Consider the following 288,358-nt stretch of genomic DNA (forward strand, 5'->3'; position numbering starts at 1 on the left):
TAAAAGAATGTAAAGTGCTAAGTCAATCTTGCTCCATAGGGAGAAATCTATCAGACCCATCTATTAACAAAAAAATAAAATAAAATAAGGCAAAAGATTGGTTTGTGTAAGAGTGAACTCTAAATTGTATTGTCTGTGTGCACTCGCAAGCACATGCACCATTATGTATTTTTTTTCCAGTCATGGAGTTTGAACTCAGGGCCTGGGCACTGTTCCTGAATAATTTTGCCCCAGGCTAACACTCTACCACTGTACCACTTTGAGCCACAGCTCTACGTCCAGTGGTTAATTGGAGGTAAGAGTCTCATAGGATTTTTCTGCCCAGGCTGGTTTCGAATCATGATCCTCAGATCTCAGCCTCCTGAGTAGCTAATGTAATTTTACAGGTGTGTCTCCTAGGACTTTTCTGCCCAGGCTGGTTTTGAGTCATGATCCTCAGCTCTCAGCCTCCTGAGTAGCTAATGTCATTTTATAGGCATGAGCCACTGACACCTGGCTTCATTGTGTATTCTATGTATGTCTATTGGTCTGTTTTTGTGATGACTAGCCTAGTGGAGGCTAAAAAGCTGATGGTAATAGGAAATGTGCATTCTATTTAAGAACAGTTCTTGCTTCAGCCAGCAAGATAAGTCTCTCCCAAAATGAGAACAGCATTGGGCACAATTTAATCTGTTCCTACCATCCCTGGATATAACTATCTTAGTGTATTTCTGGCCACTCAGTTCACTTTATAATTTTCTGGAGTTCTTGCATACTTCAGTTTGGGCAGACCTAATGTAAAAGTTTGTTTTTTGGCGCCCACCCACTCCCGTGTGTGCACATTCTAGGATGATTCTCCATTGTAAAATTAAGGTAGAGGAAGCAGGCTTTTCTCTTTTGTTCTCTCCAGCTGCCATTTCAAAGACAACTGGTTTATTAAAGTCTAGCTAAAATGCAGGAATTCAGGAATTAATTCTCAGGCCCTGACTAAAGGAAAATAAAATCTTGAACACAAACAACTGCTCTGGCTGTCTCGTTGGGGGCTTACAACAGGGGTCTTATAAATTGGCTGTTTGGGCAAGTAACATTGATGTGTTTCATTTTATGTTTAATTTGGATCCAGTTGTCTTTGTGCAATGCATCAGTCTATTAGTAAAGGGCTTTAGCAAATTGTTTTTGGGTAGAGAATCAGTCCGAGTGCTTTCTTCTGGGGTCTTCATGAAAACATAAGGTATGGTCAGGCACCAAAGCCCACACCTGTCATCCCAGCATTGGCAGGAAGCTTACCTAAGGTAATCACTCTTGAATCTGGCCCAAACAAAAGCTAAGACCTATCTCAAAATGAACCAGAGGAAAGAGGGCTGGAGGCTTTGCCCAGGAAAATAGAACAGCTACACAGGCCCTGAGTTCACACCCCAGTATTACCAAAAATGTATATGGGGCTATCTTAAGAATATTATTCTGCTCTTAGTAATATTTTCCCCCCAAAAGAAAATGCCTTAAAGATTTTTGTATTTTATTAAGATAACTGTTTTAAACAGAACCATCACTGAATCAGGGTTTGACTATTTGTCCATACATAAGTCTTTTAAATGACCACCTTCCAAGCTGTAGCAAAACAAACTACGATTTTAAGCAAACCTACCACAATTAGCGTCCTAGAGGCCTAGACTTTATCAGAATGTTATACCAATGCTTGCACAGTGAAAACATGCAAGTTTAAGAGCGTGTTCTATCTCAAAAGGTGTTGTGTCTGACCTTCAACATTCAAAGAGTTTTGGTGAAACCTCGGTATTTCTGCTGTTAGTAATCAGTACAATGGAGATGGAAAAACTGCTGTTTGGGAAATCCTGCTACTCAAAGCCTAGCCTTCATCTGTTTATCTAAAATCAATGATTTGTGGTTGTGTCTATGACACACAGCTGTGTATTAGAAAATAAGTCTATTTGGGATCATTAGCATTCGCCCCTTTCCTTGTAAGAGGAAAGTTTTAATGTTTGTTGAGCTCCCCACCTATTCTACAAAAGGATTGTAAATTTTACTTCAAGAGCAAAAGCTACATTAATAATGCATGTATGATATCTGTGAATTTGGGATGCTATAATGGCTGCTGGCTCCTCTGTCTATCCAATGTAGTTAATGTTCCACAGACAGGCAGATCTTCTAGACTGCGAGGCTCAGGAACACAACTTTTCCAAGCTGGTGTCTTCTAGCTGAAAATGGTCAACAACACTAGCCTTTAACAGACCTGTGTATATGTGGAAGGAGGGTCGATGGAATGCCACTAATCATAGCTGTGACCCAGAAGTGCTGTAGCCAATGGGAATAATCAGACTGCTGTATCAACCGCTTTACTGTGTTAGTACTCCTGGAACATCTGCAACTAAACCTGATGAAAATGACTCCAGTAAGTACTTATTTTAGTATTTATATTATATATATATTGTCAATTTTATATTTCCCTTGTCAAACTCGAAAAATACTGTTGACATTCTGCAGGATTACAGCTTCTAACAAGAGCAAACTGAGCGGAATTTGGGAGACATCATGTTCAGAGTGGACAGAATTAAGACAATAAAAATGCCAGGTAAGACCAGTCTAAGGGCCTAATCCTTAGAATGGCTCTTTGGCCCAAATGATCTTCTTGGCACGGATTCCTCTATGACTCATCCTTCCTCTCCAATGTGATGTAAGACCAGGTCATCTGGGACGATACTAATCCTGGTGAAAAGGCACTTTTGGTAACCACTGAGTGGCTAATCAGCAAACACTTCAGGGAAAAATAAATTAATTGTCCTAGGACAGTTTAGAGAAAAACTGTTGAGACAAGTAGGAAATAGTCTAAATGGAATCACTTATTTTAGCACTTCCAAAATTAGAGCTTGAGAGATTTCAAAAAGAGGTTTTTATATATTCATAGCTATGTGAGATTAAAGTCCTTCTCTCTTGGAAGAAGGAGGAGGAGGAGGAGGACTCAGTTGAACACCAGTGGCTTATATCTGTAATCCTAGATACTCAGAAGTAAAAGAGAGGTTCAAGATTTGAAGCCAGTCTGGGCAAAAACAAACAAACAAACAAACAGGCTTTACCTCTAGTTAACCAGTAAATAGCTGGCCTGAAGACACAGCTCAAATGGTAGAGTACCAGGCACATGCACAAACAAGTAAGTGCCAGACTCTGAATTCAAATCCCGTCACCACCAAAAGAAAAGGCAAATTCCAAATGCAGCAGTGGTACTCATTGGGCATGATGTTGAAAATGAACTATACAACTTGTGGGTAGAGATGGGAGGGAAAAACAGAGCGGGGAAGGGGGGGTTACATTGTCAAAAAAAATTACTCATAACCTGACTTACATAATTATTACCCCTCTGTACATCACCTTTATAATAATATTTTATGTATAAAGGGGGAGGCAAATTCATATTTTTGTCCAAGGGCTTGTATTTAAATAGGGGCATGAATGACTCTTTCTGCTGGTTCCGAAAAATGTTTTCTCTAGTCAATGCTCACGGAACTATTTGAAAGAGAATCTCCTACTCATTCTGTTGCATGAATGTCTTTTGACTTATTTCCTCTTGTAGTCTGCTTCATAATAGTGGTTCTAGTGTTAGACTTAAACACTGTGTGTGTGTGTGTGTGTGTGTGTGTGTGTGTGTGTGTGTGTGTGTGTGGCTGTTGTGTGTGTGTGTGTGTGGCTGTTGTGTGTGTGTGTGTGTGTGTGTGTGTGTGTGTGTGTGCATGTGTACCAGTACTGGGGCTTGAACTCAGGATCTGGGCACTCTCGCTTCAACTTTTTTACAAGGCTGGGGCTCTACCACTTGAGCCACAGCTCTACTTCTGGGTTTTTGCTGGTTAATTGGAGATAAGAGTCTCATGAACCTTCCTGCCCTGACTGGCTTCAAACCACAATCCTCAGCTCTTAGCCTCCCGAGTAGCTAGAATTACAGGCATGGAAACTGCTAGAGCTCAGCTTACACAAATTCTTTGGACTTGAGTATTTTTTTATTCCTTTCTCATGTACTTTAAAAAAAAAGCTTAATTCCTTCAGATTTGAGGAGCTGTCAAACATAAGGATGTAAATATAAGAGGTGCTTCAAGACCCCTTTCGCTGGGCCTAATGGATGAATTAAAAGCCAGATAAAAGCTGGGTCCTCAGCTCTGCAATTCACGTCTGTGTTTCTTGATCAGAGCCATTCTCTCTTGCAGTCACTTTGCAATCACCTTGGATGAGAAGAAGGACAGGGCTTACCAAGGAGCATCTGGTGGCATAAGGAAACCTGCCCCTCACCCAGGCAATGCCTCCTGATCATCTTGTGGAAAAAGGTGAATGAATCTGTTCCATAGCCCAAACCTCAGGGCTGACCACCTGTTTGGCTATAGTGGCTGAGGGGCTCCACCTCCCCTCACTTGATAAAGGGCTGGTGCTTCTTCCTCCTGAGATAGACCGGGATAAAGGTCATCCAGCCACATCTGGGTCAGTGAGCATCATTGTGCACATCTCTCTCCTACTGCCCCCAGCTCCCTGTCTATTCAAGCCTATAGATCCTGTCGTGTGTTTCCGTGGCATACACGTGCCTGAAATAAACTTTTTTCCTCTCCCGTTCCATGTCTCCTTATTTGATGTATAGGGGCAAGCAGCTGGACTCAAACGTGTAACTCCTAGAATTTGTGCCTGGGTCTAAAATTTCTGTTTCTGGTTTTTTGTTTTGTTTTGTTTTTTGTTTTGTTTTTGCTTGTCCTAGGGCTTAAACTGTAGGCCTGAGTGTTGTCCCTGAGCTTCTTTTGCTCAAGGCTGGCACCCTACCACTTGAACCACAGCTCCATTTCTGGCTTTTTGGTAGTGTATTGGAGTTAAGAGTCTTGTGGACTTTTCTGCCTGGGCTGGCTTCAAATCGCAATCCTCAGATCCCAGCTCTCTGAGTAGCTAGGATTATAGATGTGAGCCACTGGTGCCTGGCTAAAATTTCTGATGTTAAAATTGCATCAAGGAAAGGAAGGGGCAGGGGATTCAGAGAGAAACTGAGATTCATGCAAAGGCTCAAAAAGGTGAGGAGAATCCCAACCAGATAGCAGGAGAAAGAATGTCCAGGCTGAGATACTGCTGGAGTAATGCCCTCAATGGAAACTGTCTGCGTGTTAGAGAAACAGCAAAGTGGCCAGATTGGTAGGACAGCAGTGAGGGAGGTGTGGGTAGAGGGAGAGAAAATGAGGATCAGATCACACAAGGCTTTCAAAGAGTCTCACCAGGAGCCTGGCTTTTACACTGTGTGCCATGCAGAGCCACTGCAGGGTTTTGAGCAGAGGAGAAACTTGATAGGAATTTCTGTCTTAACAAACTTGCTTTGGCCTGGTGTGTTGAGAATTGGCCTAGCCAGCCTTAGCAATGGAAGGCAAAAGATCAGTGAGAAGGCAAGTGTCCAATTCAGCAGGGTACAGGGCAGAGAACAAGATGGTAAAATCCCATAGCTGACTCTCAGCCTCCTCTTCAGTCCCTCAGCTGCTTCTGGATTCTGCCCCTCACCCCTCTTATGAGGCAACTCTCAGGAGCCTGTTGCCATCTATGAGTCTGATGATCTTCAAGCATCTCCTTTTCTGGCTCTGGACCCCAGCTCCATGAGACTCAACACACTTGTATTCAAGGAGCTATCTGGGGGATTGATTTGCTGAGCCTCATTTCACTTCCAGGCAAAATATTTGAACTTTGGCCAATGATCAACATTTCAGCTTATACATCAACAACAGTGTCTGAACCAAGGCTCTACCTCCATGCCCCACTGTCTGGTTTCATGGGTGGACAGGGCTCTCACCACCACAATAAAATCTGCACATTCCACCCCTTTTGCCTTGGAATGACAAAGGGATCAGCACCCCCTGGGGACCTCAAGCCATGGATCTCTCTACAGAGGGCATCTGTGCTGTCTGCACTGACTCATTTTGTTAGGAGCATGACATGGGAAATTGGTTGCAGTGATTCAAATCCATGCCAGTGACTACCTAGGAACAATAGTATAGATGGAAAAATTGGAAAGATGTTGATGGTTTGGGGCCTCGGTAACCAGACCTTACCGTCAGTTGCTTGTGAAATGATCTGAAGAACATAGAAATCCCACCTGCCTGAGTTATCCATCTTCATGAAGACTCTCTAGAATTATCCAAATTTAACCCAGAGTGCCAAGTAGGATTTTATCTCAGGTACCAAATTTGACCAACCCATAAAGACTGTCTGCAGCAATGTTGGAGGAAGTGCAACTTGAGCAACACAACTGTAATTGATTAGTAATGTCTACCATGGGCACAGCAAGGTAAGAAAATGAGGTCAGACATTTTTACTCTGTTTTAAGCCTTTCTTTTACATTCACAGACCCCCATTCAGAAGGCATCAGTTAAAAGACAGGAACAGCAGGAATTACCTCTAATGATGCTGTGTTTGTTGGGAGTGGTCAACTCTATTTCTCAAGTATCTGACCAATTTGCATGTAGCTTAGAAGAAATCTGCTTGGTTAGGAAATAGCCTGCTCACCTTCCACAGCTGTTGAACCCTTTGCCTTATGGCTTCCTGTTTGTCAGGGAAGAATTCACACTTTTTTTTTGGGGGGGGGGCAGTCCTGGGGCTTGAACTCAGGGCCTGGACTCTGTCCCTGAGCCTCCTTTCTATGCTCAAGGCTAGCACTCTACCACTTGAGCCACAGAACCACTTCTGGCTTTTTCTGTTTATGTGGTACTGAGGAATTGAACTCAGGGCTTCATGCATGCTAGGCAAGCACTCTACCATTAAGCCTGATTTCACACTTTTTTGAGCACTTACTATCTGCAAACCATATATCATCTGCCACTATATCAGCTGCCCATATATCATCTCCCATTGCTACCAGAGATGGCTCTGAGATGTTCCTACTGTTTTAGGTAGCAGGTAAAGGTGGGGAATCCAATTTTTCCCACTCCTCATGCTTTGTTCTTTGTTGCTTTTCAGACTTTGGTTTCAGCCTTCTGTGTTGGCAGCATAGCCTCTTGCAGAAGGATATTATCTAAGGGAAGTCATACAGTGACTGACAAAGGATAAGGCTGAGCCTGGTAATTTCTGTGACTACAACTCTGTAAGCCCTGAGGGCAATGGACATGATTGAATAAAGACCTTTACCATAAAATGGTAAATGTCCAGAGGACGTGACCAGCCCCCTTCTCTTGGTGATATTTTGAAAGTAATGGCTATTTTCTCAGCGCACACATTTCCCCTCCAGCTACCCACCTCTCCTGGCATCTGCCAGAGCCCCCTTCTGCCCACAGGTGTTGCTGAGATCCCAGGTTTCCAAATACTTCTGCCCAGAGTGGGAACTTCCCAGACCTGCCAGCACTTCTGCTCCCTGACAGGGCAGAAATAGCTCATTGCAGGTTTTCATGAACAGAGATACTTGGAATTTAGGGTACATAGAGTTAAATTTCAAGATCATTTTGCTATGTGCAGTTTTTAAGAAGACTTTGTAGAGGGATATGTAAACAGCTTCATCCACAAGCAGCCATTGCTCAAGCACCCAGGACCAGGCGTCCATTACTGGTAAAACTAACAATCTACCTGGGCAGGAAGAGGATACTAGAAACCTCAGGACAACAGTAGTGAAGGCTTACACAGCAGCTCCTCATTTGATAGGTCCTGCTCTGTTAGCATCTGTAGTACTTGGACAATATCAAAAATTAGATACTGTTTTGCCTTCATTTTTTCAAAGGAGGAAATTAAGATGTTAGATTTCATACCCAGACATCCTTGTTGTTTTACTCTTTAAAAAAAATAATTGAAGTAGTTGTACAAAGAGGTTTTTTGGTGTGTTGGGGTGGAGGAGAGATCCTGGGGCTTGAACTCAGGGCCTGAGCACTGTCACTATGCTTTTTACACTCAAGGCAAGAGCTCTACCATTTGAGTCACAGCTCCACTTCTGGCTTTGTGGTGGTTAATTGCAGGTAAGTGTCATGTGGCTGTTCCTGCTCCTGGAATAGAGAGGCTTACATCAACATAACATAAAGCTCCCAGAAGAAAGAGCAACACAACCCCTAACCAAGGAAGCTTCTAAAAAGGCAGGCTTAGTCATGTGACATAGGCTTATCCCAGTGACCAGGGAATGGGGACTTCTCTGGCCATTCCATAAATCGTCTTGGTGAAGTAGAGAGGCAACTTCTCAAAGGGAAGGGGGTGGTATCCTAGGACAGAGGACAAAAACTAACAAGACAAAAACAACAGATGGTCCTCTTAACACCCACCCTTAGTACATAAAAATAAGTTCACTTTCCCACCTATGGGTACATAGCTTAATTCATAACCAAATAACATTCTTTTGTGATGAAAAAAATGGCTATGTAAACCAACTTGGAAAAACAAAGCACAATGGTAAAGCAAAACGTATCTGTACAAATAAGACAAATTTTAAAGGGTTATTGAGATCTTTATCATTTTTTTTACAGATGCCTAGATGTTTATTCTAAGTTTCAAGACCATATTAAATGTCCTTGACTTACAAAATGCCTTCGTTTTTGAAATGGAAACATACTCATCAGAGGAAGTCCTTGGGAAAAAGAATGGTACTAGAAAGTTCCCTGAAGGAATCCACTTGTAGGCATCAAAACATGGTGGCAGAGTGTCCGTTCATAGTGGGGCAGAGCAGCCTGATAGAAATGAGTGCTCAGAACAAAGAAGAGTTGCCAGGACTCACTGTAAGTGTTTGGTCAAAGACGTCAATTGATGGGAGGCTTAGGGCTTCAGTGAAAACCCTCTACCTTCGGTAGTGTCTTAGCTTCTCAAGCAAAGGAAAAAGATAATTGTTTCCAATGTAAGTTCTTGGAAAAAGAATTAAAATATTACTTGGGATTTTCTCCCCCACAAAGTGGGTGAAGCCAAGCACTGGTTGCTCATACCTAACTACAGAGGAGGCTATGATCTGAGAATTGCAGTTTGAAGGCAGCCCGGGCAGGAATATCTCCAATTAACTAGCAAAAAGCCAGAAGTGAAGCTGTGGTCCATGTGGTAGAGTACCAGCCTTGAGCAAAAAAAAGCTGATGGATAGGATCCAGGCTCTGAGTACAAGCCCCAGAGAGGGAGAGGGGAAGGATGGGGGGAGGGGGCAATGGAGACTGAAAAGGAAATATCCATCACTTGAGTAAGATAAACTATATCCACCTTTTAGTTGTTTCTTTTAGTCTTTCCATGAAAGAAACCAGTTCTTGTCTGGCTTTAACCATCTAGCCTCTTAAAAGTCCCAAAATTCCCTAAAGTCTGAAGTTTGGAGTTCTTCCAAGCCTTACTGTCACCACAGAGGCTGAGAGAACCAGACTCATTTTCCCAGCCTTCCTTGGTAATGAGGCAGGACCCAGGCCCCTTGAGTGACCAATCAGATTTCCTTAAATATGGCCTAGGAAAAGCAAGGTTTCTCCAAGGCAAACAGGTCCAGCACAGTGCTCATGGCAGCTGCAGCTGCATCCTGGAGGGGCCAGTTGAGCGATGGGGCCTTGTCTGAGCTTTATAAACTCCCTTTGTTTCCCCCACTTCCTAAGCCTGGCCTTTAGTCTTCAGAGAGACCCTATGAAAAAATAATAAATTCCTTTTCTGCTCAAATGGCTAGAGTTCTGATTGCTTGCACACAAGGAAGTGGCCTAGTACAGTGAAGGATCTTTTGCGGACTTCCATATTCTTTGCTTTCCTCTCTGTGGTGAGAACAGGTTTATTAGGGCACTAGAATCCTGAGAGCCATGTTAGACAACTCCCAGAGGATAATCTGATGATGGTATTTATGTCAAATGACTAATTAAAGCCATCAATATATTCTGATTACAAGTTCACAGTCTTACCCTGGAAGGGTGCATCTTGCATGTGTTGTCAGAAAAATCACTTGAAGATAAGGCTCAGTACATACTCTTTAAAGAATCTTCCACCTGGCCTTGAAATAAAATGGAGTCTTTCAGAAGCAGGAGGTTACAATATCCCTTCCAGAACTGGAGTAAAAATAAACTGATTTTTTTTTTCAGTCCCGGAGCCTGAACTCTGGGACTGAGCACTGTCCCTGAGCTTTTTTGTGCTCAAAGCTAGCTCTCTACCACTTGAGCCCCAGTGCCACTTCCAGTTTTATCTGAGTAGTTTATTGGAGATAAGAATCTCACAGACTTTCCAGCTCAGACTGACTTTGAACCACGATCCCCAGATCTCAGCCTCCTGAGTAGCAAGGATTACAGGTGTGAGCTACTTGTGCCCAGCTTGCTATTTCTTTTAAGTGTCTAGGTCCCATACACCTATTTTCAAATTCTCCTATCTCATATACATACTTGGTGACAAATAACTATACCACTTGAATCCTTATTATAAAACCAGCTATAATCAGCTTAAGCAAATTTCCTAACCAAATAAAAGTGATTACAATCAGCAGCTATCAGGATATAACCTATCAGGATATGGCCTGAATTATATCATTTATACAGGCAAAGTCAGAGCTGCCACTGTGACCCCGTAGATCATGAGCTTGAGGATGAAAGGTGAGGCACACAACATTCCCAGTACAGACACAGCAAGATCTGTGATTGACCACAGTGTCAGTGTTTTGGCCTTTTCCTGCATTAAGTATCTAGTAGTAATTTACACAAAAACCCTTTCATCACCCTTAGGCATTAAGCAGCAGCCTGGGCAGTCCCTGGATAGTCCAACTGATGGTAAGGCACTCAACCTTAAAATATCTTGAGGGCACTGATAGCCTACACCTGTAATCCTAGCTATTCAGGAATATGCTAAGATCTGAGGATCTAAGTTTGAAGCTAGAGCAGACGGAAAAGACCATGAGATTCTTCTCTCCAATCAGTGAGCAAAACGAGCCAGAAGTAGAGCTGTGGCTCAAGTGGTAGAGAGCCAGCCTTGAGTGAAAAAACCAAGAGAGAACGTGAGGCAATAAGTTCGAGCCCCAATACCAGAACACACACACACATTACTAGGGGGAGGGGAGAGTAGCAAGAGGAATCCTGCTATAGAAATAGTTGTTTACAAGGCCATACTAGTGGTTAAAAAAAAAATAAAGTTTAGAAGTAAACCTGTTTGCATTGTTTCAAAGGAGTCCGTGAGAATAATGGCAGTTTCTTACTCTCTGTAGCTGTATCTTATCAGTGGACTTTGGGCCATTGGCTGCTAGGGGGAGGGGGAGGTGGAAGAGTGGGTTGTTAATGACGTGCAGAATCACAGCAGCTGGGTCATGTCCCAGGCAGGCCATACTAAGCCAGCTACAGGGCAACTGCCATCAGCTATCACTGGGGTTGTACACAGCAGGAAAAAGGGGAGGGGGGAGGAGTCCTGTGTGAAGCAGCTGTGCAACAGGCAGATTAGATCAGCTCATGGCCTACAGCAGTGGATGGCATTGAACTGATAGCTTATATCAGGGGATCAGTGAGTACGTGTGAGAAAAACTGTCTTTTCCTACAAAGTGTGTGGCTTAAGAGTTCCTGCTTTGGCCTGGTGACAAGGTTCTTATTATCAGAAGAGGAATGGCTTTGGGATAAGAAAGGTCTTTTGTTTGTTTGTTTCAAATGTGAGGTTTTGTCTTAAACTGGTTTCTTTTCAAGATGGAATTAAGACTCAATCCAGACTGTTCCAGAAGTAGCAGAGGGTACAGGCATAGTTTGAGATTACTTGTGCACTATTAATATGATTTCAAAATTCACCATATGTAAATCTATTTGACCCTATTCAAACTAGCCAGCCACAAGCAGATTGTGAACCTGAGCTCAGCCAATCAGAGCAGAGGAACCGTGACTGCTGCATTAGGGGTAAATAGGGGGCAGCCTACCTGCTCAGTGTGCTTGCTTGCCAGATTTTTGGCTCATGGTGCAGACTTCTGCAGCAATAAATTTTGCCTTGCTGAGACAATTCTTTGTTTTTGTCTCTATCATTGTGACTCCAATGGTTCTTGGAGAGCGTATTTATAACATAAAATGAGGGGAAGTCTTCTTAGCCCAATGACTGTAGAAACACAGTACATATATTGAGGATAGACCAGGCAATGTGTCATTGGCAGGAGAGTTCCATACACAAATAATCTTCTCAAGTGAGGCATGACATTTGCATGTTCTAGCAGGTGGACACATGAAGGGAAAGCCACTGAATAATTACGGCGGCCTAGAAGCTGTGTTTTAAATGTAGCGGGGAGGTGTTTTTGCATTGTTTTAAAATGCACACTGATCTTTCTAAGATGTCTACTATGTGAATCAGAGGAGATCTCTTCTTTATTTTATTGATTGATTTATTTATTGCCAGTACTGTGGCTTGAACTTATCTGCTTTCTCACTTAAGACTAGCTTGGCACTCTACCACTTGAGTCAGGGATCTACTTATAGCTTTTTGGTGCTTAATTGGTTGGAGATAAGAAAAATCATGGATTTTTCTGCCTCCTGAGTAGCTAGGATTGCAGGAATCTGCCATGGTTACCTGGCTTTGCTTTGTTTTGTTGGGAAATCTGCTAAGCAGGGAATCATGTCGTGTTCTTTGAGCTACACACACCTGTGCTACTGATCATTGTCACATATAAAAATATGGCAAAGTTGGGTGCCGTTGGCTCACACCTGTAATCCTAGCTATTCAGGAGGCTGAGATCTGAGGGTCGTGGTTCAAAGCCAGCCCAGGCAAGGAAAGTCCATGAGACTTCTATCTCTAATTAAGCACCAGAAAACCAGAAGTGAGGCTGTGGCTCAAATGACAGAGCACTTGCCTTGAGCTGAAGCTCAGGGACAGCGCCCAGGCTGAGTTCCCTAATGACCAACAAGAAAAAAAATATATATATATATATACATATATATATATACATATATATATATGTATATATATATGTATATATATATATATATATATATATATATATATATATATATATATATATGTATGGCAAAGACAGAAGGCCCAGACTAGGAGATTTATCAGATTCTCTGACAGATTCAAATCTCATTATTATTAAAATAAAGATGTACAGTAAATGCAAGCAAGATTCATGCTGTACTTCCTTAGTGAAGGATTTTCTTTCAACATTTAAAAATTTACCATCATTTATTTTTAACTCTGAAAACAATGATAAGAAACCACATTTATTTTAGGGTTGCCTATTATTTATCTTCCTCATTGCTAATGATGTGTGCTGCTTGGCATTGGGAATGATCATCCTTTTCTAGAAAAATCCTTAGTCATCTATCATCCATTACAATATATGGTCTCCAGAGGGTGTGTGTGTGTGTGTGTGTGTGTGTGTGTGTGTGTGTGCTAAAGCTTGAACTCAGAACCTGTGTACTGTCCTTTAGCAAGGATGGTGCTCTACTACTTGTGCCACAGCTCCACTTTTGGCATTTTGGTGTTTTATTGGAGATAAGAGTCTCATGGATTTTCCTGCCCTGGTTGGCTTTGAACCATAATCTCCAGATCTCAGCCTCCTGAGTAGCTAGGATTATAAGTATGAGCCACTGATGCCTGGCTTTCCAGAAATGTTTCAAATGTTAAAGATAAGACAAGGAAAACTTGACCCGAGGCAATTTTGCAAGACAGGAATGGTGTTTTCTAAGCAACTTGTCCTTATCAGTCATAATATAGCAATGACAAGCCTAACACCTATAAATAAGTCCTGGCTCACTTAGGGAAAAAGTGAATTTTCCTCATCTCCACTTTGGCAGAGATAGTCTATTTTCAGCGGTTATTTCTATGCCAATTAAAGTTCCTTCCTGCTGGGTATCAGTGACTCATACCTGTAATCCTAGATACTCAGGAGGCTGAGATTGAGGATCATGGTCCAAAGCCAGCCCAGGCAGAAAAGTCCCTTTGAGACTCTCTCTTAACTCCAATAAGCCACTCAAAAACTGGAAGTGGTCCTGTAGCTCAAGTGGTAGAGCACTAGCCTCGAGCACAAAGAGTCTCAGGGACAATGCCTAGGCCCTGAGTTCAAGCCTCACAACCAAAAACAAAACAAAAAAAAAAGCTCTTTCTGGATTTCTTTCTTTCTACAGAGGACTTGCTGCTAGGCTCTTACACTTCACCCCATTTCACTTTCCTTCACACTTGAGGTGTTGAGCGGCTTCTTATCAGCTGCTTTTATTTAAAACCCTCATATATTATGTGCATGTCCAACCCCTGGTCATTTCACTATATCTTCTAGTGACTGAGCACCTCACCATTTACATCTTACCTTAATTTTTTTCCTCCATTATATGATAGCTATAACATTATATTGATTTTTTTAAAGCTATATGTGCAGGTATGTTTTCTTTCAGGATATATTTTGTTTGTTACTAAATCAGGACATACCACTGCCTATGACCAGGGGAAGAATCTGATTTGGGTGGAAACTCCTGGTTACCATGTTAGGTACAAATAGCCAGTTGTCCTTACCTTGAGATCCCAGACGAGTGCCTCAATCTGTGACCATCATATCCTCTCCCTTAAATAGGGTTTAACAGATTTGAACAGACACCCCCATCTGACTTCCTGCCTTCTTCCACAGGGACCCATTCTGTAAGTTATCTATGTCTCACCATTAGCTACTTTTGTACCAATCTCTACCAGATTGACTCCAGCTTTCCCTGTTGGGAAACTTCCAGAAAAACATGTGGACACACAGGCATGTAGAACAAAGAAAAGGTTTATTGCCAGCAAAGGAACTGACAAGGCCCCTTATAGAGAGAAGCAGCGCTGGCCTTTGTGTGAGGTGACTTATATCATTGAGGGGGCTAGGAGGAGGGGACTTTGGTGTGGATGTGTGGTCCAGGGACTACATCATAGTGGGCTAGGATTAATGGCAGCTGCCCAAGTAGTAACCCAGCCTGTAGCTGGCCAGACTGAAGGTCACTTTAAGGAGGTCTTGTTACCTTGTAACTGTCCCAGTTGAGAGTCATCTCAAGGTAAGGAGGAAGGAGGCTGATTATTTACTGCCTGTATCAAACGGGCCTAAATCAAGAACTCTCTGGGGAAAGTGTCTGCCAGCCCTGGGAAAGGAGCCTCATAACATTCCTCCCTTTTGGGTTTAATAAATGGGCAGGGGCACTGGATCAGGAGTATGGTCGAAGGTTGCTTCTTCTGGAGCTGATTCCTGCTGAGAAGGGGGGATGAAGTATTCAGCAGGGGGCACTCCTGGGATCATTTGATGGATGGATTGATGGTGAAAGTTGTCATTTTTCCCATAAGGATGCTCTGCATACACCTGAATGGGCAAGACACAATTAGTATAAGGCAAAAAAAAAAAAAAAAAAAAAAAAGCTGTTAACAGACCCAAGAAAGGCATGAGCCAGGAGGTAAGAAACCCAAATAGGTCCCATCCTCCTTTATCTTGTTGGAGTTGTTTTGCAAGTTCTTTGAGATGTATGATTCCTTCCTGGATGGCATAGCTGTTATCAGCTTGAAACAACACATATTTTTTACCTCCTCACACCCTTGATAGTATAGTAAGAGTAGATAACTGATGGCCGCACAGATTATCTAGAATAGCCTGTCTATGTTCCTGCTGTTGATAGTAGTGTGATGGCAGAGGAAGTGTAGTTTATGTTTTTCCACCACACATGCCAAACGCATGACCCCCTTATAGGCTTCAACTGCCAGTCCTGGGAAAAGAGCATGCTAAGCTATGGGAAAGGAGCCTATTGGATTAACACCTTATTATAAAAATGCTAGTCTGTTGGTAGGGTAAGTCTCTTAGCTGGAGTCTTCACTCCACAGGTTTTCTCCAGACGATACCTGTGCTGGTGTTTAGCAATCTATTTTCCACCTACCATCCCCCAGCCCCTCACTCTGAGAGTTAGAAGGAAAGACCATACTTGGCTGTAGTCACTAACCAGGAACTGCTGAATGTGGAGGTTCTAGGGAAGGCAAGTAGAGCAGGTCTAGGTTCTAAGGACTAAACTTCACTACCTTTCCCCTAAAAAACAACTCACAAGTATGCTGAAATCCAATGACTTTCTGTGATTTTTTTGCTGACTATGACATATAGTAGTACATTTACATTATCATACATTTCATATATAATTCTTAACCAGAAGTTGCCAAGAACATTCCTCATATGATGAATATTGATTTTTCCTATGTTCTGTCATTCCCTTTTACAGGGAATTGAATGTTTTACAGGGCTTGAACTCAGGGCCTCATGTTCTTGTCTTACAGAATTGCCATGCGTCAAGTTTTCCTGTCCTATCTTTAGTGTTTAAAAAGGTCTCTGGAAAGCCAGGCATCAGCGGCTCACACTTGTAATCCTAGCTGGCACTCTACCATTTGAGTCATACTCTTACTTCTGGCTTTTTTTTCGGTTAATCAGATGAAGAATCTCTCAGATTTGTCTGCCCAGACTGGCTTTGAATCACGGTCCTTAGATCTCAACCTCCCAGAGTCGTTAGGATTATAGGTGTGAGCTACCAACAGCTGGCTCCATTCCATTTTAAATTCAAATCATTTTTCTTACAACTCCGTATGCTCCCATATGAGTGGAAAATTCTAACTCATTAGCTTTTTGTTTTTTCAAATGTGTTTCAAAGGAAGTCTGAGTAATTATTGACGTCAGAGGAAGTAGCCATGGACAGCTTAACAGGTAATGGTCACTCTCCAGGAGCTCCACATAAATGTGAATCCCAGCCTTGCCTACATGCATCAGATTTTCCCACCAGAGCACACATTTGAAATCATTATTTATGACTGTGGCTCAGGTGGTAACATTTGAGTAGCTTCTGAGGAGTCCCATTGACACAGACTTGATTCTGGCTGAGTCATCACAAATGGCGCAAGTTCCCACATCTCTATTTGTGACCTTCAGGACAATATTAATGATTTTTCTATTTTAGGCTGTGAAAGATGTGCCTTTGCATTCTCAGGCTATTTCAGAGCCATCTAATTGTTGATGGTTTTGGTACGATAGGCAGGCACTTAGTGAAGTCACATTGTAAAATGAACTATTCAAATATTTGTTCAGCTGTGCCTAGAATCCGGCTGCCAGCCTCCTTCTGTATAGAGTTCTACCCACCCTGGCCAGAAGTTGCCATAGGTTACAGATTTGCTACCAAATGTAGCAGGGCTGGATTTAAGAGGTAAGTTGCAGAAATGGCTTCCTGGTAATAGAAGAAAGATTGACCATTAGATTTTGGGGTCAAAAGTCTATATGTTGTGAATTCTTGTACTTGTCCTTAAACTGTTTCTTGAGGGGGAGAGGGATTCATTGATTATTTCCTTTCTTCATTCATTTGGAAGAGAGAGTAAAAGTCTGTACCCTGCATGTGTTAAAGTTTTCCTAAAGAAGAAAAGAACTATTCTAGACATATCTAGCCAGCCAATGACAGCACTGAGATCCTAACCTAAGTCTGTCTAGATTACTTTGCTTGGTCCTTATGCATTCGACATTGCTAGAGAAATATAGTAGACCAAGATCTTGTGAAGTTGTCCTAGCATAATGAGAAAAGTAGATCAGCAAATACATGCAGACATAGATGGAAGAAAGGGTAGCCAAAACTGGAATCTGAAAATAACCATGAAGGCCAGATGATTGTCTCGAGACTTCATGATACCCACATAAATTGGAATTCCCAGTGCTCTGGTGGTTTGAGAAGGAATCAATAAAAATATCTTCTTTAATAAGATATTTATGTATGTGTTTATTTATTTATTTTGCTGAGACTGGGCATTGTCCCTTGGCTTTCTTGTTCAAGGCTAGTGCTCTATCCGCTGAGCCACAGCTCTACTTCCAGCATGTTTTGCTGGTTAATTGGAGATCAGTCTCATGGACTTTCCTGCCTGAGCTTGCTTTGAACTGTGACACCCAATTCTCAGTCTCCTGAGTTCAGTTAGGATTATAGGCATGAGACACTAGTGCCTGGCTGGAAATTTATTTCTTAATGATGAAATTAAAATATTTTCAAAACTTTCCTTTAAGGATGGTCCTCCTAACTCAAATATTCTCCATATTAAATGTCACATGAAATAGACGCATTCTTGGTTAGTTAATGTTTATAAATATTTTTGGCTATAGAGAAATTATTCTTGCTCTAATTGTGTGTGTGTGTGTGTGTGTGTGTGTGTGTGTGTGTGTGTGTCTGAAGCTTGAACTCAGGACCTAGGAGCTGTCCCTGAGTTTTTTTTTGCTCAAGGATATCACTGTACCACTTAAACCATAGCTCCACTTTGGCTTTTTGGTAGTTAGTTGGAGATAAGAGTCTCAGAGCCTTTCCTACTAGAGCTGGCTTTAGACTTCAGTCCTCAGATCTGAGCCATCAGTGCCTGACATTTCCTCAACTTTTTTTTCCCCCAGTGGTAGGCCTTGAACTCAGAGCCTGGGCACTGTCCCTGACCTTTTGTGCTCAAGGCTAATGCTCTATCACTGAACCACAGCTCCACTTCCGGTTTTCTGGTGGACCTTCCTGCCTGGGCTGGCTTTGAACTGCAATCCTCAGATCTCAGCATCCTGACTAGGTAGGATTATAGGCATGAGCAACTGGTACCCAGATCAACTTTTTAAGAGAAGAAAATTTCTGCGTTGTGTGTATTCGCTTCATGTCTTCTTTCCTTTGGTATTCACAATCTTTCCACATAATAATGGGCCTGTGACCCTTTAAACTCAGGATCTTGCACTTGTTAAGCAGGTACTCTGTTACTTGAGCTATGCTTCTGGCCTTTTCTGCTTTAGGCTATTTTTCAGATAAGGCTAGCCTTGGACTATGATTCTCCCAGTTACATCTCCTAAATTGCTAGGATTACAGGCCTGTACCATCATAACTGGTTTTCTTGAGAATCAGGAAGGCATCATCTCACCTGTAGTTTCTACAGAGAAGATTGCTATTTCCTTTAAAGGTAGTGATGTGTGAACTCCCCTTATTTGAAAACCAGCCTAGCAGTGTTGTACGCCTTACCAACAATGAGTTAGGACACTAAAGAGTTTTCTAAATGGTCAATAATAAAAAGATGGAGAAATGACTTCCTTTATCTATGCATGCAAGTGGGACCTGAGTCCAATAAATTTGAACTTCTTTCTATTAACCTGTCACCTTGGGATTAGAATTTATTTAATAGTATCAAGGCATATATTGCATCTCTGAATAAGACTGTATTTTCCTGGCTATATTATAAGTTCGTGTCTTCTGATGAGCAGAGAAGGGATTCAGGCCAGGAGATGAATGGGAAGGAGGAGCTGGAGAGCCAGGGGAGGTAGAATGCAGGTCAGGCACCTGTGAACAGAGAAGAGGAAGGAAGGAGGCTTGCAGACTGGAGCACACAATTTCAAGCACTTGGCAGCCAGACTGTATTAGTCTGCTAGGATTGCCAAACAAAGACCTCACCTGGGTTGACCTTAGCCACAGGAACTGGCTTTCTCACAGTTCCCATTGATAGAGGTCTGAGGTGTTGGCTGGCTGGATTTCTTTAGTGGCCTTCAGACTTGGTGCACAAACAGCCATTTTCCACCTCCAGTGTCTTTCTATGGCCTTCCTTTGTCCGAATGGTGACCACACCAATCCTGGTGTTTGTAAGACACCAATCATACGGAATTCGGGCTCCCTTCTAAACTTACCTGTGTAAAGTCCCTATTTCTGAAGGCACTCATGTTTTGGGGGTCCTGTCTAGCAGGCTGAGTTTCTTCAAGCAGATGGTACCCATCAGAGGAGCCCTGAAATGCACAGCTGTGGGGACACTTCAATATCCCTGTAGAGCCCTGCCTTGAGGAAACAGCAGGGCCACAGCTAGAGCTAGAGCTTAATTATTTTCTCCTATGAGAGGGGAACATGCCCATGGTGTCTGTGGTCACAACATCTAACTTAATCCAACATGTCCCACTTATTAATTTATTCAGAAATAAGTTGGACATGGGTCAGTCCTGATTGCAATTCAATCAGCAATGGAGAGTTTGTTTTGTAGTAGGCTGAGGTTTGAACTCAGAAGCGTTATGCTTGCTAAGCTTGAAACGTATGCTCAGTGCGGTGAGGCTTTTGATAATTGTTTGAATAGGATCATTTTACCAAGGGCCAACCTTGGACTTCAATTCTATTACTTATGCTTCCTGTGTGGGCTACCACATCTGTAATCTGTGTTTGCTGAGATCAAGTCTCATGAAGATATTTGCCTGCTTTAAACTATGATCCTCCTGTGCCTCCCAAGAAGCTGGGATTATTGATGTACATGACTGTTCTTAGCTCCAGTGTACTTTTCTAGGCCCCATCTCTATGGAGGGCAGCTGGGCCAGGGAACTGGTGTGCCAGGCACTGGTGGGAGGAGAACACTGAATGGGATAGTCTGCCCACCATGAGTGCCAGACTGTCTTCAAAAGCCTGATCTCCAGAATGGCAGTCATGGAGCATTATCACATCCTGGCTAAGTCATTATCTAGAATCATCTTGTGCAAGGAGCTTTGATGTCTATCCATCAGTGCCTAGATTGAAAGATGATGGGATCCCATTCTGCTTTCCTCTTTACCGTGCCTTGCCAGGAGCTTCATCTTCACATCTTCAGGCCCAAACCAAGTCCGATCTTCAGCTCAGGTGCTGGGGATTCTCTTCAGACCAAACCTACATACTGAAGAATTCCATACTAGAATCTACCCTTGGCTGCACTCCATCTTCACTAGTCACTCTCCCTCCTGGCTGTGTCATGAGCCTTGGGTACCACAGGAAGCTCCATCTCCTAGATGTAGCAGAAGGGAAGAAGACTATATATAGGCTGTGTCCTCCTCAAATTTTGCAAATGTGAGAGAGAGGCCAGGCCTTCTATTCCATTTTCTCTTTAGTAGGCAGATCTCTTTGAGAAAATTATTTACTTGGCCAATGTCTTAATTCCCTTTCTCTTTAATTTAGAAATAACAGTCATTATTTTGAAATACTGTGGATTAAAAGATCCCAGGTCTTCCAATTGTGATGACATACTCCTGCAATCCAAAGGCAGATACCAGGAGGACAGCAGTTCAAGATCCACTCAGGAAAAAGCACAAGACTCTATCTGAAATACAAACTTGAAGGAAAAGGGCTGGAGAGGAGGTGACCCAAGTAATAAAGCACTATATAGCAAAGGCAATGACCTGAGTTTAAACCCCAGTACTACCGCCATCGCCACATAAAGATGAGACTTAGTAAGAATGTTCCAAACACCATGCATCATGGTAATCTATAGACACTGAAAATTATTTTGTCTAAAATTAGAATAAAACTTACCTTGTCAAACCACGGAGGAAATCAGAAAACTCCAATTTCCATTGTTCTGGGAATTCTCTTTTTCTACCCCATTTATGAATCTAGAGTCTTCTACAGCAGCCAAATTATATTCTTTCCAGGTCTTCTAGCCACCATCCTACTTCTGAGTGGAATTTTGCTTCCAACATATCTGTCCAGAATCAAGGACAGGCATGCCAAGACTCTCCAGTCTTGTCATAGGAAAGAAAGGCCTCACCTCATAGAAGACCAAACCGCATCAATAGCAAATGTCTTTTAGGTGGATCCTTGCCAAGTTCTACCATCGGACCACACACACCCCATCCTTTTGCATTTAGTTTGGGGGGTGGTTAGATAGGGTTTTATGCAATGCTGTCATGAGGATTCAAAGATCACACAAGTGCTGTCTTGTGGTGCACTCTTGTAATCCCAGATACTCTAGGGATAGGGATCGGGAGGATTGAGGTTTGAGGCTAGTCCTGACCAAAATAAATAAATATAAATAAATGAATAAACATTATCAAGATTCCATCTCAAAAACATAGTGATCATAGTGGTGCTTGCTTGGCATTCCAGCTACTCCAAAGGTGTAGGAAGGAGGATCATTGTCTGAGGCCAGCCTCAAGCAAAAACTTGACACCCCATCAGAGGAAAGAAATAAAGCAAAAACAGGGCTGGAAATGAGGTTCAAGTTGTAGAACACCTGCCCAAAGAGCCAAAGAGTCCAAACCCCAGAACAAGCAAAAGAAAGAAAAAAGAAAAGAAAAGAAAAAAGGAGGAAGGAAGGAAAGAAGGAAAGTGGAAAGAAGGAAGTAAAACAAGCATCCATGCCAGGGGCTGATTCCTCATGCCTAGAATCCTAGCTATTCCAGAGCCAAAGATCTGAGGATCCTGGTTCAAAGGCAGCAGTACAGGACAATTTGTGAAAAGTATCTCTAATTAACGGCCAAAAAGCTGGAAGTGGAGCTGTGATTCAAGTGGTAGGGCACTAGTCTTGAGCTCAGGGACAGTGCCCAGACCCTAAGTTCAAGCCCCAGGACTAGCAATAAAATATAATAAAACAATAAAATAGTCATCCAGAAAACCTAGTAAGTGCTTACTGAACTCTAATGCAAGTACTTCCACATTGCAACATGTCTGGCATCTACTACATATTGCACAAATGAGAATCATCCATTATGAGAGAGCACCCAACAGACATGTGTGAGCTTTGCATGGCATAGCACCCAGGAACTCCACTAATGCTCCTGTACACTGCCCTGATTCTCAGACAAGACCAACAAGGCCAGTGAGAAGTAGCAATCTTTCTGGTCAGTGTACATCTACAAAATATGTGATCTGCACACAAAGAAGAAGTGCAGACGAAGCTTTTCCCTAAGGCTGCAAAACAAGCTCACAAGGAAAAGCAAGTGAAGGTGCCCCAAACATCCTAACAGTGAAGATTAGAATATAATCCATCCGGTTATTCTTCTTTTCCCTTATTAGAGTTTAGAGGTACTTTTTTTTTGAGGTACTTTTTTTTTAAATGAAATTTGACTCGAGAGTTGATATTTCCTTTGAGATACCTCAGCAGAAGGGTTTAATGGCTTTCTATCCCTACTGAATCCCTGGCTGACAAAAAAAAGGAAAAGGCAGGCCAGACAAACGTGGGGGGCCACATTAAAAACCTCAGATTTTCATATGGAAAGTTCTGGAAACTTCTGGCCTAGGAAAGTTTGGGATGTCAGGGCGGTGACAGAGGTCAGCACAGACTAAGCATAAAATTATTTCCACTATCACCACCACCACCCTTAAAGAGAAGAACCCCAGAATGATTCACAATCTATGCCACAGCCTGAGCTACAAGCTTAGAAAAACAATGGTTTAAAACCTGGTGCAGGTGGTTCACACCTGTAATCCTAGCTACTCAGGAGGCTGAGATCTGAGGATTGAAGTTCGAAGACAGCCTGGGCAGAAAATCTCTGTGAGACCCTTATCTCCAATTAATCTCCCAAAAACCACTATGGCTCAAAGTGGTAGAGTGCTAGCCTTGAGCAAGAGAGCATAGGAACAGAGCCCAGGCCTTAAATTCAAGCCCCATGATGGACAAAAAAAAAGCAAGAAAGAAATGGAAGGGAAGGGAAAGGAAGGGAAGGGAAGGGAAGGGAAGGGAAAAAGAATGGTTTATTATGGTTTGATTTGGTGTTAGACAAAAGGAGAAGCCAAGCTATGTTCTCTAAAGTGTAGAGGTGATTGTCTTGCACTGACAAAGCCCTTCTTTAAATGCAGAGGGAAAAAAAGCGGCTGGTATGAACTAGATTGGAAGGTTGTAGATTCTGGGCCCAGAGATGCATCTGGGCCAGTAGAAAAGGATAAACTTAGACAGCAACAGCTGTCAATTCATCTGTCAGACTGTTGCACCAGCTCTTCTAAGGCTTGGCCCACGGCTGGGCTTTATTGATTGCAGCAATACAATTACATGTTCCAAAGCTCTTCTGTTTTGGACCCTCAGTGACAACAAGAGTTATTACTCAATGTGAGATGTGTCCTTCTCTTGGGACTCACGTCTCTTGGATTAATGTTTGTTTGGTTCCTACAAATGAGTCACTTTAGGCACAGAATTTCTGAGTCACAAGCAGGCTCTTTCGCTTGTGTTTCTGTGCATTACAGAGGCTTCTTTCATGCTAGAGCCAGACGTTATTCAGACTGTTCCCTCTGGATATGTTAAATGTCACTGGAGTTCTGTGCTTTGTCTCTGCAAAGGAAAGACACTGTGATCATAAAAATAATAAAAAAAAATAAAGCTGGTTACCGGTGGCTCATGCCTGTAATCCTAGCTATTCACGAGGATTAGATCTGAGGATCACAGTTCGAAGCCAGGCCAGGAGGGAAAGTCTATGAGACTCTTATCTCCAGTTAACCGACAGAAAACCAGAAGTAGTGCTGTGGCTCAAAGTGCTAGAACACTAGCTCAGAGACAGCACCCAGGCCCTGGGTTCAAGCCCCACAACAGACAATAATAATAATAATAATATCATAGTGAAGCTAACTTCCCTTCTTACCTTCCTTCTGTCCAGGGATCACTTGTTCACACTTCCCCTGGTTCTAGGCAAATACTACCAGGGTGCCCTTGTATATAATGAGCATCTTTGCCTGAGGGAAAAAAGGCCAAATCAAAAAAAGACAGGGAAAAAATACTCTGGACATGATAAATTATACTGGTCTCTAGGCGTTCACACACAGAAAGACCAAAGGAGGATATTCTTAGGAGAGGAACACAAAGGTGCATATAAAATAATACTTATTGAAATGGGCAACAGGAAATAGAAACAAGAGGCTGTTTTCTTCTTCCTATTTTTGTTTTCCTTTCCTTTTGTCTTATTGTTTATCTGTCTTTGTGGGCACAGAAATGGAGGGACAGAGGTCGAACAAATGCAGCAATGGAAATGAACTATAAATGAACGTTGAAAATGAACTATACAACTGGGACAGAACAAAGAAAAGGGTGACACTGTTCAAAAAGAAATGTACTCTTTACCTGACTTATATGACTGTATCTCCTCTGTACATCACCTGTATAATAATGATAATAAGTGCATGAATAAAAAAAGAAACAGAAAGTTACCCAAGTAAGCGGAGGGACAGGGGGCTGTATTGGAAGGAAAATAGGTGTCTCTGTGAAAGCATGGCAGGAAGTGGGGCTGAGGTCAGAGGACACGGGGCACCCAGAAAGCAGGAGTGATGGCCACCCAGCTCTTGGCTTCTTTTTTTAGATAGGTACATTGTCAGTAATTTAAAGGGATGTGATTTCCTTCCCTGTTATCAAAGAACCTTTCAAAACAGTGCCTTGCAGGACCCAAAACAGGACCCCAAAGGCTCTCCATATTGTCTGCCCAGCAGAACACGGGATGAGAGGTTTTCATCCGCGCACCATAACTCCTAAGGTAAAAGCACTTATTAATTCTTTTCTGGTTAGTGGAGATGAGTACAACACTTTCTGAGGTCAATTTGATCTTCTTGAGGCTAGAACACACTGTTGATTCTCATGGGAACTGTTCATGAATCAAAGCCCCACGCCCCTTGAATGAATCTCTGGAATGAATTCAGGCCTTGTGTTCCCTAGTCTCTCCTAGGATAGTTTATATCTAAAACCTGAATGAAAGAGTTTATATGTCATTCACCCATGACATTTCACATTGCTGAAATCAGGTCCCTGCCATACCATGCCGAACAACTTTGTCCAATTCTACCATCAAATCACTATCATACATGACCTATAGTCTGCATTCATGTCATCCATACACACATTGAATCTGGCCATTCAGACATTAAGACCTTGAAATATGTACCCAGAAGTCATCCCAGACTGCTATCCATTTGGGTTTAGAAAGTTCCAGATTAAGCTAAATATCTCATAATTTGATCAGTGTTTCCCCCAATTTAGTGCCAAATTATCAAGAGAGTCTGTTTAATGTCTCTTGACAATACAGATACAATATGCCTATCTCATAGTTCTGGTCTCATCTACCTGTGATCCTATTCAAAAGGAAATAAGCCATGTGCTGGTGGCTCATACCTGTAATCCTTAAGACTCATTGAAACTGAGACCTGGAGGGTGATTGTTCGAACCCAGCCCAGGGAATAAATCCTTGAGACTTCATCCCCAATTAGCAAGCTACAGTATATTTCTAGACTCCATCTTCTTTCCTTGTTATTTTTTGATTTTACAATTGGGCAAGATTTTCCCTCTTTAGTACTTTTCATACTTTTCTGCTTTCCCATAATTCCTGAGATGGTGACAGGAACTCCAGTCTCATTTGCATACAATTTGCCTGAGCTTATTTTCCTCATGTTTTCCCCTATCTTAGATTTCAATTTCCTGTTCCCTGTGTATTATATTCTGTAGATCATTAACCTTGAAAGAATGGCAAAGTTTTTTTAAGCCAGTTATGTTTCTCTTTGTCACCTGTAAACCTCATATATTCTCTATTCCAAGAAATAGGCTGGTGTCTTTGCATTACTTTCTACCCAGAACCAAACAAAAAGTCTTTTTATAGTTGATAAGATCATCTTCAACTACCCTCCCTGCACTTTGGTCATCTTAACTGCATTAGATCAGACTTTCATTGAACAAACTTTAGGTTAGAGAATCTGACCCTGTTCTGGAAATATAAAGCTGCATCAGGTGCAGCCCAGTTCTCAAAGAGAAAACTTCTGGGAAGGAAGTAGGTAACTTCCTCATAAGTCCATTAGTATCTCTCTTTCTCCTCCCCAGTGAATGTCATTAAAGGAATTGCGTTCTAGTGGTAGGTTTTCTTCTTGCTAGATCCTGGTGATTATGTATGTGTCCCCACATTCCATCTCAGACCCAACAGCCTCGGCAACCTGGGCAGCTGCTTTCAGGATCCTCCCTCTCCCCACACTCTTCTCCTCTTCATTTCCCTTTTCTGTGTGTTATCTTTACAACAACTTGGATGGTCTAGTGGGACAGAGATTCATCTAGGTAGCTGTGCCCCTACGAAGCTGGGAAATACATTCTTTCCAGCTATGGTTTCTCTATGGTTTCATGGAAGTCATGACACCTCCCCAAGCCACCTCACAACCACGAAGAACCTGGGGCATCTGACTGTGTACTAGACAGTGTGCATGGACAATATCTCACTTAATCCTCAGGGCAACCCTACCAGGAACAAACCACGAATACCCTCAATATCCAGATGAAGGGAGGGGAACGTGACTCCCCTTGGCTTTACAGGTAATTAAGCCTATTCCCTGAGATTCCTCTGCTGAATTCCCAAGTTGCTGCAGAGGAGAGCCCAGTGAGGCTCTACACCCTCTTCAGACCCAAGCTATTCCTAAGGCTTTAGGAAGCAACAGGAAATCCTTTCCTCTTGGTCAAGGAACAGGAAGTTACACCTTCCCTTCCTAGAAGCTTTTCTGCCCTGTGCCCTTAGAATACAGGGTTTCTAATTTTAACTGCAGACTTGTACAGAACACAACAGATTCAGGGGATACAGTGCTGCTGTCACCTGTGGCGATCCTGTCACCCCCACCTGACTTCTCTCTGCTTAGTCACGGGCACCAGTGATTCAAAAACATGTTGTTCTCTTGACAGTGCTTGCTTGTGCTACTGTGTTCAGGCCTAGCTTCCTGTTGGTGTGTGGCTCTTACCTGAACAAGGATTAAAGGACAGACCCTATAGCAGAAACGGAACTAGAAGTCCCCAGAATGGATCAAGTAATTTTGATTTGATGCTGTTTTCCTTGGATGGGAGATAAAGCAATGTGAGAGTATTGTTATAGTAGCTGTGCTGAGATAGGAAGAAAATACCAGCTGAGGTTAGGGGACCAGCTTCCACGTCTCCTCTGATAAAATCAGAAGTGTTTTTATTAGTTGAGATATTAAACCACACACTATAAAAATGCACATACAAGCCGGGCACTGGTGGCTCACATCTGTAATCCTAGCTACTCAGGAGCCTGAGATCTGAGGATCACGGTTCAAAGCCAGCCCATGCAGGAAAGTCCATGAGACTCGTATCTCCAATAAACCACTAGAAAAAAAAAAAAAAACAGAAGTGGCGCTGTAGCTCAAGCAGTAGAGCGCTCGCCCTTGAGCTGAAGAGCTGAGGGATAGTGCCCAAGCCCAGAGTTCAAGCCCCACAGCTGACAAAAGAAAGAAAGAAAAAAAGAAAGAAAGAAAGGAAGGAAGGAAGGAAGGAAGGAAGGAAGGAAGGAAGGAAGAAAGAAAGAAAGAAAGAAAGAAAGAAAGAAAGAAAGAAAGAAAGAAAGAAAGAAAGAAAGAAAGAAAGAAAGATGCACACACACACACACCCCTCCCCTTGGAAAGGGTATCATTCAGTGGTTTTTATTACAGTCACAGAATTGTGCAACTATCCCTTCTATCTAATTCCAGAGCAGTTTAATCAGCCCCATAAAGTAATACTAGGCCCAGGAGCAGTCCTCCCCCACCATGCCCTTTGCTGCGTGGCTCTACCATCTGGCCTTGTTTGCTCTTCTGCCCTCCTCCCCACCCCTAACCCCCCAGCTGTCACCAGTGGATCAGTGAATTTCCTCTGGCTAATCATAGTCACTGTTATTTCACGGACCAGAAGGATGGCTCTGCTATTTTGGAGGTCACCTCTGACAATGGAGATGCCCCATTCTCTTGTCTGAGGCTCACAGCGAACAGGGTTTCAGACCAAGGAGAACACAATAAGACAGGAAGGAAGCTCTGGGTAGGAAAACCCTCCTCACAGCCCCCTCACATGGTCTCCAGAACCGTGCACACTGGACACTGACCTCTCTAGAATGTATAAGGTCAAACAGAGGAGTTATACACATTGCAGCTGCTGGTGTTGGGACAACAGCATCCACTCTCAATAATTTTATAATACACTGTAAGTATATATAGAAACAGCATAAAGAATCTTCATGAACACTGTCGATTAATAGGGGAGTAGAGCGATGGGGAAAGAGAAATAGATGTGAGGGGTGGATAGTAGTGGGATAGAGTTGGGCTAATAAAGAAGATGAAAGAGGTTGAAAATGGTCTAAATGTACTGCAACTGTGAAAACAGAATATTGAAAAAGATTGTTTGCAACTCTGCTGAAATTGTTTCGGGAAGAGGAAACCCGGAGAAGAGAAAGTGCTAGAAGGTTGAGATTGATCGGAATACCTTTTGTAAACATCCATGGAGATGTCAAAATGAAACACCTCCCTGTCTGACTAATGGAAACTCATGTATTTTTTTAATGTCTACCCTCTGATTTCTAACCTCACTTCTGACCTCTGATCTCTAATTTCTGCATGGCTCCTGTTAAAGGGTATACCTCTCCACTCACACCCCAGGAAGGTTTTTAGAGAAAGAGGGACTTCAGTCCCAAGAGGTATAGAACAGAAAGGATGTCCTTCTCTGGCCCCTCACTTCTGCTCTACAGAAAGCACTCAGCCCTCTGCTCAGTTCCTCTCTGCCCCTGCCCTAGAGCACAGTGAGTGCCCAAAGGGGCAGAGAATTTGTTTCTCCTTGTCACCACAGGTATCTCAGGGTTCACAATGTTGCCTGAAACAATGCAAGTACTGTGTGACCAGAGTGTCAGCAGGGCACAAAGTTAGGTGGTCAGTAGGGTGGAGGTCACAACTCAACAGGTAAGAATTTGTCACTAATGTGAGGAGCTTTTAATGTTAGCACTCATGTTCCTGTGTGTGTGTGTGTGTGTGTGTGTGTGTGTGCATGTGCACGCATGTGCACATGCACACGCACACCAGTAGAGGGACTTGAACTTGCAGCCAGAGCATTATTCTTTAGCTTTTTCACTCAAGGCTGGTACTCTACCACCTGAGCCATAGCTCTACTTTCAGTATTTTGCTGGTTAATTGAAGGCAAGAATCTTACAGACTTTCCTGCTTGGTTTGGTTTTTGAACCATAATCCTCAGGTCTCTGCCTCCTGAAAAACTAAGATTACAGGGGTGAACTACTGGTGCCCAGCTCGTGCTGTTTAAAAAAATATCTATTCTTTCACATTTTATTTTATTTTTATTTTTTGGCAGTACTGGGGTTTGAACTTAGGGCCTGGGCGCTGTCTCTGAGCTTCTTTTGCTCAAGGCTAGTACTCTACCACTTAGCCATGGCACTACTTCTGGCTTTTCTGTTTATGTGGTACTGAGGAATTGAACCCAGGGCTTCATGCATGCTAGGCAAGCATTCTACCACTAAGCCACATTCCCAGCCCCTTCTTTCACATTTTAATATGTACTTTGATCACGTGTATGGTATATAACATATGAACACCGTTATATATTACAGACTGTGATAGACAATTTGCTCCAGGAAAGTTAGAATGAACGTGTGACTTTAAATGAGCATCATTATTCCACAATACTGTGAATTTCCGGAAATTAAGTAATCACTTAATCACAATCAAAAAAAAAAAAAAAAAAAAAAAGAACCTTGGGGAAGGGAGGGAGGGAGGGGATGGTAGGGAGAAAACAATGGAGGGGGTAACAATGTTCAAGAGGAAGTGTACTCATTACCCCACTCATGTAACTGTAACCCTCTGTATAGAATCTTTACAATAAAAAAAATTAAAAAAAAATATGTACTTTGTACCACAGGAGGATCATCGTTCAGCAAGCCCAGGTTCATGGCTTTTGGCTGCCACCTCCTCCTGGCTGCTCACGTGTCCCCAGGAGTTTGCTTTGGTTCCTGCCCATCTTCCAACCTTCCCCATCCTTCAAGCTGGTCTCAGCCAACACCACCACAGAAGCCAATGAAGTGTTGTTAGCAATTTGCTCAAAAAACCAAAACAAGAGTTCAGCCACACCCCATCTCTGGCTCAGTCCTAAACCCCTTGTCAATCATTCCCAATGGAGAATAAAGACAAATAGCACCAAGTCCATTATTCCACACAATCCTTGCCTCCTAGCATCGACAGTAACCAAGGTGATCTGAATTCAAAAATGGAAAGCAGAGGCCACGTGGAAACTGGGTCAGCATCTCTTGATGGTATTGATTCAGCAGAGAATCTAGGTCAGCGTCATTGGTCATGGCCTACATTGAGATAGACAGAGCCTTCCATTAGACATGACGTGCAGGATACCTCTGATTTTCTTGGCCTCTAAATGAATATATTTTCCTTCATCCCTTCCAAAGAAAGTGAAAAGAAAACAAAACGCCAATACTTTTATAAATTGCTTGAGCAACTTTTGTCTCAACGGGTTGGGTGACCTACTTGGCCCTGCATGACATTGGCCAAGAAATCCTTGCCAATATAACTTGGCCACCAGGTGAACAAGGGCATCTGGGTGATTGGTCTGCCAGCCATTGTGGGTTTGTTTATAACCTAGGGTTTTCAGGATAGAGGCTCTTTATCTTCCTCCCTTTGCCCAAATAAAAAATAATAACCAGAGTTTATTTAACACCAGAAGAATGAGGAAAAGCAAATTTGACTTTAGCATCATGACGTCAAACAGAGTCAAGTGTCAGTTGGGTCTTGAAGCTTGATTTCGCACAGGTTGGGGCCATGCATGGTTGGTTTACCCAGTGTCAGGGTGAACCCCCTGACATTAGCCCTACAGACACATGAGGAGTCTCTGAGGCCAGGGAGTGTATTTGCCCTTCAGACAAACATGCCCAGTGATCTGTTGTTGGGGCATTAGTGTGGCAAACATTATTTTGTGCTAACATCTCATCCATTGTAGCCACAGTACTCATTCACTCCTATGAGTGATGAAAAAGAAAGCCATGTATTTTCTCTTCTAGGATAAATGCTCTCGAGTCCCTTCCAAGCTCTAATATTCTGGTTTGTATGTTTCTAATTCTACCCTGATCAGTGGACAGTTATGATATGCACATTACATATAGCCAGGATAGAAGTAGCATTGACAGATTCCAGCACTGTGATAAATATGCTACACGGATTGCCTAACTTCATCCTTCCAACAAGGCCAACGGTCCAATGCTATTACAATTCACTTGGTGCAGAAGCAGAAACTGAGGGCCCAAAATAGTTGAATGGCTTACAAGATCATACTTAATGGTAGCATTGAAATCAAGATTCACAGACTCTGATTCTTGGTTCCTCCAGAAACATCGTTCTTATAATCACAGTGAACATCGTCTCCTTTCTCAACAAAAATCCAAGACGATGTCACAAAAAGAGAAAGTAATAAACGCATTCAGGAAATGGGAAACGGCTTGGATTTTACTCTCATAGATAATGAATTGCAACCTTAATGAGAGAGGGCAGTTCAAATATTGACTGTTCGGGAATCAGCCATTACACAGGTGAGCGTGTGAAATGCACACATACCTGGGAAAATCCAGGGTCAATAATTTTTTTCAACAGCACTAGCTGAGTTAATAAAATTAAGATATTTTAGGTAACAGAAAACAGGAAATGAAGAAGTTATAAATTTCAACTAAGACCTGGTTAGGTCAATAACTTTTCCATTGATACACCAGCCTTAGCCCTCTCTTGGTCACATTTCCCACTGCCCAGCAGATAATCTCTCTAAATGTTTCCACTCTGCTCCTAGGCTTTTAGGAACTTGTAGACTTGTCTATGCATTACACCCCTGTGGATCCATAACAGTAAACCTAAGCTGTTAAAGCAGAAAAAGAGCATGGCTAGGCAATCAAGCCAAAGACCTTTCCCATATAGGTTCTACATCTCTCACCATAACCTTGAGTGTTCCCATATGCAGTCCCCTAGACATCACAGCACTATGGCTTTGAGCAGCTGCGTGTTCAAGCACACGTCAAGGGTCTCTGGGCACACATCATGGCCCATTGTCTCTGATAGACTTGCATGTAAACAATGGGCTGATTGGACTCTTGCCAGATTGATGGTGCCAGAATGGGCATCTACTCAGAGGGGCTAAATGATGCATGGCTTCTGATTGGGTCTGGGCCATATTAGCCACGCAGTTCTCTCTTAGAGACACCTTATTAACTTTTATACCATGCCCCACCCCTCTCATCTAACAAGAGCTCTGCTAGTCTTTTTTTTTTCTTCAATGAATCTTTGCCATTTTACTTCTCCCTGTGTCTATGCACTCGTTCTTCAAGACTGTAAAGGCAAAGGACCTGACCTAGGTTATTGCAGTGTTTTTGGTATCACGGTGAGCAAGTCTTTGCTGCTGAGACTGGAAGAAACATTAATTCACAAAACTGAGTGTGAGGAGTTATAAGAAATGGCTCTGTGCAGCTAGTTCCCCAAATTCAGCTGGAGCCTGAGACCTGGCCACACTTCCTTTCACTGAAAGTGGAAATACCTCCTACCAATTAGTGGAGTGTTGACCTCAATGCCCAAAGGGTGTGTGGAAGATATGCCTGTAATTCAGAGAGAAAGATGACACTTCTGTTGCATTGTGGACATTAATTCCCTTGAAAATTAATTGTTAATACATGTGGAGTTACCATTACCCTATTCACTCCTCTCTGAAACTAATCCATAATCACAAAGATTGGGGCCCTCATTCTTCATAACTTGCTTTCTTCCTATGAGGGAGTGTGAATTTAAGTTAATTTTCAATTACTCCTTAAATACACTAATGGATCAAATCTTTCATTAATGTCTTAATGAAATTAAAACAATAAAGATAAGATTACAGGGATGATTTACAATATGGATTTTAAAGCCGAGGTCTGGAAATGGTAGCTTGAGTGGTAATTGAAGTTATGGTCATGATGGATTTTGGAAAGAATTTTCTCCTCTAGCTACTTGATCTGCTAATGTGCTACCACTTGAGCCCCAACTCTAGCACAGCATTTTCCTGGTTATTTTGGAGATGGAGTCTTTTGGGCTTTTCTACTTAGACTGGCTTTGAATCTCAATCCTCCAGCTCTTAGTCTCTTGATCAGCTAGGATTATAGGCATAAGCCACTTGCTGGACTTCCCTTGATCTTCCCCCCGCCCCACCCCGACTCCCCCATTCTAGGGCTTGAACTCAGGGCCTGAGTGATGTCCTTGAGCTTCTTTAGCTTAAGGCTAGAACCCTACCACTTGAGCCATGGCTTCACTTCTGGCTTTTTGGCAGTTAACTGAAGATGAGTCTTGGGGGACTTTCCTGCCTAAGATGACTTTGAACCATGATCCTAAAGTCTCAACCTCCTGAGTTACTAGGGTCACAGGTATATAACCCAGTGCCCAACTTCCTCTATGTCTCAAAAACCAGTTTCCTGCCACTCTGCAGAGGTTACTTCAAATCTTTCTCAGCTTCAGAAACAAAACCAACCACCAATCCCCCAAAAGCTACCCTTTTCCCAAATCTTCCCATAGTTACCACCCATCTGTTTTCCCCTTCCCTCCCATTCTCAATCATTTAGGTTTTTTCTGGGATTCCAATTCCTATTATAGTGCATCTAGTTTTGCATAGGCTGGGTTAGACCTGGAGACAAGAGCACACACTTGTATTTGCTTTATTGCTTCCTTCTGCTACACCCCAGATCCAGAGGCTGGGAGTTGGGGTGAGCAAGCCATAAAACATGACCCAATTACACACACCAACTATATTCTTAGCCAGGCAAACTAGATCATCAGGGCTCCTGATGATCAGGCAACTTCTTCCAGTCAGGGGATATTAATCATTTCCATCTGGAGTTCCCAGCCCCAGCAGCTCTCTGTGGACACTCAGCATACCCCGGAGAGCAGGGCATTGCTAAGGTAAGCACTTCCCTTGTCAAAAGCCTTATCTGGGTGTAGATGGTTATTACCAGAAGTGCCTGGCAAGCTCACTCCCCTTCTCCATCCTAGTCAGTCATGCTTACTGTTGATCAAGATGACTTTTACACCATCTTCTATAATCATAATAGTACTACTTAGGCTGTTAAGCCTAAGATCCTTCTAATTCATTCTGGTGATCCCTCCAAAGTAGTCAAACCATCAGAGGTACGAGGTCAATAAATCTTAGGATCAAAAGAAAAAGCCTCAGTTTTCTTCTGACTATATCCTTACACATGCATACACAAAAACAAATAAATTTTTATCAGGCACCAGTGCCTCATGCCAGTAATCCTACCTATTCAGGAGGCTAAGATCTAAGAACTGAGGTTCTAAGCTAGTTCAGGGAGGAAAGTCTGTGAGACTCTTATTTCCAATGAACTAGCAGCCTTGAGTAAAAAAGCTAAGGACAGCATTCAGGCTCTGAGTTCCAGCTGCAATACTGGCAAAAAGAAAAGAAAGAAATGAATTTTCTTTATAAAAGGGTAACTAGATTTTTTTGATAAAATTTAGTAAATATTATTCATCCTTTTCCCAGAGATTTAAAGTACCATCTTTGCTATAAACCTCATTTTTATCTTCACAGGCTTTGTCTTCATGTTGTATGAAAGATTCTTTGATACTTAATTTTGGTCTGATGTTATCCCTACACTGTTTTATTTGCTGTCATTTTTCTTCTAAATGACATTTTGACATCTGCTAGGGTGAGTGCCCCTTTTATTGTTATTTTTTTGCCAAAACATATTTTGGAAGGGATCTACATTTAGTTTTCCATGTGAAATTTAGAGTTGGGTGAGTTCACTTCTATTAGCTCTCCTTTTTTTGTGAATTCAGGGACTTGCAGCTGCTAGATAGCTGCTGGAGCTGACAAATATCTTTGGCAAAGTAGCAAGGTACCAATCAGTAGTTTTTCTGTACAGCAACAATGAGAAGATAAGCAAATTGGGGAGGAGGGGAAACTGTGTTATTTAATAGTCTACAAAAAATGTAAGTCTAAACCTAACCAAGAAAGTGAAGAATTTCTACAATAAAAACCATAAAACTATGAAGAAAGAAATTGAAGACACTAGGAAGAATGGAAAGGCTCCACGTCCATGAATTTCCAGAATAAATATTGTGAAAATGGCCATCTACAAACCGAATGCAACACCCAATGGTATTCTTCACAAAGATAGAGAAAAGCCAAAAATTCATAGGAAATCACAAAGGACTCCAAATCACCAAAGCAATCCTGGACAAAAAAAAAACCAATGCTAAAGGCAACACATTTCAGACTATAGTAACCAAGCCAGTTTGGTACTGGCACAATTATAGGCAAGAAGATAAATGGAATAGATTACAAGTCCCAGAAAGAAACCCATATACCTATAGCTATCTGGCATTTGACAAGAGAGCCAAAAATGTTGAAGAAAAAAAGAAGCCTCTTCGACAGATGGTGTTGGGAAAACTTTAAGTTTATATGCAGAAGACTAAAATTGGATTCTTGCAGTTACCTTATATTGTACTCAAGGCTAGCGCTCTACCACTTGAGCCACAGTGCTACTTCCAGCTTTTTCTGTTTATATGGTACTGAGGAATCGAACTCAGGGCTTCATGCATGCTAGGCAAGCACTCTACCCCTACGCCACATTCCCAGGCACTAGTTATTTTTAAGACAGAGTCTTACCGCAAAGAAACATAGGTTGCATGGTTTCCTTCATTTGTTATCACTAGAATGTACCTATAACTCTACAAGTAAACACATTGGATGGTAAAAGACAGTAAGTACACTTGGACATCATAAATTATACAGGACACAAGGCATTCACACAGTGAGCCCAAAGAAGGATATTCTTTGTATTTATTTATTTATTTTTGCTGATTGTGGGTCTTAAATTCTGGGCCTGGGTGCTGTCTCTCAGCTCTTCAGCTCAAGGCTAGTGCTCTATCACTTGAGCCACAGCACCACTTCCAGTTTTCTGGTGGTGAATTGGAGACAAGAGTCTCACTGACTTTCTTGCCTGGGCTGGCTTTGAACAGCAATCCTCAGATCTCAGCTTCCTGAGTAGCTAGGATTACAGGCGTGAGCCACTGGTGCCTGGCTAGAAGGATATTCTTAGGAGAGGATCACAAAGGCTCAATAGCCAAGAGATAGAATCAATAGGGTTTTTTTATTTAGCTTTTTGTTTTTTGTTTGTTTGTTTGTTTCTCTTTTCTCCTTTGTCGCTGTTTTTGTTGTCTGTACCTTTTGTCTTGTTTGAAAGTTTATCTGGTTTGGGAAGGGTAAGGGGGAGCACAGAAATGGGACAAAGGATGAACTAATACCACAATGCTACTCCCTAGACACTGTGTTGAGAATGAACTCTATAACTTGTGGATGGAGACAGGAAGAAAAAAACAGAGAGAGCAAGGAAAAGGGTGACACTGCTCAAAAAGAAATATAATCATTGCCTGACATATGTAACTACAGCCTCTCTATACATCATCTTTACAATAACAATTTTTAGAAAAAGATAGAGTCTTACTTCCTGATCCTTCTATTTTTTTTTTTTTTTGCTTCCTAATGTAGCTGGGATGTCAGGCATCCTCCCCCACTCCCCACCCCCAACATACACACACCCAACTTCGTCCACTCAGATGGAGTCTAACAGAATTTTTCTGCCCAGACTGGCCTAAAGCCACAATCTGAAGATTGTGGTTTGAACATGATCCAGGCAGGAAAATCTATGAGACTATCATCTCCAATTAACTACCAAAAAGCTGGAAGTGGATCTATGGCTCAAGTTGTAGAGCATCAGCCTCGAGTGAAAAAGCTAAGGGACAGCATCAAGGTACTAGGTTCAAGTCCTAGTAATACCCCACCCCCATCAAAAAAGGGCAGTGCAGAGTCTGCATGTAGCAATCCATCCTCTAAGCCCTGGAGCCTTGCGAAATTCTTTTCTATCTTCCTGATTAGCTACTGCAGCTAGATCTTTCCAGACCAGAGATAAAGTCCTCCACCACAATGATGTCAGGATACCCCCAACAGAAGTGGCAGCTCTTTTGTCACATCTCTGTGACCTTCCATGTGGGTCTTATCTGGCCTGGCTGTTTGTCCCCTCTGGAGCTCCAGCACTGCAGCAATCATCAAGGGACTTCGTTGATTTTCCTCTGTGCTAAAAAACACTTCAGTATCACCTGGTGCCAGTACCTGCCAGGTCTCAAAGTCTGAAGCTTGTTCATAAACAAGATCTGGACAGATAACTACTTGGCATCCCTGCCCCCTCCCTTTATGTTAAGAAAACACTCCTATCTCTCAACCAGAGAGAGACAGAGAGACAGAGAGAGAGAGAATATCCTTATCATTATCTAACAGTACCAACTTTCTATTTTTCCTGGCCTGTTGCCCTTTGTTTTTCATTACCTCCTCCTGGTTTCCCAACAGTTGCCAAGATTCACCACAACCTGAGTGGCAGGGCCAGGCAGGTCCTACTGGAGTGTCAATAGGACCCAAAGCATGGGAGGAGACAGGTATGGGCATAGCATGTCTCCTTGATTCCCCATCACTGGCATTTATAAGGCTGGCCTAGAGAGACAGTCCATGGCTTACCTTGAACCCTGGAGACACAGCAAGTCACTCATTAGGATGAACGTCGTTCCGCAGTATGATCTTTTCACATTCTCCATCACCATAGGAGTGTATCTTTCAATGATGAGGAAACTCCAACTTGGAGAATTTGAATGGCTTACACAAGATCACCCGTAGAACCTGCAACTGATTTAGGGATTCTGAATAATCCTGTGGCTTAGCCTATTCTGGGCATCACAGGAAGTGCCTAGGGCTTTGAGAAAACCACAGAAGACCTACGAGAGTGAACGTGTGTGCCAGGTTGAGTGCATGTGCACACGTGCATTCTCATGTGCAACTCCCCCCTCCCACACACAACTGCCATGATAACCCATTCTACTTTAAGAAGCTGGTATTGAATGAGGCAAAGCACTTAACACAGTGCCTGACACCACATAATGTCTCACCTGGAGAGGGGACCACATGAAGATCACCGAGGATTTGTGTGTGTGCTGGGGATGAACTTAAGGCCTGTCATATGCAAAGTACACATTCCATCACTAAGCTATGGCCCCAGCTTGTCATTTGAGTTTTTTGTTTAGTTGGTTATCTTGGGATGTTGTGGGGGGGGGGGCAGGGGGTACTTTCCTCGCACTTTCTAGACAGATACTCTACTACATGAGCCACACTTCCTTTTCATTTTTCTTTTTTTCAGGCAGGGCCAGCCTGCAACCAGGATCCTTCTATTTACTCTGCCAATGTAGCTGAGATTAAGAGGTGAACTATGAACTCCGGCTTCCTCTTTGAGATGGATCTCACGAACTTTCTGCCCCGTTGGACTCAAATCCTGATCCTCCTATTTCTGCCTACCAAGGAGCTAGAATTACAGATAGGATCCACTGTGCCTGCTCTACTATTCATTTTGTGGATGAATTTGGCAGCTGTCTATCACACAGAATGACTATTTCTGTTTATGAGTCTGCTCCTCTCACCAGGCTGACTTTAGGGTCACTTTTGCCAATTTCCTAGCAGACCATTGATCTAAATACTCCTTTTATTTGTTTCTAATATTGAACATGAGGATACAAGGACAAATAGATTGCCAAACCTGGCTTACAATATTATGCTAATATTAATTATGGTCATGACTTTCAAAGTCAGGCCTAATAGAATAAAGGTGTATAGAGCAGATGGGCCAGAGACACAACATGTTGGTCAGGTAAACAAGGAGCCCAGGTGCAAAGTTCAGGTGTGAAGCTGGATATTGAGAAAGATAGACCAACAGAATGTTAGGGAAAGGAAGGAGAAAGCCTCAGACTATCAAAGTAGCAGAGTTGACCATCTATTCTAAGAAGACAGTGGTATAACAGTGCCTGACCTGCTTTGATTCACTAAGTTCCAGTGGGGGCTTCTATCCAATTCCCATTTTGCTGCGCATCCTCTGTTACCTCCATCTCACCACTGGAAGAACACATGTGGAAAATGAAAGCATCAGATAGGAAGAGAACTTGGGTTGGGAGAAGGGTCGATTCTTCATAATCCCTTAAGAGGCCCTATGTACTAGGGCTGGTCTTCAGCTCTCTTTAAGTTGGGGCAACAGCATGTCAGTGAACAACAAAACAAGTTTTCAAAACCCCAACGATGAGCAAAGTAGAGTAGCAATTGATCCACCTGAATAGATAACTGGTCAACCCAATACTTCCTCCATACGTAATTTCCCAGATAGATAAAATGTCTTGGAGAGACTTGCTATAGATGCCTCAGACAAAGCCTTCTTGTCAGATCCGAGTAGCCATAAGGGCTCAGCCTATGGAACTTACCACTGGGTATTCTGGGAAGGAACACCCAAATGAGCAGGCACATTGCTCATTTGGCCTAGTGATGGCAAAGGTTGGCATGGAGGAGAAACGAGTATTCTAAGGTGAGAAACAATTTGAAGGCCTGGGAAGGTGGCTTAGTGGTAGAGTGATTGCCTAGCATACAGAAGCCCTGGATTCCATTCCTCAGTACCATATACACAGGAAAAGCTGGAAGTGGTGCTGTGGCTCAAGTGGTAGAGTGCTAGCCTTGAGCAACAGAAGCTCAGGAACAGTGCCTAGGCCCTGAGTGCAAGCCCCAGGACTGGCAAAAAAAAAAAAAATGAAAAAAAGAAACAATTGGAGCACAGCAACAAGTCCATGGAGGACAGGGGCCACTAGGGACCCAAGTTTGAAACTGGCAATAGAGATCTCTCCCCCAGTTCCGGAGGAACTCGTTGAGGGTTCAAGAGCAGGCTTGCTGGAGGAGGAGAGCACTTTCTCAGCATTGGGATCTCAGTACCCACAATGGAGGGCTAAGGCTAGATAAAACTTCCTGCCTCCTTTTGGATTAAACCCTCATTGAAGGCACTCATGAGTAAAAGTCAAATGACCCTAGGTATGCAAGGAGAGGGAATTGCACAGGCTGGAACTCAAGTTGAGCTTGACACTTGAACAATGACAGTTACCACTGAGCTAAAACTCATCTGTGAAATGAAGCTAATGTTGAGCACGAAGGTTAAGGGTCAGTGCTCAAGCCCTGAGTTTAAGCCCAGTACTGGTATACAGAAAAGAACTATTTCATTTTAATTAGTAGTTACCTTTTTTGTTATTGTTGTTCTTTGTGCTAGTCCTAGGTCTTGAACTCAGGACCTGGACACTGTCCTTGAGCTTTTTTTGTTCAAAACTAGCACTCTGCCACTTTAACCACAACTCCACAGCTCCACTTCCAGATGCTTTTCAGTGCTTTATTGGAGATAAGAGACTCATAGACTTTCCTGCCTGGGCTGCCTTTGAATCCCATCCTCAGATCTCAGCCTCTAGAGTAGCCTAGATTATAGGGGTAAGCTGCAAGAGCCTGGCTTAATTGGTCAGTATCTGTTGTCTTAAGCCCTTGAACTCCCTGCTTGATAAGAAATCCCTTCTTGGAAATAGGCCAACTACTGCTGTATAGCTGCATCATGAAGATTCTTTGAAACCTTGGTAGTTCAAAGTATCCCACAATAATGCTATTTAAAAAATATTTTTAAAAAGCAGTGGGATTGTGATAGGATTATTATCAAGACAGTTTAGCAAAAACAAAAAAAGTCAATAGCAACCAGTCACAACAGAGGCTCTGTTTCTCTAGGTAAGTAGAAATATGTCTCAAGAAGCTTGTTATCAAGACTTGGTAAGCCCTTTTTCCTATGAAAACACATGTCCCAAAATATCCAGCCTTCCAGTAGTATTTATTCTTTGGGTCAATAGTAAGTGGAAATGTAAATATCTTATATCAGGACACTGGGTTCTGCTTGAAGTCTATCAGACGTTTCATTGATCTTTCCTATGCTTTTAAAACATAGCTTCAGAGGCCCCTAACATGATCTGACACAAAAGAAAAAAAAAACATAAACATTGTGTGAAATAAATATAAAACATCACTGTTTTATACACAGTCTTGGTGCCAAACAGTCCCTCCTTTAGCTAGGGAAATAAAGAATTCTAATTCTTCCTTTTAAATGATTTTTTGTTCTTGGGCTGGGAAGGTGGCTCAGTGGTAGAGTGCTTGCCTTGCATGCCTAAGGCCCTGGGTTCGATTCTTTAGCACCACATAAGCAAAAAGAAAAAAGCTGGAAGTGGCGCTGTGGCTCAAGTGGTAGAGCGCTAGCCTTGAGCTGAAGAGCTGAGAGACAGCACCCAGGCCCAGAGTTCAGGCCCCCACGACCGGAACCAAAAAAAAATGATTTTTAGTTCTTGAACTTCTTAAAAAATACCTTTAGCCAGGCACGGTACCACACACCTGTAATCCCAGCACTCAGATGAAGCAGCCAGGTCTGGAGTCAGCCATGGCCACCTAGCAAAGCCCTGTATTAGAATAAATGAACAAATAGAAATAAATTAATTAAGCATTTAAAAGGATCTTGAATTTATGCTCATCCAGCCTGCATCTTGCAAACTTCCCATTTATGTTTCCCAATCTGGGATGCCAGGCATACACCACCATAACAAGCTTATGGTTGAGTCAGGGGCCTTTTGAACTTGCCCCAGCTGGCCTGGAACCACATTCCTCCTGATCTCCACTCCCTAAGTAGCTAGGGTGACAGGTGGGGATCACCATGACAAGACTGTCTCTTTTTTAACCTCAGAGAAATTATAGATGTTTGAGTAGATACGTTTGCCCTGGTGTAAACATTACAGAGAGCCAGATGCTGGTGGCTCACGCCTGTAATTGTAGCTACTCAGGAGGCTGAGATCTGAAGATCACAATTCAAAGCCAGCCTGAGCTCCTTTTTCTTTTCTCAGTTCATGCCCTACAACAGACAAAAAATAAAAAGAACATAAGTAAATTACCCAAGGTCACAAAGAATTTAAGTAGATAAACGTAGCTGGAACAAAGGCAGTCTGATATTATTGTGCAGTCTTATAATAGAAGGGAAATCCATTAAAAGAAAGAAAAATTATAGGTAAGAATTACTAGTCTTAGTTTCCTGGCATTTTCCATTTATTTATTTATTTGTTTATTTATTTAGTCAGTAATGGGGATGGAACTCAAGGACTCAAACTTGCTAGGCAAGTGCTGCACCACTCAAATACACATCTCAGTCCTTTTTACTTTTAGTTTTGCATATAAGGTCTCACACTTTTAACTGGGCTGGCTTCAGACTTTGCTCTTCCTGCCTCTTCTTCCCAAGGAGGTTGGGGATTACAGGCATGCACACCACCAGGCTTGGTTTGCTTACCTCCACCTTCTGAGTATGGAGAACTTAAAGAGCAACTTTCCCCTTTGTATTTCAGATTATGTCTGGGTAAGATGAAGAATTAGCGGGAAGGGGTTTGGGGAAAGAGGAGGATGAAACAGATCGAGTGTATGTAAACACTGATGACTGAGTGAGCGTCTAATAGAAAGCTGTCAGAAAGCATAATGGCAGGAGGCTTATAAGGAGAATTCATTTTGCAAAGGTCCATTTCTAGTTCCTTGATGGCTACACAGAGAATCAATGCTTCTTATGCCCCCTAAAAGTCTTTAGACAGGTCATGTGTCCTCTTTAGCGAAGGAAGGGGGTGGGGGCAGCAGCCCTGGGTAGGACAGCGCACCCCAACAGTCCAGCTGTGGGCTGTCAGGTGACCTACCTCATCTCCCTGACCTCCTGTTCTCACCCAGTCATTTCTCTTCCTGGATTTCTGTTCATGGGAACAAAAATGACATTGTGCCCAGGACTGCAGTACCGTGAATGGAAACACAAAGAATAGAACTGATTACACTGTTTGGGGTTTCCTGTCACATGATCATACTCCGAAACAAACCACATCAGATGTTCCATTCAAAGCTTCTAAGGGAACCTCTGCTTCTGTCTCAAGTGAGTCATATCGCAGATTGTTTTTAATTGGTCCACTTTCTAAGCGTGTATGGTGTGTTTTTTTTTTCTTTTTGTCTGTCATGGGGCTTCAACTAGGGGATTAGGTGCTGTCCCTGAGCTCTGTTGTTCAAGGCTAGTACTCTACTACTTTGAGCCACTCACCACCTTTCCTGCCCTGGCTGGCTTTGAACTGTGACCCTCAGATCTCAGTCTCTTGAGTAGCTAGGATAACAAGTATGGCCTACTAGTGCCTAGCTCTCTCTCAGTCTTGATGGAGGAAAGGTTTACAATTTTAAACCGCTATCTGGAAAAGAACTTGAGATGGGCAAAGTTTGTTTGAATATGTTCCCCTTTCTATTCCTCTACCTTCCACCTGTCCTGCCAGGACCCCAGTCATCTTGTCTAGAATCTTCTCCAAAAAGGAAAGTATTTATAGTTTGACCTCGGAAGTCAGCTTTATTGATCTGCAAAGCATGAATAATAGCAAGCTGTCATGGGCACAAAGCAGTCGTACTGCATGGAGAGCATTTAGAAATCTTGCCTTGCACTCAAGTGCATTAATAATCACACTTCCTTATCCTTCCCCTTTCTAGCTCTATCTCAATACCACAGTTGTAGCATTGCATAGCAACAGAGACAGTTTCATGGACACACTGACAAGTCCAGCACTGCCCCTTCCTTTGCTCTTTTGGCCTCTTGGGTTTGCTGTCATGAAGGAATCTTCTGATTGAGCTGCATCCACCAGCGATATCCTTGCCCTGCTCATCTTGAGTCTACAGCCCATCTTCCAAAGGTGCCCATCCCAGAAAGCCTGCAGGCCCAGTAGGTTGGACCAGATCTCAGTTCTGGCTTCCTCCCTTCAGAGAGGAGTGAAATAAAGTATTAGTCAGAACTTCTGAAGCTAAGATGGATTCCATTTTGTGAGTCAAGATGCCCTGGCACTTGAGTTTTCTGTCTTTCTTCTTGGAGACAAGATGTCTGGTTCTACTGTATGTTCCTGATCATGGCTCTTTCTTCTCTGGCTTTGAGGAGAGACAGGACCAGGACACCATAAAGATGTGTATGGTGCCTTAACTCTTTGTCATTGTCCCTTGTCAATGAGACTTTGCCCCTGAGCACCCAAAGGATGAAGTGCTGATATGCTAATGACTTAGGGTGCATGCAGCACCCTTCTTTGCACTGTTCTTCAAGAGGCAGGAATAATCACTCTTGTGAGTTGTGCAGTCTCTGCACAAGCAATGGCCTTAATCTTGATATACAAATTCACTTGGGCATCACCAAGGCAGGTTAGGGTTGGACAAAGCAGACCCAGGGTTATCTAAGCCTGAGAACAGGGGCCAATGTGACAGAATCAGCGGCCAAAAGTAGAGTCTTCCTCAGGCTAGATCAGGCAGGAGAACCAGCTTCTAGACTTGCAGTGAAGAATGAGGTCTCAGTGCTCACCAGCTCTCTCCAGCTGTCCCTTCATTCAGCTAGGCACTGATGCCATGGGAACAACTCCACCAGGTGCCTGGTGTAGGTGTTAAGGCCTGGATGGGCCAGCACTCTGCATAATTTAATCCTCACACTAGCTCTCACAGAAACCAGCCAGGTTCTCACAGAGCTGGGCCTGCAAGCAGGTGCACAGGGAAGAAGACAATTACATTGGTTTTGGAACCCAGCTATCTCTCCTCCACTTAGGAGTTATGTGCCCCTCCCCCTCCCCAAGGATTTGCTTTCTTTCTCTGGCCTCTGGTTCCTTATTTTGAAATGGAGATGTATGTACTGTGACAGGCAGTGAGATTGATCAGAATATGTTTTGTAAACATACATGGAAATGTCACAACAAAACCTCTCCCTGCCTAACTAATGGAAACTCATTTTTTAAAGTGTCTACCCTATGATTTCTGATCTCACTTCTGATTTCTGATCTCTCCATGACTGCTAAAGGGTTCACTCCCACTTCCACCCCAAGTAGGGACTTAAGGAAAGAGGAACTTCATGCTGAGCCCAAAAAGTTATGGAACTGAAAGAATGTCCTTCTCTGGCCCCTCATTTCCGCCTCTCCAGGAGGCACTTGAGCCCTCCAGAGCTCACAATTTTGCCTGAAACAAAGCAGGTACTATATGAAGAAAATGAGGCTCAGGGAGATGACTTGATTTCCCTCCACCCCCCTCCCCAGTTAAGACAAGAAGCTAGTGACAAAAAAAAAAAAAAAAAGACTACTAGATATTCACATCCCACCCCTCAGCAGATGTCTGTAACTGAGAAACCCTGAGGTATAATCAACTTTCAGCAGACTCCAGTGCATTTGTTGAAATCAACAAAAGAAAACAAGAAACTTTGAACCTCACCCTCAAGAAACTAACAATTTATATCTGGTCTTATCTGGCAAATCCTATTAAAGGGTAATTACTGTGTAACTTGACACACAGTAATGTGAAGAATACTGCCAGGAAAATGCTCACAGAGGCAGGAAAGCTTTCTCGCGGATCTTTCTGGAAAAGAAAGAGACACCAGAGGTATCTATTCCCTCACAGGGCCATTCTGGAAGATTCTCCACCTCTGTTACTTGTCTCTTCCTTAGCAACCATTGAAGAATTTACTTCCAGAAGAATCTGGCTTCTCAGTGAGAAAGGATTTCACTTCCCACCCAGAGGCTCTAACAGAAGGGAGGGGTGTCACCCTCGGTTGACAGCATCCGAGGTAGTTGTCAATGGTATCATGTCACTGTGCAAAGTTGTGCGCACGAATCTTAGCACTGAGGGTGATTCTGATGAGTATTTTCTGAAGCCACAGCCCATTTGGCGATCACATAAAGCCAGGAGGAAGAAAGATCTCAGCTGATAAAGAAATCTTTCTTTCCTGCTCCCAAACCAACCCGATTTCCTTTGAATATAATAATAATCTGGAAAAAGGGATGCGGGGTACTAGGAATAAGGAGGGGTGTCATTACTTTTTCCATTTTTCTCAGACACAAAGCAAAATAAGATGATCCAAGTGGAGGCTAAGGAAGGAAGACAACACTGAGGCCAGATCCTACATAGAAAAATAAATGTCTTTTTATTTTATACGGAGCGGCTGTGAGTGTCCGGCGTCCCGCGGGCCCCGGGCTGAGCAGGGAGCCCCGCACTCAGAGCAGCAGGGCGCCCAGCAGCAGCTCGCCCTGGCCCAGCCGGCGACCCCGCTGCAGCCCATGGCCCTTGAGCTCGGCCTGGACGCGCACGGCCAGGCGGCGCAGCTGCTCCTCGCTGAGGCCATCGAAGCAGAAGTCCTGCTCCAAGGCCGCCTGGCGGCTGCGCCCCAAGCCCGCGCTGCTGGGCGCGCGCCAGGCGCCCGGCGGCTGCAGGACCAGGCGGAGGCGACAGGCGACGGCGCAGGGCTCCAGGGCGCCCCCGGCCGGGCCCTGCGCGCGCAGCAGCCGCAGGCGGAGGCGTCCGCTGCCCGGACAGTACTCGGCGGCCAGGCGCAGGGCGCAGCCGGCGCGGCTCAGGGGCACAGTGCCCTCGGCCTCCAGGCGCTCGGGCCGCGCGGGGGCCGAGGTCGGGGGCTCGGAGGAGGCGGGGCCGCCCTGGTTCCCGTCCCCGTCCTTTACCCTGCCGGAGGCGGAGCGGGCGCGGGTCGGGCCTCGGCTCCCGCAGGCGCGTAGCGCGCGGCCCAGGAGCCCGTCGGGGGCGCGCAGGAGGCGGCGCCCGCGGGGCCGCGGGGCGACGGAGTCCGGGGTGGGCTGGGGGCCGGCGGGGACCGGGGATGGCGGGGACGCGAAGGGGGCGTCGCGCTCCCCTCCCCGTCCCGGTGCCGGCCTCACGGCGCCCGCGGAGTAGGTGTGCGCGCGCGGGCGCGGCGCGGAGTGGGGGCCCGGGGCGCGGAGCGGCGCGTCCCCGAGGAAGAGCGACTCCTTGCGGCGCGTGTGCGGGCTCTCGAGCAGCGCGCAGAAGCCGTAGGCGGTGCGCGCGCGGGGCAGGTGCGGCAGCGAGAGCGCGGCCTGCGAGCGCGGGTCCCAGTCGGTGCGGCCCGCGCCCTCGTCCGTCCTGGCCATTTGCTCCCAAGCATTTCGGAGATCAGTCAAAGCGAGGCTGGACTCGAGTCTCGGCGGGATGCAGAACTCGGGGATTCGTTCCGGAGTGAGCACGTTTGCGCACGCGCTGGGCGATCGGGTCTGGGCGTGGCGGGTCCGACTCAAGAGAAGCCCGTCGCGGTCGCGGAGGAGCCGCTCGAGACACCACATCGGGAGGCAGGTGCGAGATCAGGGTGGCTCGGCCGGGTGGCAGGCCGCCTGCCAAGCACAAAAGCAAGGTGGTCAAGAACGAGCCCCGCAGACGGCATCCATTTCTGCCCCCTTTCTCCTCCCTCCGTGTTCGGTTCTGTCTGTCCCCGGGAGAAGAAAATCTGCACCTCACATCCCCTATAGCAAACTATTTTTTTAAAAGAGTTTTTCATTTGTCCTGTCTCCGTGGTCTGGGCAAGGAGATTGCAGATATGATTGCTTTTATTTAATCTCCAATCCTTCCCTTCGCTGGCCTAAAGCAGAGATTCTTAATAGATTCTTAAACCGTTGGAGCCTAGCTTCGTTCGCTCCATCTTCTTTGCCAAGAGATACTTTGCCCTGCCCAGTCATTCGTTCCCTCAAGGGACGATTGCACCCCAGTCCTCGGCGGGAATTAAAAATAATTTCGAATGCTTCTTGAAAAACTGCCTCCCCCCCCCTTTTAGACGCAAAGAGCTTCCAAGGAGCCTCCATTCTTTCCCCCGCTTCCCACCCCTCCACATGTAACTAAACTGATTGCAAGTACCTGGGGTTCTTCCTGCGGCGCGGGAGCGGAGGGGCACGGAGCCCGGGAAACTTACAGCGGGAAAGGCGGGATTCAGCACCGGTGTCCAGGACAGCTGGTCAGAGCCTTTATACCAGCGGCTGTGCCAGTCGCTGCCTGGTAACCTGACGCCAGGCCCTCCCCTAGCCTGCTGCCACGTGGCTGGATGTGCTGAGCAGATCCTGGAACTGGTTCGTTTCTCCTGCGTTGGTGGGAGGTATATTCTCACGAGAAACCTGGCATAAATTTGTGCCCAAAGGTGCTTAAGTGGATTAAGTCTAGAATGAACGTGGCCACGGGCGCGCAGTGCACAGGAGGTTCAACCGAAGACAGAAGTCTGGTTTGTCTTACTCTTAAGTGAATTCTTTCCCCCAATCTCGCCCTCCTGCTATCCACCTTCGGAAGCTCTTTTTTTTTTTTTTTTTTTTTTTTTTTACTTTCTGGTTTCCCCTTCTGCTTTTGAGTGCACTTTGTTGATTTTAAGTCACTCTGGGTTAGGGAGAAACTTACTGGGCGCCGGAAATGGGGTCCATATCTTGACTTGGGTGGAGTGGCAAGGGTGTATCCCCATGTTAAAAATCATCTAGTGTACATTTGAGATTAGGGCACTTTCTTGTAGTATGCCTCCGTTTTTTTAAGGTCAATTTTTAAATCCATGTTGGTTGTTTTTAGGACAACGTACTCCTCCATGGATCTGGGCTCTTTAGAATTGTCCTTTTGGGAATACCCCCTAAGTTGTGTCCACTTAGGAGACCATCTTCCTTTCTTTTGAAAACTTGTAGTCATTCTGTTAAGAGTTCCTTCCAGCTAGCCAGGGCTGAAAGGGATCTAAGGTATTTTGAAGCTGTCTTGCAAGTGGATTACTTCCCTAAATAATGTTGAATTTAGCTGAATTCAAAGGTGCTTTCAGAGCTGGGCGCCAGTGGCTCACGCCTGTCATCCTAGCTACTCAGGAGGCTGAGGTCTGAGGATCTCGGTTCAAAGCCACCCCAGGCAGGAAAGTCCGGGAGACTCTTATCTCCAAGAAAACTGAAGTGGTGCTGTGGCTCGAGTGGTAGAGGGCTTGCCTTGAGCTGAAGAGCTGAGGGACAGCACCCAAGCCCAGAGTTCAAGCCCCACAACCGACAAAAAAAAAAAAAAATAGGTGCTTTCAGGATAGGGCATGCTTATTTTGTTTCCAAGATACATGGGCACTGGCTACATGATCTACAGTTTCTAGTATTGTCACAGAAACCAAGGTTTCTGGCATATTTTTGCTATTGTTTTTTGTTGGTCCTGGGGCTTGAACTCTGGGCCCTGGTGCTGTCCCTGTGCTCTTCAGCTCAAGGCTAGGGCTCTACCACTTGCATACCCTGGCATATTTTGATGCTCCCTTTTGTATAAATGAAAAACTGAGTTTTGGAGGTCAAGTAACTTATACATGGTCACAAGGTGATGGAAGGTGGAGGGAATAAAGCCTACTAATGAATAGTAAATCAGTTGCTTAGTGGATTTAAGTAATATAATAATTTAAAATATTATGTACCATGCCTGCAAAAGCTTAATTGCATAGCAGTAATGATTATAATTATCAATATCGTGGGAACCTTGTAAGAAAACTGGGCCTGGAATCATATATAATTTTTATTCCAGAATGGAATGCTCATTATAAGGAAGTTAATTTTTCTGAGCCTCCATGTCAAATGTTAAATTGAGAGTAGGGTTTAGCATAGGATAAAATAATGTAGATGAAGGATTTAGTATAGAACCTGATGCCAGATGTTAGATTTATTATTAGAGAAAAAACAGTGCTCATTAATTAATTCATTCATTCAAAAGCAGTATTTACTGACTCTTCCTGGCTTCCAGTCCCCATTCTAGGAAGGTAGATCTCTTGTTATACCAGACCTTAACAGGTTGTTCATTCACCAAAAAGGATATGTTTTAGAAGATGAGGTACATTGTAAGTTCCAGTTGGCTGATGCAGGAGTGAGAAGTGATTTTGAACACTGTTTTATGTTTAGTTTGACAGGCAAAATTGGAGAGGGCTTCTGGGTTTACCATGATCTGACTAGTTTTTTGTTTTTGTCTTGATATTGCCCCTACTTCTGGCTAGTATTCTTGGACTAGGGCTAAATCTACAGGAGAATAATTACCAAATTATACACTTGAAGGCCATATCTGTGTTTTCTGACAAAATTTTCTCAAGAGGCTAGATGCTGTTCTGTGTGAACAGAGAACCCTGGGTTACAATAATGAGGAAGAACAGAATCAAGGCTCCAGTCTGAGAAGTTGCTAATCAGGTTTATTAACTTGTCTGAGCCCATTGTTCAATGAAGAAGTCATGTCTACCATGTAAGATTGTTGTGGGAGTTTAAAAGATGTGTATGAACATGTCAAGAAGGCGTTATATGTGGGTTCACGGCTAGTTGTTTATATATATAATATATATGTATATGTATATATATACATATATAAGTATATATGTATAAATGTGTATATATATATATGTATATATATATATGAAGGAAGATCAAGAGTTCAAGTCCAGCAGAAGAGTGACAGAAGAGCCACTGTGCCTGCCAGTTCCCTCTGCAGCCTACAGAGAAGAAAGCCACAATCAGCTTTAGACCTCTTCCTGCCTGAACAGCTTTGAGGTGACAGCAACCATGACTCTTGAGGATATGTCCTTTTTTTAAAAAAAAAAGTATTTCATTATCTTTAAGAGTTGCACAAGTCATTACCATTCAATTTGTCAGGTTGATGAATAGAATGCATCTTAATCAGTATCACCCCTTTCATCATTCTTCCCCGTGAGCTTATGTCCTTAAAAGAAAACTCCCTTCTCCCTGGGCAAGGTGACAGTGTAAGCACAGGCTCTACCAAGGGTAAGAGTTGGTCTGGAAGGAGTGACTAGGCTGACTGTCATCTATATTCTAATATGCTGCTCTCTGCTGGCCCAAAAGACATACTTGTGACTTAGGAACAAAATGGCTCTCATAAAAGAGGAGGGCAGCAGAGAAAAGACACAAAATGAATGGAGAGCTAAAGGATCCTGGCATCGTGGTGTGGGGGACTACCTAGGGGTGATGCAAATGCCTGCCGGAGGTTCACACTATTGTGTGCTTAAAAGGTTCAGCAAAGGCCTCTATCCAGCAGGAGCTGTGTCACACAGGATTCCAGTCTAGGGACACTGGTAACCACCTGTCGTTCCAAAGCATTGTGTGTGGGGGAGGAGCGGGGAGCGGTTGGGAGGTAGAGAGAGAGAAGGACCTGAAGGAGAGCTCAGAGTATGTTTTCCTCCCCCCCCCCCCCCCCCCCACGCCTTGGGAGTCTTGTCTCTTCTCTGCTACTTTATCCCATTTTCCATGTTTCTGGGTGGGCAGAGATGATTCTTAATATATTTCTGTTTCTCACATAGCTCATGATAAAATTGGTGCTCTTAAGAGATGGAAAAATGTTTATACATAGCATACAAAATACATATGGAATGATTTCTGCCACATTTATGTGATTTATGAAGTGTAATTTCAAAATGAGCCCTCTGACTTCTTCAGCCAACTAAAAATTTAGACGTTTATCAATACCATTTATGCCCCATGTTCTCTTTCTGTAGCCTTCTGTTACCAGAGAAAGGAAAGGGAAGAGAAAGATTCTTCCAGTGAGAGGGAGGGAGAGAGAGAGAGACCCTCAGCTTCTCCATGCGAATCACAGGAACTCAAAATCCTTGACAAAAAGCATTTTGAGGGGTTTCGCAAAAGAGGAAATTCAGAGTGGAAGTTTAGCAATGATTTATGTATCAAAACAAGATGAAGCAGGGAGAAACAGAAAAAGGAAATAGAGCTATCTCTGGCCTGACCCACAGGAATTATGATACGTAGGAGAAGGGGCTCCAATAATCCTGTTATTAAGAAGGTTTGCTTGGCCAAGGTTTAGGTGAGTCACACAGAGATTCCTTTAAAAACATTTTTGCTAGGCAAGGGAGATTTGCTTTTTTTTTTTTTTAATTAACAGGTCACTTTCTTCAGTAATACTTTAGGAGTATTTCCTGTACAGTATTTCTTCAACACAGGTGAGTTGGGACCTCACGTGCCCCATTCCCTGAGACAACAATAAGCTTTATGTTTTACTTAACGTGCAAGCTTGAGCCATTCAGTTCTCGGGAGGATGGTGTAACAGGGTCAGGCCAAGTGCCTGGAACACACAAATCGACACAGAGGAAGTCTGTTGGTAGCCATAGGAACACCTGGTAATGAAGCTAAAAAACAATTCTGTGAAGGGAACATAAGGAGATTACTTACCACTGAGGCAGGCAGAGTTCTCAGAGTAAAGGCAAACATTTCAAAGCAGAATTATGGAAGAGGTTGGACAATGGGTACAATGTTAGATAGGAAACATAAGTTCTAGTATTTCAAGACACAATAAGATGAATATATTAACAATGAGACATTACATCTAGGATCTATCCTCTCCTGTTTTTCTCCTGGTTAACCTTTCTAAGTCCCTGGTGCCATGGCTTATACTTACGTCTCTCCAGCTGGGGGGTACTTGTGTACTGGGGGGAAGGGAGGGAGAGAGCACTATGAAGGGGCCAGGCCTGGTAGGGCCTATCTGTAATCCCAACTATTTGGGAAGTAGAAGTAGGAAGTTCATACTCCTATGCTAGACCAGTCAAAAGCAGAAAAGAATGGTGTGTGGCTCAAGTGATAGAATGTTTTTTCCAAGAGTTAATTTTTTAAGTGTCTTCTAATTGTGACTAGTTTTTCACAGGAATATTTCACTCATCTGCTTTTACTGTTCAATCCTTGATCATTTACTTTTATAATAGCTTTTGTTGTCCTTTCCATGTTCTTAAGAAAGAATAAAGGTGGGAATGATGATTACTAGTTGATGATTATTGCACTGGATTTCTTTCTCCTTATAGGGCTTTACTTCAGGGTGATATTGGTATCTCTTAACATGAGTTATGTTTGTTTTAAATTGGGATTGTAAATTTTTGAGTCTTACAGAAGTGTAGAAGAGTTGCGGTATTACTGGGGGCATTTAACAATTCCTAAATAAGGTGAAAATGGAACTAGCAAAATTAAATAGCTTTTACTAGATTAAGTTAACCTTGCTTGTATTAAACATTTTTAGCTAAATGTTTTAGTGAAATATTAAAAAATTAAATGAAAATTTTCACATATACATTTATAAGTATATATTTTGCCACTCACCTTTGAAAGTAAGATCTCAGGGAATGACTAATAGCTCAGCAGTGATTAAATTGTGTAATTATTGACAGAAAAAAGGGTGTCAGTGTTGGGGGAAGTAAAGCACATTAAATACTGCTATGTGAGTCTAGGCAATTTATTTATCATTCCAAAGCTTAGTTCTTCTATTAAATTGGGACAATTATCAATCTTTTTTGAGGATTACATGAAAATGCTTCCTCTGGCATAACAATGATAGGATAGCTCATGAGCTATAACTAAAACATAGCAAAATAGATTTAGTGTGTAAGAGCATGTTGATTCACTATCCTGTCTAAACTATAAAGTTGTACAGATTATAAGGAATGAGTAAAGCTCGCACAAGTCTGTACATTTTCAAGCTACCTGTGAAATCCTTCATACCAATTTACATGATTGTTCATACATCCTTGTATTGGTTTCTTTTATCACGGAGCATGCCTTATCTTAAATGGAATATGTATTCTTTTTCTTTTTTGACACCTGCCTCAGTGTATCAGCAGTGTGAGTATACAAAGAGGGACAGCCTAAGGACTGTGTTTTAAACAGTGGACATTATGGGATAGTTCGATGACCTGAATGACCTGTGTTTCTGGAAACTAACTCTGGAGTCAGTGTGAACAGGTTGGGGAAAGGAAAGGCTGCAGGCTAGGCCACCAGTTAGGAAGAGATCAATGCCAATTCAAGGTCTAAGAATATAAGAAACACCTGGGCACTGGTGGCTCATACCTGTAATCCTAGCTACTCAGGAGGCTGAGATCTGAGGATTGCGGTTCAAAGCCAGCCCTGGCAGGAAAGACTGCGAGACCTTAATCTCCAATAAACCACCAGAAGTGGTGCTGTGGCTCAAGTGTTACAGTGCTAGCCTTGAACTGAAGAGCTGAGGGACAGCGCCCAGGCCCAGAGTTCAAGCCTCACAACCCATATATATGTATATGTATGTATATATATATATGAAACGTGCTGGTGACTCATGCCTATAATCCTAGCTATTCTGGAGGCTGAGATGTGAGGCTCACAGCTTGGGCAAGAAAGTTTGTGAGTTATCTCCAATTAAGCAGCAAAAAGCTGGTGGAGCTGTGGCTCAAACAATAGTCTTGAGCAAAAAAGGTCAGGGACAGTGCTCAGGCCCTGAATTCAACTAGCTAGGACTGACACCAAATATATACACAAAAATTGTATGTGTGTGTGTGTGTGTGTGTGTGTGTGTGTATGAAGCAGTAAATGCAGAACAGACAGGTTTGCTGTTTGTGTGTGTGTGTGTATGTGTATGAAGCAGTAAATGCAGAACAGACAGGTTTGCTGTTTGTGTGTATGTGTGTGTGTGTGTGTGTGTGTGTGTGTGTGTGTATGAAGCAGTAAATGCAGAACAGACAGGTTTGCTGTTAATTGATCCTTAAGGTAAAAGAAGAGAAACAAAGAGAGAAGAAACAAATGGTTAAGGGTTTATTTTCTAAAGCCAGAATAGAAACATGGAGGTAGATGTTGTTAGAACTGGCTACTACTCTGCCTTTCTTTCTGTCTTACATTTTGCATAACACTGATTGTAGCTGTTCTTTTTTTTTTTTTTCTTCAAATTTGTCCCCAGTGGACTTAAATTTTATCTATCTGTCTGTCTGTTTATCTATGCTGGTACTGGTGCTTGAATTCAGGGCCTTCCAAGTTCTTACCTTTTTCCATTCAAGGCTAGTACTTTTACACCTGACCCATGTCTCCACTTCTTGCTTTTTGATAGTTAATTGGGTATGAGTCTCTTCATCTGTCCCAGATGGCTCTGAAACATGATGCAACTGTGAGCCACCAGCACTGGACTCCAGTGGATTTATATTTAAGAAACAACTTTTCCGAGGATGTTGTAGCAGCCTGGATTGTTTAGGAACAATATAGTTTTTCAGATATTAGCTTTACTTTGTATCAAAGTATGTCATAAATGCTTGTGGCTACAAGTAATTTTACTATATCTTAGGCTTTTCTGTGATATCTCAACCAGGCTTTGAAAAAACTAAAATCCCCCTCTAGTTTTGTAACGAGACAACTAGTTTGTCAGTGGATGGTTGATATTTCACCAGTTGTTGAAAGTTCTTGCAGTGTAAAAAGTCCTGCTTTGAAGGTCCTGCCACACAGAGACATGGGAGAAAAGTGACATAAATAACCAAACCTCCTAGTTCGGGGGGGGGGGGGGGGGAGTATTAAGGCCTGAGTTTCATTTCCCTAAAGGACAGCAAACTAAAAGCAGTGGTTGGTGAGTGAAGGATCAATGAGGGCAAGAAGGAATGCCTTTCTAAGGGGAAAGGCACGTCTCTGCCATCCTGACCAGGTTTTTACCCCTTCGTCCTGCTCTTCAGTCATTCCAGTGCCTGCTTGAAAGAAGTTTCTGGAAGCTTGGCAGGGCGGTCCGGATCCAAGATTGGGGGGGGGTCCCTGGGGCTGTGGGCAGGGAGGTCACCTGCAGGCCTTTGTATCCTGTACTTTTCTCTCCTCTCCTTGGGATGCTCAGGTGGCCCAAGACCCGCACAGCGTCCATCCCGCGACGCCCCCCTCCGGCCGCAGGAGGACGCACGGGGACGGAGGGAGGCGGAGGAGTCCGTACACGCATGCGCGCTGGCGGCGTCCCGCGTACGCGCACGGGCGCGCGCGTGCGTGACGACGACGAGGGGGGCGGGACGAGGCGGGGCGTGCCGGCGCCGCAGGGGCCTGTCATTCGCGGCGCGGGTCGCCGCCTTCAAAGCAGCGCCCGGTGGTGGTTCCGGCTCCTCCTTCTCCGCGGCCTGGGTTCTTCGCCGCTTCCCCCCCCCCCCCCCCCCCATCATGGTGCTGGAGTCGGTGGTCGCTGACCTGCTGAACCGCTTCCTGGGGGACTACGTGGAGAACTTGGATAAATCCCAGTTGAAGCTGGGCATCTGGGGCGGTAAGCGCGGCGGCGCGGCCGGCCTGAGGGGGGAGGCGGTGGGACGCGGCCATCCTGGGAGACTCCCGCCTCGGTCGTCGGGCGTCCGCGGGCCTCGGGGAGGGGGACGCCGCGGCAGGTGCCGGGGGGGGGGGGTCCTCGCGGGCCTCCTCGTGTGAGGGGTGGCGGCAGGTGCGGGGGTCCTCGCCGACCTCGGGGAAGGGGGACGCGGCAGGTGCGGGGGGGGGGGTCCTCGCGGGCCTCTCGGTGCGGGGGTGGGGGGGTGTTCCCCCTTCCCCTCCTCCTCGGGCCTGGGCGGGCCAAGGTGGGCCCAGCTGGGAGCTCGGCCGCTCAGGTCTCCGCCCCCCCCCCCCCTTGTCCTTGGGCTGCGGGCCCTTCTCAGTTGCCCACCTCAGGGGGGGCTGCTCGCTGCGCTCAGCTTGGCCCTTTGGGCTCCCTTGCATTTAAAAACAAACAACAAAAAACACACAGATCTTGTTTTTGCCTTGCCATCTCTTGGGGGGGGGGTTGTTCATAAGGTCATGCGCACTTGGGTTGTGGATGGGGGGGGGGAAGCAAGGAAAATTGCGTTTCTCAGTCATCTTTCCCCCAGTAAGCTCCCAGCTGGCTGGAAAGTAGCTTCCTTCTCTGTAAAATACGGAGGAAGAAGAGCATGAAGGAGGAAGGCGTGACCCTCAGAGGCTCAGACTAACTAGCCTGCTGCGCCAGGGGAAAGCGGTTTCTTCCCTTAAAAAAAATGTGACTTTCGATTTTATTTCGCAGCGAGTGAGAGAGACAGATGTTCAAGCCACGATTAGCATCCTCACTGATAGGAGTCTGCTCGGTTGCATGACTCAGGGATGTCTGCCAACTTTCTAATCCTAGAGATTAGGTGTATAAAAGTAGATAATAAGTGATATGCTTGTTCCTGTTGAGAAAACCCAAAAACTTGGTTAAGTCGGGGATGTAAAGCTCAGTGGTAGAGTAGTTAGCCTAAGTTCCATCCCCGACACTGGAAAAAAAAAGAGCTTAATTATGTAATTTCGTGCACAAATGCTGTGTTAAACTTTGGGAATATTGGGGATACTTTACAGAGGATTTGGAAATTTTGGAGAGAAATTTAAAAAAAAACCTACTCAAATAGATGAAATTGATTTTAACCACCAGTAAGGATAAACCTGAATTATATGATAGGGTGACCACTAGCCATGATAGGTCGGGCCAGACACATGGCTCATGCCTGTTAATCCTAGTTACTCAGGAGGCTGAGCCCTGAGGATTGCAGTTCCAAGCCATCCAGGGCAGGAAAGTCCCTGAGAGTTTTTTTGTTTTTGTTTTTTTTTTTTGGCAAGTCCTGGGGCTTGAACTCGGGGGCTCTGTCCCTGATTCTCTCTGCTCAAGGCTAGCACTCTACCACTTGAGCCACAGTGCCACCTCTGGCTTTTCTGTTTATGTGGTACTGAGGAATTGAACCCAGGGCTCATGCATGCTAGGCAAGCGCTCTGCCACTAAGCCTCAAGTCCAGCCTCCTGAAATTCTTTTTTTCCAATTAGCCACTAAAAAGCCAGAAGTAGAGCTGTGGCTCAAGTGGTAGAGCAGTAGCCTTAAGCAAGAAAACTCTGGGCCAGCACCCAAGCCTTTGAATTCACACTCTAGGACTGGCACAACACACAGGACTCCCCCCCCCCCAAAAAAAAATTACAAAAACGTAGGATTTTGAATATGAGAATTACTAAGAATCTTTTTTTCCAATTAACCACCAAAAAGCCAGAAGTGGAGCAGTGGCCCAAGTGGTAGAGCACTAGCCTTGGGGCAAGAAATCTCTTAGACAGCACCTAGGCCCTTGAATTTTTTTTAAAGGTTACTGTACATTTGATTGGTGTTCTGTGGTTTTCCCATAAGTGCATACTTTGTTTACCCTTCCATGAAACATAATGTGCTAAAGGAGAGCAAAAGAAACATTAAAGAACTAAATGTCTAATGTTTTCTGATGAGATTAAGCTTTCTTCAGAATACTCATTGGTAATATGAGTTCTTCCCTGTAGTTTGTAAACATTTGAAATTTGAGAAAGCATTGAGCTAGCAGTTGTGAAGTTTGAAAGAGCTCTCAGTAACAGTTTTATCTTAGTTTACCTAACATAAAATAAGTATTTTAATATTCCCCCATGTTCAAATCAGACCTGACAGTATGGTCATGTGTCACTGCTACCTAGGTTTTAATAAGTGGAAATATTGTGCTGTGTTTGTGTCTGACTTTTTTTTAATGAAAAGAGATACATGGATACTGTATAAGGTCCCTTCACCATCAAATCTTGCCCTCTTTTACCCTCTGAAGGGCCTAGCAGTGTCAAGTTTCTTATGGTAGCAGTGTGCTGTCTGAAGATTTTGAACTCGCCATCAAAATTAAAGTGCTATAACTTTATGTAATTTTCCTTACCCCATAATTTTTGGGTGAAATTGAGGAATGGAGACTTCCATTCTTTCATTTTCTATTTTTGTTTGTTTTGTTTGTTTTGTTTTCTTTCTCTCCGATCCTGGGGCTTGAAATCTAGGCGTGGGTGCTGTCCTTGAGCTCCTTTCGCTCAGTGCCAGCACTCTACCACTTGAGCCACAGCACCCGTTCCAGCTTTTTTTGTGTGATTAATTGGAGATAAGAGTTTCATAGACGTTCCTGCCTGAGCTAGCTTCATACTGCAATCCTCAGATCCCAATCATATTCTGTTTTTAATGAAATTAATTAGCTGTTATTTTTGTAATGCAAGAGATTAAACCCCTGGGCCTTGTACAGGTTAGGTGGTGCTCTACCCCAAGCTACACCCTCAGCTCTGTGCTGTTTTCTGTTTAGAAGAAAGTGTCCTGCCAGGAGTTTACATCAACTATATAACATGCCCGAGGATATAAATTCATCTCTTTGACAAATGGTTCAGTGAGCATTCAATTAAGTATTCTCTTAGTCTTGTCCAGCCCACAGTCTGCTTTTATAAAGTTTGGCTATGTTATTTGTGTGGTTGCTGCATTAGCTAAAAGTCATGTGCTATTACAGTTATTGCTCAATATATTGTCTTTAAAACTCTTGATTCTCCTTAAAATAGACAACATATGTGAGTCAGTTATTTCTGTTCTTTGAAAATATTGTTGAGGAAATCTGTCTTAGTTTTAGGGTATACAAATGGGAGTGTTTAATAAAGTAGCTGATATATGACATCCAAGGGTTGCTAAGCTTTACAAAAAATTGAACATGTTATATAGTCTTTTTTTGCATGTTAGCAAGTAAGAGTTACATGTTCATGGAATTTGGTTTTTTCAGTTTTCCTCTTGCTGAATTTCCAAGTGTTCAGAAAAGGAATTCATCATAGAGAAATTTCATGTACCTGATCTCACTGCTGTTGGAGATAAATTTCTTAATTGGAGTTTTGACTAAGATGGTGGCTTTCAAAGGCAGGAGGTGTGGCTTTGTTTCTGAGGAGATACTTGGCAAAGGGTAAGACATTTTTGGTTGTCACAGGTTGTGAGGTGTGCTGATGGCTTGTGGTGAGGGACCCAGGATCACTGCTGAACATTTCAGGGTAGGGGACACTCCTTGGTAATGATGAATTATCTAGTCTCAAATGCTAAGTTGAGAAACCTGGTTTAAAGAACAACTGAAGTTGCCTCCTCCATTTAAAGGAGACCTATGGTGGCTAACAAATTTTAGTAAGAGGTAAAAGGAAGTCTGTTACTCTTCAGAAATTTCTAATGGGAGAACAGAAGCTTTATGAAGTGGCTTGAAATGTGTCATGTCAGTAAAGATGCATAATCTTGGCTCCAATTATTGCAGGGAATAGTTTCCAGATCTTGTGCAAACATTGGGGAAAGATTGTGCTGTACATGTATTCATACATATATAGACATCATAGTTCAATATCCACAATAAGACGGTACAGTGAAAAGGAAGGGGGAACATTACTGGAAAGTCTAGAATCAGGAGGTATACTTTGAAAATTTCTTTTTAAATTGGAGAAGCAAAAAGAAAAAGGAGTCAACAAAAAACGGTAATTGCCGTTTTCTTTTGTATTTTTATTAATTTTGTGTGTTTTAACTGCATGCATATGTGCAAGTATGTATGTGTGTGTGCACGTGCATGTGTGCATGCACGTGCACACACTGGGTCCTGAACTTAGAGCTTAGGCACTGTCCTTTAGCTTTTTCACTCAAGGCTGGTACCACAGCTCAAGATAAATGTCTTATGGACTTTTTTGCCTGGGTTGGCCTAGAACCGTAATCCTAGATCTCAGTTTCCTGAGTAGCTAGGATTATAAATGTGAACCACTAGTACCTGGTTTAGTGAACATTTTTAAATACCATTCAGTTCCTATATATTATATTATATTATATTATGTTATGTTATATTTTTTGCTGGTTCTGGGGCTGAACTCAGGGCCTAGGCACTGCCTCTGAGCTTTTGCTTATGGCTAGCTGTCCACCACTGGAGCCACTGCTCCACTTCTGGCGTTTTGGTAGTTTAGTGGAGATAAGAATCTCACAGACTTCCTGCCTGGGCTGGCTTCGAACTGTAATCCTCAGATTTCAGCCTCTTTTTTTTTTTTTTAATTGGTCATGGTACTTGCTCTGGGCCTGGGCGCTGTCCCTCAGCCCTTCAGATCAAGGATAGTGCTCTACCACTTGAGCCACAGTGCCACTTCTGGTTTTCTGGTGGTTTATTGTTGATAAGAGTCTCACGGTAGGGGCTGGGAAGGTGGCTCAGTGGTAGAGTGCTTGCCTTGCATGCATGAGACCCTGGGTTCGATTCCTCAGCACCACATAAGCAAAAAGAAAAAAGCCGGAAGTGGCGCTGTGGCTCAAGTGGTAGAGTGCTAGCCTTGAGCTGAAGAGTTGAGGGACAGCGCCCAGGCCCAGAGTTCAGGCCCCACGACCGGACCCAAAAAAAAAAAAAAAAAAAAAAAAAAAAGAGTCTCACGGTATTTCCTGCCCTGGCTGGCTTTGAACCAGAGATCTGAGGCTTTGAGCCTCAGATCTCAGCCTCCTAAGTAGTTAGGATTATAGGCATGAGCTACTGGCTCCTGGCTTCCTATGTATTTTTAAAAGTGGTGTAGGTAAAATATATCTTTAAAAACTTGCTGTTGCGGAATGAAAAATGAGGCTCTGATTATCTGCTAGCTGTAGGAAACTTAGTCTTTGTTTCCTAATTTGAGAAATGGATGTTTAACACTTGCAGTGTTTGTGATATCAAGGGTGTGAAACTCTGTATAATTGTTAGTGATAGCTATTAATGGGGAAGGTAAACCCAGTAGATGAAACAGCCTGCTTTGCTTTCTGTTTACCTAAGTGTTCCTTCTAACTTCAGACTTGAGGGTGGGGGTGGGGGGTGGATATATAGGGTGATAATTTTGGGTAGAGCTAACATTACATGTCTAAACATTCCATACTTTCTAAACAAATTCTTAAAAAATAAAACACTATCTGTATTTGAGTTTATACTTAACAGTACTTATACCACCTGCTACCAGTTTGTAAGTGAGGCTTCCAAAGGTTCAGGAAAGTGCCTGGTGGGTATATGCTGCCCACACAGACAGGAAAGTTCATCTCAGTTCTTGTTCCCCACAAACTGGCACCAACCAGGAGATAAATCACATACCCTTAAGCTATCTGAAGTGAGTCCAGGATATAATTGTTTTGAGAGTAACATCGAAAAGACATGTTGAAATGCCAGATCTTTTGCAATTTGGCTGAATAAGTATTGTTGCAATGTAGAATCTTTGTCAATTTGATCCTGGAGTGATTTGCTGCAGAGGAGTGGAAACTCTTCTCACTTCCATGACAAGTAGAACAAGCTAGTGGCTGTGATAAGAGGGGTGCAAGGGGTGGTAGTGGTGGTGGTGTTTGGCTGTGGTGACCAGGATTAGGAGTCAGGTGCTGCCTGTGCACTCAGTCCCCAATGCTTTTCCATCACCTGCCAGTTACGGGGCAGTACCCCTTACTCCAAATTCCTGGGACAAGAATTGTTGTAGATTTTGCATTCTTTCAGATTTTGGAATATCCACTACTAATGAGATTTCTTGGGGTGGAATAAACTTCATAATTTTTCATATATACCTTCTACATACAGACTGTCATTTTCTGCACTGTTTTAATGCACTTGTGTTTTGCCTGTCCTGTGTTATGGGGGGTTAGGTAAGGAGTTTTCTACTTGTGGTATTTTGTCAACACTGAAAAGGTTTTGGATTTTGGAGTATTTCAGATTTTACACTGATGGAGCAGAGCAGGGGAAGGGAGGAGAATGGGTTTGGCATCAGCACCAGGAATAAGGAAAGCTGGATCTTCTTTCCCTGACATTGCCCAGTGGGAGGTTTTTGGCAAGTCACTGGCTGGTATTATTCTTCTCTTACCTGAAGAGTTGAAGAATTGGACCAGATCTTCTCTTCTGGCTTTAAAATCTGTGATCTGAGTAAAACTGGCAGGCTGAGCTCCTCATTAGGTGAGTGGTTTTGCCAGCTCCTGCAATGCTAGTAAGGAATGTAGTCAGATAATGCAGTGTTAGCTTTCTTTTCTCTTCTTCCCTCAGTCTTGGCTACTAAAGAGCCACAGTCGGGCTGGGAAGTTGGCTTAGTGGTAGAGTGCTTGCCTCACATGTATGAGGCCCTGGGTTCGATTCCTCAGCACCACATAAGCAGAGAAAAGCTGGAAGTGGAACTGTGGCTCAAGTGGTAGAACACTCGCCTTGAGCTGCAGAGCTGAGGGACAGTGCCCAGGCCCAGAGTTCAGCCCCCATGACCCACCAAAAAAAAAAAAAAAGAGCTACAGTCATGAAGTAGAAGAGATAAATGGACTTCTAGTTTCCTGCTCATATCTGATAAGACACTGAGCTTTGTGTTCATATCTGTCAATTTAAGGCTAATATAATTAAAAAATTTTTCTCTCAACATATGTAAACTTGTGCAGAGAATTTTTTAAAAGTCCTTTCTTCCCACTTAACACCTGGTACAGTGGAGGCCACATTTCTTATTAGCTTGTCCTATAGCACATGCAGCAAAAATGAGTGTAGTGCACTATATTTCTGATTTTAAAGCAGTGCTTAAAAATTGGAAACAGCTTTTTACATGTTTAAAAACATTTTTAATATACAATTCACTCCTTTTTTGAGATATAGAACTGAAAATCAGTACTTTTAACCTTTCTGTAGGAAGTTCATGAGCTTCAGATCCCTAAAATGAACCAAAGGGGGAAAGTTCTATGATAATTTGCAGCATCCTATATCAACAGGGAAAGAGGAAGAGCCAGTTCTTTCTTTTCTTTTTTCTCCCATTCACTGTGAACACAGCTTAAAAATAATCTTGATTAGTTAATTGAGTCAAATAGCTAGATTCATTTGAAACGAATTGCTACAGTATTTTCTTTAGCATTTGCTAAACTGCGAGTCATTAAAATGACATGCGTCTAAAAACTGTTTAGTAGCCAGGTGGCTCCAGCCTGTTCAATCCTATCTACTTGGGAGGCAGAGATTGGAGGAACACAGTTTGGGGCCAGCAGGTGGCTGTGAGTGGTGGCATTACGCCAGCAGTGTGGGAAGGCACAAATAACTGGCATGAGTATAAGATAAGACCCTTTTGCAAAAAAGGGACTGGCAGGGTAAGTGACTCAGTTGTAGAGCACATGCCTAGCAAGGGCAATGCCCTGCGTGTTAACTCCAGTGATACGAAATAAATAACTGTTTAATAATTTACTTGAGCTCATTTCATTCAAAGATGCATGTGCCAGAACTTTCTGATATACTTTTCAAGTAAATGATGGACGTTTATGTAGTAAACACATAAAAAAAATAAGTGCATAGTGATATATATTCATTTTTCGCTGTTTTACATTATGCTGATGGATTATGGCACGACATTTTTGTTTGTTGTTGCTTTTTGTTTCTAATCACAGCTTTGGATTAACCTTTATGTTTTATATTAAGAACATTGACCAGGCAGTCAGGAGACATGGGTTCTATTCTTAGTACTGTTGCAAGGTACTTGTATAACCTTGGATAAACTATCTCATCTCTTAGACTTAATTTCTTCATGTATAAAGTGTAGAAGGATTGCATTTGAAGGTCTATAGTGTTCCAGAATGGTGCTAAAACATAATTTGTGAATTGCTTTTCTGTTCTGAAAAGGACGAACTAAAGAAAGTCCTAAAATGGCCAATTTGCAGTGTCATCTCCTGTGTATGTGTTCTTTCTTTCCTGTGTCACTGTCCTTTGTTCAGCTAGTGCTACTAATATAACCCCTTGACTCTTCCTGATGTTTTCCTAACATAGCCCCTCTATTTGCTTATGCCCTTGTTGTATGTATTTTACTTACCTTTTTCATTTTCACATCTTTTAAAATGCAGAGATCAGATAAAAAATACCTGCAGTACACAGGCCTCTCAGAGTTTATACTTTCCCCAGATCAATTAGATTTATAACCTGAATTAAATCTTGTACCCTTTCTGCTCTGCTGTTTGGTGTTCTGAACACAGAATTGAGCATCAGAATATTTGAGTGTTGGCTCTACATTTTGCTAGGTTACTATAGTACTCTCACACTAGTCATTTAGCCTCAGGAAGTCTCACTTTCTTTTTCTTAGTATATACTCCCTTCCTTTTGTCCAAGCGTCTTTGAGGGTCTGGTAATAGATCTGAAAATGTTTTCAAAATAATAAAATACAAGTTATGTTTTCCCTCCCCCATTTTTGGTTAAAGTGCTAGGGATTGGACTAGTGTCTCATACATGCCAGGCAGGTGTTCTACCACTTAAGCCACACCTCAATCCCTAACTTTGCCTCTAACATTATTTTCTTGCCTCTACCTCCAGAGTAGCTAGTGATTACAGGCATGCACACAATTCCAGGCTTAAGTGTATGTCGTTATTTTACTTGTTTCTAACCTTCCGCCTACGCTTTATGCATTCTAAATCAATTAAGTCAATATTTACTGATTATACACTGTGTGGAAAATAGGTAAGGAGTTAGGGATTTATGTAAAGTTAAATATTAGCTACTGGTAATAAAGGTATATAGTCTAAGCTTGTGGGAGTTTGGGGAGGTTATGCTGACTGGAGATATTTTTGTGCAGCACTGTATTTCTTATGCTCATTTTGTGACCATTGTGTTTCATAGATATTGGTAGGTTTGTCCTGTACTATATTAGTCCCATTTATTTTTTATGTATAAATACACTGAAAGTTGGTTGTTTTCTGTAACTTAGCAACTATTCTCATTTTTTTTTCTTTTAAAAGTTTGCTTATTTTGTTTATTGCCAGTCCCAGGCCTTGAACGCAGGACCTGGGCACTGTCCTGGAGTTTCTTTTGCTCAAGGCTAGTGCTGTATACCACTTGAGCCACAGGGTCACTTCTGTCCTTATCTGAGTGGTTTATGAAAGTAGAGTCTCAGGGACTTTACTGCCAGGGCTGGCTTTGAACCATGATCCTCAAATCTCAGATTCCTGAGTAGTTAGGATTATAGGTGTGATCTACCAGCATGTGGCTCTTATTTATTTTATTTTACTTTTTGGTGCTCCTGTGGCTTGAAGTTGGCCTGACACTGTCCCTTAGTTTTTTCACTCACGATAGTGTTCTACCACTGAAGCCACAGCTCTACTTCTGGCTTTTTGGTGGTTAAGTGGAGATAAGTCTTACAGACTTTCCTGCCCAGGCTGGCTTTGAACCGTGATCCTCGAATCTCAGGTTCCTAAGTAACTAGAAATACAGGCATGAACCACCAGTGCCAGACTCATTTTTTTTCTCTTTTAAAGAGAATTTGACATACTTATTTAAAGGATTTACATTGATTTCTGCCTGGTGGCCCATGAACACAGATGAGTAGATTTTGATTTAGGTTTACCCATTTAGAAGATAATTCTTAAAATAATCTTCAGAGTGGGCTTTGACACTTTATGTGTAACTTTTCTAGCAGTGATATTCATCTAGAATGTTTGTGTGGGGTCATCAGTGAAGTAGGGCTGTACCTGTTGCCTGTCTCTGGCTGTCAGTGCATGGAGAAAACCAATGAGCTTTCTTTACTGTTTCACTCCTTGGTGTCTTTGGACTTAATAAGATTAAGAGCCACTGATGGGATTGGCTTCAGTGCTCTGCTGTGTTCTGCTTGTTCACATTCAAGTATATCTATCATGAGTCATTTTGTCCTAGTTTGTTTTTAAATTTAAGATAGACACAAATATTTACCCTTTATTTTTTTCAGAATTTTTCTGTGGCCTCTTCTTTCCTTCCTTCCTTCCTTCCTTCCTTCCTTCCTTCCTTCCTTCTTTCTTTCTTTCTTTCTTTCTTTCTTTCTTTCTTTCTTTCTTTCTTTCTTTCTTTTTTATTGTGAAAATACTGTACAGAGGGGTTACAATTTCATGGGCAAGATAATGAGTACATTTCTTATCAAGCATTGTAGCCTCCTTTGTTTCCCCTTCCCATCCCTTCCCTTCCTCCCCCCCCCATCCTCCCTATCCTCCCCATCCTCCCCATCCCCCCCATGTTTTCTCCTCCTCCTCCTCCTCCTCCTCTTCTTCTTCTTCTTGTCATAGGCATGAACTCAGGGCCTGGGTGCTGTCCCTTAGCTCTTCAGCTTAAGGCTAGTGCTGTACCACTTGAGCCTCAGTGCCACTTCTGGTTTTCTGACCGGTTTATTGGAGATAAGAGTCTCATGGACTTTAGCGCCTGGGCTGGTTGAACTGTGATCCTCAGATCTCAGCATCCTGATTAGCTAGAATTACAGGCGTGAGCCACTGGCACCCGGCTTTGTCTCTGTGTTCTTAAACCTGACAATCTAGCTACAATTCTAAAATTACTTGTATGTGTTTGCAATTACTATGTTTCCTTGAAAGAAAATGGTATCTTTCTTTGCTTGTTAGGACTTGGTTAATTATAAAATTGTTTATTTTTAGGGGAGACATGTCTTAGTGTTATTAATTATTTTTATAAATGGAATATTTGAGCTCAGTGTGGTATATGCCTGTAAATCAGTTCCGATGCAGAGGAAGTTGAGTCAGGAGGCTGGTGAGTTTGAGGCTAGCTTGGAACACACTGAAACTCAGGCTACATATATAGTGAGATTCTGTCTTACCAAAAACAACAACAAACTGAAACAGTTGGCAAACGCTATACATTGAGATATGTAATAAAGCTGCTGTATCAGTAGTGTGTGTGGTAGCCAATGTTTTACTTGCCTGGGGCACTCATTTACCCTTTGCTGGAATGTATTTTTATCCCCTGGGGCTAATGTTTATCTCAAAGCTACTGCTTTCCTCCCTTCTCATTGTATCAGCACTAGTGATTCCTCCTTCAATACAAATAACTATAGTATGATATTGCTATAGTTAATTGTTTGTTACATCACATTCACAGATTTTAGAGAAGTTTGTATTTGTAAGACTGGGTAACTGAAGCTAATAATTCTTTGTTACTTTTAGGTATCCACAGGTTAGTAGATATTAGGTGTGGAAAGACTTAAGTACTGAGGCAGGTTGACCTTAGAATTTTTCCACTTGTTATAATTTGTATAATAATCTCATATAAAAGTAATATCTTGGGCCGGGCATGGCACTACATGTGTGTAATCCTAGCTATGCAGGATATAATCCCAGCTGTCACACAGATGTTGGGGATTGTGGTCCAGGGGGGCCCTGAGTAAAAATGCAAGACCCTGTTTGAAAAGTAAGTAAAGAAAAAGGGTTGTAGATGTGGCTCAAGTGGTAAAGTACTTTCCAGACAAGTACAAGGCCCTGAGTTAAATCCTTGGTACTACAGAAAAAAAGTAATAACTGATGATTACAATAAAAATACTGAAATGATTACTAGAAAATTAATCTTTAATCCCACCATTAATGATAACTACTTATAATTTCCCTGTTAGTTTTTCTAAATATACTGGTTTAACTTTTTTTTTAAGTCAATGTTTCTCATCACCCATTACTTTGTCTAAGAACCAAGACACCTGCAGTAGGAATAACCCTCTTTTTATATGTTCATTCATAATATTATACCATATACATTAATGTTAGTTCCTCAAAGGTGGTTATAAAAACTTCATTTTGAGCATTCTTTGTGACACGTGACCCACCAGGTGAGAGTCCCTGGGGTGGAATAGTCAGAACTCACAAGCAGGTTTGAAAGTTTCCATGTGGACCTTAGATCTTGCTAGACTGGTTTGAGGGGTTTCAAATAGGCAGGATGTGAAGATCCTTTCCTTAGCTTGAAGAGAGGTCCCAATTGTGACATAGTGCAGTTCATCACGTAATAGAAGTAAACCTAGAAATATTTATTGCTTCTCTTCTTTAATTGCAGTTTGCATCAATATATTTTGAACATAGAAATATATTTTGTATGTGTTGGAAGAGGCATTGTGGCTTAAGTGGTAGAGTGCTCGCCTTGAGCTGAAGAGCTCAGGGACAGCACCCAAGCCCAGAGTTCAAGTCCCACGACCCACCAAAAGAAAAAAAAAAAAAAAAAGAAATACATTTTGTATGTAGAAAACTTTATGAAGCCCTGGTGACTCATGCTTGTAATCCTAGCTACACAGGAGACTGAGATATGAGAATATGGGTTCGAAGCCAGTCCAGGCAGGAAAGTCCCTGAGACTCTTAGCTCTAGCCACCAGAAAACCAAGAGTGGAGCTGTGGCTCAAAGTGATTGAGCAGAAAAAGCTCAGGAACAGAGCCCAGTCCTGAGTTCAAGCCCCACAACCAACAAAAGAACAACAACCAAAAATACCACCACTAATATTATGAGCAATATGGTATCTCTTTTGCTTTTTGTTGGTGCTATAAACTTGTACAAATATATTTATAATTTTAAAATTGCACCTTTCTGGACATTCTTAAATCTTGAGAAAAACTTTGATTTTCTATGAACATGCCCCCATTGTGTTTTCTACACATGTGCAGATAGGAGGATTTGTGCCTTCTTGCTGCCTTCTGTGCCGCCTTAGGTCCCTTCTTCACCCTGTGTTCTTAGCTGTTAGCATTGTATTCTCAGTGTTTAGCAGATTCTCATTATGGTGGATTAGACTAGTTGGTATTAATATTTTATTTTTCCTTTTTTATATAGGCAATGTGGCTTTAGATAACCTACAGATAAAAGAAAATGCTCTGGTAAGTTTTTTTTTTTTTTTTAACTATCCTAATAACTCATTTGAGTTGGTAAACTCTTAGAAACCTTTGGTTACTAAGCATCTGGTACCAAGTACCAGATAAAGTGATGGAGTCACTAAAAGTAAGAATGCTATATTTAAATATTTGCCATAGCTCAAGTGGTAGAGCGCTAGCCTTGAGCTGAAGAGCTGAGGGACAGCACCCAGGCCCAGAGTCCAGGCCCCACGACTGAACCCCCCAAAAAAATATTTGCCACAGAAATGCCCAAGATTAAAGATTTTAATTTTTCCCTGATGATCAAAATAGTATCTTTTGGAAAATGAAATGTTTTTCTATGATTTAATTTGATTGTAAAACTTTGTAGTATATACTTTTCCTTCAGAAATATTTATTCTTCAGAATTTCCCTTAGACATTTTTCAATTTTATAAAGCCTTACTTAATGAACAATTGAAATTTTGGAAACAATATATTGACATATCTAGCCTTTCAGTATTATGACCATATTGAAAAGTATATTGCAAAATAGACTAGAAGGTTTTACTCTAGCTTTAGTAATTTGCAATGATTACTGTTGTGCTAAAAGCAAAATAGTACTCACTTCCCCTCCATTATGTTTATAGTTAGCCTATGAACTGACTGAAGATTGTTTGTTAGATTCTCATATTACGAAAGTAAGAAAATTAAGAAGTTTCTAGTTTTTTACTGTCCTTGAGCAACAATTTAATTATAAGGACAAATAACCATAAAATAAAACATATCTGTGTCTTCGTGGACTGGATACAAGGAGAAGAGAACCTGACACATAGTAGGTATTCAGAATCACTGTTTTCTTCTTTCTTTATGTGACTTGCCTCAACTTTAATAATTTTATTCTACAAACTTAAAATTTAGGATACTATTGCTAGAGAGTGCATAAAGCTGCTTGTTCTCAATTTACGTATTTAAAATAAAGAGAAGTGGAATTGTGGAGACAGGATATATACCTAACAGTTATTAGAAGAGAAATTGAGCCCTGTGCTGACCTAATTTAAAGTTTGGTTATAGTTACATGTCATAAAATATTTTGTAATTCTCCATCAACTCAAACTGGTCTCTTCTCAATTTAACCAGATGATAAGATTTTACTTTGATATGTTCTTTACATTTCTTTGATGTGAAACTTACTTCAAAAGAGTAAAAAGGAAGGAGACCACATTTTAAAAAGTATACAATTGATGTTTTGTATCCTGTAAAGATGAATTCTTTGGACTTATTTTTTCTGTTTTCTATGAGGGCAGCTCTATTTTCTTACTGCCAAAATATTTTTTTTTCTGGTCTAAAAAAAACTTTATCAACAAATATTATTATTTTGTTTCATTGCTGTTCACCTGGCATGCTTGAATAATCAGATGATTGATGAATCAGTTAAATGGGTTATTTTAGTTAGTTGTAAGTACTGTCTTTCACTGGCCACTTTTACAGAATATTCATGTATTTTAAAATAACACAAAATATCTGTGCTGACTGGTTAAATTTTAATAATTATAGAGTTAGGTTATTTTTATAGTATCAGTTCCTGTTTGGTACTCTGAATAAAAAAGTCACATGAATTTGTAGTAGTTTAGAATCTGGATTAGTGAAAATTTATTGTTTGGTATGTGTCTGTAACTTACCTAACGAAAATGATAATTTTGTATATACATTGGGAGTCTACTTTTTATTTATTATTTTACTTCACAGGGAATTGTGCATTTATTATTTCAACTAGTTTATATGAAAGGACTCTGTTCCTTTTCCTGTCCTAGAATTTCAGATGAAATGTCTTAAGTCCATGAAATAATCTTTTGATTTAGTTTATTAAAACAATTTTATCTAATTACTTTCTCTATAAATTCATTTCCATTTTTGCTTATAATTTCCTTCTCTAGGGAATTCTTTATTCATTAATAACTTTTTAAGAATAAAATGTATCCCTTATTAGTTGTTCAAATATGAAAAGTTTGTTTTTTTTCTGTTAGAGGTAAATGCATTTAAATAATGATACAAAAGTGAGTTTTTGAGGTGCCTATTAATTTAAGATGTCCTTTGAATGTTTTCTTTCTTTTGAAGAGTGAATTGAATGTTCCCTTTAAAGTCAAGGCTGGACAGATTGGTAAGTATTTTACTCTTAGTCCTTTCAGTTTTTATTTTTTTTTGTTTGCTTATTTGTCTGTGCTTGTTAATATAAGAAATCTTTCTCCACTTTAGCAAAAGGGTGAGAGATTTTTGTGTTCCATTAATTTCAGATTTCTAAGATTAATACATATTATATATAATTACCCACACCTTTTTTGACAATAAATTTAGAAAATAGAAGCATATCTTAATCACATTCAGAATCTTCAGGCATTGATTCCACTGCACAAAAATGATCTTCCTTTTCAAAAGTGATAGTTTTGTATGCTTTTTCTTTATGTCTATTAAATATTTTTAAACAGAGCTTATTTCCATCATGTTTTGTTCAATCATTTTTACTTGATATATTATGCAGCAGTTTGGTATGGAAGATGTTTTGGTAAGTACAAAGTCTCCTTTTGCAGCTAAATTCTTACAATAAGACTATTTGTAACTAAGTATATACGTCTTTATGTTTTGGTAGGAAGTTTAATCTACAAAGTTCTCCCAGCTAATCACTTTCTATGAATTTTACTGGAAAGTTGTGTGTTTGTTCAATCCTATGTCCTTACTGAATGGTTAAAATATTCAGTTAGACCACATCCTTTCTCTTCTTGTTTGTTAAATAGTGCTGACTGCTGACTGTGGTGGTCATGTTAGCAATACTGTATAAGGTGTTCTCTTCATGCTTTAACTGAAATTCATTGAGCGCACAAATTACAGTCTTATTTATGTGTATATCCTATGTATGAGACTATGCAAAATAGCTGTGAAAGAGGCAAGGGAATATGTGCTATCTTTGTCTTCAAGGAAGTTACAGAGATCTAAAATTAGGACTGAGATTGAATTTGTAGTTCCAGTGTATTGGATGAGTTACTAAAATTTGCATTATTTACTATGTATATAGTTTTTTGGTATATATGGTATTTTTATTTTTTCTGTAGTACTAGGGATTAAACCTAGAGCCTCATACATATCAGACAAATGCTGTACCTCTTAAGCCATACTCCTCCTCCTTATTTACTCTGTTCTTGCAAGTCAACTTATATTTTGAAGGAGGTTTTATGATAGCTCAAAATTTGTTCTTCTTGTTTTAATGTCTCAAAAGGAGTTAATAGCTTCTTCAGGGTTGCTTATTAAATTACAATATATCCTTTACATATAAGGATCCAAAGCATGTTTTGTTTATCTCTTCTCTTGATTTATGGAACATTTATATCAGTGAAATTTATAATGGGGTTAAAATACTATACTATTAACCTCAGTCAGCATGGCTAAGTAAGCTCAAGCATAACCTGATTTTCCAAATGCTAGCCATACTTGTGGGTTCTCTGAGTTATCCTTTTACTTTAATTAATTAATTAATTTATTTTTGCCAGTCCTGGGGCTTGAATTCAGGGCCTGGACACTGTCCCTGAGCTTGATTTGCTCAAGCATTCTACCACTGAGCCACAGGTACAACTTCTGGCTTTTCTGTTTATGTGGTACTGAGGAATGGAACCCAGGGCTTCATCATGCTAGGCAAGCACTCTACCACTAAGCCATATTCCCAGCCCCTTTTACTTAAAAAAATTATTTCATAATTTATATGAAAGACAGTGAAATAACTAATTGCATTCTAGGACTTTTTTTCTAAGGCTAAGGGATATTGAATTGGGATAAATGGAGAGAACGAAAGTGTGAGGGAGCAGATTGTTCTTTCAGTTGTTAAAGGCCATTTCTTTAATCATTTACGTCTTATGCTGCCCAGAGACCTTGGAGAGAGGGATAGTACAGCTTTGGGAAAAAAGATAAAGAACAAAATATGAGAAGATACTTGGGCACATTGTTTCAAAATTGAGCTGCCTTCTCTCTTCTGTCCTGTCTAGCTATATATATTTCAAGATGAAGTTTTTCTGGGCTCATCTTTGAAGGACCTGACATTAATACCATTATTTCTAAGAGAGAAAATGTGTTTTACTTCCAAATGATTTATAAATACATATTTGCGGTATGGCTGGTCCATGATGCACAGTACTGTTAATATAGCAAATCAAGCAATGTGCCCTGCTGCTTGCACTCATACCAGTTTGGCCTACCATCCCAGGTTATTACTAGGAACTCTTCTCTGTGTTGCTATTTCCTCCTGGGATCTTGCACAGATGTTATTTTATACTTAATCTGTAGAGCTTTGGTTTTCAAACACTGAGTTCTTGTTCCAGCAGCCTTACTAAATGAATTGGATGGTCATTGGACATTAAAGCAGTTCGTTTAACCTCTTTGGGATGAAGTTTCCTTCTTCAAAGTTGAAAATAATGGCTACTTCGTTCATTCTACAGTTTTGGAATCTTAAATGAGACCATAGCTATCAAAAAATGTGAAAAGTATAAGATAAAATAAAGTCCTCATTTTTTTTGGAGTGATATACATACTATTTGTGTGTGTAGTTTTAATAGAATTTGAGCAACGTATACCTTCTTGAGAAGTGAAATAAGGAAGTAAGATTAAAGTTATGTTTCTTTAGATAAATTAACTTTGAAGATTCCTTGGAAAAACCTATATGGAGAAGCGGTTGTTGCTACCCTAGAGGGATTATACCTGCTTGTTGTCCCTGGAGCAAGTATGTTGTTTTAAGTTATGATCACTCAGTAGCATCATAAATTTTTAGCTGTGTTTAAGTGTTCTTAAGTATTCAATAAGATAGACAATATCAGACTAATCATTTACTTGTATGTAATATATGCATACACTTCACATATGTATACTATAATATATTGACACATTTATATGTGAAATAATTCTGTTGTTTAAAACAATATTTAGTCTTTTTAACTTTATTGTCAGTGAGTAATTTTACATCTGAGGCAGATTTACTATTGAAGAAAAATAAAATACATTTTAAAAATGTTTTGATGATGTGGTATTTTACAGATTTCAGTGTGCTGTTTTTTATACTTAGTGAGCTCTATAAATACTATATATATGTATATATATATATATATATTTGCATGGTTTCTTTAGGGTATATTATCAGTAATGGGATTACTAGATCTAAAGGGTATATGTATTTTGTGATTGTTGGCATATATACTGAATTTCTTTCTGAAGGTCTATATTAATACCTGGTGGTAGGTGACATAGCATCAATTTGATAGTAAAAATTTTATCAAAAATATTAACAGTCAATACAGTGGTATGTTTTTGCCTTCCTTTTGTTTCTCTCTTTCACTGTCTCCTTTCTGCTTTTTACCTGTCTCCCTTTATCCTTATAATTTCTTTTCCTTACTCATTTTTTGATATAAGCTTTATAAATAAACAAGGATAATTTATTTTTAAGCTTTTTGTAAAACTAAAGGATGCAGAAATGTTCTTGGATTTGCAAAAAATAACAGGTTACATCACAGTTATCATGAAGTTAAATTTTTCCATTTGTTTCTTTACTAATTCCATTTCTTTTGTGTGAATTACACACATATATATGTTTAGGTATTAAATATGATGCTGAAAAAGAAGAAAAATCTTTGCAGGATAGTAAACAGAAAGAGCTTTCCCGAATTGAAGAAGCCCTTCAAAAAGCAGCAGAGAAAGGTACAGTAAGTTCATGTTTTATATAAGCTGCATATACCTATATTTTAGATACTTTTAATCACTTTAAAGAGCATGCATTCACAGACCTTCTTAAACTATAGTTCCAAAGAAAGAATCTTTTTAAAAATCCTGTCTCAAAATAATGATTATAAACTTTTTAGTGACATGTTTAAAACTGATTGCTTTTTTCTTTTTTTTTTTCTTTTTTTTTTCTTTTTTTAATTTAATTTTATTTTATTTGAGAACATACTGTACAGAGGGGCTACAATTACATGGGCAGGATAATGCATACATTTCTTACCAAGCATTGCAGCCTCCTCCTTTGTTTACCCTTCACCTCCCTTCCCCGCCTCCCCCCTCCCCCCTGATTGCTTTTTTTCTTTGATTGTTGTTTTCATTGGCAGTTAGGTTTTTCCCATTTTGGGTTAACCAGTCACTTTGAGTATATTACTTTAGGAAACTTTTCAAATTCTGTAGGTTGCTTCAGGCCTCTTTGTTTTAGCCAAACATTATTACATGTTTCTGTGCATTTTTACTTGTGTTCTTGCAGGATAATGAGGTTATAATAGTATTGTGATGTTGAGAAAAAAATGTTGCTGTCATTTTAGTTCCTGCTGTTTCTCTTCATATGGTAAAGGATATCAGAGCCCAGCATTGGTGGCTCACATTTGTAATCCCAGCTACTCAGGAGGTCGAGATCTGAGGATCATAGTTCGAAGCCAGCCTTGGCAGAAAGTCTCTATGAAACTCTTATCTCCAATAAACTACTCAAAAAAGCCAAAAGTGGTGCTGTGGCTCAAGTGGTAGAGTGCTATTCTTGTGCACAGAAAGGTCCAGGGACAGCTCCCAGGCCAAGAGTTCAAGTCCTAGAAATGGCACAAAATAAAAAATAAATAAAAAATATACACACATATACATACATATATATACACACATATACACATGTTTACTTTTAATCAAAAAATGAATTCGATGATATAGTTTAAGTGCAGGCACAGAATGAAATAAAAAGCAGTAGTCTATAGTGATGAACTCAAAGACTTTCCCAGTCATATCCTAGTTGCCAACTGGAGAACAAGAGTTGTTAATACTTTTCTTCTATTGTCATTTGGTGACATATGTACATATTTCTATGGTGAAGGGAGATGTTCTTTCTTAAAAGATGAGGGAAATATTGTTAGAAATAATGGTTTATTTAGATACATGATGTCTTGTATGTATGTGTGGACCGCTGGCTTAACTAAACCAATGCAATTTTTTTTCTTTCTGTCTTTTGGTATCTGAAGATGATCTTGAAACTTGCCACATAGCCTAGGCTAATTTTGAACTTGAGATCCTCCTGCTTGAGCCTCCTGAGTGCCAGGATTACAGGCATCAGTCACTATGCCTGCTCAAAGTTTTCTCTTAAAAATAGCTTGCTCTATCAGGTGTGGTGGTTACAGTCTTAGCTCTGGTATAGTGGAAGCTGAGATGGGAGAGTGATTTAAGCCCAGTAGTTCCAGCCAGCTAGGCAACCAAGTGAGCCTCTGTCTTGGGGGGAAAAACCAGCCCTAATAAGATCCTTTATCATCTGATTCTAATCCTTTTTGTCCCATGTATGTTTTTCCTATGCAGTAATAGTCTTCTAAAAACATTACTAATTCTATTCATAAAACAGAGGCTTCCATGATTGTTAGAAATTTTTTAAAAGCCTTTTTCTTTTCTCTTTTACACTTAAGAATATTTTGCCTCTCTACTGCATCTTAAATACGTATATTTTTAGGGAAACAGTTTTCTTTATTTGTATTGCTTTTGTATGCAAAATAAAGTATACTATAGTTTTTTTTTAAATAGTAGTTCAGCACTTCTTTCCATTCAGTTTTGTTTAATACATGAAGATAGAAACAGTGCTAACAATATGAGAGGAAACTTTGGACAGCACTAGAATTTCATTACTTTAAACCTCAAGTTAAATACATTTTCTTAATACCTGTAGTTTTGTATAATCATCAATAGCCATAGTGACAGATACTAGATATGTTGATATAATGTATAGTTTCACATTTGTAATTCATATTACATATAATCCATATTTTTTCTCTTGGCAAATAGATTCCAGAGTTGACTTTTTTTGAGTGGGAATGATTTATGATTGCTCAAAAGTATTTTAGTGTTTTCAGTAATCTATAAGAAAGGCACGGCATGTTTTCATTTAATTGAATAGTTATACTTGCTCTACATTTTGTATTGAGTACCTGGGAAATTTTGATTCCTGGGCTTTTAATGCCTAGGATTGGTGGAGACAATTGTGGATGATTGGATGTATCCATAGAGGATTAACAGCTGTAGAATTAACTGTGAAAATGGATCTATATGATAGACTATAATTACATTGTGACTTCTGGGATGATAAAATTTACATTTTGTTTAGATGGAATTACAATTCAGAAAGTGAAATTGTGTAACTAAGTTTTAGCATACTGTATTAGATTTATCAAAAATGTATTCTGAGTATAAAAGAGATGAGTTTGGGAACTGCTCAAAGTGCATTTAATTCTCCTGACTGCTTGTAAGTATACTTTTTTAGTTTCTATGGCTATAAGTCACATTTTTATGGAATGTCCTTAATGTGAATGATGAAGATGTCTTTAGCTACTTTACACATTGCCACTAGTTGCTAGTATCGTTACCTTTCTTGATTTTGAAAACATGAAAAGAAGTCAAAGAGGTAAGAAGAGAATGTGACTCAACCTTAAGCAGCCCATGATAAAAATGAAAATAAAATCCTTGATCTGTTTTAAAAAATGGATTTAAACTAATTCATATTGTTAAAATAAGTGTTGTCCACTAGTTCTTGGAATAACAATTGAAATATACTTATGATTTTATTTCTAGAGAATTTACTTAGCTGTAAAAATCTCACTATGTAGGTCATTTGATGTACTTGGATTATACTTTCTATGCATTTTTTTCCTTTTCTTGAATTGTGAATACTTTTTTGCATAATTGTGTAAATTAACTTACCTCTAATATTTTTCACATGCTACCTGAAATTTGTCTGTTATGTTTTCTTTTTAACCTACCTGCTGGATTTCCTCACATGTACCTTTTCTTTCTCTGAAATCTTTTTAAATTTTGCTTTGTTTTTGTGGTAATGAAAAATTAAAAGTAGGCAAGAGCCCTAACTCAGCGCTGTATCACCAACCCTGAATTGGTTTTTCTTGGCTTGTTGCGCAGCTATCTTCCCAAGACTGGCTCTCATAATTCTTCAGTGTCGCATTCACTGTTCCTGGGACCCTTTGTCTTTTTTCCTAGTTTTCTCCTTTTCTTGGTAGGCATATTTAGTTGTTTTTAATATAATTCTGAAAAATCTTTCAAGGTACATTTGAATGTCTTTGTGTTTTCAGACTTGTTTGTGTTATTTGGATATAGACTGATAGGCTCAAAATTAGAATTTTGAAGGCATTATCATCTAGCTTCTTTTACATGCTTTTAAGTCAGATACCAGTCTGCTCTGTACATTGTTAGAGACAGAAAAATTAGAAAATCCCTGGCCCCTACTGTCAGAGGCTTTACATTTGAATTGGGAAAATAATGGTAAGTGGGAGGAAGTGTTGAGTCCTATCAAAGAGTACATGTAGAATATTACAGGGGTTCAGAATGAACTCACTGTGTTCAGGCAAAAAGATGGGGGCAGACAATGTGAAGACATGGAAAGGAGACAGAAAAGCCAGAGGTCATTCTGGGTAGAGGATACAGTAAAGATGGAAAAGTACAATTGATGTTTGGGAGGTTATAGAGTATAGTTGGACATGAGGTTGGGAAGCAGTAAGTTTAGGTCAGTTTACAGAGATTTCAGTGTCCCAATGATGAACATAATGACAATGGGAACTCTCATTTATTTAGCATTTACCTTTTGCTAGTAATTCTTCAAAATGCTTCATTTGAATCAACTCATATAATAGTTAGCACCCTATATATAATACAGAGGCTGTTAGTTCCTAGGCCACATAGCTAGAAAATGGGAAAGCAAGAAGTTAAACCTAGTTTGGCTCTAGATCCTATATTCTTAATGCAGTAGTTATCTTTAATCTGAAATAAGTAGGGTAGTCAGTGAATATTCCTTTTCTCTCTCTCTCTTTAAAAATACAGAGATTGATTTAGAGATGTTAAAATTTTAGTGATATCTCAGTGACGCTAGACTTGGGGAGGGAAATTGGAGATGATGCTGTTGAGCATCATTAACAGGAATTGATAGGAAGGATTTGGACAGTATCTAAGGAACAGATCCCACTAAAATAACATTTCATCCAACTCTATATTTAGTATTACATATCACAGAAAATGATAAAATGGAAGGCAAAAATAAAAGTCTAATTTTTGTTGTACTTGTCAAAGATTTCAATGAGATACTAACCATCATTATTTGCCTTCCTTGTTTAATTTGAAATGTTGGTTACAACTTTAATTATTAGGAATTTTTGTTTTAGTATCATAAAATTGTCTGCTGAAAGAATGAAAATGGCATGTCCATGAATATTTCCTTAGAAATAAGTGCTTTTGGAGTCATTGAATTTCAGTTGATGATTTCTAATTCTTTGAGATTAAGCTCAGACACATTTTACATGTGAAATTTAAGAAGTCTTTAAATGCTTTGCATTTTGGTTATTGCTGCCATGTGGATGCAGGTGTACACTCAGGGGAGCTCATCTATGGCTTGGAAAGCTTTGTTTACAAGGACATCAAGCCTGGTGGGTATGCATGGTTAATTCTCTTCCATTATCTCCAAATTAGCTTTTGGCCATGTTTGTGCTTTTAGTGGAGTCCATTTGATGGTGTGCTATTCTGGAAAAATATGGAAATGTAATTCATGTTCCTCCTTTTCCATCATTCCCTTTCCCTGCCATCTCTAGCAATCTGTTCATCCAGCGAGTATTGTAGTGTCTTCTTGTGGAAGCACCATATTGAGTTCTTGATGTTTGTGAGAAAATACAGTTCACTGCCCTTGTGAGGCTCACATTTATACCTACCGGAATTTGTACTGCCTTTTGTACTCTACTAGTTTTGCAACTAAACACTCCCCTAGAGCAATGGAATTGAAACTTGTAAAAGTCAATAACATGTACTGGGGGCAGTGATTTATTTGGAACTTGATAGGAGATACCATTTGCATTTCTTCTCATATCCTTTGATTGTTTTACCTGTGCAGCAGTATTTGGAGGCTCCTCTAGACCACTGTCTTGTATAGCATTTTGAAATTTGAAGCTTCACAAATACACACTGAAGGCTGTTTGCTTTAGGATTCCTAATAGAATTATTTTATTTACTAGAAAATCTACCTAATAAGTAATGGTTGTTAATATTTTAAATAATTTTAATATTTAAATAATTTATTAATTTTTATACTTTATATGATTTCAGTAACTTGTATTGTTTTAATAACATTAAAGTTTGTTGTGATTATATGGCAAATGTATCTTGAATTTTTAACAGTAAATATTATGCTAGAATTACTTTTACAGCTAGGAGCTTCTTTAATATGTAGATTAATGATGACCCATGGGAGAAGGATTTGCATGGCAGCTCACAGCATTGAGAGAAATCATCCTAAAAGCAGTTTCCCTTTAATAGTTGTCCCCCTTTAGTAACATAGCTGGCTCTGTTAGTTTGTTACCCTAGGTTTCTCATGGCTCACTGTCCAGATTTGTAGGTTATAATCAAATTCAAGTTTCCTGTAGTCTGCCAGGGCCAATGTTTTCCAATCCTTCTAAAAGTAACTTATTTGTGAGATAATGAGTTCTAATGGCCCATCTCACAAAATTACTGGGCCTTCTTGTTAAGGTCAGCAGACCATGATCACTATAAAGTAAAAGCTAATTGATTCAGTTGCCCTTTCTCTAAAATGAGGATATTTGGCTAAAATTTAATGTGGACTTCTTGGTATTTAATCTTTTCAGTTTCTTAGTATATATTCTTTCCTCATTTGATGAAATAGTTTCTTTGAATTTTTTTATTTCTGAACTATTCTTTATTTTTTTTTCCAGAGCAGTGGTTTTATTTTCATAGCTGGGTCTGGTGGCTCATGCCTATAATCAGCTACTTGGTGGCAGGTGGAGTGGGGGAGGGATGGGGGGAAGGTCAGAACAATTAGCATTAGAGACCAGCCTGGGCAGAAGAGTTTGTGAGAGTCCTTCTCAATCCATAGCTGGGTATAGTGACATGGGCCTGTCATTCCCAGGCTATGTGAGAAACTGAGATGAGGAGATCACAGTTCTAGGCCAGTCTGGGCAGAAAAGTCTACAAGACTACCTCCATGACAGGGAAGTGAGATGTGGTGATGTGGCCTGTAAACCCAGCAATGACAATGACAGCAGGAGTGAAAATAAGTTGATTGTGGCTTAAGTGTATGCTGGATACCTGAGACCCTTCTCAAAAATAACATGAACTTAAAAAAAACAGAACTTGAGGCGTGATTCAAATGGAAGAGTGCCTGCCTAGCAAGTATGAGGCCCTGAGTTCAAACCATAGTATCACAGTGAAAAAAAGTAAACTTTTCATAAATGTAGTTGATTTTGTTCACTGATGACATTTGTGCTACTGATGGAAAGGCAGTGGTTTTACAAACAAAAACAATAAACTACTTTCATAATAACATAAATCATTGATTTTTTTTCACTGATGACATTTGTGCTACTGTGCAAAGGCAGTGGTTTGTGAAGTCGCTGGCGTCTTAGTGTGATTCAGTGTAGGACATCTTACTGTACAAATAAATAGTCACTGTATTCTGTACTACCACACTCCCAGAGTAGAAAAGAAAAACAAAACAATTTGAATCAGCTTTACCATGCAATTTTATTGATGACATAGGAATTTTTTAATTTTTGTAAGCTTCAACTCAAACTATCTGATATTCTGCAGCAAAAGAGGAAGTGTGCACAAAGCATTTGTACAGACTTTGCATAGTATGAATGGTACTCCTTGGGGTTCTATACTAAGTCACTGAAGCTGCCTAGAATAGTTAAAAGGCTTTACACAGATAGTGCTAGACTTGAAGTTTTCCTCATATGAACATTAGGGAGAGCAGCTCATGTTTTTGGAATGACAGGTCACAGTGTATAGATTGCACCAGGAATGACAGAATTTCTGTAGTTTGCAGTGCAAAGATGAGTGACAGGAGATAGAACAGGACAGACATAGGGATCAGATCATCAAAGAACCTTCCATGTTATACAAACACTTGATTTTATGTGGTAAGCTGCAGAATCTTCAGATAATTATGAAAAGAAGCTTAATGGGTTTTATTAGTCATTTAAAAGATACCAATCTAAGCCAGGTGCCTGTGGCTCATGCCTGTAATCCTAGCTACTTCAGAGGCTGAGGTCTAAGGATTGTGGTTCAGAGCCAGCGTGGGTAGGAAAGTCTGTGAGATTCTTACCTCCAGTTAACCACCAGAAAACCAGATGTGGTGCTGTGGCTCAAGTGGTAGAGTGCTTGCCTTGAGCTGAAGAGCTCAGAACAGCATCCAAGCCCAGAGTTCAAGCCCCAGACTGACCAAAAACAAAAAAAAAGATACCAATCTGGTAACAGTATAGAATGACTTTTAGTAAGAAGTAAGGTCCAGAGGCCAGGAGACTGTGTAGATACTTTCTTGCAAGTTCAGACTACACAATTTTGAAAATGAACTGTACAACTTGTACAACTTGTGAGTGGGTATGAAAGGGAAAAAGTGGAAGAGAATGATGGAAGAGGTTACATTGTCTAAAAAGAAATGTACTCTGTCTGCCTTATATAACTGTAAACTCTCTGTACATCACTTATATATACCTTATATAACTGTAAACTCTCTATACATCACTTTTATATATAAACAATAAAAAATTGAAGAGAAAAAGTTCAGACTAGAAGTAATGACTAATTGGCAATTGCATATAAAGACGGTCTAGTAGCAGTGGTTCATACTTATAATTCTAGTTACTCAGGAGGCAGAAATTGGGAGGATAGAAGTTTGAGGCCAGTCCAGTTAAGACTTGATTTCAATAAATAAGCCAAGTGTGGATATGTGTGTGCCTGGTCTGAACTATGTGGTAGGCTGGCCTGGCACAAAGACATCAGACCTTATCTCAAAAATAATGAAAGCATTAAAGACAGGGGTGTTGCTAAAGTGGTAGATCACTTTTCTAGCAAGCTTGAGGCACTGAATTCAAATACTGGTACCACAAACAAGAGTGATCTGAAGTTAGGTAAGAAAGATGTTTATTCCAGAATACACTGAGGCAGTACTAAATGAAGGAAGGATGAGGTTTTATAGAAATTGCTCAACTAATTGAACAGATAGTCTTATGTACATTTCATGCCCTTCTTATTTATATTTTTAACCCATGATACAGTTTTGTTTATGAGTTGTATCATTCAGAGAAAATCATATGTTATCAGCCTACCCAGTCATTTCACATATTCCTTATACCACACATTTATCTAAACCTTTTGTGAAAATTTTACCTTGTCATTATTACATTTCCAATATTTTGGTAATATTGATATTAAACTGAAACTTTGTATTATACAGCTACCAATAATATAAAGGACACTGAGAGTGGCTATTTATCCAGTTTTTGTAGTTGTACCTGCCAAGTTATTTTCTATATTAAAGAAGGTTATTTATCTTTACTGAAGATTTGTGGGATTGTGTTTGTATTGAAGTCAGGTTATTTCAGGTTAAAGAAACAGTGAGTTGTGCCAGAATTTGCTGTCAGGAAGAAGTCTCTTTCTCTGCTGTCCTCTTGTCTGCTAACTTGCATTTTATCCTTTTCTCACTAAAATGCTTCCACTGAGAAGGACGTAAGCGTAAAAAGCACAAAAAACACTTTAAGAAACGTTTTAAAGGTCTTGAGCGCTCAAAAGGTAGGTAAAAGTAGTTTTTATGCCATGTGTTGTTTCTACACGTTGCTACTTCATTAGTATCATGAAAGGCAAAATGACTATTAGATTACAATTTCGCTTTGAAAATAAGTTTTAATACATACTAAAATGTAAAATAAACATAAAATTGTAAAGACACTAGAATTGGTGTGATTTCCATTGTGTAGTGCCCTAGCTCTCCTTTGGTCATCCATTATGTGGTGCAGGAGAATTTCACCTCTTCAGCTTGTATTTTCTGTTTTTTATAGATAAGCCAAAAGAAGCAAAAAAGGATACATTTCTGGAAAAATTGGCGACTCAAGTAATAAAAAATGTACAAGTAAAAATCACAGACATACATATTAAATATGAAGATGATGTAAGTGATTTTAATTTTATATTTTATATTTGTAATCCAATGTATATTTTGTTATATTCTATGTATGGATTACCTGTACTCAGTTTAAATCTCAGGTTGATACTTTTTCTGATGAAGAGTGTGTTAGACTATTTTAACTGGGAATTTAAGCATATAAATATAGCATAAAATACCACATAGATTGTTTTCTCGTATTTTATTTGAATTTTGTTTTACATATTAAGATATAATTGCATTTTATACTGACATTTTGTTTTGGCTATATGGAATTACTAATAGAAGTTTTGCTATCACATAAATGTCATAAACAATATAAATGCCCATATTTATAAAAATTCAGAAAAATAAAGTATATTCAACATGTCAAATGTTTGAGAAAATACTGTTAAGATTATGTGGAGAAATGGGAACATATATAGACCATTGTTTGCAATATAAATTATTATAGCTATGTTTTTAAAATGGCGGGGGTACCCTAAAACAAAAATAGAGTTAATATGGTACCTAGTAATTCCACTTCTAGGTATTGAGGAGTTAGCTTTTGTATTTGTGGCATTGCTATTTCCAGTAGTTGAGATAAGGAAGCAGTGGAAGGGCCTGCCAATAGGTGAATGAATACCAAAAATATTGTATTTGATAGGGGAATACTGCTTAGCCTTAAAAAAGAAGGTGGTGCTGTCATTCCAATAACTTGGATGGAAGTGTGGAGATCATTATGTTTCTGCCAGGCGCAGAAAGAGACTTTCTTCATGACTTGACTTGTATGTTGTCTCAAACAGTCAAATTTGGGGCCAGAAGGAGAGATTGGATAGTAGGTGCAAAGTTTCATTTAGGAGGAATAAACTCTGGACACCTAGTGTCCGGCACTGTCAGGAATTAATGTGTACTTTAATTATAGTCAATAATTAATGTGTACTTTAAAATTTCTCTAAGAACAGATTTTGAATTTCTTTTTTTTAACTTTACATTTTTTAATTGTAAAAATGTTGTATAGAGGGGTTACAGTGTAATGAGTACATTTAATAGCGAGCATTGTTACCTCCTCCTTTATTTTTCCCCTACCGTCACTTCCCTCTCCGCCTCCCCAACTCATCCCACCCCCACACCCGACATTGTAATGTTCATTTCCAATATAGTGTCCTGTACATCTCATCATCACAATGGATTAGCCTGCATCCCCATTTAAGCATTCTGCAATATCCCTTCTCCTCCTCAAATTACAAAAAATGTATATACAAGACGCAGAACACGGGCATAAATCCAGTGAAAACAGGGGTTATGCCATGGGGGAAGAACCTACAATAGAAACAAAAAAATCACATAATACATTGTAAATACATTAAAAACACTAGCAAGCAAGAAAAAAAAACCTCTTGTGTTCCTGTCTTGGGGTACATTTTGCTTAACATTATATCATGTGGTCGTATGTATATGGCCTTTGGCCTTCTCTGCTGTCCTAGACATGTACTAGTCACTACAAACAAGGGAAACCATGGGACCTATGTTTCTTTGGCCCTGGCTTACTTCACTTAATATAATTTTTTTCCAAGTCTTTCCATTTCCTAGGAAAAGAGGCAAGGAGGCATAGAATTCCATTGTATGCGCACACACACACACGTACACGCACACGCACACGCACACGCACACCATTTTCTGATCCATTCATCTACTGAGAGGCATCTGGGTTGGTTCCATATCTTAGCTATGGTAAATAATGCTGCAATAAACATGGTTGTGCTGGTAACTTTGGCATGACCTGTTTTTGATCAATTGGGTAAATGCCCAAAAGTGGGATTTTTGGGTCATAAGGGAGCTCTATGTGTAGTCTTTTGAGGAACCTCCACACTGCTTTCCAGAGTGGTTAAACAAGTTTACACTCCCACCAACAATGCAGTAGGGTTCCCTTTTGGCCACATCCCACAAAGATATGCTAAGCATGTGAGATGCTAGCATGTTAATACCCTGTTTGCTTATCATGTTTACATACATAGAAATATCACATTTCACTCAGTAGTGTATACAGTTAATATTTGTCAGTTAAAAAGATAATAAAACTCCTTAATGATGTATTACTGAATGGCAATCTCAGTGTCAAGATAAACTAAGCATTTTACTGACTGATAACAATTAGCAAGGCATATATTCCTCTCCATTTAATTAAAAAAATAGAGACACACAGTAGTGGGAAAAGTAATATCAGATTTAAAGAGGGAGTATCAGTGGCAAAATGAAGAAAAAAAGCACGAAAGGTTTTTGTATGGTGTCTGTTTCAGTGTAACTACCTTAATTGTACCTAGAAACGTATAACAAGCCTAGGATTAAGAAATGGGAAAATAATAATTTATCATAAAGAAGTTCATTTAGATAATGGCAGCAGTTTGTAAGTAGTGTATTAGCAACTATTGAGTTGTGTGTTGTTGACATAGCTACAAGTTAGTTGAACTAGTTATCTGTGAGTATATGCTGTGATCCACCTTTGTGTACCAGGCTCATGTGAACTTAGAGGAAACACACTTACTTGGTTTTGTAATCACATGATAAGTGGGAACTCACCCATGCCATTGATGTCCAATATTCTTTGTATACAAAAATGATGAGTATAGGATGAAAGGAAAATGTTTTGTCATCATCATTGTGTATTTAATACTAATTAAAAATATAGCCCCAAAGGCTGTTTGTGCTTTTCAGCTATATCAGAGCATACATGCACATTTCCTTTTTGAGAAGGGTCCATCAATGTGACTAAACTATGGCATTTAGTTGGATGATTTTTGAACATTATGAGTTTCCTCTGATGAGTTTTTCTAGTTTCTGTCCTTACAAACAATACAGCATGACTTTACTCATCTCAAGGATGTTTTAGACCATGGAACTGCACACTTTGGCACAAATTAAATGTTGTGTGTAAATTTCACTTAAGTTTTGAACATCAGAAATAGGACAACAGTTAATGCTGGTAGATTCTGGGCACAGAGACTGAGGATTTTGTGTTGAGAATCTGTAGCTCAGTATGGTAATGCATACCTGTAATCCCAGCACTTGGGACACTGAGGCAGGAGGAGTTTGAGGCTAGACTGGGCTACACACTGAGACCCCATTTCAAAAACTATCCTGAGTATTTTCTAGTGAAATATTGTTGAAGTAATTGTTGAAGTGTCAAGAAAAGTAAAGGCATAAATAGTTCACCTTCCCAAGGGTGAAAATCTTAAATGTTTGAAAACATATTCGTGACAGTGTCATAACCTGTGACACTTTGCGTAATTTGTAATGAAGAACATCTTTATTGATACAGATGAAAAGATTGTCCATTTGGAAACATGTAGAGAAGAGTCTATTTGGTCTGAGTTACTCAGTCATTGTACTTCTAGTAAGAGAAAGGATTCCCTGGGGAAGGTATCATGTTAGTACCACAGATGTATTACACTCGTGAAGTGTGGGTTATGTTGGTCACATTGCTTTCTTCTTTCCTTTTTATGAATTCAGTTATGTTATTTCTTTGTAAATACATTCCTTTCTGCTGCTATTGTAAAGGGTGGGGCATGCTTCTGCCCTCTCTATCAGTGTGTTTTAATATCTTTTTTCTTTCTTGGTAGGTTACTGATCCAAAAAGACCTCTTTCATTTGGTGTCACACTGGGAGAATTCAGTCTTTTGGTAAGATTGGTGTTGTTTTTTTTTTAATGTCTGTAAAGTATGATTTTGAAGTCACAAGCTGATTTGTCTAAGATCAACTATTGATGCAAATAGTTGTTTTATACATATATATATATATATATATATATATATATATATTTTTTTTTTTTTTTTTTTTTTGGGTCCGGTTGTGGGGCCTGAACTCTGGGCCTGGGCGCTGTCCCTCAGCTCTTCAGCTCAAGGCTAGCACGCTACCACTTGAGCCATAGCACCACTTCCAGCTTTTTTTTTTTCTGCTTATGTGGTGCTGAGGAATCGAATCCAGGGCCTCATGCATGCAAGGCAAGCGCTCTACCACTGAGCCACCTTCCCAGCCCCCTAGTTGTTATATTTTTATAAACTATTTTGCTATAGCTTCTCTAGAAGTTCAGCATTTTTAGTGATGCCAATTATTTCTAATTATTTTAATTTATTTTGTAACAAATATCAAAATATCAATTTCTTCCTTCCCTTTCTCTTCTTCTTGTAAGCAATTAAGTACAACATTTTTCTCTCTGCTTTATATAAACATGCCTTCCTTAACCATCTCCCTCCCCTCTCAGGCTCCAATAACTACTGCTTTCCAACCAGACTTCTGAGTTTTCTCCCTGTACTTCTTCTGTCTTCTCTTCATGCTGACTCCTAGCTAATATATTCAGCATCCACTGACACTGTTCTCAACAAGTTCAACAGCAATGCCCTTGTGAAATAAGTTTAGTTGTACGCTTTCTTCAATGAGAGTACATACTGGCTGTTTTTATTTATACCGAATTCTGAATGAAGGAACTCAGTTAAAAACTCCTAATTCTATTTTTCATTATTCCTTTGAATTTGCCACACAAAAAACCCCAGAGCCAACATTAGCTAGATGTTTTTGTTCCTTATTCTGTTACTGTTCACATGTACATGTATGACAGCACTGGAATTGACATTTAGAGCATGTTTCATAATTACTTTTTCTTCTTTTTATAGACTACTAATGAACACTGGACTCCATGCATATTAAATGAAGCAGAAAAAATTATATACAAGGTATTACATTATTAGAATGAAAATTTCAGTTTGTTTCCCTAGTGTAAACACCTAATACATAATCTTGAATAATTATTTTCAGAGCAGAATGTGCCATTGGTGTGAACTGAAAGTTAGAATCTTGTATTTTTTTTATTGTGAAAATACTGTACAGAGGGGTTACAATTACATGGGCAAAATAATGAGTACATTTCTTATCAAGCATTGTAGCCTCCTCCTTTGTTTCCCCTTCCCATCCCATCCGCTCCCCCCTCACCCAACCCTCCTCCCCCCGCACCAAAGTTGTAAAGTTCGTTTTTGACATAATGACTTGTACTTCTCATTGTTGCAATGGTCTACCTGCATCCCTATTTAAGCGATTTGTTTTTTCCCTTCCCCTCCACAAATTATAACAACATCAAATACAGTGAAAGCAGGGGTTATACCGTGGGGGAGGGACATACAAAACAACAAAAGAATCTTGTATGTTTTTAAAAAACCATACAAGTAGCTATCTTTACGCTTACAAGCTGTGAAGTGCCAGGGTTACCAGTAGAATTTCAGAACTCAGTGATAGGAGCACTAAAGGCTCCATCTAGTTCTATTTTAGTATCATCTATTTGTAGTTTTATTGTGAATTCTGCAAGTGTCTATAGGTACATCTTATTTAAGGACAGACCTAAATCAATACAGCAAAGCTTGAGTATGAGATTCAGTATATCACATTTGACTTTAGTAAAATACTGATTTTTTATTAACTGGTTTATCCATAGAAAATGCTTGTAGTAACAGAAATCCTGGCTACCTTTGTACTATAAGAAAAATACCCTTTATATCAGAAGATACTGTGTAGGCTAGAGTCACTATCTCTGGCAAAGTTTTTCTCAAAGGTAATAATATACTTTCAACAGCAGGTGTCAATAAAAATAAATTAGCAGTGAATTAAAACTCTAAAGGTCTAGTTTTGACTTTGCTTTTCACTATGTGACATTCCCTATCTGAAGTGAAGAAATGGCAAAAATTGATGTTTTACTGATGGGATTTATAAACATACAGTGATTAAGAGATGAATTCAAGTGGAAAAATGTTATAGGGTCAAGTGAAATTATTTATTGAAGTACTGAACCACTTGTAATTAAACAAGCATATTTCATTTTTTAAAAAAAACCTTTAGGTGTCACAGTACTTTAAATATGCTAATGGCATTATGACCCTCATAAGGCTACTTATTAGGAATGTAGCAATTAGCAATGTTTTCCACCTTATTAATCATAGAGCTCTCTTACCACCTCTTCCTGGTATCTACTATAGGATTATGTCTTCTTTATGTAGCAAAACATTTACCTGGTAAATTCTCAATAAACCTTTGTAAATTGAATGGATGAATGTCTTGGAAATTGGGTTCCTGGAAGCACAATTTAGCAAATGCTAAACTTAGTAAAGTCTAACAAATACACTTGTACTCATTTTTACATTATTTTCTTTCCTTTAAAAGTTCAAAATGACAATTGGATTATTTAGGAGTACTGAACATGAGAATAATCTTTTAGTATTGATTTACAATGTCAATGTATTTGTTGCCTGACTGCTTTCATTTTTCTTTTGTAGCTTATAAAACTTGATAGTCTCGGTGCCTACTGGAATGTGAATTGCTGCCTGTCTTACCAGAGATCCAGGGAACAGATCTTGGTAATTTCAGAATATACCTGGAAGTGCTAACTATTCTCCTTAAATGTATTTAACAAGAATGCCTAATGAGGATAGGAGTTTGGTAATTTGCTTGTTTTCATTGAGTCAGAATTATGAAAAACAATTTTTGAAATCCATATGTGTCTATTTTGTTATTTCATAGGAGTCTGATTAAGAGTGTTGTAAAGAAAAGGTAATATCTCTCAGACCTAAAGCATATGTCTTTGACATATATTTTGAGCATTTGTGATGATGATTTCCTGAATAGAAGATTAATTCTTCAATGTGTTAAGATAATTTTAGTTCTGTTTCTTTTCTTAGAGGAAAGCAGAATAGTTAAATTTTCTACATTTCAAGATTCTAGCCCTTCTTAGGATATTATAACAAATGATTTACCATTGAATAGAAATTTGTGGATGTGTATGTATATGTAATTTTGTTTTCAGAGTTAGAACAAATATAAAATTGTGATGTTTCTAGATAAAATTGTGATGTTTCAGCATTTTCTGTTTCTCCATACATATACTAAAGAAATAAATGTATGAATAATGCCTAATATATTTTCTTATGGTAGTTACAATGATAGGAGCAAAGGTACTGATGTAAGAATGAAGTTTTCATTTTCTGTATATGTATGTTTTCTTTTTCATTCTCATACAATTCAAATTTTGTGTTTAGGCACAGCTGAAAAATGAGATTCTTACAAGTAGAAATACACCTCCAAACTATCAGTACAGTAAGTACTAGTAAAAGCTGAATACATGTTTTAAGAAGGAAATGGAACATATATTTTCACATAGCTTTTCAAATATAGTAAGTACTAGTGAAAGTTGATTTCATGTCATGAAGATGGAATGAAATATTTTAACTGCCTAATAAAGTTACTTTAACAAACAAAACATACTAATTTTGTAACTTAATCTTATGACATGGCATATTTATTACAGTTGATTACTTAGGACTCGATTGTTAAGCATATGCTGTTGATGAATGAGAGGAAAGTCAGGAAAACTGAGTTTTCTTATAGGTAACCTCCTCTATGCCTTCTTTACATCTTCTTACTATGTTGCTTGAGGACCTAGGTCTGCCTGCCTGCCTCCCTTCCTCCCTCCCTACCCTCCCTCCCTCCCTCCCTCCCCTTCCTTCCTTCCTTTCTTCCTTCCTTCCTTCCTTCCTCCCTCCCTCCTTCCCTCCCTCCCGCCTTCCCTCCCTCCTCCCCCTCCTCCTCCTCTACCTCTTCTTCCTCCCCCTCCTCCTCCTTTTTCCCTTCATCCCCTCCTCCTCTTCTACTTCTTCCATCTGTTCTACCTCTTCCATCTCTTCCTCCTTCTTTTCTCCTTTCATTCTTTAGACAGGTCTGAGATCTTTGAATTCAGATCACTCCTTGCATGTCACATCTGATAAATCAATCACTAGACTTTTAAAAAATGGAACTTTTTGGGGTACTAGGTTTTGAACTTGGAGCCTTGCCTTTGCTTGCTAGGCAGATGTTCTACCACTTGAGCCAAAACCCCACACCAAAAAGAATTTTTCTATTTCTTGACACCCTCTCCTTTGTTTCAAAAATAGATCTTTAACAAAGCCATGTGTTTATTTACTTTTCCCCTGTTTCAGTTTCATTCTAAAGAGCTGTCTGTTTTCAGTTAGTGAGTGCAACCCTTTATAATTGTCCTTTCATGCTCATGCTTTCCATAATATCTGTCACTCTGGTTCTTTGTTATTTTATTTATGGACTTAATTGCCAACTGTTAATGCACAATGACAGTGTTAAAGTGTCCCCAGATTGTGAAAGAATTTAATTTCATTGATGAAAAACAGACTCAGAAATATACCAGTTTAGTTTTATACATTTATAAATAACCTGTAACTTAGTTAAAAGTTCTGTATACAATCTTAGGTAAAATGTAACTTTTTTAAGGGTAATATTTTACATACTGTTAACATAGTAACAGTTAAGATATGTTACCTTTGGTTTTATCTTTCCTAATACACTTTTTCTATTACTACTAAATATTTTCTTCCCTTCCCACCTCCCTGTTTGTTTGTTTTACTACTGAATATTTTCTTCCCTTCCTTCCTCCCTGTTTGTTTGTTTGTTTGCTTTGTGCTGGCATTGGGTCTTGCACTCCTAATCCCCATCACTTAATGCATGGCTGGTTCTCTGATACTGAGACTTACCTCCATTCCAGACTTTTCATGGTTAATTGAAGATAGAATCTCCTGGGTTTTCTGTTTGGGTTGGTTTTAAACTGCTATCCTCAGATACCAGCCTCATGAATAGCTGATTATAAGACTGCAAGAGTGAGCCACTGTTGCTCAGCTAATAATAATTTCTTTATTGACTCTAAGATAATATATGTATGATCATTTGAAAATCAAAAAGTTGTGAGTAATTTTTGTTTTGGTATGATTTTGTGATTCTGTTCTTAAATTCTGCCAGTGAAAAAGTAAGAAAGATATCAATTAGATTTTATTTCCTTTCTGTACTTGTGTGTTTTAATAAATAATATCATTATCATTAAATGTCTTTTAGCAAGGAAGAGAACCCTAGTTTTATACAAAGACTGTCTTACACATTTTTTACCTAGAAACAAAGGATTTCAATTTCCTCCTTGGAGATTCTACTTCAACTGATAGCTTAATAATTGGCATTATACATATACATATATTTAAATATTTTACAGAATGATTTGTTACATCTAGTCTGGGTCATATTTCCTATCATAGTAACAGTGTTCTTAGTTATTCTATGTCAGAGCATATAAATATATCTAATGTCTTCCCCCTGTGATGTAAGTTTTCCAGCCAATATTGGCCTCTGCAAAACTCTACATGAATCCTTATGCAGAAGCAGAGCTCAAAACACCCAAACTGGATTGTAACATAGAAGTTCAAAATATTGCCATTGAACTGACCAAGCCTCAGGTAAGGTACCACTGCACTTTCCTCGCTTTGATAAAGTTTAATTTTCACTCCTTCTGTCTTTCCTGATTATTCCTTCTCTAATGACCTAGTGATTCTTTTGGTTATGATGAGATTTGACTTGTTAAAAAAGGAATTTCAGAATTAAGTGATGGTGTTTTTTATATAGTCTAATCTTTTCAGAGTTTGGATAGCAGACTTGTAGAACTAATTGAATTGAAAAAGAAGCTAATTGGGCTTTAAGCCCAGTGCAAGTAATTTTGTGTCTCTAAATTTTGTACTAGTTACATTAGCAAACTAAAAAGAAAAAGTGAAACACCCCTAATGACCTATTTTATGTAAACTAGTATTTCTAAAACTTCATTTTGAAATGTTATGAACATAAAAATATAATTTATATCCTTTTTCTTCTCCTCAAGTCTTTGGAATCTGTTTTACAGTTACATTTCAGTTCAGACTGAATATATTTCAAGTGTTTAATATTTGTAGGTAATCCTTAGGCAGAAATGCATTAAGTGTCATGGAGGGCAGGGTGCCAGTGGCTCATGCTTGTAATACTATCTATTCAAGAGGCTGAGATCTGAGGATTGCAGTTAGTAGTCAACCTGGGCAGAAACGACTCTTATCTCCAATAACTACTCAGAAAAAGCTGGAAGTGGTGCTGTGACTCAAGTGGAGCACTAGCTTTGAGCACAAAGAAGCTCAGGGAAAGTCAACAGGCCCTGAGTTCAAGCCCCAGAACTGGAAAAAAAAAGAGAGAAAAAACTTGGAGATAGAAGCTAGAATTGCCATATTTTCATGCCCTAGCAGTCATATTAGCACTCCTCTCTCCTTTTTTCCTCCCCTCCTTCTCAAATCCCGCCTCCCCCACCATTCCCTCCTTTTGAGCTATTCATCAGATCTATACAAAATTGCTGTGTTGGTGATAATATACGTAATTGACTAACTTTATTATGCTTTAATTAAGTAGTACTTTTGTGGAACAATTTGAAAAAAATCACCGCATTAGCTATTGCTAAAGTGGTAAAAAGGGAAATAAATGAACAGTTTTGGAAATAGACATGCTGTGTCAGTGCTAACAAACACAGTATTTCATTGTTTCTTTCTTTCTTTTCTTCCTTTTTTTTTTTTTTTTGGCTGGTCATGGGACTTGAAATCTGGGCCTGGGCATTGTCTTTGAGCTCTTCAGCACAAGGCAAGCACTCTACCACTTGAGCCACAGTGCCACTTCCTTTTCTGGTGGTTAATTGGAGATAAGAATCTCATGGACTTTCCTTGCCTGGGCTGGCTTTGAACCTCTGTCCTCAGATCTCAGCCTCCTGAGTAGCTAGGACTGTAGGTGTGAGCCACTGGCACCTGGCTTCATTGTTTCTAAGATGTACATTTATTTCATATTTTAACATAACTGAAGTTTGGATATATATTATTGGCAGTGTAAGTTTAATTGGCAACACTATTTTCTTTTATAATGGAACCTGAAGTTGGTGTTACAACTTATAATTGGTAGTGTCTTCAATTTAATGCGGTAAAATACATTATTGAGTTACCAAGCACTACTGTTCATGGAATTTGGAGTCTTGTTAGATTGAAAATAGAATCAAAACTGCTTTAATTCATGTATGCACTCTAATAAACATAATTTTATTTCTGTTACAGTACTTAAGTATGATTGACTTTTTGGAATCAATGGATTATATGTTTAGAAATGCTCATTATAGAAAATACAAGCCTTATTTACCACTCCATACCAATTGTCGACAATGGTAAGCTTGAATTTTTTATTTCATTTTATGAGAATCATAGGATTCTTAGAGTTAAGAAACATTTAAAGCTATCTAGTCCAGTTGTGTTTTTTCAAACAGAGTCTTTTATATAGTTTGTATCTAATATTCTATTTCTGAATTTCTAGATTCTTAGGATTCAATAGTTTGAACATTAATTTTTTTCCCCTTTTGGTAGTAGGGCTTAAACTCAAAGCTTCATGCTTGCCTGGCTTTCTTGCTCATAATGGGCATGACTACCTGAGCAGTGCTGGCCTTATGGCTTTTTTTTTTTCTAGTCTTGCAGACTTTTCTACTTGGACTGGCTTTAAACCATGATCCTCTAATTTCAGCCTCCTTAGTAGCTGGAATTTATAGGCATGAGCCACCAATGCCCATTTAACTTTAAGTGATTTTATCACTGTGAGCTTCATAGTGTATACATACATGAACAAAGATATTTGTGATGTTACTAGGCAATATAATCTTCAGACCATTGTAGTATACATGGGCTGTCAGTAACAAAAACTTTCTGTACAAAATCATACTTTCTGTATGATTTTGCTGTTTTGTGCCTATCATTTGTGTTGGTATAGCCTGTTTCTAGAGGGTTTCTTATTTAGTCTGTTTAAGGAAGAAGATTGTACAGGGGACTTGGAATACACTGGAAGGCAATAAAGGATAACAGGGGGTCTCTAAAAAATCAAATCATTTACCTGCTTAAAAAAAACTTTGTAATCAGATTTACATTTAGAAATCTTTATTTTTTTTTAGGTGGAAATATGCGATTGATTCTGTACTGGAAGTTCATATAAGAAGATATACACAGATGTGGTCTTGGAGTAACATAAAAAAGCATAGGCAGTTACTTAAGGAATATAAAATTGCATATAAAAACAAGCTAACCCAGACTAAAGTTCCAGAAGAATTGCAGAAACAAATTCAGGTATATTTTGTTGTTAGTGAGAACTGCGGTTTGTCTAATGTCCCCTTTATGCATGTTTGCAATCAGTGTATAGTTTTAGAACAGGATTCATCTTTCAGACAGAATTTAATGAGAATGTGTAAAATGTTATTTCTCATTTTTTACTTTAAAAAATCCCCCTTTCATCTATCCTAATATTAGATAAATAGAGTTATGACACCATATTTGGAGAAATGTGTGTTTGTATAGTAATATTTAGAAAATATCGCTAGTTTAAATGTTAGATTTTGTTTTGTTAGTGATAGTCCCATTTATATGTTATAGCAGGTTTAAAAAATAGTTCAGAGGGCTGGGAAACTGGCTCAGTGGTAGAGTGCTTGCCTTGCATGCATGAGGCCCTGGGTTCGATTCCCCAGCACCACATAAGCAAAAAGAAAAAAAAAGCCGGAAGTGGCGCTGTGGCTCAAGTGGTAGAGCACTAGCCTTGAGCTGAAGAGCTGAGGGACAGTGCCCAGGCCCAGAGTTCAAGTCCCACAACCAGACCAAAAAAGAAAAAAAATAGTTCAGAGTATTATTTATAAAAGTAGTTTTTACTCATTGACAAGTATTTTTTACTCATTGTCAAAAGATTGAAAATACTAGATACCTCACTCAAAATACTCTCTACAAATATTCTTGTGTTTATTTATGACTGAATTTTAATGGTCTCAGAAAAGTAATTTTAATACTATTAAATGAGGATTTACTTTATATGAAAAGTTAATTATTTTATGACAAAGTTAAAAGATTTAATACCCTAGTATTCAAATTTATAATTTCATTACATTGTAAGTACTGGAACGGACTAGGTAAACCTGGAAAGGAGAGAGCAATGATTATGTTCTGACTTCCAACTATCTCTTTGTTTTGTAGGACTTGGAAAAGAGTCTAGATGTTTTTAACATCATTTTAGCAAGGCAACAAGCACAAGTTGAGGTAATTATTTTTATAAGCATAAATTTCTCAAGGTACAGTTGTTGGAACAGAGAATATGAATATTTAAAAAGATATTTGTTACTGCTGTGGATTGCTCTTATGAAATAGTTGGAGAAGTGAATCACCAGAAGAAATAGATGACTTTAATCTTCCTTAAAGTGACTTTTATTTAATCTTGTTTAATTCTTTTCTAATTTATTTTGAATATTTTTATTAACTTTGTAGTTGCACAAAGGAGTTGCCATCCAACAAAGCAATTTATGAATCAGTGCATGTTGATTAACGTCATCCCTTTCAACACTCTCATCCATTCCTCCCAATCCACCCATTCCCTTACTTTTTTTTTTCCATTCCCTTTAAAAATTTTTTTAGGGTATGTATTGACTTTTTTGCCATTTAACAAAGCACTTTATATGTTCAATACATCTTGATCTGTTTCATCCCTTCAATGTTTTCAACCCCCTTTGACCCACCTCTTCCCTTATTTTTCTTAATTTTGTGGTATATACAATGAATTCTTGATTGTATTCTCTCTCTTTTCCCCTCCATTTGTCTACCCTCTTACCTCTCTTCCTTTACCCTCTCTCCCCATTTTAAGTACCCATTTCCTGGCACAGCCTATACCAGAAAGTGAGGGTTTAAACTCTGTTTTTTTCTTTTCTTTCCAGTCCTGGGGCTTGAACTCAGGACCTAAGCACTGTCCGTGAGCTTCTTTTGCTTAAGGCTACCACTTAAGCCACAGTGCCAGTTCTGGCCTTTTCTGTTTATGTGGTATTGAGAAATCGAACCCAGGGCTCCATGCATGCTAGGCAAGCACTGTACTACTAAGGGGCATTCCCAGCACTTTGTTTAATTCTTAATACTGGTTACTATTGCCTAAAAATTGAAGAAGGAAGATTCCTTTTTGGGCAAAGTAGACCAAGAAGGATGGGTATATAAGAGAAGGCAATTATATTCATCCAAGATCACTATTTTTTCATTGTGATGGAAAGTGCATAGAACCGGAGAACTTAAACATAGGCTGAGGGTTGACTCCAGAGCTCATGACAAATGAGAAGGAAGTGAAAGCAAGAGAGAAATTTTAGAGAAAAAAATGAAAGTTTCCTTTATCTATGTGCATAATAGTATTAGAGAATATTTGAATGTATTTTTGGCTATATATGAAATATGCATATTTTACTTTGAAAAAGTTATAGTTACACAGGAAGTGGCAAAGACATTTTATAGAAGTCCTATGCACCCCTAATCCTTTTTCCCCAGTGGGTACATCTTTCATAATTTTAATAAAGTATCAGACCCCAAAATTTGACATTGGTATTATATTAATATGTAGTTTCTGATAGCTTTCATATTTAAGTGATAATAGCTGAATTTGTAAAATAGTTCCACAGAAAAGTGTTTTTTTTTCCAAAGTTCTATTTTTGTACAGATTTGTCATTGTTTGAACTTAGTATTTTTGTGTGTTCTCATATTAATTCATCTCTGCCTTTTCTTAAAGTTTAACTTTTGAGGTTACTTTGAAATTTGTAACATGCTGATCACACTTTTAACCAAGATTTCAGCTACGGGCTTTTTCTTCTTTTAAAAAATTGTTTAGAGTATTTGGTTTTCAGTTACTTTCTTTTTCAAAATTGTTTAGATTGGAACTCTGGTTGTATTTTCCTTGAAAGAACAAATAGTATTCATAGATTTAAAAGCCTCGGTGATAATACATTTGGTTGGTGTCTTCTACTTATGAGCAGCTCAACCTCCAGTGTGAGTCTCTGCTGTTGAAGGGAACTCCTGTGTTGCCACCTTAGTGGTTCTGACCCCTGGATGCATACTAGACTCACCTGGGGAATGGCTATACCATCCTGATGCCTGGAATCTACTCCTTGAAGAATTCAGTGGTAGATGGTGGCGCTTCAATACAAGATTTTTTTTTCTTAAGTACAGAAAGGGTTAAACATTACTAAGTTGAGGTCTTTATAATAGTAGATCTGTTGTTCAATTTCCTTTTGCAAATTCATACAGAGCTTGAATGTGTACTTAGTCTTTTATTTCTGTAATGGAGAGAATAGGTTTAATAAGTGAATATAATGTTTTTCTTTTACTTCTCTTTTGGATTCTTTTACTTCTTATCATGTAGATATTTTCAATGTATTATAAATTCACTGTCAATTTAAAGCACTTGATTTTCTAAGTGGGAAAGCAATTATTGAAGTGTACTTATTCAGGGAGGGAGGAGATAGAGCCTACATTACTTCTCCCATTCATTTGTTTCCTTTCTTTTCTACTTTTTGGTCCCTCATCTAAAAAGTGGACAAAGGGAAGGAACAGTAGATAAACAAGGCAGGACTTATGGAGTCGAGACAGGATGAAATGAAACTTGAGGACTATTTCTATCTTTTAGCAATCCATTAATACATATGAGTTCTGAAATATGGTTGTTTCAAATATGTTAAGTGTTGAAACATCTTTTTGTGGATTGTTTCATTGCTTTTCTTTAAGGAGGGTGCATTTTTATTAGCATATATTAATTGTACAAGAAGTTTTACTATGATATACATGTTATATAATATACTTTGATCATATTTACCTACTGTTTCCCTTTTTTAATATATAATTTTTTTTGGCGGGGTCCGGTTGTGGGGCCTGAACTCTGGGCCTGGGCGCTGTCCCTCAGCACTTCAGCTCAAGTCTAGCGCTCTACCACCTGAGCCACAGCACCACTTCCTGCTTTTTTCTTTTTTGCCTATGTGGTGCTGAGGAATCCAACCCAGGGCCTCATGCATGCAAGGCAAGTGCTCTACCACTGAGCCACCTTCCCAGTCCTAATATATAATTTTATTGTTACTATTATTAAAGTTTGTACAAAGAGGTTACTGTTTCATTAGTCAGCAGTGAGTACATTTCTTTTTGGACAGTGTTACCCCTTCCTTTGCTTTCTCTCAGTTTCCCCCTCCAATCTCCTACCCACAAATTGCGTAGTTCATTTTTCACATGGAAATGGTTTGATTTTTGCAATGAGATTCTAGTGACTTCTTAAAAAATGAATGTATCAGAAAAATTTTACTTGAAACATTAATTGAATGGCTGACAAAACAAAGCTTCCTCAAAATGCTATCAGTAGCACAGGTCTAAGGACATAAATTAATGGGAACTACATTAACAATGCTTGTGAGCATCATGTATGAAGGAATTGGCTGCCTTTCCACATTGATGTACTCTACATACAAGTGAAAAGAAGAGTTAGTATTGAATTAGTTTCTCATTTTTATTTTTTTTAGGTGATTCGTTCTGGACAAAAACTAAGGAAAAAGTCATCTGATACAGGAGAGAAGCGTGGAGGCTGGTTTAGTGGGTTTTGGGGGAAAAAAGAGTCTAAGAAAAAAGATGAAGAATCATTGATTCCTGAAAGTAAGTGCTAAGCTAGGTATTATTATATATTGATAAAGGAAATACAAATTATATCTTGTCTTTTTAGTATAATAAACATATAAGCAAATGTGGCAGGCTCGATACATTCCTGTGATAGACCCTTTGATTTTCTTAAGAAAAATTATTTGTGTGAAATTGAAAATGTTAAAATTTAGAGGTCTCACATTTAACATTATTCCTCACTTTTACATGAATAATCACAGTTAAGTTTTGAAATTCATAGAGAATTTAATATGCTTGTATGAGAACTAATTGCGTTAGTATTGTTTCTTACTTTTTCAAAACAGCACAAATATAAATGCATATAAGTAGTATGTTACAGGAAATTACCTCACAAATTTTGCTTTAGCATTTCTGCTAGTTTGGTTTGACTGTAAAACTGAAGCAATGATGTCTTTAAGTGATTGTTTTTTCTTCATAGCTATCGATGACCTCATGACTTCAGAGGAAAAAGATAAACTCTTCACTGCTATTGGTTACAGCGAGAGCAGCTACAACTTAACTTTACCCAAGCAGGTAGTTCTTTGGGTGGCCTTCTCTGATTCATTTCATTGTATTTTCTTGAGTGGATTTAAACAAGTCACTGACATTTTAAGTAACTAATGAAAATACGTTTTTAGATTTTGCTTTATCATTTAATTTTTAAATGCTTCCAGTCAGGACTTAGTAATTACAGTTTCCTCTTCAACTTAGTTGCTTTGGGGAATATAAGAATAACCTAACAAGTAGTTATTATATGTTAAATTGCATATTTTAAAGGTTTTATTGTACAGTTTAACTTATAGATAGAAGAGTAAATGTTTATTGATTAATTGAAAAGGGAATAGGTACGCAGTTTTTCAAGATTTAAAATACCACCATCATGGAAGTCTGTCCCTTCATTGTTTCTCCAAAGTTGACTGTTACTCTGATTTTTGTGGTAGTCATTTAAACTACAAACAATGTGATTTTATTTTTCCACGTCTTTTGTCTTACTGTAAGGAGATTTCTGAAATGCCTATTTTTTGGTGCCTGGCCTGGTGGTTGTGAAATCTACCTCTGTTGTTGCGTATGATATATTTTTCTCATATTCATTGCTTTGTAGAATTGCATCATCTGAAAATACTAGAATTTACTTATGCCCTTGTTGATAAGTTTTGGGGTTAATTCTATTTTTTTGGTTATTATATATAATACTGTTATGAAATTCCATTTCTTAGTGTTCTTAGGAAGTTTTCTGTACAGTAATTACTCATACCAGAATTGCTAGTTCATAGGATATGAACATATTTAATGTTGGATTATGTCTGTATTTAATGTTGGATTCTACTAGTTTTCCAGTGTGATAAAATATTTCCACCAATAGTATTTGGAGGGTCTCTTATCACTGTACTTGGAATTACCATTGCTTTTGTTTTTGACACAGGCTCTTGCTATGTAGCTGACGATGGCCTAGAATTCTACTATGTAGCTTACTTTGGCCCCAAACTTATGATTTCTCCTGAGTGTTGGAATTATAGTCATATGCTTCCAAATATATATATATATATATATATATATATATATATATATATATATATATATACATATATTTGTTTGTTTTTGTTTTTGAGGTTTGAGCTTAGGGCTTCCCATTTTTTCAGCACTCAGCCACTTGAGCCATGTCTCTCTTGGTATTGATATGAGGAGGACTGTGTTCCAGGGCAGAAAACTTGAGACCTTCCCTGAAAAAAACTAAAACAAAAAGGGATGGGAAAGAACAAAAAGGTTCTAGGTTGCTCCTTCTGAAGTTTTCCTTTGCTTCTAGTAGAAATGTATCTCCAGATTCCTTCTCCCTGATGGTTCTCAGTCCTCCTTCCAATTTGGACTTAGAAATTTTGGGGTGAGGGCTGGGAATATGGCTTAGTGGTAGAGTACTTTCCTAGCATGCATAAAGCCCTGAGTTCAGTTCCTCAGTACCACATAAACAGAAAAAAGCCAAAAGTGGTGCTGCAGCTCAGGTGATACAGTGCTATTCTTGAGCAAAAGAAACTTAAGGACAGTGCCCAGGCCCTGAGTTTAAGTCTTAGGACTGGCAAAAACAAACAAACAAACAAACAAACAAACCAAAAAACAAAAAATTGTGTCAGAATGTGTGTCTGTGTGTGTGGGTGTCATGTTAACTCTCCAAAGTTAACAGGCAGAGACATTCTTTATAGTTTCCTTCAGTCAGAGAACTAGTCAGAAACATAGTTTGCTTTAGTGAAAGCTACTTAGTTGAATCTCTCTGGTATAAAATGTGTTATTGTTCTTTCATTATTACCTTTAAAACAGAAGACAATTAAAGGTTTGATCTTTTGTAAATGTCCTATTTAAGAAGAGAGTTTCATCAAATTTTCTACTGTTATACATTTAGGGTAGAATCTACTATGCTCAGTTGGATCTTTTCATAATTCATCATACTTAATTAATTATTAAAGTCTCTAAACCAGCAATTTTCATTTCTTTTTTTAGTATGTTGCCCATATAATAACCCTGAAGTTAGTAAGCACCTCTGTCATAATAAGGGAAAATAAAAATATCCCGGAAATACTAAAAATCCAGATAATTGGCTTGGGTACTCAAGTGTCTCAGCGACCAGGAGCTCAAGCTATGAAGTAAGTTTTAAAACATTATTTTACTTTTTATTTTTAATTTGATTTTAGGCCAAAAATATAAAATGAAAAATACAAAAATTATAAAACTGACTAATAATAGCTCTTCTTTAATTTTTTTGTGTATGACTGGCTAGCCATTTTATATTTTCTTATTGTACATTTGTTCTGTCCCTCTTCTTTTTTTAGTGTTCATTTTTATACGTTTTTATTGTAAAGATAATGTACAGAGGGGTTACAGTTATATGAGCAAGGTAATGAGTACATTTCCTATCAAGCATTGTTACCTCCTCCTTTGTTTTCCCCTACCATCCCTTCCCTCCCACCTCCACAACTACATGCCCCCCCTCCTATATTGTAAAGTTCGTTTTCAACTTAGTGTCTTGTGCATCTCATTGTTACAGTGGGTCAACCTGTATCCCTATTTAAGCATTTTGTTTTTTCCCTTCCTCTTCCCAAATTAGAGAAGTGTATATACAAGATGCAGGGCACTGACATCAAATATAGTGAAAACGGGTTATACGGTGGGGGAGGAACATACAAAGAAACAAAAAAAAATCACATGGTACATTGTAAATACATTAGAAACAATAGCAAGAAAGATAAAACCACTTGTGTCCCTATCTTGGGGTTCATTTCACTTAACATCATCTTTTCTGGTCGTATGTACATAGCTTTTGACCTTTTCTGCTTGTCCCAGATATATACTAGTTATTGCAAATAAGGGCATGGGACCTATGTTTCTTTGGGCCTGGCTTACTTCACTTAATATAATTTTTCCAAGTCTTTCCATTTCCTAACAAATGGGGCAATGTCATTCTTTCTGATAGAGGCATAGAATTCCATTGTATATGTGTGTGTGTGCATATGTATATATATATATATATATATATATATATATATATATATATATATATATATATACACATGCACACACCATATTTTCTTGATCCATTCATCTACTGAGGGGCATCTGGGTTGGTTCCATACCTGAGCTATGGTAAACAATTTGCAATAAACATAGTTGTGCTGGTAGCTTTAGTATGGTCTTGGTGTGATCCTTTGGGTAAATGCCCAAAAGTGGGATTGCTGGGTCATACACCATACACTTAACTCTATGTGTAGTCTTTTGAGGAACCTCCATACTACTTTCCAAATGCAGTAGAGTTCCCTTCTGGCCATGTCCCCTCCAGCATCTGTTGATTATAGCCATTTTAACTGGGGTGAGGTGGAATCTCAATGTTGTTTTGATTTGCATTTCTTTTATGACTAGAGAGGTTGAGCATTTCTTCATATGTCTATTGGCCATTCTTATTTCCTCTTCAGAGAAGTTTCTCTTTAAGTCTTTAGCCCACTTATTTATTGGGCAATTGTTTCTTTGAGGATTTGTTGTTGGGGGATTTAATTTTCTATCCCTCTTCTTTACTTCACAGCATTTTTTTGGGCTGGTATTTTATTTATAGCCTTCATATTGTGAAAGTATGCATGTATACTCTTAAGTTTTTGTTTCCAAAGAGTTTGTGTTGTAGTTGATAAGAGAGGATATGCAGAAAATTAATCATTTCACAACTGTCTAACATTGGACAGCTAAAGTAGGGAAGGGCTATGATGAAATATGGCTTTGTTGGTACTTCACAGCTCAGTTGTGTGAGAGAGTAACCAAGGCAGGAGGAAGCTTAAGCTAAGTGGAAAGCACTGGGCAAAACAGGGATGAGAGGTAGAAGGGGTTGAGAGTGGTTTAGGGAACAGGAGATGTGTTCAAAGGAAAGTTTGTGGTTTAACCCATTATATTACAATGTATCTGATTGTATCCTTTTTCTTCATTGGCTTGTAGGGTAGAAGCAAAACTAGAGCACTGGTATATAACTGGTCTGAGGCAACAAGATATTGTACCATCCCTTGTGGCTTCAATTGGTGACACTGCATCATCCTTGCTTAACATTGAGTTTGAAACCAATCCAGAGAACAGTCCTGCTGATCAGACTCTAATTGTTCAATCTCAGCCTGTGGAGGTCATCTATGATGCTGTAAGTACAAGGAGAAAGTGACTCTTAAAACTACCTGTATTCTCATGTATGGTATTCCTTTTCCTTGTTTATCTTTAACATGAGCTAAAAGATAATAATATTTCTAACAAGCTTTTCTTCTTTAAAAAGCACGACCCAGTTTGCAGTTACTTTACTTTTTTAATGTGCACTAGGAAGAGATGTTCTGTCATAAGATTGTCTCTACAAGTAAAAATTTACAAGTTTTCCATACTGAAAAATCCATGTTTGGTGTATCACCTGTTCCTAAGTAGCTCACATTGAATACTCAAGATTCCTTATTTTCATTTTGCTTTTGATGTTTGAGATGATGTTAAAGAGCCTTAGGAAGGACAAACAAATTTCAGATGCTTACATGGTCATGTAGGTGTTGCTGAAAATGCTGGCTCAAATTCTGAATCCTCTGCTTTGCATTTTATTCAGCCTGTCTTCACCTTCATCCACCATTAACAAGGTGGCCTTGCTTACTACTCACTGCCTCAGTTATAGCTGGCCTCACCTTGGGGTGTGTTTTTTGTTTTTTAATTTTTTTATTGTTTTTATAAAGGTGATGTACAGAAGTGTTACAGTTTCATAAGTCAGATAATGATTACATTTCTTTTTGGATAGTGTCACTCCTCTCATGTGTTTTCACTTTCAGTCAGCTGGGTTCATGGTGTGTGGGGTAGGTATTATGTAAAGAACGAGAAATCACATATTCTCTAGTATGAAAGACAAAACTTACGTTGTGGTAAAATGCACAAATCAAAATTTATCATGTTTAGCAATTTTAAGTATATGGATTGGTAGTTTTAGTATAATCACACTGTTATACAACTAATTTCCAGAACTTTTTTCATCTTGCAAAATTTGATTTTTTTATATTTTTTATATTTAAGTTTTATATATAGGTAAGAGTAAATAGCTTTCTTTTTATTTCTTTTCTAAACTTCAAAGGATGAGATAGTCCAATTGTTACTGAAAAGTGTAATTTTACCCTCTGACTAACTCAAGGTTAAAACTAGAAGTAATGTTCGATGCTGTTCCACATGCACTGTAGAATGTATTTGCCTCAGTATTGACATGTATACATTGGTTGCCTCTCCAGTGGGCTTATATGGCTTTTCCTTTCTCAAGATTTTCTCACTCTGATAGAGGCAGTAAAACAAAATATCTTGGGTTTCTTAGTTCAGAGCCAAACCTATTTAGAATATGAACCCTTAAAATTTATAATATAGAAAGGATCATGCATGCCTTTTTATATTTTGAAATTCTTTTGTAGAAAACCATCAATGCAGTGGTTGAATTCTTTCAATCAAATAAAGGGTTGGATCTAGAACAAATAACATCAGCTACTTTAACAAAGCTGGAAGAAATTAAAGAGAAAACAGCTACAGGTAAAGAATTTGAGTGTTTAAGCATCAATTAAACTTTAAATATGTTATCTATTGCAAAAGTTTTATTTAAAGCAATATAGATTCTTTTTTTTCCCTCTCTGTTTTAAACTTGGGCAGCACCCCATAGTAGCATTGGCTTACATAAAATCGAATATCCTTGCTAGACTGAATGACAAAGAGGGTGCAAATAATTCTACCTGTGTCACATTCATGTGCCTTGAATGAGATTGATTGAGGAGGAATGCAGAGCCCAGTTCTTTAGAAGCTGGAATACTGTGTGGCCCTAGTTTTAAAGATAGGTGTTTATGTATAATGTAGCCTCCGAATGCCAGCCAACTGTTTTTTGTTTTTTTTTTCCCTAATGTAGTTGCTTAATGAGGGAAAAAATCATTCCTTCCCTAAATAAAATACTTTCCTGTATTATGTTATCATCTGATTGCTTTTCATTGATTTTTATGCAGTTTTCATTTCATGATAATTAAGAATGCTGAATTAATTTAATTTGTGATATGAGATGACATTCTTTCATATTTTTTCAAATAAAATTCTTAAAAAGTCTGGGCACTGGTGGTTCATGACTGTAATTCTAGCTACTTCAGGAGACTGAGATCTGAGAATTATTATTTGAAGTCAGCTCAGACAGGAGAGTCTGTGAGACATATCTTCAATTAACCATTAAAAAACCAAAAGTGGAGCTGTGGCTCAAAGGCAGAGTTCTAGCTCTGAGCAAAAAAGCTCAGAAACAGCATCTAAGCCTGAGTTCAAGCCCCAGTGCTGGTGTGTGTACACACACACACACTCTCTCTCTCTCTCTCTCTCTCTCTCTCTCTCTCTCTCTCTCTCTCTCTCTCTCTCTCTCTCTCTATTTGTTAATGTATGAGGGCATATTTCAATATGACCATCTATCTAATCTTTCTTTTTCTTTTTAATTTGGCCTTCTGTAGGGCTCACGCACATGATTGAAACTCGAAAAGTCCTTGATTTAAGGATAAACCTAAAACCTTCTTATCTAATAATTCCACAGACAGGTTTTCACCATGAAAAGTCAGATCTTCTTATTTTAGATTTTGGTACATTTGAGGTAAGTATATATGCATTTTTGTGTACCCATCTTTAATCCATTTGGTAGCTAGGTATCTGGTAACTGTTTATTTTTTCCCCCTCATAATTAAAAAATACCCTAGATTTATGTTCAAGGCCAGCTTAGTATATTTCTTATATGTTGTATGGCTATTAACGTAACAAAAATACACCAGAATTTTCTGTAATGGTAGGTGATTTGACATTGATTACTTCGGTCTTTTCCTAGTTGGACAGAAGCAGTTTTAGTTTTCATGGTTTACAGAGTTTATTTATCCAGCTTCATTTGATGCTTACATTTTTGACAATAGAAAACTATATAAATATGAATATTCACACATATACATATATATATATATATATATATATATATATATATATATATATATATATATATACATGTTTTATCATCAGTGTCTAGAATAAGAGAAATCTTGGATTTTGAATTTTGACTTTTCTTGGAACTCAAGCCTTGGTGAAAGGTAAAGATTTCCAAAAAGTGAATCTGTATTCCATTGTGAAGTGGATAAAGGAGATAAAATTAGAATCAGATGTTTTCATGGCATAGTGGAAAAAGGATCTAAGCTCTGCTGTTCATGGAGAAGAGTACAATATCGGAAGTAGGAGACCTGAGCCATAAGTGGCAATGTCTGCTGAGGGCCAGGAAGAGGAAAAGTTACATTTCTAGACAGGTTGAGGCAGATAGCTAGTTAATCAGTGAAAATGTGCTCAATACCTATTTGTCTAATGTAATAGAGCTGTATAGTAGAGTACTGTACTCACAGTAAACTATTTACATACTCAATAAATTAAGCACAATATGTATTCATAAAGAATATTTTTCTCACTTGAGTTGGGTTTTCAGAAAAGGCAACTTAAGTATGTTGATATTAATGCTTTTCTCTTACAAAAAAAATTTCCCCTCCATTTTAGCTCAACAGTAAAGATCAGGGTGTACAGAAGACTACTAATTCATCTCTGGAGGAAATAATGGATAAAGCTTATGATAAGTTTGATGTAGAAATCAAGAGTGTGCAGCTACTTTTTGCAAGAGCAGGTAAACCACTAGTTACCTTTGCAGATGTTCAGCTTAGACTGAGTAGCTTTGGTAACATATGTATATCAACTCTGATAGCTGTTTCACTTATGTATCTTGCTAGTTACTTTAAAAAACTAAATATAAGCTTTTCAAATCATTATTATAGTTATATACAGAAAGGGAAATTTACCTAGTCATTTATGGTATCTAACACCATTTGAACTTAAGCCTTTTTATGGCATATGTCTTTTTAACAATGAAACTTTTGAGAACACAAAACAGAAGTTGCAGTTAGTGCAGGTTCCTTTGTGTAGATACCTGAGAAAAAGAGATCTATAAAATAGTATAGGTCAGGCTTCCCTAATCCAAAAGGCTTAAACTTGAAATTTGCCAAAATTCATAACTTTTTGAATATTAATATATTCATCTGATCTTTTCTGACAGGTACTGTCAAAATGTAGATACACTAGATACACTTCATAAAATTACTTTCAAGCTGGCCACTGGTGGACTTTTGTGCCTGTAATCCTAGATACTCAGGAGGCTGAGATCTGAGGATTGTAGTTCAAAGCCAGACCAGGCAGGAAAATGAGAAACTCTTTATCTCCTATAAACTACTCAGTAAATGTCAGAATTGATACTATGGCTCAAGTGGTGAAATGCTAGCCTTGAGCAGAAGTTCTGGGACAGCACTCAGGCCCTGAGTTCAATCCCCAAGACTGATACAACAACAAAAAAATTACTTTCAAGATAAATATATACTATACATGAAACACAAATGACTTTTGTGTTCTGACTTAGGTTTTATCCCCAATACATCTCATCATATGTATCTAAGTGTTCTCAAATCCAAAATACAAGACAGGCAGCTCTGGTCTTAAAATATCATTGAAGAAATGATATTCTACCTGTAGGTACACTATTAAAAAAACTTAAATATAATTTATTTTCTAAAAGCTTTGGTGCATTTATTATTTAAGTATAAATTTTTGGTTTCTTATACTTCTCTAGTTTCTAGAAGCAATATTAACTACCTTTGAAAATATTTATATATATCTGAATATATATTTATTAAATATTTATTATATATACATATACACTCAAAGATATTTAATAAATTACACATATTCAGTGACATATATTACTGGGTATGCCTTTATTATATATACATCAAAGATATTTAATGTATATTTAATTATGTGTATATGTATACAAATATGTATTTATTAAAATGTGAAGGTGGAATTTTCTGTTAATGTCTGTATACTTGGAGCCTATTAATTGTAGGGAAGTAATTACACACCATTAAACCTGCCTTTTGTTGTGTATATACTTACAAAGATTTACAAGATGATCAGACATTTCTGTGAATAAAGATCTTCATAAAATTATGTTCTGTTAGCCACTGGGAAATCAACCATTAGTATCTTATTTTTTGAAGAATAATACTACTGAACAGTTTTGTCATAAAATCTTTCCTGATAAAGTTAATGTTCTTAAAATTATGTGCTAAGCTAGTACAATTATGCTTAGTAGGAACATAAACCTCTTCTTTTCCTTTTGTTCTGCCTCTTCCCCCTTTCTCTGTAATCATCCCCTTGATCACTGATTAAGGAATTGACATAATAAGTTCCATTTTTCCCCCTATGTTTGTTTTGAAATACACGATTTTATCATTTATATGTTCTTCAAATAGCTAGATTATTAAATTTATGAAAAGTAATGTTGGTAATCGTAGAGTCTGTAACTATTTTCTATTAACAGTGAGTGTTCTTTTGTAGAATATCAGACAAATTTTTTAAAAGCTGCTTCATATTCAAATTTCTTTTTAAAGAGGAAAACTGGAGAAAGTACCGATTTCAGCATCCATCAACTATGCATATATTGCAACCCATGGATATTCATGTTGAGTTGGCCAAGGCAATGGTAGAAAAAGACATTAGAATGGCCAGGTAATGTATTCATTTCTTTTGCATTAGAAATCAAAAATGTAAAAATTTGCATCTATTACTGAATTTTAAGGACGCAATATATAGTCATAATGTATTTTTAGATTTAAAGTATCAGGAGGACTTCCTTTGATGCATGTGAGAATTTCTGATCGGAAGATGAAAGATGTGCTGTGTTTAATTAACAGTATACCTTTGCCACAGAAATCATCTGCCTCTTCTCCAGAGAGACAGGTAAATGAATGTAATAGAAATGTCAAGTATTTCTCTTTTTCAGAAAGCTACAGTTTTAGAGTAGTTTTGGAAGATTTTGTTTTAAAGGCAAGCTTTGTAACCAAAGGGACCAAAAATGAAAGGAAATTGCTTTCAAATTTGTAAACTGTACTTTATATCAAAGTAGAAATACAAACCTTTAGAGTAAAATTGCAAAATAGTTCTATATAATTTTAATTTGAATATTGTTTATATCATAAAAATGTTTTGCTTCCATTTTTAAATGAAATGAGAGGGTCACTGATGGTGATACCATTTTTCATGGTATTGCCTGTGATAAGTTCTTTTATATTGTTACCTACAACAGTTACAAGATATGCAATGATGAATGAGACTTAGCTACTAGACTTGTACATCCTTGCATATTTATAAATGTAATCTTTAAATTTTTACAAATTTCATTTGACTATTGATACTCTGTTAGATTTGTGGATAGTGTATGTATCTTTTCATCTCTCTTTATTCTCTATTTTCAGTCTCGTGTGTGTATATATATGTATATACATTATTCCTGTGAAATTAGTATTTTTAGGAAAGCTTTTTAATCTTGCTAGGTTTCCTCAATTCCTGTTATTTCTGTTGGGACGAAAGGTCTACTTAACACCTCACTTTTGCTAGATGGCCTAGAATCAGGTAAGGAATGTAAAATTTTGTTCCTCTGTTAAATCGAGCCAATTGATTATGATATAGAGAGATAATTTTCAGCAAATTAAAAAATTCTGAAAACATAGTGATTTACTGTTTCTGATTCTAATTGTGCTACTTACTACTCAGCTAAACAGTGTGATTTTAAGTCATTTTTTATGCTGAAATATCTTACTGGAGAAATAAAAAATGTGTGTATATTTGTATTTTCTAACTAGCAGTACATAAGATTTTTAAGCTACTGTTTGCTTTTATATCTTTCTTTTTTCAGATGCTTTGTTTATTTAAAAGATAATATTTCACAACAGAAAAGCATACCAATTCAAACATCAAACTGTTCATTTGGAAATATCTAAATTTATTTGGACATTCAGTGTTTCACAGAACAAATTTGAAAGTTTAGCTCGAACTAAAGAGTAACTGTAAGACTTTGTGAGAAAAAATATTCAAATGATATGCAAACAGTGGGTTTTTGTTCTCGTGTTGCTCCCATTTCTAGGTGATCTTTTTAACTAGCTTAGTCTAGCTGATTTCACAAAGTAATCTCACACTAGAATATAAACTTCATAAAATCAAGACCAAGGAGCAAACCTGGCTAGGGTGATAGTCTTAAGTGGCTGATATGTCCTATCACATGGTAGCTGAAACCCAGTAGGTGTTTTATTGAATAGTAAGTGAATAAGGAAAAAAAAGAAGCACTGAAGAAATGATAATAGCATCATTTGATTTTAAATTTTATTCTTATATGCTAGGTAGTTTCACTTTGAGACTTTAAAAAAAATTCCAATTATTTTAAAGCTGAATATTTATACCTAAAAATGAGTTTTGTTAGGTTAAGGTTTGAATGTTTCTCCTCTAAGTTTTCAATAGTTGTCTCAGGTCAAATGAACATCTTTTCCTTTAGAGTCTGAAGATGAGTATTTTGATGCTGAAGATGGAGACTCACAGACTGTTAAAAGTACAAAAGGGTCAGAAATAAAGAAGGCTGCAGAGATTCCAAATGAGGAACTCATTAATCTTCTTCTCAAGTTTGAAATTACAGAAGTATGTTCATTTTTTGTCTATAAATATGTTCTTCTTCACTATTTTAGGCTATACCTAAACTTCAAGAATATTAAAATATACTTCATCTCCCCTGTGTATATTTATGTAAACATATAATGTACATTCATATATATATATATATATATATATATATATATACACACACACACACACACACACATAGTCAAAACCTTGAAATACTACTTTTAAGAATCTAATATAAGAATGATTGGTAGTGCATCTATTGTGGAAGAATTCAACTGTTTTGAGTTGTTTTTGGGTTTTTCTATTATGTTTATTTTTTTCATTTCACTATTGATATTAGTATTAGACATTAACTTTTTTGCTTCTATTTTTGAGGATTTTTTCTTATCGGCTCATGCTTGTAATCCTAGCTATTCAGGAGGCTGAGATCTGAGGATCCAGGTTCAAAGCCAGCCCTAGCAGGAAAGTCCATTAGATTCTTATCTCCAAGTAACCACCAGAAGTGGCACTGTGGCAGAGCACTCACCTTGAGAAGAGCTTAGGGATAGCACTCAGGACCCCAGTTCAAGACCAATGACTGACAAAAAAAAGTCATGTAGAAGAAGAGACTTCGAAAGATGTTCACAGTATATAATTGAGGTGAAAAAGAGATGATAAAACCACGGGCATTATGATTCAATTTAAAATTAAACATTATATATATATATACATATATATATATATATATATATAAAGAGAGAGAGATACACACATATTCTTTGATAGTGCTCATCTCTGGGTTGGTAGAAGGAGTGTTTTTCATTTTGCCTTTTTGATTTTCCACATACTCCACATTTTATAATGAATTTGTATTACTTTGATAATGAAGCACAAATGATACAAAGTAGAGAAGTTTCTTATTAACTATATACCAAGGTGAAAACTATTCTAAAATACCAGAAATGTTAGGTTTGTCTGTAATCCCAGTAATTTAGGAGGTGGAGATCCAGAATTCTAGAAGATGAAGATGAAAATTTTTGTTATTTATAACAAAGACTCAGATTTCTCAACTTTTCATTGGCTGTGATCTTCTTTTAGGTAATCTTGGAATTTACGAAACAACAGAAAGAAGAAGAAACAATTCTAGTATTTAATGTTGCTCAGTTAGGAACAGAGGCTACAGTGAGAACTTTTGACTTAACTGCAGTGTCGTATTTAAAGAAAATCAGTTTGGATTACCATGAAATTCAAGGTAATAGCTATAAAAAATAAAAATAAAAGCCAATAATAAAAGTAGCAGTTTTGAATAATAGCAAACATTGTTCTAAAAATTTATGAGTAGTAACTCAATTCTTACACCAATGCTGTGAGGTGTAGGTAGTGGTAGTATCTCATAAGTAACTAAGGCACAGATTGATTATGTAATTTACTCTTGGTTAACAACTAATAAGTGGTGAATTATGATTAACATCCTAGTAGTCTGGCCTGAGGATCTAATGTTCACAACTCTTGTGATCTCTTGCCTCAGAGTCCACATAAATCCCCTTGAAATAGAAAGTATCTATCCCATTTTACAAAGAAAGCCTGAATAATGTATTGATTGTCATGTATCAAACGAATACCTTGATCTTTATACTAACTAGTGTTTATATATCACAAGAAGTACTTTTTCTTTTTCTTTTTTTGTTGGTTGTGGATCTTGAACTCTGGACCTAGGCGCTGTCCCTGAGTCTTCAACTCAAGGCGAGTGCTCTACCACTTGAGCCACATTGCCAATTTCAGTGTTCTCAGATCTCACCTCTTGAGTAGCTAGGATTATAGGTGTGAGCCACCAGCGCCCAGCTAAGAAGTGCTTTTTATAAAAATAAAATTGGTAGTATTCAAGTTAATCTTTTAAGAGCTTTTACAGTTTACTCATTTTAAGATCTATGTGCTCAGATATTTGAGGCATGAAAGATAGATTAATTTGTATAATTAAAATCCATTTATAATTTGTCTAATGCTTTAAGTCAAATATGAAGACCTGTATTTTGTATTAAAAATAACCTTTTTAACATGTGCATTACAGAAAACATATAAGAAGCAAAGAACAAAGTATTACTGTCACAAGCAGTTTATAAGTTTTTTAATAGGAGAGAAGTAATGTCTTACATTATTAACTTTTGGTAGACAGCTTGTTAAGCTATAATTTACATTACTGTTTTGGAGGAAAGATATAGATAATAAATTTTAGGGTGTTTTTCTTTAAGGAAATTTAAACCTTGGAGCTCAAGGGAAAATTCTGACATGCCTCAGAAGCAGGGGTTGTAAAACTAAACACAGTCAAAGATTGGTGAGATGATGAAATAGTCACTTGTCCCCTACACAGCTTTTAGAGGCACATTTGCACGAGACATAGAGGACAGTGGGAATGCCATTTGTTTTTAGCTACAGCGTAAGTGTAAGTTCATAAAACTTGAGATTACATCAGGATGTTCGAAATTATTCCAATCTAACTTCCTTGCTATATAAAAATCAATTAAATGCTGGGCACTGGTAGCTCATGCCTGTCATCATGGCTCCTCAGGAAGATGAGATCTGAGGATTGTGGTTCTAAGCCAGCCCAGGCAGGAAAGTCCATGAGACTATTATTTCCAAAAATCTACTAAAAAGCTAGAAGTAGAACTGTGACTCAAGTAGTAGAGTGCTGGCCTTGGGCAAAACTAGCACCAAGGCCCAGGCACTGAGTTCAAGTGCCTGGACTGGCACTTGAACTTTTGATATGGAGAGATAGATAAACTAAAATTCCTATATCTTGATTGTTATGTCTGTATACCATTTCACTGTCATATACATACATAGATGGTCCTAAAATATCTAGAAGTTTTGATTAAATTTAACACAGATATGCAATCTAATGGAAATAAATATGTGTATTTTTAATTAGGTTAGGTAAGGTAAGGGATGGGTTAGTGCTTAATAGCCATGAAAGTATGGACATACATTCTTTAAAGCTTAATTAGCAGTTTTTAGAAAGTAAAAGACATGTAGAAAGTACTTAAATTTTTAAAGAGCAATTTATTTGAAAACCTTGTTCCCTTCTTTTCTTTAATCTAGGATCCAGAAAGAAGCCCATTCATTTGATTAGCTCTTCTGACAAACCTGGATTAGATCTTTTAAAAGTAGAATATATTAAGGTAAGAGTCATTGGGTAATTGTGTCCTTGTTGTATACACCAAACTATACCCCTGGAAAGAAAAAGATGATCATATATAGGTTATTAATGATTCTAAACATGCTGTAGTTTTTAATTACCAAGGTATCTATTGTTTATTTTTCCATTTGTATGCTTTGTTTTTCACTGAAGCCATTAAGCTTCTTATCATTACCTTTGGAAGTCTGGTATGAAGTAGGTGCTTCTGCTATGCTTTGGTGCATACTCACAAGTCTACAGTTGTTGTATCTTTAGGTGATACTTGACTGAGTCTACTACATGAAAAGAAAAGCAAAATTGGATTGGGTTTAGAAGAGAAATACATTTATAGCTAAATGTAAATAAATACATTTTAGGTAAAGGCTTTAATCACTTTGGTTTTAATTCCTTCTTTTGAACTTTTTTTGTTTTCAGGCTGATAAGAATGGACCTAGTTTTCAAACTACTTTTGAAAAAACTGAACAGACATTTAAGGTAAGAAAAAAATGTATTAAAAGAACATGAAAAGAATGTTAGGACCATTATTGTAGCTTTAGGAGAGAAGAAACTCATATGGATTTTTTTTCGATTTTTTTTGTCGGTTGTGGGTCCTGAACTCTAAGCTTGGACACTGTCCCTCAGCTCTTTTTTTTTTAATTTAATTTAATTTAATTTTATTTTATTTGTGAACATACTGTACGGAGGGGTTACAATTACATGGGCAGGATAATGCGTACATTTCTTACCAAGCATTGCAGCCTCCTCCTTTGGTTTACCCTTCACATCCCTTCCCAGCCTCCCCCCTCCCCCCCAATCCCAATCCTTCTCCTTCCCCCCTTCCCCCCTCCCCCCCCCCCCACACCGACGTTGTAAAGCTCGTTTTGGACATAACAACTTGTACTTCTCATTGTTGCAACAGGTCCACCTGTATCCTTAAACAACTGGTTTTTCCCCATCTCCTCCACAAGTTATACTGACATCAAATATAGTGAAAGCAGGGGTTATACTGTGGTGTCCCTCAGCTCTTTAGCTCAAGGCTAGTGCTCTACCACTCGAGCCACAGCGCCATTTCCGGCTTTTTCTGCTTATATGGTGCTGAGGAATGGAACCCAGGACCTCATGCATGCAAGGCAAGCACTCTACTACTGAGCCACCTTCCCAGCTCATAAGGATATTTTTTATGTTTAAACCTTGCGAATATCACACCTAGAATAATTTTTAGACCTTGTTTTAGCATATAGTGGTTCTGGAGTTTCTTGTTCTGACCTGTATGTTTTACATAATCATGATAAATCATCCAGTGAAGCTCTAAGAAGCCATACTGTGTGTTGAATATTGGCATGACCAAGTGAAGCACATTATTGATACCATGCCCATTTTTCTTGTGAAGTAGAGTTAGTAGAGTATTGTGATACTTTCTTGTATCCCCAAGTTTGTGCCATTTGCTGCATACCTACGAGCACTGTGGGCCTTTCTCTCGTCTCTCCTTTTTCCTCCTCCAACTGGTAGAAAGCAATGACTTGAGCCTGACTGGCAGTGTATTGGGTTTATTGTAAAGATTATAGTTTACGTTTACCATGGAGGACTAATTTTCTTTTCAAAACATTTTCAGGTGGCCTTTTCATCTTTAAATTTATTGCTACAAACACAAGCTCTTCTCTCCTCCCTTAACTACCTGACCACCATTATTCCATCAGATGGTCAGAACATGGAAGCTGCCAAGGAAGTACAGAGTTCAGCTGATAAGCAAACAAATTTGCCTCTGCAGAAAGGTATGTGTGTCAGTTTGTCAGTGTTCTATCACTGTGACACATTCCTGAGGATAATGACTTAAAGGAGGAGGGATTGCTTTTTGGCTCAGTTTCAGAGGTTTTAGTCCATGGTCATTTGGCTTTGTTGCTTCTGGTGGGGAGCATGTGGTGGAGCAGAGTGGTTCAACTCATGGCAGACAGGTGGCAGAAAGAAAGGGACAAAAGACAAGACATGCCCTTCATAGACGTGACCCTATAGTGACCCATCTTCTCAACTAGGCTCCAACTACTGAGTACCACCTCCCAATAATGTTATCAGATTACTAATGGATCAATCTATTGATGAACACAGAGTCCTCATTATTCAGTCACTTCTCCAAAGCCCCATCATTTGGCAACCAAGCCTTTACATATGAGCCTTTAGAGGGTGTTTCGGATTCAAACTATAACAATATGGAAAAGACTTTTGTGTTTCCTTTAGCCAGGATTATAGAACTTCAGAGCTATGTGAAGAATTTAGAGATCAGCTAATTCAATCACTTAGGTGAAATTTTTTCTCTGTCCACTTCCATCTGGAATATATAAGGCAAATAGAATAGGACTTAGATAATCCCATCATTTAAAGGGCTGAGTTAGATGTTGAGTTTGAGGCCATGCTGGACTGCATACTGAGAACTTACCTCAAAAAGAAAATAAAACAACCCTCTCTACACACAAACAACTTTAGGCAAATATAATCGTGTGTGTGTGTGTGTGTGTGTGTGTGTGTGTGTGTGTGTGTGTGTGTGTGTGTGTGTGTGTGTGTGTGTGTGTGTGTGTGTGTGTGTGTGTGTGTGTGTGTGTGTGTGTGTGTGTGTGTGTGGCGCGTGTGCACACTGGTTGTGGGACTTGAACTCAGGGTCTGAGTGCTGTCCTGAGTGCTAGCCTTTGTGCTCAAGGCTAGTGCTCTACAACTTGAGCCATAGCTTCCTCCTTCCAGCTTTTGTGGCACTTAATTGGAGCTAAGAGTCTCAAAGGCTTTCCTGCCCAGGCTGGCTTGGAACCATGATCCTGAGGTCTCAGCTTTCTAAGTAGCTAGGATTATAGGTGTGACCTACTAGTACCCAGGCCCCATTACTGTCGTTTTAAGAAAATATTTGTTTTTGTTTTATTTTGGTGGTGGGTATGGACATTGTGTGAAGAGTAGAAGACCTATATTTGTATCGAGCTCTTCCTCTCCTCTCAGACTTCTGCAGGGGCTCTGATGGGGGTTAATCTTTGAGGAAATGAAGACCCACATTACAGGGGTTCAAGGATAGGAAGCATCTAATTGTCCCAAAAGCTCAAAAAGAACTGTTTACATTAGAAATAACTGTTCATATTATGACTGCTACTTAAACTATGTTTAAGTAGCACATTATTTAACATCTTTGAATTTCAGCATCTGTACCTTATTTCGTTTTTTCCTTTAAAATACAAAAGCAACATCAGTTAAGAAACAATTAAAATGGACCCTAGGATATAAAAAGCAAAAGAAGTATTTGAAGTCTAAGAATTCAAGAATTTGTATATATACACAATCAAATTGGGGTTCACTTACATTGGGAAGAAGCCTTCAGAGAATCTACTGTGATAGAATTCTTTGTTTTATTTTTAGTGATGGTATCCTCTCAAGATAGTGACATTATTGGCTTTAGATTGTTTGCCAAGTTGAATGCTTTCTGTGTCACTGTTTGTGATGAGAAGATTAATATTGCTGAAATCAAGATACAAGGTAACTCACAGCATTTAAAATTTGTTAAATAAGTTTGTTTTTTAAATGCTAGAAAATATACAAATAGAGGGTTCTATGCTGTGAAAACAGCTGGCAGTTGGTATGGAACACTTGATGGGCTGAGAGAACTGTTGGTTTAGAGTTCAGGAGAAGGCCTACATATTCATAGACCTTATTCAAGCATATTCACTTGACTCTCACTGGGGCTTAACTATATATTTCATTTCTTATATTTATACATTCTCAATATGTAATTGTACAGCTGAATATTCTGTTTATCTTTATGCCAGGGATTGAATCTTGTGCATTCTAGGCAAGCTCCCTAGCATTTAGATGCATCCTCAGCCCTGAAAGCTGAACGTGAAAGCTGAAGAAGAAAACTCATGAGCCCATTATGTTCTTCTAGGGAAAAGCTGCTAAAACACATCTGAGCTTCTTTCTGGCCCTTATTTTTATTAGCTTATTATAATATGGTAAATAATAGGATCAATGAAGTTTTGTGAGAAACTAGAAAGCTAGTTTTCTGTTTTTCTTGGTCCTTTCCAAACTGCTAATCTGAATTTGGTCTTTGTTGCCTCCATATAAAATGACTGATTATATGCTACAGGATTTATTTTTTTTATACCTACTCATCTTTTTGCACTAGACATTCTTTTTGCAAGAGGACTGAAGATTCAGAAAATTATTATTATTTTTTTTGGGTCAGTCATGGGGCCTGAACCTGGGCCTGGGCGCTGTCCCTCAGCTCTTCAGCTCAAGGCTAGCGCTCTACCACTTGAGCCACAGTGCCACTTGCGGCTTTTTTCTTTTTTTTGCTTATGTGGTGCTGGGGAATCGAACCCAGGGCCTCAGGCATGCAAGGCAAGCGCTCTACCACTGAGCCACCTTCCCAGCCCCAGAAAATTATTTTAAATAAGTTTATAGTTTGGATTTAACAAAACTGAAACTACCTGATATCATAACTTATTTATCAGGTGGGAATTAGACATTGCTAAATTAAAAACAACAAAGTAATAGGAAGAAATTGGTTATGTATGCTGAAGCTACAGAAATCATAATGATGCATTCTTTTTCCAGGCCTCAATTCCTCCCTTTCTCTTCAGTCAAGGAAGCAATCACTTTTTGCCAGACTGGAAAATATTATTGTCACAGATGTTGATCCAAAGACAGTTCATAAAAAAGTAGGTAATAGCATATAGATAGTAAATACCTTTGGGTGATTGCATGAGATTCTATTTTTAAGGTATATTCAGTTTTAAAAGATTATTTAAATACATGTCAATAAAGTATTTGTTCTATCAGATGAAAAATATAACCCTTTGTTTCTAAATGGGACTCATTACATTGAATAGAGGACATTCAAATCTCTGTCTTTCAGGCTGTATCAATAGTGGGAAATGAAGTTTTTCGCTTTAACTTGGATTTGTATCCAGATGCCACTGCAGGAGATTCCTACACTGACATGTCCAAAGTGGATGGTGTGGTGTCGTTGAATGTTGGCTGTATTCAGATCATCTATCTTCATAAATTCCTTACTTCTCTTTTGGTAAAATCCCTATATATTGATTTTTCAACTTTGAAGCAAATAAGTCCAATAAACATGATTGCAAATGTCATAAACTTTGTTTTTAGATAGGGATTATTTTGATTGTATATAGTAAATTTTTGACTGAATTTTTGACTGATTCAGTTGAAATCTGAATCATTTAGTGATTTTTTTTTTTTGGTTGGTTGTGGGGCTTGAACTCTGGGCCTAGTCACTGCCCCTCAGCTCTTCACCTCAAGGCGAGCCCTCTACCACTTGAGCCACAGCTCCACTTACAGGTTTCTGGTGGTTAATTGGAGATGAGAGTCTCATGGACTTTTCCTGCTTGGGCTGGTTTTGAACCTCGATTCTCATATCTCAGTCTCCTGAGTAGCTAAGATTACAGGTGTGAACCACCAGCGCCCAACGCATTTATTGATTTTTGTCTAGGACTGAAATTATTTTTGCTAGATTATATTGAGCCCAAATTCTTGTGTACCAGAATCATTGAAATTTTTTTCCCCTCTGCTCTGATCTTTAGCAGTATGACATTAACACTTGCCACGTAGCTCATAAATATGGACAGATTATCAGTAATTGCTTTCTGACACTAGAACAAGGAGGCTAAACTACAAGTTCAGGTTGAAAAGGTTAGCAGGTACATAAAAAGAAGTTGGAAATGTTAACAGGTGTGTAAAAAGAAGTTGGTGTTACTGATGTGCCTGTTTCTACTTAAATTTTTCCTTTTACTCTTTGTGTGACCTCAGAACTTCCTGAACAATTTCCAGACAGCCAAAGAGGCTCTGAGTGCTGCCACTGCACAGGCTGCAGAGAAGGCTGCCACCAGTGTGAGGGACCTCACACAGAGGAGTTTCCGTGTCTCTGTAAATATTGATTTGAAAGCACCAGTGATCATCATTCCACAGTCTTCTCTTTCAAACAACGCTGTGGTGGTAGATCTTGGACTAATCCGAGTTCAAAACCAGTTCAGTCTGGTGTCTGGTGAAGACTCTTTAAATCCTCCAGTAATTGATAGAATGGATGTACAGCTCACAAAACTTAAGCTTTCGAGGTATGTTAATTCTACACCGTGGATTTAAGTATTCCTTTTTACCATGAACTTTTATGACCATTGAAATTTATACTCAGTATACTTCTGTTATACAGGACTGTTAATAATTGTATGAATGTTTCATTTTGGGAAATTTCAAATTACAGAAAAATTACAGAAATAGTTCTGCAGTCTTTCATGTAGATTGACCTTCATATATGCATCCTTCATATGAAATCACTTTGCCTTTTTATAATACTTTTTTGGGGATGAGTCTCATATCCTAGAACTTCTTATGTTGCTTAGGATGGTCTCAAATTTGTGATCCTCATGCTTTATTCTCCTAAGGGCTGGGATTATAGAAGAGCACAATGATACCCAACTGTATTTGCTTTATTCAATCCATATATTATTATTATTATTATTTTCATTTTTGTCCAGGCCTAGGGCTTGAACTCAGGGCCTGGGCTTTGTCCCTAAGCCTCATTGTGCTCAAGCCTAGCCCTCTACCACTTGAGCCACAGCACTACTCCCAGCTTTTTCTTTGTATGTAGTACTGAGGAATTGAACCCAGGGCTTCATGCATGCTGGGCCTGCACTCTACCACTAAGCCATATTCCTAGCCCTCCATATATGTTATTTTAAACATTTTTGCTTGATTGTTTAACAGTAGTCATCTTTGATATTTCACCTCTCAATACTTTAGCATGCATCTTCTAAATTCATACTCTTATATTATCTATGATGTAAATGTGAAATTCTGAAAGTTTAGTATTGGTATGCTATCTAGTACATAGTCATTGTTTATGTTGTCCCAGATGTGTCCATTCTAGTAATTTTCTCCATTACACTTGGCATTTGTTTAGATTGACTGCTCCTAAGGAGATTCTGTACTAATAGACACTTACCTTGGGGTAGTTCTTCAGCCTCTCTGTACCTGTCCTGATGATGGTGGTTTGGAGAGCATAGTCTGGTTGTTCTACAGAACAACTATCAGTTTCAGAGTGACCCCTCATGGTTCAGTTGAGCTTAGACATATTTTGGTAGGAACATCACTGTAAGTAACATTGTGTCCTCAGTGCTCACATGATATGGGACATGAAGAAACAGAAAGATTTATGCATCATTTTCTTTTTTTCCCATATATATTTTTATTGTAATAATACTGTACAGAGGGGTTACAGTTACATGAGTAGGATAATGAGTACATTTCCTATCGAGCATTGTTTCTTCCACCTTTGTTTTTCTCCTACCATTCCTTCTTCCCCTAACTTCTCTCCCCCACCCAAGTTGTAAAGTTCATTTTCAACATAGTGTCTTGTACATCTCTTTGTTACAATGGGTCAACCTGTATCCTTGTTTCAGCATTTTTTATTTCCCTTCCCCTCTCCAAATTAGAAAAATGTATAATTAAGCATCATTTTCTGTTGTATCAAATGAGATATAATTATGTAGGATAAAAATGAAAGGACTATAAGCCAGATCAGTAAAGTAATTCTGGAGAAACACTTTATTAAAAACCTTGAACTGCTGCTGGCATTCACTTTGATAATATTTTCCTTACCATTGATTCTCAGTCATAGTACCAATTAATAATCTTTGTGTGTTTCATTTTGGGGGGGTACATCATGAAGAATCCCTCTTTGGTGAGTTTTATCCTTGTGGGAACACTGCAATGTGTTCTTTCACAAACCTAGACAATTTAGTTCAGTCATTCCACATGGTTTCTTGATGCAGCCAAGATGCAGTGAATATGACCAGTGTGACAATAAGAGTAGCAAAGAACTGTTTTTTTTTCTTTTTTAATATGCATTGACTTTCCCCTGTAATTGTGCATACTTGTTGTTTTATGTTTTCACTAGGACAGTGATACAGGCAAGCGGGTCCCACCTTGATGTTCAGCTCTTGCAGCCAATTAACTTGCAGTTTTGTGTAAATCGCAATCTAGCTGCACACTGGTACCACAAGGTACCTGTTTTGGAAATTAAAGGACATCTTGATTCAATGAATGTAAGTACATGAATGAAGGAAAATTAACTGAATTTTTAAACCCTGAAGATTTTCTAAGTATTATAAATGGAGGCTATTTTACTGAATGGTATAAGAACAATTTCAGTGAGATGTTGTCCAACAAAGGTCATTATTCTTTTTAGTAATTTAAGCGTTACTTAACTTTCAAATTTGATGTATATGCACACTGGCAGATCTTTAAATAGAACATAACATACTATATAGTATTTATGCATGTATTCACATTAAAGAATATCTAAGTACCCGTAAGATAATTATACCACTGAGAGAAAAGCACACTTTTTAATATTATGACGGCCTCTTTATGTCTCTGGAATCATGTTTGAAAAGCAAAATGTATGCATCTTCAGAGCTGTCACTTTTCAAAGAAATCATTTCTTTTGTCATAATTAAATTTGTGAAGATAATCATTGTTTTCCTGTAAACATTTTCTTTTTCTTTTTAAATAAGTTTTTATTGTGAAAATATTGTACAGAGGGGGTTACAGTTACATGAGCAAGGTAAAGAATACATTTCTTATTCAGCATTGTTGGCTCCTCCTTTGTTTTTCCCCTACTGTCCCTTCCTTCCCACCTCCTCAAATACACTCCCCACCTCCAGCCTAAATTGTAAAGTTTGTTTTCAACATAGCTTCTTGTACATCTCATTGTTGCAATGAGTCAAACTGTATCCCTATTTAAACAATTTGTTTTTTTTTTCCCTTCCCCTCCCCAAATCATACCAACATCAAAACAGTGAAAACAGGGGTTATACCATGGGGGAGGGACATACAAAGCAACCAAAAAATCACATGGTACCTTATAAATACGTTAGAAACAATAGCAAGAAAGCAAAAAACCACTTGTGTCCCTATCTTGGGGTTCATTTCGCTTAACGTCATCTTATCTGACCTTTTCTGCTTGTCCCAGAACATTTTCTTATCCTTAAAAATAAATGTTGACCTGAAGTAAGTAGTGGAATACTGAGTACACAGCAATTATATAAATTTTCAATGAATGTTAGGATTGCTCTGTTTTGTTACTGTATTAAAATTGTTTTAAACAGATTTTTTAAAAATTTGTTTAATTTTAAAATGAAATGTTTTTACATGCTATTTTATAGGTTTGCCTAAATCAAGAAGATATTAATCTTTTATTTAGAATACTAGCAGAAAATATTGGTGAGGTTACTGAAGACTTAGATAAGATGAAACCAAGACTACAAGAGACAGGTAAGAGACTGACAGTAGATGGCACACTACATGTGTCTAGTTACACCATTTAGTAGATAGACAGTTTTTGCTCGTTTGTATATTTTTCTTTTGGTTTTGTTTTGCCATATTGGGAATTAGACTTAGGACCTTGTGCTTGGTAGGCAATTAATCTACCACTTGAGCCACACTTCCAGGTCTTTTTGCTTTTAGTTCTTTTTCATATAGAACCTTGAATTTTTTTGCTTAGGGCAAATCTTGGACTAAAAGCCTCCTACTTGTGACTTCCCATGTAGGTGGGATTACAGGCAGGTATTACTATGACAGTTAATTTGCTGAGATGGGGTCTTGCTAAACTAATTTTTTGACGAAGCTAGTCTTGAAGTGAGATCCTCCCTGATTTCTGCATGCATGGATGGCAGGGTGGAGGCTCCTCAACCTTACTTGGCTAATTTTTTGTTTACCTCCTTATAAACTTGTCATGCATCTTTTGGTGCATTTTATTTTCTCACTTAATGTACATGGCCTGCTTATTTTGTTTGTGTTTTAAATGTCTGTGCCTCTCATGTTAAAGCATGAGTTTTGTAAAGGCCAGAAATACCATAGATTTGTGCAATTTTAGTACTGTCACCAGGTTTTAAGTACTCCTTCATGCCCTCAGTAAGCATGTATGAAAGAACTATGTGAGTAGCAGTGGATGCACTTCTTTTAAATTTCTTTAGGTGAAGTTAAAGAGCCCTGTGAAGTCTCCGTGTCACGAGACATGTTTGCTTCAGAAGACTCTCCAACACCTATAGTAGGAGAAATCAGATCTGTAGACATCGTTAACATACTACTGAATTTTGAGGTTAAAGAGGTAATGTTTATTCTTATAAATAAATTATGGATATTTAGAATTATTGATATCTACGTGTCAGTATATGAGACTAAGCATAGTGGATACTGGGATCTGTGGAACCCTTCCTCATTAAGTAATGGCGTAGAAGTTGTGCTTTGTTTCTGAGCCAAAAATAACAGACTTAAACAAATGGATTCTCTTTGTTTAATGCTCTGAAATTAATATCTTAAATATTAAACCTAAGTTTTTCTATTTTGTATCAGTGACTAAAGATTTTTTTAACTATGATAATGGAAACATTGATAAATCATTTTCCTGACAAAATATTTAATCAGTATATAAAAATATAAAACCTGTATCACCCTTGTAATGTTACTCGTAATATGTATTATGATTGTTCCTATCCCTTAGGACAGTGGTCAGATTGGAGAAGGAAAAATTGGTACCTGCCATGTGGTATTTGACATTGTCTGAAAACAGTTTTGGGTGTCACTAAATGCAGGGAGGCTGCTACTAGCAATTGGTGGTAGAGGCAATTGTACTAATGCATGCCCTGTAGAGCACAGGACAGTCCTCAATCAGGAGCACTTACAATCCAGCCACAAAACCCAGGGACACCTTCTGAGAAATAGAACTGTTTATTGATTTATTTTTATCAGTTTAAAATGGCAGTAGTGCTACAGTTGAGAAACTTTGTCTGAGGACTTGAATAAAAATTAGCTATTGGTCTCACAGACTTTCAGGTGGAAAAGCTGTCTATTAGACTAGGACTTCTGGGAATTAAGTAAGACTACTTAATTGGTACTTCGCTTTTAAAAATTACTAGAAAATAGTGATTATTTGAAAGTCTGAACATGTGTATGTCCAAATAAACTCTAGGCAATTTTCAGGCACAATGGAAATAACTTTGTTATATGAATCTTTGGGTTCTTTGATTCTTGATGTATCATTGGGGTTTTAGTGAAATAATTTGTGTAATGTTGGTTTTTCTTCTAGGTTGTAGTTACTCTGATGAAATCAGCAGAAAAGAAGGGACGGCCTATATATGAACTAAATATCCTCCAGCTTGGAATGGAAGCTAGAGGAAGAACTTATGACATGACTGCTGAAGCCTATCTAAAACAAGTTAGTATGCGGTGCTTTGACTTCACTGGTAAGTGCATAGCTTCATCCTATGTGTTCATTAGCCAGATTGGTGCTTCTTACCAATATTCACATTCTGTGTCATAACCATTTAGATTAACTTTATTATAGTTACAAAGGAATTTGATGTTTAAAAGTTTATTAACTTGTCTGGGCCCTGGTGGCTCATGCCTGTAATCCTAGCTACTCAGGGGGCTGAGATCTGGGAATCACAGTTTGAAGCTGGCCTGGGCAAAACGTTCCTATGACACTCTTATCTCCAGTTAAGCTCTCACAAACTGGAAGTGGAGCTATGGCTCAAAGTGGTAGAGTGCTAGCCTAGTGCAAAAAGGAACTCAGCGACAGAGCCCAGGCCCTGACCCAAGTTCAGGCCTCATGGTTGACAAAAAAAAAAAAAAAAAGTTTATTAACTTGTTTAACAGAATATGTCTAAGAAATTAATTACTTATTTATCTTAAATACCTGTATGTAACACTTCAGTACATATAAAAGAAATCTTTTAATTATAACTATGCAGTGAGCACAGGTATTTTAGGAAAGCAGAACCTAAGTACAGAGCTCAGGGATTACTTTCGAAAATATAAGTTAATTAACTAGGTATCCTACCTTTTTACTTACCTTTATTTAAAAGCAACATTGTTTTTAAACTTCTCTTTCATTTAAATTAATACATAGTGAAAATCAATCCAGCAGTATATAGAAGGAAGACTTTTAACATCACTATCTGGTCTCATTACTTTCTTCCACAACAGGTACTACATTGTAGAGGCTACCTCTAGACCCTTTAGAGTCACTCCACACTGTGGCTAGTCTACTTTAAAGTTGTTCTGGGAATTCATAGTTCATAGGAACCCTGTGGATTTTTCTTGAGGACATCTGTATAGAGAATACTGAAAATACATAATACTGCTTATATATTTTGTAGCTTTGTTCTTTAATACAGTATGATTTGCTCACATGAAAATCAGTAATGGAAAATACTATAAGACTTGTAATTGACTGGTGCTGTTTTTTTTTTAAGTATTATGGAATTTCTTTTTTTGAAGTCAGGCTTTTAGAAGTATAAGTTACATTTGGTATAAGTCATCCATTTTAGCATACCATTTTTTGAATTTTGATATACATTTGTATAAATGGCTGGGTCCTGTTTTAAAATATGTTGACAATGTTAAAGAGACTGGCACATCAACCTTGTTTTTTCTTCTAGACTCTAAAGGAGAGCCTATCCATATTGTCAACTCCTCTAATGTGACCAATGAACCCCTTCTGAAAATGTTGCTCACCAAGGTACCTTGTCTGACTTCTTTAATATTTGAATATATGAAGCTAAATATATTAATTATTATTCATTCATTCATTCAATTTTATTTACTTTTTGATGATACTGGGGTTAGAATTCAGGGTCTTGTGTATGGTAAACCAGTAATCTATCATTTGAGTTTCTTCCCAGAAACTTTTCTCCCCATCTTTGTTCAGGGTTGACCCGAAGCTTCTATCTCATGTAGCAGGATTGTAGGCATGCTCAGTATTAAGTTTGTCCCCTAAATTGGTTGATTATGGTGATTGAACTTCATCATTCAAGGGGAGTAATGTGAAGTACTGCTGCATTGTGAAGCAAAGTGTGTTGTAATCTGGATATAGTAGTTTGTTTTCCCTCCCTTTTAGATTGGTCTACCTAATCCAAATATGGATTAGGAAAAGCAACTTGAGTTTTTACATCTGTAGAATGTGGTTAGATTCTTGGATAGATTGTTCTTGCCTGTAAGAAATATTCTTATACTGTTTTAATAGCATGTTGAAAAGTGAAAAATACGTTTGTTTCTTTCTTTGTGTGTTTGTTTTTTATTGGTCGTGGGGCTTGAACTCTGGGCTTGGGCGCTATGCCTCAGCTCTTCAGCTCAAGGCAAGTGCTCTACCGCTTGAGCCATAGCACCACTTCGGTTTTCTAGTGGTTTATTGGAGATAAGAGTCTCATGGACTTTCCTGCCCAGGCTGGCTTTGAACCATGATCCTCAGGTCTCAGCCTCCTGTGGCATGAGCCACCAACGCCCTGCTAAAAATACGTATTTTTTATGCATGAATCATTATTGTTTGTAACCTAGTGGTGTAATTATCCACTATTTATAGGCAGACAGTGATGGACCAGAATTTAAGACGATTCATGACAATACCAAACAGAGACTTAAGGTAAGTCTTTTATAATTCACTACAAGGGTGAGTTGTTAATGACTAAATATAGCATCATAGCCATTTTCAACTGTAACCTATAGGTTTAAAGTCCAAATAAAGGTGGCTAATAATTAGTTTTGTTAATAAAGCAAGATGATATAGAATTTAAATAAAGTTTTTATAAATACTGATTTCTGAAAAGATTGCTTCTTACATCTAAACAAACTTGTTACTTGTTGAATAAGCAACACACACACACACCTGCACTTGCGCGTGCTCGCGTGTGTGTGTGTGTGTGTGTGTGTGTGTGTGTGTGTGTGTGTGTGTGTGTGTGTGTGTGTGTGTGTGTGTGTGTGTGTGTGTGTGTGTGTGTGTGTGTGTGTGTGTGTGTGTGTGTGTGTGTGCAGGCTATTTTTGAACCTCAATCCTTAGATCTCAGCCTCCTGAATAGCTAGAATTATAAGTGTGAACCACCAGTACCTGACTGAAAATCAGATACTTTTAGAGGGGTTTTGTTTATTTTAATCCACCATGGTTATTTGATGTGGTGTTGATTCACTTGTTTGTATATGAGTTTTAGGGTTAGAATGGGTCTAAGGACAAGGTTAAAACATTTCTCTGCACATTTGAGCATGCATAGTGCAACTAAAATATTTCCTGTGTCTTTGGTTGAAACTCATCAAGTCTTGCTAGAATGGTAGGTTAGAACTATGAGTATACCATGGGAGTGGGCAGAGTATTGGTTTATTGATTGGTAAGACTGATATTGTAATAGTAATTATAGGGATTAAAATTGTAGTAGCAATTCTTGAAATGTTTAGAGATCTCCCAGTTGAATTATTCTTGTGCTAGTTGTACATATTGGATCTTAAAAAAAAGAGGTTACATTACTGAAACCTTCCTTTCTAATTTGTTCATTGTTACAGGTGTCATTTTCATCCTTAGACTTAGTGCTTCATTTGGAAGCTTTACTTTCTCTTATGGATTTTTTGTCATCTGCTGTTCCATCCTCTGAATCTTTTTCTTCTGAGAAGGAGTCTGAGCTGAAACCACTCATGGGAGAGTCCAGAACTATTGCCATCAAAGCTGGTACTAGTGGTTGAGTCACAGCTAATACTTTCTCTCCTATAGTAAGATAATAATGTAAGATAAATACTTAGGACTTTGATGTTACATCTGGTCTGACAGAGTAGGTTAGTTTCAAGAGAAAACAAAATTTATCAACTTACTTTAACAATATTGTTTGATATTTATTACTCATGCATTTATATTCAGCTTTACTCTGTAGCTTTTTTTTTTTTTTTTCTGATCCTGGGGCTTGAATTCTGGTCTTGGGTGCTGTCCCTGAGTTTCTTTTGCTCAAGGCTAGTGCTCTACCACTTGAGCCACAATACCACTTTCAGATTTTTCTGTGATTAATTGGAGACAAGAGTCTTACAGACTTTCCTGCCTGAACTGGCTTCCAATCTTGATCCTCAGACTTCAGCCTTCTGAGTAGCTATGATTACAGCCTGTGTAGCTTTTATATGAAGTAAAAGTTGTATATACTTTACATTCACATTTTTTGTAGTCTTGAGGCCAGTAAAAGTGAGGAAATTAAAATATGGATAGTCAGTCATACATAATAACTCAGTCCTGAGCTCAACAGGTTTGAGTGCTGTGTGAGCTCTGGTGAAGAGATCTCATAGAAGTGGCACACTCAAAGGTTTCTTACCAAATCTGTGTTAGGATCACACACAGGTTTGGCACACGGTCATCTGACATACATGACTTGTGCTTCTGTAGTGGATAACAGACATCCTGAGTGAACAATGAGCATGCTTATTATAAGCCTGTTTATTAGCCAGATACTCAGTTGTTTTTCTTTGTAATTAAATATCGCAAATATCTAATGTCTAGTAATTTAATTTTCAGATGATTACTATCTTTCATTATATGTGTATTACTAATGTCTTAAGTGTAAAATTACTGTATTATTATATCAGACATAGGATCTGATTTTTTGAAACCATGGAACAGAGCGATTATTTTGTTACAAGGCAGACTAAAAGACTTACTTTGTCTTCAGTGTGCTCGGCAATTAAGATCTTTAGAGATCGTATCCTTTCAAATACTTTAAAAAATATATACATAATAGAGTTAAAAAATAAAATAGCAATGTTGAAATGCACACTAAACTAAATTAATGTTAAACTGAAGAAACATTCTTCTGATTTTGCTGTATTATTGGTCTTTATGGCTTGCTTATGCTAATTAGATTCATGGAAAACAACTGGTCATCATATTGAGGATTAAGAACTAATGATGCAAGTGCTCTTGCACTTTTATAGGAATGTGGTATGTTTCTGGTAGGTAAGATGGCTTTGTAGGAAAAGATTTCCTAGATTTATTAGTAAGGATTTATTAATAAGTAGATTAATAGAGTCCATTTTTCTATTGCAGTTGTGACACACATACTTTTGTGTCTTTTTAAACTTAGCCCTTTATGTTCCCTTCTTTTTACTGAACTTATTTTAGAATGATTTATGGACCTATACCATGTACTCTTGTGAAATAAAATTAGTTCTATAGTTAAATTTCATGTAAGAATCATGACCATAGTAAATTTTAATAAATGAACATCAACATTTCAATGTTTTATTCATTATTCCTTGATCTAATATATGACAAAGTTTTCAGAATAAAAATTTGGAGCCAATAAGATTCAATAATTCTAGTTAAGAGTGTTTTTTTCCAGAGGAAAAAAATGTATATAGGAAAATTTCTATGTAATAAGTAGTACATCAAGATATATGAATACTTGTCATTATTCTTAATGTAAAGGGAAATTTGCTAGTGTTTGTCTGACTGAAATTTAAACAATGATCTACAATTCATATTTATGATATAGACCTTTTTGGTTCCTCACAGTATTTACTGAGTGAATTTAAGATGATTTCTGTATTGTATCATGTTTGCACTTTGGTAACCATAAAGGTTCTGTTACTTTTCAGCATCTAGCACCGTTTCTAAAGAGGATATACTTGATTTAAAGGTCACAGCTGAATTAAATGCATTTAATGTCTTTGTTTGTGACCAGAAGTGCAACATAGCAGATATTAAAGTACATGGTAAGTAGTGATTCTTTGGTGTAGATCTTTATTTTTGTATTTATGTAAACATGCAGGAAAAATGACATGATGAATTTCTTAGGAGTCATCTTATTGGAAAGCTCTGGCAAGCTTTGTAAAAAATATTTTGGAATAGTAGAAATAAATTTGTTATGATTCATTACTGATGAGACATTCCTTATATCTTTAAAAATTACAGAATATGGCCTGGGCAAGATGGCTCATACTTACGATCCCTGCTATTTTGAGGTTGAAATAGGAAGGCCAGCCTGGGCAAAGAGGTAGCAAGACACTGTCTCAACCAACAAGTTGGGTGGATGGTTCATGTGTATAATCTTATCTGTATGGGAAATATAGGTAACATGAATACAGCCTGAAGTTGGCCTCTATGCAAAAGCTTCAGACTTTGGGGGCCAAAACAAACTACCAAACAGCTAGAAGCAAAATATGCTCATGACAGTTTAAATAATAGAGCATGCACTGGGTCCTGAGTTCACACGTTAGCACTGTAGGAGAGGTGGAGGAAAGGAGAGGAGAAAAAAATTAGATTATACCTTAGGAGAGTGTCTGTTTGCCATTGGTGCTGTCCTGACTCACCCTGTGGCCAGATCCTACTGAGTTTCTGCACCTTCCTTTCATCTCTTGGATCTCATTGCCTCCTATGAAGTCATCACCCTGGCTCACCATTCCTCCACTTGGCAGATGAGAAATCTGAAACCCAGAGAGGGGTGGTGACTTGTGCAGGGTTTTGTGAATTCTAAAGGCAAGCAGGCCTTTAGTCCCCATCTGACTACTAACATAGGTCCTGTCCTCCAGTTTCTTCATGTATGTGAGCTGAATTGAGGTTTAACAGGAGAGAAACAAGATTATCTCAGACTTCTTGTAAACCTAAGTCCTATTGCAGTCTCTGCCTCCTGCTGGAGCTTGAGGGCTTGCCATATGCTTCTTGCCTTTATGAAGCCTCTGGCTGGTAATTCTGCGATTGCATTGTCAGAATAATGCAAGAAACTTCAAAGTGAGGAATGAATATCATAGTACCATCTCAGAGTTAAAAAGTGTCTTTACTCTTGTTTCCCTTGCATTTGTGCATATAGATCGCAAGAAAATGAGTTTCTAAGAGACATTTCATAAGCCTTTTCAATCATCAGCTTGATATAAGGATGAAGCAGCATGTTTTATTATAGGGTGATTAGGAGAGCCTGCAAAGGTTCAAACCCTGACTAATAGTGGCTATGACCAAAGTAACCTTTGTATGCCTTAGTCCCCCAGCCCGTGAAATGGAGATAGTAATAATTATCATGGATTGTTGTGAGGAGTAAGTTGATTTAAGCATTTACATTTATACCTGGCACATAGTGTTTTAAAAGGGTACAAAGTCAGCACCACCAACAAATACTGTGTATGTTTCATGTGACCTAGTAATGGTTTGGGCTCATTACAGGGTCTTAGCTGCAGGCATTCTGTAAGCAGGAGCAGCTTTAGAGACCACTGTGACTTTAGAAATGATAAGAATGACATATTTCAATGGGGGAAAGGGGAAAGAAAAGCGTGACATATTTCAAAAGAATATAATCTAGATAGTTTATTATAGAAATAATTTCTCAAAAAATGGAGCAACAGTTTTAATAATAATACATGTTAGTGTGATGGTTTTTAAAAATATTAAATCTTCTCAGGTAAATCATTTCTGATCTGGTCATATACATAGGGTATTGTTTTTAGAAAAATGTCATTATTTCTTTTTGAAACTGGGGTAATTATTTTATAATTTCTACAGCTTTTATTTATGAGATGTGTATACAACTTTTTTTGGTGCCCTTATACCTGGAAGTTGATTCTGTTGGTAGTTTGTTTCTTAGTGAATTGTGTGTCCATATTGGTACTTATTATTGAACTTAAGTCACATGAAATGAAAAGTTTATTCATTTTGTTTCTCCCATAGGAATGAATGCCTCTGTTTCTGTGAAGTCAAAGCAGACGGATATGTTTGCTAGACTTCAGAATATCATAGTTAAGAATGCTGACTTGCTGTCTATTCACAAAAAGGTGATGAAAATACATTTCTGTTTTTGAAGTGTCTTTTTCCTTAGGATTTGAGATTCCATTATCATTTGTTTTGTATACGTGTGTGTGTGTGTGTGTGTGTTTGTGTGTGTGTGTGTGTGTGTGTGTGTGTGTGTACTCATCTTTCACTTGTTGAACATTTTATATGAGTAGGAAGGATGACAGTTAATGCTACTTTTGAACAGGTTGGTGATGGATAGATACTTCCACTAATAAAGTGATCTTTATAAAAATGGGAAAAAGTTGTTTTCAAGTAAAATGTCTTTAATAATACTTAAGGCTTAATTTATATGTTGTTTTTGCATATATTTAGGTTTCTGTGATAAGGAAACAATTTATGATTCAGTAGTAGGACCCCAAAGCTCTTTGATGCAATGACTGGTTATCTCATATTTGTAGGCTGTCTCTATTTTGGGAGATGAAGTTTTCAGATTCCAGATGACTCTCTATCCCAATGCTACAGAAGGCAAGGCCTATGCTGATATGTCTAAAGTGGATGGCAAGCTTAGCCTCAAAGTGGGTTGTATTCAGATTGTTTATGTGCATAAATTCTTCATGTCTCTTTTGGTAAGTTTGTTTTTATGTGTATTTATTTATCATTGACACCTAAGTGTTTTGTCTCTACACCTGTCCTAAATAGTCAAAATGATCACAAATAGGGTATGCTAGTCTTTGATCATTGAGATAAATAATTCAAAAGAAAGGAGGAAAGATTTCTTTTGACTCTTGGTTTTGCACATTTTAATCCATAGTCAGTCTCGTGGTTGCTTCTTGGGCTGTGTTGAGGCAGCATATCATGCCCGAGGGCATGTAGTAGAGGAGTACAGCTGCTTACCTATGATTTCCTGGGAGCAAAGGTTCCAGCATTCCCATCAACAACATGCTACCTGTGATTTTCACTTCTTCTGGGCCCCACGCTAAAAGCTCCACTGCCATCAGTGGTGTCACCGAAGGGGACATTTAAGATCCAAATTGTAACATAGGACTGTGATAAACACCAAAATGCTGAATAGAATGTTTAGAGTTAAGGAATTTTTTTAAAAAGATGGTTGAACAAATTAGTTTTCAATAATTTTTAAAATGTACTCACTATCATTTTCTAACATTTTCGTAGGTAACTTTAAAAGTGCTTTTTAATTCAGGGTGTTTTAGTGTTACATGTTCCTTATAATGCTCCTAAGGGTATTTAGTTAAAAGAATGTTTTAAGAAAGAACATCAGATCATTGAAGTACGTAGATTGAAACTTAAAGCTTTTGTTTATGGTCAGAAATGTTTGTGGTCAGAAAGGTTGAAATTCTTTTACTGTGACAATGTAAGTGTCATGGGTTAAATACAAATTTGCCTGTGCCTCTTGGGGGGGGGGTGGCGGTGCTAACCAAAGCTTTACTAGTCACAAATTTCTCACTGTACCATTATTAAACACTTTCCTAGGAAGAAATTTGGGGGAGGGGAGGGGAAAGAGATGAAATGATTTTTGTATTACTAATGGTTGAACATTAAGAATATTCTGAGAATAATCATTGCTTTATTAAAGGGAACAATGCTGTTTTTAGTTGAAATTGGGATAAATACATCCTACCATAAATAGAGAAGTCTTGAGTCTTGTTAATGATTTCAGGATCATGGACAATTATCTTTATTTGTTCCTGGTACATTTAAGAAAGTAAATCTTCAGTAATAAGCTGCTAGAAACTTCATTGCTAAGTGAACTTTGTTACTGTGACCTGAGGCTCACATTGGAGTTCACATTAGAGAAAGTGTTTTTCTCCATCCCTTTTTTAAATGACCAATGTTTACTGATAAATAAGGTATAAAAAGAGCTGTTAAAACTTGTCATAAAAATTAAACAATTATGAAAATTATAAATGAAAGTTGAAGAGCTTCTTAGGGATAGCTATTGTTAGCTCAGAGTATATTGTTTCAGACTTTACTTTTGTTCACATATACAGTCATAAAAATATTTCTTTATTACCTAGTATCTTTTTTCCCTCCCTCCCTCCCTCCCTCCCTCCCTCCCTCCCTCCCTCCCTTCCTCCCTTCCTTCCTTCCTTCCTTCCTTTTTTTTCTTGTTGGTAGTAGGACTTGAACTCTGGGCCTGGGCACTGTCCCTGACCTCTTCAGCTCAAGGCTAGCACTGCCACATGAGCCACAGCACCACTTTTGTTTTTTCTGGTGGTTAATTGGAGATAAGAGTCTCATGGACTTTCTTGCTTGGGCTGGCTTTGAACTGCCATCCTCAGATGTCAGCCTCCTGAGTAGCTAGGATTATAGGCATGAGCCACCGGCGCCCAGCAGCTTTTCTTTTTATAGTAAATACTTTTTGACATTTTTCCTTTTGAAAATCAATCCTCTGTTTGGGTAGTGCTTTGACTATCAATCTCTTCCAACAGAACTTCCTCAACAATTTCCAAGCTGCCAAAGAAGCTTTGAGTGCAGCCACAGCCCAGGCTGCAGAAAGAGCTGCTTCTAGCATGAAGGACTTGGCTCAGAAGAGTTCCCGTCTCTTGATGGACATTCATTTGAAAGCACCTGTGATTATCATTCCTCAGTCTTCAGTGTCAGCTAATGCTGTTATAGCAGATCTGGGTTTAATCAGAGTTGCAAATAACTTTAACTTGGTTCCTATAGAGGATTATTCTCTTCCCCCAGTCATTGACAAAATGAATATTCAACTCACGCAGTTAAAGCTATCCAGGTATAGACATGCAATCTAATTGTGCTTATTTATTAGAAATAGGATTTTTTTAGAATTTTTTCCCAGGATCAAATCTTCTGTTAATTCTTACTATTTATTTATTCTAATTGTGAAACATTGACCATTGACTTTATTTTTTTAGTCAGTGATTATGGTAGTGTGCTGGATTCTAGATCCAGAATCCAGAATCTGAATTCTGTCTTACTCAGTTTACAGTATGATTCTTTTTCCATTCACTTAAGAAACTTAAAATTTACTATCCAGGCATGGTGGTCTCTGCCTATAGTCTAAGCTGCTTAGAAAGCTGAGATGAGACAGTCACCTAAGGTCATAATCTTGACACCATCCTGACCAATGTAGACTGCATTTCAATAAAACAGTAGTTTACTCCATAATACTAAATTTATTTAATTCTCATTTATATCTTTTTAAACTTCCAACACACTTAATTCCTTTCCGTTGGTGGAAGAAAACTTTCTAAATTATAATTAAATTTAAGGTACCTCATTCTCAAAATTTGTCACATTTGGGAATTTTCAGTGAGGTATCTAGAAGAATCTGACATTCAAATGTAAAATGTTGGCTTTATTGAATGGCAAGAGTGAATATTTGGTTGTGCAAATGGTTGTTTGCAAACCAAGCTAGAATTGACCATTGCTACATATTTATTTAACTTTTTAAAATTTGATACGTTTTGCCTTCTTGACTTTGGAGAGATAAGATGTGAACGATTAGGTATACAATAATTTTCTTATTCTCCAGCTTTAGAAAGATTGGTATTTATATGACATTGTTCCATTTCTGTTTCCACGTCAAACCATCTTAGTGCAAGATAGTAAATAATACAGTAGTCGGACTTTATGCCAGACTTTGAAATCATATAAAAATCCTGTATAATAGACTATGTTTTATATGCATCTGCCTATGAAATTTATCCTGATTTGAATTTATTTGTGAAAAGAAAAATTTTTTAAAAGAATTGTGATAACAACTGTTGTGTTTAGAAAACTTAGACAATATCATAGTCCTCATTTTAAAATGAAAGTTATATAGATATATAATAATTTCTTGTTTTTCATTCAGAACTATTTTGCAGAATGACTTGTCACAGCCTGACATTGAAATTTTAAAGCCAGTCAACATGCTTTTGTCCATTCAACGAAATTTATCAGCAACATGGTATATGCAACTTCCAGGGATGGAGATAACAGGAAAACTAAAACCTATGCAGGTGTGTGTTTGTTATTAAGTGCATGAAATTTATAAGGTAAGCTTTCACTTTCATCAGAATGCAGTTCTGATGATATAATATAGTAAAAAAGGAAGTTTTGTTAACTGCATGTGAAGAAGCTCTTGTTTCCCATACTGCCTTTATTTTTCATTTTAATTTGATACTAACTTGTGAAGCATGTAAGGGTAGCAGTGCTTATGATGATGTAATCAGAAGGCTATGTATCAGCTCACTGGAGAGGGTGAGACTGGTAGTCTTGGAATGTAGGAAGTGTGTGTGTGTGTGTGTGTGTGTGTGTGTGTGTGTGTGTGTCTGTGTGTCTGTGTGTCTGTGTGTCTGTGTCTGTGTCTGTGTCTCTGTGTGTGTGTGTGTGTGTGTGTGTGTGTGTAGCTGTTGATGCCAAACAGCAAGATTGGGTTACGAAGGAGAGACTAAAGAAATAGCAATTGAGTTGCTTAGTTTTACTTTTGAAATTTATTTGTGATCATTTTAGAGCTGGTTTTGTTCTAAAATGGGAAGATTCAGAAGAACAAAATTCTACTAGGAAAGAAATTAAAATCAAAGCTTGCTGTGGAAATGAAAGATATTGGGTGTTATATAAGAAGGAATTATCAAATTATGTCTGTTCAGGGTATCCATGGCATCATCTTAGTTCTAGAGTTATACAGATGCCTCCTCTCTCTCTCTCTCTCTCTCTCTCTCTCTCTCTCTCTCTCTCTCTTTCCCCCTCCCTCCCTCCCTTCTTCCTTCCCTCCCTCCCCCCTCTCTCTCCTTTTTCTCCCTCTCTCTCCCTCTCTCCCTTTCTCTCTCTGTCCCCCTCCATTGGTCACAGGGCTTGATTTCAGGATCTGGATACTGTTTGAGCCATAGCTCCATGTCTGGCTTTTCAGTGGTTATTTGGAGATAAGAGTCTCATAGAGACTTTTCTGCCTGGGCTGGTTTCAAACCATGATCCTCAGATCTCAGCCCCCTGAGTAGCTAGGATTAGAGCTGCCAGAGCCTGGATTATCTTCTCTCTTTCTTTCCTGCAAAGGGGACTAATATTTGTCCTTTTCAGTAATTGTGTAATTACAAAGCAGAATTAAAACTAAATGTCGGTCTGAAGAGAATGAGGATAAAATGATAGATCCATACATGGACATTGTAAAGTACATAAAGAAAAGCACAGGAATCTGTCTTGAACATAAAATGTAAATTGCAGCTGGAGGCTGGTGGCTTATGTTTGTAATCCTAGCTACTCAGTAGGCTGAGATCTGAGGATCAATGTTCAAAGCCAGTCCAGGCAGAAAAAGCCATGAGAATCATATCTCTGGTTAATCATCTAAAAACCAGGAGTAGAGCTGTGGCTCAAAGAGTGCTAGCTTTGAACCAAAAAGCCCCAGGACAGTGCCCAGGCCCTAAGTTCCAGTCCCATGACCAGCACTCCCCTCACACCAAATACATTGCAACGTGATAAGTATAATTGCATATTATATGAAATTTTACCACAAGCTAGGCACTGCTACACTCACACACAGGGCAATAAGAAATGGAAAGTATTCATAGTAATTATAAAATTAGGATAGTATCTGAAGATGAAAGAAGGGATATGGAATCAGCTCTTTAAAGGGAAAGATGTGAAGGCATTATAACAACGTAGAAGTATGAGAGCACTGAATGGTAAGCAAGCAGGGGAGGATTATAACAGTGTTGGCATCATTTCTTTTTGTCTTCGCCTTCGCCTTCGCCACCCTCCTCCTCCTCCTCCTCCTTCTTCTTCTCCTTCTCCTTCTTCTCCTTCTCCTTCTTCTTTACTGGTCATGGGCTTAGGGCATTGGTGCTGTTCCTGAGCCTCTTTGTACTCAAGGCTAATACTTTACCACTTGAGCCACAGTACCACTTCTGGCTTTTCTGAGTAGTTTGTTGGAGATACAGTCTCATGGACTTTTCTTCACTGGCTGGCTTTGAACTCTGATCCTAATATCTCAGCCTCCTGAATAGTTAGGAGTACAGGTGTGAGCCACCATTTCCTGGCTGCTATCGTTTCTTTGACAGCATACTTGTTTGTTCTGCCTTATTTATCAGTGATGTAGGTCTCTTTAAGCACTCTGTTTCTGGTCATAGGCTACATCAAAGCTAGAACTAAGAAATGTCAGGGCAGATGACACCTATAAGCTGTTTCCAGATCAGTTTGGCAATTCTTAAAGAACTGTGGGGTCATCTTTCAAAATTGTCCTTTAGTCTTACTGAAGGGTAATATATGATAGAGTTGCTGTTTTTCTTCCACATCAAACTAGAGGTGCTGCTGTTTGCTGCTGTTCACCTATCACAAATGGTAATGGATCTCCAAGGAAATGCTAAGGAGTTAATGTACATCTGTTATCTGAGGACTAGGGGTTGAGACAAGAAGTGTCTGACTGTTCTCTTGTGCAAACTATTTCCTTACTTTCATTTAAACGGGATTAGATTTCCCTGACTATAGGGACCTAATTTGGAGGACACAGGTTATGGCATTCATTGGAGAAGGTACATGCATGCATGTTTCTGTGAATTTATGTACAAGTGCTTACAACAAGTTTTTGGGCAACTAGGTCTATAGGGGAAATTTACTAAAGACAAAGATAAGAGACTTATAAATCAGATAAAGTGCTGATTCTAGCTGTATTTGTTGCAGTTGCTTCATGCTGATCTGAAGCCTTCTGAGAAAGCACTATAATTTCTATTTTAAAGCTAAAAAAGGGCTTGAATTGAAGAAGCTGAGACACTTGGGCCACAGCACAGCTTGAAAGTAGTAGAGCAGATACTGATCTGCCTGACTCAAACTTTTACCTTTTTATTATACATAGCCTCTTATAAAGGCAAAATATGGACAAAATACTGCCATCCTAATATGTGTATTGGCTTAAAAAATACACTGTAGATGCATTTGTTACTATTTATTCTATGACATGTTATTTTTGGGTAACTTAAACAAATGTCTTATGTATAACCACACACAAATTTAGTGAGAATAGAGGGAAAGAGCAATATCTTTTTACCTATGGGTAGAGACCAGACTCTGAACAGTACTTTTTCCCCATTGAGTTTGGAAGAAAGTAAAGTAGGAGAAGCTGGTGCTGGGCAAGAACAGATGCAGGATGGAGTTGGGACAGAGAGAGGAGTGAAGCTCAGGTCCAGAAACAGGATGGCAGGAAGAGTGCTTAGATCCCAGAGGCAGAAACTGGGCTGTGGATGGAGGCAAAGTTTGTTCACACACAAGAAAAAAAATGACTCATAACTGACATTTATGGCCCCCATTGCTTGTTCTTCCCTCATTCACCCATCTTCCACCCCCCAGCCCTCACAAAAACAATAAATGAGCTGGGCCAAAGTAGCACATACTCATAATCCTAGCTACTTGGAATGCTAAGGAGGACTGTGGTTTGAGCCCAGCCTGGGCAGAAAAATATGAGTTTGGTGTGATGCATTCCACTTGTCATCCCAGCTCTGATGGAAAGGCTGAAATGGACAGGTCTTTGTCCAGGACAGGAAGGGAGACCTCAGCTCCAAAATAGTCAGCGCAAAGGGCTAAAAGCATGGCTCAGTGGTAGAACACCTGCATAACAAATACAGGGCCCTGAGTTCAAAAACCAGAAAAACCACCATTAAGAAGAAAAAAACCCAGTTAATTGAAGAAACTATAAATGAAGACATAATTACGATATTTAGGGCCTTTATTACTTAATGTTAATGTCACTGGCTGTTTCTAGGTTGCTCTCAGTGAAGATGACTTATCAGTTTTAATGAAAATTTTGCTGGAAAATCTTGGAGAGGCTTCTTCACAGACAAGTCCTACACAATCTGCACAGGAGGCTGTAAGAGTGAGAAGAGATATTCCCAGTGGACCTGACTGTCTCAAAGGTAGAAACTGATGAAGGTTTTTGTGTTAATTGTTAAAATTTTTTATGTTTATATGTCAGTGTCATATTTATATTTACTTTTCTTTAGTCCAGCATAATGTGGTATGAAAAGCCTCAATAATATACTGTTTACTGTGTATATTCAACTGGAGCTGGGACTGGGAATAGGGCTGGAGTTGTGGTTGCCTTTTGGAACTGGCACAGGGACATGTCCAGGACATGGGGATGATCATTTGTTCTTGCCAAACGATGCATGTTTACCCTTGACTTGTGAAAGCTGAATTTGCTGAATTCCCCATGCGCTAAGTGGTTTTGTTTGAGAGAAAAAGAAAGCACAAACAGGATGTTAAGATCTAAAATAATTCAGTTCAGAGAGAAAAAGACTGGGGCATGATGATTAAGCCATGAGAAAAGAAGGTGTGCTTTTCATACTAACAACTTTATTTACCTAGCTTTGTCAGAGAATGTGGTAGTGAGTACATCAGGGAGTTTTTCACATGATTAAAACTGAAATGTTTTAGAGAACTGAACCTTTTAAATTCAGCCTTTGTTAAATGATAATTTTTCTGAAACATAAGGTTCGTCTTCTTAATACATAAAATGTAATTTCACTTCTTTTTTAAAATTTTTTTCTTTATTTTTTTGAGACATGGTCTCAAAAAGCCTCTTCTCAAACTTAAAATCCTTATACCTCATATTCCCAAGTATTGGATTATAGCTGTGTAACACCATATCTGGTTTTGTATTGTCATTTATATGAATAGCAGATGTTTAATTAGAAGGTAGCTTATTAGACTTATGACTAATAAGAGGTAAAATGGCCCTTGTCTTTAGAATAACTGGTCCGAGGCTAAATTTATAATCTCAGACCACCAGCTCAATTGGTAAAACTGTCAGTGGCTAGACTATTGTTCCTGTAATTAGGCCAGATCTGTTTTAAAATTACATGAAGAAATGACTGCCATCATGTATATGGTAAGGTTTCTGGTAAGTATAGAAGTGGAGGTCGCATAAGCTTGACCATGTCACCATCTTTTAGGTTAGGCCTCGTGCTGCCATGTATACAAATGCTAGATATCTAGGCTATTAAAAGTCAGACTGGCACTGGGCAGAGACATAATCTGATCAGCTGTGATCAGATTTGTGTCACTATATGTCCATTGTTACATTTTGGTAAATTTGAGATTAGATGTGAGCTACCATGATGAGGATTAGAATATAAATTATTTTTAGAAAAAGTAGAGAAAGGGCCAGGCGCCAGTTGCCTCACGCCTGTAATCCTGGCTACTCAGTGGCTGAGATCTGAGGATCGCAGTTTGAAGCCAGCCCGGACAGGAAAGACCATGAGACTCTTCAATAAACCACTCAGAAAACCAGAAGTGGTGCTGTGGCTTAAGTGGTAGAGCACTAGCCTTGAGCTGAAGAGCTGAGGGTCAACACCCAGGCCCAGAGTTCAAGCCCCATGACCGACAAAAAAGAAAAAAGAAAAAGTAGAAAAATAAATTTAAGGTTTTCCAAGTTGGAGAAGCTCTACATGGTTAAGATTATGTAGGCTTTTTTTTTTAAACTAATTTAGAAGACAAGAGTTTTCTATAGATTAGCCACAAAGTAGAGGTAATCTCCCAGAGGATTATACAATTCCTTTGTAAGAGTGATAGCATGATTATTTTGTCTCTTGCCTTTTCTTGAGAGAAAAGACTCCTATTTTGAAGTCCCTTTTACCTCACAATTCCAAAGGCTTTCCTCCATCTATCATATTTGATCTCTGACTTTCCTATATTGACTTTTATTCTTATAAAGTTGATAAATTGTATAAAAGTTAATTAAAACTAATGGGAAGTACATCAGAAGATCTTTTATTGTAAAACAATGTGTATGATGTTTTTGTGCCTTAGTTCCACAATTCCTTGAGAACGATTTAAATAAAATTCCTTGATACTTATAAACTATAATAATCAGTCTTATTTCAGAAGAACTTTTTTTGGGGGTGGGGGTGGGGTGGGTTGTAGGCCTAGGGCTTGAACTAAGGGCCCAGGCACTGTCTCTGAGCTTTTTTAGCTCAAGATTAGTGCACTACCACTTAAACCACAGCTTCATTTTTAGCTTTTTGTTTTGGTAGTTCATTGGAGATAACAGTCTCATGGATTTTCTGGCCTGGGCTGGCTTTGAACCTTGATCCTTAGCTAGGATTACTAGCTACTCAAGTCTAAACTAGCTTCAGAGGAAATTTTTAAGAAGTTGTCTTGATATTGTCTGTAAGACCTCTTTTTTAACTGTCTCTTACTCTTCCAGTTTGCCCTATAATAAATATCTGTAATCATTACCACTTTTGTTGTGTGATAATATGATTTATTTTAAAATATAGAAGACATGATAACAATTCAGAGTAATTATTGTTCCAGCTTAAAATATACATAAAATAATTTGCCTACTTTTAGCTTTGTGATTTTTATGTTCATGTTTGAAACATCAGAACAAGATATGACAAACTCTGAGCCCTCGGTGGACCAGAACGTCACTCTTCAATTTGACTTTCATTTTGAATCCCTTTCTGTCATCCTTTACAACAATGATATCAATCAGGTATGTAGAAATTTCTGTAACTAAACATAAATCCTTAACAGTTTTAGTTGGTACTTTTTGATGTAAATATTTATTTAAAATTTTCATAGATCTACAAATTTCTATTTGTTTTGCAAAATGTACGTGGTTCCAATTGTGGTTTTCTGATCTTACTATGTTAACAAAATTATTTAGGATTTTTTTTCAAGTAACCTTAGCACCAAAACACATTTTAATTTATTGCTAATAGAGAAATTTTATATGTGTGTGACTGATTATATGTTCAGCTTATTATGCTGGTAACTATAACTATTTAAAAGGAATAATTGAATGGTGGCTTTGGAGCTTCAGATGGTTTTTTGGTTTTTTTGGTTGGTTGTGGGGTCTGAACTCTGGGCCTGGTCACTGTCCCTCAGCTCTTCAGCTCAAGGATAGTGCTCTACCACTTGAGCCACAGAACCACTTCCAGCTTTTTCTGCTTATATGGTGCTGAGGAATTGAACCCAGGGCCTCGTACATGCAAGGCAAGCACTCTACCACTGAGCCACCTTCCCAGCCCCTAGATGATGATTTTTAAATGCATGATAATCCATGGTATATAAGCATGAATTAGGTTTCTATTGAATAAATGTTACATTTATATGAAGAATACCCAGATAAAGAATTGAAAATAAAAGGTTTATTACCATATTGATGAATATAGAGCTAAATAATGTGTCAGTGGTATTTTGGAATGCTATTTTTTAATATAATGTTTTCTAATATTTTTGTCATTCCATGTTAATATTCATACTACATGTCATATAATTTATTTGCAAGTAGTATGTATATTAATGTTTATTTTATATGCAAATTTATATTTTGCTTTCTTAAAAATTAGAATATTCCTACATTGATACTATTGAGCCTTTTGCTAATATCTGCCATTGTGTGATGGACTGCCCAAGTTTCTAATGTTTATTCTTCACAAAAACATCAGAAAATAACCTTACAGACAAGAAACAGTTAAATACACTATTTATTTTGCTAAGATTAGTGAATAATTAGATTAAATAATCAGTTTCACTATTTCATCATCTAATGGTTTCCCAGAAGGAAAGTTCAGTGTCTTTAATGAGTCTCATGAAACTACTTTCAGCTTCCTATTCTGTTGAGTATGTGAGCTTTTCCTTACAGAACAACAATAACAACATTCATTGGCTCTAAATGGTGTATATCAGTAACTGTATTAGGAAACACTTAAGTGTTTACTGATTATCTTATTTGCATCAAACTACATATCAGATTACTTTTTATACATTAATCATTGTTGAATATATGCATCTATGTATTTATTAGTGTGCCTTTCTGTATACTCACAGACATGTGTATTACTTTTTATATATTTTAGTCTTCATCTAATATTCATGAGATTGATTTGCATGTAGGCTCTGAATGAGAAGTATATTTAAAAGTAACTATAAGGTTACATTTAAAGATAATTCTTTTGTTGTACCATAGGAGTCCACACTTTCATTTCATAATGACAGTTTCCGTCTTGGTGAGCTCACGCTACACTTGATGGCCTCTTCAGGGAAGATGTTCAAGGATGGCTCATTGGATGTCAGTCTGAAACTTAAAACATGCACCCTTGATGATCTCAGAGAAGGAATTGAGAGAGCAACATCAAGGTTTGTCAGATCTGAATTTGTTGTATTTAAGGTTGACATTGCACCTGACACTGTTCTCTGGCATTCCTCTGCTTAGTGTCATCATACTTCCTGATTTATTGAGAAGTAGTGCTAATATCAGATTCAGCTGATTTCACATTTAAATTTAAGAGAAGTTTACTAATAAATTGGAGTGCCATCTTAAAAATGAGAACTAAGATGATGTAAGTGTTTTAGTAATTAAATCCACATGGATGATATGTTGACAGTATACTTTTTCATATTGTCTCCGGTATTAGGTAGGATCTTTGTTTTAAACAAATCCTTAAGATTATGGATTTTTTTTTGTTGTGTTCATTTTATCCATGTCTTTGAAGAGTTCTGCTAAATTTCTCTTTTTGAACATTAAAAACATTTTATTCTTTATATTACATAAAAGCAGAACTAAGATACCTCTTATGTGTTGTACATACCTATTTTTCCTGGTATATTTGAAAAGGATCCTGGAGTTTGATTAGGTCACTGTTCACTCACATTCCTTATTCCTCTGAATCACCAGGGGAGGATTTGTTTTGCTTTTCTTTAGATACTGATTCCTGGCTCATACCTTATCTACAGCAGTAAATAAAGAACAATAGTCCTTTCAGAACTTATAAACGATAAACAAAGGTGGGGGACATGGGAAGGGATTGGAAGGGGAGACAAAGAAGGAGGCAACAATGCTTGATAAATGAACTCATTAGCTTGCTCATGTAATTGTAACCCCTCTTTATGGTGTTTTCACAATTAAATATTTTGAGTCCATTGATTTTCTTAGATTGTGGTTTTAAGAAGTATTTTTTAAACTTGATTTGAAGTTTAAAAGTTTTGGAGAACTGAAAATCCAGGCTCAATTTGGTTCACTGGTAAATGCTATAAAATGTTTAAGCCTGAGCATAACAGCTTTCCTTTGGAAATAAAGGTTTATTGTTTGTTCTTTCTTTTTTTAATGGTTCTAAGCACTCAGAGCCTCATACATTCCCTTAGATATTTTTTGAATATCTTTATTGTAAAGGTGATAAACAGTGGGGTTACTGTTACATAAATAAGGTAAGGAATACATTTATTTTTAAACACTTTTACCCCCTCCCTCATTTTCTCCCACTTAACTCTCCACCCACCCTACCCCCTTGCTAAATTTCTTTCGGTTTTTAACAGAAATACAATCCATAGCATAATCATATTATTAATCCATTCAGAAAATTACTATGTGAAGATACATATAATATATGTAGGAACATTGAAATCTGTAACTTCAGTAGCCTAATTATCTTTGTATCCCTTTTTCATATAATAAGACAAAATGTCTTCATTTTTAGGCAGAAACTCTATTTCCACTTGAACTTGGATTCCATTGAATATTTACTGGGTTCTGCTGAGCTCTGTGTCTAAGAATAAATAAACCAGGAGAGTGTGCTGTCATGGAACTAGTTTTTCTGTTTGCAAATTTTATATTCAGAGCTTCCTCACCAAGGGTGATAAATGTCATTATCTGTTTGGAAGCCTGATTTTCCCAGGAAGATAGCAACTACCATTATTAACACTGATAAATTCCTGCTGATTTGTGCTTCTTTGAATACTTTTATAATTAAATTATATGGGATAATGTTTGAACACAATGTCCTTCAGCAAAGTTGCATATAATAAAATAAGGATGTTATCTTACATTCTGCGATTCCATATTCATATGATTTGCTAATTGTCCAAATTCATTTCTAATAATCATTTGTTTCTCTAGTATTGTGTTGTAATTGTAAAATTCTGTTATTGCTTAATTACATGTATCTTAGTTTGGAAATTAGTTGACTGTGTCTTGATTTTTCTAATTGAGTAATTAGAATTCAGTTACTTTGTCCTATTTTCTATGCAGATTAAAAATGGAAAGGTGAAAGATAGACTATTAAATGTGTAGGAACATTTTCATGATTTTTGTTATTTTAGCAGGAGTAAACTAATGAATAGTATATATGTTTTCAGGATGATTGACAAGAAGGATGACCAAGATAACAACCGTTCTATGATTGATATAAGTTACAAGCAAGACAGAAATGGAAGTCAAATTAATGCTGTTCTTGACAAGCTGTATGTATGTGCCAGTGTGGAGTTTCTGGTGACTGTGGCAGATTTCTTCATCAAAGCTATGCCTCAGAGTCCAGAAAATATGGCAAAAGAAATACAGATCCCATCAAGACAGACTGCACCTGGAAAAGCAAAGATAGAGAAAGGTTAGCCAAATTTGCCTGTAGTAGATAACAACTTGTGTATCTCAACAAAAATGGCAGATAGGAAAAGATAAGTGAAGAATGAGAAAGTAAAATTAGGCTTTTAGATGTAAAAGTATTCCATGTAAAAATTTTAATAAGAAAACTTTTTGTTGTTTTTGTTGTCCTTGAGCTTTCTTGCTAAAGGTAGCACTCTACCACTGTGAGCCACAGCTCCACTTCCAGTTTTCTATAGTTAATTAGAGATAAGACTATCATAGACTTACTTTTCTGCCCAAGCTGGCTTTGAACAGCTATCCTCAGATCTCAGCCTCTTGAGTAGCTAGGATTTAAGAAATGAGCCACCAGCACTTGGCCATAAGCAAACATTTTAAAGAGAGATGTATGATAGACATATATTAGACTAGAGACCAGGGAAGTCTGTTCTGCTCCTGTCTGTGCCATTCAAACTTTTTACTCATCTAGAAACACAGAAACACAGGGAGTTAATCTGGGACAGTGTTTAGTCACCTATTTTGTTTTGTTTTGTGCTGGTCTTGAGGTTGAACTCAGGGCCTGGATGCTGGCCCTGAGCTTTTCTTCATACTGTTCTACCACTTGCGCCATAGCTCTCATTTTGGCTTTTGGGGGGTTATTGGAGATAAGAATCTCATGGACTTTCCTATCCAGGCTGGCTTTAACCTACGATCCTCAGATCTCAGCCTCCTGAGTAGCTAGGATTATGGCATGAGCCACTACTGCCTGGCTCATCACCTTTTGTGGACTAGGTGTGTGCTAAAGCTATTTTCATTTCTTCACTCCCAAGTAGATTAGTAATTTTCTTTGTTAAAATGATATTTTTAAGGTCAGGCATTATTTTTTTCCAACACAAAAGCCAGAAAAATTGGGAAGCAGGTATTTATTGGCAAGATGAGAATATCATTTTTACATTTGTTAAAATATTTCTTAAATAGTCCTATCTGATAGCTGTGCATTCATTTATATAACAGATTTGTTAATACCACAGACTTTATGATGCTGACTATGGTTTTTTTAGGTTAAACTAGTAAATTTGTTTATCTGTTTTCTTCAGAGTCTCTGCCTCTTCCTGGTATTTTTCCATCTATTTTTCTCCTTTTTCCTTTGCAATATTGGATAATATGTCCTCGTGTATAGGTTCACACTGGGTGGGTAATTTGTCCTTATCTTTGTACATGATTTCAACCAAAAGAACTTCAAAAAAAGATTATTTCTGATAGACCCAAGCGGAAATTGTCTTTTTAGGACAGGTTTCAGACTGTATTTTATTATACAGTTAGCATTGGGTAAACCATCTGTGCATTATTAGTATTAATCAGCCAGGTATTAATATTAATTTCATGATAGACATTAGAGAAAAATATTGAGAACAATTTGTAGATAACATATAGTCAAGGGAAGATTTTCTTTAAACCTTTTCTGGTCCTTGTTTTTGTTTCTTCAGATGATTCTGTAAGGCCAAATATGACTTTGAAGGCCATGATCATAGATCCAGAAGTGGTGTTTGTTGCCAACCTGACAAAGGCCGATGCCCCAGCTCTGACAGCTTCCTTTCAGTGTAACCTCTCTCTGTCAACATCCAAACTTGAGCAGATGATGGAAGCTTCTGTGAGAGACCTGAAAGTGCTCGCTTGCCCTTTTCTCAGAGAAAAGAGAGGCAACAACATTACCACAGTAAGAATCACCTTGGATCCTGCTCTTGAAGACTGGCAGAAATGGTTGATTCATAGAATCATTGAGTATGAGAGTTCTGCGGCACTTGAGAGATCATTTACTGCAAATTTGATAGATTTTGGTTCCAGTGATGTTAAGTGACTTAGACATGGCTGCTAGTGACAGAACTAGGGATTGCCTCCAGACTCGTTCTCGCTTTCCCTCCCTCCCTCCCTCCCTCCCTCCCTCCCTCCCTCCCTCCCTCCCTCCCTCCTTCCTTCCTTCCTTCCTTCCTTCCTTCCTTCCTTCCTTCCTTCTTTCCTTCCTTCCCTTCCTTCCCTCCTTCCTTCCTTCCTTCCTTCCTTCCTTCCTTCCTTCCTTCCTTCCTTCCTTCCTTCCTTCCTTCCTTCCTTCCTTCCTTCCTTCCTTCCTTCTTGTTTTTATTTTCTTTCTTTCTGTCTGTCTGTCCTGGGGTTTGAACTCAGGGGGTACTGTCCCTGAGCCTTTTTGCTTAAGGCTATCATTCTACCACATTGAGTCCCACCCAGCTCCACTTCTGGTTTCAGCTGGTTGATTGGAGATGAGTCTCACTAATGGGGCTGGGAAGGTGGCTCAGTGATAGAGTGCTTGCCTTGCATGCATGAGGCCCTGGGTTCGATTCTCAGCACCACATAAACAGAAAAAACCGGAAGTGGTGCTGTGGCTCAAGTGGTAGAGCACTAGCCTTGAGCAGAACAGCTGAGGGACAGTGCCCAGGCCCAGAGTTCAAGCCCCACAACCTACAAAAAAAAAAAAAAAAGAGTCTCATGAACATTCCTACCGGGGCTGGCTTGGAGCATTGATCCTCAGATATTAGCCTACCTGAGTAGGATTATAGGCATGAGCTACCAGTGCCCTGCTAGTTTTCTTTTTAATGGACAGTCTTCTGTTAAATATTTGAATTTATTCTACCACATTGTTCACTGTATTATACCCAGTGGGTATGTGAATAAATATTTAGGTCTGGAATGGAAAATTTCGGGTGGAGTTGTGCAAACAAAAGCAATGGTATTTTCCATTATTAAAGTCAATTTCAATTACATTTTCACATTATTATTGAAAATATGATTTTAGCTAATTACCATACCACTTAGTTTTTAATGTTAAAATGATAATTTTTTAAGAGAGTCATTATTTGACTAACCTCCAGGGTTATATTTATACACCTAGTGGTTTGCATACAACACTGCAGTTCTGGTCTGAAATAGTCTTTGACAGATCTTTTGACATGTCACAAAGCTTAGAGTAGTCACTCCATTGAAACCATCTCCTAATTTTTATAAATGATAGTTAATTCTATACTTCATACCCCATTCAGTTCACAGGAAAGGTTATTTTATTTCTTTAGTGATACATAAGAATATAGGCTTCATTATTGTAAAGGTTTGAAAGGTATCTTTTATGGTACTCAAGATTCCCTGTTTATTCAAGATAAACTGCTTGTTTCCCTACCTTAATATTATCATTAGTTAATTTTTAAAGGTATGTTGATACTGTATTTTATTTTCAAAATGTCTCTTAAAAGTTATTTCAGTTGAAGGAAAACTTTTTATAGAGTTTTGATTGTAAATGTCCATCAGTAGTACCTATGAATATGAAGTAAATTAATTTACCAGATCTGGTTAGAGTCCTTTGACTTATCCTAGTGCAGAAGACAACCTCATAAGAGATTCATATTAATTTATTTTGCTGTTTTGCTTTATTAGTAGACTATAAATGTTAAAAATCCTGATCAAATAACACATAGCTCTTTCAAGTACATACTATATATACTTAATGGATGTATTGTTAAAGAATTGTGAACTTCACTTTTATTTGTTCCTAGGTCTTACAGCCCTGCTCGTTATTTATGGAAAAATGTACATGGGCCTCAGGAAAACAAAACATAAATATTATGGTTAAAGAATTTATAATTAAGGTCAGTGCCTGTTCTTTCTGTTGAGTGTAAATTCTTTTGTTTCCTCCCATAACTCCAGCATTATGCTAGTCACATATTCAATCATTAAAGTATTTCCAACATTAAAATACACCTTTAAACACTTTATTAACATATGCTAGTTGTGTAATGGAGATTTCACAATGATAATTCCCATACACACAGCCATTGTATGCGAATCAAGCTCACTCCCTCTATTTCTCTCCCTAACCCTTCGCCCACTTCTAGAATAATTCACTAAGTTTTATTAAAATATGTTAGTTTTAATGCAAGTATTTATTTTTATCTTCTGTAAGAGACTACTTATTATGTACAAGTGATTGGGGTAGTTTTCTCAGTTTCTTGTATATTTGGGGAGCTTGAGCTGGAAGGGAGAGAGAAGACATAGGATGGGAAGAAAAAGGAAAGGCTGGAGAGGTGAAGTTGCAATTGCTTTTATGCAATAAATTCTTTTTGGCCTTTATTTGATCAAAATTTGGCCCAAATTAATAATTTGATTATTCTACTTATCAAAATATCTGTAATGACAGACACATATTAGAAATAATAGGGAATTGCCTTTTTTAATCTCACCCTTAAAGTATTGAAAAAATGATCTCTAGTCTTTAGTGGCCTTCAGGTATTTTTTGGTGGTAGTACTATGGTTTGAACTTGTTATACTTATTAAGCAAGTGCTTTACTACATGATCCACACTCACAGTCTTCTTTAGAGTACCTAGCACTTTTTAACTGAACTGGCCTCTGACCATGATTCCTAGGTACCTAGACCTACACATCACATAGCTGGGGTTGTTATAGGCATGTTCTTCTTCACCTGGCCATATTTATATTATTGAAAACATGACCATTTACAGCTAGAAATGGACAATATAGAACACTTTATGAAGTTTACCTTTTCTTTCTATCTCAAGGATGAAAAATGTGATGATTTATACCAGTAATGGTAATAGCTTTATTTGTTTTTTGTTTTTTGGAGTGGGGTCGTGGGGCTTGAACTCTGGGCCTGGGTGCTGTCCCTCAGCTCTTCAGCTCAAGGCTAGCACTCTACCTCTTGAGCCACAGCGCCACTTCCGGCTTTTTTCTTTTTGCTGATGTGGTGCTGAGGAATCGAACCCAGGGCCTCATGCATGCAAGGCAAGCGCTCTACCACTGAGTCACCTTCCCAGCCCCAATAGCTTTATTTATATAGGTCAGTGGCCAGTGGGAATTGAACTAAAGCTTAACCTACTCTTATTTCAGGTATCATGGAAATGAAAATACAGTTTTTTCTCAATTGAAAAAAAATCAGTGGGTTGCCTTAAATTTTTTCTAATAGATTATTTTCTCAAAAATGAAGAATAATAAAGGAAGACAACTCTGAATTTGTGTGAATTAAGTGAAGTACTTGAAGGACCTTTCATATGTTTATACATAAATTTTATAATTTAGTAAATAATTTTTCAACTCTTACTATGTATAAAAAGTCTGTAGGGGCTGGGAAGGTGGCTCAGTGGTAGAGCACTTGCCTTGCATGCCTGAGGCCCTGGGTTTGATTCCTCAGCACCACATAAACAAAAAGAAAAAAGCTGGAAGTGGTGCTATGACTCAAGTGGTAGAGCGCTAGCCTTGAGCTGAAGAGCTGAGGGACAGCGCCCAGGCCCAGAGTTCAGGCCCCACGACCGGACCAAAAAAAAAAAAAATCTGTAAAAGGCATTATAAATAAATGGTCCCTGCCACTGAACAACTCTAGGGCCCATGTGGGAGAAGGAAGTGAATCAGTAATACAGCTGTCAGTGCTCAGGTCTGTGTAAGGTGCTATTGGGAGCATGGCAAAGGGCCCTATATCAGCCCAGGACTTTAGGAAAAGCTCTCTTTTTGTAGGTCTTTTTGAACTGAGTTTGAAAAGTCAGTGGAGGTTAGATAGGTTTATCCACACAACTGACAGTATGATAAAGGCAGAGGGGTGAAAAGGTTCCTTAAGAAGTTGGGGCTGATCTTACATGGCTAGGTGGATGTGTGAGAGATTTGTGGGACTGTGACTGTGAATTAGGAAAGTGCCAGATGGAAACTCCTTTCACTGATGTAAATGCATCTTTTAGCTTATTAGATAAATAAATATTGTAAAAGTGAACAATAGAAGAATCCTTTTGAATTAGTTGGCCTTGTTATTTCTCAACCTTTGGGTTACTCTAGTTGGTTTCATAAGGGCAAGCTCATAGAGAGATTTATGCACTAAACCAAAGAGAGTTTGAATGTTATCCTGACAGTTCTGGGAAGTTGCTAAAGATTTTAAGCAAAGAATTAAGTTCCCAACCTAATATATTTAAATTTACTTTTGAACTTCTTTATTGCATATTTATTAATTTTCATCTGGGAAAGACAGTATTTTTCTGCTTCCCTTTTTAAAGATTTCACCCATAATTCTTAATACTGTGATGACAATTATGGCTGCTATGTCACCAAAAGCAAAAGAAGATGAATCAAAAGAGACGTCTGAAGAAATGGAAAATCTTTGGAGCATCAGATCTATTAATGATTATAACTCTTGGTTTCTTGGTGTTGATATGGCAACAGAAGTAACAGAACATTTCAGAGACATTGAGCATCCAATGATAGAAGAAAATTGTGCAGTTTCTGTGGAGTCCATTCAAGTTACCTTAGAATGTGGACTTGGGCATCGAACTGTGCCTTTATTATTGGCAGAGTCTAAGTTTTCAGGAAATATTAAGAACTGGACTTCCTTGATGAATGCTGCTGCTGACATGACACTGCAGGTATGACCATATCACTTAGTATTCCAGAGCCAACTTCTTGAAAGTACAAGCACAGTGGGGTTGGTTGGAGGTATGGCTCAGCTGGCAGATGAACAGCCAGTGGGAGACAATGTCAGGTACTGAGTTCAAGTTCTGGTCTCAGACTTAAAAGTATATGTGTAAAATTAAGATAAGAACTTTTGTTGCTTTTGCATGGCTACAAGTATTTATATGAATACGTAATGTACTCTACATTTAGTTTGTTGATGTGTGAGATTTTATTTTTAATTCTGGTATTAGGTCTTGAATTCAGGGCCTGACACTGCCCCTAAGCTTTTTTCAATTGAGGTTAGAGCTCTACCTATTGACCCACAGCTCTACTTTCAGCTTTTTAAAAAATTGTAGATAAGCGTCTCAGAGACTTTCCTGGCTAGGCTGACTTTGAACTGCAATACTCAGATCTTAGCCCCCTGATTAGCCACTGGTACCTGGCTGATGTGTGAGAATTTTTAAGGAAATTGTTGCTAAGTAATTAATGGCTACCAAGTGAGAATAAAGAGAAATACACCACTTATCTATCTATATCTATATATGTAGATATACAAATACATATGTGTGTCTATATATACATATATATAGTGTTCTCAGTTTTAAAAATGGCAACTGATATATATATATATATATATGTATATATATATATATATATACATAAAACATTAATCTTTTTTGTCTGTTGGGTGCAGTTATATAATTTGAGTAAAGGACTGACTGACTAAATTTTGTGCCTTTTCAGGTTCACTATTACAATGAGATCCATGCTGTCTGGGAGCCGCTGATTGAGAGAGTAGAAGGGAAGAGGCAGTGGAATTTAAGGCTTGATGTAAGGAAAGCTTATAGAACAACTTTGTACAGAGTGACACTACATTCACTAATACATTTTAATATAATGATTTTCAAGATTTCATTTAGGATCCTTAAAGACCTTTCAGAAGGCTCATGTGGTTAAAAATAACTCTTTCCATACTAATGTTGATACTTTTTATATATTTTGCATTCATATTTTTCATGAACATACAATAGGGTTTTTCAGGAGCCACACAAATGGAATATTGCAACAGATGTAGTAATAGAGCAAAAATGAGACTCCATCTGCCGATGTTAGATTAGTAAATGCCTTTCACTATACTTTCTAGCTATTTTTCTTTAAAATTTATTTCTATTAGAATATAACATTTAAAAATGAATATTGAAATATTTCAGTTTTCATTTCTAATATAGTTTATATTGATAGATAAAAGTCAACATAATACAGAGTTAAGATACTCAGAGAGACAAAAGAATCTTGAGAATTGCTATTCTAGTTCATGAACTCTTTTCTACTGTTTATGATATTTCTTGAGAGCACTTGGGATAGTTACCAAAGCATGTTTTCCAGATTAACAGGAATGACTGTTCCCTATTATTAAATTGTGACAGCATTATAAGGAGTCACACACTGAAGCTGACATAGCAGATCTTTTGATAAAAGAGGAGAACTCACCTAAATTATGTCCCAGTTCCTTTTCTGAAGTGGAAATGTTTCTGGCCTACCTCTCTACATCCTCAGGACTCTTTTACAAAGATTTTCAAATGCTGTTAGAACCTTTTGAAGGTGTAGTGATTTGGTGTATACATGCTATCCCATGATGGAAAGCTCATATATTTCCTCCTTTACTATTGCAACCCATTAAGACTATTTATACTGAAAAATAGTGCTTTTAGAAAACAAACCTGACTGGGATTGCACCAGATTAAATCAGATGCTAGTTGAAAGTTGATTGTACTATTTATTGTTTCTAGATTATACCTATAATAAGTATTAATTTAGGCTCACTTCAGGCTCACTGTTGATTGCTAATCAACTCAAGTGCTCTAACGTGTGCACAAGAGGTAAGATATTGTGTTCCTTTCCCATGCAGGCAATCCACACTAAGATAAAAATTGCTGATCTCAATATGTTAAAGCAACTTCAGAATAGGTTTGAAAATGAGACTTTTAAGGATACTTATGTGAAACATATTTAAGAGAATTCAATACTACTGAGTTTAAAAATCTTATTTATTGGTTGATGACTTGAATTTTCTGTGTTATTTATCTTTATAGGTCAAGAAGAACCCTATCCAGGATAAAAGTTTGATGCCAGGAGATGATTTTATTCCTGAGCCACAAGTGGCAATTCACATTTCTTCAGGAGATACAATGAATATAACAATATCCAAAAGTTGTCTTAATGTTTTCAACAATTTAGCAAAAGTATGCTTGATTCTTATTTGAAATATTTCAAGTTGAATTTAAGAATGAAATGTGTGGAACTTTTTTGGAATCATAAAAACGAGTTTCTAAAAATGTGGTCATGGTACACTGGAAAGTACACTGGAAAACTTTGATGATGTCGATATGTTCCTTTGCAGGGTTTTTCAGAGGGTGCTGCTTCTACTTTTGACTACGCGTTAAAAGACAGAGCTCCTTTTACAGTAAAAAATGCTATAGGTATTCCCATTACAGTGCAGCCCAATGGTAACCTCAGGGTAATGGGCTCCTCTGAGAAAAGGGATGTTTACACAGTGGACATTGGTCATGATTTGGAGCTGGAATATGCCTGTGCGGAACCTTCACAGCAAGGAAAGCTGTCCACACTGAGCCGTCAAGAAAGCTCCTTCTTCACTTTCACCTTTGGTATGATGCTTCTATCTTAAGGGCATCTTAGGAATTGTTGTAGGCTGAGTTTTAATAAAGTATTTTGAAAAAAATTACTGCAGATACAGATATATTAGCAAACAATATATCTTTTGTGGAGGGAGAAAGGGCATACTTGAATTTGAACTCAGGGACTAATACTTGGTAGGCAGGTGCTCTACCACTTGAGCCACATCTCCAGCCCTTTTAGTTTTATGTTATATTTCAGGTTGGATCTCAAGTTTTTGTCTAGAGGCAGCTTTAGATGACTTCTTCCTACCTATGGGCCCATTTGATAACAGGCATGTGCTTCCACTCCCAGCTTAATGATTGAGAGTCTCACTGAGTTTTTGTATAGGCTAGCCTTGAGCCTCAGTCCTTCTAATCTCTGCCTACTGAGTAGCTGGGATTACAGACAAGAGCCACTATTCACTGGAAGACAACATCGCTAAAGACTTGGAATAAATAATTGATAAACCTTTGTCTTAATGTTCTTCGAAACTTGAAAAGATTAAACTTGATTAATTTGTAAGAAATACCTGAAAAAACTATTTCTATTTCTTTGAGTAGTACAATACATAGTATGCTTCAAAAAGGAAAAGAGCTCATTGAAGAGAGAAAATAACAATATTCAGAATGTCTTAAGATACTGATGATAGTGATTACCATTAAAAGAAAAGGAGACTTGCTCCATAGTTGAGAGAAGAATTAAGTTGGATTTTGTTGAATATACTCAAAAGTCCCCAAGTTGCTTTGGATCAAAAGTCTTATTTTTTTTCTTTTTTCTTCCTTACATTTTAGACAAACATTTTATAGTGATTACTTTCAGTTATAGGGAAAACAACCTTGTTATTTTGTGATGCTCATTATTCTGACATGTACATATTGATAAATGAACATTTGACTGACATTCTCTTCACTTATGCTCTGCCTTAGTGCCACATGGATATACAGAAGTTGCAAATATTCCTGTTGCCAGACCTGGACGGCGATTGTATAATGTATGGAATCCCAATGCTAGTCACTCGGACTCTGTCTTGGTACAGATTGATGCTACTGAAGGGAACAAAGTGATCACCCTCCGCTCCCCTCTGCAGGTAGTCCCTACTGATGGATGACATTTCTTCTGTAGTGTCAGGATATTAAGTCATTCACCTGAATATAGAAGATGGTACAACTTCATTACATCAGTGCTGGAAAACAAAGATAAATAATAACCTGCTTTCATAGTATTCTTTATTTTAAATGTCTGATAAAAACAATGTTGTTCGCTTTTAAGCCCATATTTATTATATATAAAGTTAATGAAGTTTTTTTCCATTTAGATTAAAGATTGAGAGTGAAGGAACAGTGTAACTATAATTGGTTGTTAAATAGGATAACACACCATTCTCTTGGTCACTTGGTGTTTATTTTTTAAGTGTATTGGAAGGGAACAGTGGAGTGATCCACTCTCCTGAAAGATCTTTTCATCATTTTAATTTATATAAATATTTTCTTTTACTTTTCAGGTTTAACCAAACATTTTGACTTTCCTGTGCCTTACAGGTATCAGTGTGTCACTATATTATCAGCAGAAAGACATTTCTTCCTATTTAGTTACAAATTGAGAAGGTTTCAAATTTTTTTGGATATTTTTATCTCTTTGTTATTAGCTGCAATATGTCATACTATAGTCAAGAACACTGTTTTTCTCTCTTTTGGTCCTTTTCTGTTTAATCATATGCTGCATTGAGAAAGGTTATAATGGAGAAACGTGGCTGAAATCTTCAAGAACACCACAGATTTGAAGGATAGTATTACAGACTTCAGATAAGCATTACTATGCAGTATACAGAGTATGTTTATACTTTAGTAACTTCCAGCTGCCACTTAGACATCAAGTTTATATGTTATCTGTATACATAAATACATAATGTATTCATACAAAGTAAACTTAAAACATTCTAAATATTTTTAATTGTCAATGGATATACTTTCCAGTATTGGTTTTGAAACTTTTCAGATCTAAGTGATTGTATGAAACCAATGGTTTTTAACTTACATGTCTTTTTGAAATAATTGTATATCTTTTTCTTCAACAGATTAAAAACCATTTCTCTATAGCATTTACCATCTATAAATTCGTTAAGAATGTTAAGCTATTAGAGCCCATTGGAATAGCCAAACCTGAGGAGGAGTTCCATGTCCCACTAGATTCATACAGGTGGATACTTCTTTGAATATACTATGCTATGGAATGGGACACTAGTCATTGGAGCTGGGGAAGGATGGCAAGGACAACAAATTAAACGAGGGACTTTTAGGGATTGGGAAGGGTCCGAAGGATAGGAGGAAGAAGGGGTATATGAAAATACCATGGTGAATTCCTTACTTTATACAATTAAATATCTTCATTTAAAAATAAATCATTCAAGAAGAAATTCATCTTGTATATTTTAAATTTTGTCAATTATAGATCAATTTTCTAGGAAAACCTCACATTTTATTATCTGAAGATTTATTAAGAACTAGTTTTAAGACAAATGCAGCCTTTTTTAATTGAACTTGTTAGCTTAGAACTCCTTATTTTGTTTTTGATATTTTAGAATGTTTAAAGATATGTATTTAATATATTTATTAGATCATCTCTGTATTTGAGATGAAAAAAATTAAGTTGTCCTCGTTTTACAGTGTTTTTGTTTTTTCCCTCCTAAAATGTTGCGCTGTGAGTTAGCTGAATAACTTTGAACAAGTTTCCTAACCTTTCTTAGCCATACTTTCCTTGCCATAAAATAACAATAATAATACCCACTTTGTAGAGTTATTGAGAATATTTAATGAGGTTTTTTTTTTCATTCTCAAAGATTTTTTTTCCTGCTGCTTTTGCTTTTGTTTTCTGCAGAGGTCAGTTGTTTGTTCAGCCAGCTGGAATCTTAGCACATCAGTACAAACCATCTACCACCTACATCTCCTGGAAGGAAGAACTTCACCGGAGCAAGGAAGTCAGAGGCATGTTGCAGTGCCCATCAGTGGAAGTCAACTTCTTGCCACTCATTGTGAATACGATTGCTCTGCCTGATGAGTTAAGCTATATCAGTACCCATGGCGAGGACTGGGATCCAGCTTATATTATCCATCTTTATCCTCCTCTAACTTTGCGGAATCTCCTTCCATATTCCCTAAGATATTTACTTGAGGTATACTTCTTGCACTTTGTTTGACTCTTACTCTTGCACAAAGTGAAATTCAGTTCTGTTTGATGTTTCTTGTTGATGTCTGTGTTTTCCATAGCATACTTGCAATATTTAGTATCAAAGAGACAAAGAACTGACAGCCTCTATTGGTATCAAACATATAGTACATTTTATGTTTATTAACACATTTAAGCCTTACAGTAGACTTCTGCAATAGACCCTTTTTCACAGAGGGATTAAATGACTGTCCACAGCCCCCTAACTAATCACTGGTAAAGTGAGCATTTAAACTAGGCAGTTTGGCTTATTGATCCCTACTACTTTTTTGTGTCTGCCATAAATTAAGAGCCTTCATCATCCCTTTGGTATTTCAGTAAAATTCCATTGCTTACAGGGGAGAAAAGAGCCAATGATAAAATAATTCATCTTACAGCTTTTACTTTAAAGTTAATATTATAATTATTTGGTCCTAGGTCTTACTGAAAATAAAAATAAGTACTCCCTTAAGATATAATAAGGAAAAAAAAGGAAATGATAAGGAACATTTTCTAGTAGTGGGATATTTTAAAGTGGAAAATTCTTAGTGTTGGAACCTACATTTTTTCTTTATTTAACAGTGAGTCATTCCTAGGTTAAGAACCAAAAATGAATTAAATGAACTAAATAGTATATATACAAAAGACATTTTTAAGCTTGGTGCCAGTGGCTCACACCTTATAATCCTCACTGCTTAGAAGGCTAAAGCCTGAAAGATTGTGGTTTAAAGCTAGCTTGTGCAGAAAAGTCCATGAAATTCTGTCTCCAAAATAATCAGCAAAAAGCCATGCTGAAGGCATGGATCAAGTAGTAGAGTGCCAGTTGAGCCAAGTGTAAGGCTATGAGGTCAAACACCATTGTTGGCAAACAAAAAACTACAAGAACTTTTCAACAAGTAAGCCTGATTTATATGTTGGTTATTCGTTTTAAAAAAATAATTTCACCTTTCTTAGAAGACATCAAAATAACTTGACATAATTTTTCTTTGTCTATTCATATGGGATCCATGGAGCCATTGCATATGAATAGAGGAACCCAAGCAGCTAAGTGGCTCATTAATGACACAGCTCTAATGACAACAGCCTTAGGGCTCTTCAACCCAGCCTTTGATTCTTGGCACAGATAGGATTTTGTTCTCAAAACTTAGGACTTATGGCAAACAGACAGTTCTGCCTGTGCCAATATTGTAGTGTTTCTTTTAAATCTTTAGTGGTTACTAGGTATTCATAAATGTGTAAACCTGACTAGATTTGGCAGTTCACAATCACTTGTATAAAATATATATTTTGACTTTCAAATGTTTTTGAAAATCGCTAAGCAGATTTGAATTTTGTGTGTCTGCTTTTAGGGAACAGCGGAAACTCATGAGCTAGCAGAAGGAAGTGCTGCTGATGTTCTACATTCTAGAATCGGTGGAGAAATTATGGAATTAGTCCTGGTGAAATACTTGGGTAAAAACTGGAATGGACACTTCCGCATATGTGATACACTTCCGGAATTCTTCCTCGTGTGTTTTTCCTCTGACTCTGCAGAAGTGATGACAGTCGACCTGTCAATACATGTCAGGAGAATTGGCAGCCGACTGGTGCTGTCTGTCTTTAGTCCCTATTGGTTAATTAACAAAACTTCTCGGGTTCTCCAGTATCGTTCAGAAGATATTCATGTGAAGCATCCGGCTGATTTTAGGGACATCATTTTATTCTCTTTTAAGAAGAAGAACATTTTTAGTAAAAATAAGGTATGTTTTTGTTATATAACAAGTTAAAATAGGTAAATCCCTAATCTAGAAACTTGGAACTCCAAAACCTATTTGCTGAGTGCATGAATTAAATGTAGGAGACATCAGGAATGCAGAATCCGGTGAGAATGATAGGAACCAATAGCAGCAGTTTCCTGAAGCCTTCTCCAGGGTATATAGAATTCCTTGTGTTCTTAAAGCCTGTCAGGTGGAAAAGTTTTATTTTATATCCTTTACCAGTGATGACATGGTATTTCTGTAGATGCAGCAGTTACATTTCTTGTAGATTAGTTGAGCCTTCCAGTGCATGAGAAAAGCCCAATGACTAGCCCTGTCCTTTGTGCTCTGGCCTCTTCTTTCCTCTTCAGACTCATTTCTGCATTCCTTTGGACTCTTTCTCAAGTGCTTAAATCTAAGCTTTTCCATACACTGCACCTTCTGTCCCCTCTGGCTCTTCCATTTCTTCTACTTAACCTGTTTTCCTCATCTTTTTTGGTTATCTGCTCTTTGTGTTTTGGAATTCTGAGGCCTGATAAGTGAAAATTCCTTGTCATTCCATTTATATTCTTACAGTAGTGCTTCTCAATTTTCAGTGGACACTACAGTTACTTAAAGGATTTTTAATACTGTTTGCTGAGATGGGCACCAATGACACCTATAATTGTAGTTACTCAGGAGGTTAAGATCTGAGAATTGAGGTTTGAAGCCAGGCTGAGCAAACAAATCCCAGAGACTGTTATCTCCAATTAACCAGTAAAAACCTGGAAAGTGAAGGTGCGGCTCCAGCCTTGAATGAAAAAGCTGAGGGAGCATAAGACTCTTGAGTTCAAGCCCCAGTACTTGTATCAAACAAAACAAAACAACAACAAAAATTAAGAGTTTGATTTGGTAGTCTAGGAATGGCTTGAGAATCTCTGTATCTGTAAAGGATTTTCAGGTGATGCTAGCATTGGTGATCTGGGGACCACTTTGAGAATCACTGATAGTGAGGGTTGATTAATATACGGTATTGTAATGTGGGTACTGGTGGCTCCCGCCTGTACTCCTAGTTACTCAGGAGGCTGAAATCTGAGGATCGTAGTTCAAAGCCAGCCCAGGGAAGGAAAGTCTGTGAGACTAATTTCCAATAAGCAACTCTCAAAAAGCCAGAAGTAGAGCTCTAGCTCAGTGGTAGAGCAGTAGCCTTATGTGAAAAAGCTCAGGACAGCATACAGGCCCTGATTTCAGCCTCATTACCAGCACAAAATAACAGGTGACCAAACATTGTCCCAGGTTAACTCTGTGTTTCTGTGTTTTAGATTAGTAAAAATTTGAATGGCACATTCAGGAGCAGAATAGATTTTCCTGTCCTATAGTCTGTTTCTACTATGTCTTTCTCTTTAAAATGTCTGCTTATGGACAAGCACTGGTGGCTCATGCCTGTAATCCTAACTACTCAAGAGGCTGAGAGTAGAGGATCATTAATTGAAGCCCCAGGGAGGAAAGTCCATAAGATTCTTTTTTTTTAATTTTTTTTTATTGTGCAAATACTATACAGAGGGGTTACAATTACATGGGCAAGATAATGAGCACATTAGTCCATAAGATTCTTATCTCCAATTAACCACAGAAAACTAGAATTGGAGCTGTATCTCACAGTTGTCTAGTGCTCACCCTTTAGCAAAAAAGCTCAGGGACAGTGTCCAGGCCCCGAGTTCAAGCCCTATGATTGACCAAAAAAAAAAACTTGATTTCCATTCCAGATCTACTAGTAAACTCATTGTCCTCTCATGCTATATTTTCCATAGCATCTGCATCTGTTCTATGGCCTCTGTCATTGAACCTTCTGGCATAATTATTGGTATTATTTCCTGGTTTCCCTGTTTATTTCAATTCTATTGAAGACATGAACTGTGTCCTACTGTCTTCATAGTGCCTCTGACAAAACCTTCGATATTAAGTGTCTGCTAAATAATGTCACCAACTCTGTATATTTAAGAATTTGTTAGCTCTGTATTGTAAGTCTAATATTAGGAAATCTTTTTTGATAAGTTTTTTATTGTGAAAATACCATACGGAGGGGTTACAATTACATGAGCAAGGTAATGCATATATTTCTTATCAAGTATTGTTGCCTCCTCCTTTGTTTTTCCCCTACCATCCTTGCCTTCCCAGCTCCACAACTACACTCCCCCCCTCCCTGCCCAAGTTGTAAAGTTCATTTTTCGGCATAGCGTCTTGTACATCTCATTGTTGCAATGGGTCCACTTGTATCCCTATTTAAACAAATTTTCCCCTACCCTCCCCAAATTATACCAACATCAAATACAGTGAAAACAAGGCTTATGCTGTGGGGGAGGGATATACAAAGCAACAAAAAAATCACCTTATAAATATGTTAGAAACAATAACAAGAAAGAAAAAAACACTTGTGTCCTTATCTTGGGGTTCATTTCGCCTAACATCATCTTATCTGGCCTTTTCTGCTTGCCTCAGACATATACTAGTTATTGCAAATAAGGGAAACCATGGGACCTATGTTTCTTTGGGCCTGGCTTACTTCACTTAATAAAATTTTTTCTAAGTCTTTCCATTTCCTAACAAATGGGGCAATGATATTCTTTCTGATGGAGGCATAGAATTCCATTGTGTATATACACCACATTTTCTTGATCCATTCATCTATTGAGGGGCATCTGGGTTGGTTCCATATCTTAGCTATGGTATATAATGCTGCAATAAACATAGTTGTGCTAGTAGCTTTAGTATGGTCTTGTTTGTTATAACAATTTTCATCATCTTAGTCTTAATTAATCTTTATTTTCATAAGCAAGATCTCACTGGTGTCTATCTTTTAATTTACTTTCTGCTCAGATGAATGGGATGGTGAGAGCTATATTTTTGTTATATTGTCTGTGGTTCTGTTGCATTTGTAATACAACTGTGATTATATTTTCCTATGTCTTACGGTGCTAAAAGAATTTTTAGCAGTCTAGAAACATCCTAACAAATAGAGTGAATATCATCTTTTAAGTTTCTTAATATGATAGTATGTGTTTTCTGCTATAGGTACAGTTAAAAATTTCAACCAGTTCCTGGTCCAATAGTTTCTCATTGGATACAGTGGGAAGTTATGGCTGTGTGAAGTGTCCTGCCAACAACATGGAATACCTGGTAAGCATCTGCTTAATTTAATTATCTTCAACTGTATTCATCTTTCCCATAGTTCAGTAGTTTGATATCAAAGTATTAAATTGAGTGCTATCTACAAATTTCTATAACCACTGTAATTAAAGGAGAACTTGAATTTGTTTAAGCAATGAGTTGAATTCCCTGAAAGAAACTGATGTATTTGACTATCGCTTCAATTTTATGTTTAGAATATTAAAAGGTTCACAGATTAAATGTGTTATTGCAAATTATTACTACTTTATTAATTGATGTTCTTGACTTAGTTTCTTTTAGAGCCAAACTCAGGCACTAAAGATTTCCCTTTTAGTTAGATGGTAATCAGTAGTAGAATACAGCTTTTTTTTTTTTTTTTTTTTTTTTTTGGGTCCGGTCATGGGGCCTGAACTCTGGGCCTGGGCGCTGTCCCTCAGCTCTTCAGCTCAAGGCTAGCGCTCTACCATTTGAGCCACAGCACCACTTCTGGCCTTTTTTTTTTTTTTTCTGCTTATGTGGTGCTGAGGAATCGAATCCAGGGCTTCATGCATGCAAGGCAAGTGCTCTACCACTGAGCCACCTTCCCAGCCCCAGTCCTAGAATACAGCTTTTATTAGTTACTTTAAGAATTCTTATTTTTAAAATATTTTAAGATATCTGTGTGAATGAGAGAGTTGTGTCAATTTCAAAAAGATTGAAAAGTGCTCAAACATAAGCTTGTGTGTTTACTTCCCACAGGTTGGTGTCAGCATCAAAATGAGCAGCTTCAATCTCTCCCGAATAGTCACTTTGACCCCTTTCTGTACCATTGCAAACAAGTCTTCCTTAGAACTCGAAGTTGGGGAGATTGCCCCTGATGGCTCTATACCGACCAACAAATGGAGCTATGTTGCTTCCTCAGAGGTAAAATTGCCTTTTCATGTAACTCATTCCTAAAATAAACATATAGATATGGACATGTTAAGTGAGTTTTATATGCCTTTTTGCATACTCACTCTTATGTATCATATTTATTTGTTAAACTAAGACAGCTGGCTTTGAAATTTTTTCTTACATACTGTAGGCATACGTTTGGAAAGAGTCATTGATAGTATTTTCTACAAGCTCACTCTACATAATTAACAGTCATTCTCCAGTTCTTCGCACACATATAAAATGTGGATGTATATTATGAAAAGTTCATAGAGATAGTGTAAATTTTATAAAGATAATTGTCAAGAAAATGTCCCTGTACTCATTGTCAGGATAGTATCTCTATACCCAAGGAGCTATATAATCTTATCAGAGCCTGAGATGCCTATAAATTAACACATGGAGAAAAAGATAGTATGTAAGTTACAGGTTTTATAGAATTTCTGAATAAATGAACTGGACATTTACTTGTTAATTAACAAGAATTCAGCTTTCACATTTTATAGAAAAGGAGATTGAGGTTCAGACTTCTTTAGGGTCAGTAAGGTCTTAATAGTTGATTTGGTCCAACATATTGGTAGTCTATATCAAAATGTCAAGTTTCATGGAAGAGGTAGGATTTGAACTAAACTGTTCAGGCTCATTAAGGTTTGAGGAGATGGTGATGATAAGGCAAAGAGTGAAGGAGTAGAGTAGGTATTCAGATAGTGTCACTTGACTTGGACTGATTTCAGCAACCAAATCACCTGATCTTCACATAGGTGAAGGCCATTCTCCAGACAAGTTTAATAAAAAAAAATTGTAAAGTTATTTTTTGCTCAAAAGGGCAGATGTAATACAGATTTAGAGTTCTAAGAGTCATGGTCTTTTCATGGCACCTAAAATTATCTCCCCATATCTTGGAAACAAATAAATAATAATAATTTTTATCTTTGATATGAGCTGTCAGGATTTGTTCAATAGCAGTAGGAAATTTTGAATTAGGAACTAAATCCTGGATTTTGTAGACAAATAATAGGTTCAAGGGAGAATATGGTTTTAGTAACATCAAAGAGAAAGTAATCAGTTCTTTCAGCAATTCTGAGATACTCTCTTTCTCTGCCTTCATTTGTCTTTCTGGTTTATCTAGGAAAAGCTGCTCTATGAGAGAACTCTTCATGCATTAATGATGTAAATGAAATACACACAAAAGCGAATGTTAAGATTATAGTTTTTAAAAATATTCAAGATATCTGAGGTAGTGATCTTAATCAATAGGCTCTTTATATTTTAATTGTAACATATAGATAAATATATATTTTATTTTAAAAATATATATTTTTATATATATTTTATATATATATATATTTTATTTTAAAAATATATATTTTATTTTAAAAAATAGTTATTGTGTATTTGGTTTAGTCTTTGGTTGAGATGGGCTCTCAGTTTGTAGTCCAGGCTGATCTTTTAACTCTTGATCATCCTGCCTCAACCTTCAAGTGTTTTGGATTACAGGTGTGTTCTTCAATACCTAGCTTGTCAATGGTTGTACTATAAGAAGTAGAGAGAACATTTGAAGAAATAATTTAATCAAAGTCACATTGAAAGTTGAAAGCTTAGTGTCTTGTTTATGCCATAGTACCGTTTTCAAACTGATATTAATTTTTATATTTTTAGTGCCTTCCATTTTGGCCTGAAAATTTGTCAGGCAAACTTTGTGTGAGAGTGGTGGGCTGTGAAGGATCTTCCAAACCATTCTTTTATAACCGGCAGGATAATGGCACTTTATTGAGCTTAGAGGACCTGGTAAGTTCTTTCCAAAATGCAGAGTCATTGACTTTTAAAATTTGCCTTAGACTATGTAAACTATTCTAAAAAAAATCTACTGGTAATTATTTGAAGGTGCTGTTGCATGAATTTATAATGTTATGCATGTGTAAAATTTTAGAAAACAAGGCTTATTATTTTTGAAAAAATTATAGAATTATATCTGTAAGTAACATTAAACTAGTACAATAATTGTGTATATGTTTTCCTTCAATAGAATGGAGGTATCTTGGTGGATGTAAACATTGCTGAGCACTCAACTGTCATAACCTTTTCTGATTATCATGAGGGGTCTGCCCCTGCCCTGATAATAAACCATACACCATGGGCCATCCTCACATATAAACAAAGGTATGAAAAATAGAGTTAATGGAAATTCTGATTTATTTATTTAATCTATTTTTACAGTACTGGAAATTGAATGCAAGGCCTTGCACTTGTTATGTAAGCACTGTACCACTCTACTAAGTATGATCCTTATCCTTTTTATTTTGAGATAGAGTCTTGATAACTTTTGCCTTGGCTGGCCTCAAACTGAGCTTTTCTTGACCCTGCCTCCCTAGTAGCTTCTACTGTTGTACCATCATGCCTAAAGGCTTCTGATTTACTGCCATTGGTCTACTCTGCCTTTTAGGGAAGCACTTGGTTTCAAGTGTTTCCAGGTTTTAGAAAGGTAATATTGAACTCATACTCTGGGTTGTTTTATTTTAACAAATACTTTGAGCAAGTCTTGAGAAAGTACTTAAAGTCAATATGTTAGTATTTCTGAAGTAGATATTCACACCAAGCAAGACAAATTAGAGACTTTCAGTTGTCTCATGTCAGTTCAAATCAAGTTTTCCTGTCAGATTTGACAACACACTTGGTAAAAGATCTTTTAGGGATTTTTAATGTTTAGAGTAGCAAATACGGCACTCTGAACCTGCTTAAGCATTCTCTTCTCTCTGTAACATGGAGATGCTTAATGAACCTCTCCTGATGAATCTGTATCTGCTTTTTGGTTAGTGGGAGCAGAGTTGTCTAAATGAAAGGACAGTGAGTAGAGAGTGATGCTGAATTTATAGTGCAAGGTAATAGGAATTTTGTTATTCTGCCCTCACTTGTGCTGTCATTTTGCTGATGTTATTGCTTAATGGCATAATAGTTTTAAGCCCTCAACATACATTATATATATTATACATTATATATGTATACAACCAAATAAATATATTTATAAATTCCTTGAAGATTTCCCTGTTCTTAACTTTCCTGCTGTGGGTCCAATGAGAGGGAAAGTAGTAGAAAAATCAGGGAAAGGGTAACAAGTTTGACAAGAAATGTACTTATTACCTTACTTATGGAACTGTAAACCCTCTGTTCATCACCTTGACAAAAAAAGAAAAAAAATACAGATCCAGGATCAAAACCTAGGTAGATTACTTTATTTTGTATTATATAGACCAAGATTTGTTTTTAATTTTATTTTATTATAAAGATGCTGTACAGAGGGTTACAGTTACATGAGTAAGGCAATGAGTACATTACTTGTCGATCATCATTACTCCTTCCCTTGTTGTTGTCCCACTATCCCTTCCCTCCCCCACCTACCACAGTCCCCTGCCCTCCCACCCCAAGTTGTAAAGTTTGTTTCCACTTTACTGTCCTGTGGGTATCATTGTTGCAGTAGGTCATCCTGTGTCCTTATTTTACTATTTTGTTATTCCCCTTCCCCTCTCCAGATTAGACAAATGTATATACAAGATGCAGGGTATCAAAACCAAGTACAGTGACAACAGGGGATATACCATAGGGGTAAAAACACACAAAGGAAACAAAAAAAAATCACATAGTACATTTAAAACAACAACAAAGACAGACCTCTTGTGTCCGTATCTTGGGGTTCATTTCACTTAGCATCATCTTATATGGTCATATACATAGCTTTTGAACTTTTCAGCTTATCTGATAAGATTATCCTATACATATACTAATTATTGCAAATAAGGAAAACCATGGTACTTAAATTTCTTTGGCATTTACCCAAATGAAAACAAACAAGCTACCAGCACAACTATGTTTATTGCAGCATTATTCACCATAGCTAAGATATGGAACCAATCTAGATGCCCCTCAGTAGATGAGGAAAATGAGATATATATATATAGGTACATATATATGTGTGTGTGTGTATATATATATATATGCTTTGTTTTGTATATATATGCTTTATTTTGCTTTTGCTGATATGCATATGTGTATACATACATACACACATACATATATGTGTATGTATATTTATATATATATCTCACATTAGGAAATGGATATATATATGTGTGTGTGTGTGTGTGTATATATATATATATATATATATATATATATATATATATATATATATATATATATATATATATATATATCACATTAGGAAATGGAAAGACTTAGACCAAGATTTTTAAACTTTAGTGGTCAGTTTTTGTTGCCATTCAGATTCTGATTTAGCAGCATGTGGAGAGGTTGCAGGACTTTGCATTTCAGCAAGCTCCTTGGCTGTGCTGCCAGCCCATGCCACACTACATACTAGCTTTGAGTTGGAATACTATATGCTTTGTTTTGCTTTTGCTGATATGCATATGTGTGTACATACATACACATACTCATTTTGGATAGCTTAAGTAATAGATTTAAAAGTTTAAATATAGGCATTGAATGATGTTCTGTTATGGAGGATATTTACTGTACAAAGCCTTTTCAATAAGTGAATGTTGATTTACTGGTTCATTTGTATTAGTGAATTTCATTGGCATGTTTGTGCCTAGATCAATCTAGTTTATTGAGGCATTGGAAACAATATCATAGGGTAATAATCTGTCTCCCCAAGCTTTAAAATAGTTTGTTGGACATTTTAGCTTATTTAGGCAGAGTCATATTTTATTTATTAAATAATTTATTAGGACTTTTGTGCTAGTCCCTACCTTAATAAACTTCAGGCCTTTGTTTCTCAAAGTCCAGGTATTAATAACTTTCCTTTCTTTTAGTGGGACACAGGAGGAGGTGGACTTGCCCCCAAGGAAAGCTCGACTTTTTGCTTGGGCTGATCCTACTGGACCCCGAAAACTTACATGGAGATATTCAGCGAATCTTGGGGAACATGACCTGTTAAAGGTACCATTTGATTAGGATGAGTGCTGTATGAGTTGTGGCATGGGGTGGGAATAGGCTAGCTGGCTACATCACATCTTGGCTTTCAACTAAAAGTAACTTGGAAGTGTTTTCACAGTAAGGTGCTTTCAGAGTTTAGATTGTTCATACTGATGTTTTATCATAAAAATATCCAAATGTATTTACACTTAAAAAATAGTGCCAGGTGCTGGTAGCTCACACCTGTAATCCTAGCTACTCAGGAGGCTGACATCTGAGGATCACGGTTCAAAGCCAGCCCAGGCAGGAAATTCCATGAGACTCTTATCTCCAGTAAACCACTAGAAAACTGGAAGTGGTGCTGTGGCTCAAGGGTTCGCCTTGAGCTGAAGAGCTGAGGGAAAACGCCCAGGCCCAGAGTTCAGCCCCCATCTTCTCTAAGTAAGACCAATAAAGCATTGATTAACTTTTTTAATATATATCTTTTATTGAAAAGATACTATACAGAGGAGCATTGTTACCTCTCCTTTGTTTTTCCCCTACCATGCCTTCCCTACCTACCTCCACTACTCTTCACTCTTCCTCCCCCCTCCTCCTGAAGTTGTAAAGTTCATTTTCAACATACTGTCTTGTACACTCATTGTTACAATGAGTCAACCCCTATCCTTGTTTCAGCATTTTGTCCTCCCCCCACCAAATTAGAAAAATGTATATACAAGATGCAGGGTACCAGAATTAAATACAGTGATAACAGGGGTTATACCATGGGGGAAGAACATACAACAACAAAAAATCACATAGTACATTATAAATACATTAAAAACAATAGCAAGAAAGATAAAACCTCTTGTGTCCCTATATTGGGGTTCATTTTTCTTAGCTTCATCTTTTATATGGTCATATGTGCATAGCTTTTGGACCTTTTCTGCTTGACCCAAACATATACTAGTTATTGCAAATAAGGGAAACCATGGGACCTATGTTTCTTTGGGCCTGATTTACTTCACTTAATATAATTTTTTCCAAGTCTTTCTATTTCCTAACAAATGAGGCAGTGTCATTCTTTCTGATGGAGGCATAGAATTCCATTTTATACATATATACCACATTTTCTTGATCCATTCATCTGTTGAGGGGCATCTGGGTTGGTTCCATACCTTAGCTATGGTGAATAATGCTGCAATAAACATAGTTGTGCTGATAGCTTTAGTATGGCCTTGCTTGTGATTATTTGGGTAAATGTCCAAAAGTGGGATTGCTGGGTCATAGGGGAAGCTCTATATGTAGTCTTTTGAGGAACCTCCATACTGCTTTCCAAAGTGGGATTAACCTTTTTTTAAAGGAAAGAATTTTAAGGTTAAGTGAAATAGAACATTAAGAAATCTATACTCTTGTTAGCTGTGAGGTTTTTAGGCTTGTTTCCTTAAGTGAGGACATATAATTTATTAATCAGTAGTTTGATAGTATGTAAATTATCTCATAAGATATCTAGTGTTATATTTTTAAACAATATTCAGGTAGCTAAGCTAATTAAATATGTTATATGTTATTTCTTTTTGTTGTTGTTGATGGTCATTTGGGCTTGAACGCTAGTGGGCACTATCCCTCAGCTCTTCAGCTGAAGTCTAGCACTTTACCCCTTGAGCCACAGCACCACTTTGGTTTTCTGGTGGCTTATTGGAGATAAGAGTCTCACAGACTTTTCTGCCCTGGCTGGCTTTGAACCGTGATCTTCAGATCTCAGCCTCCTTAGTAGCTAGGATTACAGGTATGAGCCCTGGTGCCTGGCCAAAATATGTTATTTCTTGAATTCATGATTCTAGAAGAGGAATAAGAACCTCCTTCTCTTAAGATAGGAATTGCCCTTGAATTACTGGTACATCATCCAGTTTCTGGAAGGAGATACTCCCATGATGAAAGAGTTCACATAGTATCATTATTAAGCTAGTTGTTGGAAAGGCTCTCAAGTTTTTCTTTAAAGTTGTAAATGTCCAACAGTGACTATATTATATTCCCCTGTATTCCTTCTGAGATATAAAAGAGAAAGATACATTCAGTCTTTGAAAAAATAGGATAGCTCCTATGTTGTGAGCTTTCATGTTTTTTTGTGGAAATCTTTTGGTTTGAGTGTGCTTTACCTTCACAGTGAAGAAACTCTGATACTTACAAGTAGGAGAAAGAGGCTTCAGTTGTCTGACATTTTTGCTGTCTGGCTCAGAGGTTCAGAGCTTTTTTCTCAGGAGCCTATTGTCCAAGAGCATTTCCTTTCTCCACACATGATTCTGGAGGGGGAAGTGGTGGTGGCATTATGCTAGAAGATACTAACACAAATGCAGAAAGCATCCTGGTAACAGTGTATGCAGGAATTTCAATTTTTAGTATTTGTAGGTGGTGTTAGCGAATCAGTAGAAAAATATAGGTTGTTTGACACTATGTAGGAGTTACCTGTCAATACTGAAAACTGATCTAGGAAAGTTCGAGTAAGTTTATGTCAAGAGGGAGTTCTAACCAATTGTGAGTGGACATACAAAGGAATCTAAAGAAAACATATACATTGTCCTTTAATTTGTTTTTGTTTATGCTATAGTGGGGTTTGAATTTAGGGTTTTGTGCTTACTAGGCAGGTGTCCTACTAATTGAGCCATGTTCCCTGTCCTTTTGTTTTTACTTTGCTTTTCAGATAGGGTTTTGTGCTTTTTTCTGTGCTAGATTCGGACTGTCATTCACTTATCTCTATCTGTTATCTGGGACCACAGGCATGAGCTATCATACCTGGACAAACTCTAAGTCTGAAAAAAGTCTCTCCCTATTATAAGTACAAATTACCAGAAAACCTGTTATGGCATTTATGAGAAAAATAGTTCACAAGAAAAACAGCAGTATCTTACAGCTTCAGAGGAAGGCAAGACCTTTGAAAAAGGTTTTGCCAGAAGAAAAATTGCAAAATGTGTGTCTGGCATCCTCCAGTAAATTATAAAGATGTGAAAACTGGAGAGGAGGAAAGATAGGAGGAAGGATAAAAGCTCAAAACAGCAAGTAACATGACAGGTCACAACTTAAAGAGATAAAAACTATATGTGAGTTTAATAAGTCTTTCTTTTCTCCAGGATGAATGTGGCCAGTTTCCATATGATGCAAACAGTCAGATACACTGGGTTTCATTCCTCGATGGGCGCCAGAGAGTTCTGCTTTTCACAGATGATGTTGCCTTGGTTTCCAAAGCACTACAGGCAGAAGAAATGGAACAGGCTAATCATGAAATAACCTTCTCTCTCCACAGTCTTGGGCTCTCACTGGTTAACAATGACAACAAGCAGGAAGTTTCGTATATTGGAATCACCAGGTATACAAGTAGGAAGATAGGACGTCAGAAATCTTTAAAAGGCATTAAGTTTGCCATGTCCAATTTGATGAGTCTGTGAATAGATTCATATAATGAATTTGATAGACTGTACATTCATTCAGTAAAATTTACTGAAATACTTTTTGAGCTGTCTTTGCCTTCTTGGTGCTCATTGCCAGTTGATGGGGGAAATATGTTTTCCTTATTTCTTTGTTATTTGTGAATAATTTTTTTTAGTTGTGGTCGGTCATGGGGTTTGAACTCTGGGAAATGGGCGCTGTCCCTGAGTGCTTCAGCTCAAGACGAGTGCTCTACCACTTGAGCCACAGTTCCACTTCCAGTTTTCTGGTGGTTAATTGGAGATAAAAGTCTCACGGACTTTCCTGCCTGGGGTTGGCTTTGAACCAAGATCCTCAGATCTCAGCCTCCTATGTAGCTCCTATGTAGCTAGGATTACAGGTGTGAACCACCAGCTCCCAGTTCATGAATAATTCTTGAATTACAAAAACACAAATACCACAAAGAAATTAATTATGAGATGGAAATATAGAGGTAGAAATAGCAAGTTTGTTTTGTGTACTATCTTCTAGAAACTGGCATGAGACTAAGTAAGACACCGAGAGAAATTAATTACAAAGAAGGTTCAGAGAGGAAGAAGCAACATTGATAGTAGTATATAATTTTTATGGATAGATTTAGAATTTTACTTATGGGACCAGTTATTTTCTCTTCAGTTTATACATATATAAGAAATAAAATAATTATTTTGTTTTTTTAAATCATACTGATTTTGTAATAAACTCATATGGTTTTGGATGCTGCTAAGTGGAATAGTTAATGTGGTACCAAATATAACCAGCATAGGATCTATTGATAACTGTATGTTTAGGAAAGCAAAGTTAAGTGAAAAGAGAGGCCAGGTATGGAATACTCTGCATAGTATCTGACTGAGGGCATCATAGCCACCATTAGCAGTAGTACTTTTATGTATTTATAAGTAATGCATTGCCTTTGTTCTATATTTCAATATCACATAGGGTTTTAAAGCTATTTACAAAATTACTCTTCAGTCATAAAATCTGATTCTCCCTCTTTGATATAATGTATTCATTTCCACTTATAAGCCATCATATTTTGTCTTGTTGGCATTTATAAGGAAATTTGTCAAATTCATCTAAACAATTTGATTACACATTCTAAGGAGAAGTAAATCACTTACATAATTGAAAAATAGGCTTTTGTTTGTAGCTTTAAGTCTAGAGAGATATTGAATACAGAGGTCTAATACCCATACCCCCTTTTAATACTAACATCATGCAGTAGTGTAGTATATTTGTTACTATTGATAATACTGATAAGATTATTATTATCTAGCATCTATAGATTATACTAGGATTCATTTTGAATTACAGTTCTGTGCTACATCTACCATTATGATATAGTTTCTGCAGACCTAACAGTCCCTAGTTTTGTACCTTTTAATCCCTCCCTTTGTCCTTCTAGACCCTCTGGAAACCACTAATAGGTGATATCTTTTCATTTAAGTTTGCAGTTCCCTGATGATATGCTATTGTACATCTTTTCATACACTTATTTGCCATATAAAATCTTATTTTTTCCATCAGGCTACATCTTCCCAACAAAAAATTTTATGAGAGCACACTAATTGTACAAATGAATGAGTTTCATTATGACATCTTCACACAAGCATATAATGTACTTCGATCATATTTATCTCTCCTTCCCTCCACTGGTCCCTTTTCTCTTCATAAATAATCCTCCATTTTTATGTATTTTGAAAATTAGATTCTTTATTTGAGAATAAACATGATTATTTTCTTTTTGGTTAGCTCATTTCACTTAATGTGATAATCTCTAGTTCCATCCATTTTCCACAAAAAGACATACCATGTTCTTCTTATGGTTGTTTAATATTCTATTGTGAAGATACTAAATTTAGTTTATCCATTTATCCATCAGTGGACATCTATGCCAATTCCATTATTTAACTATTGTGAGTAGTCCCTTGATATACATGAGGGTGCAGATATCATCGTTCAGACATGGAAGAGATACACAGCTGGATCATATGGTATTTTAAGTGGGTAATCTCAAGCAGTGCATTAGAAGCATAGAGAAATATACATTTCAGTACAAAATGATTTTGAAGGCCTTAGACATCTGTCAGGTCAAACACTCCCCACACCTGCCTTAGATAATTGACATTACTATGTAATAGAGAAAGTATTTTATCCTGACCCAATTTATTTATTTGCAACACAGGTATTGATTTTAAACTCTTTTATCAATATAATTTTCATCTGAAGTTGATAATTTCACTAATCTGGAGTTGAATAACACTTTCACAAACTCTTATGTTCTCTGATTTTCTTTGTGAATTGCTCTAGTTCTGGTGTTGTTTGGGAGATGAAACCAAAACAAAAGTGGAAACCTTTTAATCAGAAGCAAATAATCTTACTGGAACAGTCTTATCAGAAATACCAAGTATCAGAAGATCGAGGCTGGATTAAGTTGGATAATAATTTTGAGGTATGCCAAAACTATTTTGAGTTTTATAGGTTTATATTTTATTAGTTTATACCTTTATTTTACTGGTAGCAATACTTGGGGTAAGTAAAACCTTAATATCCCTTGAGTGCAGCAGCTAACTAAATATTAATAAATGAACTCTTGCTTAGTAGAAGTATTGTTAATACATTTTAATCAGATTCTATATTGTGAACTAGGATTTAAACCTGTTATAGAGAAATTGTTTATTGAACATTTTCTCTTATATTTTGAATAATATCTATATGTTGATAAATTAAAGCTGTTATATAAATGTATATATCATTAATTTTTAAAAAATACAAAAACCTTACTGAATTGTTGCACCAACTGCTTGCTGAACAGGGGTATGCATCCACAGATAATGGTGTGTTCCGCATAACATATAGAGCTAACATTTATAGAGTCATCATTTTAAAACAGATTCCAGAGGCTTAAAGCAACTTCCAGCTTGTTGTGCTTCAGTCATACAGTTAGGTTATTCTTGTCTTGTTGTGGAAAGGTTGAAACACACTGATCCAAAATTTTGTTTTCTGCCTAATCTCATCACTGCAACAATGGATCCATTTGTCTTACATATAAACAAGCTACGAGCTATTTGTTGAAGCTATAATTTGATAGTTTATATAGTTTTATCACCTCAGAATTTATCTAGAATTATCCATTACTATTAAAATTTGTTGTATAAAACATTTTTTTTTTTGTCAGTCGTGGGGCTTGAACTCTGGGCCTGGGCGCTGTCCCTGCGCTCTTCAGCTCAAGGCAAGCACCACTTCCAGTTTTCTAGTGGTTTATTGGAGATAAGAGTTTTACGGACTTTCCTGCCTGGGCTGGCTTTGAATCGTGACCCACAGATCTCAGCCTCCTAAGTAGCTGGGATTACAGGCATGAGCCACCAGCACCCAGCACCCAGCTTATAAAACATTCTTAAGTACAGTTTTATAATTGAAAACATTCAGAATCCTTATTTCCCTAATAACTATTTAAAAAAGAGATGCTACTGTTTCTGAGATCTCAATTGTAAATTTTTTCCGAGATCTCAGTTGTAAATGATCTAAAGATAACCTTCCTGTTGAGAGAGATAAAGATGGTCTCATCAGTTTCATGAGTAAACAAAACTTACAAACGGTATAGTCTGCTAATAACTTATCACAAAAATGTCCTTTCTTTTTTTCCAGGTCAATTTTAATAAAGTTCCAATGGAAATGCGCCTCCCTATTAGATGTCCTATTAAGCGAGACTTTTTATCAGGAATTGAGGTTGAATTTAAGCAGTCTCCCCACCAGAGAAGCTTAAGAGCCAGATTATACTGGCTGCAGGTAATCTCACCATCCTCAGTCAAGTATATGTTTCTTTGGAAATCTTAGAAATGAAATTTCTTTTAAATTTGTAGTTAATATGAAATTACTGACCTTTTCAGAGTTAGGAATAAAAAAGTAGAAAGAGAAAAGTAAAGTTCATATGGTTTCAATACCCAGCAATAAAATTTAAAAAGTTAATTAATATCTTTTTATATGTTTCTTCCTCTTCTCCCACATACCATGTAAATCCAGCATCTCACAATCTATTCTAAGGATCTCATGAGGGTTGACATTATTAATTTAACCGTTAGACTGTCAAAAGTACATGAGTGTGTGTTTGTTTTTTGACATAAGATGCAATGATCTTTAAATGCTCCATTGAATTTTCATGGGATTCCCAACTGAGATTTTCCTTTGTCATTCATCATGGCAAAGATAGGGCTCTATGGGTGCTTGTTTTTAGATACTTGCTTGCTCCCTCTTGGTCTCCTCTTCGTTTCTTCCTTTTAACTGTTAAATATTATTAGGATTACGTATTAATTTAGGACATTTTTATTGTTTTTGCATCTTTTTACCTTTACTGTAATTGTATAGTCAGTGTCTACTTACACATGTGCAATATTAATACAATTAGGAGAGAATACATTATTTTGTGTGCAGATCTTCCTTGCTGAGGCAGGGTCGAAGTTTTACAAATTTAAAGTGAAACTTGTAATGACATTACATGTACATTTGGATAATTAATGTGAAAATCTGAGCTTTTCTGATACTGTCTTTGACAGTACACTTTTAAATCTAAATTGTTTTAAATCCTTCTACTAAGTTGGCTTTCTTGTCTTTCAGGTTGATAATCAATTACCAGGTACAATGTTCCCTGTTGTATTTCATCCTGTGGCTCCTCCAAAATCTATTGCTTTGGATTCAGGTAAAAAAAGAAATATAGACCTGTCTTGTTTATAAAAGAGAAGTAGATATTAGTTTGATACAGCATAAAGTTTAGTATTTCGCCTTTATTCTTGTTTCCTTTAGAGCCTAAACCTTTCATTGATGTGAGTGTGATCACGAGATTCAACGAGTACAGTAAAGTCTTACAGTTCAAGTACGTAAAGGTTCCTACTCTTTAAGAAATTTACAATGAGGGTCCATTTTGAAAATTAATTTTTTAACTAACTTTGAAATTTTTAACTAATTTTGAAACTAACTTCGGTATAAAAATAATTTTCCAATTGAACATATAGACCGACTTTTGTTGAAATAATTTTTCATGTTTATTCTTACTATAAGAATAGTCTGTGCCTATTTTAAAATGTAGAATTTCATACTTCTCTTTGTAACTCAGATTATAAAATATAAATGAAAATGTATTTGTCAGCTGTGTTCTTTTGAGTAGTTGCTCAAAAATTAGATGATACAGCTGGGTACCAGTGGCTTATGACTCTAATCCTAGCTACTCAGAAGGCTGAGATCTGAGGATCACAGTTCAAAGCCAGCCCAAGCAGGAAAGGCTGAGAGACTCTTAGCTCCCATAAACTAATAAGAAAAAAGCTGGAAGTGGTGCTGTGGCTCCAGAGGTAGAGTCCCCGAGTTCAAGCCCCAGGACCAGAAAAAAAAAATTAGGTGATAGCTGATACATTTCTAGTTATAATAGTCTTTTACCTTGACATGACAGATGTAGGCAGCTGGGACCCTGAATATAAATACAACACCCATATGCCCACTGTAATGAAAGACTCTCAGTCAAAGTATACTCTAATTTTATAATGTGTTCTAATTTTAAGAAACATTGAAAAGCATTAGGTTTGATGGGAGCCCTTTTCTGTCTTAAATTTTTTTTTCTATAGGTATTTTATGGTCCTCATTCAGGAAATGGCCTTAAAAATTGATCAAGGGTTTCTGGGAGCTGTGATTGCACTGTTTACTCCAACAAGTGATCCTGAAGCTGAAAGAAAACGGGTAACAATATTTATTTATTGGTCCAAATATGAAGTTTTAAAAAGTTAAATCAGCTATTTTTGAGCTAATTGGTAGAGTAGATAATTTTTTAAATTATTGATTTGATTTTTTTCAGACAAAGTTAATTCAGCAAGATATTGACACTCTAAACACAGAATTAATGGAGACCTCAATGACTGATATGTCAATTCTTAGTTTCTTTGAACATTTCCATATATCTCCTGTGAAGGTTTGTTACAATTAATACTTTGAAATTTTAGTACAATTGTTTTGAGATTTTTAAAAGGTCTATATAAGATTGTAGTTTTTAATTTGTTGCATCAAATACTAGGCAGGAATTTCCATTGATTAATCATAATAATTAAGACAATTCTCTGTGACATGTACAGCTGTAATCCCCATAGAGAAACCACCAGAGCATGTTCTGTAGTGTTGAATTAATAACCCTTTACCCTGAGAAGAAGCTGACAAAGGCATTTCTTAATTAAGCAGAGAAGTGCTCAGTACTGTTTAATGTTTTGGTTGCACTTTGTAACTACAATCACTGTCTAGGCAGAGCTGTAATGGCTTCCCTGACCAGAATGGGAAAATGCTGAAGTAGGTGTTAACTGTCCAAGTACTGTCATCCCCTTTCCAAAACTAGAGGAGTGGAAAATTGGATACCTTTCACTTGCCTGATTTTGTACTTTATGAACCCATTTTCTTTTTCCCTTATTGTTGTTCTTTTTAGCTTTTACAGGGAAAGGTGATTGCTTACTAAATTCACAAATGCTATCAACCATAATACTCTAAAACTTGTGTAATGAACCAGATATACAATTAAGCAACTCTTTAAAATATTGATGATCCTTTACATTCTCAAACACTTGTTCATAGCACTTTATATTCAATCTCATTTACCAATTAATTCAACTAAATTAATGGATTTATAAAATAGAATTATTTTACATTGGAATGTTAGACATTTCCATGTTATTAGATTTAAAAGCAATATTGCTTTATGTGATAGGTTATGTGTACATTCTTTTCTTTATTTTTTTACTAGCATACATTAGTGGTACAAGGAGTTTTCATTGTGCTATTTCCACACATTTATACAATGTATACCCATCAATCTCAGCCCTCTATCACTGTCCGTTATCCACTCCTGCTTCTTGAAACAATTCACAATTTCTTCTTAATTAGCAAGTGATGTGTTATTTCTGGAATTAATATCTTTATTAAAAATTTACTGAAAGTTTATTATCAAAATTGCTGTGGAGGTATAAAATGGTACTCTGGATTTTATAATGCCGAGTGTATTAAAAGATTGACAATTCACCTACTCAAGTTCTGAGGTACATTGGAAATTGTGCTATGAAACTGAATAATGAGGATAATAGACAGCTATTGTCTTAGGTCATAATAACTTTTTCCTAGAGAAAGATGGAGTTCTGTCCACCTGAGCTTAACCTTTCTAGGATCTCAGCACTCCCCAATTGTGCACATAAGTAAAAGTCCACATTAAAGAAAAATAACCATCAAACTTTCTTGTCTCTGCCCTATTCCATCCTACTTGAGCTCTTCTTCCTGGTTAGGTAAAATGCTCAGGAAGTACCGAATGAGAGATGATTATCTGCTTTGTTCATACATGTTGAATTCATTTGTCTGTGTCTTTATGTATTCTTGCACATGTTACAAAATACAAGTTGAACAGCAATGTGAAAAATCTCTTGCCTGAGCACTGAGCTGGAGGATGTGAGGAGGCTGAAAGCCTTTTTGTTGTTTTAAAAGTTTATTTGACAGTATATTAGTTTTTTTTGCCATAATTATCATGTTAATTATTATGATATGATTTTAGCATTGTTAATTGTTGCATCAATGATTTACCTTAGTTGGATGAAAATAATTATCCATTATTTGAACTAGCGGACTACTTGTGTGCTAGTTGAAATATTTTTCTTCTTAAAACTATCATATCATTAAGGGTTTGTTTTCTGCATAGGGACACAATGACATTTATACACTTTGAATGAAAATAGTATTTCGTGTTGATTAAAATCAAGATCAAGAAATCAGTAAAACCAATATTAAGTGGGTTCTATATGATGTAGGGCAAATGCTAGGTTTTACTAGGACAGTAATTGAAAGGTCTAGGTTCTGTGTATGTATTGTTGTTCTTAGCTTTCACTTATTGAATGCTGTTTTTCTCTCAGTTACATTTGAGTCTGTCTTTGGGTGCTGGAGGTGAGGAATCAGACAAAGAAAAACAGGAAATGATTGCAATTCATTCTGTCAACCTGCTGTTGAAAAGCATAGGTGCCACTTTGACTGATGTGGATGACCTGATATTCAAGTAAGGCTTCAGTTAAAGTACATGGGGAAGCATTTGTATCCGAGGTTTCTGAGATTCTCTCCATTTTTGCAATATTATCCTAGAATATTAGTAAACCCTACAACTTATACTAAATCCATTCTGGTCATACGCCTATCTTACATGACAATCAAGGTAAAGATATGCTTCTTCAATTATGCATATCTAAATAATACATGAATGTCAAACAAAAATGTATATTGTAGTACATGATGAATTGACTGTGTTTTGCCAGTGAATTAGGTCTAGCATTATGTAGCAATAGAGTGAGATTCAGTATAATTATATAGCAAATGTAGAGCTAAGAACTCCATGCTACATATAATGAGAGTGTTTATACCAGATAGGTATACATTCAATAACTTCTATTTGAACAGTCAAAAAGGTATGAGTAAGAATATATCATTGGAAGAAAATAAAATTCTTTTAGATTATTACTGTCTTTCATGTGCACTAATAAGTTTCAGAAGAAATTAATGATAAAATATATAAAGCAAACTGAGAAGACTTTTAAAAAGTCAGATATGTTTGACTACATAAAAAGTGAACATGTGGCGGGGCACCAGTGGCTTACACATGTAATCCTAGCTACTCAGGAGGCTGAGATCTAAGGATTGCAGTTCAGAGCCAGCCCAGGCAGAAAAGTCCCTGTCAGACTCTTATCTCCAGTTCCACTCAAAAACCAGAAGTGACACTGTGGCTTAAAGTGGTAGAGTGTAGCCTTGAATGAAAGAGCTCAGGGACAGAGCCCAGGCCTTGTGTTTAAGCTCCATCACTGATATTAATTAATAACTAATTAATTATAATTTTTAAAAAGTAAATGTGAAGGCTCAATGGTGAGCACTTGCCTAGTTTGATCCCAGGATTTGATTCTGAGGTTTGATCCTAGAACTTGTCCATAAGAGACAAGTGCTCTACTGAAAAACCAAATGAAAAAGTCCTCCACCAAACTACTGTTTAACAAAGCCAATGAAAATAATTAAAAACAAAAACTGAGGATATATAATAGCATATATAAAAAAAGGATGAGTCATAGTCTTAATAAGCAAAATCTAAAGACTCAGTACATAGTAGCCAGAAGACACTAAGAGCATTTATAGAAAGGAAAGATAAAGTAGTAGATAGATATTATTAGATAGTACTTACCAATGAATACATGCAAATTAAAGCAAATTAACAAAACAACTAATAATCCTTTATTAGATGGGTGAGTCTAAATGAGTACATTTAATACTGCCAGTGTGACTGAAATGTTGTGTAGAAAAAGCCTAAATGTTTTGCTGCCTTACACACAGTAAATTTTTCTTTGGGACTTCAGCTCAAAAAATAATATTGAATGTAGCCAAAGAATCCTAGTCATTGACAAAGAAGTATTCCTTGTGACTCTGGTACATGATAGAATACTGTGTACCCATTCCAAATGGTTATATGGATTTTGAGTAAAGATATGTAGATTTTTTTAAAATTATATAGAACAGATGAGAGAGAATCCAAAGTGTGAGATGAGAAGAATGAACTTAAAGATCTAGCAGAGGGTAATGTCATAGTTGGCTTTTAGTTGTATGCAGTGCTAAGGATGGAAGCCAGGGCCTGGTGCACATCAGAGAAGCACTCTTATCTTCTGAGCTATACCCTATCCCTATGGGTGACTTCTAAACACCACTTTATCCTTTCTGTGTGTTTATGAAAAACTTACATGACACTAAATTAACTTTAATAACAATTTTGTTACCATAATATTAAGCTGTCAACCATGAATTGCTTGTGGTAGAGGTATGAATTTAATTGTGAAGGAATTACTCATTGTAATTAGTTATTATTCAAATTAAGTCTACTTTTTCTGAATATTATCTTAGTATCCTTGAATCTTTCCTTTTTCTCTTCCTAGACTTGCTTATTATGAAGTTCGATACCAGTTTTACAAGAGGGACCAGCTCATGTGGAGTGTTGTTAGGCATTACAGTGAACAGGTAATTTTCTATCACTGTAGTCCTTTCAGGGTTTATACTTCACAAACTATTAAGTGCATATCAAGTGACTATCAAGGAAGGAACGTTCATGTAATTTAATCTGTTTGTAATCTTATTACTTAATGGTTTTATTAATGATTAATTTATTTCTTTCGTTTTACCAAACTCTGTACGCTTCCTGTTATGATTGTATCTTTACCACTTTGGGAGAGAATAATGATTCAAAGTCATTACTCCTGAGTTAATTAGTGACTGCAGTCTGCAGTCTAGTGGCACTGCTGGAGGAATTCTGAGCCAGTTTCTTCCCCGCATTGGTTTCTCTGTGGTTAGCATTGCCTACAGAGGGGTGTTGCAGGCCACTTGGGAAGCATTGCCATACCATGCGGGCTGCAGGATGGTGTTCCTTTCGCATCCTCTTCTGGAAGAGGATGTGTTTTCTTCTGGTCATTACATGTTCAAACAAGGATATATTCTCCCTTATTTTGCTTCTGGTTACTGATTATTCCCTGTGGAGTTGACTTGTAATACTGTTGGTAGATAATATTAAAACAACTAGTGATTACCAAATTATAAGTTCATTGAATATGCATATATATGAATATGTATATATATATGAATATACTTTCATGCCAGGTCAGTATAACCTCTCATTTTGTAGGTGAGGCTAGTAGAAACCAAGTGACTTATCCAAATTTACATAGCTGCTACATGGTGGGCTATACCTACCTAACACTTACTGCTGTCTGATTTGAGAGCTCCATGCAAAGTGCTTGGGATAGGGCCTAGTCCACTGTGAAAGATCAGGTGATAGATATGACGGTGATCATTCCTCACCACTTTCCTATAGCAATAGCACCCCCTTTTTGTCTATTGCATGGAGATGTTGTTTCAACACTTGTCAAGTACTTAATTTACTTTGTTTTTCTTCTTTAGTTCTTGAAACAGATGTATGTCCTTGTATTGGGTTTAGATGTGCTTGGAAATCCATTTGGATTAATCAGAGGTCTGTCTGAAGGAGTTGAAGCATTATTCTATGAACCGTTCCAGGTATTGATGCTTTATTTGAAAATATAGATATAGAAAAATGGAGGTTTTAGTTTTCAATAGAACAAGTAACAATTTGCTTTTAATTATATCTAGAAACTAAACAATGTTTAATAATAAATGAAATGTAGTTTTATTTTAAAGTGCTTGGGATGACATTGAAAGATTGTTTAAGAATGAAAGGAGCACTACCAGAATGCTTATCTAAGTGATGAAACATGGCCATGTTTTCTGGGATTTAATATAGTTAGAAGGGTATTAAAGTGCTAGGTAGATTAAAAACTCTTTGAAGGCTGTTTTGCTGTGGTAGAAAGGACTAAAACAGCCAAAAAAAAAACTTTGTGGTCATATATAGTTGCTTATGCCTGTAATCTTAGCTACTTAGAAGGTTGAGATCAACCCTGAGTGAAAGTGTTTTTGAGACCTCCCCCCCTCCATCTCAGCCAACAAAATCTGTGTGCATAGTGCATAGTATGGCACATACCGGGCACATCCCAGTCACAGGAAGCGGAAATAGGAGACTCGTTGTCTGGCCTGTCCCAGGCATTAAACACAAGACTCTATTGAAAAATAATAAAAGCAAGAAGGGCTGGGTTGTGGTTCAAGTGGTAGAGAGCCTTCGCAGCAAGGATAAGGCCTTGAGTGCAACACCCCCCCAATACTTCCAAAAAAGAAGGGATGGAAAGAGGGAATGAGAAAGGAAAGAAAGGAGAGGAGAGAGGAGAGGAGGGGAAGAGAATGAAAGGGGAAGGCTGACTTTACTCCATATTTGAGATTTTATCATACTCATTTGCTTCTGTGTGGGGTCCAAGAGCTCAATGTTGCGAAGGTTTAGGAGGACAGAATACAGGATAAATGGAAGGAGAGATGGAGCTACGTGGACTCAGCTTGTGACCAGTGCAGCTGGCTTTGGCAGTCCTGTAGAACCTTGTGCTGGGAGGCCAGCTTCCTACTGTGATTGAAGCCAGTGATTTATGCCCTCCCAGGTGTTGCTTTCTTGTTAGGATATCGTAGCACAGTGTGGACTGAAAATATTTTTTTTTATCACCATAATGTTCCATCAGTGTTTTTTTTACACATTCTTTTTCATGGAAAACCTTAAAACACTAGATTAAAAATCTTAAGCTTATATAAATTTTAAATGGTAAACTTCTTTTGGGGTCAGGGTGCTGTTCAAGGTCCGGAAGAATTTGCTGAAGGATTAGTGATTGGTGTAAGAAGTCTCTTTGGGCACACAGTAGGTATGTATCACCTACTTGATATTTATGTGTATTTTTTCTTACGTTACTATAAAATGTTTATGAAAAACAACTATGTTCAATAAAAAAAAGATTACTTCCCTAATAATCCCTTTTAGAAGACCAATTTCTTTGTTTTCGAAAATGGCCTCCAGGGTTTTTAAAAATGTCTTTGTAGTGTTGAATCAATATTCATCATCTTAATGGATGGCAGAAAACAATATCTGAATTTTTGTGTGAGACTGAATTTTAAGCACCTGTTAGTTTAAAACAGTGCCTGTTGTGTATTATGAGAATGCTTCTTAGGAACCAATGTGACTTACTTCTCTGGGCCTTTCGGAAGGTGGTGCAGCAGGCGTTGTGTCTCGAATCACTGGCTCTGTTGGGAAAGGACTGGCAGCAATTACGATGGACAAGGAATACCAGCAGAAAAGACGAGAAGAGATGGGTCGGCAGCCTAAGGACTTTGGAGACAGCTTGGCCAGAGGAGGAAAAGGTTTCCTGAGAGTAAGCCTCCTGATGAATCTTCAGGAAACTGAGCTTTTCTATATGTACACTTTCAGTTTCTCTCTGATGAGTCTAGCAGTAGTGAGAAATAGTTTTCCTGCCCTCGTATTTCTACCCGAGCTGCCCCCACATCCCCATAGTTTTATGTTTGGGCTGCCCTGAAGGTACAGTGAGGACATGTGAGCACTAGTGGGGAAGGTGGGGAAGGAGCTGCAGGGAAATGTGTAAAGAGCAGGAGCTCTTCAGGCCATCTGTCACCCACCTTTTCTGAGGGGAACATGAGCCAGTTAAGTGTGATAAACCAGAGCTGCCTTTCGTGACTTCAGTTTTACATACTTTCAAATTTTACACAAGTAACACAAATACTGCTTAATTATCCCAGTGCTGTGTCAATGGTCTTTAAGTATAAGAACACGTAAGGTATCCTAAACTAAAACTGTAGGTGAGACTAGAATGCTCTGACTGCTTCGTAACTCTTTTCAATCTTTTCCATTTCATATGTGTCCTTTGATTCTTTTGTGTGTGTTTATAAAATACTGATGTAATTTTAGTGACTTTCAGGAAAATACTTTCAGGAAACCACATCTGCTGTTTGAGCAGTGATTTTTAAATGTCTTTGAAATGATTTATTTTGTCTTGTTACTTGCTATCTTAGGGAGTTCCTTTGATTTTGGCTTCTAGACCTACATGAAGTTAAAGAATACATCTTAATCAGAATTTATATTTAGATCTTAAAGATCATTGCACACAACTCACTTTTACTGAGAACATGAAGCGTAAAGATTGGAGACTGTCAGTCTGGGGTAGAGGTACTACTTAACATGTACAAGGCTCAATCCTCCTGGGTTCAATCCCTACTACCTAAACAACAAGACATACCAAAAAAATCCAAACAAACTGACCAAGATTATTTCTTTAAAAACTAAACAAAACACAACAAGCAAAAGTTGTTCATGCTCATAATCCCACTACTTAGGGGGTAGAGATCAGGAGAATCCCAATATCTGGAGGATCTCAGTTTGAAGCCAGGTAAAAAGTTTGCAAGAAATAATGTACACCCATCATCTCAGCTACATGGGAAGTATAAAGAGGAGAATCGAGCTCCAGGTCACCCAGGAGACATAAACTTTGAGACCTTATTCAAAAAAATGAAGCAGAAAGGCTAGTGGTATGGCTTAACTGTAGAATACCAAGTGTTAGGCCCTAAATTCAACCTTTTGGTACCACCAAAAAAAAAAAAAATTGGGCACTGATGGCTCATGCCTGTAATCTTAGCTACTTAGGAGGCGGGGATCTGAAGATCTCGGTTCAAGCCTGGGCAAGAAAGCCAATAAGACTCTTGTCTTCAGTTAACTACCAAAAAGAGCTAGAAGTGGAGTTGTGACTAATCTTGTCATCTGTTTTACTGCTCTTTCTACTATTCTTTCTGTGATTTGATATTTGTAAAATCAAGTATTTATTACTTGTAAGTGTATATTACTCATATCATCACTAAATCCTTAGTCTTTAATGAAAAAGTATTTCTGATATGTCTGTAGAGACCTCTAGTGGTAGATTTAAAATTAAGTCATTCAGTCCAAACTATGATTGATTTCTCTTCCAGGGAGTTGTTGGTGGGGTGACTGGAATAATAACCAAACCTGTGGAAGGTAGGTGGAAAATATTTTAGTCCTGTACCAAATCTTAAGAGTATGTATGGTTATTGTTACTAGATAGTTTGATTGAGAGGATTACTGAATAGAGTCTATATAATTAATATATTTTTCTCAAAAGCAGACATATAGGTAGTAGATGTGATTAGACTTTGAATGCTGTTTTCAACAAGGCCATTGGGAAATTAGATCATTTCTGGTGCTCATATTGACTTGGATTTCTTTACTTAGTTTTAATCCTGTTAAAAAAGCAAATGGCCCTCTGTACATCTCCTTTATAATAGCAAAAAAATGCATGAAAGGAAAAGAGAAGATAAAAAATATAATAGATAACAAAAAGCTCTCAACTACCACTGCACACTGCTCCTTGTAAGGAGAGGACTGATCTTCTGATGATTTTCACCTTCTAATCACCGTGTCCTACAGAATTAAGTCTCAAAATGTTAGAAGAAGCTAAGCTTTCAAAATTAATAAATAATAATAATAATAATAATAATAATAATAATAAAGCAAATGGGCCACTCATGGCTTATGCTTGTAATCCTATCTATTTGAGAAGCTGAGATCTGAGGATCACAGTTTGAAGCCAGCTTGGGCAGGAAAGTACATGAGTCTTTTATCTCCAATAAAACTACCAAAAAGCCAAAAGTGGAGCTGTGGGTCAAAAGAAGCTCCAAGACAGCTCTCAGGCACTGAGTTGGTCTCAGGGCTGACTCACACATGTGCTAGCGTGCGTGCACGTGCACACACACACACACACACACGTGCGCGAGCGCACACACACATGCAAATGGTATTTAGTGCTACAGTCCCTATCAAAATTCCTATATGGTTTATTTATTTATTTATTTTTGTAGAGAAAGATAAGCTGAATTTAAAATTTATATGTAATTCAAAGGATGCCAAATAACTGAAACAATCTTGTAAAAAGAAAAAAAAAAAAAAACAGGGCTGGGAAGGTGGCTCAGTGGTGGAGTGCTTGCCTTGCATACATGAGGCCCTGGGTTCGATTCCTTAGCACCACATAAGCAGAAAAAGCCAGAAGTGGCTAGTGGCTCAAGTGGTAGAGTGCTAGCCTTGAGCTGAAGAACTGAGGGACAGCGCCCAGGCCCAGAGTTCAGGCCCCACAACCAACTAAAAAAAGAAAGAAAAATCCAGAGCAATTGGAAGACTTATATTTCTCAATTAAAAAACTTCTTAGAGAATAAAATTAGAGTAAACTTAAGATTGATACTGGCACAACGATGGACATTAGCTGCAATTGAGAATCCAGATATAAATCTCTACAAGTGTAGTCAGTGGGTGTTTGCGGAAAGTGCCAAGATAAATCTAAAAGTCTTTTAACAGATGGCACTGAGACAGTTGGACATTGGATGTGCAATGAAATTGAGTCCTTACTCACATTGTCTATGAACAGTGACTAGCATGGATAAAATACCTAATGTAAGAGAGACATATAAAACCTAGAAGAAAATACAGCAGTTACTTTTAATGTTGGGTTAGATAGGACCCAAAAGCACAGGTGACAAAAGAGAAAGTAGATAAGTTGGACTACATCAAAATGAATAATTTTGTACCCTCAAAAGTACCCTCCAGAAAGGGAAACGACAGTCTGTGAGAATATTATTGCAAATCATATATTTAATAAGGGACTTTTATCTTCAATTTATAAAGAACTTATATAATGCAATATTGAGAAGACAGCACAATTTAGAATGGGTGAAAGAGCTGAGTAGACACTTCTCCAAAGATGTTTAAATGGCTAGTAAGCGTATTTCATTAGTAGAGATGGCACAGTATGCCTACTGGGATGCCTGTAGTCAAGTTCTACAGTAGATAGTATGCCTACAATCAAGTGCTAACGAGAATGGGGAGAAATGGGAACCTTCGTGCACTACTGGGGGGAATGTAAGGGAGGAAAATAGCCTGGCCATGCCTCATGGTTAAACATGAACTGCCACCTGACTTAGCAATTCTACTCCAAGATATAGACCCCAAAGAGTTGAAAACAGGCATTCAAACAAAGACTTGCATGTGAATGTTCATAGCATTATTCACGATAGCTCAAGGGTGGGAAAAAAGGCCTAAATGTTCATCTCCTGATGCATGAGTAAATAAAATATGGCATACCCATACAATGGAATATTATTCAGCCATATAAACAAAGTATGCACTAATTAATATTACAAGAAGGATTACCCTTCAACACATGATGCTCATGATAATCCACATATTGAATGATTGCATTTGTATAAAATGTTTAAAAGAGCACAGTCTGTAGAGAGAAATCATCTCTGAGTTGTTGCCCAGGTCTGGGAAGGGAGTGGGACAGAGAGGAGGTTAATTGGGTAGAATCAGGTAAGGAGGGATTGGGGGAAGTGGAAAACTACTTATAATGGACACAGGCTTCTTTTTGAGATGAATCAGATTTTCTAAAATTGATTGATCATGATGATTACACAACTTGAATGTGCTGAAAAGTATTTAATTTGTATATTATGGGTAAATTTTATGGCACATAAGACTACAATAAAATTATTATTTTTAAATACATTGCTTGTAAAACATGTTGATAATTGTCATAAAATAAATTTTTTCTGGCCAGACCTCCCAGTCACAGGTACTGATTAAGACCCAGTACTTCCAGACTTCAGCATGAATCAGGATTATGTGGTGTGCCTCTCAGAGCATATATTGCTGGTCCAAACTGGTTTCTGATTCAGTAGGTCTGGAAAAAGTTGCATTTAACAGATGAGAACCCTCATATATCACATGAGTATTAATTCAACTTGTTTAGAAATATGGATTCTTGTAGCTTCTTAGATTTTTGTTGAAATCATAGTTGCTCGTTTTAAAATTATCTGTATGCTCATTGTCTTTGGTTTTCTGAAGGTGCCAAAAAGGAAGGAGCTGCAGGCTTCTTTAAAGGAATTGGAAAAGGTCTTGTGGGTGCTGTGGCACGTCCAACTGGTGGAATCATAGACATGGCCAGCAGTACCTTTCAAGGCATTCAAAGGTAAAGGAGTCTATCTAGGGGGAGGGTATGCTGCTGCATGCTAATTGTTGTTAGGATACATACACAAAGTAGATGTTTGTCCTGCTCTTTAAGCCCAAGTCTAATTGTAAGCTATGAGAGCTCTGTAAGGTAGTAGAGTGCCACCAGAAGGGAAATGGAAAGGTATTTGGGGGAGAGGGTGTTTAAATGGAGCACGTTTAATTGATACCTACACTATCTTAGTTTCTTTGTTGGTCACCAAGAATTCAAGTAGATGACTTAGTCTCTCTTTATTATTTGACATTTTTCTTTTAAGAATAGAATGGATTTACCCTTGAAATCAGATAGACTTGGAGTTAATACTTTTTGTTATTTGGAGCAAATTACAGATGGCTTTTTAAATCAAATAAGATAATCAGCATCTGTATTTGTATTATTTTGAAAGATTTCCCCCCTGTTTTCTTACTCTTTTCCTGTTTCCTAATTCAGGGTAGCAGAGTCAACTGAGGAAGTGTCCAGCCTCCGGCCGCCTCGCCTGATCCATGAGGATGGCATCATTCGTCCTTATGACAGGCAGGAATCTGAGGGCTCTGACTTGTTTGAGGTAAACTGCTCTTCAGGGTCTTGAGGGAAATGGAATTCTAAAGGTTTTAATGACCAGAATTCCATGGGTAGTTCTTAAAGTTCCCGACTTATGAACTTCTTTCAAGGATTAGACATGGTTTATAGAGTAGTATTTTATTATTTGTGTTTTATTTTTAATGTGACATGTTAAATGGCAATGCCTTGCAATTTTTTTTTTTGGCACAGGATCCAAGCTTTTTTGTGCAGACAAGATAATGTTAGAAGAAGGCATAGGCTCTGTCACTGTTTCTTTGGGCAGTTCACTTAATTAATGTTGCTAGTCCTGCTTTCTTGCTTTGTAGCTAGTTATTAGAATTACTCTGCTGCTTTTTCTCCCAACCAAATCATTTTATTTACACTACTTTGTAAGTCTAGATTTATTCAGCTATATAGAACTAGAAGAGAGGGAAAAAGATTATATGTTATTGTAATTTTGTTGAACCTTAAAAATTAAGATTTTTAAATATTATTTAAATGATATGTGCATACATTAATTGTTATTCACCCATGACTGACTTTCCTCCAGGGGAAGTTTATTAATATTTTCTTACCTTGACTTTAAGATAAAAATGACACTTCATCATTTTTAGCCTTTGGTTTTTATTGTACATGATTACCTTTTATCTTTTTGCATGCTTCTAACTTTATTTTCTTTCTTTTTCTGCCTACACAGCAAGAACTGGAAAAACAGGAGTAAATGTTTCCTATACTACTGCTTGATTTCATCCCTAAAACTCAAAACAAACTGTGGTATTGACTGTGCGTGAATTAGATTGAGAGTCAATTTTAATGAAATTCTCTTTATAACTCTCACTCTGCCTGAGTTTTTTATAGTAGTGGCTCGGCTACAAATAAAAATGGTACCATATATGATAGTTCTGCACAGGGCTGAGAGATAAGAATAAAACATTCAAGGATGCAGGAAATCAGCTCTTCTCCATTTTCCATTTCACACTTTCACTGTCATTTTGAAAATTTCATCTTTTCTTGTGTTCACACATATTTTAGGTAAAGCTGGAAAGCAAAGATGTATCTAATCTGGTGAATGTCTTCTTTACATTTATGAGTCCTAATGATGGACTTAACATAAATTTCTGCCTCACACATCACACTTAAATTTACTCAAGTTGTGCAACTGTTCACCAGGGTTTGTGTTTTAAAAACTGACAGTCAGTTGCTCTGAAACTGTCCTTTGAGACCTCAGATAAGATTGTCACATGAGAGTTGGCCTTTCAGTCTCTCTCTTATTTTTTTCTTCTTCAATCCCTAAGTACTACTGCTAAATAAATGGCAATAATTTTGTAATGATATTATATACTTTTTAAATCTTGAGCAGTCATGCTTTCCACACATTGAGTTTCCTTATTGGTTATATGTATTTCATAACTATTAGTTTTAATGCAATTAAATAGAAGTAGAACTTAAAATTTGCAAATTGGTGGTAATCGAATATATTTTTCTTAAAAATTGTTTTCAATTTTTCATCCATAAGGAAGATTCATCTTAATGAGAAAATAATTACAAATTATCATTTTGAAGTTTGTGTCCACATTGTTCTCAAAATAAGCTGTATTTTACTTTCCAATTTTATAAATGATGCAGATGTTTTATTTGATTTGACAGCATTTACAATTTTCCCTAAAACTGAGACCAAAGCACAGACTTGATTTCTAATATATTGCATATTTGAAGACAGTGGAACTGTCAAGTTGGATTATATACTTTTGTAACTGTAGTTATCAAAATAATTGATTGAATGTTTCACATTTAAAACAAGCACTTTAAGGAACAAAAGGACATCCAAAGACCAGACTGTTCAGGTTTTAGGAAAGAGAAGACTCCTGTCCTTAGAGAATGGAGCTCAGTGGTAGAGTGACTGCCTGGCATGGCAAAGCTCTGGGTTCTAGCTCAGCACCACCAAAAAGAAAAAAGAAAGAAAATGAGAAAGAGAGGAAGAGAAAAAGAAGGAAGGAAAGAAAAAGAAAAGGACTGTACTTAAGGGACCAAGTTATAACAAGATATGTAAATGTTAGAAGTACCTGACAAACATTTTGTGTGCCTGAATAATGGAGGGTAGTCAAACATGTACAATTTTCTATGAGAATCAAGCACAATTACTAGTTCAAGATGCTGCCGTCTCAGTCATGATTAATAACTACCCTTCCTATTACCCTTGGGTAAAAGTAATGTTTTTAATTTTCCTGGATGGTACTATGTTTTTAATGAGACAACTTTCAGGAACATCTGGTAACTTACAATTTTTGTTCTTACTGTTTACTTTTTGTTTATTTAGCTTCTTACTAACCTTTGCCTTGTGATTTCTGTTTTTACAATTTTATGTCAATAAGCACAAAACTTTGTGAAACTTTATTTTAGTTAAGCACAGTCGTCTTAGGTGTATCTTTTTTAGTTTTTGTTAAGCTTATACAACCTTTAGTTTCACTGCAGTTTTATGACAATTACTGGAAGAAGCAGAACATATATTTCTGAGAGGATTAGGTAGATTTTCCCATGGATGCAAATATAGATGTTGATAATTGAGGAATTTAGACTATTTCTCCAATCTTTTTTGCCAATCTTTGTATCATCAGTTAGTTGAATAAGAAGTATTTATTACTTAGCGTCTGCCCAATACACAAAAGAAAACAGGCTTCTGTCCTTAAAGGACCAAACTTAACAAAATATAGAAATATTAAAAGAATCCTAGAGCATTAAATTATGTTATCTTAGCTCTTACTTTAAATATCCTAGTTTATTTGGGGATCTTTTGATCTCCATTTTCTCCCAAATACTCCTCTGTATTCTTTAATACTCAGTTTTGAGAATTACCAAATCATATATGATATTTTCATAGAATATACCTTTCAGTCTTCCAGGATAATTACTGTTTATACTGTGCAAACACATTGTATGTATGTATGTATGTATGTATGTATGTATGTATGTATGTATATGTATGTGTGTATATATAAACAGTCTTTGATACTTATTTTTATTTTCATTCTTGTGATCATTCAAGATTTAAAATGGTGATACTTGCCTTTTCTTTTTAAATCTGCTATGTATAGAAATGCTTCATTAACATTAAAAATACTTGCATTACCATTGGAGGTAACCTTGTATTCTGTGTTTACCTATCTTCTATTCCTGGCATTTAAGTGGTCGCTAATTGTATTCTAACAATGGGAATGTTGTAATATACATCATTATACCTTTTGCTTCTTTATATTTTATTTCCTTAGAATTAATTTGGAAAATAAAGTGAATGAGTAAGGGCCCTTTGCAAAATATTGTTAAATTCCTCAATTTGCATTTTGAGAAGGCGGAGTGAATATATGTATTTATATACATATATATCAGTATATCAGTGAATCTTGGACTTCAGTGCTTTTTTAGTAGGACTAAAAAGGTTTTCTAAAGTATAAATCATAATTAAGAGCTCTCAATGGTTGAAGCACAATAACCTGATAATTAATAAAAACATATACAAGATGGAGAGTAGGTAGGATTTCTTGTACTTGGATTTTGAATTTAAATACTTCAATATTATTTAAATTTTAAGCTGAAGAAAATGCATTAAATTATTACAGTGCATTGTTTTCTCACTTTCTCTGAAGAAATTGAGGCATGGCAAAAGATCTTAGCTCATTCACATAGGTGAGCTGATGAGGCAAGTGACCACTGCTGTAAATGGGCCTCCTCTCAGAGCCTTTTCCCCAGGATGAGGCGTCACTTTCATGGGGATTTCTCTTCTTGTTCATAGCTTTATGTACTTCTCAAGAAATGCTTTGGGACCAACATCTTTCTAAAAATGTGTAATGAAGCATTGAAATATAGCATCAAGTGTACTTTTTTTTCTGCTTGTGGTTATGTTAATGTTACTTTTTAATAATACTGGCATTGTATTCTTGGTTATAAAATATTATATGCTCTTACTCAGTGTCTGTATTCTGCATTTTTATGTGTATTAATCTCCTGATCTTTTATGCATTATAATCTCTACAGTGCTATTAGCATTTATCAAGAACATTGTTTTCGTATTTTTAATGCATGTTCAACTCAAATCCATAGTTATAAGATAGTTGAAAAGGAAATATTTTAATGTGTGTAATTTATACTCGCTTTATCCTATGCTTGTATTTGTCTTTAGAAATAAACTGCCAACTATTTTGAAATCTTAAGAATTCTTCATATTCATATTAATGTTAACATTACATTTTATTTTTTAATCAAATATAATTTCATATATAAGTACATTATTTGATGCACATTTAATTTTTACAAATAAATAATCAAAACCAGGAAACATCAGTTGAGTTGGGTTTTCTCATGTGAAGAATGTCTACCTCTACCTAAATCAGTGGTGGAGTCTTGGCTATTAAGAGGTATCACAGACTCCTCAAATACCTGATTTTTAAAAAGCTTTATTAAACTCATTATTTCAAAGTTGTACATTCTATATTAGGCAGTTCATAGACCTGTTCCACAGTCTGACCATCTTTGTAAAAGACCCTGAAACGTTAATATAGTAGTTTTATATTTATGTTTGTGTTCCTTAACTAAAATGTGTGACTATTTTTGGTACATAGTTTTAAATTTCTGTTACTGGACAATAAAACATGTTTTATCAGAAAATTATTTGGTAAACATTTGATGCCTAGTTCCTTTTAAAAGCATCAGTAGACTTAATTTATAAACATTCTATGAATATTTTTAATACACTAGTATGTAGAATTATACTTACATTCTAATAAAGTTTTTGTAACACTGTAATTATAACTGGCTATTATACAGGTATTATTTGAATGTGTGTGTGTGTGTGTGTGTGTGTGTGTGTGTGTGTGTGTGTGTGTGTGTGTGTGTGTGTGTGTGTGTGTGTGTGTGTGTGTGTGTGTGTGTGTGTGTGTGTATTTCGAGCATTTGTATTCCCAAATCTCATTCTTTCATCTTTTTCAGAATCATGCCAAAAAATTGGAAGGTGAGACTTACCGATACCACTGTCCTGTTCCTGGAAGCAAGAGGGCAGTCTTTATGGTTACAAATAGGTACTAATGTCAAGCAATTTTTTTAAAAAAATAAAGCTTAGTTGTGTAGATAATAAGAATTTTGAAGGCTGAAACGGCAGAGGATTTGGAGACATGTTTCAGGAGCAAAGTGATTGTTCTCTATAATCATAAAAATGCAGATATAGATAGGTCCTTGGAGGTCATCTATTCCAACCCCCTCATGCTAGAGATGCTGAAACTGAGACTCCACACAGTTTGGGTCTTATCCAGCAGACAATCAAGACAGGAGGATACTGCAACAGTTGAATCAGAAGACAGTGAGAGCCTGGATTATGCCAGAGATGAATGAAAACTTGGTAATCAGTGGAGCATAGGAAATTGATAGAAATACTTGATCTGCAGTTCTCAGCAGAGAAATTCTGCTATTAAAATTTTGGGCTTGGCTCAGACAACTGGGCATGGAAGGAGTTCAGTGTGCCATAAGTACCAGTAGTGCCCTCCACACCCACAAACATCTCCAAACAACGTCTAGCAAATGGCCCAGTGCCTCTGACCTTGGCTAAGATTAGAGCTAAGAATTAAAGATGCTGTTACAAGGCATGGAACTGAGTGCAACTGACTACGCTCAGTATCTTTAAACTCACTCTTTCCTTGTCCACCCAAGTGCCCTACCATTGTAGGTCTCTTTCATTCTTCTCCTGCCCCTAAGGTCCCCACAGTCAAATCTTGGTCATCTTCTATGTGACATGCTCTCAGAGGAAGGTCTCTCAAATCTTACCTGAAGATTTTTATCCAAATTCCTATCCATCTGTCTGTGTACATACCATCTACATACCTACCCATCCACCCATCTCTGTCCTCTGACTACTGAGGTCTCTTCATCTTGCTGTCTCAAAGCTGTCAGGTGCAATATTAAGAAACAAAAAATAAGAAACATGTACTTTTTTCTCAAATTACTACAAGTAGTACCACCAATCTGTGTGGTACTTAAACTCCAAATCAGAGAGTCATCCTGTGGTTTTCCTAGTCCACATTCAGTCAGCCACTCACTCCATGTCCATTCTTTAAATTTAGGTCCTCACCACTTCTTGCCAAGGTAACTGTTATGGTCTCTTTGGACAGAATTCTAACATTGTTCCCAGACTCCCCCAAGACAAATAAGATAACTAGGTTAACTTTCTCTTTTATGACAATTTCAGAAACAAAGCCAAAAAAAGTAAGACTCAAAAGTAGTGGGTGTGTGACAACTGGTAGAACAGAACACTGGCCTTGCTGGCGCAGGGCGTAGGATCAGTCCCCAGGCACCACCACCACCACCAAAAGAAAAGAGACTTTACCTTCCCTTCCTTCTTTCTTTAACACCTACATAAGTATTGAATTCCTTCCCTTTTCTAGTTTTACCTCTGTAATAGGAACTTAAAATCAAGTAGTGTTACATCAGTAATTTAATTAGTCTGATTCACAGTGTGAGAAATCAACATTACTGCCCTTTAAAAGAGTATGTTGTGTTTTTTTTATTGCTGTTGAGTAAAATGAGATACTTTCTCTGTGACTCAGTGCTTTAGCATTGAAGTGTTCAAATCTGATGTTCATTAGTAGTCCCAAAGTGAATCTTTGCTGACATTTGGGGTTTATGACATTTCCTGCACATTCTTTCTTGACTGGAAGGCATAAATGACTGACAGTAAAGAGCAATTAATAATTTTCCAAGTAAACCATTTTCAAGGGTGTCTTATCTTTATGGCTTTCCAGATGAGAGTAGCCTGTTCCTTACATGTCTTAAAGGTGATTGCCCTCTTGAGTTTTTTGGCCAGTTAAAGAAAACAAAAGTTTACTTTCTTAAATTGTGCCAAATAGGGAGAAGGAGAATTTTGAAACTCTGCTTTGATAGAATATGTCCTATCTGCTCTCCACCTGACAGTTATTTATTTTTTAAGTAAGATTACTTTTTTTTATTAGTGCCCATTTTTGTTGTTTATGTACTTGTGCTCCAGCAGAGTACAGTGCAGGGATAATAATTGTGGTTTTGTTTTTCTTTGTAAAACAGGCGGGTGTTGTTTATAAAGGAAGTTGAAATCCTGGGTCACATGACTGTAGATTGGCAGTGCCCATTTGAAGACTTTGTGTTTCCCCCCAATGTTCATGAAAATCTACTAAAAATTTCTGTTAAGGTAAGGAAACACAGCTTTAGAGCCAAGAATTCATCAAGTGAGTAGAAACTAATACTTTTACTCATTAACAGTTTAATTACACAAAGTTTTTGAAGATGCAGTATCATCTTTATTTTTTTTTTTTAAATTGTATTTTATTTTATTTGAGAACATACTGTACAGAGGGGCTACAATTACATGGGCAGGATAATGCATACATTTCTTACCAAGCATTGCAGCCTCCTCCTTTGTTTACCCTTCACTTCCCTTCCCCGCCTCCCCCCTCCCCCCACCCAATTTTACCCCCCTCCCCCCACCCAATTATACCCCCCTCCCCCCCCACACCGAAATTGTAAAGCTGGTTTTGACATGACATTTTGTACTTCTCATTGTTGCAACAGGTCCCCCTGAATCCTTAAACAACTTGTTTGTCCCCATCTCCTCCACATGTTATACTGACATCAAATATAGTGTAAGCGGGGGTTACACTGTGGGGGAGGGACATACAAAGCAACAAAGAAATAATCTTATAAATGCATTAGAAACACATGCATGAAAGAAACAAAAACATTAAAATACATATTTAAGGGTTCATTTTCCTAACATCACATTATCTGGCCTTTTCCGCTTGACTCATACCTATACTAGATATTGCAAATAAGGGAAACCATGGGACCTATGCTTCTTTGGGCCTGGCTTACTTCACTTAATATAATTTTTTCCAAACCTTTCCATTTCCTAACAAATGGGGAAATGTCATTCTTTCTGATGGAGGCATAGAATTCCATTGTGTATAAAAAATATGGAACGCTTCACGAATTTGCGTGTCATCCTTGCGCAGGGGCCATGCTAATCTTCTCTGTATCGTTCCAATTTTAGTATATGTGCTGCCGAAGCGAGCACAGTATCATCTTTATTGTTGCTGTCATTATACCCTGAAATGTTAAAAAAAAAAAAAAAAAAAAGTTTGTATGAATAGTTAGTTAAACAGAGTCGGGTGGGGGGTAGAGGTTCATACCTGTAATCCCAGCTACTCTGGAGGTTGAGATTTTAGGATTCCAGTTTGAAGGAAGTCCAGGCAGAAAAGTACTTAAGACTCTTATCTGCAATTAACTACCAAAACAAAAGCTGGAAATAAAGCTGTGGCTCATGTGGTAGAGCACTAGCTTTGAGCATAAAAGCTCAGGGACAGTGCCCAGACCTTGAGTGCAAAAGAACAAAAAAATAAACCTCCAAGTTCTCATTCTAAGTATGGTAATTTCTATAAATACCTTGGTTTTCTCCAAATAATTGTCATTTTATCCTTAATACCAAAGTTTTCTTTGCTGCTCATAGAGAAATAATACAAGAGTAGAACTACCATGTTACCCTGCACTTTCGTATTTAAGCATTACCTCAGGATGTGTAAAACATCATGATTTAGAGAGAGTTGGTATGAAACCTGATTTTCAAGCTAAGACAGACTGTGCCACTGCATATATTTTATAGTCTCCTCACATCAATGGTGAGAATTGATTCAATGTGTTTTCCATTATATAAGAATTTTATCCATCAGCCAAGGAAATTGAAGGAAGTGTTTTTTGATTTGTCAGATGTGATGAGTTATCAAGTGGTGTTTCTGTAGGCTATTTGTCATTGTCTGCCGAAAGCCATTATTTTATACAGGTAGATGTATACGCATCCAATTTCATAAATTCTAACATTTTACATATGCAGTCACTCAGTTTGTGTCAAGCTGATTTATTTCACATTATACATGAATATATATTATGGTAGCCTCTTGGTTATAAAATAAGAGTTGACACTTAAACATGTAATTATAATTAAGGTATGTTTTATCTTCTCAAGAATGATTTCTTTTCTGCCATTGTTTCCTTTGAAACAGGAGCAGAGTCTGTTCCACAAGAAAGGAAATACCAATCCAGGCTGTCTCCGGAAAATTTATCTAAAGGATCCCATCACAGCACAGGTAAACTATTCATTTGAAATGACTTCCCTTCAAAGTTTGTAACAGTACATTTTCTCCCAAAAGCTCTTCCCGTTATAACTTTGCATGGATGGGTGTGCTTAAAATAACATCTTGTACTATCCAACCTGAGATAGGAGGTGCTCAGATTTTTGCCTTGTATAGATGCTAACTTCATCCTTGGTGTCTAGACCTGTGTGGAAAGCTTCAGTTCCAGCTTCTGAATTTTTCTCTTTCACCAGACATCCTGAGTTCTTTCCACTTCATGATGCACACTTTGTTTTGCAGAAAGTCTTTAATGCCATTGAGGATGCTCAGTTGGCGAGACATCAGCAGAAACTGATGAAGCAACCCTCACTGAGACTTGTCAAGCCTCAAGTACTATCATAACCACAGGTCTTGGAGGCTGCTACTGGGCGACAAAACTCAGGACTCATTTACCGAGCTAAGGAAGATCTTCCCAGAAACTCTTTAGTTTTATTTTTCTAGAATGGCTGTTATTAAATTTTCCTTTTTTCCCCTTTAATGTTGACTCTTAGTTTTGTAACCATGAGTATGTTAGTAATTTACTTCTAAACTGCTGCCTATACTCGTGAGTAGACCAAAGAACTATCACTTCAAACCCAGAGTGAAATCTTAATTCTATAGGGAAGAAAAGACAGTAGGCTTAATTTTAATTAAAGTCTTTACTGAATAACAGAATTTAGAATGATTAGTGTTCTTTGAAACACTTTAGCCATACAATGTTGGACCCTTTGATATTTATTTAAAAATAATTTGTTCAATAATTGTACCTAGAGAACATTCTTGGTAAATCAAGTAATGGTTGAACAAAAGCAACTAAAGTAAGAAATTATATGCTCCTTTCTCTTCGTGAAAACACTGTTTTTCTCCCAATAGGACAAGTTTATACTGGTGCTTATTTTTCCCTCTTGCTCTATAATGAAAAAAACGTGGGCAGCCAAACCTTAAAAACAGCTATACCAATTTGTCTGAATGTGACATTCATAAAATTTTAGAAGCTCTTTACATACTCTTTTAAGATGAGCTTCTATGGTACATCTGCTGATAAATGAAAATGTTGCACTTTAAGATTTTTGAGGACTCAGAATGTGTAAAATACAATCATTTTAAATTTCTAGAAATTGTTTTTGAGAAATTAAAAACTTGTAATAGTGTCATAAATCAACACTGCTTATCTGTAAATATATTTTAAATACTTGTTACGAAGAATAAAAAAGTTACAGTTAATGTAGAAGCAAAACATAGTATATATAAATACATTGGAAAATAGGTATTACATGTGTTCTTTGAGGAGCAGGCCCATGAAAACAATCAGTAATATATATATATACACACATATATATACACACACAAAATGTATATTATATATTACATATATGTACAATACATAATCTATGCCATACATACATTCCATATATACTATTTTAATATACATTATATATCCCATACTATATAAAATACAATTCACATGTCATATATAAGATGTATAAAATGTTATAGGTATAACATTCTACATACAATGAATACATATATGTAATATTTACTATAAAACATACAATATAGTGAATACATATCATATATAATAAATCAGATAATACATTCTCTACATTTTATATGCAATATACTACTCTATAGAATATTTTCTATATTATATAAAACATCTGCTGTACATAATCTATACACAATATAGGTTTACCATATATAATATACAATATATTGCATGTTATGTGCCCTATTTGATTATATATCCTATATATCTCCTGTACACTATGTCCTATATATTATATACTTTATATACAATGAATATATACTATATTTAATATATATAGTGAACACATCACACATAATATATGCTCTACATATTTTCTCATAATGTGCTGAACATCACACATAATATATGCTCTACATATTTTCTCATAATGTGCTGAACATCAGTCAGTGATGATCTGAAGGTGCAGGCACACTTGGTTTACTTCATTTCCCCTTGTAAGTGATGGTGGTTCTGTTGTGCTACTCAAGTTTAAGACCACACCATAAAACTTTAATTTTTTTTACTGTTGTTTGATGTTCAGTCTAAGAAGAGGATGCAGTAATTAATGTCCTAAATGTTAGTTTCTGGTAGTCAGTGCTTTTTTCTGTAAAGAAAAGCATCAGATAAAATTTTTGTTTTACATAATTCTATATTACTAATTACTTTCAGTTTATTAAAAGGGATCATTGTAAACATTAATGGGTTATATAAGGGATTATAGTGCACTAGTAGTTTATTCTAAAACTTAATACACAAAATATTGAACTAAGAAAAATCATAGAAATCTGTAAGCTCATTATCTCACTAGGCTCTGAAATAAGCTTTCAAGTATTTCAAGTAACATTTCATTGGATGTAATCTCCTAGGACAGAAGCAATCTATTGGTAAAGTGTAATAAGCTCTGTTGAGTTTTTAAACATGCTCTCAGATAGGTATTTGCATATGAACTGAGTGAAATAAAACATTTGGTAAATGATTTACATGTGTGAAAACATTGAGGGTTTGTGTAAAATATTCAAGTAGTATTTCTTTTTTGTCATTCTCTTTTCCTCTCCTAATCTCATAATGATGAGAAGCTAGATTAATAGAGAGCTTTACAAGATGCCAGAGACTGAGATGGGAGGACTGTGGTCTGAGGTCAGACTGCCTGGGATTTCTATATGAAGCACAACAGAAAAAATATGGATATGATGGTACATGCTTGTCACCCCAGCTTCAGCATAAGTGTAAACTGAAAGATCTTGTGTAAGGATGCTCATGCAGAAAGTGAGACTTCATACCAGAAACAAATTAAGCCTGGCCGAATGTGTCAAGTGATAAGAGTACCTGGTAGCCATAGTTAAGTCCTTTATTCAAGCCCCCATAGTGCTCCTCTCAGTTAGGAGCCGGGCGCCAGTGGCTCACACCTATAATCCTAGCTACTCAGGAGGCTGAGATCTGAGGATCAAGGTTCAAAGACAGCCTGGGCAGGAAAGTCCATGAGAGCCTTATCTCCAATAAACCACTAGAAAACCAGAAGTGCCGCTGTGACTCAAGCAGTAGAGCGCTCGCCTTGAGCTGAAGAGTGCAGGGACAGCGCCCAAGCCTAGAGTTCAAGCCCCAGGACCAACCAAAAAAAAAAAGAGTAGTTAGGAAAGCCATGTATTAGTTCGGAAACAGGCCTATATAAAGGAATTGGGCAAAGAAAGGAAGGATCTAGATTGAGGAAACAGGGAAAGGCTTATACTAAAGAACAGAGACCAGAGAGGCCAAGATGAGGAAAATGGAAAGGAAAAACCTGGATACAGGAATTAGAGAAGGAAGAGGCCTAGACTGAGTAAAAGCAGAAGGGAGCACTCTGCCTGGAGAAAACAGAGAAGGGAGAGCTTGCCCCTGAGGAGCCAGAGAATGGAGAGGACCGCAATGAGCATCTAGAAAAGGTTGAGGCCTACACTGATGAAATGGGAGAGGAGAGGCCTAGTAGGAGAGGAGCATCCGGACAAAGTTGAGGCCTACTTGGATGAAGTGGAAAAGGGACAGGCCTGCACTAAGGAAGTGGAGCACAGAGGGACACCAGGGAAGGGAGAGGCCAAGTTCAAGTAACTGGGCAGGAACAAGCCTAAACTGAGGAAGGGAGAGGCCTAGTGTGAGTAACTGGGAAGGACTATGTCGAGCACTAAGGAACGTGGATGGGGGGAGAGAGGCCTGCACTGAAGAACTGGAGCACAGAGAGTCCTAGCCTGACAAAGGGAAAAAACAGAGGCCTAGACTGAGGAAATGAGGAAAGAAGAGGCCTAGTCTGAGAAAAAAGTTAAGGGAGAGGCCTGCAGTGATGAACTGAAGTATGGAGAGGTCTGAAAGGAGCAAATGGACAAGGTTGAGGCCTACACTGATGAAAATGGGGGAGGAAGAGGTCTAGTCTGAGTCCCCTGGAAGAACCAGACCTAGACTGAGGAACCAGGGAAGGGAAAGGCCTGCACTGAAGACCCAGAGCACGGAGAGACCTAGACTAAGGAACTGGAGAAAGGAGAGCACTGTAAGCATTACGCCCCCCTTTGGTCCTCAGCTCCACCCAGACCTGAGCTGCTCCCTGCCCAGACCCACCCATACCTAGAAAATGGAGGCTGCCATCTGCCCCCTCTCCAGGGGAAATATGGCTCCTCTAATAAGCTTTATAATAGAATCTTTCTCCTATGCCTGCTTGCCTGCGCATGGTCCCCTGGGATGGACGTAAATGGATCCTTGCAAGCACTAAGGGACTGGGGAAGAGAGAGGCCTGCACTGAGGAAACTGGGAAGGGGGAGGCCTTGTGTAACCAGAGGATGAAGCCTACTCTAAGAACTGGGGAAGGGAGAGACCTGCAGTGAAGAATCAGTGGAGGGAAAGGACTAGTCTGAGGAGTTGAGAAGAGGCTGCACCGAGGAACTAGACATGGTTGAGGTCTACACTGAAGAACTGCGGAAAGGAAAAGCTCAGACTGAGGCACCAGATAAGGAAAGGCCTGCACCAAAGAACCGAAGGTTCAGGCCTACACTGCTGAAATGGACAAGAAGGCCTAGACTTGGAAGTGGGAAAGAGAGAGGCCTACACTCAGGAAGCCAGAAAGGAGAGGCCTAGACTGACCAGGGAAGAGAGAGGCCTGCACAGAGGAGTCAGAGAAGGTAGAGCCTAGTCTGAAGAAACACAAGAGAGGCCAGCCCTGAGGAATCTGGGACAGGAGAGGCGTAGTCTGTGGAACAGGGGAAGAGCAAAGCCTGCAGTGTGGAACCAGACAGCGCTGAGCTCTATACACTCACGGAGGGAGACCTAGACTTGCAAGCAGAGAAGGGAAAGGTCTAGTCCAAGTAACCAGGCCTAGACAGAGGAACTGGGGAAGGAAGGGGCCTGCGCTGAGGAACTGGGACACGGTTGAGGCCTACACTGGTGAAATGGAGGAGAGGTCTAGTCTGAGGAACCAGAGAAGAAAGAGGCCTAGACTGAGCAACCGGTCAAAGCTGAGGCCTACCCTTAGGAAATGGAGAAAAGGGCTCAATCTGAGGAAGCAGAGGAGAGGCCTGGACTGAGGAACTGCAGCATGAGAGGCCTGCACTGAAGAACTGGATAATGGGCAGCCCTACACTGCTCAAATGGAGAAAAGAGGCCTAGACTAGGAAGCAGTAGAAGGGAAAGGCCTAGTCTGAGGGATGGGGAAGGGCCAGGCCTAGTCTGAAGAACCGGGGAAGGGAGAGGCTTAGTCTGAGCAACTCACAGAAGGTTTCAGTGGGTCCAGAATCTAAAAACACAACTATGTGAAGGTCACTCTTCATTTAAGCGAGCTGCCCCACCCCTAACAGGCCAGCAGTGGGTGCTGCTCCAGCTCTTGAGTTCTGGATCAGGAAGCGCCAGGACAGAGGAGGGGTGGTGTTAAAGGAAAACGGAAGTCTTGCTGCTTCCGCTGCTCACTTCTGCCCTAGCCAGGCTCAAAATTAAGACTGAAATGGGCGCAGGATCCAGGCACGGGCAGCTCATCCCATAACCCTAGCTACCCAAAAAGTTGCCATCTGAAGATTATGGTTCAAAGCTGGCCTGGACAGGAAGGGCCATGAGATTCTTCAGTTAACCAGCTAAAAAGCTAGACGTGAAGTTGTGACTTTGGTAGGGTGCCAACCTAGAACACAAAAGCTCAAGTGACACCGTCCAGACCCAAAGTTCACATCTAGGACAGGCAGAAGAAGAAGGAATAAAAAAAAAAAAAAAAAAAAAAAAAAAACAGGCACAGATTTTCTTCTGGAGAAATGATCTTCCCCCAAAAGATGGTTATCCCTTTTGACAACTTTTGAACATTGCCGATTTTTGCTTGAAACATTTGAGGGTCCCCCAGCAAAGAATCTGGGTTTGACTCTAACATCTGGTTGTCACCAGCTATCATGAAACTGCAGGATGGAGTCAGTGTTACTGACATTCAGAGAGGAGGCCCCTGGGATTGATTACAGGAGGGGTGCTGGACGTTAGTGAGGTTAATGAGGTTGAGAAGTCAGGTGTGACACACCATGCAAAAGATAGTTTTCTTCTGTGAAATAGAAAACACCATCAAGCACAAGAAAAGACACAAAGTTTGACAGTGGAAGGTTAATTTCTAAGGCAGTTCACTTCCATTACATTCAGGTAGAAATAGCTTCAGTCCCTTAAACTAGGTTATCAAAGTATGGTCTGCCCAGGGCTCTGGGGGACCAACTTAATGAGTTAGATAAAGTTGATTCATATCTCATATACCAAGTGATTGTCAATGACTGCTTCTAAGGTAATTGAGAATACTTGAAAGGTAATTTAAGTGGTACTTTCTCCTATTAATTAGCTCTACCAAAGTTCCATATTTCATTGATAGAAGCAGAGCCTTGGCTTGAATTGCTTTGGCAACCCATCCTAATGAGGTTTTTCTGGATAAAGAAATGTCTGGATTGAGGACGTCTGACAGGAATCTGGTTCAAACTCATTTGTCCTTCTGGAGGACACCCGTTTAGCTTCTACAAGTAGCAGCTGGGCCTTGGTTGGTGCCATTCATTTAGTTACTCTTGAAACATGTTCACTGGAAATCTCTTCCTTCTAAGGTAAGTCTAGATATCGAGGTATCGGAAGTCCACAGTGGCTAACAGCTGATCCAACTGGTTAATGAAGGAAATGGCTCTGGACCAGTAAGCTTGCTACTTCTCACATTTTCTTTTGCTTCTAGTATAAAGGAGGTAATGAGGGAGGGTGTGGTTTCCTAGAGAAAGCTCCCTTTCTGAGTTGCCAGGAGGGGTCAGACTAAGGCTTTGTTGTTGTTGTTTTTCCTGTGAGAGATACATGGAGTAGTTGTGCCGACCTCTTCTTTGGACTCTGGATGGCTGAATCCAGCCCCATCCAACGCTAGACTTCTATATTGTGTATTGTGAACACAACCTTTACAATCCCCTGCCAGATGCAGGGCCTGGTGGGCCTTGACACAGTTTCTAGCCCAATTCTGTTCCTCCTTCTCATGTTCCTTCCGGGTCTCCTTCTCATACAGCTTCTTCCTGGCACCTACATTCCTACAGCCAGCCAGCTACACACTTGCCACGGACTGAGCAGGAATGTCACAGTAACAACATTCTGCTCACAGTGTGACCTCCTGGAATCTCTGTCTGCTTAAATATCACTAGGTATAGCCCCCTAACAAAAGTAGAGGCCTGCAGATTTTGTCTCTCTCCCGTGCTTTCTGACCTCAGTGCATGTCTGTGTAGTCCTCAGGATCTGTAAGTATTAATAAAGTATCTCCATCCTGTCTCCTAATTTGTGTGTGTGTGTGGGGGGGGGTTGTTGTTGTTGTTGTTATTGTTGTTTTGGTTGGTTGTGGGGCTTGAATTCCAGACCTGGGTGTTGTTCCTGAGTTCTTTTGCTCAAGGCTAGTGCTCTACCACTTTAAGCCACAGTTCCACTTAGGGTTTTCTGGTGATTGATTGGAGATAAGAGTCTCATACACTTTCTTGTCCAGGCTGACTTTGAACCACAATCCTCAGATCTCAGCCTCCTGAGTAGCTAGGATTATAAGCATGAGCCACCAGCACCCAGCTGTCTTAAAGGAGAGCTTTTCATCTTGAGACTAGATCAAGCAACCCCAATGCCCTGTTTTCTGCCCACTTTCCTTCTGCTACTGAGGAGTCTGAACTCACCTCCCCTGGCATCCCCGTGGCTGGAGCACTGCCAGCTGGCACCTAGAGCATCCCACTCTCAGAATGTGATTCATCATTGGGAGGCAGAGGAAGAGAGAGAGAGAGAGATGGTGTGGTTCTCCAGTTGAGTGGAGCTATATTATCCAATTAGAGGCCACCTAGAACAAAAAGTTAGTGAGACCTTATTCCAATCAATAAGACAGGCATGGTGGTATACTCATATAATCCCAGCTACAAGGAAGGTCATAGTCTGAGACAAAAGCATGTAACTACTTGAAAACTAAAAGATAAAACGGGGATAAGGTGTGGCTCAAGTGGCAGAGCACCTTCCCAGGAAGCACAAGACCCTGAATTTAAACCCCAGTGTCACCACAAGAAAAAAAAATCACCTCAACCCACCCCCCAACACACATGAACACATACACAAAAACTGTTACAGCTGGGTGCCATTGGCTCATGCCTATAATCCTAGCTACTCAGGAGACTGAGATCTGAGGATCATGTTCAAAGTTGGTCTGGGCAGGAAAGTCTGTGAGACTCATCTCCAATAAAGTACTTGAAAAAGCTGGAAGTGGCACTGTGGCTCAAGTGGTAGAGTGCTAGCCTTGAGCACAAAGAGCCCAGGCCCAGAGTTCAAGCCCCAGGATGGGCAAAAAAAAAGGAAGAAAGAGGAGAAGGAGAAGTTGGTTATTTTGATTGTCATTGAGATCTGGCAGACAAAGTTTTCTTCATTTAGTTCTTTTGCAATAAAGTGAACGGATACACTGACATGTAGCATATTAATATATGCATAATTACTATTAATCTGAACACTTAAATTGCACATTTTATAGTTAAATTATGAAGCACAGATTTATTAATGCAGAAATAAAAATAGGCATGCTGATGGATTTAGTTACCTTTTATAAATGCTGAATTGGCTTCTTGAATTAAAATAAGCGTCTGTATCTCTTGAAAAGATATTCACACCGACAGTTTATAAATGCTAACTAAATTCTTTCCAGACCCAAGCACCCTGGCCAGGGAGTAGAGACATTTAACTTTAGGGAAAGTGAATTTAAGATTAATTAATCATTTCAAGTAATTTTTTACAATGTCTTTGTTAGTGTAAAAGCCTTATCAAAAGAAGAATCAGAGTTGCCTTTTTGTAGGTCTGTGTTTTTAAATCTTACCATGATTTTGTGAATAATTTAATTTTGGTTTTCAAGATTCTATGTGTATGCATGTAATCTAGGCATCTTCAAATGAAAGTCCCCTTTGTTCTGCATGATCATAATAGATCCTTTTTAGGCATTTGCTGATTTTGATTCCATTTGTTATATATTTGGGTATATATTGGTCAGTACCCTTTGATGTAGGGTATTTTATTAGTGGGCTGTTCTGTGTGTGTGTGTGTGTGTGTGTGTGTGTGTGTGTGTGTGTGTATGGTGAACTCATGGCCTCACACTGTCCCATGGCTGGTGCTCTACCACTTGAACCACACCTCCACTTCCAGGAGTGGATTATTCAACACTTACTTGCATATAGCATGGAGGATAGTGAGTCTTCTTTTACCAGACTGGGATGATTCTTGTTCAGTCATTTGGGGTCGGTTTCCTTCCCATGGCAATACAATAAAGGTAATAATATCCACATTGTGGACAGATGAGGAGTAGTAAATGAGAAGGTATGTGGGAAGGGTCTGGTGTGGTACAAGTAAAAGGTAGCTAATCACAGAAGAATGCCTTGTGATTGATAATGTCTGCCCCAACACTCCTAATATGCACCTACATCTGAATACAGCTGTTACACTTCATACACACATACATATATATTATATAACATATATATATGCAAGCCCAGAAAACTGCACAAACAAAATAAGTACTCTTAGTACCTAAGTAATTCCATTGTAATGACAATGTGTAGTTTCCATGCAAGTGTCTGTCCATCTCTGAGCAGGTCCATAAACTCGAATCATGCAAATTTTCATCCCTATTTGAAGGCATTCCTGGAATCTAGTTTAGATAAATGTGTGTGCACTTCAGAGTGATTCTATATTTTATTAATTTAGTCATTTAATTATCTAGTTGGTTAGTAAGTGTATGTTAGGCTTAAACGTAGGGCCTGGACACTGTCTCTTAGCTTTCTCCCTTAAGGCTAGCCCTCTCCTACTTGAACCAACAGCTCCATTTCTGGCTTTTTGCTAGTTAATTGGAGATAAAACTCTCATGGACTTTCCTGACTGGGCTGGCTTTGAACCTTGAGTCCTTAGATTGCAGCCTCCTGAGTAGCTAGGATTACAAGCTGGTGCCCCTGGAGCCCAGATGATTCTATATATATATATATATATATATATATATATATATATATTTTTTTTTTTTTTTTTTTTGGTCCGGTCGTGGGGCCTGAACTCTGGGCCTGGGCACTGTCCCTCAGCTCTTCAGCTCAAGGCTAGCGCTCTACCACTTGAGCCACAGTACCACTTCCGGCTTTTTTTTTAATGTGGTGCTGAGGAATCGAACCCAGGACCTCGAGCATGCAAGGCAAGTGCTCTACCACTGAGCCACCTTCCCAGCCCTGATTCTATATTTTTAAAGGAACACATTAAAAGAGCAAAACGTTCTACCAATGAAACAAAGCGTTTTCAGACCTCCATTTTTCAAGGCCTGGGCCTGTGTTTGATGGCCGGTCTGTGGCACTGCCTGAACCAGAACCAACGTGCAAACCCCAGCAGGGATGGAAAACTCCTCTGCTCCCCCACACTCCCTCCCCCACCCCCACCCCCAAAAATGCCTGGCAAACTGCACTGTTTGTCCCGGAGGTGGAGATGGTCGCTGCTCAGAACGATTTCCAACGTTTCTGTGGTTTGCTAGGCATGGAAGATGGCTCCTTAGCCCGCCAGTCCACGCACGGGGAAGCAGAGATGCAGCCAGGGAAAAGCAAACCCAGGGGAAAGACCAAGGAGGCCTGCGGCCCTGCGGCTGCCAGCCTTGCTCCAGGCTGTCTTTCCCTGATCTCTCCACACGAGGGCGCCCGCCACCAGCGGTCCCTGCGCTCCACGGCTTCTTTCCTGAGATGGTGAAATCCATCATTTCCACAAGGATGCTGGAGGCAGTCTGGGGGTGGGACGGGGTGTCCAGGATCATTCAGGAAGGAACAATGCCCCAAACCGGGGTATACACACACACACATACACACACACACACACACACACACACACACACACACACACAGACGAGGGTGGGGGAGGGGGTGGTGATTTTGCTACAAAAACGCTTCAAGTTGGTTCCTTGCTCCGGGGACAAGCCCTCTCAAGATTTTATGGAAGCAAAAATCTGGAATCTTTGAAGCCAGAGCCCCAGAAAAATTCCAGGACCGATGGTTTCTCTGCCCTGTGTAGCTGTGTCGCAGTGTCTTCCTGCCTGCGTTTATCCTGCGCCTGTACTAGACAGGGAGAGGCTCTGTTTTGGGGGGAAGGAGGGACTCCCTTCCAACATGCTGTTACCCCTCTTCCCCTCAAGCCAGCGGGTGGCTGGGGGTGTCTGGAGTCCCTATTGGGCCTACACCTTCCTGCTTCTTTCTGGCTCTGGGTTGGAAGTACCTAATTTGAGCTATCTTGGATGAATCGACACCTGGAAACATCTAAAGGGTGAAGGCTGCCTGACTCCTTGTGCTGGGCACACTTGGGGACCTGTAGGCCCCTGTGCACATGCCAACACTCGTGCTAAGATGGTCAAAGAGAGCAAGGGCTGAGATTGAAGACTTGGACTCACATCATCTTGCAAATGTTCTGCCTGGGCTGACCTTCAAACCACCAACCATGGTCCTCAGAGCTGTCTCTTAAGCAGCTGCAAATGACAGGCATGAGCCACCAGCACCCAGAATTCACACACTATTTTGTAGAACCAAAGTATCCAGAAATAAAAGAATCAGACTCTCTAAACACAATATACTTGTAGGCCATAGTGTGAAGGCAGGCAATTTCCATTCTAATTACTAACTACTGAGGAGCCCTTTAAGAGGTGTTCATCTTTATTGAGAATTTAACATTTGACTGGCTTTCTAGGCACCCATAGCTTGCACACCTGTAATCCTAACTACTCAGGAGGTTGAGATCTGAGGACCAGGCTTCAAAGCCAGCCCAAGCAGGAACAGTCCCTGGGACTCTTATCCCCAATTAACCATCAAAAAAAAAAAGCAGAAAGTGAAGCTGTGGCCTAAGTGGGAGAGCACCTGGGCCTTAAGTTCAAGCCCTAGTACCAACACACACACACACACACACACACACACACACACACACACACACACACACACACACACACAACTGTGGCTTGAGCTCATGGCAGACAGGCTCCCATCCCACATGCAGTTCTATAGATGGCCACAGGGTGGCGCAGCAACTTCAGGTTCTGCCTGGGTCTCAGGAAATGACCAAGTAACAGCACTCAGTAACAATGGATTTTGTGCTTGTGAAAACTCTTGGTGCCAGTGCAGGGAGATCGAGGGAGAGGGCATGCAGACACTGGAGTGGGTGGGGCCTAGGGGCCAAGGTCAGACCCACCCCAGCAGGTGCTAAGTAGGCCTTTCTTTTCCAATTTCCTTCCTAACCGTTTCCTTCTCTTTCCTTCCTTCCTCCCTCTTTCCTTCTCCTCCTCCCTTCTTTTCTCCCTTCCTTCTTTCCAACTTCTCTCCCTCCCTCCCTCCTTCTCACCTTCCTTCAGTCTTTTCCTTCCTGTCATTCTTTCTGCGATCTCATTCTCCCAGGCTCAAGTAATCCTGCTTCAGCCCCCCACATAGCTGAGGCTACTAGTGCAATCTATCACACTCAGCAAACAACTGAACAAGATTCTCCTTTCTCCCCCTTCCCCTCCCCCTCAACCCCCTTCCCTTCCTTCTTCCCTCCCCTCCCTTCTTCTTTTTGGTGGTGCTGGAAATCTAACCCAGGACCTTGTGCTTAACAAGCAGATGCTGTCACTGAACAACACCCTGGCCCTCAGTCTCTCCTGATAACACTTCTCAAGGTCACATCAGAATGAACGGAGCAGGCGAGAGGAATCCTGCATGGGACAGGGGATGAAGCGGTGGTAGAGGAGCAGAGTTAACATGGCAGCAGAGTAGGAGACTTTGGGCTGATGGTGACTGCAGGTGTGGTGCTTGGTCACCTAGAGCAACACCTTGGGTCATTGCTGCTTCTCTTCTTTCCCTCTTCCTTCTCGTGCCCTGCCCTGCTTCTGCAAGCCCTTGGAGCCCACCAGGCCTGAACTGAGACCCACCTGCAGCAATCCATCCTGGCTAGAGCTCAGGAAGAGCAAGGGCATGGCAGAATTTTCCTCCAGAAGTTCCCAGGCTAGCCCCTGCTGCTCAGAGGAGGCTCTGCAGGGTGAAGGGAACCATTTGTGATGTTATTGTTCAATATTCATCAAGAGTCCATAACGTGTTAGACGACATTGAGAAAGATTTGTGGCTGCGAAAATGAAACTGAGCTCAGAGCTGGCTGAGTGCCTGTGGCTCCCTGGCAGGCCACGTCCTAATTTCCTCTGTCGCTGGGGGTGGGGATGACTTCACACACCCACCAGGAGCCAGAGCCTGCTGCTCACTTTCCTTAGGGAGGGTGGTGGATCCCCTACTTTTCCCCCACTCTGAGTGGGTTGACGTTGGGGGAGCAATTCTGTTACCTTCAAGAATGAGAGGAGCCCAGGGCTGGTGGCTCATGCCTGTGATCCTCCTCAGAAGGCTGAGATCTGAGGATGACAGTTCAAAGCCAGCCCAGGCAGGAAAGTCCATGAGATGCTTATCTTCAGTGAACCAGCAAAAATCTGTGAAGTGGAGCAGTGGCTCAAGTAGTAGAGCCCTTGCCTTCAGTGAGAAAAGCTAAGGGACAGCAGAGCATCTGGGCTCTGAGTTCAAGCCCCAGTGTTCACAAATAATGGCAGAGCCAGACAGAAAGGTAACGCCCCAACACACACACACACACACACACACACAGACAAGGAGACAAAACAAACCAGTGTAAACTGTATCCTATGTAGTCCAATCAGCACAACTGGCCTTCTGTTCCCCCCTCTCCTTTTCCATGGTTAGGATGCTCCCTCCTTTTACTTTTTTGCACAAAACTAGTACTCTACCACTTAAACCACACCTCCACTTCTGGCTTTTTGCTGCTTCACTGGAGATAAGAGTCTCATAGACTTTCCTGCCTGGGCTGGCTTTGAACCACAATCCTCAGATCTCAGTCTACTGAGTAGTTAGGATTTGCAGACATGAGCCACTGGCACCAGACAACAAGCTAGTTGTGTGTGTGTGTGTGTGTGTGTACTAGGGCTTGAACTCGGGACCTGGGCTCTATCCTTGAGCCTCTTTGTGCTCAAGGCTAGTGTGCTATCATTTGGAGCCACAGCACCACTTCTAGCTTTTTCTGAGTAGTTTATTGGAGATAAGAGTCTCACGGACTTTCCTACCAGGCTGACTTCAAATTGTGCTCCTTAGATCTCAGCCTCCTTGAATAGCTAGGGTTATAGATGTGAGCCACCAGCTCCCGGCTAGGCTAATTCTTGTGACTCCATAAACGGATGGCTTCTCAATGCAGCCCAGGCCTCATCTACAGAGGCCAAAGGGTCAGATCTGGTCAGTGCTATGGCAGCTGCTGAATTTAGTCCACCATTGCTTACCAGCTCCAAGGTGCTGTTTGATGAATGAAATACTAATACCAAGAGCTCTGTGTTGATGATGAAGGGCTGGGGAGAGAGAAACACCATGAGTTATTTCTTAGTTATTTCTGTGAAGTTACAACATGCACCTTGATCCTACCTCTGCTGAGGCCAGCCCTGGCTAAAGTAATGAAGACCTAGCCTGGCACTTCCACTGCAATCCCCCTGACTTCCAGAGGTGGGCGCTGCCAAGCACAATCAAATGGCACTGAAATGCTGAGTTCCCATAGTGGTCCTCTGAGCCAACTGAGGCAGGAAGTCCCAAGTGGCCTCTTTAACAATGACCTCCCCTCTGCTGCTTTCTAAAGTCTCAGGGCTCATCCCTTCAAAGCCTTCTTCCCTCCCGGACCCTCCACCACCAGCTCCTGACGACCCAGGCAGCTCATTATTTTGCTACAGTCGACTTGAAACCTGAAATCAATTGGGTATCAAATATTCAAGTTCTCGGTTTGATACTGTTTTTTCAAAGGTGCGATAACGTTCAGAAATGACACTACATTTCCTAATTATGAAATTCTGTCATTGCTGTTCGGTCTACAATGACTTGGCTTAAGGGTTTTCTCTTTCCTTTTTTTTTTTTTTTAAGGTTTAGCATACAGTCAGTACGATTATTTTAAAATTGCTTTGGAAGAAGATATTTCATCAGTTGAACAACGAGGGTGCTTATTATAGAAGTTTCCAGACAGGAAAGATAAATTAGCAGAGACTGGGGTATGGTGGGGGGGAGGGGGGAGGCTCTAGGAAATTTTGCCCAACCTCTCGCCCACCTGCACTGTTAATGAAACTTGGGCTTCCTGAGACTGTAGATTTTTCCTGTGACACTAGTCAAGAATGTGAATCCTTTGGGGACCAGGAGAGGCTTCTGGGAAATTCTTTGGGGAGGAAGGAACGAAGGAGGGCTGCCTGAAAGTTGTATCCTCCAGATCCCCCTGCCTACTAGCCAGAAGAAGAGCTGTTTTAGGTACAGCCCATGGGAAACCAAAGGCTTCTGTTTGCTCAGGAACCTGGGACATGGTTGACTCTGGAGTTGCTGAGCGAGGCTCCCCTAGCTGAATAGTGATTGCAAAGGTGTGATTAACTGAGTGGCTCATAAATAATACAAGTCTATTTCTCATGGTTCTGGGGGCTGGGAAGTCCGTGACAGAGGGGCTTGTTGGAAGCTCTGGTATCTGGGGAGAGCTTCCTTTGTGGTTCATAACCAAGTCATTCCCTTGTTACATCCTTATGGCAGACATGTGCTTGAGCTATCTGGGAGTCTCTTTATCAAGAGGTGGCCTGACAATACCAGAGGCCAACTTTCTAGTCTATCATATTGGGAAATGGAGTTCAACCAAGTAAATTTTTCAGAGGAGGGGGATAGGAGGGGAGATAAACATGGAGATACACATTGATAACATGGTGTAGATCTGAAATACATCACAGTGTACAAAGGCACCAAGCTGTGACTCTGTTCCCATTCAAGTTCTCAAGTGGACAAAACCCAATTCCATGATCTCCATGTACAAATACCAGCAGAGCATTTGGGTTGCTTCTGGGGAGGGGACCAAAGAGGGCATAAGGAGGTATACTGTGGAGACAGAAATCTGTCTTGGCTGTCTTGATTAGGGTATTATTTCCTAGGCACATATGTTTGCCCAGATAAATTGAACCAGTGCATTAAGAAATACATGGTAACTGGGCACCAGTAGCTCATGCCTGTAATCCTAGCTCCTCAGGAGGCTGAGATCTGAGGATCATGGTTAGAAGCTAGCCAGGACAGAAAAGTCCATGAGACTCTTATCTCCAGTTATCCACCAGGAAACTGGTGTTGTGGCTCAATGTGGTAGAGCATTAGCCTTGAGCAAAAGAGCTCAGAGACAGCACCCAGGCCCTGAGTTTAAACCCCACAACTAGAAAAGAAAATACATATCTATATAACTATAGATCTATAGAGATAGATATAAAAATAGATAGAGATGATAGAGAGATAGCAGAGAGATAATTAGAGGTAAACTAGTTGTCTGTGACTCACTCCTATAGTCTGCTACCCAGAGGTTGGGAGTCTGAGGATTGAGATCTGAAGCCAACCTGGGTAGACAAGTCTCTGAGACTCTAATCTCCAATTAAGCAGCAGAAAGCCAGAAAGTAGAGCTGTGGCTCAAGTGACAGAGCCATCAGCCTGGAGTGGAAGAACCTAATCTTAGGACAGCACCTAGGCCCTGAGTTCCAGCCTGGGGACTAACACACATACATGAAAAAGTATGCTAATAACTCATTACTACCAGAGATGAATTTTTAGACAGAAACTTCCAGCCAATCGAAGCCACCCAGGAGGCCCATAGGCTCTGTAAAGGAGCCTTCTGGAAGGAGAGTTGGTGTTTTATTTCCATTAAGAATCAAGTCACAGTGACTTGCCTATTCCTACCTATGGGGTTGACCTGTCATCCCAGCCATGAGCTAAATGCCTAAATACCAACCCCTGTCTCGGGGGAAACAGCCTTGTTTTCCAAATAATATATTCAACCTGGAGCTCACACCCTTCGCATCTCCGGCAAGCGAAGTGTTGGGCAGGGACGGCCGGAAGTCAAATGTTAGAAGCAGGCGCTGATGGCCCCTCTAGAGCCTCCCGGGGCCTGCTGGGACGTGTGTTCTCTCATTCATATGAGGCAGAGCTACCCAAGGAACTTTCTTTTCTTGTCTTCTCTTTTTCCTTTTGGGTAGCAAAGACCTCTTCACATTGATAAATTATGAATATGCAGACAAGATGGTAAGAGACCGCTCCACGTCTCTGAACTGAGGCCAGTTGAATTCCTAGGACTCGAGTCGGTGCTACTTTTTCTGTATTTGCTGCGGTACCTGAAATAGATTGGGTTTCATATGAAATGCAAAACACTCCCGAGTAGAAAAGCTCAACCTAGTCTTTAATCTAGCCCAGGGTTCTCAAACACACACACACACACACACACACACACACACACACACACACACACACACACACACACACACACACACATATGTTCATTTCTCTCTTTCTTCTGAACACTGTCTTGCTATGTTACAGATGGAGATGAGACAATAAGTAGATGCATAATACATTACCTAAAATACCCCCAGCAGGCCTCTTTCTCTTGCAGGTCAGGAGAATTTGCAAATGGTGTCTTCTAGGTCACACATCATTTCCTACCCAGAGAAAAGTCTCACTCATCATGAAAATTATGTCTGCGTTTCCATCACACAGAACTTGGTGGGAAGACTTTCCTGGAATGTGGCATGGGTTTAGAGCAGTTGATCTTGGAGAAATCAGTCTCTCTGTCTCTGTCTCTGTTTCTCTGCCTCTGCCTCTTTGTCTCTGTCTCTTTCCCCCCCCCCCCCTCTGTCACCATTATCATGCTGTTCTTTTTCCTTGGAAGCTGGAGAGTGAAAAGCATTCAGTGAGCCAGGAATGGGGTCTGTACTGCTCTGAGTGCCATTTGTGGCACACTGGCTGTAGATTAGGACATTGGAGGAAAGGGATCCCAGGGTCTCCTGGCTGGCTGATAAATAAAATAGGAGGGCTTCCAAAGCCAGTGTTCCCCCTGGAATCCCATACAGGAATCTCTGGGCAGGGCCTGCTCTGAATGCAAGTTCCTGCTTTCCATGTACCGTCTCCCTCACCCTAGCAGATCCAAGCTATCAGACTACCCAGAATGCAGCTGGAGTCTGGAATTTGTCTCTGTGACCTCCAAGTGGATCCTTTTTTCTAAAAACAATTATTATTATTATTTTTAAATTAATCAATTCATTTATTTTGTTGGTCGTGGGGCCTGAACTCTGGGCCTGGGCGCTGTCCCTCAGCTCTTCATCTCAAGGCTAGCGCTCTACCACTTGAGCCACAGTGCCACTTCCGGCTTTTTTTCTTTTTGCTTATGTGGTGCTGAGGAATCGAACCCAGGGCCTCGTGCATGCAAGGCAAGCACTCTATCACTAAGCCACATTCCTGGCCTTCCAGATAGATCCTTTGCCATCAAGATCAGCGATGGCATGCTAGTCCAGGATTCACTATACTGTTGCTGGTGTCCTTAGTCTGCTTTCCTCTCCTCCAGTGTCTCTCCTGATATCTTTATGTATAGAACAGCAGATGTGAACCATGCATGCAGCAGGTCCTAAGAGAGCCCTATGAATGAGAGCATCTATTTCATACAGAAGCCCTGCAAGGTAGGGGTACTCTGATGCCCAGAGAGGTGAAATAAGTTGCCTAAGTCACACAGTTAGTAGACCTGTAGAGTAGGCTTTGAACTCAAAAGAGTCTGGCTTCATCAGGCTGTGTGCTGCCCCTGGTAGGTGACTCTCATCTTCCTCATCCTTGCTTAAAAAGCGTGGAAGACATGGACGATATGAAATGGCTTTGCTATTTCAGTGATTTTTTTATTTTATTTTATTTTTTGTCGGTCGTGGGGCCTGAACTCTGGGCCTGGGCACTGTCTCTCAGCTCTTCAGCTCAAGGCGAGCGCTCTACCACTTGAGCCACAGCAACACTTCTTTCAGTGATTTTAAAAAAAATTCTATATTGGCCTCTTTGATCCTGAGCCCCTGCCCCTGCTCATACTTGTCCCCTCTGCTACTTTCTCTCCCTTTTTTTGGTCCCCCCCCCAAGTTTTTGATTTTGTGAACAACTCATTTCACCAGCTGATTTACAACTGAGTGTTGAAAACTGATGATAGCCTGATGTGATTGTTTTTGCACCGATTACAGACTTTCAGCTGAAGTTGTGTGTGTGTGTGTGTGTGTGTGTGTGTGTGTGTGTGTGTGTGTGTGTAACACACAACTTCCCACTCTGCTGTACTGGGGATCCATCTTTCCCCTAGCCAACCCCATGCTCTATGGGACTGGTATTTCTGGTATTTGCTTCCTGGAAGAAACACATTTCATTAGCTAATTAAGATCTTCTTCCATCTATCCCTCTTTTATTTGATAACATGGAAGCCGGTCGCAGGTCATTATTTCTCTGACTCCTGTGACATCTTGGCAACTTCACAAGAAACCTTCACCATCCCCATCTCGAAGGGTCGCTGTCTGTCTGGAGATTCCTCACAGGAAGCTGTTTGCTGTCTACAAAGGGGCCACAAGACAAGGCAGAAAGGCTTCTAAAAGGGACATGAGGTTCTGGGGACAATTTTGTGACAACTTGTGTCTTGTGGCGTCTTTGAGACTGGCATCTGGACACGGTGGCTTTCTTCCCAAGGAGGCTGCTGGGAGGAGAAGAGGGAGGGATGGCAGTGATGGACAAGACAGTTGTTGGGGTGGGGCTCCCAGGGGAGCCGGATGGGGGCTGATTGCGAATGCTGAGCAGGCAGGATGCCAGGGCTGGCATTGCATGAAAGGCAATCATGTTTGCTATGAGTCATTACAGTTTGAAACTTGGCTTCCATGGGGACGTGCTAAAGCCTGCGTCCTGGTGTCCAAGAAGCACAGACAAGACCAATGGCTGCACCAATTATGCTGGAGCTCACAGAGTCCCTAGAGAGGCTCTAGTCCCTCGGGGCCTCTCGGATCTTCTTGGGCATGGGAGCCAGGTTTCCAGGCAACTTTTGCACTGTCATTCTTTCTCCGTCTTCCTGTCTCTGTCCGTCTCTCTCTGTAGATTTTAGTACTGAAAATCTGGGGGAAATTCTTTAGTCCATGCAGATGAGGACAGTTGAGCAGACTGCATTTCTCTGGATTATTTGTCCCCAAGATACTAACCAGACATTATTACTACTAACCTCTCGTTATTGCTGTTCACATCTTCTTAGTGAGGCCCATCATCATCTTTACCCTTTCCCTTTCCTCTTAGTTTTCTTTCTTTCTCTTCCTTTTTTCCTTCCCTTCCTTCCCTTCCCTCCCTCTCTCCTTCCCTTTCTCCCTCCCTCTTTCTTTCTTCTCTTTCCACTTTCTTTCCTTCTTTCTTCTTTCTTTTTCTTTTTTCTGTCCTTTATCTCTTTCTTCTTCCTTCCTTTCTTTCCTTCCTCCCTCCCTCCTTCCCTCCCTCCTTCCCTCCCTCCCTTCCCTCCCTCCCTCCCTCCCTCCCTCCCTCCCTTCCTTCCTTCCTTCCTTCCTTCCTTCCTTCCTTCCTTTTGTATCAGGCCTGGGGCTTGAACTCAGGGCCTGGGCATTGCCCCTCAGCCTTTTTACTCAGGGCTAGCACCCCACCACTTGAGCCACAACTCCAAAACTTCTGGCTTTTTGCTGGTTAATTGGAGAGAAGAGTCTTTTGGACTTCTCTTCCTGGCTATTAGCTTTGAACCATGACCCTTCGATCTCAGCCTCCTGAGTAGCTAGGCTTACAGCCAGGAGTCTCCAGTGGCAGTTGCTTTCTCTATGAAAGGCCCACATGGACCACATTGGGTGACATGTATCAGAGGACAGGCAAGAACCCTGTTTTCACATATGACAGAGGTTCACAGAAATAACAAATGACACACTGAACCTTTCTGGCTAACACATTCTGAACGTGTGTCTACCCTTGTTCTGATTATCCTTAATCTGTTTGGGTTGTAGATTTCCCTTTGAACCAGATGAACGCTGAATTTACGCATAAAACCTTCCTTAGGATGTAAAGGGATACTAGACCTTGGGAATCCTGGACCTGTATGAGCAAGCTTCAGCCTTCTCACATAATACGTGGAACCCTCCACAGCCGAGTGGCCAACTATCTCCACATCTTGCCTCACTCTTTATGTCCTAGCTTAACACAGAACTTTCCGGAGTTCCTTACGTGGAGTATCCGTTTCTCTAAAGCCCATTAAATAAGGATCTATTTTAAATTTGAGGCCACCAGAAGTTCAGGGGTGAAAAGGGTCATGTCACATGCCTAATGTGGACTTGGCTTCTTTGTGTGTTTTCAGGGCCTGGGACCTGTCCCTGAGCTCTTTTTACTCAAGGCTATAGAGTTCTACCATTTTGAGCCACAGCACCACTTCTGGTTTTCTGGTAGTTAGAGACAAGAGTCTCACAGACTTTCCTGCCCTGGCTGGCTTTGACCCAGGATCCTCAGATCTCAGCCTCCTGACTAGTTTAGGATTATAGGCGTGAGTCACCGAGTGCCTAGCTAGGACCTTGCATTTTAACCTCCACCTTTCTGTTGCTCAGGCTGCCTCCTCCCCTGCTGCCCTACCTCGTCCACTTACCAAGGCCTACTTCCAAGTTCAAGGCAAGATGGAAGACTTTCCTAAAAACACCCTTCCTCTTCCTGCTAACTTCCCATGGACTTCTTCCTCTGGGGTCTCTTTATTTCCTTGTAAGCTTCTCTGCCCTCAATAGGCTATATATGATAATGGTATGCTTATAGAGCTCTTTCTTGCCCTAAATGATGAGCTTTTCAAGGATACACAGAGTTTTATTCTCACTGGTTTTGCCCTGAGTGCCAGTCATCAATAAAGATTTACTGAGTAAGTGGATGGGAAAGCTGAGTCAGAACTCACCAGAGGAAGCTGAAATGCTGGTCTGCGTGGTTCTTTTTGTGTGCATGCCAATACTAGGGCTTGAACTCAGGGTCTTGACCTCTTTGCTTAGCTTTTTTTTTTTTCCCCCTTCAAGGTTGGTGCTCTAATACTTGAGCTATACCTCCACTTGCTGCTTTTTTTGCAGGATAATTGGAAATAACAGTCTCACAGTCTTTCCCACCCGGGTTAGCTTTGAACCACGATTCTCAGATCTGAGCCTCCCAAGTAGCTGGGATTACAGGCATGAGGTGCATGGCTCATGTCTTTGCAGTTCTTTGCTGAGTCTTGTCTTAACCAGGCAGGATGACTGGAACAAATGACCGCAGACTTGGTGACTCAAACATATACTTAATTTCTCTTGATTTTGGAGCCTGGAAGTCTGAGATCAGAGTGCCAGAGGCTGGAGGCCTGGTGAGGGTTTGTTGCCTGGTGAGGATCTCTTTTCTGTCTGGCTTCTCTGAGTACGTTCAGCTGTCTACCCCTTTCCCCTTATAGGGGCATGGAGTCTGGCTCCTTCCATCCCATCATGAGATTCCTTCCTAAACTAATTACCTCCCAAAGGCTTCACCTCCAGTTGTTAGCACATTGAATGGGATGGCTACAGCACATGGATCTCAAATATTCATCCCTAGCCAAGTAGCCAGGGAGGGAGCTTCTGGAAATGTCAGGTAAAGGATGATTGGATAAAGTGAGTTCTTTGTAATCTCAAATCTCCAGTGGCTTCTAGGATGGGTTGAAAGGGCCAGGCCCGGCCTGTTGAAGAGCTAGGTGCTGGTTTTGAGATCAGGATGGCAGACAGTAGAGGAGAAGGAGGAACCCTTGGTGGACAGGCTGGGCCTTGCGTGGGGTGAGCCAGGTGACTTTCAGCATGCACAACCCTCTCCGGTTTTGCTTTCTTCCGCTGATGGAGTAGGGCATTTAATTAGGTGCACTCTGGGATCCTGTTTTTCTGCTTCTGCATCTCTCTTGTTTGGTATCACCTTTTTAATGACAGGCCTAAACCTGCAGTTTCTTGAGGAGGCAGAGATTTAGTAGGCTGGTGCTAGAAATGACCCCTGGAGGCCACCATAGCACCTGCTGTCTTGCTTAATTTCCTACCTAAGTAGAAAACTCCAGCTGGGATGGCCTTGAGGGTATTTTAAGGTATATAGGGACCTCAGATACCACCAGAGCTTTGACTGCTAGATAATTTAAGCCTCATATGATGGCCAGCTACGTCTCCAACTCTTGTCCCTTGTCACCTTGTCTTTAACTTTCTCCATTTTTAAAAATGTCTATAGAAGTAACTGGCTATGATCTTCCTTGAAGGTTACTACAATATTTAATTAAATTAACTAGTTCACTCATTTGTGGTACTGGGGTTTGATCTCAAGTCCTGGGGTTTCAGGTGGGAGAGTACCTGACCAGCACCTGCAGCTTTTTGCTTTAGTTATTTTTCATATAAATTCTTCTACTTTTTGTAGGGTTGGCCTGAGACAGTAATTTTTTTTATCTCCACTTCTTGTATGTCTGGGATGACAGGTTTGCATCCACCATGCCTGGTAGGACTTTTTATTGCTGAAAAAAAAATCAAGGACATCAGAGATGTAGGTTTGAGATTTGACTCAATGATATTAGTTAAGTTACTCCATACTGATGAGCTTCATCTATTTTATCTTAAATTTAACTTTTTTTAAAATTTAACTAAAGTTAAATTTAAGGAATTTATTTCTTGACTGTATTGCCAATGTCTTTCCATGATTAAATACAATCTAGTTTAGGATGCCAGCTAGAAGCCTAAGGAGTTATAAATGTGTAACAATTAGCTGAGTCTCAGCCAATCACAACAGTTGAGCTTCAGCCAATCACAGGTAGCCACAGTGGATCAGGCCAGGTTCAAATGAACCAATCAGCTAGCTGTTTCTGTATCTCACTTGTGTCTGGTGCTCCTGCAGGTGGCCGGCCCACCTGGTAGAGCAGAGCCCTCTGAGAACTTCCAGATTTATAAATCATTCTGTGCTGGGTTGAACTCTGTAAAATTAAACTCATTTCAAGGATTTATTCACACAGTAAAATGGGGGCAACTCGACTTCCTGTAGAGACTTATTTTGAGCAAGAACTGGGATAACTACAAATGCTACCCTTGTTCTGCTGGCCTGGGCTGGGGACTTAATTGGAGGTAGGAAGGTAGGTCATTGTTGAAATCCCATCTTGCCAGTTGGAACTGTGCTTGTACCTGGTGGCTACCCTGCCCACCCAGGCCTTGGTGGGGCCTTGGCCGCCAAGGGTAGCAGAAACCAGGGAAGATACCAACTTGTGGCTTTCTAAGAGTGTCAGACCACTGTAGGAGGCAGTCTATTGACTGTGTGGCCTCTGACAGTCCCTCCCCACTCCCCGAATCCCCCCTCCATCTCTCCCCTTTTGAGTCATGTCTGTCTCAATGAATGCCACGGTGTTTATGCATGTTTTGAAAAGAAGGGACAAAGGTTAAATAAAATACCAATTATTAGTTAGTAGTAGCTACTAGTGTTGTATGGGAATTCAATCATGAGATACAGAGAAGCCACATTTTGAGAGGCTGAATCAAGAGTCTTTATTAGAAAGCCAGCGACTGCAGGTGACACATGTCCCCAGAAAACATGCAGCCTTGAATATACCTCACCCTGCTAAAATGTGATCCATGAGGATCAAAGAAAGAGCAGAAAAACTATCTCAACAGACCAGATCAACTCCAATGGAGAGCTGAAGGTAACCTGAGGAGAGTCAGGAGCTATAAGGCATGGTGCAAAATGGCGGCTGAGCTAGTTGGGGCTTAAGTAGGATCACAGTCAGGTGGCAGGATCACTGGGAGCATGAGGGTCTAGAGTTCATGGTGTAGGGAAAATGGAAAAGGAATAGACCTGACGTGATCATCAACAGGTGAGAACTGTTTATTGAGGAACGGCGAGAGACACAGACCTTCCCGTGGGATTGGAGGTTATGCAAAGGACTGGATTTTGGGGTGGGCTTATATAGGGCTTAACAAGGAAACAGAAGATTTAAAAAACTAGGCTATAGTGTCCTTGGGATCAAGGGCAATGTCCTGGGCCAGGCCCATAGTGGCATGCTGGGTGTAGGGACTATTATCTCCTGGGGGCCCAGGACACACCAGGTGCTTTGCTTGACCCTGGAGAATAAGGCAGGACTCAAGCCTTCATATTCCATCTTTAGACACATAAAAAGGTTGGGCCTAGAGGGGAGAGGCAGATCCTTCATAGAGGGTCCTTTCGGATACATAAAAAAGTTGCGTTGAAGAGAGATAGGGGAAAGGGGCTGGCAGTTTGTCTTTCTGGCTGCTTCCTGCTTACATGGGGCATTGAGGAGTCACTGAGACTGGGGTCTTCAGGGTCTAGGTCTATGCTGGGCAGGACAGGGTGGTGTAAGAGAAACCTCTGCAGTAATAGGAGGGCCTTGGCTTGCTCGCAGGTACTGAGTGAAGGCTGTAATCCTGTTAAAGAGAACCTTGAAAAAGGTGAGACCAGGCAAAAAGATGACAAGGTGGCAGGACAAGTTGATGAGTGACACATGCAAACACACCCTGGCCACAAGCCAGAAAAGTTCTATTTGGAACATGAGCCTAGTTGTGTCCCATTACAGAGAAGGAGGAATTTTTATGTAACTGGACTATAGATGTCTGGATTATATAGTACGGATAGGATATAGAAAAAGCAAGTGACAAAGGCAAGAATGTAAGATCCTGTCCAGTTAGACGGTAGATAGGAATGGACAGTAGATGGGAACTCTTCTTTCGATTTCCCAGCTCTGGTTAATTTTGAGAGGGCAACTCCATTTTGGATGTGACACCGGGATGGTGTCATCTTACTCTAGGACTAGCATTTGTCCCGGTGTCTTCATGCTTGTTGCTACGATAGCTTGTCCCAGTTAGCATTCACAGGCTTTAAACTCAAGGCCTGGGCACTGTCCCTGAGCGCTTCTGCTCACAGCTAGTACTCTACGACTTTGAGCCACAGCACCATTTCCAGAATTCTGCTGGTTATTTAGAGGTGAGCATTTCTTGAGCCATGTTTTCAGCTTGGCTTTTTGCTGGTTAGTTGGGAGATGGAATCTCAGAGGGATTTTTCTGCCCGGGCTAGCTTTGAACCATGATCTTTGCCACAAAAACCCTTTATTATTTCCCATTAAAGCAACAAGGAGATCAAATAGAAATATATTTTTCATTGCATATAACACTTTAGGATACTAATTGAGGTCAAGACATTGTAGGTGTCACTAAGCCTTTGTGATTACAACAAAGAATGCAGGAGTTGGTATCTTTTTAGCTCCATATCCAAGGCAGCAGACACATGGCAAAGGACTGGTAGGTCTAGTAACCTATTGTCCAAGTCTCTGTCTTTGTCTCTAAGGAAATCAGGCATGCCCATCACCTGGGGGTGATAGGACTTCACCTTCATCCACCAAGAAGACAAGATAGCACCAGCTAAACCCAATTCCCTGTCATCCACCACACTGTCAAGATGGCTCCGGTTAAATCCAGTATCCTTATTTCAGTACTTATTAGCAAAGAGGCCATCTGCCTTACTCTCACTTCCAAATAAACTTTGCCTCTAGTTCCACTTTTCCAGTCTCAACATTCTTTATTTGGTGGAGAAAAGGAACCAAGACTCTTAGATGGCATCACCATGAGGCCATGCCAAGAACTCTTTGCAAATGAAATGAATACAGAATGAAAAGTCATGACTAGACGAATAATTAGATAGAGAAGAGGAGCCGAAGAGCCTAGGTACAGAGGGGAATGAGGAAATGCTGGCTTGCTCTATTTCTAAATAAGACAAGACAAGGAAGAACTTGTCTGAAAGAACATGGAGATGTAAGTTGGGGTGAGTGGCAGGCTCTCCAAGTGCCAGGCTGTGATGTCTAGTTTCAGATGATACATAAGCTTCTTAGATCACAGTGAAGAGAGATCTCTGGTGAATTTCAGGATCTTTTTAAAAAATGTATTTCCTTTAAGTAATTGTACAAAAGAGGTTTCACTTGCAAAGCAGTCTATGGATACAATGCATCTTGATCAATGTCACCCCTTCAACCTTCTCACCCCCCTTCTGACCCACCCCTTCCTTTTTCTTAATTTTGTGGTATGTGCAATGGATTCTTGGCTGAATTCTTCCTCCCCTCCCTTCCTTCCTGCACCCACTTTTCTCCTCTGGGTCCCACCCACACCCTCAGCACCATTTCTTCTTGTTGATTTTGTTGGGCGTTGACCTAGTCTTTCTAGAACATTATACTATTTGAGCTCTCTGTGGAGTATTTTATACTTCAGTTAATTCATTTGTAACCACTGAAGTAAGGAGGTCAGGTCTGGCTGGTGCCATATTAGCCACATGGTAGATGGTAGGGCCTGGCATCTTGTCTTCAAGCTGGGGGGGAAGGAAACTCTCTCACCCATCACCTGCCTCCCAGGTGATGGGCGTGCCTGGATCCCTGGAGACAGGGGCAGGTACTTGGCTGATAGGTTAACTGAATCTGTCAGTCCAGTACCTGGTACTGGGAATTTCCTGTGGACCCGCCCCCTGTGCTGATCTTATTTAGGTCCAGACCAGCCTAGCCGCCATTATGCCATGCCGTGTGTCTCCTGTCCTGTGTCCTGTCTCCTGGCTCGTCTCCAGTCATCATGGTGTCCCAATTCAGCTCTCCATCAGAGCTGAGTTGGCTTGTTGGTATTGTTTTTGTTCTTTTGTTCCTCTCTAGCATGTTTCCTAGCTGTGTTATGTGTATTTGGGGGCTGCAGGCCTTTGTAACAACTGGCCGCCTGCAGCCTGCTAACTGTATAATAAAGACTCCAATCTTCCAATCTTCCAAAATGTGGCTTCTGGGATGATTCACCTTACCCCACTTGCATACCAGCCAACATATTAAGTTATAGATAGTTATATTCTAGAATAGGTAAGTTCTAGTTACCACAGATGAGGGAAACCCTGTAACCTTTGTTTCTCTGGGTCTGGCTTACTTCTCTTAATATAGTTTTTTTCCTCAAGTCTTTCCATTTCCCTATGAGTGGTACCATATCATTCTTTCTTATCTTTAGTTGTACAAAGGAATTTCAATGCAACAAGTGAGATTATGAGTGCAATGTATCTTGATCAATGTCACCCCTTCTACCATTCTACCATTCTCCCCTATCTCTTCCTAACCCCACCTATACTACATTTTCACATATGCACATTGAATGTTATAACTCTTCCTGATTTCTCCATTTCTGACCACACATGTACCAGCTTCCAGGTAGTCATTTTGTTAAGCTGTAAGTTAGTTGTTTTGAAAGAGTTACAGCATTGCAAACCTCCCCTGCAGATACCAAAGGATACGTTCAGGTATATATGCATATGACCCTGTCTGTGTTTTCATAGACTGTTTGGACCTAACAAACATCTATTGCTCATCTTAATGATGAGCCAGAAGTGAGTCTGTGTTGGGCAAGGCTGAGATGAACAATCACAGGCAAACTTCTTGCCCCAAAGTTTTAATGAAAGGCCAGCAATTACCAAGCTCTCTGCCGTTGGCACTTGAGAATCCATCTCAATTTCCCCTTTCTTTCTGAAACGACAGTGATTAAAGATTCATTCTGCACATAAAACAAGTGATCAATGGCTCCTGGCAGTTGCCATTGTCTCTCTCCCCCATTCCCCAACCCCCATCAGTAGACAATGTATCTTGGGGAGCTGCCGGGGTCTGAGAAAAATGAGTTTGCCAGACACTGTTCTATTTTGATTTAGATCACAAATAGCTCAGCTCAGTTTTTACATTGATAACATTTCTTGAGTCCTGGGATGTGAGAATAGACCATCTCTGTGGAGAGAGAGACTGATCTTTTTGAGTACACTATTACTCAGAGTTTTGTGATCAGGCTAGCACAAAGGAACCTCTGTCTTTCTGACCCAGCTGCCATTTTCCTGAGACCTCAAGAATGGGTGGGGTCCAGCCTTTTCTGAGGGACCAAGCCTCAATTTTAGTTACTTTAGGCTGTGGAGACTAATGAGTAGCATCTGCCCTAGTAATAGTGAAATAAGGATACTGGGTCTAACGGATGCCATCTTGGCAACATGGTGGCTGATAGGGAATTTCCAAAATCTCTTGGAGGTGGACTCCCCGCCCCCCCATTGAGGGGCATGCCTGAATTTCTAGAGGCAAGGACTTGGGCCATAGGTTCCTGGACCTGCCAGACCTGCACTATGAACACAAGCGACTCTTTGAACTCTTGAGCTCTCTGTGACCCTGCCCCCTGACCATGACTCTATTTAGGCCCTCAACCACTTCAGCTGCCATTTTGTGCCATTCCCCATGTCTCCTGACTCTTCTGGGGTTACCATGGTGCCCCTCTTCAACTCACCATTAGAATTGGTCTGGTTTGTTGAGATTGTTTCTCTGCTTTTTCTTTACTACCCTCATGGCTCAGTTTCCCTAACAGTGTTAACTGCATTTGAGGCTGCATATTTTTGGAGGGACATATGTCCACACACAGTCACTGGCTTTCTAAAAAAGACTCCCAATTTGATCTCTTAAAATGTGGCCTCTCTGTATCTCAGGATCAAATTCTCATATAATAATAGCAGAAGAGGTAGCTATAGTGAGAATGAGGGGATGTCAATCATGGTCACAACTCCCAAGGACTGGGGGCGGGGAGGATGGGAAATCAAGAAGAATAATTAAGTAGATGCAAGAGGCAAACTCTACCATCTTTCCAAATGTGAAGAGCAGAAGAGACCTTCAATTATATTAATTCATATCAAGATTGAGTTATCTACAGAGCCTTAATCTTTCTTTTGCCCTTTGATTTCTTCCCTTGCCATGCCTGTTACAAAACCCTTTTCACCCCTGATAGCTGGGTTAAAAATAATCTCTTTTCTGAAAGCAGCCAGGACTTTCTCATCTCTGACAACATCTAGTTGTATTTATATCTATTTTCTATAGATGTAGTCTTGACTCCACTTGCAAAACTGTAGGACTTAGACTTGGTCTGTTGGCTATTGATGTGTAGAACAGGATAAAGTATCACTCCAATCATGTGCCTGCAATGTGTATGTATGCTCATGTGTGTGTGGTATGCTCTGATTTCCCTGTATTCTTCTCTCCATCTTCCTCATAGACACACAACCATGTTCAACCAGTCTACCAACAATAAAATGTCTAAGTACACAAGTGAATGGACACTTGAAAACTACCACAACAGAAATTCTTTTCTGCCTGAGGATATGGAGCCTGGCCTTCATACCCCAAATTGGTGGGGCGGGGAGGAGCCAGTGATCTGTCTGGTAGAAAAGGAAGCTTATGACTATTTTTAATTTTGCCGGTTTGAAAGATGAAAAAAATACCATCTTGTCTTGATTCATATTTCCTTCATTTTTGTAGAAGTTGAATTTTTTCTTTCTTTTTTTTTTTTTACATGTGTTAGCTTTCTGTTACTATGACAAACATGTCTGAGATGATCAGCTTGAAAGGTAGAAAGACTTAGCTCCCCTGTTTGGATCACTTGGTCTTATTGCTTTGAGCCTGTCTTGTCACAGTATATCATGGCAGAAGTATTTAGCCTGGTCCTTGCACAAGGTCTAGGAAGTGAAGACAGAGGAAGAGGAAGGGTTGGAGTCCTAATATCCCACCTACAGGGACCCCACTCCCTTCTACCAGAACTTACCTCTTAAAGGCTCCGCTCTTTCCAATAATGCCACTGGCTAGGGAGCAAATCTTTAACACATTAGCCATGGGAGACATTTAGGATCCAAAGAATACCACTTTTTTTTTTTTTTTTTGGTTGGGGCTTGAACTCAGGGCCTGAGCGCTGTCCCCAAGCTCTTTTGAGAGGGCTAGCTCTCTACCACTTTTAGCCAAAGCACCATTTCTGGTTTTTTGATAGTCAATTGGAGATAAGAGTCTCATAGACTTTCTGGGCAGGGAAGGCTGGCTTTGAACCACAATCCTCAGATCTCAGCTTCCTGAGTAGCTAGGATTATAGGTGTGAGCCCCTAGTGCCTAGTTAGAATAGCACTTTTTGTCATTATTTTCTGATACCCATTCTCACCCACCATATTTCAATATTTAGAATGAAAGTGATAAGGGAGAGGATGGGTATTAGCAGGAGAAATAGTTTATCAATGTGTTAAGGACTAGGCAGTCCAAGGTTTGAACTGATACTATGGGGATTACAATTGGGAATCAAAGGCATGGTGGTTTCTGTATGAGCAGGCTTTGTATGTGTCAGAGGTGAATGTGTGTGTGTGTGTGTGTGTGTGTGTGTGTGTGTGTGTGTGTGTGTGTGTGTGTGTGTGTGTTTGAGGATCTCATTCTGGTGACCTAGAGACTTGCCACTCAACCTACATCATGGTTATGATAGTTGGTTTTGCCATGTGCTCACCAGAAAATGCAATTGTAGCATCGCCCTCTCTAGGCCACTCTCTGGTAAGATTCTTTCTTTCTTTCTTTCTGTCTGTCTGTCTGTCTTTCTTTCTTTCTTTCTTTCTTTCTTTCTTTCTTTCTTTCTTTCTTTCTTTCTTTCTTTCTGTCTGTCTGTCTGTCTGTCTGTCTGTCTGTCTTTCTTTCTGTCTGTCTGTCTTTCTTTCTTTCTTTCTTTCTTTCTTTCTTTCTTTCTTTCTTTCTTTCTTTCTTTCTTTCTTTCTGTCAGTCATGGGGCTTGAACTCTGGGCCTGGGTGCTATCCCTCAACTCTTCAGCTCAAGGCTAATGCTCTACCACTTGAGCCACAGCACCATTTCCTGTTTTCTGGTGGTTTACTGGAGATAAGAGTGTTAAGGGCTTTCCTGCCCGGGCTGGCTTTGAACCACAATCCTCAGATCTCAGCCTCCTGAGTAGCTAGGATTTCAGGCGTGAGCCACCAGCACCTGGCAAGATCCTTCTTTCTTAGTCTTTCATGTCAGCTTCCTTTCTGACTTCAGATGTTGACATCTCTGTCAAAATGTCTGTTGTATATACACAGTCTTCTGATCACTTCCTTTGAAAAAATAGAATTAAACATTACATGCCTTTGCAGAGGTGAGATACTGCTGTGTGTGTGTGTGTGTGTGTGTGTGTGTGTGTGTGTGTGTTTCTGTTGCTAGTTGCTAATTAATTACTTTACTTTAGGGCTTTAGGTTGAGATGAATCTGGCAATAAATCTTAGTGCTAACACTTCACATCTCTGCAATCTTGGAGTTGTCACTTAACCTACCCTTGTCTTCTGTATCTATAACATGGGGCAGTTGATAATCATACCTACCTCACTGATGTTGCAAGGGCTATGTGATATTGTGTTTCCTCTAAGTGCTAGTATCTACTTACATAACTGAGATTAGGGGTTTGGGCCTTGTGGATCTGTAATCCCAGCTTCTAAGGAGTTAGAGCAAGGAGGATCGTGATCCAAGATTGGATCTTGCACAAATATGAGGCCCGATATGAAAAATAAGGAAAAGGACTGAAGGGCGTAGTGGGGTTGTGGCTCAAATGCTACAGTGCTTTTGTAACAAACGCAATGCCTTGAGTTCAATCTCAATACTCCTCTATTCCATCCTTTATCCACTCCCTCCCTCCCACACACACAAAGAAAGAATACAGATAGCAAAACATTTAAATAAGAATTATAGGAGAAAATGTACTACTATCTGATCCTGAGTCTTAGATGGGTAAGACCAAGAACTACTACCTGGACAAAGGCACAGGTGAAGTCAGCCAGGAGGAATCCAAGGTGGACAAGAGATAGTCTAGACCAAGTCTCAGAGTATTAGACTCAAGTTTCCTCCAGTTCTATGCATGTGGGACATTCACCCAAAGGTTCTGATCTGAGAGGTCAGAGCATATGTGGAGACAGAGATACATTAGGTGGGAATTTACGTTTTTTATTTTGCTGGTTCTTGGAGCGTGAACTCAGGTCCTGGTCACTCTCTCTTAACTTTTTCACCCAAAGCTGGCACGCTGCCACTTGAGCCTCAGCTTCTATTTCCTGCATCATCATTATTATTTTTAAATGAGCCTCTAAACATTAAATCCAGAAAAGTGTGTGCTAGGAGTGTGGGTTAAGAGAGTTCTCATCAAGGCCTTGAGACTCAACTTAAACTATCACCAGGGGCTCCCTGGACGGTACAGGCACAAATATTGAGTGCTTGTTTCATGAATTGCTGCAGCCCAGGACTCTTGTAGAGCTCAGGGGCAAGCTCTGCTTGAGATGCACAAGCAGGGGAGGTAGAGGCTGTTTGTAGGTCTTGCTAGCTCATGGCCAGGGCTCTTCATGGTCTTAATGTCTTGCTTTTTTGAGCCAAGACTGTGGGGCTGGAGAGCTGAGTCTGAGGGCGATGAATACTGGCTGAACAGCTGAACAGACACACTGGCCGGGTACCGACCAGGGGCTTATACCTGTAATCCTAGCTACTCAGGAGGCTGAGATCTAAGGATCACAGTTCAAAGTCAGCCCAAGAAAGAAAGATCTTGAGATTCTTATCTCCAATTAACCACCATAAAACCAGAAGTGGAGTTGTGGCTTAAAGTGGTAGAGCACTAGCCTTGAGCAAAAGAGCGCAGGGACAGCAATCAGGCCCTGAGTTTAAGCCCCATGACCGACAAAAATCAAAAACCAAAAAGCAAAAGCAGACATGCTATGTAAATTCCTAGGTGGTTTCTTTAGGTCAAGAGAGTACCAGCAGTTCACACATGAAATCTACATAATTTAGATGATCCTGTTGCAATTCTAAGATAGGTATTTCAACAGGAATTCCTACCCAGGCAAGAAGCAATAAGATGACCACTGTTGTGGGTGTTGACCTTGCTGGGTTCTGAGCAGAAATGGCTTGAGGTGTGGCTGTGATGTGATGTTAGGGTCCCAAAGCTCAAAATGTATGACTGCAGATTGGACTCAAGTTCACTTGGTAAACTGAGGCTGAATCAGATCCCTGTCTCCATCAGGAAGGAGCTGGGGCATATTACAGAGTTGAGTGTTCCAGAAGAAGGAAAACGTAGGGGAGAGGAAGTCACATCTCCAGTACCTCAGCTAGTTCCCCAATGGCTCAGTCATTGATGGTCCCAAGGTCACCTTGGAGCATGAAACCCATCATGATGAGATCTGACTCTGGCCCATGATTCCTAAGGAGGGAAAGTGAGCAGCACTGGGAAAGGGAAGGATGAACAGGACATAGAAAGTAATTTTTCCAGCCAGGCTCTGGTGGCTCATACCTGTAATCTTAGCCACTCAGAAGGCTGAGATCTGAGGATCATAGTTCAAAGCCAACTGGGGGAAGGAAAGTGTGTGAGACTCTTCTCTTCTATTAATCACAGAAAAAAAAGCCAGAAATGATGCTGTGGCTCAAGTGGAAGAGTGCTAGCCTTGGGCAAAAAGGAGCTCAGGAACAGCACCAAGGCCCAGAGTTTCAGCCACAGGATCGGGAAAAAAAAAAAAAAAGTATTCCCTTCAGAGGAACTAAGAGAAGTCCTAACAAATTCAAAAATCAGTAGGAATTCTTTTCCATTTGAAAGGCAGATAATAGAGCAATCCAAAGATGATTTTAATAGGGGGATGTTTAAGTTTCTTAACTACAGAAAGACACCAACTAAGAGCAAGATATTCTGAAACAGAGCACAAGCAGGTAGAAATCAAGAGCAGGTGTGACTGAAGATGAACTTAAATATGAAAGAGAAAAAAATGGTTTTGAAATTAAAAGCATGTACGAGACAAGACTAACTCTGCATAAGATACTGTTGGCAAATTGGGGGATGACACTGAGAGTTTGACCCCAAATGTCCCACAAAGGTGAAAAATAGGGAAAAGTAGTTAAGGGACATGTAGGGTGGCCTGTGTGATCCCAATGTGTGTCTGGGTAATGCTATCAGAAATAGACAGTTGGGAAAATGGGAGCGAAGCCACTTTAAAAAGTTAAAAGTTGCAGGAGATGGCTAGCTTACTCCTGTAATCCTAGATACTCAGGAGGCTGAGATCTGAGGATCATGGTTCAGAGCCAGCCCGGGCAGGCAAGTGCATGAGACTCCTCTCCAATTAACTACCAAAAAAAAAAAAGCCAGAAGTGGAGCTGTGGTTCAAGTGGTAGCATACCAGACTTGAGTGAAAAGGCTCAAGGACAGTGCCCAGACTCTGAGTTCAAGCCCTAGGACCGGCATATAACATGATAAAAGTTAAGAAGTTTCTGGAATAATAATAGAAATAAAAAAAAGGTACAAGCCCTCAGGAGGAGAATTAGGAGCAACAAAAAGAAAAAAAACAGAACAACAGGCCACTCCAGTACATGGCCAATAGTAGCTGCCCAAACAGTATTAGTCTGTTTTCCTTCCTTCCTTCCTTCCTTCCTTCCTTCCTTCCTTCCTTCCTTCCTTCCTTCCCTGCCTCCCTCCCTCCCTCCCTCCTTCCTTCCTTCCTTCCTTCCCTCCTTCCTTCCTTCCTTCCCTCCTTCCTTCCTTCCTTCCTTCCTTCCTTCCTTCCTTCCTTCCTTCCTTCCTTCCTTCCTTCCTTTCCTTCTTTCCTTCCTTCCTTCCCTGCCTCCCTCCCTCCCTCCCTCCTTCCTTCCTTCCTTCCTTCCTTCCTTCCTTCCTTCCTTCCTTCCTTCCTTCCTTCCTTCCTTCCTTCCTTCCTCTTTCCTTCCTTTTCTCCTTTATTTTTTCCTAGAAACAATTAGTGGACATCTAATATGAATCTGAAGCTATCTCGAGTTTGGGATATAAATATGATAAATTCTTCTTGCCAAAGAACTAACAGTTTAGTCGGGGTGAGAAAGAGAGAGGCAAACGCATACAATGAAATCAGAGCCATCTTTAAATCCCAACCCCCCCCTCCTGCCTCCAGGGATGGGAGAATTTCCATGGAAGGGCCCCTCTGTCCCAGCTGGTTTTCTGGGGAGGAATTTCATAGCTTCTCTGTTCCAGGAATGACAATGCCTGCCACTTAACACATTTCATAGACATGTCATGGAGAACACTGCCAATGCCCTTTGATATATAGAGATGAAAGATGCTGGATTAATTCAAAGCTTTATTTGTTGTTTTTTCCCCTCACTCTACTATTATTAATAGTCGAATTGCCTAGCCTGCTTTTGACAGCCCTGTCAGAAGCTCTTTGCTGCACCTTCTTCCTAGTAAACATCATCTTTCGAAGCTTGACTACCTTCTGTTTTTTCCCTTTCTTACCAGTGGAAAACTGACTTCAAACCACAGTCCTTAGGATGATGATGTTTTTGATGTTCTTTCTCCATCTTTAGTTTTGTACATCTGCCCATTTGTGTGAAAGAAAAAAAGGAGGGAAATTCAGGGGTCAGCCTGGCTTTTACTTCCACAGCTGCTTGGCTTTCCCTTAGGGAAGATGGTTGGTGTCTCTGCAGGAGGGGAGACTCAGGAAGCATGTACCATGGATGTTTGGCCCTGGGCCTCTCTCTGGTCTCAATGTCCTGGCCGGTCTGTGTCTCTCCTGAAACATGCTTGGATTTGGGGCTACTGTCTCTGACCTCCAGGTGGAAAAGATGGACTTCAACACTAATGAAGTTCAGAGCCTTTCATTGCCAATCCCATTCCAGGACCAAGAAGACCCAGCCATGAAGTCACATGGTTTTGTAAACTCTACAATGAAGCTCACATGTCTTTCTGGTCCACCTTTACTTTTTCCTGTGTCCTGAGGGTCTGCGGTGGCTGCTGCTGGCTTTGGGAATTCTACTTAAAGGAAAGTGGTTTGAAAATGTGTTTGATGCAAGTTGGAAAGATGGTTTGGAACTCAGGAATAAGACATACATGAAATGATAGATTCTATACCACAAGCCAGTGGCTCATACCTATAATCCTAACTACTCAGGAGGCTGAGATCTGAGGGTCGTAGTTGGAAGCCAGCCAGGGCAGGAAGGTCTATGAGGCTCTTATCTCCAATTAACACCAAATAGTCAAAAGTGGTGCTGTGTCTCAAGTGGTAGAACACTACCCTTGAGCACAAAAGCTCAGGGACAATGCCTAGGCCCTGAGTTTAAGCTCCAAGACCAGCCCCAAAACAAAAACTAAAGAAACAAGATTCACAACTGACAAAGGAGCAGGTGGAAAGATACTCATCATCATTCATCGTGAGAGAAATACAAACTGAATTTCTTATTTTATTTGACTGTGGGAGGCAGGCTGCTTGAACCATGCCCACTAAAAAATAAGGTCTCACTTTTTGTCCAAGTTGTCCCGGGTCATGATCCTCCTATTTGTACATTTCATGTAGCTGGAATGACAGACATGTACCACTGTGCCCAGCTTTTTATTTGTTGAATGGGGGGGGGGGTGTCTGAAGGTGTTTTTGCCTGGGTTTGCCTGGAATCACTATCCTTCCAGTCTCAGCCTCCTACTCTCAACTAGGATTTACAGGCATAAGCCACCACACTGGCTTGTTACTTTGAGTGATCTCCACCTAAATAGGATGCGAATATGAGCAGAAGCTGGATGAACTCTTCTACTCGTTTTGCAATTCTTCTGCTCGTCTAAAATTATCTCCAAATGAGAATGTTTTAAAATTTTAAATTAACCATACTAGATAAAAGACTGAATTTAATTATCTTTCTAATTTTTAGACAGGAAATATAAAATAATTGTTAATAAGAAGATGCAAAAGAAGAGTTGGCAGTCAAAACGGTAGGAATGTTAACATCAAGTGCATTAGTAGGAAAAAAAGTTGTAAATCTTCTGAATTTCCTGGTGTTTTGTATTTGTCAACCTCCTCCATCTGTAATCTGTCCTGAATTCTCTTCTTTTAGATCAATGCTCTTTGTGTGTGTGTGTGTGTGTGTGTGTGTGTGTGTGTGTGTGTGTGCGCGCCTGTGAGAGAGAGAGAGAGCTAAAGAGAGAGAGAGAGAGACGCTACAGGTAATAATCCATATTTGAAAGTATATTTATTTTTGTTGGCCATGGGCTTGAATTCAGGGCTATATTTTTTATTTTGATTTTTTTGAGAAGTACTGGGGTTTGAACTCAAGAGACTTAAGCTTGTTTAACTTGTTTGCTAGAGTGGCATTTTACCATTTGAACCAAATCTTCATCCTGGCTTTTTGCTAGTAATTTTGGAGATAAGAGTCTTGACAGACTTTTCTGCCAGGACTGGCTTTGAAACTTGATCTTCCAGAGCTCAGCCTCCTGGGTAGCTAGGATTATAGGTGTGAGTTATCATTGTTTGACTCCATATTCTTTATAAAGACTGGGTGCTTGTATGTTGAATGAATACCAGTTTACTTAAACTTTTCTGGATCAAAGGATACATTGGCCAATGTTTATCTTTTATGCTATGTACCAAGGAATGATGCCTAGAAAAAGAAAATCCATCTAGATGTGAGTAACTTAGATAAGGGCAGATTCTCCCTGGTTCGGTAGAATCTGTGAGAAATAAGATCTATCTTTCTATATTGATGGAAAGACAAGTTTGGATTGTAGGAAGGGTCTAGAATTCAGCTACTTGGGTGAACTTAATGGATTTCTATTTCCAGGATGCGCATCTGAGAGAAAGCTTAAAGAAAGCATCTGGAGCAATGAAAATTAATGCAAATGTCTATTAGCTACTAAAGCCCAATGAAGGGCAAGAATGAGATTCCGCAGCAGAGGAGAAATGCAATCCATAATAATGGAGAAAACAATGTGCGTGGAGACTTCTGATGAAGATGGAAACTTGCAGCACAATTAAATCAAGTCCTTGGACAGCTGAGAGACAGGGCCCTTCATGTGCCCAGGCCTGACTCTGTTAAATCAGGCAGAGGTAGCTGAAGCTGCATTGGAGATAAGAGCTTCAGTTCCCTCTTCTGTGGGAGCCACAGCAGTTCTCTGGTCCAGCATCTCAAAGAAAATATTTGTGCTAATTAGGAGCGTGAGTGATAGGAAAGGGCCCAGATTCCGTAGATTTTGGCCTTAGGTAATGGCAAACAGATGGCCATTTATTTATTTGCAAACGAATGACAACAACATCAGTCTTTTATTAAAGGAGGAGGAGATTGTTGGGAGAATACAATTTGGACTCCTGATAATGGGTACCCAATAATGGGTCTCCTCTACCTTCTGCATGCTTTGAAAAATATTGACATTTCAAAGCCCAGGGATGTTTGGCTTGGGAAGAGCCAGGGCTTGTGGGAGACAGCTCAGCTCAGGAACTCTGACAAGACCACGTTAGCACAAAGCAAGGTGCTACTGGAGATAATCAAGAAGCCTATCAGAGAAATCCACAGACTAAGCAGGTGGAGGTGGAGAGGGAGAGGTTGTTGCCACTCAGCTCAAAGAAAAGCCTTTGTCTTTCAAGTCCCAGCTCTAGCATACTTGTGCCTTCTTAAGGCTTAGAATTTCCTGCAGATGTTTCTAAACAAAGGGGGAAAAATGCTTTTCTGCCCATGTCCACTAGCTCTTGTCAAATGGAGAGCCTGAAACTTCCCCAGGGGTTTCTCAATGGCTCAATGGAGGAATGAAAAAAAAAGAGGAAGACTGCTCTGTTGGTCTGTTGGTGCCTTATGGCAGGTCTGCCAGAATTCCTCATGCTGTCTTGCCATCGGAGAGGCGACAGTGATTTCTGCCAAACTTATAAGATGTTGTGCTTTTTCCTTTCTTTCCTTCCCTCCCTCTCTCCCTCCCTCCTTCCTTTTCTTTCTCTCTCCCTCTCTTTCCTTCCTTCCTTCCTTCCTTCCTTCCTTCCTTCCTTCCTTCCTTCCTTCCTTCCTTCCTTCCTTCCTTCCTTCCTTCTTTCCTTCCTTCTCGCCTTGCCCTTTCATTTCTGTTTTTGTCAGTCATATGGCTTGGGGTCAGTCTGGGTGCTGTCCCTGAGCTCTTTTGCTCAAAGCTAGCCTTCTACCACTTTGAACCACAGCTCTACTTCCAGTTTTCTGATGTTTAATTGGTGATAAAAGTCTCAAAGACTTTCCTGCCTCAGTTGGCTTCGAACCACAATCCTCAGATCTCAGCTGAGATCTGATCCTGAGTAAAGGTATGAGACACTGGTACTTGGCATGTTATTGTGCTTTTTTTTTTTTTTTTGGGGTCCGGTCATGGGGCCTGAACTCTGGGCCTGGGCACTGTCCCTCAGCTCTTCAGCTCAAAGCTAGCGCTCTACCACTTGAGCCACAGCGCCACTTCCGGCTTTTTTCTTTTTTGCTTATGTGGTGCTGAGGAATCGAACCCAGGGCCTCAGGCATGCAAGGCAAGCGCTTTAACCACTGAGCCACCTTCCCAGCCCGTTATTGTGCTTTTTAATGTGACTTACTTTTCCTAGTTGGAAAAAAAATCATTTTGTGAATTTGTTTCTGATAAGGCAATGGCATTCAGAAGGGAACGGTTATAAATCTTTGGTGTAAAACAAACAGACTGGGTAGTACTCAGGAGGAAGCTGAGATCTGGAGGATGACAATTTAGAGCCAGTGTAGGAAGAAAAATCTGGGAGACTCTATCTCCAAAATAACCAGCAAAAAGCTGGGTTGGAACAGTGGCTCCAGTGGTAGAGTACCAGTCAAGCAAGCAAGCCAGTAGGAACTCAAGGCTATGAGTTCAAACTCTAGTACAAAAACCCCAAAATAACACCAAAAAATCCCAAATAATTAATGTTTGCACTTGGCCATAGAATTCCTGACATTTAACTCTCACTAACTTGTGATTTCTAAAACACATTAGCTGCCTTCCATCCTTTCTAGGTATGCAGTACTGCGGCTTAAGTTCAGAGCCTTGAACTCTTAACTTAGCTGGTACTGTACCACTTGGTCCACAGCTTCACTTCTGGCTTTTTGCTGGTTAATTGGGAGGGACACTTTTTGTCCAGGTTGGCTTCCAATTGAAATCCTCAGATCTCAGCCACCTCACTAGCTAGGATTACAGATATGAGCCACTGGTACCTGACATACCAGACTCTCTTTCAGTCCTGTAGCTCCTAAGATATGGATGGAACAATGCCTTTTTTTCATCATGTGCCATGTGCCTTGCAAGATCCTTGTATCAGACAAAGCTCTGGAGGGGAAATGGACAAGGCACTTCACAGAATGGATTTGTAAAAGTCACCAATGGAAGATGAGAACTACTTTGGCCATCTTATGAGCTGTTAAGCTCAGCTTGATCAGCTGATCACACAGATGGAAGCTGTCTATCTCTAACAGAAATCCAAAATGACATTTTTTTGAGCACTGATGAGACCTTACAATTGGAAAAAAAAATTCAGACCTGATCTTATGTCAGAGTCAAGAAACAGGTGCCCAGCCAGGTGCTGGTGATTCACACCTGTAATGCTAGCTACTCAGGAGGCTGAGATCTGAGGCTCGTGGTTCAAAGCCAGCCCAGACAAGGAAAGTCTGTGAGACTCTTAGCTCCAATTAACCACCAGAAAACTGTAAGTGGCGCAGTGGCTCAAGTGGTAGAGCACTCGCCTTAAGCTGAAAGACAGCGTTCAGGCCCAGGGTTCAAGCCCTATAACCAACAAAAAGAAGAAAGGAAGAAAGGAAGAAAGAAAGAAAGAGTGCCCCAAATGATTGTATAGCATTACCTTCAGACTATGTGTACCAGTGGATAAGAAACATAAGGGGTTTGTGTTCCGATTTGGATCCTATCTCCAAGATATTTTATTTTGAAATAGGGAAATAGGGAAATATTTCATAATTAGGGGGAAAAAATCCACAAGGCTTGAAATCCCAGACACTCCTGGTCTCAGTATTCTGGATAAAAATATTAATCTGTGGGACTGGGAAGGTGGCTCAGTGGTAGAGCGCTTGCCTTGCATGCATGAGGCCCTCGGTTCGATTCCTCAGCACCACATAAGCAAAAAAAAGCTGGAAGTGGCGCTGTGGCTCAAGTGGTAGAGTGCTAGCCTTGAGCTGAAGAGCTGAGGGACAGCGCCCAGGCCCAGAGTTCAGGCCCCATGACCGGACCAAAAAAAAATAATAATAATCTGTAACTACTCCAGATACTCTTTCTTCTCATCCTCTGATCTGCTGGATTTCCTTGGGAATCTTGTAGTTGCAACACAAACAGAACAGCCTCGAGTCAGAATAGGGTGGAGAAGGAAGGAGAATGGATCTGGGGGAGAACATGGGAAATACTTAGCACAGTCCACCCCTTTTTTTGCCCTGCACCATTCAGTCTAGTCCTTTTTGTGTAAGAAAGTGCTGAGTCTCCAAACAGCAAGGGCAAAAATGTCATTGATTTGGTTTCACTTATGTGGGGAATCTAACCCACTAATCACGATGGATCTGATGTTCTTTTTTTTTTTTTTTTTTTTAATAAGACAGTAGATGGAAAGACAGAGGGAGAAATGACACAATTAAATAACATTGATGTTACAGTCTTTCTGTCCTGGCTGATAATCATAGTTTTTTTCTTTCCTCACAAAATTTTCCTTTTCCTTTACAGACACCACAGTTTGAATGGGATTCTAAAACCTTAATTCATGTCAGATGAGAAACCCTGGTGGTTTTCATCCTATTGGGTTCCATTGAACAAATCCAGGACAAGGAATTATTATTATTTTCAAACAAGTCCTTCTTGTTTCTATTCAGAATCAACAATTCATGCTCCACCTGGTAATTAGTATTATGCATGAGCAATACCAATCAGTTGAATGATCCCCATTAAGTTTTTGTTCAATGGTGTAAGATGATTGGAATGATCAGAGAATGATCTCAATGTCTAATGCATTAGAACTCCCAAGACCACTGATACCCAGGGCTATGGGTGTGTGAGCAACAATTATTTAAGTAAATTATCAAGGATATTGGGATTGTTCCACTATTTGTTTCCCAACTTCACCACTTCACCAACCATCCTGGCTGTAGGAAAGATGAAACTATGTTGACTCTACTGTTCGAGGAGGTGCATTGAGTCCTGTAGGATCCTGATAGGGTGGTTCTCCTGCTAGTAATGTCACTAAGTCTTCAACAGGCTATTTGGTGGTCCTATTAAACCAGTTGTTTCTGAATATGGTGGTAAGACCAGGTTCCTCAGTGATAAATCAGGTCTGACCTCCTTTATTGTAAAATGCATCCACTAGTTGTAGGCAACCTTAAGTGTGTCACCAACATTAAGTAGGTTACCAACATTAAATAGGTTACCCTTTAATGGGTTAAAGATGCTCTTTAAGTCTATGAATAGCATCCGTAGCATAAGCAGCTGGGGTAGGAATGACAAATGGATACCTACAAGGTGTGTCTAATCCTGAAAAGATGAAGGACTGTCCATTTCACAATCACAGCAGTCTATGAATCAGCTTCCCATCTGATAACTGGCTGGTCCCTCAGTGGAGGTGTTACCAAGCATTGATCTCTACTTGGATGGTGAATTGGACAGTCAATATTGGAGGTAAGCTGCATCAGCCTCCTTGAGTATAAAGCCATGCTGTTCCCAATGTGTGTATCATTTATTCCTGCAGATAATAGTATTTGTACATGAGCAGTCATTCCACCTACCAGCAGGTGACTAGAGAAAGGGGTGCCTTGTTATCCACAGAATTGGACATCTTGTCTACCTGTAGAGAGCGGCCTCCACTGTGGGCACATCAGGTGGGCATTTAAATGAACACAATACCTTCCCAATTCGTGCCGATCCTGTGAGGTTGGTTCTTTTACTTCTCTTTCAATTTGCCTTCGTTCAACTATTTCATTTAGGTTCTGACCAGCTAATTATCTACTTCCTGAGACAGAGTAGAACATCAGATCATTTTTCCTTATATAAACTACTTGTGTGTGTGTGTGTGTGTGTGTGTGTGTGTGTGTGTGTGTGTGTGTGTGTGTGTGCACGCTTGAACTCAGAGCTTTATGCCCTTGCTTGGCTTTTCTTGAGGCACAACTCCACTTCTGGCCTTTTGGAATTTGAGAAAAGAGTCTCATGGACTTTCCTGCCTAGGCTGGCTTCAGACCAAGATCCTCAGATCTCAGGCCACTGAGAAGCTAGGATTATGGGTGACCTGAGCCACCCACTGCTCAACTTTTGGTCACTGAATGGATTTCAGAACTTGCATAGGAACAAGTTACATCTTCATTTTCACTAACATAAAACTGAAATTCACCATGTCTTTCGATAATGCAGGTAATTAACAAATCACAAATCTGCTCTCTTGTGGTTGTTATGAATGGAAATCACATAATACTTATCAGCATAATGGTTGTATATATCTTGAGTTCTCATTTGTACACCACTACTTTGATAACAGTGTCTTTGTGAAATGATGAGGACTGGTCAGAAATAGTTGATCTTTTCTCTTTCTTTCTTTCTTTCTTTTTTTTTTTTTAAAGCCTTTCTGAAGCCTGTCATTGAGAACTGGCATCTTTAGTATAGAGAAGGGGAAAAACAGACGTTTCTCATTGTAGCTAGTTTCTTCCTTTGGCTCCCTGTGTGCACTCTGGTGCCTTTAAAGAACAATTCTTATTTTGAGAGTCTCTTTTGGAATTTACTGAGTCCTTCAGTGCCTTGGAAATGGTAAAAGTTTATTTTTTTTCTCTTTCTGAACAAAACTTTGCCTGCAAATGAAAGCCTATGACTCTGGGCAGATGGCACTTGTATAAAACTCAGGGAGGGATCTACTTTGGGCATGCAGTGAAAATGGAATCTCCCTACATTTGCATCTCTCATCCGTGCGCACAGCCACGCACTGACTCTTCCAGGAATTCGGAATGCAAAAAGTCATCAGCTCTATTGGGAGCAGGTCTCTGAATCGAACGGTATTAAAATATATCTGTGTATTTTGTCAAGAAATGGGGCAGAGTATGAGAAATCTTTCTACTACTCAGAGATCTTCCAGCCAGAAGACCTGGATGCCATTCCTGACAAATGGAGGACAGAATCTCACCTATTCTCCAAGCCACATTTTGGAACATTTTGGAGAGGAAACATTTTGCCCATGCATCGACTGATATTTTTAACTATGGGAGTGAGATAAATCTTTCAATTCAGAGTCTTGAAATTACCACTGATGGATGCCATGGAGAAAAATGAAAGCTTTTCTTGTCTTAGCTTGGCTAAATGGGAGGACCCTCCTTTACAAACCTTGCAACTACCAGCGGAGCTGCTCTTCCAACACGGAGTTGAGATACATCATTCTCTGTCAATTTCTTTGAGAAGAGAAATGAGAAAATACCTGGACATTCTTCAACATTCGTGCGAAATTTATCTCTATCTTCATGGCTCCTGAAGTTATATTGGGGATCCATAATACATTTTTTTTCTCAGATAGACACACTGTAGAAAGTGTGGGGCAAGGAACATGTTGTTCCGGAGAACCATGTCCTAAGAAACATGCTGGATTTAGGACATTAGAAAAAAAAATCAGACTAACTATGTGTGTGTGGTTCAGGACTGTCATCCTAACTACTCAGGAAGTGGAGATCTGAGGATCCCGGTTCAAAGCTAGCCAGGGCAGGAAAGTTCACGAGATTCCCTATTTCCAATGAACCACCAAAAATTTGGAAGTGGAACTGTGGATCAAATGGTAGAGTAGCAGCCTTGAGTGATAAAGTGAGGGTATAGCACCCAGGCTCTGAGTTCAAGCCCCAGTACCAGCACACACACACACACACACACACACACACACACACACACACACACACACACACACACACACACACAGAGATGTGGGTCAAATAGTAGAGTGTTTCTTGTCTTGTTCCACTTCTCCTCCATTTGGCCATTCAGGTCACCCTTCCCAACTCTATTCAAGCTTTCCTCCATCTCTATCTGGTATACTTTTGTGTCCTCATGTCAGGAACACCACCCATGTCTTAACTGTAGATCTTTCAGAATTACATATTATGAGGGTAGGTACATTGAATGTAGTCCCCATGTCATTCTTTTTTATTCCAATCCTCAGCACTATTCTTATTATATAGGAATGTACACAAGACCGACTTCCTCAATGAACAGCACGAAGGACCTCTTGTGACATGGGGTTTGATAGGGTGATAGATGATTGACAACTTGCTCGAGGCTAAAAGATTCTCTAGCCTTGGTATCGCCTCCGCTCCAGGTTCCCAATGGTCTCCCTATTTCCTTCCCTGCCTATGCCATCAAGTAACACTGCTTTGCCAAGCAATCTGTAAAGCATTCTCCACATCCACTCCATTGATCTTATTCCTGATCCGTTACCTCTCAGCCAAGGATCCATACGTTGTGCAATGAAATCATTGCATTTGGGCACAATTCCTTGGAGAAGTGTATTAGAGAAATAATCCAAGAGATAGAATGTTTCAATAGGGAGGGATGGGAATGTGATGGTTTCATTCTATTCCAAATGCATCGTGCTTGAAATGATCTGTCAGTGGAGCAATACCAAATTTTAGCTTGACCTGGAGTATACAACAAGTTTAATCACTTGTGAGCAAATTCCATTAATGCTACTAGAGATGATAGGTTCTGGTGAGGAGAGAAGAAAAGCAAAGAATATGCACCGGTGAGTCTCCAGGAAATGCTAACGACAGCATCCAGCAAGTTCACTTTCAGTGTCAAACTTACTTCGCCCTGTTTGGGTAAAAGGCTCTGACTTGGGAAGAAATGTGTGTGTGAGCAGGTGACTTTGAAGCAAGGCAAAGAGCAGAGCTTCCTCCTAGATAGAGGTCGGTTGGGAAGATAAATGTTCCCCCTGCGTCCGTACTTCACATCACGGACAGAGTGAGAGCCAACTAGTTTATTTTCCTGCAAAGGGACATGGTCACGTGACACGTGAAGAAGGAGCCTGCATTTACCTCCCAGGTATTTGACCCTGTCTTTCTGAGAGCTACTGGGCATATTTCAAGTCTAAATCCACAGGAGAGCGTTTGCAGGGCATTTAGACAGAGGGAGAAACAAACTGAACTGAGAAACATTAATGCAATTGGATTCCATGACCTTCATCCATGTCAAGTACAACACCCTCGTTTCATGTCATATTTTTTGGTAATACAGTTCGACTGTCATTTTTCTTTTAATTTTTCTTGCCATGGTATGAAGTTCCTACCTTAGGAGTTTTTTCCCCCCCAGGAAGCACATGATTAATCTTTTATAGACCTGTTCACCTAGGTTTGAAGGTAGTTTGTTTACCACATTGTCATTCTTGTGAACTCTGAATCCCCTGGGCTGTGTGTTTGTTGAGCCAAGGACCCTGGCTTAAGAGGAATGATGAGTTCAGTTCAACCTGAGAAGACAGAGCCATTTGGGTTCAATTCAGAGGAGCAGGGAGGCTTTATAAAGACAGAATCAGTGGCTGGTTAAAAAGAAAAAGTATTTTGGTAACAGAAACCCAGACCCTTCTTGTTTGAAGGATTGTTTGTGTCTGTGTGTGGAAGGGATAAAAAGGAGACCTGAGTACTCAGACTAAACAAAAAAATGTTCTTATTTAATAGACATATCATTGTCTTCCTCTAAAGAATTGCTTTGAGAGTGTGATCGAAGTATATTACACGTATGAGATTTTTGCAATGAAATCCCTTTGCACAATTAATAGCTGCTCACAAAGAGTTTTACTTTAACCAAGAGTAAATTTATTAGGGTTGGATACCTTTGAGCTTTATGAATAAGTTTGGGGAGACCAAACTTGCTAGCTACTTAGAAGAGAAGCCCAGTAGAACAACGGCATTCATCAATGTCTCCAAATCCTCTGGAAAAAATCCCATTTTGCAACTCTCAGTGATTTCTATACTATTTCCTGAGCATGTCCCAGCCCTTTAGCAAATACACATTCACAATCTTCAGAGGAATTAAAGGAATCCCTATGCGCATGTCTGGAGTTTCTTCTCTGGGTAGCTCCATCTTCTATGATGCCCTGTCCCAAATTCAGCTCACATCATTGGCCCTGAATTCCAAACTACATCTTTTCAGCTCAGTATCCCCTCATTAGCCTGTGATCCAAGAAGTAGTCTTGGACAGAAGGTGGATGTAGATATGATAACCCCATGCACTCTTCTTCTCTGACAGATGACAGAGGAATGAAAATAACTTACTCACCTTCTTTGCTTAATTTGAGATTCATTTACAGTAGAAAGGCTAATCTGGCACCAGATATTCCCTTGTGATTAAAAGCAAAACTCTCATTTACTTATGCTAGAGTAAGTTCAACTTCCTGTTTCATGTGGAGCTTGCTAAACACAACTGTTAGGTCTCCTCACTTTCCTTTAAAACAGTCAAAAATGTATATGTGAGCAACGGGAATCCTCAGGGCTAAGATCATGACATACATAAAATTAATATAGCTGTAAAAAAGAGAGAAATTCTACTATGAAAGCATAAGTTGGCATTTCAACTTGAATTCCAAATTTGGCATGGTAATTTTTTAAAACTCTTTCAAGGAAGAGTCTAGAGAAGGAAAGCCAACAGCTCTCTAAAGATTTAATATTGGTAAAATATATATATATATATATTTTTTTTTTCCCATCTGGAAGCATTGATTTCTTCCCCGCATGGTTTTTATGTGAGATCCTGATTGACGTGTCTGCCTTTGGATAGGGAGTCCAGTGCATTTCATTTTCTTATCCTATCCAAACATCTTGATGCTGGCCTCGATATCATGGGTCAATTCCATAATGTCCTGAATATTGTGATTATTTTGTGTTTGTGGGGTTTTTTTGTTTTAAACTTTAACCTCTGTGGGTAAGATGAAGGAGAAGAGTCTGTTATTTTGTAGAGCTTGCATTTAGCAGTTATTTTATTTATTTAGTTAGTTCGTGAGAGGTAATTCTTTAAGCAAGTGATAGCAGTGATCTTGATGTGAGTCATCTTTTCTAGGTAACTGTTAGGACTTTCTTGGGTAACTGTGTGGGCTTTCCTGCCCTGGCTGCTTAGGGCAAGCAGAGAGTTTTAAGGAAGAACAGGATTTCCTTTTTAAGGATGTAGAGGGCTGGGCACCAGTGGCTCATGCCTGTAATCCTAGCTACTCAGGAGGCTGAGATCTGAGGATCACTGTTCAAAGCCAGCCCAGGCAGGAAAGTCCATGAAACTCTTCTCGCCAATAAACCACCAGAAAACCGGAAATGGCACTGTAGCTCAAGTGGTAAGAGCACTAGCCTTGAGCTGAAGAGCTGAGGGACAGCTCAGGCCCAGGGTTCAAGCCCTACAACCAACAACAACAAAATAAAAGGATGTAGAAGAAGAAAAGACTCACGGACTTTTCTTTTCTATGGTTACTCTGATGTACAATGGATCGAGGATTCAATATGTCCTAGACTATAGCTCTGTGGCATTATTCAAATTATTGTTCTGTTTATCCAGTAGTGTATTAACTGAGCAGAAAGAACTGAGCTATAAAGGTAGCCTGAGCTCAAGATTACAGACACACACAATCCTACTGTATCTCACCTGTGGATTAATATCTTTTTATCCAGAGTTCAATAGTATTTTCTCAACCTCTTGCCAGCCCCTTATCCAAGAGGAAAGGTCTCTCTTTTCTTTTACTTTCTTTCTTTTTCCTTTACTTCCTTGCTTTCTTTTTTGCTCAAGGCTAGTGTTCTACCACTTGAGCCACATCTCCACTTCCAGTTTTTTGCTGATTAGTGGGGGAGATAGAGTCTCTTTGATTTGTCTGCCTGACATGGTTTTGAACCTTGATTCTCAGAATTCAGCCTGCTGGTGAGCCAACAGTGTCAAGTGCAATCTCAACCTTTTTTTTTTTTTCTGATAAAGATAGCTGGAGAGATCCAGGTACGAGTGGCTCATGCCTGTCATCCTAGCTACTTAGGAGGCTGAGATCTGAGGATTCCAGTTGGAAGCCACCCCAGGCAGAAAAGTCCCTATGAGACTCTTATCTTTAATTAGTCACTCAAAAGCCACTCAAAAACTGGGAGTGGCACTGTGGCCCAAAGTGGTAGAGTGCTAGCCTTGTGCAAAAGAGCTCAGGGACAGTGCCACAACTGAAAAAAAAAAAAAAAAATAACGGTGTCCGTGGAGAAACATGGATTTGTGGATAGTATGTAGGACTTGGATTATATGTCAGCATTTCTGGTTATATGTTAATACATTTTAAAAGAACCTGAAATCATTCATTTTTGCCACAATTGTTAAGATTTGGTTGCTTTCTTCACTGCAGATGCTGCAAGTAAGGAAAGGACATTTTTGAAGAGTAAGACCCAATTGGAACTCTCTTCTTGGGCCAATTGACTTAAAGACATGACTTGGACATATCCAGGCCATCATTGGCTCAGTCTGATGATGAGTGAGTAGATTTTTGTACTGGAGGGGGAAATTGGGACTTAAAAATGGAGGGCCTTGACTTTAGATGCTGGTGCGTATGCCTATAATCCTAGCTCCTCAGGAAGCTGAGATCTGAGGATCATGGTTCAAAGCCAGTCCAAGCAGGAAGGTCTGTGAGACTCTTTGCTCCAAGTAACCAGCAAAAAAGCTGGAAGTGGTTCTATGGCTCAAGTGATAGAGCACTAGCCTTAAGCAAAAAAGCTCAGTCTCTGAGTTCAAGCCCATGATGGACACACACACACACACACACACACACACACACACACACACACACACACACACACACACACAAAAAGAGAAATAGAGGACTCTGAATGCCATAGGACTTGAACTTTTCAAATTGAGGATTCCCAGAATAGGAGCCACTCCTTCTAGGATTGTGTGAGGTCATTTAACAGAGCCCAGAAAAATACCAAGACTTCTATTCAAATTTGCACACCTCTTATTTTATTTTATTCTTTTGCTTGTCCTGGGGCTTCAACTTGTGGCCTGGGTGCTGTCCCTGAGCCTCCTTGTGCTCTACCACTTGAGACACAATGCTACTTCTGGATTTTTCTGAGTAGTTTCTTGGAGATAAGAGTCTCACAGACTGGAGCTGGGAAGGTGGCTCAGTGGTAGAGCACTTGCCTTGCATGCATGAGGCCCTGGGTTTGATTCCTCAGCACCACATAAGCAAAAAAAAAAAAAAGCCGGAAGTGGCGCTGTGGCTCAAGTGGTAGAGCGCTAGCCTTGAGCTGAAGAGTTGAGGGACAGTGCCCAGGCCCAGAGTTCAGGCCCCACAACTGGACCCCCACCCCACCCCCCAAAAAAAGAGTCTCACAGATCTTTCTGTCCGGGCTGGTTTTGAATCACAATCCTCAGATCTCAGCCTCCTGAGGAGCTAGGATGACAGGCATGAGCCATTGACACCTGGCACCTCTCTTCTCTTTAAACAATATTTTTGTTAGTCTTGAGCTATTTTAATATACCTGCACAGCATTACACAACACACACATATGCATACACACATCTGCATATGTGTACATATATATGTATATATATGCATGCATAGAAATCTCCAAATTATTGGTACAGGTGCAATGATGCTTTTTGCACAAGGCAGCATTGGGCCATGGCAGTAGTTTGGAAAAATGAATTGTGGGGACCACCAATAGGGACCCTAAAACAATCCTTTGCCCAATAGGGTTTATGAGCTTAACAGCTAATCTGTCTTATGGGGGAAGCCACAATGAGGCCATCTGAGTGAAATACTCTAAGAATATATAAAACACATAAGACAGCACACTGAACAATGCAAACAGAATTTGTATTTAACACTTCACAGTGAACGCTAGATAATAGAAATCAGTGACTCCATCAAAACCTCAGAGGAGAAGCCTTCAAAAAAATAAGACGGGGAATTTGGAAGGAAGGCACAAGAAACCCTTTTTGGATCTGGCTGAGCAGATTTTAAATTGTTTGTTTACTTGGCAACCCAACTGTCTTTTCTGGAATCATTGGAATTTTATACATGGTAAAATAAAAACATTAGAAAGCTGTCTTCCTGTGTTTCACACCTACAAATCTAGCTACTCAGGAGGCTGAGATCTGAGGATCACAGGTTAAAGTCAGCCCGGGGCAGGAAAGTCTGTGAATCTCTTATCTTCCATTAGCTACCAAAAAGTCAGAAGTAGAGCTATAGCTCAAGTGGCAGAGCCTTCGCCTTGAGTGAAAAAGCTAAGGGACAGTGTCTAGGCCTTGAGTTCAAGTCTCAGAAATCACACACACACACACACACACACACACACACACACACACACACACACACACACACACACCTTAGAAAATAGAGTTTACTCTGAAGCATTGATTGAGTTTTTAAGGCATCTATACCTTTTTCCTATAGGATACTATTTATCATTCCATGGTCCAGCGCTGGAAAAACATTAGCAGAAAGGCACACCGCTCAGGGAACAGCCAGGCAAAGGAATGGACTACCCAAGCATCCATAAATAGCAGGTTCCATTTGTTCTCAGTTCCTTCAAGCTCTAACAACCTTTTTATGCCAGAAGTGAAGGCTACATTTTCTTCTTTCTTTCTATTTCCTTTCCCAAACCAAGCTGAACCTATATTTCAAGATCTCTGGCTTTAAATGCTTTTTTTAAAAACTTTTCACAAGGAACAAAGTGGCAAACTTTCTAATTTAGTTAAAATTCCTTGTAACCTAAGGAGTAGCTAAACAGGATCTTGGTACTGAATGGTCTGTTTGCCAGAGTTGTGGTCTCGGCTAGCGTGACCAGTATTTTTAGAGAGAGTGCTGACAGTCAGCAGCCTAATGAAAGATGTGACAGAAGTCCCCAAAACGTTTGTCTTCTTTAGCTAGCCCAGACTGGAGAGAAGAAGACCGGTTCTACATTCACATTTTCTGTATTTCAAAGATCTCATGTATCTCTGCATATACCAAAGATCTATAGATCTCTGCAAATCCATAGATTAAGACTTGATGTTGAATTGGTCAGGAAGGATCAGCTCTTAGCTCAAAGAGACATCAGAAAATTCTAAGAGGTTGAAAGCTATTAGAAATGGGAAATAAACCCAAGTCACTGGAAAGAAGGAAATCCACTTTTCCTGGAGGAAACATGATGCATTTGTTCATAAAAAGGGAAGATACTTTTTTAAAAAACTGGAACAAAGAATTCAACTTCAACAATAGAAATGGAGTTGCATGGGTTACCTCTGGTTTGGGGTTTCTTGAGGTCTATACTTTTTCAAGGAAGTCAGGGAGAGCTTGAGCTGGGCAGAGGTCAGGAGATCTAGTCTGCTCTGCCTCATGTTGAGGACTGATTCTTGAGCATGACTCTAAGTGGAACCTGTTACTCTTGGGCCTCAGACTCCTCTTGGTATAGCAAGATGCTTCCAACAGCCTCTTAGGATTTTCAGAATGTGAATTTCCAGATTTCACTCTTTCCCCCTTTTTCATTTGCTGACATGATACCAACAGTTTTTTCATTCAGTAACCTCATCCTGCTCTACTCTGGGCCTGAGATTTCTCAATGGGATGGACAGAAGCAACAAGAAGTCCCATGTTCCATTGGACCTGGCTCAACATGTTTTTTTCTTTTGTCAGTCATGGGCCTTGAGTTTTCTGGCTCAAGGTTAGCACTCTACCACTTTGAGTCACAGCGACACTCCTGGTTTTCTGATGGTTAATTAGAAATAAGAGTCTCACAGACTTTCCCGCCCGGGCTAGCTTTGAACTGTGATCCTCAGATCTTAGCATCCTGAGTAGCTAGGATGACAGGCATGAGCCACCAGTGCCCAGCTCTGGCTTAAGCACATTGTTATGTGGTATGTCATCACCAAAGAACAAATGTGCTCTACTCATCCTCTTACATTTTGGTTATCAGTTTCAAGATGCATTCTTAATTTCAGAAATGCTTCAAATAAAATAATCATATGTATCTGAGGACCATGTAACATAGCAATGCGAAGGAGCATGGTGATTGGCAGAGTTGACACTGAGGGAGGGAGTAGCAGGAGAGGTGGGGGGGGGGGGGAGACTCTGCCCAGGGAGGGTGTGGTTAAAAGCCTTTGAAAGGCTTTTGTGTAGCAGTGTAGCACTGGAACCCAGCCTGCCTGTCTTCTATTCTTGGCTCTGCCACTTACTGGCTGTGGGACCTAAGGCTAGTTCCTCGGTCTCTTTGTAATTCAGTTTCCAATCTGTAAAACAGGGATAAGGCTAGCAATTGCTTCATAGAATTGTGGTAAGGATTAAATAGAAAGCATGTAGAACAGAACAGAACAGAACCAGGCACCTAATAAGCACTCCCTGAACATTACAGTGATGGGATTGTGTGATTAACGCCTGGCTTCCCACCAAGAAAACAGAGGACAGAATGGTTCTGCTCATTTATCGTGGTACCCAGTGCCCATCGGGGCTTACTAGATAGTGAGTGCTCAATAACGATTGCCAAATAAGTACATTAGCTATTTTTGTCTCCTGATGGACATTATCCAGTTTGTCTACCAGTAACCCTTTCTGTCCATCCTTATATTCTGACCTGGCTGGGACTTAGATCTGCTCGATGAAATGGTCATAATGAAAATGCACACCAAAGTTCATCACTGCATTATTCACCATAGCCAAGTTATGGAAACACCCCAGATGCTCTTCAGTGGACAAATGGACCAAGGAAATGTGATTATATATGTATATAAATATGTAAATATACACACATCTATGGTCATTTTTAGGAAAATAAATAGGCCTGGAAAAAAATCATGTTAAATGAACTAAATCAGGCTCTCATAGATGAAGGATTCATGTTTTCTCTCATATGTGGAGGTTAGATCTAAATTAAATATCTATGTAAGTATATATTAAATATCTATGTAAATGTATATAATAGGGTCATGTGCATATCTACACAAATATACAAATATATTAACTAATGGCTGGTATATGCAGGGGAGGATTCCCACACCTTGGAACAGCTAACTTAGAGTTTAATAAACTCTAGGAAGCTGGAACATGTGTGTGCATGTGTGGGTGCAGGCCTCTGTGTGTGTGTATGTGTGTGTGAACATGTGTGTGTGTATCAAGGGAATGATGGTAGATGAGTGTAGAAAGGAAGGATAGGAAAATACAGCTATAACATTTAATGTATATATGCAAAAATGAAATTAGGTGAATTGAGAGAGCATGGGTGGGGTTGGGAAGAGAGTGATGAAAGGGTAACATTGATCAAGATGTGTTGCTCTCATAAACTGGCAGGTTGAATGGAAACCCCCTTTGTACAACTATTTAAGGACAGCCAGCAAATAATAACATTTTTAAAAGAAAACTTTGGCACAGTTAGTGAATGTTGAACAGCACTACATTCCAGGTCCTGGCTGACTCTGTCTTATCAGCCTATAGAGAAGTCTGGCCTACTAATAAGAACAAAAGTAGATGCTAGAAATAAATGAGTACAAAGACCCGCTGTTTCTGTGGTTCAACTTTTTCAAGGCTGTGCTGATCAGGAGGCAAGTAATGTCCTTGAGCGACTCCACAACCCAGATAAGGCTGTCTAACACAAAGGGACTGTCCCTGCTTTGACAAATGGGACTGACCTTCTAGTCCTGGTAAAACATTCTGGTCTTCACAAAGTCTGTATCAGATGAGGGATGATATATGGCTGGAAGTATGTACATCTACAGGCAGGTGTTAACTAGCTGCCTTGTTATGCAATTAACCCACAATTCATAAGTACATTCTGGAAAAGAACGGAAGTTGTATTTGCTATCTCTTCTGGCTTTTTCTTTTTTCTTTCTTTCTTTCTTTTTTTTTAGTTAAGTGGCTGTATTAAGAAACACTTCTGAAAGAGAAAGATTCATTAGTCAGAGATTCTGAGAGTCTCCGTCTCTGAATTAAGACTCTGTAATTCAGCCTCAAATAACACTTGTCTAAACATAAGATGAGTTAATTAGTAGAATCAGAGCAATATTGAGCTTTCTTTGTGTATTTTCCTGGGTGCTTACCTCCAGCAGTTCTTCACTGATGAGAACCACAGAACATCTTTACTCTATCAGTCTGGAAGCAAAGTGGCAACTGAAGAATGAGAATTTCACATTTAATTTGAATCAAGGGAGAAAAAAGACATCTTACATTATTTGGTGTTCAGCTCTTAGTTTCAGATAGGAGCCTGCTTCCTTCTCTATTATCTCTGTGTCTTATCCAACATGTCAGCTTGGCTCTCCTTTCTCTTCAGTTAATTCAAATTGCTGTACTTCCTTCCTGCTCTCCCCTCCCCCCCCCATAAACTTGCAATTTAATGCCACTGTATATTTTCAGATGCTTGAAATTTTTGAACTACTAATTGAAAGTTTGATTCAATTTGTTAAAGTGAGGACCTGGGAGGGTATGATAATTATCTTCAAATAGTAGTAAGTCTGTCATGGGAAAGATGAAACACTGCCCTGGAAAGGTATAGAACGGGGACAGATGCTTCAGAGGGAGTCTCTAATTCATTATAAAGATGGATTGTTTGTCAATCAAGATTGAGTCAGAAGGAAATGGGTTATCCCAGGAGACAGTATGTTTTATTTTCCCAGGCTAGAATAAACCCTAGATTTTTTTTTTTTTTTTGGAGTTGGGAGATTTTTGGATGGTCATTCAGATTGTTGTCTACCATCCGAGTCTCCTCATTTTGGGGTCCAAGTTCCTGGCTCCTTGTGGTAGAGTTGTAACTAGAGTTCTAGGCCAGAGGCTTAACTCTAGGGATCCCCATACGTCAGGTCAGGCTAAGATGAGGTGAATACAAGAGACAAGTAGTGAATGGAAGGGAAAAGAGATTCACAGACAGCTTATGGGAGAAGGCAAAGTAAGCATTTCACACATCTTCAAGAGACAGGCTTGAGATTTAGGTTTAAGCAAAAGAGGAATTGTGGCAGGTAGGAAGAGAGGTTTGCATTATCCAGCACTCCCAGCCAGAGTGTGGTCTGGTTGATCGGTACCTCAATTAAGGTTCTGTGAAGGGTTCCAGAGAAGTTACTATTGCTGCCATTATTCAAAGGAGTGGGGTTGGTCCCCAGGAGGTGATTCTTCCTGGCCCTTCATTGTGGATACTTGTCCTCATTTTAGGGGAAGAGGCACTATTGTCCCTTTCCTGGAGGGAAGTACTTTGAGTCAATTCTGTCAATTCTGTCCTTCCTGAAACCCAAGGTGAATGCAGGAGAGATTGACTCAGCAGAGGAGACATGTGTGAAACAAAGACAAGAATGCCAAGCATTTCTTCTGCTTGCAGCTATTCAAGTAAGGAATTTCTAAATACCTGCACAAAATGGGACTCTATGATTCCCTCTGGATATTAAGAGCTTCCTGCCCCTTCCAGTAGAAGCTCCATGAGCCTGGACCATTTTAGCCAGGGAGATTGAAGAACAATCTTGTGGTAGAAGAATCAGCCTTGGAAAAAGGTTTTCCTTTATAATACAAGGAAGAAAAAGAGCAAGAAGAAGAATTAGCCTCTTGTGTGTACATGTGTGTGAGTGCACATGTTTGCACGTATGTGTGTGTGTGTGTGTGTGTGTGTGTGTGAGAGAGAGAGAGAGAGAGAGAGAGAGAGAGAGAGAGAGAGAGAGAGGAGAGAGAGAGAGAGAGAGAGAGAGAGAGAGAGAGAGAGAGAGAGAGAGAGAGAGAGAAATAACTAAAACCTAGAAAGAATAATATACTCAGGTCAAGATTTTCTCAAATCTTACCTTACAATTTCACATGCATGTCTAGCTTCTCCTAGAACTTACCATCTCTGGATATAAGACAGACCACTATTTTTTTTTAACTTCTCTAGGGGCAATGGAGACCCCAAAAGTTCATGTTGTCCTGTTGAATTTAGGAAACTGATATCCCAAGGATAAGTCGGCCATTTTAGAGCTGGAGGTGTAGCTCAGCAGTGAAGTGTTAGCTTAGCCAGTAAAACTCATGGGCCATGAGGCCTTCATAATCGGCTTTCCAGGTATCCAGTTCCCCCCTCTGTGGCCCGTTCCTTGCCTTCCTCCCCTCCAAATATCAACAATATACACTGGCCTGTTATGTTATCTCTATTTTTATGGCCCATTATGTTATCTCTATTTTTATTTTATATTATGGAACTTCCCCTGCCCCACTCCCCATCCTCCTGCTGGTGTTCTCTGAGCCTTTGGATTTAGCCCTATTTGTTTTTTATCAATCATGATGAGCCGTTCTTCATAACACCACGACATGTGAACTTTCAGGGCAAGTTTGTCCAAAGTGGGTACCTGCTCCCTCAATTTTCTATATAGGATCAGACTCTGGAATACCAAAAAATATAGACTTAAGCTTAATATTTTCAGAATCTTTCTTTTTCTATGGAACATGTCTTTGAACTAGGCACCTAATCATTGTTTTCCCTTATGACCCTTTTCTTCCAAGACCTAATATTTTGTCTCTCACATAACACACAGAGCTCTGACTTAGTTTCTAATTCCCTGAAGAACTTCAGGGAGTCTATCACACTCCATAAAGATTTTATAACGATGGAGGGAATTTTGTCACAAGTGTGGGAAATCTCACCTGACAGTGACATAATTTCAACTGAGAGGAACCAGCTAGTCAATGCACAAATTACTCAACTTCAATTCACCAGGCTTTCATCATGGCTTTGTTGGACCTAGCATGGCCTGTATAGAAAAAGGGAGCTATTTTCTGGAGGAATGAGTAATATTCAAAAAATGGTAAAAGTTACTAACTCTGTAAGATAGCATATCATATGAAAAGATCCAGATGAGATCAGAGATCCAGATGAAAAGATCAAGGAACAATGTTGGATTAAAGATGGTTATGGATGGTCTGGTTAGATATACACCTTCTTCCATCAGTAGGCTGAGTGAACTCTAACCCTTTAAAGCTAAGACTAATGAAGGGACATGACCCTAATAATAATAGTAATACTAGTAATAAGTATTGGATGCTATGTCTTAGGAACCCCTATGTTTTGTTTTTTTTTTGTCAGTCGTGGGGATTGAACTCTGGGCCTGGACGCTGTCCCTCAGCTCTTCAGCTCAAGGCGAGCGCTCTACCACTTGAGCTACAGTGCCACTTCTGGTTTTCTGGTGGTTTATTGGAGATAGGAGTCTCACGGTCTCTCCTGCCCGGGCTGGCTTTGAACCGCGATCCTCAGATCTCAGCCTCCTGAGTAGCTAGGATTACAGGCGTGAGCCACCGGCGCCCGGCAGGAACCCCTATGTTTTATATCCTGCAACGCCTACAACAATCCAAAGGCATCAGTGCAGTGCCTTATTTACTTCAGGGAGAGAGAAATGGAAAGAAAATCTAAAGATGTGCCCAGATAGAATGCAGCAGAACTGGGATTTGAATCCATATTTACAGCCTGCAATGCACTATTCACTGTGATGCATCAGTGTTGCATGCAGGTAAAAAAAAAAAAGTGTTTCTGCATATTTTAGCCAGGAAAAATTGCACATTGAAAAGAGCGCTGTCCTGAGTTCATGTGGGGGTGGCTAACAGCCAAAGGAGAGATTCTATTTGGGTTCCCTCTCCCTGCCATTCCACTGCCCAAAACTACACTGCACCTTCAATATTTGTGCTTCTTGGATCCAGCCTTTCCTGCCTCTCGCATCCTATGTGGTCGGGAAACACGGAATAGCTTTATCCAGTGCTGTGAAATAATTCTTCAGCTCTGTTTCAGTCTGGAAAAACACTGGGAGTTGTTGACTATCATCTGGCTTTAACATGTACCCAGCCCCCCCTCCTTATCTATTGGTAGAGTTAGATTGTAACTCACACAGTTCAGGACAGGAATTTTTAGTTCATAGATTTGCAGTAAGCAAACAAACAGACACACAGACACAAAATAACCTTAAGAGTAGCTTTACTTTGGGAGAACAGAGATGCTTCTCTAATAAAAGATAAAAGAGCCTAATAGGGGTAGGCTTGTGCCCCTGAGATAAGAGGAAAGGTCATTATTTAAATCATAAATGGCTAGAAATGCAGATCGGATTTATATGGCTGCTACAAATCCATAAAAAATGCTCGCACCCAGATGCATGCATAATAATCCTGAATTGGCTATGAAATTTGTCTTCGTGAGTAGAGAGAAGGGGGGGGACTGTTGATGCTGTTATGATTCTTACTCCATCTTTCCGAGGAAGACAGGATTAATAACCAGGAGAGATAAATCATGATGTGATTTTTGTACATATGCACAAAGCCAATACAATGAATATTTGATTTCCTCCAACTTCTGTAGGGCTAAATCAATTTGAAGAGATAATGGTAGAGGATTAAGTTATTGGAACGCGTGTAACTGTAAAGTTTTGAATACAGTTAACTCACAAGTTATTACGATTTCAGTATAACATCTGTTATCATTGAAATAACAGATGTGCCCTGTGTTGTGAAGCTAAGGGAACGCTGGATATGCACACAGTTTTCAAAAGAAACTGGGCTTGCCTTAAATCATTTGCGAAGTGCAACGCTGTGAAAGCGACTGTAGTGGATGGGTGAACTGAAGAGATGTCCCCCCAAATGAAGCTATAACACAAGTCATGCCGTTAATAGAGCCAGTCGCCTTAACATTCAAGGCAGGTGAAATATTGTGAGTCCTTGCATTCTGTGGCATCCTAGAAGAGAAATTATTGTACTTAAGGATGCAGAAAAAATTTCAGTCCATAAAAAGGAAAATAGCAACCCCAGGAAGTAGGTTTGATGAAACAAATAACAATTTATCAACATCAGTACACCATTGTCCTTGATTTTACTACCTTCCTATAGGAGCTAAATTACAAACTTCGGACTAGTGAGTCATGTTTACTCTTTTTTCACCAATAATTATATAATAATAACTACATTAATAATAATAATAATAATAATAATAATTTGGGAGCCCTGGGAATTGAACTAAAGGCCTCGAACTTGCTCATAGCTGGTGCTCTACTACTTGAGCCATGCCTCCAGGCCAGCTTTTGTATGATTATTTTGGAGATGGAGTTTCACAGACTTTTCTGCCACACTGGCTTTGAACTTCGATCATCCAGATCTTAGCCTCCTGAGTAGTTAGAACTATAGACATGAAGCTATAGGCTGCAAATCCTAAATTTCTTTTTCTTTTTAATCCAATTGGGCATGTGCTTCAACAAGCACCAGTGGATATGGAAAACTTTGAGAAGAGGCTACTTGAACATGAAATTTTCTCCTTACAATTAGAAACTTGTGGTCACTTTTCCTGTACTTGCCCAGCAAAGTGTTGGCCTTAAATCAGAGGCTCAAAATCTACATGACTGCCAGCACTGTACCACATATTCCTTTTAAAGCATCTCTGTGGGTTTTATAATTACATTCTGTGGGTTTTTGTTGTTGTTGTTTTGTTTTGTTTGTACTGGTACCAAAACTTAAACTCAAGGCCTCATGCTCTAACTTGGCTTTCTCACTCCAGGCTAGTGCTTTACCACTTGAGCCACACCTCTACTTCCAGATTTTTGGTAGTTAATTGGAGATAAGAGTCTCACAAGCTTTTCTGCTTGGGCTAGCTTTGAACCACAGTCCTTAGATCTCAGTTTCCTGCATAGCTAGGATTCCTGGCATGAGCCACTGGTGCCTGATTATATTCTTCTGATCATATTTTCAATGTTGTTTGGCTAATATGTTGTGTAGAATTCTGAAATCTGTTATTACATTTAAATGTTTTTTTTCTTTCTCTACCTGTCCAAAATTGTACCTTTTCTGTCTAATAGGTTCAGGGAAATAAATTCTACCATACTGTCATTTATCAAGATTTATAGATGGGAAAGAATATACCAGAAATGTGTTGGTTGGGAGGGGGGGGGGAATGTGGATGAAATCTAATTAAACTTGACTCTGTCTGGTTTTCAATTCTACTCCAGCTGACAGCTCACTCTTAGGAGAAAGAGGTCCCAATTGGGTTTGCACCATACACGCATACATACACACACAAAGACTTTTAATAAAATATTCAAGATAGCGGAGGACTTTTAGCATGGATAATTTTATTCAAATGTTCTCTATGATCTTCCTGCTGGTCGTGGGCTCTGAACTCAAGAGATTCTCTGGGAGGACAGGACTATTATGCACTATGTTCGAGATTCTATGAAAAGTCAATTTACTCTGAATCAGATGCACCATATTTTTAACTTCAAGACTAAAAACTTGTCTCAGGGGTTTTAGTTTGCTGCCATGATTCAATTCTTCTTCTTCGGCAAATAAATCTTAGATTTATTTTTAACTGCTGCTTCTCCCCTTTCCCTCTCTCCTTTTTTTTTGTCTTTTTAAATTTTGTATTTGCTTTTTTTAAAAAAAAATTATCCTTAAACAGTTGTACAAAGGGGGTTGAATTTGACATGTCAGTTTGTGAGTACAATGCATCTTGATCAATGTCAAAAAAGAGATTAATAAATGGGTAAAATAACAGAAAGGGGGTGGGGGGAATAAAAAAAAAGTGTGGAGGATACAGGAAGAATCCTCTGGTAAAGTGCATGCTTTCATTAAATAATGCCTGTAGTGAATTTACCTGCCGTTAGCTTTGCCTCTGGTTTCTGAGAACTTGCCTCCCTGGGCTCAGTCCTTAATGAGATAGCTCCTCGCTGTGTCTTAGACACTTTAGCTCTCAAAAATCTCTATCTCCTACCCCATTTTTCCCATCCATTACAGGATGATCATGAGCAATCGAATGCATGGGTTGAAATCCCTGTTAATCAATTGGACGATTCCCTCTTGGGTTGTGCTGGAGGAGGAAGTTTTCATTATCTCCCATAATTAGCATGATCTCTTTGGAAATTAGCTGAATGGACTGACACGGTCATCTGTGGTGGATCTGTCATGTGTCATCACATTATTAACTTTTGGTTGGGGGAGGGGAGGACCGAAGAGTGAATAGGGGAAGAATGGTCTATGGGATTTTTACTTTTCCTTACCGCGCTGGCACTTAACATGAGTGTATGAAGGGCAGAAATGACTTGGAAATGATGAGAAGCCACTTTGGGAATAGACTGGATGGCGTGGGGCTTGTTTTTTACAACGTACTTGGTGAGTGTGGTTAGCAAATTGACCTACCTCTCCTCCGTCTAGCTTCTGCCTCCATGCAAAGGGGTCCCTCATAGTAAGGAGACCCTAAAAATAAGGGCACACTAACATCTCAGAAGACAATGTTGCAAAGAGAAGGCGCATGGTAAAAACAAAGTTATTTGATTGCGCCAATGGATCCCAGAGTGGAGAATTAGCTTCTCTCCCGCCACAGAGTTTCTGAAATTTCAATACCACAGATGAAGAAGGAACAAGATGCTAGCTTGGGACTTAGAATGCCCAGTTCAACTATAACTCAGACAGCGATGAGGGGCAGTATCTGGCCTGTTCTCAGATGTCCTTCAGTTGACTCCTCCATTAAAAGGGAAGAGAACAGAACCAGAACCACAAGAGATCTTCATAGGCTGAGAGATAGTGTCTCTCTTGCATGCATGGTGAGGGCTGAATGAATTAGACTCTGGTAAAGATTCAGAGGAGTACCTAGCATATGTCAAGGATTCAATAAATGTTGCTACTTTCTTCCCAGCCACATCCATCCATCCATCCATCCATCCATCCATCCATCCATCCATCCATCCATCTATACATACATACATACATACATACATACAAACATATATACATATATAGTCTGTCTCTTCCTCTCTCCGACTCTTACCCCCTTCTCTGTATCTCCCCCTCCCCCTCCTTTCCCTCTCTCTTCCTCCCTCTTCTCTCTCCACCCTCTCTCCTCATCCCTTTCTCCTCTCCCTCTTTGCCCTTTCTCTTTTCTACCTCTCTCTCCCCTCTCTCTCCCTCCTTCTTGTTCTCTCCTTCCCTCATGCCCTTTCATCCCCTCCCCCTCTCACCCTTTCCCTCTTTCTTCTCCCTCCTTCCCAACTCTCCCCTCTCCCATCAGTTGATTGCCTTTGCCGTCCCATCAATTATCCATCAGTCCCTTAGTGACATTTGGTTTTATGCTTTTTGTATTCTGCGTTATGACATAAATCTCTCCTTCTCCCCTACCTTTTGTCTGAAACTTGGCTCATTGGTACAAAGACTTTAATGACCCTCATTAGTATTGGAGGGACCCAGCTGCTGCTGGCTTCCTTAGAGCCAAGCTAGACTCACATGGGGCTTTATTTCAGTGGGCTGTGCTGTCCATTCATGCAAGGTCATTGCTAGTTCCTGTGCTTTCTTCCTCCATCTTCTCTGTGCCCCTTCTGGCATGCCCAGCCTATTGCCAGGAATGGGGCTGCTTTCTATGGTTAAATCCCCACTTACTTGGATTGCGGTTTCTTGGGGGATTGGGAGAGTCCTATGGCATATATTCCTAAGGCCAGCAGCTGTTCCAAGGACGAGTCTGGTAGCCCCTCCCACTACCCCATTGCCAGGGGGCGTGGGGGAGCAGCATCCGGATGAGATGATGGGTAAGGAACACCCCCACATCAGATGAATGACCGACCCTCTCTGCATTCTTGCTTCATGGAGAGGCCGGGTTGAGTGAGGTTTTGCCAAGTTCTCAAAGGAAAATAAAAAAACAGTTTCCACTCAACTTCACATTTCAGAGAGAACACTCTGGGCCACTTCTTGAGTAAGGCTCCTGTAACTTTAATGTCTCCTCCTGGCACCATTTTCTTGCCTGGCTGGGCAATGGCCCCTTTGCCTTGGTTTCCAGGAGCACAGACTTTGTTCCATGCCTCCAGGGCAGGCCATCCCAGGTCAGCAGATGGCTTTCTGATTACTATTTCCAGCCCATCTTACCTGACCATTCCTTCACTGTATGAACAGCTGTTTCCTTCACTCCAGTGCTGCCAACCTGATTGGTGATTTTTCTTCTGCCCTTTTGTTTGTAGAGAACATAAATCTTTCCCTTTTTCTGACCTGTCCTGCCGTTCTATCCACCTGTGCCCGCCTTGAGCAATATATAACTCTTGCCAGGCTTTGTTTCCTTTGCTGGTGTTAGCCTATAAACCCAACTTTCTTCTTCCTTCCTCTCCTCCCTTCCACTCTTCAGGGCTGATTCAGCATTCCCCTAAGCATCTGGCTTCCAGGTAACACAGTCACAAAAAGGTACATTATCTTGTAGGTCTAACCTGAACCGGAAACATCCAGGAATGGAAGTCTCAGGCCTGTTGGCCTCCTTTCTCTTCTTGCCTTGAATCTGAAGAGATTTCATTTCTCTAGGTTCACAGTGACTGTGCTAATTGAAAATGAATTAATTGAATAACTTGGGGCTTAGGAAGGATTTTTTTTAAGTTATTGAAACACAGCTAGTCAATTGAGTCAATCTAGTTTCATGTTTCACAATGATCATAAAAATTGGATATGAACTAAAGAAGCCTACATGCTCAACAAAACGCCTTCTAGATTCCTGACCCTACTTAATCAAATGCTATTGACCTTTCTAATTGCTGTAACTGGCTTCATTGGTGTTTGATTTTTAGAAATTTGTTTTGGTTTCTTGGAACAGAGAAGCATGTCCCAGGTACATTTTCTCTGGGTGTTCTGTGTTTTGTCACAGGCACGCAACACTCTCAAAATATTTGTGTCTTACTTCTGGCCAAAAATGGATTGTGAAATAGTCACTCAGTAACGTTTGTAGCAACAAGCTAGACAGAAAGAGAGGAATCAGCTGTGGTTATAATAAGCTTTGTAGTAAAATCATGAGATTTTGGTGTTAACTGTAGGATCCAGGCTCTTACATAACACACACACACACACACACACACACACACACACACACACACACACACACACACACAAAACACACACACACGTGTAATAATGAATTGAGAAATCTTTCCATTTTTTTGTCGGTCATGGGGCTTGAACTCTGGGCCTAAGCGCTGTCCCTCAGCTCTTCAGCTCAAGGCTAGCGCTCGAGCTACAGCACCACTTCTGGTTTTCTGGTGGTTTATTGGAGGTAAGGGTTTCACGGGCTTTCCTGGCTGGGCTGGCTTTGAACCTCAATCCTCAGATCTCAGCCTCCTGAGTAGCTAGGATTACAGGCGTCAGCCACCAGTGCTCAGCCTTTCTCTTCTTTTTTGTCTCTGTCTTTCTCTGTATGTCTGTCTTTTTCTCTCTGTCTCTTCTAGAGTTTGCTTGTAGCGGGTCAAACTCTGATACGTTATTTAAACCTAAGTATCTAAATAATATAGAAAGTCTATATTGTGTGTGAGATGCCTTGAAATTGACTTAAACTCAATTGAAAGGGCAGCCAACATATGGGTGGAAAATTCCAATGTGCCAATGATATGGCAAATCTCTTCACCTCCGAGAATTGGCATGCTGAGTCCCACTGGAATTAACTGGTCATTCCATTTCTCTGACACAGCAGAATAACACTATGGTCTTTGTATGGTGATTTTTATCTTTTAATGGGTTTGAGGGCTATTATCTTTTTCAATCTTTATACCAACTCTCTATGGGATAGATAGATAGATAGATCAGATATAATCTGCCCGTTTTATTTTTAGAAAAAAATCCAAGGATTTGGCTGAACAGTCTTGTGGGTTATGTTTCCACTGAAGAACCCTTGCCTCTACCAGATCCCAAGGTGTCACGTGAACTATTGAATTAAGAGCCCATTTCACATGCCACTTTTGATACATATCCCCGCCTTGAGTACTCATGATTCATCCATGCTTCTTACATAATTTGCCAAGCAAATAGAACCTTAGGTTATTCAGAATACCTTGTCTTGTTGATATTTAGCTGGTTGGGGGAAACATTTATATCTATACCTATCATCTATCTACCTATTTATCTATCTATCTAGCTAGCTAGCTATCTAATCATAATGGTATAATTACTGTCATCTCAGCTATGTGTGAAATATAAATAGAAAGTGATGGTTCAGGCTGACCTGGGCATAAAGAGGAGCAAAACAAAAAAAAATCACTAAAGTAAAAAGGACTGGGGACATAGCTCAAGTGCTAGTAGAGTACTCAAGAGCCAGGCTCTGACTTCAAACTTGAGTATTGGCAAAATAAGTGTCTAAGTTGTTGTTTTAATGCTGGTGCTGGGGCTTGAACTCAAAGGTTCACACTCTTGCTTAGCTAATTCTGCCCAAGGCTGGTGTTCTACCATTTGAGCCACAGCTCTACTTCCTGCTTTTTTGCTAGTTAATTGGAGATAAGTGTCTCTTGGATTTGTCTGCTTGGGCTGGCTTTGAATCAGGATCCTCAGATCTGTATCCTGAGTAGCTAGGATTACAGATGTGAGCCACCAGAGCCTGGCAATTGTTCCTACGTTATGAAGAGGGGATTATGTGACAAATTTTTTCCTCCTCATTTATTCTGTATGTGTCAACTAAAATGTTCCTGTATGTCATTGAAGATTCAATAGGAACCGTCATGGCACAGGCAGGCTTCCCTCCCCAGGCGACAGAACTGGGAGGTTTTGTTTTGGAAAACAACGCCAATTTAATAAAGAAGAAGCCATAGAGAGCTTCAATGACCACAGAATGTCTTCTTTACAGCTCCCCTTTCCTTTGGCTTAACACCAACCCTTTCAATAAGCATGAACTTAGGAAAGAAAAAGCTACATCAAATTTTATACTTCTCAATATTCCGTTTCCCTTTTTTAACTTGCAAACTCAAGCCTGATTGTACTGTCCTCTAACCAAAAGACCCCTTAAGGCAAGAAACACATTATGGAAAGCTATTTATAAGGTTTAAATTATCCATATTAACATACTTAAGATTCACCAGTGTGGTTTCTTGATGCCAGATCCAATCTACAGAGAAGCTTCTGCCCGCTGTTGACTACAAAGATTCTTGCAGGAGGAAAATGCAGAGTAACATCTTATGTGCAGAATCCCTGGAGGAGCTAACTAATGCATCCCTCTGCCTCTGGCAGGACCAAAAGCAAAACCCATTTAGGTCTCTGTACAGGCCTCGATTGCTATTTTGTTTGTAGAAGCTGATTGGTTCCATTTCTTTCCATTTTTTGTTAAGCTGTAGGCCAAGTATGAGAGGGGGAAAAATGACTCCATACACACATACATGTGGGTAGATAGCCAGTCCTTGGTTGTTAAGTATTTATTAGAATTCTCCTGTATGAAAAGACAGCATTAAGTTCAGAAAGTGAAACTCAGCATAGTGAAAAACAGCTCATGACCATGATCCAATTTGGTTAGTATGGGGACATACTAACCAAAGTAGAAGTTATCATTGAAAGCCGGGCACTAGTGGCTCATGCTTGTAATCCTAGCTACTCAGGAGGCTGAGCTGTGAGGATCTCAGTTCAAAGCCAGTCCAGGCAAGGAAAGTCCATGAGACTCTTATCTCCAATTAACCACCAGAAAAAAAGCCAGAAGTGGCGCTGTGGCTCAAGTGATAGAGCACTAGCTTTGAGCTGAAGAGCTGAGTGACAATGTCCAGGCCCAGAGTTCAAGCCCCACAACTGACAAACAAAAGTATGATTGGATGTTGTGTGAAAATGTGAAAACTTCTGGTGTGTGTGTGTGTGTGTGTGTGTGTGTGTGTGTGTGTGTGTGTGTGTGTGTGTGTGTGTGTGTGTATGTATGTGTGTATATTGGGAGTGAGATGCTTTTCACTCTGTCTCTGACCTACTTGGGTCACACAGTATAGAATGACACAGAACACTGAATGGAAACACTCATTTCTGTGTTCATTAAAAGGGCCATTCTGGACTAGACCAGAGTCTAGTCTAGTCTTTCCACCATGCATTGGTAACTAGTAATGAAGATGCTATAGCAGAGGTAGTGACAGAGTAAAGATGTGCTATGGGAGCCAGGTGGGGCAAGGGAGCCCAGCCGTGAGATCTACAAAGTGTTTCATACATTTTGACCTTTAAATTGAGCGTTGGAGGATGCAGGATGCCATCGGATGGAGAAAAATGTAGGAAACACCATAGGCAGAGGAATGCTGTGTACAAAGCAGTGCTCCTGGAAGACAGTGTGGCCAGAAGTTAGAGGAAGACCTGTAGGATGGAGAAAGGGCTGAGTTTAGGACAGCAGTTTGAGGACCTCATTATAAAAGACTTTTAATAAAGTGCCACAGTTTTGGTCCAGTCTTAGTGTTTCCCTCTACCCTCCATATCTCCACTCTATCCTCCTAAGCTGAAACAGAATGGACTTTAGTTTCTGTGTTATGAAAATAATGGCTGTTTTTTTTTTATTTCCAAGTATATTAGGATATTGCTTGTAGGCATTGGTGGCTCACCCCTGTAATCACTGCTACTCAGGAGGCTGAGGTTTGAGGATGATTGTTTAAAGCCAGCCCAGCCAGAAACGTCTGGGGGACTCTTATCTCCAATTAACCATTATGAAGCCCAAAGTAGAGCTGTGGCTCTACTTTGTGATAGAGTCCAGGCTCTGAGTTCAAGCCCTAGGACTGGTATCCAAAAAAAGTTATTAAAAATATATTTTGTAAAACTTCATACCATTTCTAAATCCTTTAGAGAGTTTGATCCAGCCCTTTAGGGGTGGAATGTATTCCTGGGGAAAACCCACAATCCTAGGAGCTAGTACCCTTGAGATTCCGGAAATGAATATCTTGCAAAGAACCGGGCTGGAATATCAGAAAAACCAGAAGGCAGCTTTTCCTAACAGATAAAGAAGGTGAGATAAAGAAAGAGCTAGACAGTAGATTTGGGGTTATAAATGAATATTTTTTTCCCTCTGACCACTTCTCAAATGTAATTTCCTCCAAATTCCTCTTCAGATCAAATGGGATTCTGAGACAGTGTTTGACTGTGTCTAACTTCAGGTTGGCTTGCCAAGGTTTGGAACTTCTTTAATAAAGAGCAACTTTGTTTCTTTAGTTTTGTCATGGTCAAGGAGTTTTTAAAAAGCCTTGGGTGATACCCTTCAGACAAGAAATTCCTGCTTACATGTAAATGACTGGAGGCAGTCTTTCCTTAGGGTTTGACGTGGGTGAAGAGAGAGAGTGTGTGTGAGAACTTCTTGTACCTGAGCAAAACAGATGGAAAAAAACAATGAAAGAAGAGATATTGGATATGGTTAAGTTTAACCTAGGTTCTTCAGGAGTTTCTCAGGAGAGACTCCACAGTGTTGAATGGGTAATGAATTGTTAAAGAAAATAAAACAGCACAGGGTTTTCTTCTCTGGATCATGGCACGTATCACACAGGAAGTGGTGCTCGGTGGACAGATGGTTGGTAACATCTCAGAGGTGCCATTGGATGGCTACGTTTCATCCGGACCTCTTCAGAGAATTTCATAGACAAAGTAATTGTCACCAACTATCAGTGAGAGGCAGAAAACACTTCTGATAAGTCTGATCTTCATTTAGCCGCTTCCACTACGGAGAAATTCTCACACCTCAATGTTTTCATCTTTCATAAAAGAAGAGATGTCCCCTAGAGCTGTTTGAACACAAAATGAAGTAGGCAGAGTTGAGGCACAAGACTTGGTACTGTATAGATGTTTGTAAAAAGCCCTCAAAACGTGTTGTTGTTCTGTGTTGATCACAACAGGTGTCATATTGAGTGGGCATGGGAGTTCCCTGTCAGTTTGCTATGCTGTGCAGTCATGACTTGGGCTGCGGACTTGTGGGTGAGTGGCATATTCTAAAAGCCTGAAGTGGTCCTTTATGCTATGTTTAATGGGTTCTTAGGAAAAGGTTGGATTGCTGTGTACTTGACTCAGCTCACCACCCTGCAAAGCTCTCTTTTAATAGGGTTAAAAGCCATCTACTTGCTCACCTGAAATATATACCCACCCACTGGCACCCTGAATCTTGATTACTATTGTAGGAGATTCTCAAAATTCCTCAAAGCTTACTGAGGATCCTGGTTGAGACTATGAGCTAGCTAGCTCTGGGCTTGATTCTTCCTCAATAAGAAGAGTGTTCATGGATGCAGCAATTGCCTAAGGAACGCACCGACACAAAGGTGCTAAGTCGATCCTGATTCGTTGCTTCCAACCATCTCTGAGGGTGCGCTTGTATTCCTATGAAACACCAATTATTATTTTCAATGAAGGTGGAAGTGACTTGAAAAACCTTTAAAAGTAATACTTATGAATATGTTATAAAAAAAAGTTGGTCTGGGTTTATTGAAGTAGCAGATACTTTCAATGAATATTAATGAAGGCATAAAAGAGACACTGGGTTTAAATACCAATGAAACTGAGAAAGATAAATTTTAGCAAAAATGATTAAAATAATTGGTGCTAATATAATTTTTATATGTCCTGAATTTTTAAGGGACAAGAAATTGCTTTGGAATTCAAGGTCATTAGATCATGTGTTTAAATGCCAATTCAGCTACAACAGTGTCATTATAAACTTCCCACCAAGCCTTGTAAAATCTATGTGGGAGTCTACTTCAATTTCCCAATTTTGCTCTTTGGGAGACGGGGGGGGGGGGGAAGAAGTTAAAGGGAGAATCCATCACCAGTTGGTATTTAAGCTCATAAGCAGCATAATATTTAATGTACAATCTGCTGAAAACAATTGATTAACTCATGTAAAGGCAATCTATAACATAATACAAAGACTAGAAACATAAATAGGCAAGTCTCATCACCATAAAAACCTACTAGTTTAAGTGTACTGAGAGCTAGCTTGATGTAGTAGTGCACTTCTGGGATTCTAGCACTCTGGAGGGATAAGGAGGAGGATCAAGAGTTCAAGGCCAGCCTGGACTACATAATGAGACCCTGTCTCAACACCCTTTCCTACAAAATAAACATTAAAGTTACAATGTCAAGTAACAAAACAGAATTAATTCTTCTTCTCAGGGCCTGAGAATGATGGATGTCCTTTGCATTCTTGAACTGCCTTTTCTCCTGCTAGTCGAGCTTGGATTTCTCTACAGTGTTAGTCACTCTCTCTGTTCCCTATTATGACTTCTTCAGAAAAATGTATCTGGTGGTCACTTAACTGGCTGCCGTGAACTAAATCATTTTCCCTTAGGCTTGAACTGTGGGTGTGGGGGAAGGGGTGATGGTGTTGGTAACTTGATCTCATCTTTGGGAATCTTGATTTATTTCCTACCTTCTTTAGCTTAGTTTATTTCAGAGGATTATAAGTAACCATTTAGTTTCTAATGTGATACCTTGCCTTCCTTCCTCTCATCTCTCCACCCCTATTTTCTCAACTTCCCTCTCCTCCCATATTCTCCCTTTCCCTTTTCTCTCTCCTCCTTTTCTTCCTGTCTGTTTTCCCTCCTTTCCCCCCTTTGTCTTCCCCTCCTTCCCTGTTTCCTTCTCCTTCTTTCTCTCCCTCTACTTCCCTCTCTCTCCGGCTTCCCTTTCCTTTTCCTCTTTCTTTCCTTCTTCTCCTCTTCAAGAGCTCAGAATTGCATGGCATGTGGGAACAATGTAGACCCAGCATTTCTAGATATTTTAGTAGCCAGTTTTCAGGGTTATCTTTAGTCTGTCATCTTTCCAGAACTACAAGTTTGACCCAGTTTCCTTCTGTCTCTGTTTGGCCATGTGTAGTTCTGGCTTCGTCCCCAGGTTTTGCAACATGGATTCTAAAGGGCTCTCAGCTTTTTTCTCTCATTATACCGCGATGACAGCAAGTTACAGTTCTTCATACCAACAAATCCAGAGACAAAGAGATGCTCCTTTCTGGTAGCTTGGCCAGCAGAGAGTAATCTCACTTTTCTGGAAACATCTCGGGTCTCACTAGCACTCACTGGGCTGTGTGCCCACCGCAAGCATCTGGCTGAGAATGGCTGACATCCAACTCTATGCATAAAGTAGTAGTCCACACAATCTAGGCACATGGGTGATGACCGGAAAAAAATTTAGGGTGTTGCTTTCCAAAAGTTGGGGGGATATATACCGACAAGGTAGTGACTGATGCCTTTTTAAATTTTGTCTGTGATAGGGCTTAAACTCAGGGCCTGGGTACTGTCCCTGAGCTCTTTTGCTCAAGGCTAGCACTCTACCACTTGAGCCACAGTACCACTTCTGGTTTTCTGGTGGTTTATTGGAAATAAGAGTCTCATGGACTTTCCTGCCCGGGCTAGCTTTGAGCTGTGATCCTCAGATCCCAGCCTCCTGAGTAGCTAGGATTCTAGGCATGAGCCATCGGTGCCCAGTATAACGGATGCCTTTTGAACTTGAGTTTGGGGTCTCACCAGCTCTGGGTTTCTTCAGATGTCAGTTCATAAGTGCTAGTTATGTCAACTGTGGACTTGGCGGGTATGGGATCATCAAATGGGGATAAGAAAATGCTAGATCTTTATCTGTTGGCAGAAAATGTTACGTTATGATGTTCTTTACATGAGGAATAAGTCTGTTATGAGGTCACCCAGTACTCATGGCTCATGTCTGTAAATTCTAACTACTTAGCCAACAGGGATCTGAAGACTGAGATACAAAACCAAACTGGGCAGGAAAGTCCGTATGAGACTCATATCCCTAAGTAACCAGCCAAAAGCTGAAAGTGGAGCTCTGACTCAAGTGGTAGAGCACCAGCCTTGAGTGAAAAAGCCAAAGTATGAGGCCTTGAGTTTAAGGCCCAGTACCAGCACACACACGCACACAGTCCTTAAAGTCAAGACAGAAACCAGAGCTCTTACAATACCAACAGTTGATGGTATTATCTCGATCACAAATAACAACATAATACAGTTACATACCAGTTCACCATATCCAAAACATTTTATACTCATTTACATTAAATAGTATTGGTAAGGCTGCTTTGAGTTTCATTTCCAGGAGCAGAATTTCCATAAACATACAAAACAATCCAGTGTAGAAGTAACAGTTTGTGGTAAAAATAAAACTTTATTTTTCCATTATAAGTAAACATGTGCTTTGAATTACAACACATTAGCTTTACTCAAAATTTTATGTTTAAAGACATCTCTAATAGCGAAAAACAAAACAAAACAAAAGATTGGAAACTTCATGAATACTGAATTGTATGTAATGGGGTGGTTAAATAAATCCTAATGTATGTATTCTATTGCATTATGAATAGTTGATTTGAAAGGAACATTGTCCAATAACTCAGATCAGGAAAAGTTCACTCTATGTGAATTAACAGCAATGTACAAACCTACCTATGTTTGCAAAAAATGAATGCACAGCGGTGAAAAAAATCATGCACAAGCATGGAGAAATACTCAAACTATTTGGTAATTTTTATAGTAAGTTACCATGCAGTCAGAAAGGGTATCTTTCATTCTCAATTGGTATGGTCATGCTAATGCTTGTTTATTCTTAAAAAATTAACAACTGTAAGATTATGAGGAGTTATTTAAGTACTGTCTTCATGTCCATATCTATTTGCACTCCTTAGTCCAGATTTTCTCCTTGAATAACTCCTTCTAAAGATTCTCACTTGCAGGTCATATGCCTATCTATCTATCTATCTATCTATCTATCTATCTATCTATCTATCTATCTATCTAAACATCTTGTCAAAAGTATGTTATTTACAGGGGAAGATTCCAATGATATAACTCTTAAAACAACTAACTTATAGTTTAACAAAATGAATAATGGGAAGCTGAATCATGTATTGTCCATGAGAGGGGGAAGAGATTTGAGGGGAGGGGGAAGAGGGTGTCAGACAAATTGAGGGAGAAAGAGCAGAAGAACATGTCACAATATTCAATATGCACTTGTGAATAGGGAGTCAGGTAACTTGTGGGGATGGGCTGGATTTAGGAGAGATGAGGGGGAATGATGGAAGGGATGATACTGATCAAGATTCATTATACTCACAAATGGATATATTTTATCTTTAAGACAAAAGAAAATAAAGACCATGCTTTGGCTCTGTAGTTTGGTCAAGACCTTCTCTGACGAGTTTCATCATCAGCTGCCCTGATGTTGTTGATTTAAGAGGAGTTTAGGGTGAGATTTAGGTGGTGCAGACTTCAGTGACTGTTTGTAATTTTTAATGCATCCAGAATATGGCTGAAGTGAAGAGAAATTTGTCCACTGGCTTGAAGTTAACAGGATGTGAGGCTAATGGGGTACTAATTGAACAGCAAATGCCTAATTAGGAATCACGGAGGGCTGGTGTTGGCAGCGTGGGTAACTCCTGTATCCAGCAAGTGCTGAGTTGTGAGTTTTGGAAGAAGGTCTAACAAAGCTTGGCCATTTCTGCCCTTTGCCGCAGCCCAGTGGGCCTTGTCCTTCCAGATTTCCTCGGCAAGTGGTAACGGCTGGGATTGAAATCTCGATCTGTGCAGATTGAAAGGATGGGAAGAGAAAACTCTTCCTTCCCAAGGATGAAGAAGATAAGCAATGATTTCTAGGGCAAGCTATCGCTAAAGTGATTGCACGTCCCCTGATAATTTGGGGAGCTGGTAACATTTATAGAAATGGGAATGTATTTAAAATTCAAACATATAATTTCTACTATTTCCAACCTCCCATATGTGTATCACCAAAAGTGAATTTTGAGAGCAGTAGTGGGAAAATACTGCCTGGGGATAAAGAAAAGTTACTGCAGGAGTCTGGTTTCTATAATAATTTATTTCACAATAAGAGCAAAATTCCTTTCCCCAGGGGAGATTTGACAGAGTAATTGCAATGGGGAATAGTCACTTTTCATTTCATTCTCTCTCTCTTTTGCAAACTTTCTTTGTCAAGCAAAATGTATAAATCTTCCTGAAAGAGTAACTTAAACAAGCTATGTGGACTGGGAGAGAGGAATGTGTGTGTGTGTGCACACATATGCGTGATCAGTCATTCGTGTATTCATTGTTGACTTTTCAACAATCAAAAGGGGAAAAGAGGGTGATGCATGCTTAGAGACATTATGAAATACATCTTTGCAGATTGTTATGCAGTCAGGTGCCTGGACCATAAGAGTGAGCTTAACCTGCATTGCTTTTGACCTGAGTCATCATAGTTTTATTGTAAAGATTTTTAAAAATTAAAATTACAGCACACACACACACACACACACACACACACACACACACACAGAGTACTGGGGCTTATATATAGAACACAGTGCCAGTACACTCTCTCCTAGCCTTTTTACTCAAGGGGACTGGTACCCTACCACTTGAGCCAGAGCTCCACTTCTGTCTTTTTGCTGGTTAACTGGAGAGAAGAGTCTCTCCACTTTGTCTCTTTGATCTGGCTTTGAACCTAAATCTTTAGATCTCAGCCTCTTGATTAGCTAGGATGAATGCCAGGCATGAGCCATGAGCAGCTGGCTTCAATTCCCAGGTGGATGATAGAAAACTTCAGGAGTCAAGTTCTGAGGTTGAATTGCCTCTCCTGACCCCAGGTTTCTAGATCTGGGCAAGAAGGTACCTCTCCTTCCTCTTCCTCTCCTCACCCACTACCAAGGGCAGCTCCTTCTTTTTTGCCTGCCTTTCAGACTCTTCAATCCTGGGCATGCTGTTCCATCTGCCCAGGTCTTCCCTCATCTCCCTTCATCTTTGGTGGACAAATCCCCAATCCTTCCTCCAATTCTAAGGCTCACTCTGCATCTTTCCTTAGCTTTCCTAGACAGAATCTTTTATCTTGCTGGGACCAGTGAATATTTTCCTGCTCTGTGGTAGCCTCCTTCAGATGGTGTATTTGCATTTTTATGTCTTGCTTCTTCAGACAGTGGGCGAGAACTAGGTCTTTTTCAATTTGTTTGCATCTCCAGTTTGCAGCCCAGAATCTAGCACTCAAGAGAGGACCTGGAAATGCAGAGCAAGAAAGCTTGAGGGAGAAGGGTCTTGAGTTCAAATGTGTGGGACGCTGGCAGATTCCTTCACTGTTTTAAACCTTGTTTCTCTTTTCAGCCACAAGATAGGGAGGATTAAATGAATTACATACAGGGTTTATTACAATGCCTACCTCATAGTAAAGACTCAGTAAGTACTAGCAACTGCTATTAATAATGGAGATCAAGTCTTCAATAATCACCTGAGGGGAACAATAGGGCTGGCAACTCTGTAAATGACTTAATGGAAAAACATTTAATTCCTTTTCTTTCATTCCATCATTGAGACAACAAAGATCAGGGAGCGCTACATAACTAGAAGAGTGGATCATGGCAGGGAAAAGACTTGCCTTCTTCCCAAAGATTTTTGTTTTTTTTGTTTTTATCCCCCCTTACTGAAAGGCCTTCTCCCTACTTAGACAAAGTTTAGAGCTTCTGAACTTTCTTTTTTCTTCAATCAGGTCAAGCAATCTTCCGCAGGGAGGAACCTACACCAAAAGCCAAGGGATGTGCTCCAAACTCCCAACTCATTAATATCACCAGCATCCTAACAAATGGGAGGCCAGAGAGCCAGACCGAGCAGCCACTTGGTCACATGGTAGGGGTCTGCCCCGGGGCCCTGCACACATTGAGTGGACGGGCATAAGTGCCATCCATATTTCTCTGCACAGCCCTGGCCACCAGCTCTCACGTCAGCCTGCTGAGCAGGCTTGGCTGAGGTTCTAGGGGCTTCTCAGAGAAGATTTATTCCTCAAGACTGACCTACATGGATGTATGTATCTAAATTCACAAAAGCTTGAGTTTGATGGCCAGCAACAAAAAGGTCAGAGGAAAAAACAGGCAAGGCATTTAAATCAAAATGATGAAGCTGGGTAATTTCATTAGCAACAATTGTATTTACTGGAAGTCACAGATGGTGCAGTTTAGCTCATGGCCAAGTTTTGAGGACAAAATAAGAATGAAGGAAGAAATATTTCAAGGGAGAGGTGGTTAAAAATTAAATAGGCACCAGATGGTTCAAGATTGTCTTCCTATAAATTTGGTGAACGAGGGCCTGCTGAATCTAAAGGCTTTCTGAATGGGGTTAGAGTTTGAAAGGGAACTTTTAAGAATATATAAATAAAGACTTTAAAAGAGAGACAGAGATTAAGTATAGAATCATATTGAAAAGAGGTGACAGTTAATTATATCAAACTTCATTAAATCTTATTTCCCTTGGTGAGATTCATTCACTTAGCATTTCTTGAGAACCTACTGTGTGCTCAGCTCCTATTTTTCTATGTTGATAAGTGAGACCAAGGAAGGTTATACGTTTCTGGAATGTTGAGAAGGGGGAAAACATGTTGCCATGTGCATTATCATATAGACACATGTGTCTTCTCTGAAATGCTTTGATCCTTTCCCATCTTTTAGAGATTAAAACTTGAACATTTTTTAAAATATGCATGAACCCTTTAAGGGTTGGAACTGTCAACACTTCTAGACTTGGAGTGCTCAATGCCCGGTGTTACTTTGAGGAAACAGCAAGTCAGCTGATGGTGAGTGAGGGTTCTCACCTGTGCCCAACAGACCTGCTCTTCAGCCTTCTGGAAACGAATCCACCCCTCCCTGACCTCCCAGGTATCCTTGGCTGACATCTTTGTACATGGGTTTCCCTGGCTGCTTTTGGTGGGTTGTTTTTGCCCTCTATCCCTGTGGTCATCACCCACATTCAGTTCAAGCAAATCTCCTTAGACATCTCTCCTGCTACAAAGGGCTGGATCATGCAGAGCCAAAATAAGACCTCTAAAGGTGGATGGTAACTTTGGTGGAGTTTTAAGTAGAGAACCATAGGTCACACAGATTGAGAGAAGAAATTGCTATGAATAAAGTGGTTGTTGCCACCCTTCCCTTTTGGCTGATATAAATGATTGACAATATATGAAACAATCCGAAAGCAATATAGAGCAGGCAAAAGTTTGGAGGGGTTTGGGCCTTTGGAAGGAGGCCAATGGTATTGAGTGATGCCCACATCCTGAAGTTTTCCTCTACAGGACTGCAGGCCTCTCTGTGCAATGGTAGTAGATGAGCTCCAACAGAAAGTCATCTCTTGATAACATCATTATTGCCAGAGCCCCAGTCATTGGGACTGGATATATGGGACAGGGATGATCCTCACATGCACAGATAAGCTTCTCAAGTCATTAGTTGACTATTGAGCATATTCAAGGAAAGATCTCAGGATCTAGAAGACACAAGACAGTGAGATCACTGAAAACCTCAGTAGCTTCTGAGTAGAGGGGGGATAGTTAGGAGGTGAATCTGTGATATAGAGGAGCCAGGTAAATACCTTGAGCTTTCCATTAAAATCCCAGAAAGACTAGCAGATATCTATCTATCTATCTATCTATCTATCTATCTATCTATCTATCTATCTATCTATCTATCTATCTATCTATCTATCTATCTATCTATCTATCTATCTATCTGTCTGTCTGTCTGTCTGTCTGTCTGTCTGTCTGTCTGTCTGTCTGTCTGTCTGTATGTCTACAGAGAGAGAGAGAGACAGGGGCAGAGAGACAGAGACAGAAGTAAACAGAGATACAAAGAGAGAAGGAAGAGAGGAGAGGAGACAGAGAAGAGCAAAGACAGAGAGGGGGTGGGGAGAGAAAGAATGTTTTAGGGGGAAAGTTCTCAAATTAACCCACTTACCAAAATCTAAAAACAAAACTTCCATGAGTTCAAGGTGATTACAAGTGGTTCAAATACCTACAGAAACAATGCTTGGCAGCCTTCAGAGGAAATTACAGACAAGATAATCAAATTTTCCCAACAGAGGAAGCTGGAAATATATGAATTATAAGGTTTTCTATTGTTCGCCTGTTTATTTGCTTTCTTGTCCATGGAGGGGAAAATGTCTCTATTCGTCAACAGTTTCAAATTAGGTAACATCACACTCAAAGTGCCTTGATTGACAGGGTTCCAAAAATCTAATAATCAGCAATGTTTCCAACACTCACAGCAATGGAGCCCAACTACTCAGCTTGCAGTTGTAAAGTTGTTGTTTTTTTTTCTTCAGAATTGTAGCACTGTCTCACATTATACCTTTCCATTCTACCCTATATCAACTCGTGGTGATTTCATTATATATATTCAGGGTATTTCTAATATTTCAGCCTCTTGATTCCTTGACTTTCTCTTTGCAATGATCCTATCCTGAGCTAATTCAGCCACTTACTGATTTAGGTCCCTCCAGGTTAAACCTTAGACCTTGACCGGCAACTGAGGAGTCTCAATTCTGGACATCTATTTCTCTGACCACAATCTTCTCGCTTTCTGGCCTAGCCCAGTCCCATCTTTCACTGGAGGTGTGGCTTCACCTCTCTCGAGGGCTTCTCAGAGCCCTCTCTCCTCTCCTTACCCCTTCATTTCTTTTCCCTTCCTGATCCTCATTTGATTGACCATAAGCTTGATGAAGCCTAACACACAACTCACTACTCCAACTCTGTCTACACAACCTCGGCCTATGCTGCTGGGGAAAATCAAGGGCATCAAAGAATCCCTCATGGTAGGTGTTTCTCTCATTCACTGAGACAGTTTCCCCTCTCTCCTTTCTTCTCAAACCCCTCTACCCCAATCTCTTCTCCATCTTCCCACATAAACCTTGCCTCCTGTTTTGCAGAGAAATACTTTGCAAAGAGGGAACCAGCGAATGACTTCCATGGACTCACCAATTTCATCTCTATCCTGTGGTCACTTCCTCTGCCTTCTGGTCCAATGACATGGACAGAGAACCTTTAGGATCACCTCTCCACTCGTTTCTGCCACTTCAGAATAGCACTCTTGCTATTCTTGCCTCTCCCTGCCTTTCTGGAACAGCAGGGATGTATTCCTCTTCTACAGAGCCACTTTCAACATTAAAACAAGTTGATCCCATTCTCTCTCAGGCCCAGTGCTCCACCCTAAGGCAGCTCTTCAGAAAACACAGGCTGCTGGCTTGGACTTAACCATTGTTTTTCTTGAACTCTGTCATCTTTTGCATCACCTCAGGAGACTGTGGCTTAGGCCATCAACATAGTGGTGGTGGTAAATTGTTTTCTTATTTTTCCCTTTAACCATTATCCCTTGGTGAGCTAAATGGTTGATCTGGATTTTCTCTCTTTTTTCTTTCTTTCTTTCTTCTTCTTCTTTTTTACTTATTTGTTCTTTCTAAATTTTCTATGATGAATATGTAATGCTGAGGATAAAAATGGGAAACAATAAAATGACATAAAAAGAAACGCCATATTTTGTGAATAATTTACAATCAATTGCATTTTTTATAGCAAAAAAAAATTGGCAGTAGGCTTGAATGGCATGGGCAACAGGATGGGGGCCAGTTTTCCTCTTGACTTGTTCTGGAAAAAGCCACTTAAATTCCATGAATTTCAGATTTCTCAGCTGTGAAGGGGGGGAAGCTGCCATCTTCCCGGCCTTCCTTCCAACCATGTTGTCAGGGCCTGAAAAGAACATGGATGTGAATATATTCTGGGGGAACTCTTACAATGGTAAATCCGTAATACACCTGATCCAAAACATTTATCGCGAGCTACTAGATTCCTTGCTTCTTTTCACTAATGATGAATTAGGGATTTGTAGGATGCAGCAGGTTATAAACCATAGCAAATGAAAATATTCCCAAGAGCAGCTTCTCAGCCTTCATGGCCAAGTTCTCTCTGTCCCAATTTCTTCATGTGCCTCACTTCCCAAAATACCCAGCAAGACGGACACTGCTTTCCTACATCAGAGATGGTTGTAGAATGAGTTAGGCAAAAAGCTGTTGAGCAGCCAGCTTGGACTGGTGGATGTTAAGGAAATAGGGACTGAAGGCCACTGAGCTCTTCTCCAACTCTGCTAGAGAAGAACCTGCTTAGCCAAGTGGGACCTCAAAAACACTGATCTACTAATTTTGCTGTATGTTAAAGTTGGAATCCGAAATCTTTGCCATCAAGATCTGACATATCACACACAGGAGTTGAAGTGTTGATAGTCACTGATTTTCTCCTAATCCTCTTACCCCCTCCCCATTTTTTACTTTTTGTTTTGTTTGTTTTTGATTTGTTTCCTTCATTTCCTTCTGCTGAAACTTGGTTTGGATTTTAGGAAATACATAAGGAGAAGTCCACTGATATTTCAGAGAGGATGAATTTAGTGGATTTTCAAGAATGACCCAGTTGGTATATATAAAGCACTAAAACTGGGCAAAGAAATAATTACCTTTCTTTCACTTGCCCTTAAACTTAGCCCTATAGACCATGGTCTGAGATGTGCTGAAAGAGCTCCCAGTTGCCAAGGCATTGAGCTAGCGACATATTCCTTCTATAGCAGTCTATGGGTATGCTTACAGTTTGTTGACAGCCTCACAGGGAAGTGCTTCTCTCTTGCTTTCCTCAAATCACCAGCCCCATCTTTCACAAGCAAGGGAGGAACATTTACCAAATGTCTCCTTTGTGCCAAAGATGTGCATATGCCTCATTGGGTCAGTTCATTTCCAACTCTTGGATCCCACAGCATTCGGGATGCAAGAATGAACCCAAGGCCAGAAGCTAAGAAGTCACCAAGTTGGGATTATAAACCAATTCTGATCCTTTCAAAGAACAGCTCATTGCACCATCTCCAAAGCAGTTTTTCCAGGGCTTTTTCTTCCTTTTACTTTTCCTTGTCTTGTTGGTACTAGGGTTTGAACTCAGGGCCTCATGATTGCTAGGCAGATACAATATTGCTGAAGCATGTCTCTAGCCACATTTCCCCCGCCCCCAGACCAGTGGCTAATTTTACAATAGGGTCTCATGTCTGCCTTCTTTGGGCTTTCTGTCATTTCTGAGATTACAGGCTTGCACCACTTTCTCCAGCCTCCTTCCATGGAGATGGAGTCTTGCAGACTTCTGATGTCAGCCCTTCATATGACAGCTGTGGGCACCAACACTTTGGCTCAAGATTCCCCCCCCCCTTTTTATTTTCTTGGATGCATTTTAATATATATTTTTATTATCCTTAAGTAGTTGTATAAAAGAGTTGCTATTCGGCAAGATTTTTCCTTTTGAACATTTTCTCTGACAAACTTTTCCTCTCCCCACTTGAAGATGAATACAATAGTTCAATGACTTGCCTTCTCAATCATTATCATTTCCTTATTTAAAAGGGCAAATACTTTTCAGGGTTGTCCTGGAGTATGCTGGGATGCTTTTACCAAATCTATCAAGGCAGGGACACCTGAGTGCTGCTCCCTGTGGAATGGGAGAATTTACCTAGAGAGGTGGAGGAAGAGGAGAGAGATCTCTGTCCCACCCCAACACCACAAAAAGCTTAGAAATGACATGTTGGTTTTCTTGATAATTGGATTGTTAAGAGTTTTCAGGGGAAGAGGGTGACTGGTGAGCAGCACAATCTAAATGTAAATGAATGTTTACGGGGTATTTGGAGGGACTCTGGAGTGGGAATACTGATGTGGCAGGACTCCACGCTACTCAGGGAGCTCACATCAGATGCCAAGGGGTGGAGATTTGCCCTCCTCCGGATGGGGGAAACAGATCTGCTCTGGCAGAGAAGGCCTCGCAGAGTCCATTTGAGCCTGGTTATCAAGCAGCTGAAAAATCGTCATGGAAAATGTCTTCTAGAACTAGTCTAGAAGGAGCTGTACAAGTGTTCGCTCACCCTGCCTTCCATGGTTACAGTCCATCCACACTGTCCTGGAGAAATCTTTTTGTCCTATGTGACCACTGTCTGTCTGTCTGTCTGTCTGTTTGTCTGTCTGTCTGTCTGTCTGTCTCTGTCTGTCTGTCTGTCTGTCTGTCTGTCTCTGTCTGTCTGTCTGTCTGTCTCTGTCTGTCTGTCTGTCTGTCTCTCTCCTCTTCCTCTCGGTCTCCTCCCTCTTCCCTCTCCCTCTCCCTCTCTTTCTCCCTCTCTTTCTCATAGCCACCATGGCTGTTCTTTCTCCTGGGCTCAGACTTCAGGGAGCCCAAGATTCAAGATCTGAGCATTTGTTCTTGGCTATTCCTTTACTCCCTGAGCTAGCTCATCCTGTTCTTAGCTCCTAACGGATCCTTTCTATGCATGGTTCTTCTCCAGGCTTGGACTTGTGGTCTAAACCTGAGCATCCTCCTTCACCAGGGCTCAGCTCTTCTTCTCAAGGACAACTTTGTCTCCTTGCAGGTAGAAGCACATCGAGTACGATGGACAGTTCCTAAGGCAGAGCCAGTAGTGAGTACTAAAAAAAGACTATTTTTTTGGCTTTCATTTCACAGGAAAGGAAACAGATCATTGACTTTCAACACAGCCAAAATGAATGTAGATTGCTCACCATGGATTGCTTTCAGATTAACATGCTAAAACAGATAATATGTTACCTTAATCTGTTCATGCTGCTTTAGCAGAACACTGCTGACTGAGTAATTTAGAAATGATAGAAATTTATTTCTCACAGCACTAGAAGATACAAAGTCCAAGACTGAAGAGAGATATGTTCAGTGTCTAGGCAGGGCTGCCAAGAGCTTCCAAGGATAGTACCTGGTTGCTGTGTCCAGCAGAGAGGATGAATGCTGAGTCTTCATGTGGCTGAAAAGACTTTTTTTGGGGGGGAGGGTCCGGTTGTGGGACCTGGGCCTGGGCGCTGTCCCTCAGCTCTTCAGCTCAAGGCTGGAGCTCTACCACTTGAGCCACAGCGCCACTTCTGGCTTTTTTCTTTTTGCTTATGTGGCGCTGAGGAATCAAACCCAGGGCCTCATGCATGCAAGGCAAGCACTCTACCACTGAGCCATCTTCCCAGCCCCTGAAAAGACTTTTATAAGGACCTTGTTCCCAATTACAAAGACATGACATCAATAACTCCTGAAATGATTGCGTTGAGAACAAAGTTTCAACATGAACTTTTGTGTGTTATGTGTGCCAGTAATGGAGCTTGAACTCAGGGCCCTTTTCTTGCTTTTATTTTTTTTTCTTTGCTCAAGACAGACTCTTTGTCACTTGAGCCACAGCTCCATTTCTAGGTCTTTGTTGATTCAGCCTATGGACTTTTCTGCCTGGCCTGGCTTTGAACTAAGATCTTTCTATCTCAGCCTTCTGAAGAGCTAGGATCACAGACATGAGCTACTAACACCCAACTCATTGGGTTGATGTGAATTTTTCCTGCTTGCATAAGGTTCATAGCAATATGTAGTGTACAATAAATAAATTGTGAATTTAGACCTAAACATTCTCATGGCACAGACTGATTGAAAATAATTCTTTATTCCTGTCTTGTAGATGTCAAGTTTTCTTTTCTGTTTGCCCAGCCCAGTGTCTAAACCTCTCCCAGGGTCTCTTGTAGAAGGTCATCCTGGGTGCAGACAGGACCATTTCTACCGGATCAAGTCCATGAACTCCTCAGTCTGTCTTCTCTCTTGGTAGACATCAGGGACCCATCCCCCAGATTTTAGGACATCAGATCTATAAATCTCCAAGGCCATTTTAGTCTCTGATCTTGTTTCATCACACTCTGTAAGTTTTCTCTTGATTTCTATGACCTAGGTTGATTTCAGACTCCCCTGTGCCCCTACCTATGCTTTGATAGATTTTCCTCTGGCTTCTTCATGTATGTGGAATCGAGTAAATCTAAGTGATGCAGTCACAGCTCATCCATTCACTCTGCATTATCTTTTTGAGGGCCCTCCACTTTCTCACTCTGTCCCCAGAGTTCTGCTTATGCACCAGGCATAATTCCATGGCTCTGCCATGTGGTGTTTGCTTCCTAGTAGATTGAAAAGCATCCCCTTTATGCTAAAGCCTCTTGTCTTTCCTTCCCAAGTAGAAGAGTCAATGTTTCTTAGTTTTACCTGTGGTTATAAATATAAGATGTTGGAGAAGGGTAGTGACTGTGAAACTTGTTGGATTACTTCATCCTTAGGTAATTTTACTTTATTCTTATGTAATTACTTAATCCTTAATTTACTTTATCCATAAGTAATTTGAAAATAACTCTAAGCCTTTCCTAGAATCTTAGAGCTCTCAGACTTTTTGTTCCCCCGTGGCGGAACACATTTTTATGTGTGTGTATGCCTTCCCAGGACTTGAATTCAAGCTTTTCTGCTCAAGGCAAGTGCTCTATTGCTAAGCCACACCTCTACTTCTGGCTTTGTGCTGGTTAATTAGAGACAAGTGTATCTCAGATTTGTCGGCTTGCCCTGGCTTCGCACCAGAATCCTCAGATCTCAGCCTTCTAAGTGACTAGGATTACAGGTGTGAGTCACCAGTGCCTGACTTTCATTCCTTTAGTTTTATCTCTTTAAGAATGTGGAAGCAGGGGCTGGGAAGGTGGCTCAGTGGTAGAGCGCTTGCCTTGCATGCATGAGGCCCTGGGTTCAAGTCCAATCTGGCTTTAGAGCCAGTTCTAGTCTAGGCAGGGCTAAGGGGGGGGAAAAGCCTCCAAACCAAAAACCATATATATGTATATATATACATATATATATAACATGATAGGATCTAAGTATGAAGAAATATATTTCATCTTATATAAATTATTATATATTATTATATATATTATTATATAAATTATATTATATATAAGATGAAATATGTATTTCTTCATACTTAGATCCTGTCATATTTTATCTCTAATATATACCATATTAGAGATTTTTCAGAGAAAAGATACAATGGCAATTCTCCTAATAGTTCCAAAAACCTTTAAACAAGAACAAACAATCTGCTTGTGGTTCAGGAAACAATATAATTCCAGGCCAAGCCCACAGAGCATAGTAATATTTAGAAAATGTGGGATAGCTTAACATTGTCCTAACAATTAACTTACAGTCTAACAGAATGAATACTAGGAAGCTGGAATTTAAGGTTCTGGGGTTAGGGGAGTGAAGTCAAGAAGAAGGAGGGTAGATAAATGAAGAGAGGAAGGGTGGAAGAATGCAACTGTAA

At 39.3% G+C, this 288,358-nt stretch overlaps 2 protein-coding genes, 2 long non-coding RNA genes and 1 other non-coding gene across 8 annotated transcripts in view; 2 read left to right on the plus strand and 3 right to left on the minus strand.

Annotated features, from left to right (window-relative positions):
• LOC138809027 (uncharacterized) overlaps positions 1-4,580 on the plus strand; it is a 5,915-nt gene extending 1,335 nt beyond the window's left edge. Inside the window, exons 1-3 of the long non-coding RNA XR_011366664.1 lie at positions 1-2,386; positions 2,479-2,566; positions 4,188-4,580. The exon at positions 1-2,386 is cut by the window's left edge and continues 1,335 nt beyond it. This is a non-coding gene — a long non-coding RNA (uncharacterized lncRNA). The remainder of the gene's footprint in view (positions 2,387-2,478; positions 2,567-4,187) is intronic.
• Positions 4,581-46,325: 41,745 nt separating this feature from the next.
• LOC138809028 (C2 calcium-dependent domain-containing protein 4A-like) lies at positions 46,326-48,069 on the minus strand. Its single transcript, XM_069995446.1, has 2 exons — positions 47,986-48,069; positions 46,326-47,468 (listed from the first exon to the last, which is right to left on the minus strand). The coding sequence occupies exon 2, from the start codon at positions 47,418-47,420 to the stop codon at positions 46,326-46,328; it is 1,095 nt and encodes a 364-aa protein (XP_069851547.1). The 5' UTR covers positions 47,421-47,468; positions 47,986-48,069.
• A 3,879-nt stretch (positions 48,070-51,948) lies between these two features.
• LOC138809029 (uncharacterized) lies at positions 51,949-55,746 on the minus strand. Its single transcript, XR_011366665.1, has 3 exons — positions 55,539-55,746; positions 54,884-54,987; positions 51,949-52,253 (listed from the first exon to the last, which is right to left on the minus strand). It is a non-coding gene; the product is annotated as an uncharacterized lncRNA (long non-coding RNA).
• A 238-nt stretch (positions 55,747-55,984) lies between these two features.
• On the plus strand, positions 55,985-203,532 carry Vps13c (vacuolar protein sorting 13 homolog C). 4 transcript variants are annotated; one of them, XM_069995258.1, is made up of 85 exons: positions 55,985-56,121; positions 69,171-69,214; positions 71,305-71,347; positions 73,853-73,948; positions 74,815-74,916; positions 79,584-79,646; positions 83,731-83,796; positions 84,063-84,172; positions 87,766-87,825; positions 88,816-88,875; positions 90,463-90,543; positions 91,222-91,279; positions 93,341-93,468; positions 95,122-95,228; positions 96,000-96,171; positions 97,063-97,125; positions 100,395-100,524; positions 100,967-101,061; positions 103,018-103,160; positions 104,992-105,184; positions 106,464-106,578; positions 107,523-107,659; positions 108,592-108,715; positions 110,532-110,649; positions 110,751-110,880; positions 111,474-111,552; positions 112,469-112,608; positions 113,671-113,824; positions 115,669-115,748; positions 116,180-116,239; positions 117,357-117,516; positions 119,132-119,248; positions 120,326-120,429; positions 120,627-120,794; positions 121,541-121,845; positions 123,687-123,834; positions 124,957-125,065; positions 125,767-125,900; positions 126,879-127,035; positions 128,233-128,312; positions 129,153-129,212; positions 130,121-130,283; positions 132,188-132,304; positions 134,247-134,350; positions 134,768-134,935; positions 136,760-137,064; positions 138,148-138,295; positions 142,024-142,174; positions 144,647-144,756; positions 146,236-146,405; positions 148,401-148,648; positions 150,108-150,337; positions 152,181-152,273; positions 154,679-155,044; positions 155,817-155,903; positions 157,166-157,315; positions 157,474-157,738; positions 158,675-158,835; positions 159,823-159,944; positions 160,623-160,917; positions 162,299-162,688; positions 165,737-165,841; positions 166,571-166,735; positions 168,404-168,532; positions 168,771-168,904; positions 171,571-171,697; positions 174,781-175,016; positions 177,425-177,566; positions 178,763-178,903; positions 179,729-179,810; positions 179,915-179,984; positions 180,727-180,838; positions 180,954-181,067; positions 183,034-183,173; positions 185,080-185,161; positions 186,095-186,208; positions 187,371-187,446; positions 187,787-187,950; positions 189,554-189,599; positions 192,495-192,618; positions 193,087-193,201; positions 198,178-198,266; positions 200,275-200,398; positions 202,263-202,346; positions 202,632-203,532. In XM_069995258.1, the coding sequence occupies exons 1-85, from the start codon at positions 56,022-56,024 to the stop codon at positions 202,731-202,733; spliced, it is 11,253 nt and encodes a 3,750-aa protein (XP_069851359.1). In that variant the 5' UTR covers positions 55,985-56,021; the 3' UTR covers positions 202,734-203,532. The 4 variants fall into 4 exon arrangements, with proteins under 4 accessions (XP_069851359.1, XP_069851361.1, XP_069851362.1 ...); XM_069995260.1 differs by lacking the exon at positions 83,731-83,796; XM_069995261.1 differs by lacking the exons at positions 79,584-79,646; positions 83,731-83,796.
• Positions 201,174-201,280, minus strand: LOC138809070 (U6 spliceosomal RNA). The gene has a single exon (XR_011366693.1). It is a non-coding gene; the product is annotated as a U6 spliceosomal RNA (small nuclear RNA).
• Positions 203,533-288,358: the final 84,826 nt, after the last annotated feature.

The sequence above is a fragment of the Dipodomys merriami genome, unplaced genomic scaffold, assembly GCF_024711535.1.
Source record: "Dipodomys merriami isolate MVZ:Mamm:240054 unplaced genomic scaffold, mDipMer1.0.p SCAF_48, whole genome shotgun sequence".
Classification (NCBI taxonomy): Eukaryota; Metazoa; Chordata; class Mammalia; order Rodentia; family Heteromyidae; genus Dipodomys; species Dipodomys merriami.

Bases quoted from the DNA above. Each gene is read 5' to 3' on its own strand.
- Vps13c (XM_069995258.1), top strand. From the start codon at position 56,022: ATGGTGCTGGAGTCGGTGGTCGCTGACCTGCTGAACCGCTTCCTGGGG. The intron at 90,544-91,221 runs GTAATTTCAGAA...TTTTGTGTTTAG, and splicing joins GATCCAGGGAACAGATCTTG to GCACAGCTGAAAAATGAGAT. The intron at 146,406-148,400 runs GTTTGTCAGATC...ATATGTTTTCAG, and splicing joins ATTGAGAGAGCAACATCAAG to GATGATTGACAAGAAGGATG.
- LOC138809028 (XM_069995446.1), bottom strand. From the start codon at position 47,420: ATGTGGTGTCTCGAGCGGCTCCTCCGCGACCGCGACGGGCTTCTCTTG.